Here is a 287,189-nt window from a genome sequence, read left to right as displayed (position 1 = left end):
CTCCCTTGTCCTCCTTATGCAGAATGATTTGTTCTCATTTCCTTCTCCTGTGTCTAATCCAGAGGCCTAAGCAGAGCAAAAGGGGAATGCGCTGGGGCCAAAGAGCTCAGATCACACTGAAATCTGGCACAAAAATAGCCACCCACGCCTAGGACCTTTGCGGGGGACACTTGTCCCCCATCAACTGGCCAGTGTCAGAACATTGGAGCTATTTAGAATCAAAGTCTTAAGTCTATTGGTGGTTGCCCCATATCAACCTGTATTTCTTCTGGAAATAATTTTTAATGATATCATCTGCCTAATTTACATAAGTAATCCTTGTTCAGTGTAAAAAGAAACCTTAGAAAACACAAAGAAAAAAATAAATGCCCATAATCTCATCACTCAGGATAACTCATTGTTAATAATTAAGTGAACCTCCTTTCAGTCATTTGTGTGCATTTATGTACAAACAAAAATGAGGTCGTGCAGTGTACCCTTGTCTGCAGCCTCCCTCCTTCAGAGAGAAATACATCGTGAACTCAGCCAGTACCCATCTAAAACATGATTTTAATTGCCCTGTGGTATTCTGTGGTATGAGTATGTCACAGTGTCCTTGCCCAGTCACCTGTTTTCTTGTATACATACCTTGTCTCTCAAACTACTGCTCTTTTCCTTAGGATAAAGCCCTGCGAATGATATTGCTGCATCAAAGAGCACACTCCTTCTCGAGACCTTACGATTGCTAAATTTCCTGCCGAAGGCTAGCCCCAAAGCAAGGCTACCACCATATGCGTATGAGAATGCTCACCCCTCACCTGGGCATTACCATTCCTTTGAATCCTTGCCAATTCTATGGTAGTGAAAAATGGAATTGTATGTTCATTCTAATTTATCCTTTCTATTAACAGTAAGGATGCATACCTCTTCATATTGGTCGTTTGTGCTTCCCCTTTTCTGATTTATCACAGAAATAATATAATGTGAAATGCATTGAGTTTCTTCAAGTAAATGCATCACCCAACTCAAGGAACTATATTATAGTAGCACAGATAACAAAAATAACAGTACCTTGTCATAAATTCTAGATCAAGGCAGATGGTAATATATTACTCAATATAATATATATTACCACATGAAGGTTCTATTTTAAGTTCATTTCTAGAATTGACTGCCAGGGGAAAAGCTTTTCTGTGATTACTTTCATCACAGAACAAGAATATATGACTTATCTTGGTTTCCTCTTTATCTTTTGCTTCAAGGAAGCACAGAAATAAATTTACTGCTTAATCATAAGAACTTAGAGCTTTGGTCTCTCAGATTTTTATTTTCTATCTTTACAACTTTGTGTTGCTTATACCTTCTCTTTTGTTTCTTTTTTAAATTATTTTTTTTATTTTGAAATAACGGCAGATTTACATGAAGTTGTAGGATATAATACATGTGAACCCTTTACCCAGTTTTCTCAATGGTAACATCTTGCACAGTTACAGAACAATTTCACAACCGGACATTGATATTGATCCAGTCAAGATACAAAACATTCCATTGCTATGAGGATCCCTCATGTTACACTTATAGCCACACACTTCTTTCTTGTCCCCACCCTCTCCTTAACCCCTGGCAACCACTAATTTCTCCTCCATTTCTATAATTTTTTCATTTCAAGAATGCTATATACATGTAATCATACAGTACCTAACTTTTTGGCACTGGATTTTTTTCACTCAATATAACTTTCTGGGAATTCATCCAGGATGTTACATGTATCAATGGTTTGTTCTTTGCAGCACTATTTACAATAGCCAAGACATGGACAGATGAATGGATAAAGAAGATGTTGTACATATATACAATGGAACATTACTCAGTCATAAAAAAAATGAAATAATGCCATTTGCAGCAACATGGGTGGACCTAGAGATTATCATACTAAATGAAGTAAGTCATACAGAGAAAGACAAATATGATATCACTTATATGTGGAATCTAAAAAAATGATACAAATGAACTTATTTATAAAACAGAAACAGACTCACAGACTTAGAAAACAAATTTATGGTTACCAAAGGGGAAAGGTGGGGGGAGGGATAAATTAGGAGGTTGGGGTTAACATATATACACTACTATATATAAAATAAATAATCAACAAGGAGGGCAATTTCCTGGTGGTCCAGTGGTTAGGGCTCTGCGCTTCCACTGCAGGGGGCACGGGTTCTATCCCTGGTCGGGGAACTAAGATCCCGCATGCAGTGCGGCACGGCCAGAAAAAAAAAAACCACAAGGATCTACTGTACAGCACAGGACCTCTACTCAAGACTGTAATAACCTATATGGAAAAAGAATCTGAAAAGGAATAGATATATGTGTATGTATAACTGAATCACTTTGCTGTATACCTGAAACTAACACAACATTGTAAATCAGCTATATTCCAATATAAAATAAAAATTTAAAAAAATAGTTTGCTCCTTTTTATTGCTGAGTTGTATTCTGTGATGTGGATGTACTGAAGCTTGTTTAATTCATCCTTCAAAGGACATATGGATTGTTTCCAGTTTGAGCTATTACAAATAAGGCTGCGATAAATTCACGTACAAGTTTTCGTGTGAACATAAGTTTTCATTTCTCTGAGCTTATACATTTTATAGTTAATTGTACCAGGTCTTTTTCTGTAAGTGGCTAGTATATAATCATAAATAAAGACCACCTACTATTTTTGTATTGTGATTGTTATTAGCATGTTACTATCCTTCATCTTCCAACTCCTCATGGCCTGGAAAAAAGCAGATGAAACTTGGAAGAGTTACATAGTGTGTCCGCAGGTCCAGTGGGGACCGAATTCTGATATATGTTCTCAACTCCTGGCTTTTATGTGGCTCTTACGGAAATCACTGCAGCTCTTAAGACAGAGTTTATTTTTGCTTCTTCTCTCTGGAATCCTGGTCGATATGAAGCAAGTTTGATTTCTAGTTGCTTGCTTAGGAATGGCTCAGAGGTGTGGTTGGATATTCTTTCAATGTGTGTGGGCAATTAAAACAAAAGTTCTAAAACAGATGCAAGTACAGTTGGCCCCTAGATTCACTTCATCTTGATCTCACATTTGAAATTAAGATAGTCACTTCATGGCACCATGGTTTTATACAAATCTCTGCTGAAAAGAATGTTCAATTTAGAGAAAGATACAGAATGAATCCACCATGAAACCCAAGCCGTGTGTTTTTATTGAAACCACATCTGACCAGCCATAAGGTAGAAATGGAGGGTGAGAAAGCGTGTGTACCTGTTCGTTTCTGAGGTTCTAAAGTGACACGGCCCGATACAGCTGTCACTCTCTCTGCCTATATTAGTCTAATATTTAATTGCATAGTTAATATGCAATTAAATTCTATTTGCTCATTTGTTTCATTCAGCATTCTGCTCACTCTGTGCCAGGGACTGGGGTGGGGTCTGGAAACTGGGAGATTAATTAGATGCTGTTCCTATGCTCAAGGGGCTCACACTCCAGTGAGGGGGAAGGTGATGTCTAAACAGTCAGAAGATGATGCGCTAAGTGCTTCCAGTGTATTCCAAAGTCTGCAGGTGGCAGTGGTGCCAGTGGCAGTCTCCAGTCACCAGGCGTGGTGGCAGCAGGGGGCTACCGGACTGGTTCGGCAGTGTGGTCTTGTCTGTGGTTATGGCTTCTTGTCCACTCTCCTTTAATTCTTGTATGTTTTCCAAGTCTTCCTGGTGATTCTACCCAATGTACTCCCAGTAAATTCTCTTTCTTCTTAAATCAGCCAATGTTGATTGATAGACTGCTAGTTTCAGGTTATTAGGTATCCCTCCAGGATTGATTTATGAATGTAAATGCAGGACTAAGCCTCACCCAGTTGTGAAAATGATGAAATACTTCCATGTCAGTTGGTAAATAAACACTGCTCCCAGCCCCCTGAGGCCCCAGGCTCCCTGGTCCCTCCCCTGGGACCCTCTCTCTCTTCCCTACAATCCATAATCTCAAGGTGTTACACTGGGCACAGGTGCTCTGGTACTACAGGTGGCATTCTTTCTGATTGACAGGTGCCTCTGGTGATGCATCTAAATGTACACGGTATACATATATGTTATGTATGTAAGTATATATAAATATCAAAAATTCAGGATGAATTCGTGTCAAATGGGAACTCACTGCGCATTCTGTGTGGCTAATGTGAGACCTTTCCATATAAGCACATGCAGATTTATTCCCTTTTCAAATGGCTGCTTGGTATTTCATTACAGGGATTTAACTACAAATGATTTAACCAATTTGGGGAGGCTTTACAAAATAGAGATATCCTTCCCCCACAACTCAGTACCACCTACAAGGGTGTGGCCAAGACAGCAGAGTAGGAAGACCCTGAGCTCAACCAAAATGACAGCTATTTATAGAGCAGCTATCAATGAGAACCTGAAGGCTGGCAGAGACATCTTCTACAACTGAAAATATAAAGGAGCCACAATGAGATGGGTAGGAGGGGTGGAGTCACAGAATAGTCAAGACCCACACCTGCAGGTAGGGGACCCACAAACAGGAGGATGACCACAATTGCAGAGGTTCTCCCCAAGGAGTGAGGGGTCCAAACCCCACGCTGGGCTCTCTAGCCAGGAGGTCCTGCATTGGGAGGACGAGCCCTCAGAACGTTTGGCTTTGAATACCAGTGGGGCTTAATTTTAGGAGACCCAGAGGGCTGTGGTAAAGAGACTCCATCTTAAAGGGCACATCCAAAATCTCATACGCTCCGGAACCCAAGGCAGAAATAGTCATTTGAAAGGAGCCTGGGTCAAATCCACCTGCTGACCTTGGAGAGCCTCCCAGAGAGGCAAGAGACAACTGGGACTCACCCTGGGGACACAAGACACTGGCGGCGGTCATTCTGGGGGGCTCACTCTATCACAAGGTGGGACTCACCCTGGGGACACAAGACACTGGCGGCGGTCATTCTGGGGAGCTCACGCTATCACAAGGTGGGACTCACCCTGGGGACACAAGACACTGGCGGCGGTCATTCTGGGGGGCTCACTCTATCACAAGGACACTGGTGCTGGCAAGTGCCATTTTAGAAGCCTCCCTCTAGCTTATGAGCCCCAGGACCCAGCCTCGCCCAGTATCAGTCCTGGGATGCCCCTAGCCAGGCAGCTAGCTGGGCTGGGACACAGCCCCACCCATCAGCAGGTCAGCTGCCCTAGGCTCCTCTAAGGCCCCCGGCTACCCTGGGACCCAGCCCTGCCCACCAATGGGCTGGTACTAGCACTGGGATGCAACCTCACCCATCAGTGGGGTGGGGGAGGGCACCAGCCCCAGGAGCCCCTAAGCCTCAGCCCTGCCCACCAGCGGCCCGACATCAGCTCTGGGACTCCCAAGGCCCTGCAGCCAGAGATCCTGGGACCCAGTTCCATCCACTAGTGGGCCAGCAGTAGCCCCGGGCCCCCTGGCCCTGCAGCCAACTGTCGAGATCCAGCCCCACCTGCCAGTAGGCCAACATCAGCTCTAGGACCTCGAGCCCTACAGAGAACCCGAGACTTTGTATGGTGACAGATGGTAACTAGACTTATCATGGTGATTATTTTGAAGTGTATAGAAATATCAAATCACTATGTTGTACACCAGGAAGTAACGTAGTGTTGTAGGTCAATTATTCTTCAAAAGTAAGAAACAAACCCATAGAAAAAGAGATCAGATTTGTGGTTACCAAAGGCGGAATGTGGAGATAGGTGGGGATGGGCGGAGGGGGAATGGGGTGAAGGTGGTCAAAAGTTACAAACTTCCAGTTGTAAGATACATAAGTGCTAGGAATGTCATGTACAATGTGATAATATACTACTGTATTATGTTATATGTGAAATTTGTTGAGAGTAACTTCTAGGTGTTCTCATCACAAGGAAAAAAATATTTGTTTTCTATTTCTTGAATTTTGTATCTATATGAGATGATGGATGTTCACTAAACCGTGGTAATGATTTCATGATGAATGTTAGTCAAATCATTATGCTGTACACCTTAAACCTGTGCAGTGCTTGTACTGTACTTGTACTGTGCAATTACATACTGTAATTGTACAGTATGTCAATGATATCTCAATAAAACTGGAAGAAAAAAAAAAAACACCTACAAGATGGAGATTCAGGAAGTCTAGGGAGAGGCCGACCATGTGAATTTTCCAAACTCTCCAGGTGGCTCTCCAGGTCTGGGGTTTATTGGCATAAGCAGTGCATCAGTTGGTCCTGCAAACATGAAAGCAAAGAAAAAACCATGCAACTTCCTTTATAAAAGAAGGCCTGTCTTCTTCTTTCTAGGACACAAGATATAAAATAAACAATATAAAAACTTGTGTTTAAAGACTTCCAGTCCTTAAGTTTATAGTTGCCCTGGCTTGCTACCAGATTGCAATTTTTCTCTGTTTAGCAATAACTAAAAGGAATGTCAGTCTAGAAACAAGATGAGGGGCAGAGCCCTCTCAGTGAGTTCCGTATATACAGGCCAAGCTTTTGCTTCCAAAGAACATTGCTGTCCCTCTTGTATTTAGAAAAAATTCAACTTTGGTTGTCTTCCAGGAACTGAGCAGTGGCCAAACATCAGTATTTCTTCAAATTTGAAAGTGAATCTTGATTTTTTTTTTTCGTAAGTCGGCATAAAGCTCAGATAATCAACTACAGTTCTTGGAAAGGATTAAACTGTAATTCAGTTCAGCACTTCCAGGCAATCTGGAAGCTAGAAAAGTATATTTATGGGAAAAGAGGTTTATATAAATACTTTATTCAGTGACCCACAGGATAGAGTTGAGAATAAGCGTCTTGTGTTGGTGGATGATACCAAATTAGGTGGAGTTGCTAACATCCCAAATAGTGAGAACTAAACTCCCTGTGACCCTTTTAGATTGGCCTTGACACACTTTTAAAAAATGACCCATACCACAAATACAAGATGAAAAATGGCTCACAAGAGCTATAGTGAAAAAAATATATGAGATTTTCAAAGTTAACAACTATGTCACAAGTACAGAATTAGTCAGCAATAGAGAAACTATTGAGAAAACAGACAAAAAAACATGATACTGGAATGTTAATGAGGAAAAGATAAGCAAAACTCCTGAATACTTTTCCCGCATATGGCCTGGGTCAGGCCTTAAGTGGGAAATACTCCTATCGAGTTTGGGTCTTCATAATTTGGAAGTCTATCTAAAAACAATAAAATGTGCCTGAAAAATGTGGGTGACTTATGAGATGGGGGGGGAATCTCTGAGAGAAAAATTAAGCTAATTGGAATTATTTAAATTGCAGAAAGAAAACTCAGAAACACTTTAGAACTGTCTTCAAATATTCGTGGTGTGATTATGGAGTGCTGAATATCTTTTTCTCTTTTCTACAAAAGACACAACTGGAAATCAAGAGGTAAACATGCAGTAATTTGGATTAACTTAGATCTGAGGACATGTGTGCTTGAAGTAGATTAGTGTACTGGGCAGCTGTGTATAATACCTAGAATGTACAGACCATGGACTCTGGAGCCAGACTGCTTAATATCTATGAGCCTGACTTACCCGCATCCTACCTCAGTTTGCCCATCTAAGAAGTGAGAGGTCGATACTGTCTGCCTCATAAGGTTGTGGGGAAGATAGCATGAGATGACGTAGGCAAGCCCCGAAAGGATGTGATTACTGGCTGATCACTAAGGATGGTAAAACTTCTAGAATGGACTCCTGGAGGGGATTCTTGAATCTTTTCCTAGACTGTCTCGAACTTATGGTTAAATTTATAGTTCTAATTTGAGACAACTTTGTGAACAACACATGGCATCTACACGAAACATCTCACACAATATTTTAGCCATCATTGCAAAATTGCCTCACTCTATCACATTCTTTTTTTTTTTAATTTATTTATTTAATTTATTTATTTTTGGCTGCGTTGGGTCTTCGTTGCTGTGTGCAGGCTTTCTCTAGCTGCAGTGAGCGGGGGCTACTCTTCGTTGCAGTGCGTGGGCTTCTCATTGCGGTGGCTTCATCTTGTTGTGGAGCACAGGCTCTAGGCGCGCGGGCTTCAGTAGTTGTGGCACGTGGGCTCAGTAGTTGTGGCTTGCGGGCTCTAGAGCACAGGGTCAGTAATTGTGGCGCACAGGCTTAGTTGCTCTGTGGCATCTTCCCGCACCAGGGCTCGAACCTGTGTCCCCTGCGTTGGCAGGCGGATTCTTAACGACTGCGCTACTAGGCAAGTCCCTATCACATTCTTATAACACAAAATTATAAGTCTTGTGCACCCAGCTGAGACTGCCTTGCACACAGTACACACATGCGATCAGGTGGATTGCAAACCTGGACATGGCTCATGAGAATATTTGCTCCTTGGTCTTTTGATATTGCAGAGATATTATCAAATAATCTTCATATCATATACCTTGGAATATATTCATGTCTGAAATTTGTGTTAATGAGCCAGTTTAATTCAATTCAAATAAATTCCATTTAGTTCAACTAAGCATTATCGAGGACGTGTGCTGGGCCCTTGGAACAACAAATGACTTGTTCTCTGCCTTTAAAGACCTCACGGTCTTACAAGAAGAAGAAGCAAAAATAGTTCATTTTAATATCACGTGACAGAAGACAAATTTCAGGGGCAAATTGCCATGGAAGCATAGAGCCTGAATGATGATTTTTGCCTGGGAATCACCAAAGGCTCACAGAAGCCCAGACACTTAAGTGAACTTTGAAGAAAGAGGAGAGCAGAGAGAATTTCTCAGGTGAAGCTGAAAGGAGGTCTAGAGAGTGACAGCTTCTATTGGGTCCAGGGTCTGGGTTTTTGTTATTGTTACCATTATTATTGTCTTTATACGTTACCATTATTACTTTGACTAAGTCATGTGGGCATAAATCTGTGACGTTTCTAGATGGACATGACCATGAAGCAGTATTTGAGGCAACAGGAACTCAAAAGGCCATGGGTTTAAGTTGCACCTCTGCTTTGCAGAAAGATTTCAAAAGCACCACTAACAACTCAGAGTACAAATCTTGGTGTGTATGTGCATGTGTGTGTATCCATCTATGTATTTATCTTTTGCCATTCTTACACATTTGGACCAAGACAACTTCTAAATAGTAAAATAATAAATGCCAGAGAAAGATGTCCTGTCTGTGAGAAATGGAAGAGAAGGCACTCTTTCTGGATCCTCGTTTGGAAGGATTCTGGTCATATCCGCCCAATCACAGGGGTGTATGAGATGTAAGCGCTCTTCCCCGTTTATCTCAGCGGGCCAAACTGGTGAAAACATACAGCATTCTATACGTAATGTGGGAAACTTCAAGAAATTTCAACCCCCTACTTGCTGTTACTGACGCCGAAAACTTGGCCTCTGTGCACTGGTGCCGGCTCATGCCTCAAAAACTGTGTGTCTTAACCTGGGGGAATTTGGTGAGGAGTTTTATAACAATGGTTCAAGGGTGGGGTTGCTGATAGCGAACAGGGTGTGTGCAGGGCCTGTACTCCCTTAATCTGGCCTCAGGTGGTCTCCTGATCTTTGAAGAAAGCTTCATCAAGTAGTTAGCATCTTCCATTTGTTGGGGGGTTTTGTTCTGCAGAAGAGCTCAGAGATATCGTTATATGTATCCCTTGACCTACCAACAAGAAATGGAGGACATGGAAAGGTTTCCGTGCTCAGGAGCCCCCACAGGGTCCTGCTCGGTTTCATTCCGAAGGTTTTTAGGACAGGAATAGTAGGAGAAATGGTAAGAAGAGAGGAAGGAAAGCTTGGAGGAGGACACAGGTGTCCTGCCGAGTCAGGCTGAGTGGTGGTTCCAGGGGTCTCTCCTAATCTCCCTCCAGGCAATGAGGTTGTTCTGCTGTTTTCCTCAATAACAAGAAACGGACCCTGTTATAAGTCAGGCCCTCCTGCGGTTACAAGGAGGGCAGCCGTGGCACCACTGACCACGCTGGTCCCCACCCAACAGGCTCAGGATCCTGGGGGACAAAGCTGCATGTCTGTCCCTGGACACCAGCAAGTCTCTGGAATGGCGAACGGCCCCGGCAACATTGACAGGAAGGCTTTATTTTCAGGGCTGGGTGGGGGAGAAGCAGCTGAACGAGGACTGTGCGGTGCTTTGCTGTGGTGCAAGGTCAAGGCTTTTTTTCAAAGCAAATGACAGATTGTTCTTTGTCCATCTGTGGCTAAGTGACACCCGAGGCCCCAGGAGGGATAGTTGGTGCCCATCACGGGACGCCACGCCCTCATCACATGCTTGTGTCAGGCTCTAAAAGGAGTCTGATGAGCTGGCCTGCCGCCCTGCCCCTGACCTCTGGCCAACAACTCTACTTTCTCCCCCTTCTCTTCTCTGGTGTCTGGTTTCACAGATGCCAAGTAAAAACCTCATTGATTCAGCATTTGAAATCACTGGAGCTGAACTAACTAAAGTTTTCCCTTGCAATATACCTTAGCAAAGGGCTTAATAAATAAACAGAGATAAAAAATTGTTAGAGGAAGAGGGGATTTAACCCAATTAAAATTATGAATGTATTGAAAAGATTTTAAGTAGGGTTGATGTGCTAGTCCTCTGGTGGTTGATAGGTTTTATATTTTGGCCCATCTCCAATTGATTGGCACAATGTTGAGAAAGATTATGCATTTAAAACAAAGGAGAGAAAGAAAAGAAAGAAAGATTATATTTATTTATAATATAATCTTTTATTATATATATTTAAAACAACACTGTGATTGATTAGCAATGTCTGCGCTGGGCTCAAAGGGAGATACAGGAGTGGTAGTAAATAGGCCAGGTATTTGCTTCCTTAAGAGTGCTCAAACCTCTTTTAGAAACAGAGCTGTGTAGAAAACAAACAAATGAAATGGAAGCAAAGAACATTAATTAAGCATTTATTGTGTTCTAGGCCCATGCTAGATACTGTAATTAATTTTTTCATTTGATTCTCTTTGTACTCTGAAAAGTAGTCATGATCATCCCATTTTACAAATGGGGAAATTGAATCCTATAGAGATTAAGGTGACAAGGGCCAGATGGCCAGTTGGCAGCAGAGTCAGATTTCAAACTCAGGTTTGGTTGATTCCAAAGTCCACTGTTCTTTCAATTAAAATAAAAAGGACTTCTAGTTGACAATGCATTAAATGAATCTGTATGTTAAAAGGCTTCAGTATGTATGGGAACACTTTCAATTCAAATAGTTTAAGTGGAGGTAAAATGAAGTAATTAAAAAATAGTAATTCAAAAGAAGAAAAAGAGAGAAAAGGAACGAAGACAAGATGTGACAAATGGAAAACAATGAGCACGATGGTAGATTTAAATCCAACATAGCAATATTTAGATACATAAACAGTCTAGGCCACCCCTAGTAAAAGGCAGAGATGATCAGATTGAATGAACAAGCTAGATCCAACTATATGCTGCCTATAAGAAACACACTGTAGGGCTTCCCTGGTGGCGCAGTGGTTGAGAGTCCGCCTGCCGATGCAGGGGACACGGGTTCGTGCCCCGGTCTGGGAAGATCCCACATGCCGCGGAGCGGCTGGGCCCATGAGCCATGGCCGCTGGGCCTGCATGTCCGGAGCCTGTGCTCTGCAATGGGAGAGGCCACAACAGTGAGAGCCCACGTACCGCAAAAAAAAAAAAAAAAAAAAAAAGAAACACACTGTAAATATAAAGATGCAAATAGTTTAAAAGTAAAAGGATAGAGAAGGATAAATCAAAAGAATGCTGAGGTAGATTCAAAAATAAGAAATATTGCCAGGGATAAGGAGGTACATTACATAATAGTAAGAAATAATTTGATTGAGAAGACATAACAATTCTAAATGTGTAGTACCCAATAACAGAGCTTCAACACATCTAAAATAAAAACTGATAGAAGAAATAGAGAAATCTATAATTATAGTTGGAGATTTCAAGACTCTTCTCTCAATAGCAAGGTAGAATAAGCAGACAAAGCAGACAGAAAAACCGTGAAGATAGAGAAGACCAAAACAAAACTATGAACCAAGTTCACCTAATTGACCTTCATAGGATATTCCACCCAACAGTGGATACCTATTCTCTTCAAGTGCACGTGAAATATGCCCCACTATAATCTGGACCATAAAGTAAACCTTAGCAAACAAAAAAGAATTGAAATCAAAGTATGTTTTCTAACCACAGTGAAATTAAACTAGAAATCAATAAAAGAAAGATTTCTGGAAATATCCGGTGGGTCAAAGAAGAGATCACAAGGGAAATTAGAAAATATTTTGAATTGAATGAAATAGTCGAAAATGCTGACATTTTACAAAGTCCACCTGGTCTGAATTAGTGTGATTCGCTTGCAGGTTTTCAGGCAATGTGCCACTGGGGCAATTTTATTAAAATACAGGAGCAAGGATACCATGCCCTCCTCAGTCTTTAAATGAAGAGCAGACGAGTAATGTCTGTACAGCGCCCTCCCCTTCTGTTCCCACTCTTCCTGCAGCCCTGGCTCTTCCCTGGTTTCAGATCACAAAGGAACACATACGCAGTGGAACTGCACTCCAGACACCATCCTAGTGTTGAGTATTTCTGGGAGAGCACCTTGCCCATGATGCAATCACTGTGCAGTGAACCAGGAGCTGGGGGCAGTAGTCAACTGTCTTCCTGGCTCTGGGTTTAAACACTGTCAGATAACACCAAGTATGTCTTGCCCTGTTGCAGATCTCTGAAGAGAATCAGAGGCCTGTGTGAAATTCATGCCTTCATCATGGGTGAGACAGGCAGAACGGGGCTTACACAACAGGAAAAACCAACCCAAGTATGGGGATGTACAGATTACATGTTATGAATAGTAATCATAACATGTATCTACTACTTTCTCTGTCCCGGGAATTATCTCTTTGAACCTTACAGTAACCCTATGAGGTAGGTGCATTCTGCAGAGGAGAGACTGAGGCACAGCGAGTTAGATAAATTACTTGGAGTTCCACAACCAGCAAGTGGACAGACCTTGGATTCCATTCAAGCAGTTTGCTCTGGCAGCTGAGTGGCTCAAGAGGCTTCATAATGAAACACATAGTCTCAACCAGTCCCCACAAGGACCCCCGAGGGAGGCCTTGTGATTAAATGGGGAAATGATGCTGGAGGAACTGACAGAGACCCAGAGAGGTTAAATCACTTACCTGTGGTCGTTAGGCTGTTATGGCAGATCTCGAGATAGGACTCAGCCCTTCTAATTCCCAGGCCAGTGCCCTTTGCGTCATACAATGCTGCCTCCCTCACCTGGGAGCCCTGGGAGAATCACTCATATTTCTTACAACCTGGTGTATATACTTTCCCAAGCATCAGTGTGACCAGCTGTAGATGCACGTATGAATATGATGAACAGAGCAGAGGCGGTATTACTGGGGCACAGTTCAGAGAGCTGCCAAGGATGAGGGAGAGGGAAAGGACTGGGGATTATGGGGCTATGTGGGTCCATCTAATATGGATCTGGTCAGAGAGTCTCAGGTCACACACATGAGCTGTGTGACCTCAAGAAAGTTACTTAACTTCTCTGAGCCTCTATTTCCTTGTCTTAAAAAATGGGGTAAAAATACTAACGGCTTCATGGGGTCACTGTGAATATTAAAGTGGTCAAAGCACATAAAGCACCTAATCCATTGCCTGCCTGGCACACAGGAAGTACAAAGGCAACATTGGCACATTTTCTAAGTGTTGCTTCTAAGAAGTGATTGCTTGTGTGTACACTCCTATAACTATAACCTCTGGTTGAAAACAAACAAATAAATGAGTTTTTCTCTTCCCTTCTTCCCCTCTTGAGAGTGGTGGTTTCTACCCTTGTGACTTCCCCAGGTGCTCATCAGCCTGCGGGCTATGAGATATTTGCCTGTCAGGGCCTGTTTCCACAGTCCAGCTCAGAGCCTCTCTCTGCTTTTAGTACACAACTACCATTTAGGAAATTCCTCCCTGGGTCCAGAGAGGGTGTGTCCAGCAGTACATTTTTTGTTTGTTTTATCTTTTTTTTTAATTAAAAAAGTTTTTTAGTTTTATTTTTTATTTTATATTGGAGCAGTACATTCATTGCAAAGTTCAGAAACGGGAGAATTCCATCAGAATGCTTCATAGACTATGCATGTATATTCCATGGGGACCAGAGTGACTGTAAAAAGAAGCTTGTTTTTTGCTTCCTAGTTTTGTACATTCTGCTTCTTCTGGAGAGAGTTAAGGCTCCATTTGAGATTTGTAGAGATAACGTCTCTAGAGTCTGCCCAGAGATTTGCAGGGGATTGCCCTTAAGGTAGGGGATTATCCTTAAGGTTCAGACCCCTTCCACTGGGAACATCCAAAGCTGCCCATTAGATAGATGAAATGCTAGGATCCCTTTTCCTTGCACCAAAATGCTAGAAATGAGCTCTTGGCAGTATGTATCAAGAGCCCTAAAAAAGTTCATTCTCTACTATGATCCTTTTTAATTTTTTAAAATGGATATAGCTTTAAAGAAAATTGACCTTATTTTGAGATGCAGTTTAGTGCAGTGAACAAAAAAATGGACTCTAAAAAATGTAGATGGCTAGCTGGTTAGCTAGTTGGTGGGAAGACTATACCCCAAATTGTTGAAGATGATTTTCTCACAGTGGTAAAATTTTGGATGATTTTTTTCTTTTTGCTTCTGTGTTTTTCTACCATAAGAAAGAATTACTTGAGTAATTTATCCTAAGGAAATAACCACTTACTCTGCCAAAGATGTTTTAACAGCATTATTTATGGAGAAGACAACAGATAAGTTAAATGTTCACCGATAGGGAATTACTTATCTGAAGTATGGTTCACCCACATAATGATATATAATGCATCCACACAAAATGGTGTTTCCAAAGATTATTTAATATCATGGGGAATACTCATGACATAATGTTAAATAAAAAACACTGTATATAATAACACACTCAATAGAATTACTAGAATTAAAAATACTGACCATATCAAGTGTTAGTGAAGGTGGGAAGGAACTGGAACACTTGTACACAACTGGTGGGACTGTAAAATGGTACAAATGCTTAGGAAAACACTTTGACTTTTTTTTTTTTTTTTTTTTTTTTTGCTGTACGCGGGCCTCTCACTGCTGTGGCCTCTCCCGTTGCGGAACACAGGCTCCGGACGCGCAGGCTCAGCGGCCATGGCTCACGGGTCCAGCCACTCCGCGGCATGTGGGATCTTCCCGGACCAGGGCACGAACCTGTGTCCCCTGCATCGGCAGGTGGACCCTCAACCACTGTGCCACCAGGGAAGCCCCAACACTTTGACTTTTGAAAAATATACAAATTTAAACGTATACCTACCTTATGATCCAGCAAATCTATCCTAAATGTCTACTCAAGAAGCATATGTCCACACAGAGACCTGTGCATAGCAGTTTTATTCATAATAGCCCCAAACTGGAAACAATCCAAATGTCTATCAACAGGTGAATAAACTGTAGTGTATCCATACAATGGAATACTACTCAGTAATCAAGAGGAATTAATTACTTGTACCTGCAACAATGTGGATGAACCTCAAAAACACTATGCTGAATGAAAGAAGTCAGACACAGAAGAATACATACTGTGTGTTTCCATTTATATGAAGCACTAAAAAAAACCAAATCTAATCTATGGTGAGAGATAGTCCCTCGGTGGTTGCCTGGAGCTGGGGATTGAGAGAATGACCAAGAGAGGGCACAGAGAACTTTTTGGGGTACCGGAAATATTCTATATCTTGCTTGTGGTAGTGGTTTTAGGAGTGTATGAAGAAATATGTGTTGCCATTAATTACAATGTGACTAAATAAAAGTCATTATATAAATACATACACACACACACACACACACACACACACACACACACACACATATACACACACACACCCCCGATAGGATCTCAATTTTAAAAATAAAAGAGGAGGCAGAGAAAGAATACTGGAAGCATTCTTCTAGAAGCATTCATACCTCTAGAAAAGTAGCCACAACATTGTAAATCAACTGTACTTCAATAAAAAAATATAAATATATAAAAAAGAGAAGGATAGCAGCGACTAACTCTAGTCTATGCAGTTACAAGAGATTAAAAATTATTTGAATAATTTTCTGGTTTTCTTCCAGATTTGCTCCCATAAACAAATATTAATATAAATGTTACCAAATGCAATCTTTTTTTTTTTTTTTTTGGCCGCCCTGTGCGGCATGTGGGATCTTAGTTCCCCACCAGGGACTGAACCCGTGCCCCCTGCATTGGGAGCGTGGAGTCTTTACCACTGGACCACCAGGGAAATCCCAGCAAATGCAATCTTAAAGTAATAGTTTAAATTATTCTTTCAGTTAAACCATTAAAAATGTTTTGCATCTTAAAAAAATTTCAAGCAGTTATATCTCAATAAAGCCGGGAAAAAAGGTAAAGAATTTTTGGTGGCACATGTCCATAGTGGGGTAAAAAAAGAAGCAGCAGCACACTGTTTTCCTGCTCACTGGCTATCTCTCTCCACCAAGGCAGTAAACTGCATGCCAAGCACAGTATGAAAGAATGTAACTCCCATAATGCTGAGTAACACACGTCAGTAGTGGGTGCCTCCTAAAAATGTAGAGGGTTTACATGAGGTAAGCAGATTTGCACTCATCGCCTACTGAGATCATTGAGCACTCGCTATGGGCAAGGCCCTATCCTCGAACCTTCAGAGGGCAGAGCTAACAGGACTTCTGTGTCGGTCTTTTGGAGACCCTGACTTCAAAGAAGCTCTGTGGGTGGTCCTCACCCCAGGAGCTGTGCCTCCCAGTCACATGGGCATAAGGGGACAGACACCCTGGAGTGTTGCTCCATGGGGGTGCATAACATTGGGAAGGACTCCTTTTTGGAGGGACCCTCCCTGCGCTGGCATCCCCAGTGGCCATCTCCTTCCTTGAGCTCCAAAATGGTGGGGACCACAAGTTATTTTTCTTGGGTACCTCCCACTCCCATAGCTCCTGTATGTGAAGGTACCCAATGACTATTTTTGCCAAATTAGGTCATTTTTATTTAGTTGATTTGGTGGGACAAAGGGGAAGGAGCCATATCCCTTAACAGAGTTTGCCAATGCTAAGGCCAAGGGAGCGAGCAGGGACTGTTCTCTCTAATATGGATCCTAATATGGACCCTAAACCTCTCACAGGATTCAAAAATCCCTGGAGGGACTTCCCTGGTGGTCCAGTGGGTAAGACTCTTCACTCCCAATGCAGGGGGCCAGGGTTCAATACCTGGTTGGGGAACTAGATGCTGCATGCTTGCCACAATTAAAAGTTTGCATGCCGAAACTAAAGACCCTGCATGCCTCAACGAAGACCTGGTGCAGCCTAAATAAATAATAAATAAATATTAAAACAAAACAAATAAACAAACGAAATCCCTGGATGCTTCCATGCAGTCCTTGGGAAAGACAATGAAGTTGGCCAAACCATTCACTAGTCCAGATCAGAGAAGGTGCTTCCTTACTCTCTTCCTGCCTTTGGTACCTCTTCATCCAGGAGATCCATTTCCCCCCAGACTGATTTTTCCACCAGAACGTGTTCCATGGCTTTGCTTCTGTTCATAAAGAACTAGCCGTTCTGGAATTTCCCTGGTGGCACAGTGGTAAAGAATCCACCTGCCAATACAGGGAACACGGGTTAGAGCCCTGGTCCGGGAAGATCCCACATGCCGCAGAGCAACTAAGCCCGTGCGCCACAACTACTGAGCCTGTGCTCTAGAGCCCGTGAGTCACAACTACTGAAGCCCTCACGCCTAGAGCCTGTGCTCTGCAACAAAGACAAGCCACCGCAATGAGAAGCCTGCGCACCACAACGAAGAGTAGCCCCCATTCTCCGCAATGAGAGAAAGCCCGTGCACAGCAATGAACACCTAACACAGCCAAAAATAAATAAATAAATAAATTTATAAGGAAAAAAAAAAAAAAACTAGCCATTCTGGTTGAAACCTGGCCCATCTTGTTCAACCCACCTTCACAGGGGCTCACTGTGTGCTTCCAGACCATTCTCTTCGGCTGTGTTCTAACTTCCCCACACTGAGAAGGGAGCTGAGAAAACTTGGCACCACCGTGTCTTGTAGACCTGACACCCACCACAGGAAATGGATGTGGCATTGAGAAACCAGGCTGGCTCTGCCCACAGCACATAATCACCGGGTTTCATATTTGGATGGCCCAAGCCAGTGCCAGGTCTCTTGTACTTGTAGGAGCCAGGACATAAAACCCTGAACTTTCTTCCAAAACAAACCTAGGGAGGCTTTATTCTCTATGTTGATTTCCTTTGATGAGGTTTTCCAGGGCCTGATGGATGACTCTGTTCCCTCACCTTGGCCTCTAATTACTGCCCACACTTGCTCCCCCATCTGTTGTGGTTTCTGAGCTAGGAATGGAAGTGTACTTGGATGTTTTATCATCGCTTTGGAACACGAGCCTAGAAAAGCACGACGTTCCCTGTAATTTCCACTCCTCTGGATTCCTACTGAGCCTCAGTGTTTTACTGGAACAGCATATGACGCAAAGAATAATCAAGGTCTGGGTTCCTCCCCCAATTGCCAGCTACTTCCCTGTCTTACCAGGAGTGAAATCAAATGACGAAGCAAGTTTCCATCTTTAATCAGCCATCAATCAGCAAGGAAATCCGTACCTGCCACTACTATCAAGACGCCAAGGGGCGAGGGCAGTTTCCAGAGGTAGCGGCATGGCTTCTATCTCCAAGGAGTTTGCCAACGTCGACTCTGCAATCAAACGTACTCTCCACAGAGACCCGTGTGGCCAATAACCGACGGAGCCGCTTCTCAACCCAGGAGAAGACACGCAGCAACAGTGATTGTATTTGTTGCATATGCAGTGACAGCTCTACAAACTCAGAGCAACTTGAGGTCGTTGTGGACTGGAGGGCTCTGAGACTGTGACCTAGAAGAGGAGCTGTTGGAACTGACTCTTAAAAACCAAGGAAGAGTTATCTGGGCGGAAAGGGAGAGAAGAAATTAAGGGCGCTCCACTCTGCATAAAAGTGAGGGTGAACCCGGCACTCCCAGGGACCCCAGCTGTGACCTCCTCCTTTACTTTGAAGTGCTTGCAGACTCTCTCCTTCAACTGCTTTAACTGAGTAGGAGAAGGCCAATTAAATCAAGAGATGACCCAGACCCCCGAAGGTGAAGCAGCTCCTAAATCCCAGCTCCCCCATGCCAGTCCCAAGGAACCCAGTGCACGCATAGTCACTGAAGTAGCAGTAGCTAATTACAGAAGCTAGGCAGAGTGTGGCGGAAGGGGAAGGCTGAGGGAAATAGCACTGGGTGCCCAGGCCAGGTGCGGTGGAAGATGAGAGGGTCGGGGAGACCCCAGAGATGCTGCGGAAGAAGGCTGAAGGTCGGTGCTGGGACTCTGCTGTGTCATGGGAGGTCAGGTGGCCAGACAGCTCTGTTTATCTTGTAGGCGTGGGCAGAGGCAACTGGAAAAAAGAGTCAAGGGCTGATTGGCCCCAGCCTCTGGGTTCTGTGTGGAGCCTTCATAACCCAGTAACAAGATTTTATTTGAGGTAACAGACAATATCTTCCCTCTCTTGCACTGCTACAAAGGATTTTACAGTCAAAAATTTGTTCCTGGAGAGAAAATACCAGGAAGGATGTGTGTGGCGAGCTCTGTGACCTTGGGTCCCTGGTCCGTCTCAGAGCCTCTGCAGTATCTCCCTGCACTTGACCCGGGGTGTCCCAGTCGCTGCCAACCCAGAGTCAGCCTCTCCTGCCTCACCCTGCATGCCCTGGCAGTACTTTCTCTCCTTGACTCCCCTGCTAACAACAGCCCAGGCAGGACAGGAGTGTCCTAAGCCTGCTCAGGCTCTTCCCCTGGGTCAGTACCAGGGAGGCGGAAAGGGAGGGGGAGAAGCAGCCCAGCGCATGGGAATGCTGAGCCCAGAGGAGGAGGCCAGGAGGGCTCCTGTGTCTGAGACAGGGGCTCTGGGGCTGTCAGCCTGCCTGGGAGCTGCGAGTATTTTGGTTTGAGTGTGGGAGTAGCTTTTACTGATAGCCATGGATTTATTCAGCAGGGTTGTAAATCTAAAAGTTCTTGTCTGTGCCCTTCACCACTATCTTCCCAGCAAGAGGCATCAGAACAGCACTGCCAGGGGGAGGTCCCCACAGAAGTTTCATCAATGAAAAGAGAATATTAACTCCATGAGTCCAAGAGGCTCTGCTGTTCTGTTTACTGCTTTATCCTTGGTGCTTGTCACAAGGTAAGCACTAAATAAATATTTGTTTACTGAGTGGATGATGAGTGAATGGATGAATTGGGCATTTAAGAATCACCCGATTGGGCTTCCCTGGTGGCGCAGTGGTTGAGAGTCCGCCTGCCGATGCAGGGGACACAGGTTCGTGCCCCGGTCCGGGAAGATCCCACATGCCGCGGAGCGGCTGGGCCCGTGAGCCATGGCCACTGAGCCTGCACGTCCAGAGCCTGTGCTCCGCAACGGGAGAGACCACAGCAGTGAGAGGCCCGCATACAGAAAAAAAAAAAAATTAAATCAAGGTAATACGTGACCAGGATTAAAAAGCAAAACAGGGACTTCTCACGTGGTACAGTGGTTAAAAATCCACCTGCCAATGCAGGGGACACGAGTTCGAGCCCTGGTAGGGGAGGATCCCACATACCACGGAGCAACTAAGCCTGTGTGCCACAACTACTGAGCCCGCGTGCCACAACTACTGAAGCCTGCATGCCTGGAGCCCGTGCTCCACAACAAGAAGAGCCACCGTAGTGAGAAGGCCATGAACCGCAACGAAGAGTATCCCCTGCTCACTACAACTTGACAAAGCCCGTGCGCAGCAGTGAAGACCCAGTGCAGCCAAAAAATAAAAATAAATAAAGAAATAAAAAGCAAAACCTTTGGAAAATCTGGCAATGAAAAGCTACAGCTACATCTCTCCCCATCTTGAATCCCAAACTCTAAAGGTAAGTACTTTTACCTGTTCTGTTTTTATTGCCTCTGGGGGCTACCTCTTGATCTCTAAACAATATGCTTGACGTCTGATGTTCTGCTGTCATAGCAAGGATTTAGATTATGTCACCACTTCTATGACACCCCTCCCATGTCTTTATAGTTAAATTACTATTTTCCCCTGTATTGCATTGGTTAACATTGTAACTTTGACAAATATATACTTAAATCTCTATCTCTTGCTCATTCAAATTCTGACATCTCCCTTGTTCCCCTGTTTTACAGATGAGAAAATGGAGGCTTGGACAAAAACAGAAATATAGATCAATGGAGCCGGATAGAAAGCCCAGAGATAAACCCACGCACATATTGTCACCTTATCTTTGATAAATGAGGCAGGAATATACAGTGGAGAAAGGACAGCCTCTTCAATAAGTGGTGCTGGGAAAACTGGACAGCTACATGTAAAAGAATGAAATTAGAACACTCCCTAACACCATACACAAAAGTAAACTCAAAATGGATTAAAGACCTAAACGTAAGGTCAGACACTTTAAAACTCTTAGAGGAAAACATAGGCAGAACACTCTATGACATACATCACAACAAGATCCTTTTTGATCCACCTCCTAGAGAAATGGAAATAAAAACAAAAATAAACAAATGGGAACTAATGAAACTTTAAAGCTTTTGCACAGGGCTTCCCTGGTGGCGCAGTGGTTGAGGGTCCGCCTGCCGATGCGGGGGACACGGGTTCGTGCCCCGGTCCAGGAAGATCCCACATGCTGCGGAGCGGCTGGGCCCGTGAGCCATGGCCGCTGAGCCTGCGCGTCCAGAGCCTGTGCTCCGCAACGGGAGAGGCCCCAGCGGTGAGAGGCCCGCGTACCGCAAAAAAAAAAAGCTTTTGCACAGCAAAGGAAACCATAAGCAAGACGAAAAGACAACCCTCAGAATGGGAGAAAATATTTGCAAACGAAACAACTGACAGAGGATTAATCTCCAAAATATACAAACAGCTCATGAAGCTCAATAACAAAAAAACAAACAACCCAGTCCAAAAATGGGCAGAAGATCTAAATAGACATTTCTTTAAAGAAGATATACAGATTGCCAACAAACACATGAAAGGATGCTCAACATCACTAATCATTAGAGAAATGCAAATCAAAACGACAATGAGATATCACCTTACACCCCTCAGAATGGCCATCATCAAAAAATCTACAAACAATAAATGCTGGAGAGGGTGTGGAGAAAAGGGAACCCTCTTGCACTGTTGGTGGGAATGTAAATTGATACAGCCGCTATGGAGAACAGTATGGAGGTTCCTTAAAGAACTAAAAATAGAACTACCATATGACCCAGCAATCCCACTACTGGGCATATAGCCTGAGAAAACCATAATTCAAAAAGAGACATGTACCACAATGTTCACTGCAGCTCTATTTACAATAGCCGGGGCATGGAAGCAACCTAAGTGTCCATCTACAGGTGAATGGATAAAGAAGATGTGGCACCTATATACAATGGAATATTACTCAGCCATAAAAAGAAACAAAATTGAGTTATTTGTGGTGAGGTGGATGGACCTAGAGTCTGTCATACAGAGTGAAGTAAGTCAGAAAGAGAAAAACAAATACCGTATGCTGACACATATATATGGAATCTAAAAAAAAGAAAAAAAATGGTTCTGATGAACCTAGGAACAGGACAGGAATGAAGACGCAGACGTAGAGAATGGACTTGAGGACACGGGGAGGGGGAAGGGTAAGCTGAGACGAAGTGAGAGAGTGGCATGGACATATATACACTACCAAATGTAAAATAGATAGCTAGTGGGAAGCAGCCGCATAGCACAGGGAGATCAGCTCGGTGCTTTGTGACCACCTAGAGGGAAGGGATAGGGAGGGTGGGAGGGAGACGCAAGAGGGACAGGATATGGGGATATATGTATACATATAGCTGATTCACTTTGTTATATAGCAGAAACTAACCCAACATTGTAAAGCAATTATACTCCAATAAAGATGTTAAAGAAAGAAAAAGAAAATGGAAGCTTGAGAGGATCATCACTTGCCCAAGGCCACACAGTTTGTAAGCGGAGGAGCTAAGTACGAGCCCAGGTCAGCCCCCATGCCTGGCTATGCTACTGTGGTCCCAGAAACACTTTTGCCTGGCACCTGTCACTGAAGTGGGGTCACCTGCTATTTTTACACCTATTACTATGCAAAGAGAGCTGAATCCCCAAGGACTCAGCTCGCTGGCTAGTTAAAATACAGTATTAGATAGTGGAGGAGAGGTGTTTATAGAGAAGATTGCAGAGTCCAGTGATTCAGTCCTGAAGATCTGGGGCCCTTTGAGTTCCCTTGTTCTCTTGCTTCAGGGAAGCAGGATTAGAAGAGTTAGTCCTGATATATTACAGTGATAGGGATGGTTAGGTAGAAGCCAGCTCAGAGGTTCCCGGTTCAACACTGTTCTTCAACAGGTATTGAGGTCAGTAGCTATTTGTTTAGTGTCCCACCCAAAATCTGGGAACACACGGGTGGTCTCAATGGGGTCACACTTATTTGAGTGTCTCTCTCTGTTGCACTGTGGAAGGCTGGATTTGTTCTCCTTGCTCCTGGATAGTTTAAAGCACAAAGTAGATCTGGGCACACCTGATAATAGTTATTGCTTCAGGTATCTCAGTTGATGCACTACTTTATCAGAACAAAGAGCCCGAGGCCCACATCAGCATCTACGCAATGGTGTGTGTGCTGGGAAACGCCTAACAACTGGCTCTCCTGGGGGTGGGGAGGGGGCACTGATATGTAGCCAATTTCTGTGGTGTAAACACTCCCACCATAGTTGATTTCACTGAACATGGGGTTGGAAAGAGATGCACAGTAGCAATTCAAAATACTTCCTTAGAGGTGTAATAGATACAAGTAACCTCAGAAGCATACCTAATAGTAAAATATAATAAAATATTAGGAAGTGAGGATTTTTGAGTATTACTTTTGAAAACATATAATCGACTTGATCGTAAGTTTTTAAATTTAATTTTTAATAATGGCTATGTTTAATGACTGGCTCACAAAATTCCTGAAAATTCAACAGCCGGCTCTTGTGAGCTGGTACAAACCAGCTCCAGCACGACACTGCTCCTCACACAGCTTAGGAGTCTGCTCCCTGGCCTAAAGCAAGGAGCGAGGAGGCTGGGACCTATTATAAGACTATGATATCATACGTGACCAGCTTGGAAACCATAAAATACCTGGGAGGTGGGATCTGGTCACACGGAGAGAGAGACCAGGGTAGGCTGAAATCTCAGAGATTTGAGACTAGTTGGGCTGATACTTAGTACACGCCGATGTGCAAAAAAGGCCAGGCTTCTATGTCTGTGACTATGCTTATCTTCTGCGAAGGCCTCTGTTTTCTCTGCTGCGGGCAGAGGACTTCCACTGGTCCATGAAAGGTAACTCAAGAGAACTCACATTCTTTTAGTTTAGAACAGTCCCTTCCAGGTTCTCCCAGCCCCTCTTGAATTTAATTTCTAGTCTTTCAGATTTCTCCCCATCTACCTTGCATCTTTAGCAAAGATGGTATTAGTCTGCTAGTGCTGCTGTAAAAAAATACCACAGACTGGGTGGCTTAAACAGCAGAAATTTCTTGTCTCACAATTCTGGAGGCTAGAAGTACCAGGTCAGGTGTCAGCAAAGTTGGTTCCTTTCAAAGTCCGGGAGGGAATGATCTGTTCCAGGCCTCTCTCCTTGACTAGTAAAAGGCCATGTTTTCCCCGTGTCTCTTCACGTGGTGTTCTCCCTGTGTGCATCTGTCTCCAAATGTCCCCTTTTTATAAGGATCCAAGTCATACGGGCTAGTGGCTCACTCTACCCCAGTATGACCTCATCCTAACTAATTATATCTGCAACCACCCTGTTTCCAAGTAAGGTCACATTCTGAGGTACTAGGGGTTAGGAATTCAATGTATGAATGGGGGGGTGGGGGTGGGTAGACAATTCAACCCATAACAAATGGTGTTTGGCTGTAGAAGCATCTGAGTGGAAGGGGAGATGCACATAACCTCATGGGGGTGGAGGGTCTGGGAGCGGTCGTCCATGTCCTTCTTGGTCTTCACTGCAGAGTGGCTGGTTGGGTGTGGTTTCTGAACATCCAGTGCCTCCCAAGTGCTCATTCAGGTGAAGCTGGTCTCACTGGGTTCTTTTGGCTCCTGTGTCTATAGTTTCTCTACTCACTTGGTTCTCATATTTTGTGGCCTCTCGTTGTCCCTCAACTTTCTGTAATCCAATGGTCTGTGTCCTTACTCAACCCCCTTGAGGGACTGGGACCGCTGGCTGCCTCTGTATTCCCACTGTAAGCCTCAGGGCTCTGTGAGACCACCTTGCAGCCCACCTACCTCACCACCGTCTTCAGCCTGGGAGGCCCATGTTGGACGTGGACCTTTCCTAAGGTGCCTGAGGAAAGGAGGGGTAGCCCCATTGCCCTGGGAGCCTCCTAGATTTACCCAACAGGGTTTCAGAACCAAGTGGGGAGTGGGACATGTCTCCACACACACTCTCTTTGCCTTTCTTCCTCCTCTTACTACCACTTTCCCACACTGAAGGTGCTATCTACTTTTCCCCTAGAAAAGTTGTACTTAAGTATTCTTTTCTTACATTTTGTAGTAAAAGTCAATGTAGAGAACTCCAAGCACTACTTTTGCTAAAGGCAGCTTTTAAAATTTAGTGGAAAAATGATCTCCTAAAACAAAGTCTTTCAAAATCAGTGGTCTCAGTTTTTTTTTAAATTAATCAATTAATCTATTGGCTGTGTTGGGTCTGTTGTTGCACATGGGCTTTTCTCTAGTTGCGGCAAGCGGGGGCTACTCTGTTGCGGTGCGTGGGCTTCTCATTGCAGTGGCTTCTTGTTGCGGAGCACGGGCTCTAGGTGCGTGGGCTTCAGTAGTTGTGGCACATGGGCTCAGTAGTTGTGGCACGCAGGCTCTAGAGCATAGGCTCAGTAATTGTGGCTCATGGGCTTAGTTGCTCCATGGCATGTGGGATCTTCCTGGACCAGGAAGAACCAGGAAGACACCTCGAACCTGTATCCCCTGCATTGGCAGGCGGATTCTTTTTTTTTTAATTACTTATTTTTTTTTTTTCATTTTTGGCCGCGTTGGGTCTTCGTTGCTGCGTGCGGGTTCTCTCTAGATGCGGGGAGTAGGGGCTACTCATCGTTGCGGTGCACGGGCTTCTCATTGCTGTGGCTTCTCGTTGCGGAGCATGGGCTATAGGCATGCAGGCTCAGTAGTTGTGGCTCATGGGCTTAGTTGCTCTGCAGCATGTGGGATCTTCCCGGACCAGGGCTGGAACCCATGTCCCCTGCATTGGCAGGTGGATTCTTAACCACTGCACCACCAGGGAAGTCCTGGCCTCAGTTTTTTGATCATGCATTCCCCCCATAGCAGTAAAAAAACCCAAATATGTACGTATATATATATATTTGATATATATGTGCGTCATATGTGTATGTCTTAGAATTATATATATTTAATACTGTACTAATTAATACATTACATGCTTTATAAAGCATCCATCCAAAAACAGACATTTTAAAAGATAAGATAAAAATGAAAACAGAAGTAAGCACTAATATTCTTTCTGCACCCTGGCCACACCCCACTTTGGAGGCCACTGTTCACCACTGTTGCCTTGCAAGGGATTAAAAAACAAACAAACAAGAATTTGGCGGCCAAAGCTGAGCAATGACCTGGTTGTCTTCACTGGCATCTCTTTCCCTGAAGCATGGAAACCCGTTGATTAAATGGGTGGAGAGCCGCAGAACATCACAATTTAAGTGGAAAGAAAAACATACCAGTTTAATATATAATCAGAAGTATCATCCCCATTACATGGAACCATGGACTGGCGCTGATCACCGATGCCTGAGAGCCAAACAAACTGCCTCTTTGTTGCATACAACAACATTCGCTTTGTCATCACTCGAAGATGGACGAGTTAATGTCTCCTACCCTCCCTGGAGCCACTGGACAGCCAAGTGCCTGTCAGCAAGCGTGTGGGCACCCAAACCTGTATATGTATGTCGGGGGCTGGGAGCTGCCAGGAGTGCTAAATTGCATGTGCTGAGAACAAAAAAAGTGCGTGGAATCTGAATCAGAGCTTAGTGATGCCTATGTGTCTCAGAGGCTGGCCAAATCACCCTTTTGAATAATGTGTTGCATTGCGTGGAAGTCTCCAAGTCAGAATACTAGTCCTGATTGTAGGGACAGAAACATACAATCCTTCCAAGTACAGCATTTCTCACGGGGACCATTTGACAACTCAGGAAGTCAGGGGAATGGATTATAAGAATGGTGTCCTTGCATTTCAATAAAATCCTGAGACAAATATTATGGGGACTTTTGGAGATTGCTAGTCTCTGGTCACTTCTCCATGGTTTGTGATGTTGGGCTCGCTGGCATAACTGCAGAGGGGTCAGGTAGGAAGGGCAGAAAGGTCTTGAATTTGGGCTTGAATTCTAGTTTGAATCCTGGCTAGTGTTTATAAGTTTGGTGACCTTGGACAAGTTAACTTTGTGAAGCCTCGGTTTCCTATCCATAAAATGGTCCAATACTAAACAAAATGATGTATACAAAGTATCTATTATACCACATGGCATACAGTAGGCATTTAACAATCTAGATAACAGTTAGCTGATAATAGGCAAAGGCTAGACATTAAAAGTTTTCCCCCCAAATTTCCTAGCATCTTCTGCCTGGCTGAGTCTGTCCCTCCAACCAAAACTCTGAGGTTTTCTTTATTCCCTCCTCCCTCCCTCCATCCCTCCCTCCCTCCCTCCCTCCTTTCTCTCTTTCTTTCTTTCCTTCATTCCTTCTTTCTTTCCAACAACTTCAACTTTTAATAATGGAAACAACTTGTCATTTCAGAAACAATTTTAGGGAAGAAAAATCTTCCCCAGAAAAATAAACTTAAACTCATCATAATTATAAATATTATAATTTTTTACTTCTGCGATTTAAAATGCTCCCCTGCAATACTACACCTTCATTTAACCTCATTCTTTAACCATCACATATTGAAGAGAAGAGAGTATTATAGCAAATCTTAGATAGTTTAACATAAGAATTTGTAGAACGCTTTTTTAAAAAAAACTTTGGCCTCTGAAGCATTATTTAAAGTGGCCTGTTATTTAAAAACAAAATTTCTCGGGCTGTTTAGCTCCTAATTAACTTTAAAATTAATTCAGCTTTTGCATATAAAAATGTTCCACATTGTCATTAGGAAAATTACCAAAGAGTTTCTTGCCATCTTTATCTACACTCTTGTCAATTACCAATTCCCATGAGGCAGCCCCTCTCCACTGCCATAGCATTTATACTCCAGTTTGATGCCCTCCCTGCTACATTTACATTTTTAATAGGAAGCTCTTGAAAACCTGACCGTTGTCAAAATCAAAAGTATGTCTCGAGTACTGAGACTTCAGACTGTGTGACAGATGGTAGAAAGAAATATTTATATGGAGGCTGTGGGCAGGGGAGGAGATACTGCCCACTGTTGCTTGTAGTTGGACTTGCAGCAGCTGCCAGGGGGCCATGCAGGCACGGACCTGGCAGAGTCTCCATCAGTCCTGACGGGTCTTCCTTACAGCCAACAGCTGTGGCCATTAGTTACTCCTTTGGGTCCCAGGATTTTTCTCAGACAGCGCCTCCCCCAGGAAGTGTGCTTGGTTCTCCCAGGAGACTCGCAGCTAAGAAGGACAGTGCTGAATGGTGGGAGCTGGCTTTCAAGGAAGTGGGGCAGCAAACTGGCAGTAGGTGCTGGGGTGGCAGGACAGGAGGAGGAAGTTGAGGATTTGAAATAATCTTCCTGGGTGTTTCTAGCAGGACAGCTCCACTGGGAACATCACGGTGAGGGGCTTAGATAGCCAAGGGCATCTGGTGACATGAGAAAGGATGCACCTGCTCTTACTTCTGCCATCTTCACGAAAGCCTACCTTGCTTATTTTTACTAAAATGTTTCAAAAGTAAAATGTAGAAAAAGACAAATTAAAAAAAAAAAATCCAGGCAGGTGGTATGGTCTGCCCCTACAAATTTGTCTTCAGGTCTCTTCCTGAGCTCTCAGAGCAGACCCCGGTCGGCTCTGCTGGTGTGGGAAACACTGCCACCTGCTGGACCATTTGAGAATGTCAGTGGGCCCTGCCCTTCGAACTCAGTCCCAAACTTTACTGGTGCCGGAACTTGGCACCCAGCAGGGACACCCAAGACCCAAGACCTGTGGCTGCCTTTTCAAGGGGCTCCAGGGAGGAATTACTCAACTGGCCAGAATATAGAGATAATTAGTTACACCTTGTTTTTAACCTTTAAGAGGACTGTATTAAATTAAATTCCAATACTTTCCTCCTGAAAATATCCCATTTGCCCTGCAATTATGTTACCTCCATGGAAATGATAACAATCAAATAGCATTAGAGTAGATGAGCAAAACTGTCCTTTTCCTTAGCTTCACCCTTAACCGGCTATGGCACATGGGCAAAAGCCTCAATTCAATAGTAATATCTACCCTACCCCATAAGGTTGTTATAAGGATGAAAAAATCCTGGCATGTAGTAAATGCTCAATAAGTGGTGACTCTTACTATTCTTAATTTGGTTCCAAAATTCTATGAAATCTAGAAAAGTGGTAACATATTTATTAACCCATTATTAGCCCAATACTTTTGTCAGAGCATGTGTTTTAGATAAGCCACTTTGCTCCCTTCAGCTGGGTCCAGCCCTAAGTGAGACAAGGATCATGGGAGTATTCTGTCCTAGTCCTACCCTCTCTGTTATTCCAAGGTTACCCTGCCCCACCATCCTGGTTTTCCTGAAAAACAAAACAAAACAAACACTCCCCAACACACATGCACACCAAGAATTCTGACCAGAATGTGCCCAGAACTTCAGTTGACCCAGTGGAGCAGGAGAAAGGCTATAAGGATTTTTGGGGGGAGGAGGGTGTCTTTGGAAGCTACTTTGTCTTCAGCACTTCCATCCCCTATTTCTGGCCTTAGAATTTTAATTTAAGCCACGGATTAAAGCTCAGATGTGATTCAGCAACACATGGGGGGAAAACACTTTTAAACATATTGAAGCAAAACAAAACGAAGAATAGGAAGGCCGTCTAAGGGAAAAGCCCTCTGTCTTGGGGGTGGGAGTGGGGAGTAGAGCAAGGAGTATGAGAGGGGAGAAGACCTTCTGTAGGAAACTCTTAGCTAAACACCTGCTATGATAGTGGGAGTGAGGAACAGAGGAGAGGAGAGAGAGGGGAGAAGAGAGAAAGTGAGAATAAAGTTCCGTAGGGCTCGTTCATGACCCCTGAGCCCGTTCTTCCTTCCACAAACACTTCCTACCCTCCTTCTCTGAGCTAGACATGGGGTTGGGGGCGTGAGGCATAGCCAGACGTGGGACACGAAGGGACACCCAGGGCCCGTGACTGCTCCTTGGAGGTCCAGAGCCTTGCAGGATTGCTTCCGAGCCTCAGACCTTGATGGTTAACTTCATCAAACACCCTCCCGGCCTCGGTGAGAATGGGCAATGCTCCGTTCACACCCAGGTTTCTCCTTCGTTGACACCAGCACGAGCTACACAGAACATGTGACAGAATTGTTCATGTGTTTCCAGCTGTTGTCTGGGGGGGAGACATTTTGTTTTGGAGCATCCCAGCCTTAGAATCGATTGACCTAAACATTGTCAGATGTGTACTCAGAACAAATGAAATTGTGTTCTGCGTAAATATAAGAGCACAACTGATCACTACAGAATCCATTAACCGTATCTCGTATTCATGGTTGATGGACTAAAGACCACCCTCAGCCAATCAGGACTCAGCAATGCCCAACACAGGTCGTCAGAGTTCAGTGACTGAGTCGTGGGCTTAGCGGCTGTGCCGTTTTATAACCGAATTAGATTAATTGAGCAAGTCAATCATTTGTATCTGGTAACAGCAATTACAACGTGAGATCACAACCTTATGAGAGCAAAAATTGAACCAAGTCATTCAAAAGATAAAGCAACTTGCTTATGTGTAATTTCTTCCTTGGGTAGTTATACTAAAAGTGAGCGGTGGGGTAGGGAGTATGGTCTGCAGGTTCATTAGGTGTGTGTCATGTGCTTTATTTCTATGCCAGTCTAGAACCATAGAAACATAAGCATAATTTGAATGATCTTTATGTCCACTGTGGAGCAGGATCCTGCCATGTGGTTTTAAGGCAATTTTTTGTATGTTGTTTATGATCACCTTGGGGCTACACGATTATCCAAAGTAACAGAGTGTAACTGTTACACTCTGTAAAGCAGTCTTTTTCCAACTAGAGCATTCTGAAGGACTCTGCAAGTTATAAATTAGCTAAAACACTGTCTTCAGACTTGGAGAGCTTTAGAGTTCCTTGTAAAATAGTGACAGAATAAAAGCATGGATGTCAAAATCTCAGTGTAGAGTATGGAAGAATCTGCGGTGTTCTCTAAAACTCCTTTTCCTGGCCTCCCTTGTATTTAGGTGTGGTCATGTGACTGGATTCTGGTCAATGAACTGTGTGAGCGGGAGAGACCAAAATAGTTAAGAAATGGGTCAATATCACTGGATACAAGGTCAGTATACAAAAGTCACTTGTAGTATAACTGATTCACTTTGTTATAAAGCAGAAACTGACACACCATTGTAAAGCAATTATACTCTAATAAAGATGTTAAAAAAAAAAGTCACTTGTATTTCTTCATACTAGCACCAAAAAATTTGAAAGCAAAATTTCAAAAAAACAATTCCGTTATCAATAACACAAAAAACATCACCTAGGAATAAACATACCAAAAGATGTGCAAGACCTCTACACACAAAACTATAAAACATTACCAAGATAAATTGAAGAAGGAAGAAAGAGGAGTTATATACCATGTTCATAGATTGGAAGAATATTATAAAGCTGTTAACTCTTCCCAATTTTATCTGTAGATTCAGTTCAATCCCAAGCAAAATCCCCACAGGTTTATATGTGTGTGTGAAAACTGGCAAGCAAATTGTGAAATGCAAAGTACCGAGAACAGCAAAGACAATCTTGAGCAAGAACAAAGTTGCAAGCAAGAACAAAGGATGTAAATTACTGATTTGTAAACTATCACATCATAATTAAAACTATGTGTGATGAATTGGGTGACTGGGATTGACATGTATACACTGATGTGTATAAAATTGATGACTAGTAAGAACCTGCTGTATAAAAAAATAAATAAATTAAATTAAATTTAAAAATTAAAAAAAATAAAACTATGTGGTATCAGTAAAAGGATAGACAAAGGGACTAAAATAATAAAATAGAGTCCCCCAAATTGACCCACACATGTGTAATTAACTGATTTGCAACAAAGATACACTGTAATACAGCAGGGGAATGATGGTCTTTTCAGTAAATGGTGCTGACCCCTTGGGTATTCAAATGGGAAAAAACTTGACTGCTACATCATACCAAACACAGAAATAAATTACAGCTAAATTATAGACATAAATGTGAAAAGTAAAACAATAAAGTTTCCAAAAGATAACAAAGGAAACATGGAAGAATATCTTTGTACCCTGGGACAGGCAATGATTTCTTTAACAGGACACAAAAAGTCCCGCCCATTAAAGAAAAGACTGTACTCCATATTTCATTACAATTTTTCTAGAAAAATTTTCTGGCAATCTGGGACGAAGTGAGAGAGTGGCACTGACATATATACACTACCAAATGTAAAATAGATAGCTAGTGGGAAGCAGCCGCATAGCACAGGGAGATCAGCTCCATGCTTTGTGACCACCTAGAGGGGTGGGGTAGGGAGGGTGGGAGGGAGACGTAAGAGGGAGGGATGTATGTATACATATAGCTGATTCACTTTGTTATACGGCAGAAACTAACACAACACTGTAAAGCAATTATACTCCAATAAAGATGTTAAAAAAGAAAACCATGAAGGGAGTGAAAAGGCAAGCCACAGAGTGTGAGAATATAATTGCAATCCATATAACTGACAAAGAATTCATATCCAGAATAAGAAAAAGACAGAATACCCAAAAGAAAAGTTGACCAAAGACTTGAACAGGAAATTCTCAAAAGAGAGTACTGAAGTGGCCAATGAGCCTTTAAAAGGTGTTCAATACCATTAGTTTTTAGAAAAATGCAAATTAAAACCACAATGAGATACCGCTGCACTCACACCAGAATGGCTAAATGAGAAAGACAAGACAGTAGTACCAAGTGGTGACAGGTATATGCAGCAGCTGGAAGTCTCATGAAATGCTGATGGGCATGTAAATTTGTATAACCACTTTGGAAAACTGGCAATATCTACTAAAGTTTAATGTGTGCATGCTTTCTGACCCAGCAAATTTACTGCTAGGTATATACCCAACAGACACATATAGATAGGGACTTCCCTGGTGGTCCAGTAGCTAAGACTCCACACTCCCAATGTTGGGGACCTGGGCTCGATCCCTGGTCAGGGAACTAGATCCCACATGCACGCTGCAACTAAGAGTTTGCATGCTTCAATGAAGATCCCGCATGCCACAACTAAGACCCGGCACAGCCAGATAAATAAATAAATATTTTAAAAAAGAAATGTATAGATATGTACACCAAAAGACAATTCATAATAGCTTATTGATAATAGTCCAAAACTGAAAGCAATTCAAATGCCCATCAGCAGTAGAATGTATAAAATTGTGGTATATTCATGAATGGAATATTATATAGCAACAAAAGAGAATGAACTACTGCTTCAAGCCACAATGTGGATGAATCTCACAGACATGATATTGTACAAAAGAAGTCAGTGGAACTTCCCTATGCTCTCTTTTCTCGTCTGCCAAGTCAATAGCAAAGACTCCAAGGACCAGAAGAGAGTGGAGCCACACAATAGAGAGGGCTTGGGGAACCCTGAATGATCATGGGAAAGCTTACCTGGTCAGGAACACTCACTTCGTATGGTGAGTGAAAATGACTTTTTGTGTTAAGTCGCTGAGAATTTGGGGTTCATCCAGTTCAGCAGCCAGCATTACTTATCCTCCGTGGTACACAGAGCAACACAATTAAGTGGTAACAGGTGGTACCATCAGAATGTGCTGGAGAAGCTCATTAGGAGAGGCCACCAGGAGCTGGTGCTGTCAGGAAAGACATTTTCCCATCTACAGGAGCTGCAAGTCAAATGGAGGGTGGGGCTTGGGTAAATCAAGGGAGAAATCATTCTGGGTAGGGGCAGAGGCTCAGCGGCTGACGCTGATGGAGGACAGATGGAGAGCATTCTGTTCCTGCAGGTGGAAGATAGGACCAGCTTTTGCAGGTTCCCCTGTCATCTGCTGAAGGATCTGGGAACAAAAGGGTCAAGGGCTCCCTTTCCCCAGTAGATCGTCAGCCCCTGATTTGAAATGACGTTATGCGCTCAGCCTACACATTCAAAGCAGTTACAAGTGAGATGTATGTAATTCCTTTCCTCTGACAACATGCTTCACTGTGTTCTGTCTGTTTCATAATTATCTACTTTTAAGAGAATTTATGGAGGCTGAGGAATAGCTGAATACTTCTTTCTTTGAACTCCCAGATGCTCTGACCAGATTCCACCCTCCAGTCCATGTTCCCAGCCATTCACCAGATCTGTCTGGTAATTTTCTAATCCTCCCCGGGACATTCCTATTTCCTGCTGAGAAATAAGAAAACAACAATGCTTCCCTAAGGGTGATGTGCTTCGGCCTGGAGGCCTGGAATCTCCATTTTAGGAAAAATGTTTACAAGGGTATAAAAGCTCTGAAAGGAAACGGCCTGTGATTCTCCTGGGAAAGAATATGAGACCCCATCATGAGGATTTGCCATAGAATTCCGCTTCATTCCTCATCAGGACAGGGCTGTCTAAGAAGTTCGTTTTGATTAAAAAATATATCAGAGCCGAAGTGTGTATGTGCATGTGAAACAGATCTGAGAATAAGACAGGCAAAAATAAAGTGGAGGAGATAAGTAGAGAGGTCAAAGGCAAACACTTCTCTTTCCTTCCAAAAAGATCTCTTCAGGGTGATTGAAGTTTTTATTATGGAAATATTCAAAAATAGAGAGAATAGTGTAATAAACCACCAGGTACCCCTCATCCAGCTTCAACAATTATCAACATTTTGTTAATCTTTTTCACTTATCTGCTCCTCTCCTTTCCTTGCACTAGAGCTGGGATTGGCCAAAACCATGGACCAAATCCAACATGCCTCCTCTTTTTGTAAAAAAAGTTTTATTGGAACACAGCCATGCCCATTAGTTTCTGTATTGTCTATACCTGCTTTTGCATCACACCAGCAAGGGTGAGTAGTTGTGACAGAAATCATGTGGGCCACATGCTTAAAATATTTGCTATCTGGCCTTTCACAGAAAAAATTTGCTGACCCTACGGTAAAGTATTTTAAAGCAAATACTAGTCAGCATATCATTTCATCTGTAAATGCTTCAATATGAACCTCTAACAGATAAGAGCTTTATTTAAGCCATATCTATAATAGAATTATCATATCTAACAAAATTAATAACTCCTTAATTTCACCTAATACCCAATCTGTTTAAAGCTCCTCGGTTATCTTAAAAAAAACAGGCTTTTTACAGTTGGATTTTTCACATCATAATCTAAATAAGTTCACACACTGCATTTGGTTAATATGTCTCTTAAGTATCTTTTAATCCATTGTCAGTTTTCCCTTATACCCCTCCCTTGTCTTCTTCACATTTATTTGTTGAAGAAACCAGACCATTTGTCCTATAAAATCCCCACTTTCCGGATATGACTGGTTATCCTCAATGCATCATTTAACATGAACACAGTACAGTTTTTTAAATAGGGAAGGCCTTTTTAAAAACAAAAATTGAAATATAGTTGAATTACAATGTTGCGTTAATTTCAGGTATACAGCTAAGTGATTCAGCTATATATATGTATACATATATATACATCCTTTTTCAGATTCTTTTCCCTTGCAGGTTATTACAAAATATTGAATATATTTCCCTGTGCTATACAGTAGGTCCTTGTTTATCTATTTTATATATAGTAGTATGTGTCTGTTAATCCTAAACTCCTAACTTATGCCTCCCCACACTTTCCCCTTTGGTAATCATAAGTTTGTTTTCCATGCCTGTGAATCTGTTTCTGTTCTGTATTTTTTTTAAATTTATTACTTATTTATTTATTTATTTTTGGCTGTGTTGGGTCTTGGTTGCTGCTCGCGGGCTTTCTCTATTTGCGGCGAGCAGGGTCTACTCCCGTTGCAGAGCACAGGCTCCGGACGAACAGGCTCAGCGGCCATGGCTCACGGGCCTAGCCGCTCCGCGGCATGTGGGATCTTCCCGAACCAGGGCACGAACCCATGTCCCCTGCATCGACAGGTGGACTCTCAACCACTGCACCACCAGGAAAGACCCGGGGTCTACTCTTTGTTGCGGTGGGCAGGTGAGCTTCTCATTGTGGTGGCTTCTCTTGATGCTGAGCACCAGCTCTAGGCACATGGGCTTCAGTAGTTGTGGCACGTGGGCTCAGTAGTTGTGGCTCGTGGGCTCTAGTATGCAGGCTCAGTAGTTGTGGCGCATGGGCTTAGTTGCTCTGTGGTGTGTGGGATCTTCCTAGACCAGGGCTCAAACCCAGTTCCCTGCATTGGCAGGAGGATTCTTTTTTTTTTTTTTTTTTAATAAATTTATTTATTTGTGGCTGCATTAGGTCTTCGTTGCACGCGGGCTTTCTTTAGTTTTGTCGAGCGGGGGCTACTCTTGTGGTTTGCGGGCTTCTCATTGTGGTGGCTTCTCTTGTTGTGGAGCACAGGCTCTAGGCACGCGGGCTTCAGTAGTTACAGCACGTGGGCTCAGTAGTTTGGCTCACGGGCTCTAGAACACAGGCTCAGTAGTTGTGGCGCTCAGGCGTAGTTGCTCCGCGGCATGTGGGATCTTCCGAGGCCAGGGCTTGAACCCGAGTCCCCTGCTTTGGCAGGCGGATTCTTAACCACTGAGCCACCAGGGAAGCCCCGGCAGGAGGATTCTTAACCACTGTGCCACCAGGGAAGCCCCTCTGTCTCTGTTTTGTAAATAAGTTCATTTGTATCATTTTTTTAGGTTCCACATATAAGTGATATCATATGATATTTGTCTTTTTCTGTGTGACTTACTTCACTTGGTATGATAATCCCTAGGTCCATCCATGTTGCTGCAAATGGCATTATTTCATTATTTTTCCTGGCTGAGTAATATGACCACAGTGCATTTTTGTGTCAGGCTACATGAGGTAGTAGAGCTTTTGGCCATCCTCTGGTTTCCAGACCTGTCTAGGCATCCCGTTCTGACCTCCAGCGGTGGAACCACTGTTTTGAGGGTAAGAGTGTGCCTCGTTCCTTCGGCAAACTCCATGTGTTCCTGGTGAAGCTGCTGTTCTAGTCCATTTGGGCTGCTATATGTATATGTATAGCTGATTCACTTTGTTATACAACAGAAACTAACACACCATTGTAAAGCAATTATACTCCAATAAAGATGTTAAGAAAAGAAAATATTAACACCATCATCAGATGGTGCTGGTTGGTAAAAAAAAAACACACACACACAAAACCCACAGACTAGGTGGATTATAAACAACAGAAATTTATTTCTCATACTTCTGGAGGCTGGAAGTCCAGGATCAGGGGCCACCATGGTCATGTTTGGGTGAGAGCCCTCTTCCCTGTTCGTATCTGATGCCTTCTTGCTGTGTCCTCATGTGGTGCAAGCGGGTTAGGGATCTCTGTGGGATAGCTTTTATAAGGCACTAATCCCATTTATGAGGTCTCCTTATTCATGACTTAAACACCTCCCAAAGGCCCCACTTCCTAATACCGTCATCTTTGGGGGTTAGGATGGGAACATATGAATTTTGAGGAGACACAAACATTCAGAACATAGCAGCTGCCTGTCACAGCTCCCTGGCTTCCCCCTCACTACAGCCCAAGAGGTGGTCATAAGACCCCGCCCAGCCAATTAGAGCCCTTTCCTGGGAAGTTCTTTTCTTCCTTAGCATTGCCAAACTGGCATGATCTCAGCCTAGAGCTACCCGTAGCCATGCTGAGCTTGGCCTAGTAACAAAGTCTGAATCACTAAAGGATGGTGAGGATCCTGACAGCAGTCACTTGATTCTGTCCCCACCCAACCCATGGACACATGTCTGAGACCTAAGGAGAGAGAGGGTTAGGAGTAAAAATGGAATTATTTTCATAAAATCTCTGTAAAACTGTAGCTCAAGGGCAGCACAGTGAAGAGGAGAGAATCATCTTCCTGCCACTTCATCACAGAGCATCTCCCAGCTTTGTTCCAGTGAGCTCTTCAGAAGCAATACTTGGAAAGTAGGGGTGATGCCCTGTGGGAGACTTTGGTGCTTGGCCAGGGGCACTGACCCCTGGTGACATAGTGGTACCTAGCAGGAGACATGGTATCTTAACATCCATAAGCAGTACCCAGTGAAAGACAGCCAAACAGCACATAGGGAAGTTCTTAAACACTTGCGAGAACTATCCCTCTTCTCCCAATTCACAAACATACTCTGTATTTTCCTATGGGAAGGGGGAACAGCTAATTTACAGAACTGCAAGTCCAGATCTTCGACAGAAGAGGCAAGAGAGCAGAGAAATCCAAGTATCCCTCTTGCTGTGTCCCCTTTTGTACTCATGGGCTGAGGTGGGAAACTCAGGTATACTTGCGTAACTTCAGTAAAGCTGGGCCACCTCACCCTCAGTGTTTTAGTTATCTATTGCTGCAAAACAAATTACCCCAGAACTTAGAAATTTAAAAATAACAGTAAATGTTTACTATCTCACACAGGTCAAGAATTTGGGAGTGGCTTAGCTGAGTGGTTCTGGCCTGGGGATCTCTCATGAGGTTGCCGCAAGCTGTCGGCTAAAGCTATAGGCTCCACTTCTGTGTTGGCTCTTGGTGGGGTTGGGGTGGGAGCTGGTTCTTGCCCACATAGACTTCCCCATAGGACTGCTTGAGCATCCTCACAACATGGCAGCCGACTTACCTGAGGGTAAGGGATCCACAGAGTGAAGTAGAAGCTACAACGTCTTTTAGGATATAACCTCATATGGTCCACTCTTTCCTTTCTACAATATCCTACTGTTACACAGTTTATCCCTATTCAATGTGGGAGGGAATGACACAAGAGCATGAATACCAGGAGACAAGGCTCACTGGGGGCCTTCTTAGAAGATGGCTAGTGCAGCCAGTCTCAGTATGGTACCATATTCAAAAGAAGTACCAGTTTCACATCCAAAAGCACTGAAAAGCAATTGGAGTCTTGACTGAAGTCTCTAGAAGAGGCAAGGAAGAAGGGCTTACATTGCCCAGTGCCCAGCAAAAGTTCTAAAATTCCTCTTCACTCATCTATTTCCCCAAAGTTATCACTCATCACACCAAAATTTCTCTTCTTCCAAACTCACTCAGATCCTCACAACTCTCCTGTCACCTCCTCGCCATCTCAACTATGTAGCTTAAGTCAACTTCTCTCAACTCTCCTCTTTACCTTGAAGCCCCAGGAACCAGGTAGGCAGCCACAAAGACTCTCGAGTGGGGCCCAGAGAGGAGGAAGGAGGAAGGCTGGGAAGAATGATACGTTAACATTTTGTGTCTGTATCACATTTATATCCTAAGTGCCTAATACAGTGCCTAGAACATAGTAGATGCTCAATGTGCAGGTGAATTAAAGGATGGTGGCATTTAAAAATTTTAAATGAAAAGTATTTATTCAGTGATATTCAAAACTAATGCTATAGCAACAAATTTCCATACGGAACACAAAAATGACATAGTATTACCGTGTGTAAAAATGTTCATGATAGCACTTCCTGGTGGTGCAGTGGTTAGGAATCCACCTGCCAATGCAGGGGACACAGGTTCGAGCCCTGGTCCGGGAAGATCCCACATGCCGCAGAGCAACTAAGCCCATGCACCACAACTACTGAAGCCCGCACGCTTAGAGCCCGTGCTCTGCAATAAGAGAAGCCACCTCAATGAGAAGCCCGCGCACTGCAACGAATAGTAGCCCCCGTTCGCTGCAAATAGAGAAAGCCTGCACGCAGCAACAAAAAACCAAAGCAGCCAAAAATAAAAATAAATAAATTTTTAAAAATGTTCATGATAAGGATATGAAATGTTGTTATTGATATTTTTCTATGTATGTATTTTTTGGGGTTCTCCTCTGAATAATCCTCTTGAAATCAGAATCTGTGTTTTATTCATCTTTATGTCCCCAAAACCTGGCAATGCCTGGCTTGGAGTTGTCAGGAGTTTTGTCAATAATTTGTTTAACACTTACAATGTATACCAGACATTTTTCCAGAACCAATACATGTATTAACTCAATTAATTTTCATAGTTACCTAATGAGGTAGGTTATATTTTTATCATCCCCATTTTTCAGATGAGAAAAATGAGATACAAAGAGGTTAGGTAACTTTCTGGAGGACAAAGACAAGAGCTGGGATGTGGACCAGGGCAGTCTCATTCGAGTCTGCAACCACCCTCCCTACCACATCTACAGGGTTTGTGGAATTATTAAAGTTGAGTGAAGAGATCAGTCAGACCTCTTCCAGGAAAGCCTGTACATTTTCATCAGACACATCTAGAAAAACACTGAGGAAGTCCTAGAAACCACTAGTGTGCTTTAAGGTGACTTATGGACGGAAGAGAGGAAGTTGCAATGCCTCTGAGGGTGGGTGGTTTAGAGAAGGATGAAATATGTCCAAAAAAAAACCCAAAACAAAACAAAAATGCAATGAACACACAGAGGATTTTTTAGGGCTATGAAGATACTCTGCATGATACTATAATGATGAATACATGTTATTATACATTTGTCCAAACCCATAGGATGTGCAACACTAACGGACCTTGTGTAATTATGTTGTGTCAATGTGGGTTCAACACTTGTTACAAAAACACCGCTCTGGTGGGGGGCTCTTGATAATGGGGGAGGCTATGCATTAGTGGGGGCAGGAGGTATATGGGAACTCTCTGTACCAGCCTTTCAATTTGGCTGTGAACCTAAAACTGCCCTTAAAAATAAAATAAAATTAAAAAAACATGATCAGCAGAAAAAAGTCAATGAATACGAATAAAGCCAAGCAGCTGCGTTCCTGTTAACACCAAAACGGAAACCCAGGTGGGGCAGAAGCCTTTTGATCGGTGGCCCTGGTCAGCTGTGATGGAGAGCTGGGCAAGTATTTGGCAGACGCAGGGTCCATCACAAGCTGTAATAGCTCTGGTCATCATAAACCTCTGGTCATCACAAACCTCTGGTCATCACAAACCTCTGGTTGTTTTAATTTGTGTTCGGTCTCATACAGATATTAATGTTTGAGCAAAATTTTAGAAATCACCACAGAAACCAGGAAGTAACTCTCTTATTTGGAAAACCAGCTAATGGAAAGTTTTATAAAATAAGAAAGAAACTTATGCTTCAGCAGTGGGATTTGTGGCATCTCTTCCATGTTACACAGTTAATATCCACAAATAATGTCTCATTTGGTACCACATAATAATTTTAGCCTTCAGAATTGGAAACTGCATAACTATTGGAGAAGTTTAAAAAGAATGAGAACATAATGATTTCCCAAATAAGTAAAGAGTTTGCACAGCTGAAGCAAAAGGAAGCAGACTTATGGAAATGAGAGGCGGTGTGGCACCAGGGAAGGGCTAGGCTGGCATCAGGACACATGGGTTTGAATTTCAGTTCTGCTATTTACTCACTCAGTGTCTTTCCACGGGGCACTTAACCTCCCTGAGTCTTACTTTCCTCATCTGGATGTTGAGAGGGTTGCCCTAGATAATCCTTAAGGACCTGCCCAGCCAGAAGTCTGAATCCACAAGAAACATGGTGCAGTGAAGGTCATGGCATTAGTTTCCATGTGGTTCTTATACATAGTGAAGCCCACATGAAGTGTTCAGTTTGGACAGGCTGCTTGCACACATGGCGACATGGAATCATCTGCAAAGGAAGTGGCCTTTTGATGTGCTCCACAGCATGCCACTTCTGGGTATATATCCCAAAGAACTGCAGGCAGAGGTTCGAGCAGATATTTGCACACCCATGTTCATAGCAGCATTATTAATAATGGCCAAAAGGTGGAGGCAACCAAAAACAGATGAATGGAGAAACAAAATGTGACTCTCTCTCTCTATATATACACACACACACACACACACACACACACACACACACACACACACATATATATGTGATTCAGCCATAAAAAGGAATGAAATTTTGATATATGCTAAAACTCAGATGAGACGAAAGCATTACACCAGAAAAAATAATCCAGACACAAAAGGGCAAATATTGTATGATTCCGCTTATATGAGGTACCAAAGACAGGCTAATTCATAGACAGAAAGCAGAGTAGAGGTTACCAGGGGCTGGGGGGAAGAAAGAAGCGGGATTTATTGTTTAATAGATATAGAGTTTTTGTTGGAGACAAGGAACAGTTGTAGGTATGGCCAGTCCTGATGTCTGAGTGATTCCCTGGGCCCAGCAAAGGGACCTAGTTTCTGGAGCCTTGAAGACAAAGGGTAACATCCCAGAATATGGTCTCATTTTCCACTATATCTTCACTGGCCAAGCAGCTGCTGAGAACAAAGGCCGCATCTCCTGATGCCTGGCAAAGAAATGCGGTATTGCCTCATGAATTGGTGCCCACGAGTGTATTTGGGGAAGAGCTTCAAGAACAAGTGGAGGAGCAGCTGTCTTTCTATGAGACTGGAGAGAGTCCACGAAAGAAACTGGATACCGTGAAGGAAGCAATGGTTCAGGCAGAGGGAGCAGCTGCTGAGATGACTAGGGAGCTAAGCAGGAGAAGAAATGCTTGGAGAAGGCAGGGACGACTGGCTGCCGTGGCCCCGGCATCTTCAGAAAACAGTAGTGGTATCCAGGGGGAGTGTGAGGGGACAAGTGAAAGACACAAAAAGAAGACAAAGCAAAAGCCCAGAAGGCTCCTCAGGAGGATGAGATGGAACATACATCTGTCTCTTTCTCCAAACCCAAGAAAAAGAAATCTTTTTTCAAGGAGGAGCTGCTCAGGAGTGATCTTGAAGAGACAGCTGGCAGTGGAAGTCTTCCCAGTGAGCGACCCTGAAGAGTCAGGAAACAAGAGTGCCCCCAAGAAAAAGAGGACATTCTCTTCCAGGGAGGAGCCACTCAACTGCTGAAGAGGCTGCTGGCAGCAAGGGCAGCAGCTCCAAGAAAAAGAAAACGTTCCAGAAGCTATCGCAGGGAGATGAGGATGGACATTTCCCTGCTGGGGCATAACCCACAGAGGTATCTCCCAACCCATCCCCTATATCCCAATAAAAACAAATTCACAAGAGTAAAAAAAGAAGAAGTTTTAGATATATATAGTGATGATGGTTACACAACCTTGAGAATGTATTTAATGCTACTGAATTGTATGCTTACAAACTTTTAAAAAGAGGGACTTCCCTGATGGTCCAGTGGCTAAGACTCCATGCTCCCAATGCTGGGGAGCCCGGGTTTGATCCCTGGTCAGGGAACTAGATCCCACATGCAGCAACTAAGAGTTCGCATACCACAACTAAGAGTTCACGTGTCGCAACTAAGACCCGGCTCGGCCAAACAAATAAAAAACACCAAAGAAACAAAAGCAAAACCAAAAGAGCCCCACAAATGTTTAAAAAGATAAATACTGTGTTATGTATTGGGTTGGCCAAAAAGTTCGTTCGGATTTTTCCGTAAGATGGTAGGGAAAACCCAACGAACTTTTTGGCCAACCCAATATATTTTACCACAATAAAAATAAATGTTTTAAGTGAGTGCTCTGTGTGCTTCTGTTAAAAACATTTTTTTTGCATGTAAATCGGCTCTCTGTAAAGTGCAAGAGAAAGGTGAGAACATGGAAAGGGTGGTAGCTACCTAGTATCGTAATCCGACTGGAAAGCATGATGACTGAGATGTTTACGCGTGTACCAGCGCTTGTGTGGGTTTGGGAAGATGTGAGGAGGAACCAGATTTAAGAAAGGCATGGATTTAAGAGAAAGTCAGAAAGGCAAGAGGGAGCCAAAGACTGAATGCAGGGAGCAAATTTTCCCCCAACAGGATTGCTGTCTCCAGACTCCCCAAATCACACAGAGGCCCAGTTTGCTCCTGACTCAGCAGCTGGGGCTGAGTGAAAGTTTGTCTGTAATCCTTCTCCAAGGGAAGCTTCATGCCTATTCTTCCAGAGCTCTTCTGCTTTTATCAGCTAAGTCAGGTTTTCAGATGGACACATTTCCTTCCACAGGTAACAGAGTCTGAACAGAATCGGGAGGTGACCTCCCTTCTCTGCTTAGGGCCACCATTGCTCACCTATGCTCTGTGACTTAGCTCCCACTCTGTAATACACAGCTCACACTCACTATTACCTTCAAGAGCAGGAATTCCTTAACTGTGCATAATGCTCGATAGTTTAGAGAACACTCTGGAAGCCTGCCCCCGAGAACATCAGCTTCTTGGAGGCACGCGTTCTTTTCTGTTTTGTTCTCTGCTGCATTCCCAGCCCAAGGAACAGTGGGGTCACACAGCAGATGCACCACCAACAGCGCCTGAATATGTGATGAGGGAGGGTCTCAGGGCCATGCTGGGAGGTATTTGCTCCAGATGAGAAAACTGAGAAACAGCAAGACTGAGTAACTGACCCAACGATCTGGGATTCACACAGGTGTTTTGGCTCCAAGTCTAGTGAATAAGAAGTACATCAAAATAAATGTATGTTTTTATTTATTTATTTTTAATTTTTTAAATTGAAGTATAGTTGATTTACAATGTTGTATTAGTTTCAGGTGTACAGCAAGGTGGCTCAGTTATACATTCATATATATTTTTTTTTTCCAGATTCTTTTCCCTTACAGTTTATTACAAAATAGTGAGTAGAGTACCCTGTGCTACACAGTAGGTCCTTGTTGGTTGTCTATTTTATATACAGTGGCGTGTATATGTTAATCCCAAACTCCTAATTTATCCCTCCCTAACCCTTTCCCCTTTGGTAACCATAAGTTCGTTTTCTACGTCTATGGGTCTATTTCTGTTTTGTATGTGCGTTTACTCGTATCATTTTTTTGGGGGGGGGAGGGCTGCGTTGGGTCTCCGTTGCTGTGCGCAGGCTTTCTCTAGTTGCAGCAAGCGGGTGCTACTCTTCGTTGCGGTGCGTGGGTTTCTAATTGCAGTGGCTTCTCTTTGTTGTGGAGCACGGGCTCTAGGTGCCCAGCTTCAGTAGTTGTGGCTCACGGGCTCTAGAGCACAGGCTCAGTAGTTGTGGCACACAGGCTTAGTTGCTCCACAGCATGTGGGATCTTCCCGGACCAGGGCTCGAACCTGTGTTCCCTGCATTGGCAGGCGGATTCTCAACCACTGCGCTACCAGGGAAGTCCTAGATGGTATTCTTGAATCAGTGTCAGTTTCCTGATTGTCATGGTTGTACTGTGGTTATGTTGGAGTGTGTCCTTGAACTTGGGAAACACACACTCAAGTAATTAAGTGGAGAACAGTTGCTCTGCCTCTGAAAGCAGGATAACAGCAAAGTGGGTGGGAGGATGGATTTTAAAATCCAACATACCTCGGCTTCGCTGGTGGCGCAGTGCTTGAGAGTCCGCCTGCCAATGCAGGAGACACGGGTTCGAGCCCTGGTCCGGGAAGATCCCACATGCCGCGGAGCAGCTAGGTCCGTGAGCCATGGTCGCTAAGCCTGCGCGTCCGGAGCCTGTGCTCTGCAACAGGAGAGGCCACAACGGTGAGAGGCCCGAGTACCGCAAAAAAAAAAAAAAAAAAAAAAAAAAAAATCCAACATACCTGACCTCCATCGCAGGCCAAGCCTCAGTTTCTTCATTTTTAAAGTGGAACTAATACTATACTTACTTCAGAGCATATTTTAAGAATTCGATGAGATAATGTTGGTAAAGAGCTTACCCTGATACCTGGCACTAGGAAGGCCTCCATAACCTCTAGCTATCTTTATTGCCTGTACATGTTTCAAGGGGATGATGAACTGTCATTGCACTAAACACTGGCTTTACAGCTTTGTGGCTGGGACTCTCCCAGGTTCCCTCCTGGCTGCTCTGCTTTGAGACCACGTCACCGTCATCATAGGCATTGTTGTCTTTGGGACCAGCCACTAGTTGGAATTATTTTCTTAGGCCTGAATTCAGTTTCCCAAGTTAAAGTGTTGAAGACTGAAGGAAATCTCTGGCACAGAGCCCTTGCTTCACAATCAGGGTTTCCTGTTCCTTGTGGCAGCATGCTGGGGCGAGCTTCTATCTCTTCCTGAACAGCCTGGGGCTTGATTGAATTTCCTCTCGGCCTCCAGAGGGCATGACTCTGGATCCGGAGGTGGCCCATCCAAATCTCCTCATTTCAGAAGTTCTGGAAAGCAGCCAGGTAATCCGGCCAGTGTCCCTTAAATGTAGGCAGGTGGGGATTGAAGGTGCATGTGGGTGGCCAGACCCTGAGGGTCAGGTGTGTAGCTGCTGGGAGGGGAAGTGGCCTCTCTCTGAGCCGGACATCGGAGGGTGTGGTTTGGGCCCTACTCTGCCTCATCGCTTAAAGCACCTATTCAGGAAGTCACTGGGGGTGGGGGTGTCCATCGATTGGGGAGGGTGTGCTCAGCTTTCACAGATTTGATAGCAAAGCCTTCCTTGCAATTTTAATCTTCACCCTCTTTAGAGACCCTATCCATCTTGGTCTTTCAAGTATTGAATTGTTTAGATTAAAATTTTGAACTAAGTCTTGAAGCAAATATATTTATTTATTATCTCAAGATTTCTGATGGTTAGGAATTCAGACCAAACACAGTGAGGATGACTGTTCTCTGCCCCATGATATCAGGGGCTTCAGATGGCAGATTTTGATGAAGGATGGCGGTTGGAGTCATTCAAAGGCGCCTTCACTCACATGTCTGATGATTGACACTGGTTGCCAGCTGGGAACCTCACTGAGGCTATTGGTGGGCTTCCTCACAACATGGTGGCTCCTTTCCAAAGGCAAGTACCCAGAGAAAAAGGGAGAGCAAGGTGAAGGCTGCATTGCCTTTTATGACCTGGTGTGTTAGTCAGAGTACTTGAGAGAAAAAAAAAAACAAAACAGTAGGAGAGATATATATACAATTGACCCCTGAACAACATGGGTTTGAACTGCAAGGGTCCAAGGATTTATACAAGGATTTTTTTTCAAGAGTAAATACTACAGTACTACACCATCCTCAGTTGATTGAATCCTTGGATGTGGAACCGTGGATACCGAGGAACTGCAGATTTTCAACTATGTGGAGGATCATTACCCCTAATCCTTGCATTGTTCAAGGGTCAACTGTATATAATATTTATTTTTAGAAATAGGTTCATGTGATTATGGAGGCTGCAAGTCCAAATCTGCAAAATGGGCCAGTAGACTGGAGACCCAGAGAAGAACCAATGCCACGGTTCAAGGCCAAAAGTCGCCTGCTACAGAATTCCCCCTTGCTTGGAGGAGGTCAGCCTTTGTTCTATTCAAGTCTTCAACTGATTGGATGAAGCCCACCCATGGAGGGCAATCTGCTTTACTCAAAGTCTACAGACTTAAATGTTAATCTCATCCCCCAAAATTCCTCACAGAAACATCCATAATAGTGTTTGACCAAATATCTGGGCACTGTTGCCCAGCCAATTTGACACACAGAATTAACCATTACACCTAGTTTCAGAATTCACATAGCATACTTATACCACATTCTGTTGGTCAAGGCAGTTACAAAGGTCTAGCCAAATACAAGGGAAGGGAACACTGAACCCCACCCCCCGCCCCGCTGCCAACTCAATAGAGTAATACCAATGTCATGCTATAAAAAGCATATGCATGTGGCATGTGGTATACATTGGTGTGGCATCTTTGGAAAATACGATGTAACAAATGCCCAACTGTGATGTAAGGGAAAAGGAAACCAATTTATAATAAAATATTATGTCTTTCAAAATGTAAATTCTCAGTTGTGGCTGCACTCAGAGTTATAGTGGAGAAGTCAGGTGTCCTGCACCTGTACACAGCATGACATTGAATGTGAGCACCACAGTTACAGACTGCTACAGGTATGTCCCACAGGAAACTCAAAAAACATGAGTGGAGCTGCTGTGGGTGATGCGATTTTCCAAAATGGCGAATGCTCTAAAATTCTACACAAGGCAAAATGCAATTTTCCCTCTGTTTACCTGGTAGTTGTATTCCTGGGGCAGGGGGGTGGGTGGTGGGAAATTTAGGCATATAAAAGTTTGCAAAAATCACATTGTGTTTATATGTAGAGTGGGGCTAGGTTTCAAGGCTCAAGGCACTATAAATAGATTGTTTTGCCTATAGGAATGTGTCAGGGAACACTCAGACATCATGGGGGATATAAGACAATTCCTGTAGAACCTTCCAGTACATTGCAGGAGGACTTCTGGCCTCCCTGATCTTTCCCTACTAAAAGCCAATAGTGCCCTCTCCAGCACTGAGACCACCAAAAACAGCCGCTATGCCTTTTTATATAAGTACTGCGCGCTAACCGATTGCGCCACTGGAGCTCCCGCTACGCCTTTTTAAAACTCCTCCTGGAGGGCAGTAGCAACCCTAGTGAGAAGCAGTGCTATAAAGGAAAGGAACAGAGAAATTCCTGTGGAGAAAGTCTGGGGAGTATAGAAATGAATCAACCAGTGACAAAATGGAGGATGGAAGGCAAAAAGCCTCACGCCACATCTGATAGGTAAGACTACCCTGTGTGTGTGTGTATGTGAGTGTGGGTGGGTGGGAGGATCCCAACCCATCCCAGAGGCCACAGTAGAGGCCCCACCCTGCTCCTCCAGGGATCCAGCACCATCCAGGTTCAGCCAGAAGAGAGTCCTTTTCTACATGTCCACTGTCATCTGCATTAAGGGATCCTAAGCTTGTAGGACGTTTCCCACACTTGGAGTGAAGCAAGGGAAAAAGGAACTGAATGGCCAACAGTGTTCTCTTTTTGATCACTACACCCCAATAGTTGGGTCTCTCCTTGGTTAGGGATGAAAGAGAAACCTTAGGCCTTGCTGGGACTATTTGATAAAAACAAGAAACTTCAAGGCATCCTCATTTTTTTTTTTAACAAACAAAGCATCATTCAGGAACCCCTATGTTATACCTAGTGTATCTTTTAAATTCCTACCCCTGGGCCTTTGCACCTGTCACGTGCCCTGTTGCAAAGTCATCTTCCCTTCTGGAAGCCCATGTAAAGCCTGTTTATCCCCAGTCTCACTTCCTTCATGAAGTCTGTGTTTCCCAACCCAACCCAAGGAGACCTCTTGTCCTCCCCCACATCACTCTGTCTCTTACGGACCTGTCAGACTCACAGGACTCACATGTGCTGCATGCATCTTTCATTAGGCTCTTCTCTCTCACTGGATACTTTCTTAAGGACAGGACTGAGGCTGATGCCCCTGTTTCTTTGTATCTCCCCAGAGCACCTAACCCAGTGCCTTGATCAAAGTACAAATATTTTAGACTAATTCAACAGGAATGAAACTTTATAAATCCTGCCACTTGAAATATGGTGGCTTTAACCTCCTGAGGTCAAACTAAACTTTCACATCCCTGGGAATTAATTGCTGACATTTTCAGAGCTTCCCATCTTCCTGTGAGGCTGAACTTTAATGGCTACTTGAAACAATAGGGCATTGATTTTGTTTAAGTGGCTGTTGAGAAGGGCTGCAGGGAAGGGAAAGCTGCAAAGGTCTGAGTCAGGGAAGGCAGGGGCAGCTGAGGAAGGGAGTAAATTGCCCTTGGCCTTTAAGAGGTGTGGCCCTGAAACCCTCTCAGTGAGGGAAGGCAGCGTGAGAGTCTCTTCAATCATCATCGTCAAACTTTATGACCTGTTCTCTTGTCACACTTCATGTCTAAGTAGTCCTGTGAGTCATTTCAGACACTCCCAGAGCCACTGTATGGATCTTCTCTGCCCTCAAACGGTGAGAATTTTCAGAAACCCACTGAAGTACAAGAACTTCTTCATTTTAGTTTTCAGTTGATTGGGAGGTTTTTTGGTATCACAGGTTCTGGATTTGCTGTTTCTAGAGTGTCTGTGTTCTTGTCCTGTGACCTCATTCAATCCTCAGTTCAGGCCTGCCTGCATTACAGTCTCATAGCAGCCTGAACTTCCCCTTCTTAGCATTTGTACAAGTGTGCTAAAAACTCTGTTTTTTAATGATCTGTTTAATGCCTCCTTCTCCTGCTGAGATGCATGCTCCATGAGGGCAAGTGGCCAGGACTTTCAGGTCCACCACTGTGCTGTTGGTTCCTGGCACAGAGCGTAGTGGGGCTCGGTTAATATGCATTGAGTGGGGAAAGAATCTGGCAGTTCCTCAAAAAGTTAAACACGAGTTGCGATACGATGCAGCAATTCCACTCCTAGGTATTTACCCAAGAAAATTGAAAACACGTGTCCACACAGAAACTTGTATACAAATGTTCATAAAGGCGATATTCATAATAGCCCAAACGTGGAAATACCCAAATGTCCATCATGCACACATGAATAGAACGTGGTCCATCCATACCATGGAATATCATCCAACCATAAAAAGCAATGAAGGGGCTTCCCTGGTGGTGCAGTGGTTGAGAGTGGTTGAGAGTCCGCCTGCCGATGCAGGGGGACTGGGAGACAGGGAGTGGCTGGGCCCGTGAGCCATGGCCGCTGAGCCTGCGCGTCCCGAGCCTGTGCTCCGCAACGGGAGAGGCCACAACAGTGAGAGGCCCGCGTACCAAAAAAAAAAAAAAGGAATGAAGTACTGTTACAACCTTGAAAACATTACGCTAAGTGAAATAATCCAAACACAAAAGGCCACATATTATATGAATTCACTTGTATGAAATGTCCAGAATAGGCAAATCCGTAAAGACAGAAGGTAGATTAATGGCCGCTAGGGGCGGGGGGAGGAGGTAATGGGCAGAGACTTCGCATGAGGTTTCTTTTTGTCATGATGGAAATCCTTTGGAATTAGAGAGGGTGATAGTTGCACAGTACAGGAAATATACTAAAAAACATTGAATTGTAAACTTTGGTGAATTTCATGTTTTTTATGTTGTGTGAATTATATCCCAATTTTTAAAAATACTGCCTTAAAATAGACATATTTAATTATTTATTTATTTTGGCCACACCTTGAGGGACCTTAGTTCCCCAACAAGGGATCCAACCCACGCCCCCTGCGACGGAAGCGCGGAGTCCTAACCATTGCACCGCCAGGGAAGTCCCAATATACATATGTATTGAGTGAACAGTTCATCCCTGAAACAAACTCAAGGGGCTCTGGATCAACTGTAAGCCTTTCTGGACTTCCCTGCTGGCTGTGGTTCCTAAGAAAAGTTGGTCTCTAAAGGGTGAGATGTTGGCACTCTGTGTGAGAAAAGGGCGTGGCCATGGTTTATCTGTGTGCATTGGCTGCCAGCACTCTTGTTGGATATGGTCCATCACTGACATTTTTATTAACTTCAAGAGAGGAAGTTGGATAGGGAGGCTTCCACCCTTTTTTCTTGTAACTGATTTCCTAGATGTGTCAGATGAACGAAAACATCCTCCATATTGAGGCCAAGTACATCAGCTCCAGCACAGGGGGACAGGGGCCGGTGGCAAACACTCCAGTTAGACTTTGCATGTATTTTATTGCAGGCTTTGGAAGTTTATGTAAGAGGTGAGAGAAAACCAGTTGGTGCCATGTGGGGTCACGGTTTAGAGTTGTCACGAATCCAGAGAAATGTGCTATGTCTGTAGTTCAAACCCCGATGGGGTGGGTGTAAGGAGAGGGACAGACATTCCGCGTGTGAATATACTCAGGGGCCCTTCAGTTTGGATGAACAAGGGAAATTTTCAGGGTTTGTTCTTGCAGATGGATTTCCTCTGAATGAGAAGGCGGGATGGATCCTCTACCAGGTTATTCCTTCTTATCAAGAAGCAAAAACATCCTGAGAAAAATCAATGTGGAAAAGGGAAAAACCATTTTTGCAGGAGAGACACAGGAATTCTTTGCTCTCAACAGGCCCTGGCCAGGGCCTCTTAGAAGTCAAGACTGACCTGCAGTTATGTGCTTTTTTAAAGGTTCCTAGTATATTAAAATGTGAAGAAATGCCCCCCTCAAAAGGTTGCTGAGAACTGCGGTATATTTTATTATTTATTTATTTATTTATTGGCTGTGTTGGGTCTTCCGTTGCTGCGCGCGGGCTTTCTCTAGTTGCAGCGAGCGGGGGGCTACTCTTCGTTGCGGTGCGAGGGCTTCTCATTGCGGTGGCTTCTCTTGTTGCGGAGCACAGGATCTAGGCACGCAGGCTTCAGTAGTTGTGGCACATGGGCTTCAGTAGTTGTGGCTCACGGGTTCAAGAGCGCAGGCTCAGTAGTTGTGGCACGTGGGCTTAGTTGCTCCACAGCATGCGGGATCTTCCCGGACCAGGGCTCGAACCCATGTCCCCTGCATTGGCAGGAGGATTCTTAACCACTGCGCCATCAGGGAAGCCCTGCGGTATATTTTAAATGTTTACATTTGACAGATTAATACTTTTACCACAGAAAAATAGAATAAAAGTAATTATGCTTTTGCAAGATAATGCCAGGACATATTTTAAATATATGACATGAAGTGCTCTGTAGGCAGTGATGGAACTCGGATTTAGAGTTTTACCCCGAATGTCAACTTCTCTCAACCCTGTCATCTAGAGATAACATCCAAAGCCAGAGTAGGGGGCCCTTTGTGAATTGTGAGACCACAGCCCAGTGCCCTCTATACTCCACCCTCACCCCTAAATAGGCCCCGTGGGCCCCAGCAGCTACTGCGGTTCACTTGGGTTGGAGTGACATGGTGCATACTCAAAAGCTGTGTTTGTGCTGAAGCCAGTTCTTATTACGACCTTTCTCTTCAGTCAATAAGCAGTTTGCTCTTGAGACCTTAGTATTCTTTCTGGCCAATTCCATATGCTTGTTTGCTGCTGCCCTGCAGTGCCTGGGACTTTGGATTTTATTTTTGTTTACTTTTAGTCAAAAGCAGTAGCTTATTACAAGGGCAAAGGCAATAATTATTCATTTTCCAACTATAAACAACCAAGTGTCAAGCAGGGTCACACTTCAGCCCCCCTAGGTCTCACTTGACCTGGCTCCTGTGAAGGACATGTTTGAGGCCTCAGTCCGCTCTGGACTCCTCATGCATCTCTTTTCCTGAAGCCTCAAACCCAGATGGCCGCAGCCGCCAGTGACTTGGTAGTGGCACTGTGAGCCCAAGGACCCACTGGGGACTCACCTGGAGAAATTTGGGAAAGGGAATTTGGCTTCATTAGAACATCTTTAAACAGGGTGGCGGGGCGGGGGTTGGAATTCCCTGGTGATCCAATGGTTAGAACTCGGCACTTTCACTGCTGGGGCCCGGATTTGATCTCTGGTCAGGGAACTAAGATCCCACAAGCCGTGTGGCATGCCCGCCACCCCCCCCCAAAAAAAGAGTGAGGGGACACATGGCATTTCGGATCATTGAAGAGGGCAAGCTCCCTGAAGGAGCCACTTGGATACTAAATCTCTGTGTGGGGTACCAGTTGTGAACTACCTTGCCATTCCCCAGTTGTGGCGGTCAGGGAACATTCCAGAACACCTATCACGTACCAGGTATGAATCAAACACTTGTCATGGCATCATCTCTTTTTATCTTCACCACAATCCAATGATATCGGTACTATTCTCATGCCCATTTTACAGATGAGGAAACCAAGGGTAGAATGGCTAAGCAACTTGCCCCAAATCACACAGCTAATGAGTAGCAGAGCTAGGGTATGAAGACTGGTCCGTCTCACTACAGAGATCAGGATCTCAGAAGCTCTATTTCCGGGTTTCTAGAGAACTTTCCTTTTCCAAACCAACTTTATGTTCTCCAGGGCCTTTGTGTGAAGAGAGAGCCAACTTTACACCCCACAGGGCAGTGAAAAGGAGGATCCTGCAGCGTGGCTGTGAATTCAAACGACAAGGACACACGAAGCTCTGAACCTCGGGAGGAGGGAGACCACAAGCCTCTCTGGGAAGAGTTGTGAGCAGGAGAGGTGTCTGCGCCCTGTGGAGACCAGCCTCCTAAGCAGCTCACCCAAGGTTTCCTCTCAACAGAGACAGAAAGAGATTCAGGAGTCTTGCAGCAGGAAGGAAGCTTGATGACTATTCACCCTCTCCTGTTCCTCAGAGGGAAACAGGTCTAGAAGATTAAGTAAAGCACACCCTTTCTGCAAGCACAACCTGGGTCTCCTGGCTCCCACATGATTTAGAAGGTGGGCCACTTTCTACATTAGGAAGCCCAGGGCCTGAGAGGTGATGTAACTGACCATGACAGGGACCCAGCCTCGAGCCCCTTGAGGTCTGCCACCTGCTAAAGTAATAGTGGACTGTGGATGGGGGGAGGTCTTCAACCCCTTTTAGGATGAATGAATCATATGCATTTTTGTGAGAATCAGAATTATCTGGGGGCACCTGTTAAAAATGACTCCAATCTGACTGCAGGTCTTGCTCTTGATATACTGTTCTCACTGCTGATCCAGAAAGTTTCCAGTCTATTATCACCAACTTTTCATGGACTAAATGGTGCTCTTTTTAGATATGTTTCCTGCAGGTCCGGACCTGTCTGGATTTTGAGCACACTTTTTACCCACTGCCTTCTTGCCTTTATTTTCTATGGTGTAGGCTGTGTCCTCTAGGGGGCAGAAATGAGCCACTTGTTCTTTGGGGCTGAGCCTAGAGATGTCTCAGAACTTTAAGGAGAAAGTAAAAATACCCAAAGGTGTTTAGAAAGGAAGCAGATCGTACACATGCTTTTCTCACTAGATTGAAGTGTGATCTAGAGTCCTCTAAGAGACAGAATACTGGTAGGAACTCAGGCTTTGAATTCAAACAGACTCAAGTTCATGGATCTAACGTACTACATCATGACTACAATTCACAATACTGTACTGTGTATTTGAAATTTGCCAAGAGAGTAGATCTTAAATGTTCTCAACACACACACACACACACACACACACACACACACACACACACACATACACACACGGGAACTATGTGAAACGATGGATGCATTAACTAACCTTATTGTGGTAATTGTTTCATTATATATATGAATATCAAATAATTCATTGAACACCTTAAATTTCCAGTGTTATTTGTCAATTATATCTCACTAAAACACAAAAAAAAGAAGAAAAAACACAAAAAACCAGACCCAAGTTTACATCCAGTGGTCAGCCATCTACTGTCTTTGTAACCACAGCAGGCTATTCAAATTCATCAAGCCTCAGTTTCCTGTTTTGTAAAATAGGAATAATAATAATACCCTCTTAATAAGATTGTTGTGAACTTTATATCGCAATTGCTAAAAAAAGTTTGCTTTCGTTATTACCTCAACTGTTACTTCTGCTTTCTTACCGGCATATGATTTTTAAGTCTGAAGGGAAGGTGAAACCCACTTTCTTCAATAGTTGGCTAAAGCTCTCTAAGGAGGCATTCAGTCCATTCTTTTCCAGGCTCTGTCCTAGGATGACATTTTCACATCCTGGAAACCAATAATATGAACAACACAGAGGCCACACTGGACAGAAGGAAACGTGTTGGCTTCCTCAATAAAATCAAAACCTGCTTCCTCCAAGCGGGGACATGGACACTGTCTGTATAGGAAGGGTGGCTGGCTCTCTTGTTTCTGTCCGCCAAGATTCACCTTCTCCCAGAGATTTCTCCCTGATCTCACTGGGCCCACCACAGGCAAGGAAAGCTGCACCCCTTCTCCACCCCTGTGAGAATTTTGCCTCTACCACCCACCTTAGTGGATCTGAGTTTGATTTTATTGAGAGTGTCAGTAAGTTTCCTTACCCTGAGACTTGGGGATTCTCTCCTTTTTAGCTTCATCCTGAGATTTCAGGATCCTTAGTGCCTAACTGGAAATAACAATAATAATGATCATAGCAGCTACCATTTTATGTGCCAAGTGCATATGGATTCTCTCGTTCTGCTTCAGCCCAGGGGGGTTAGTTTCTGTGACCACCACATTTTACAAATGGAGAAACTGAGGTACTGGGACATTAGGTAACTTCCTCAAATCCTCTTTTTTTCTTTTCTTTTTTAAAATATTTATTTATGTACTTGGCTGCACTGGGTCTTAGTTGTGGCATGTGAGACCTTCCTTACCACGTGCAAGATCTTCGTTGCGGCATGCGGGATCTTTTAGTTGTGGCACGTGGGATCTTTTAGTTGCGGCATGCAGGATCTAGTTCCCTGACCAGGGATTGAACCCGGGCCCCCTGAATTGGGAATGTGGAGTCTTAACTGCTGAACCACGAGGGAAGTCCCCTTTTTTTCTTTTTTAATTGAAGTATAGTTGATTTACAATGTTGTGTTTGTTTCAGGTGTACAGCAAAGTGATTCAGTTTTATGTATATATTATTTTTCAGATTCTTTTCCATTATAGGTTATTATAAAATATTGAATATAGTCCCCTGTGCTATACAGTAGGATCTTGTTACTTATCTATTTTATATATAGTAGTGTATATCTGTTAATCTCAAGCTCCTAATTTATCTCTCTCCCACTTCTTTCCCCTTTGATACCATAAGTTTGTTTTCTATGTCTGTGAATCTATTTCTGTTTTGTAAATAAGTTCATTTGTATCATTTTTTTTAGATTCCACATATAAGTGATATCATATGATATTTGTCTTTCTCTGTCTGACTTACTTCACTTAGTATGATAATCTCTAGTTCCATCCATGTTGCTGCAAATGGCATCATTTCATTCTTTTTTATGGCTGAGTAATATTCCATTGCATATATGTACCACATCTTCTTTATCCATTCATCTGTTGATGGACATTTAAGTTGCTTCCATGTCTTGGCTCTTGTAAATAGTGCTGCTATGAACATTGGGGTGCATGTATCTTTTTGAATTAGAGTTTTCTCTGGACATATGCCGAGGAATGGGATTGCTGGATCACACGGTAACTCTGTTTTTAGTTTTTTAAGGAACCTCCATACTATTTTCTATAGTGGCTGCACCAATTTATATTACTACCAACAGGGCAGGTGGGTTCCTTTTTCTCCACACCCTCTCCAGCATTTATTACTTGTAGACTTTTTGACAATGGCTATTCTGACTGGTGTGAGGTGATATCTCATTGTAGTTTTGATTTGCATTTCTCTAATAATTAGCAATGTTGAGCATATTTTCATGTGCCTATTGGCCATCTGTATTTTTTCTTTGGAGAAACGTCTGTTTAGGTCTTCTGCCCATTTCAAAGCCTCTTGGGTAGTCTGACTACAGAGCTGAATTCCAAGTCACTTGACCATGAAGGGAATTGAATAAACACAGACACTGCGTCCTCACCCCTGATGACACCAGTTTCATCAGAAAGTTTGACTGCAGCCTGAGCTCCCTCTGGCTGGCCCCTGAGTCAGGTCAAGGTGTCAGTGACATCAAGGAAGAGTTGTCCTGCAGGGAGAGAGCCAGCATTCCACAGCCATACTCTCTTGTGGCACATACTCTCCCATATACTTCCCTCACCCACCCCCAACAGCAAGTTCCCTCCCTGCTTGAGACGCTGGGAGACATTCAGTTCCATGACACTTTGCAAAGGCTCATAGAGGGGGAAGAAGGAGTGTGTAGCTCCTTTGAGATGCAGTCAGCTTGCAAATGTCTGACACAGGCGGGAAGAGAAACACCTCTGAGGTCCTTCCTTGTCAGGCAAACTGAGCCCTGGGCCTAAGTACAAATGCTGTTCCCTCCTGTCTTACCTTTTCACCTCCCTATTTTTTCACCACTGTGAAGGCAACACTCACCAGGGCATGTAAAGACACCGTCCCTGCCCTGGAGACTCAGAATCTGCCACCATCGTTATGAGGTGAGAAGGAAATTGCAGTGTTGAGGTTTCTTGCTTCTTCCTCACTGAGACAGAAAAACCCCAACTGTCAACAAACCCCAAACCAATCAACCAAATGATGCTGAGAGGTTGCTGGGCAGCAAGGCTGTGTCTGTGGCAAAAAAGATCACGAGATAGCCTGGTCACAGAAACCAAGGTGACAAAGGACAGAGGATGAAAAGAAGAGGAGAAAGCTTGAGAAGGGGGCTGCTTTCAACTCAGAGGGAGTGAGGCCAGGGTGTGTAGATTCCCCAGATACCCAGGCTGCTACAGCAGGCAGGGTCAGCCAGTGAGGAGGAAAAAAAAATGGTGGGTGGGGAGGGATCAGAAAAGAGGGCTTCTATGACCCAACAGGCAAAAAGGAAGACCTTGGAAAGAAAAGTAAAGAGAACCAACAGGATTAGGACATTAAATATCCATTCCCGCTGACAGAACTGTATGTATATAAATTGTGCCTCATAAACCTGACTTAAAAATAAGCTGGGGGGCTTCCCTGGTGGCGCAGTGGTTGAGAATCTGCCTGCTAATGCAGGGGACACGGGTTCGAGCCCTGGTCTGGGAAGATCCCACATGCCGCGGAGCGGCTGGGCCCGTGAGCCACAACTACTGAGCCTGCGCGTCTGGAGCTTGTGCTCCGCAACAAGAGAGGCCACGATAGTGAGAGGCCCGCGCGCGGCGATGAAGAGTGTCCCCCACTTGCCACAACTAGAGAAAGCCCTCACATAGAAACAAAGACCCAACACAGCCAAAAATAAATAAAATAAAAATAAATAAATAAGAAGACCCCAAGATCACTATTTAAAAAAAGAAAAAGGGTATGTGTGTTGGGGTTTTTTTTAATTTCTTTTTTATTTATTTATTTTTGGCTGCGTTGGGTCTTCGTTGCTGTGCGCGGACTTTCTCTAGTTGTGGCAAGCAGGGGCTACTCTTCGTTGTGGTGCACGGGCTTCTCATTGCGGTGTCTTCTCTTGTTCTAGAGCAAGGGCTCTAGGTGAGCAGGCTTCAGTAGTTGTGGCACGCGGGCTCAGTAGTTGTGGCTCGCAGGCTCAGTAGTTGTGGCACACGGGCTTAGTTGCTCCGCAGCATGTGGGATCTTCCCGGGCCAGGGCTCAAAGTCGTGTCCCTTGCATTGGCAGGCAGATTCTTAACCACTGTGCCACCAGGGAAGCCCCCTCTTCCACTTTAAATTAATTTTGTTAAATTAGTTCAGCCACTTTTGGATAAATATTCAGTCCAGTCCCTGCCTGGACTATTACCTGCTCTCCAGGTGTACCCCCCTCCTGCCCCTCCCCGATCTGTCCCCACTCTGTGTGTAACTCTGGGACAATGGAGAGGGTGACTGGCCTGGGTGCTGGACCCTGTGTTGTGCTCTGGTCTTCAGTGACTTCTACAGAGATGCCCTTCACCCACCAGGTCTGCTGACATCCATGGTTGAGGTCCTGGCTGCCGGGGCCTGCTGCTTCACCCAGCTCATGGGTCCTGTCTCAGTTCTGCTGGTTCTGTGCATACAAACCTGCACCTGTTCGATGTCTCTGCATGTTTCCCATTTCCCAGGGCAGGTCCACAAGGTCCCAGCTCTCAAGCCCCTCTGCATTCCCTAGCAGCCTTAGGGGCTTCCAGGTTTCTCCCACACTCAAGCTAAGGGGAATTGGGGTAAGGCAGGGCGGGGGGCAGGGGACATCTAAAGTCCCTCTCCCGGACTAAACATGTTATGCCATCGTCTCTGCTACACTGGAGCTGCCCTAGATGGACATAGGGCCACACCCTATGGGACGTGGGTGACTGCCCCAGGGCTGCAGTGGAGGAGCGAGGCATAAATCTTTTGTGTTTCTGGCCTGTTCTCAACCTCTGTGGAGGTTTTCTACTGTTCTCTACGCCGGCACCAAGGTTTGACAAGGGTCAAAGAGCACGGGCTTCTGGCCTCCCATCCCTCCTGCTTCCCCTCCAAGCACCAGAAGCCTTTGTACTTCCTCTTTCTGTTTTTCAGGGACTTCTTTTCGTTGTACCTTCCTTCTTCCCTGCCCTCTGGGTTTTGTTCTAGACGGTATCCACCTTTCTCCTTCCCTAGGACCGTAAGCCCCATGGTGCAGTGAGAGAATTTTCCTCACTCATAAGGAAAGTGCCCTGGAAAATGTTTCAAAAACAGTACCTCCATTACTGTAGGATTTTAGGAACAAGGTAGTCATTTCCAAGGGAGGATGTTTTTTTTAGCAGTGATGCACATCTTTCGGGATCTTAGTTCCCTAACCAGGGATTGAACCTACGCCCTTCGCGGTGAAAGAGCTGAGTCCTAACCACTGGACCGCCAGGGAATTCCCACCAAAGGAGTGTTTTTGCCGGCATGTTAAGGGACAGTGCTTTTTTTTTTAATTAATTAATCAATTAATATTTATTTGGCTGTGTTGGGTCTTAGTTGTGGCACGCGGGATCTTCGTTGCAGCGCGTGGGCTTCTCTCTAGTTGTGGTGCAAGTGCTCCAGAGCACGCAGGCTTAGTTGCCCCATGGCATGTGGGATCTTATTTCCCCCACCAGGGATCAAGCCCACATCCCCTGCATTGGAAGGCGCATTCTTAACCACTGGACCACCAGGGATGTCCCAAGGGATGGTGTTTTAAACGATACACATTTTCTAAAAATGGGGGAATTCTCATCCACTCAGGTAAACAACACACACTTAGTTATCTTTCCCAAAGTCACCTCCTTCTGTTTTTCCCCAAGCCTGTTCCTCCTTCTGTGTTTCTAATCTACCCAGACACCCAAGTCGGAGACTGAGACTCCTAGACCCTTTGTTTCGCATCCAGTCTATCACTGTACCTTCTTCCTCCTTCAGCTGGAAGAATGGCTGTTTCTGTCCTTGCTCCCATCCCCGCCGCTACTGCTGACGCTCAGGCCCTTGTGTTTCTCACCCGGATTGTTGGAAGGATTCTGATCGATCTTTCTATGCCCAGACTTGTTTACTTGCTTTCCTCTACCCGTCCTTCTTGCCACTGGCATGCTTTCCCAATTCATATCAGACCGTGTCATGCCTCCACTTAAAACACTTCTGTGGTTCCCCGTGCCTATATCACATGGCCCCTGCCCATCTCTCAAGGCTCATCTCCTTCTGTTAAGTACACAACCTCTGTTCCAGCCACACCAAACAGCTTGAAGTGGACTGGCTATGCCATGCTGGTCACCTGTGTGACTTTGCACATGCTGTTCCCTCTGGCAGGAACGTCTCTTCCCACCTTCTTATCATGCAACATTCAGCTCAAAGACTTCCTTCTCCTTGAAGACTTTCTGTTTCCCCCAAGCAAGAACTCTATGCTTTCAATCATCATGGAACCAACTTGCCTCTCTTAGGACACTTGTCACACAGAACTGTATCACAGCGCTAGGCTGTGAACTCCTTGGGGCCAGTGATGCGTTATAGTAATCTTTATTTCTCCAGCATGTCGCATTGGTGTCTGGCCCAAGCTAGTTGAATGAATGAATAACATTGAGCATCAGCCCTGGAGTGGGAAGAGACCTTGAAGGTCACTAGGTTCAATGTTTGCATTTTCCAGATGATTCTCAGAGAGGTTAAGTCACCAGGTTGACCTCACACAGCTCACTGATAACATAACCAGACCTGGTCCTTTGAATCCGAGAACTGAATTTTCTTACTATTTTGCGGGGCCTCTAGACACAGCAGGCTGTGGGTAGGGGTTGGTGAGAAGACAGCAGAAGCAAAAAATTAACTCAGGGCCTGGTATAACTTATTCTCGAGCAAGAAAAGGGGTCAATCCCACAAAGGGTTTTTGTAAAACCCTTGTTACTCTCACCTGTGCAGTTGGAGCGACGTACACACTATCAGCATGAGCAACTGGCGCCTGAGGTTACAATCACAATGCTGTGGAAGAAATTGAAATACAGTCCTCACTTGTTCACTACTGACTTGTTTGAGGCCCAGACAATTTATCTAGCCTGATTACACTACCATCATCACCGGGATTTTTTTTTTTTTTTTTTGCTTTATTTCTTTAAAAAGAGTCTGAATTTTATGGTTTAAAAAAAACAACAAAAAACCAGCCATGTAACCCTCACCTTGTTTCCTCCCAGAGACAGCGGGGGTGACAGAGGGTGGACTCTTTGAGCCCAGGTGGAAGCTTGAATCTGGGGGTTATTTACGGCATGACTTAGGACAAGCCACCTAACTGCGCTGCACCTCAGCTTTTATGTTTGTGGAAATAGAGGTCATGCTAGTTCTCCCCATGGTTGTCATGGGAATGGAAAAGAGGCGCTCGGGCAGCAGCCAGCAGAGTGGGTGAAGCCTAGCCCTAGAGCCAGAGCACCGGGGTTGGAATTCTGGCTCCACCCTTGCAAGGTGTGTGACCTCTGACAGGTGACTGTCCTCTCTGTGACTCAGTTTCCTCTCTTTGTGGGGTGCTTGCCAGTACCCGGCGCATAGTAAGGACCAGGTAAGTGCAAGCTGGTGAAAACGCTGGACCCGGTGCCCGGCATTTAATACATGGGAGCAGCTCCTTCCTCCTCGCACACCCAGAGGGACCCCGGGCTGTGCCTCCGTCTGCGGGTGCACAGGACCTTGGCCATGCTCTTCAGTCCACCCTGTATCAACTCATGATAAATCTGGAGGAAGCAAGCCCTCCCTTTTCTCTGTTGAGCCAGTGACAAGTGATTCTTTCTCTTGGTCACTGGAGTCTCCGTATGTGAACCCCCGGCCCAGATATAGGGAGTCTGCTCTCCCGCATCCCCACCACAACAGGTGCAAGCCCAGTCTTGGGCCGAAGTCCCTGCTCCCAGGTCAGGACAGTGTGGTCTCCTGCCCAGCTCCACACAGGGTGCTTTGTTCAGTTCTGCGGGCTGGGCCCCAGCTCCCGAAACCTCCCCGAGACCTGTTTGTACCTGTTGTCTCTTGGGTTTATTAGTCTCAGCTCACCTGCTAGACTCTCAACTCTGCGTGCCAACCCAGTCACCTTTCCCATGCGGACACAGCCCTGGGCCCTGACAGGGAAGCTCAGCCCCAGGCTCCAGTCACAGCCCTGGAGGCGGTGGAGGGAGGCCGGTGGGACAGGGACTAGAACCTGAATTCAGAAGAGAAGGAAGCTGAATCCCGCTGCTGCTGCTGAGAAGTTGAAAACAAAGACAGCAAAGGTCTGCAGGTCTGGCTTCTGTGTCTCTCAGAAATCCCTCCGCCCTGTGATAGTTCCAGGCCCAGCATCCCAGAAACGGAAGAGACCGTAGAACTCTTCTGGGCCTGCTCTTGACTTATCTGAAGCAGGAGGCCGTGCTATAGCACCCCAGGCAGGTGGTCTTCCAGGCCCTGCGTGAATGTGCTCTGTGACCGAGCGCTCACTCCCTTTCCACCTGCACATGCCATGGCTCAGCCCGCCGCTGGCTGGAAATGTGGCTTCTGGAATTTTGACCCAATGCTCCTAGTCTCTCTTCTGTGTGATGGTTGGTTTGAGCAGTTATTCTACCCACTCCATCCCCACAGCTTCTCCAGGCTCAACACCCTCATGGCTCCTCACATAACATGATTTCCAGACCCCTCCCCATCCTGCCTGTGATCACTGGACTTCTCTCATGCTCACAGAAAAGCATTGTAACAATAACAAGGAAGACAGCAAATATTTCAGGCCCTATTGTGTAGCAGGTATGGTGCGGAGGTGGGGCACACAGGTGTCACATCTGGCCTCTGTCCTCAGGGAGTTGACCATAGAGGTGAGAAAGGGATAACCTACCCTCACGTTTGCAGGCCAATGGAGGGCACCTGCCATATGCCTACATATTAAACATTTAACAGTTGGGGGAGGGGGTGGGTACCTAAAAGATACAAAGTTTCTTTTTGAGATAATGAAAATGTCTAAAAATGATTGTGGTGAAGGCTGCACACATCTGTGAAGCTACTACAAACCATTGAATTGTACACTTTCAATGGGTGATTTGTATAGTATGGGAATTACCTCTCAATAAAGTTAAGATTTTAAAAGTTTAACAGTTAAATAAAATGTGCTCTATCTTTCTACCTGGAAAGGTATTCCTTCATAACGACCAGACCCAGAAGGCCAGCTTTGAAGTTAGAGTTCCTGGCATCCTTGGATCCTGCGTGGGAATGTGGCCACACAGGGAGAGCCAGTCTGGCCCTCACGTGCCCCCCCCGCCGCCCGCACCTCCTGCCTACCTCAGCTCTTCCTGCACCTAGAGAGGCTTCATGAGCACGCAGGTGACTCTTCAGCTCACAAGTTCCAGCTCCATCCACAGTCCCTTGTCAGCCACCCTTGCAGCTAGAGGTGTGCACACTGGTGGTGGCATCTGCTCTAAGGAGGCCAGACCCAGGGAAGACGTCATCACACGCCCAAGTTGGCTGGTGGCCTTTTTTTTTTTAATTTCTATTACAGAATAGTTGATTTACAATGTTGTGTTAGTGTCAGGTGCACAGCAAAGTGAATCAGCTACACATATACATATATCCACTCTTTTTTAGATTGTTTTCCCCTATACGCCATTACAGAGTATTGAGTAGAGTTCCCTGTGCTATACAGTAGGTTCTTATTAGTTACTTATTTTATGTATAGTAGTGTGGACCTAGAGATTGTCATACTGAGTGAAGTATGTCAGACAGAGAAAGACAAATATCATATGATACCGCTTTTATGTGGAATCTAAAAAAATGGTACAAAGGACTTATTTACAAAACAGAAATGGAGTTACAGATGTAGAAAACAAACTATGATTACCAGGGGGGCAAGGGGAGAGGGATAAATTGGGAGACTGGGGCTGGCGGCCTTTGGACCAGGGGATTCCAGAGCCTGGTACAGAGCAGTGCTATAAAATAGAACATTCTGTGAAGTTGGAAATGCTCTGTATCTGTACCGTCCAATACGGCAGTCACTAGCTCGGGCGGCAACTGAGCACTTGAAATGTGGCTAGTGCACCTGAGGAACGGAATTATTTATTTAAAAAAAATTTTTTTTTAATTTATGTATTGATCTTTAAATATTTATTTATTTATTTTTGGCCGCGTTGGGTCTTTGTTGCTGTGTGCTGGCTTTCTCTCTAGTTGTGCTGAGCGGGGACTACTCTTTGTTGCGGTGTGCGGGCTTCCTATTGTGGTGGCTTCTCTTGCTGCGGAGCACGGGCTCTAGGCGCACGGACTTCAGTAGTTGTGGCGCGCGGGCTGAGTAGTTGTGGCTCACAGTCTCTAGAGCGCAGGTTCAGTAGTTGTGGTGCACGGGCTTAGTTGCTCTGCGGCATGTGGGATCTTCCCAGACCAGGGCTGGAACCCATGTCCCCTGCATTGGCAGGCAGATTCTTAACCACTGCGCCACCAGGGAAGTCCCAGGAACAGAATTTTCCAATTGAAAAATTGTCATCAAGTAACTTTTAAATTGCCACATGTGGCTAGCGGCTACCAGAGGTCTAGAAAGTGTGCTGGGGTGGGACTCTGAATGGACGTGTCCTGTTGTCTCCATCCCACAGGGAGGGAGCAGGCAGGAGGAGAATCAGAATAGGGCTCTCAGGTCTCAGGAAGATACTGGAGAAGGAGATGAGATTTGTTCTGAGAAGGAGGGGACTTCCCTGGTGGTCCAGTGGTTAAGAATCCGCCTTCCAATGCAGGGAACAAGGGTTCGATCCCTGGTTGGGGAACTAAGATCCCACAGGCCGTGGGGCAACTAAGCCTGTGCGCTCTAGAGCCTGCACGCCACAGCTAGAGAGCCCCGCGCACAGCAATTTCGAAAGTCCTGCTAGCCACAACTAAGACCCAACGCAGCCAAATAAATAAATAAATAAAAGAAGGAAACCGCCATATAAGGCCACTTATCCCTGGCCAGCGAGCTCTCCAGATCTCTGAGGAGAGAGGCAGATGGCTGTGGGCTGGGGGAAGGGGCGTGACTCAAGGGCACCCCCAGACAAGTCCTCCTGAGATTTTTGCGGGGACCTGTTTCACATGAGAGGCCTGCTTTGGTAGTTCAGGCCTGCTAGGACTGTGGGTATTGGCAGACGGAGAAGACTCTGTTATTTTTTTCTTCCAAGGCCATGTGAACGGGGCAGGCCGTGTGCATAGTTTCCATGGCATAATGGGACTAGAAAGCCCTGTGTGTCTGTGGGGGAGGGGTGAGGAGGGGCCCTCAGCCGGGCCTCAGTCAGAACTGGGCACAAGCCCAGGAGGCACTTTCCCTGGAAATTCCTGCAGGGAGGGTCCTGAGCCATGAGTCGGGGAGCACCACGCCGGGCTGGCTGAGCCTTTGGAAGCTTGTTCGGTTGCTGATGGAGGTGAGAGTGTTGGCTCTACCGGATGCCTGGACGCGAGGTAGAGGAAAGATAATGGCCGAGAACTGGGCCAGGGGGAGGCTCAGGCAGAACACAGGAGGCGGATTCACCGGGACGCAAAGCAGAGGCAGGCGGAGGAGGGCAGCCTGTCTGCACTTGGCTGCGGGGTCCCACCTGCAGAAGAGAAGCTGCCTGCAGGCTGGCTGGGGCCCACCCCTGGGGAGGAAGTGAATAGGATCATTTGCCCAGAGGGATTCTAGGCAGGTTCCCTGAACACTTTTGCTGCTGGAGAAAGGATGTCTCTAAAGAAAAGAGGCCACCCTGCCAGCCCTTGAAAACTGGGGATGCAGAGAAGTCAGGGATGCAGAGCATGGGCTAGCATTAATTAAGCATCTCTGTACTGGGTACCAGGCTCTGTGCTAAGCGTTTTGCACTTCTGATCTCATTTGGAACAATATAGATTAATAACCATTGTAACAGCTGATATTTCTTGAGTGCTTACCAAGGGACCAGACATAAATCCACTTAATCTTTACAACCCCTTGTCTCTGGAGTGAGGGAAGCTATGCCTCATCTATAATTTTGCCCCAAGTCGCTCAGCCAGAAAACGTCCCAGTTGGAATTTGAACCCAGACACTGACCCCACACACTTGCTCTTAAACCACTGATTTTCCTGACCGTTGTTCTGGATGTAATGTAGATTTGGGGATGCTCTATCCTGGGGCCTTTGAAATGATCCCTTAGCTCTGAATTATCCAGCTTGTCCCAAAGCTCCTTCTTCCTTCTCTCTCCTGGCTCTTTGGGGTCTCAAAGCCTGGAGTCTCAAAGGCTCCCTGTCCTTAGACAGTGGCTGTCTCTTCACTTGCTCTGGGTTTGTTGTGACGTGCAGGCCGGCTGCCCTGGGCCACGGAGGTTGCCCTAGACAATCCCGCCTTTCTGAGGGGCGAGATGGTCTCGGGTCTCAGGCCGCAGCCGGCACACACAATGCCCTCTCTCTCCGCCAGGGCAGAAAGGCGTATTATTGCGGTCGGGTCACTCGGGCCCCGCTGGGGTGATGTTTGTGGTCTGTACATCCTCCACCAGGCGCCTCCCCACGCCAGCCAGCTGGCCAGAGGCTCCAGGGAGGGGGCACGGGGCACTCAGGGCCTGGGGAGTCCCTTCCTCTTGAGGCTCCTGCCTTGCCTCCCAGATCAGACTTGTCCCTTGACAAGTCCCTCCATCCCCTCCCGTAGATCCTTTGCCAGACTGTGTCTCACACTCCCAAGTCTGTGATGCTCTTACTTCTGGGAAAGCACATAGCATCGTGCCTGGTACCACAGGCCCCCACAAGTGTGACTTTCTCTTCTGTTTTCCTTTTCTGGCTTCTCCTGTTTGCACTTTATGCAGGTTGGAGATCACTTTGTCATCAGGAATTTTGACAAAGACCCCGAAAACAAGTGTGTTCTTAATAGCAGTAGCAGCCACAGTTTACTAAGCCATCAACATGTGCCAGGCACGGGGCCAAACCCATATCCTCATGACAGCCCTGGGAGGCTGTGCTCTTTCCAGTCCCACGTGAAGTGTGAGAACAGGAGGCTCAGGGGACTGGAGTGACTTGCCCAAGGTGGCAAAGCTAGTATGTGGTGCCCCTGGGAGTGAAGCTCAGCCCTGAGTTCAAGCACGAGCAATAGACCATTGTTACAGTGCCTGGATTTGTTTTCCAGGACTCCAAAAACTAGGTGGCCTAGAACAACGGACATTTATTGTCTCACAGGTGTGGAGGCTAGAAGTCGGAGATCAAGGCACCGATAGGGTTGGCTCCTTCTGAGGGCTGTGAGGGAGGCTCTGCTCCCCTCCTCTCCCCCAGCTCCTGGTGGCTTGCTGGCAACCTCTGGTGCTCCGTGGCTTGGAGATGCATCAGCCCAATGTCTGCCTTCATCTTCACCTGGTGTCCTCCTCGTGTGTGTGTCTGTCTCTGCATCCAAATTTTCTCTTATTGTTAGGACACCAGGTGTGTTAGGTTAGGGCCCACCTTAATGACATCATTTTTATTTGACCATCTGCAAAGACCTTGTTTCCAGGGCTTCCCTGGTGGCGCAGTGGTTAAGAATCTGCCTGCCAATGCAGGGGACACGGGTTCAGCCCTGGTCCGGGAAGATCCCACCTGCTGTGGAGCAACTAAGCCCATGCGCCACAACTACTGAGCCTGTGCTCTAGAACCCGCGAGCCACAAATGCTGAGCCCAAGTGCTGCAGCTACTGAAGCCCGTGCTCCACAACAAGAGAAGCCACCGCAATAAGAAGCCCGCACACTGCAACGAAGAGTAGCCCCCGCTCGCCACAACTAGAGAAAACCCGTGCACAGCAACAAAGACGCAACGCAGCCAAAATAAATAAATAATTAAAAAAAAAAAAGACCTTGTTTCCAAATAAAGTCACATTCACAGGTATAGGGGGTTGGGACTTCAATATCTTTTGGAAGGACACAATTCAGCTCATAACAGTATCTTTCCCTGTTCAGTACCTTGGTGGCTCAGACTTTCTTCAGAGGAGGTAATGCTTCCCTCAGCTCCATGGGCAAGAGAAGCCTCTTTCTAGGACCACTTTCACCTTGCTCACACGGTGTACACACACACACACACACACACACACACACACACAGATGGCAATTGTCATGTCGACTAAAGAAAATGTACAACCTAAAAGTTGAGGACTGCATTTTTTTTCAGTTGATAGAACAGTGGCTGAACTGCCACATTAATATCTGGATCCCATGGAGAGAGGGCACATCCAGCCAAGGCATGGCATGGAGGGCACCAGGTGCCACAGCAGGATGGACAGGAGACAGCCAGCACTGCAGACACTCAGCCTTCTGAGTCCAGCAGATCTGTTCTGAAAACATCCCCCATTTCCCCAGCAACCCCTCCCAGACTCATCCCCCTTCGCCTCCCTTCCATTGGCTTTCAGTGTCCCTGTAGCCGAGGGGCAGAGGCAGGGGCCCATCTCTGAGCTCTAGCATTTGGCCCAGAAGCGATTATTTATGGAGCACCGAGGGCAGAGAGAGGCAGCTGGCCAGCTTGCGAGCTGTGATGTGAATTCTTCCATCTGTACCTCCACCTCCACCCAAGTTTTCCCACCTGCTTAATTCCTGTTCCTGCTGGGTCTCAGGTAAGAAGCCCTCACTCATCAGGTATAGGTGGGGCAAGGGGAGGCCCCAGCTGGGGGTAGGATGGTGCTTCCTGGGCCCCTGGCCTGGGGAATGCTGTCTATGCAGACTTTTGGCTTGCAGGGACTCTTCTAGCCCATTAGCCTTCTCCCCGAGCTCCTCCCCCAGCTCTCCCCCGCCGCCCCAGCCTTCAACCCTTGTCCTCCCCTCCTCCCACGTCCCGTGGAGGTTCCTGTTCCACTTTCTGTCTCCTCGGTGTCTCACCTCCCTCTGTGATTGGTTTCCTCCTGTCAGGCCTCCCAGGCCACAGTGAACACACTCACACGCTTTGCACAGTTATACACGCACATGCTCACACCCACCCACATGCTCACACCCACCCACACAAGCTCACACATGTTCACACACACCCAGACACACTTACCCACGTGCACACACACTCTCACACAGGCTTGCATACTCACATACGTGCACATCTTCACATATGCCCACACATTCACACACACCTGTACTTTCTCTCACACACACTCACACACTCACGTACACACGGCCTCATACATTCTCCTAGAACATCCCGGCGAAGGGCTCTGCTACGCCCTGAGCAGGGGCTTCCTTGAGTTGGCTCCTTAGTGGCTGCTTATAAATGGGTCCCCTGGGATAAAGCACCCACTGGTCTTACTGGAAGAAAGAAAACTGAGACAGAAAGAGAGGTTCAGCCTTCAGATCAAACCTAGAAGTCTGCTTGACTTTTGGGTTAAATCCCAGCTCCACCATTTCACGGCTGTGTGGACTGAGGTACTTATTTCTCTGAGTCTCAGTTTTCCTATTTGGAAAGTGGGGATAATGGTCTGCATTTCACAGAGTTGTGCTAAAACTAGAAAATGAATTAGAAAGATATAGCCTGGCGTAAAAGAAGCATTTGTTATTATTTATTTCAAAATTCAGTTGTATTTACATTTAAAAATAAGTAAGTCACATGATTCAAAATTCAAAAGGCAGAAAAGGATATACATCAAAGTCCCCTTCTTATCCTATTTCTGAACCACTTAGCCTCCTTCCACACAACCACAGAATCATTGTTCTGGACCTCACTTTTCTCACTTAACAATATATCTTGGAGAATGTTCCATATCAGTACATAAAGGGCTTCCCCATTGTTTTATGGCTGCATTGAATTACGTTATGTGGAGGTACCATCATTTATTTAACCAGTTCTCAATGGATGAGACATTTAGGTTGTTTCCAACCTTTTCCTCTTTCAAACAAACCTGCAGTGAAGAATCTTGTACAGACATCATTTCCCACAGGTGTGAGTGTATCCATTAATACAGCAAATATTGTCAAATGGACGATAAAAGCTACTTTTCCTGGCACGTGGGTCACTCCTCTTTCACAGGCTCTCATTTCTACAACCAAAAAGTCTTTTTTTAGAAAATTAATTGATTTTCTTAATTTTTGGCTGCATAGGGTCTTAGGTGTGGCACATGAGATCTCTTTGTTGAGGCATGCGGGATCTTTTGTTGCGGTGCATAGGAGTACAAGTGACATAAGTTGGAGGTGGAAGGGGACATCTTGGTGGAAAGATAGGTAAGGGCCCTAGTAAACTCATTTTAAGGAGCTAGGAGACTGTTGAAAATGGACCCGACCAGCAATCAAGTGAGCTTTAAGTACATTGTTTAAAGTTACAAAGATAACTGGTAGAATAACTGAAAATTGTCATGACTAAAAACAAGAGGATTGGGGAGAAGGGTGGCGGTTGGGTAGTGGGCTAAATCCTCATCTTTCTTAGGCAGTAGTCAGAGACATCTGAGGTTGAGAATCAAAGTTGGGCAACAAATTCCTTGGTGGTAGGGTGATGCTCATCTAAAAGCAGAGAAGTGTAAAGCCAGCTGTCTCTGGAAAGGAAGACCAGAGTAGGGCAGGGAAGTGTCACTATTCCCTATAACCCCCATTATACCACATTAAAATGATGCACAGGTTTTACTTCACAAAACTTACAAGAAATTCTTTCTCAATTTTCCAACTTTTCTGTAAAGGGCATGAATGATGATGATAATGAATGATAAGAGAATATAGGAAAAGCTTAATTAATTAATAATTGTAAATTTTTGATTGTGGTAGAAACACATGACAAAACCTACCATCTTAACCATTTTTAAGTTTACAGCTCAATAGTGTTAATTATATTCACATTGTTGTGCAATAGACCTCTAGAACACTTTCCTCTTGTGAAACTGAAACTCTATACCTATTGTACAACAGCTCCTCATTTCCCCTCCCCCCAACCCCCAGCAGCCACCATTTTTTCTGTTTTTATGAACTTGACTACTTCAGATATCTCATATAAGTGAAATCATACAATATTTGTCTTATTTCACTTAGCATAATGTCCTCAAATTTCATCCATGCTGTAATATGTGATGGGGTTTCCCTCCTTTTTAAGGCTGAATAATATTCCATTGTATGTATGTATCACATTTTCTTCATCTATCATCTGTGGATGAACCCTTGAGTTGCTTCCACCTTTTAGATATTGCAGACAATGCTGCAATGAACATGGATGGATGTGTGAGCTCGATTTATTTCTAAAAGAGGATACCCCAACTAGATGCAGAAACTATGGTCAGAGAAGACCCATAAATTGTTTAAGTCCCTCTTGGACTAGAGCAAGCCCAGGGCATGCACTCTTGGGTTCCTGCCTTCACTCTCCTGACAACTAAGGAGTTGGTCAAAGCTCGACTTCTTGAGATGGTCTATAAGCTAGAGGAAGCATGAATGGCATGAAAGGTACGTGGAAAGGAGCCAAGTTGGCATCAGCCTGGCACATAGTCCTGTTTGCCACCCATCCATCTCTACAGTACTTCTCACTGTTGGTGTTCTCCCAGCCCCACCCGTATCTACCCAGTGCCCTAGTCTGTCTTCTGGTGCCTGTGAGCAGCTGTGATCTGAGTTCAATGCACAAGCATTTGATTAATTATCTAACTTTCCCACAGGCTCACTTGTTTTCTTTGAGTCTTAGGCCTGTGTCTTGATGTAAATTTGCAGGGCTGGTTGAGGGCTCTCCTGGGTTCTTATCAGGACCCATTCACCTAGTCCCTTGACCGTCCTGGGAGAGCAGATCCCTTTCTGGGCTGGAGGCTGTGGGTGAAGCCATGTCACTAGTGCTGGCTAGCTTGGATTGTTTCCCACTGTGTTAGGTGACATTGTTCTTGGACAGGAAATTATTTAAGTTCAGCTTTTTCTCTGATGATCTGGGAGGCACTCAGTCAACACGTGTGGAACTGAAATCCCGCAGGGACCTGGCCATTCATGGACATGTGAGCTGGGGTCCTCGGCAGGACATGAGATACTTCCTACAGTGGGAGAAGTGTGTGGGGTGTGGGGTACGGGGTCTCCAAAATCATGGGGTGGAGGCAGGGAGTTCCCTATGGGGCTACTGGGAGGCGTGGAAGTAATTTCCTTCCTCAGTGGACTGTGGTGTTGGGGCCACCTGGTAGCCTCAGATGACCTTTCGTGAGGTCCTTTTCCGAAGCAGTGGCTCTCGGACGGGGAGGCTGGGTGACAGTTGCAATAGTTCAGGCAGCTGATGTCTGTGTCTAGGAAAGAAGTTGACACAAGGGGTCTTCCCTGTTTCCCATTCCACACCATCTGCTTTTCCCGTCGTAGATCGTTGATTGGGATGTTCTGTTCCAATTTATCCTGCCTCTTCTCTTCCAAGCCCTGGAGGTGGGTGAAGGAAGGATGTTCTCTAAGGCTTCTGGTCTAATACGTAGCCTCTAGCCACATGTGGCTATTGAAATTCAAATTCATTTCAATTAAATAAAATTAAAAATTCAGTTCCTCAGTTGCATTAGCCACATTGCCAGTGGCTATCGTGAGGGACACTCCAGACATAAAACGTTTCCATCATCACAGACAGCTCTGTTAACAGGCTGCACTAAGCCTCCTCTCTTTTCTCCTCTCTGATTCTGATCTGGAGTGATTGAAAGCTGCTGCTTCCTTAAGCTGGGGCCCCCAGAGAATGTTGCCTATTGAGAATTTAAAAGCAGAGAATGGGCAGCATGGAAATGCCCTCAGTCCCCCACTCAGTATTGAGTCCAAGGCAGCCTTGGGCTCTGAAATCTTGCTCTTCCTGAGTGTGGCACCTACAGTCCTGAAAGCTGCCACCCAAACCCTTTAAGTGAGTTCTGGCCTGCAGCAGGGATTCTGTTCTACTCGCCACCAAATCCTTTTCATGAATTTTCCAGGGTGTGAGGGTGCTCCTGACTAACCTGGTCTTCTGATCCAGATCTCTTCCCTAAAACACCACACCTCCTTGGGTGTTTATCCAGTTACTAACCCTGCTGCAGTGTCCTCTGATAGATAGCTGTTGTCTGTAGGTGAGCTCTCCTGGCAATTAACCATTTGTCTCCCTGTGAAAAGAGTCTGGCCATTAGGGTTGGAAGGAAGTGGGGGCATGTGTCTATCTGGGAAGTAATAGGGGATGAGGTTTTTCCAGAATAATGCAACACAGCATTGCCTTCTTCCCCATATCTGTCCAAGGTTGTCCTTTTTGCCTTTCAGATCCACCCCTCAGCACCACATGTTCCCCACATGACAGCCAGGTTTGGGACTCCATCAGTGAACCTCTTCTACCTGCTTTGTCAGGGACCCTGACAAGAGGCCAAGAAGAGGCCTAGGAGGGAATACTTCCTCTCTTTCCACTGGGGTTGATAAGCTCAGAGAATATGGATCTAGGGTTGCTAGCAGCCAGCTTTCCTGCCTCCCAATGAGAGCCAACCTGTGAAGTGGATACCAGTAGAGTAGGAAAAGGGAGAGACAACAGAGCCCTGCAATATTATTAGAGCCAACTGTGCCTCGATATTTTGCAAACTAATGTACTTCTATACCTGGACTTTCCAGTTATAAGAGACAATTAAAGCTGAAGACAATTTTCTACTGGAGTTAGCTTGTGTTGAGTCTCTGTCACTTGCAACCAAAAAAAAAAAAAAAACAACCACCTACCTAATACAGAGTCATTAGGTCCAAATATTTGGGAGGAGGAAGCATCTGCATCTGCTGGAAGACCAAGGTCAGGTCCTTGCCATGACACCTGCGAGGAATGACAAGACTGAAATAACAAATGAACCAGAGGTGGGTCACACATACACCAGGGTCACACACAGACCAATCTTGACCCTAGGCTTTGCTTCCCAGCACTGTCTTCTGCCCTTGATATTTCCTTTCCTCTTCAGCTTCCCACAGTCCTCCTTATCTCCGAAGACCTTATTAGAGCCCACGACTTCTAAGAAGGCTTCCCTGACCACCTCAGCCTCTACCCTCTGGCTTCTAGTATTAATTGTCATTATCAAAGAACCGTGAACCGTCTTATACTAATGTCTGCTTTCGTTGTCTAGAATGGTACTTTAAAGATTTTACTGTTATATGTTTACAGTTGGTCATTCTCTCTCACCTGGTCAAAGTCAGAGATGGGTCTGATGCTTTTGTGTCCCTGACAGGATCCAGCATAAGGCCTGGCACATAATTGCACCTCAGTGAATATTTGTGGATTAGAAACTTGTGGATACAATTGTGAGAGCCACAAGAGTCCAGCCTGTATGCAGCTCTCCTCAGTGGGAAATAAACTCCACTTGTGTCCAGGATGACAGTGGGTTACATTCCTCTAGCAAAGCTAGAGTGAGTGGGGATAAAAGAAAAGGAGGAACAGAGGAAGAGAATGGAGAAGAGGTGAGAATGTAGATCTTTGCTGATGGCTGAGACCTTCCAGGGAAAGTCTCCTAGGTCCCCTGGGAGAGTGGAGAAGAGAAATGTCCCTGTGCCTCAGATTCCTCTGAACTTCCTGGGGGAGGAGTGTAGGCTAGAAGGGTGGGTGTGGGGTGGGAAAAGGCTCAGGTCAGAATCAGCTCCTCTTTGGAAATGTCTTCAGAGATGGGGCAGGAGCCACGTGGGAGAAGCCAGTGTTTTCACTCCATAGTCATTCCTCATTCTGGATCTATTTTAATGCAGCTGGAGATTATATTTTCCACCAGACCTAGGTCCAAATGGCATTTGACTATATCCCAAACATCCTGCCCCAACCTTTAAAGCCCAGGATTTTTCAACACTGAAGCTAATATAATAATTTAAAGGTCTTTTCAGTGATGAGAAGATCTTTAACGTAAGCATATATCCTCATTCTTTGAAAGCTAACACTATTTGAATATATGCATTCCGAATCATTCCTAAAAAGGGAGGGAATCTCTTTCCTCCTTTCAGGTGTGATAACAGTCACATCTGAGAGCATAGAAAATACTGCACAGTTAGGCCCTCAACTGTTCTCTAATTGTTTTCTGGCTCTTCCTCTTTTTGGTTTTTTTTTTTTTTTTTTTTTTGAGGTACACGGGCCTCTCACTGTCGTGGCCTCTCGCGTTGCGGAGCACAGGCTCCGGACGCGCAGGCTCAGCGGCCATGGCTCACGGGCCCAGCCGCTCCACGGCATGTGGGATCCTCCCGGACTGGGGCACGAACCCATGTCCTCTGCATCGGCAGGCAGACTCTCAACCACTGCGCCACCAGGGAAGCCCTCTTCCTCTTTTTGATTTGGTTATACATTTCCTTCCTGGGGCAATACTATATCTTATTCTAAGTGTACATCTCTCAGTAACCAGGACACCGAATAAGTGACTATTGGATGGATGGATAGATGAGTGGATACTCAGTAAATACCTATGTACACAAACAAATAAACAACAACAAAATCTGTATTAGTCAGGGTTCTCCACACAAACAGAACCAATAGGATGGAGATGGATATGTACATGAAAAGATTTAATATAAGGTGTTGGCTTATGCGATGATGGCTGAGAAATCCCATGATCTGCCATCTCCAAGCTGGAGACCCAGGAAAGCTGGTGGTGTGGTTGGAAGGCCTGAGAGCCAGAGTACCGGTGCTGTAGGTTCCAGTCCAAGTCTGAAGGCCTAAGACCCAGGAGTGCTGAGGACAGGAGATCAATGTCCTAGGTCAGCAGTCAGGCAGAGAGAGAATTCAAACTTCCTTCACCTTTTTGTTCTATGCAGGCTCCACATTGGGGAGGGCAATACACTTTACTCAGTCCACCAGTTCAGATGCTGATCTCTTCTGGAAATATCCTCACAGATAACCAAAAACAACATTTAACCAGATGTCTGGGCATCCTGTGATCTAGTCAAGTTGACACATAAAATTAACTCTCACAAACCCAAACATTTACCAAGCATTTATTATATCCCAGGCACATGCTAAGTACTTTACTGATATTATCTCATTCTTAGAGATATATATGTGCGAGAATTTCCTAGAGGAGAAAATACTTATATTAGGTGACTTCTAGGGTCTCTTCCAGTTGTAAGATTCTTTGACATGATGTGGCATTAGGGAAGGTAGGATATTGAGGTGTGGGGCTTGGGAACCTAACATCTAGAAGCAGAAATAAAAATAACATTATTAGTTACCCCTTTCTGTAGACTAGGAACTGTGCTACGTACCTTACAGATATTTTCTCACTTATTCCTGAGTAACACCCTATGAGATAGAAACTACTACTCACTCTATTTTCAGATGAGGAAAATAAGGCACAGAGAGGTTACATGGCTCACCTAAGAAGCAGAGTTAGCATTCAGGTCTGTGACCCCAAAGTCAGTTGCTCTTAACCATCCTGCTTCCAGAGGGACTGCAAAGCCCTCATTCTTGGTCTGGATGTCTGGGAAGGTACCCTTCCCTGGGGCCACAGGGATGCAGGTGAGCCGGAGAAGGAGAGCACTGTAGTAGGACCTGTGAGATTTAGTGAGGAGGGGTGGCATGCAGGACAACTGGGGCTGAGGAAAGTTCTGGAGTCAGTTCTGCAGGAGTCACTGAGCCCAGCAGGAAGGAGACGAACTCTCCACTCCCTTCAGCAGCACTTGGTAAAATTCAGTTTTCCTCCCTCTGTCTCTCTCCGGGGCAGACAGGACAGGATGTTCTGGAGTTTTAGCAGCGGGACCATTCCTTGGGAACAGGCAGCAGAACTATGATTAGGGCTTAAAAGTCTGTGGTTGCCAGGCAAAGGCCCTGCCTCACCTTTTATAGCCGGCTAGCTTGAGACGTCACGTCACAAGTATTTAGAGACTTTTTGCTTCCCCCCCTGCCCCCCCCTCTGCTTTATGACCCTGAATGCATTCCTCCTTTTCCTCCCATCGTTCAATTTTCCAGCCCCTGGAACAAGTCTGTAACTCACTTATGAGTCTAGAGGCTTTCTGGTGAATTGTAAGGCAATTCATACCGCTTTGGTTGGGCAAAACAGGGTGGGGGCATTTCTTTCTTTTTTTCTTTTTAATTTTATAAATTTATTTATTTATTTATGTCTGTGTTCGTTGTTGCACACAGGCTTTCTCTAGTTGCGGCGAGCAGGGGCTACTCTTCGTTGTGGTGCGCGGGCTTCTCATTGCTGTGGCTTCTCCTGTTGCGGAGGACCGGCTCTAGGTGCACGGGCTTCAGTAGTTGTGGAGCACGGGCTTAGTTGCTCCGCAGCATGTGACGTCTTCCCAGACCAGGGCTCAAACCCGTGTCCCCTGCATTGGCAGGCAGATTCTTAATCACTGTGCCACCAGGGAAGTCTGCATTTCTTATCTTGGGTTTAATTTGCTTAAGTTGCTTCCACCTTCTCTGCTTGGGTCTAGTGACTCCTTGGGAGCTGGGGTGGTGTATTTGGTAGCCTGATGGTGGTTAAGAGGATGAGTTTAGGACAGAGGGGCCTGGGAATATGTCCTAGGTCTGCCATTAGGGACCACATGACCTGGGACTTGACCTCTCTGAGCCTCAATGTTCTCATCTGTAAAATGGGAGAGAACTATTACCTGCCTCAAAGGGTTGTTGGGCAATCCTCAAAGGATGGTTGACTACACCTGGCATTATGTTATTCCCATAACAACCACAGGCTGAGGACACCCACAGGCCTGAGATAAGAGTATTTGGATCATAGAATCAGGAGTTATGAAGCCAGGTTTCTCTACCTAGACAAGCTTGGAGGTGAAGGGAAAAGAGAGCTTGTTGTAGCTGAATGATCCAGTATGGGGTTCCTTAAGATGGTAGAATCCAAGATTTTCAGGATTGGAAAAAACCCTGGAAATCCTTTAAGACTGATAGGAAGGCAGTTATATAGCAGGAAAGTAAAAAAGAGAGCAGGCAAGTCTGACCTCCACAAAGCACTGCTTATGAAGGGATCTGAGATTCTAATGGGAGTGCCTGGCAGCCAATAATAGGATAGGACCAAGTGGGGTCTGGGAGCCTGGTCACTGCTCAGGTGGAGAAACAAAGTTATTCCATCCACCCTTGGGTCGATTCTTCATTGCCTCTGGAGGAGATGCCGGTGGTTTAGGAAACTAGGTGGACCTGGTCCCATTTGTCCTAATCTGGTTATAAATAACCCATGTTTCCTGTATGGTCTGGCACAGAAACCAGAGGAAGGGCATGCAGATCTGGGCTCCACTGTTGCCTTGGCACAGCTGCTCTGTCCTCTTTGGATAAGACGGAGAAGCCGGGGAACCCATAAAGGCCCTGTCTAGGAGGAAAACATCAACAACCAAAATTACAGTCAGGAAGAACTGCCTCCATCTGCAGGTAACTGGGCAATGACCTCCTAATCAAGCTCTTATTGATTTGCTTTCTGAAAGTTACAGTACAGTACTTGGTGGGTGCGCCCCGCCCTGCTTGTCACCCAGGTGTTGAAGATTAAGCATTTCACATGGAATCAAGGTGGAACTCTTTCATCTGATTAAATATAATAGCCTGATTTATTCCAACATCATGAAGTCTTAAAAGCCATACCCTTTTATCTTTGGAGCACAGGGAGGGATTGCAGGGTTTTTATCTTGAGTCCTGTGTTTCAGGGGAGGAAGAGGAAGCACCGGGAGGGGAAAAGACACAAAGCAGAATTCAGACCAATGTTTTTTAAAGTGTGGTCAATGGATCTCTCTTGCATCTGACTCACTTGCTTGTTAAAAAAATGCAGATTCCTTGGGTCTGTTTCTGAGTCCGAAACTTTCCAGGTGATTTTTATGAACACCCAGGTCTGAAAAATCTCAGGTAGAAGTGGCAAGTCTTCTAGGACATTAACCACATGGATAAATGGAAGTACTCAGACAACTCAAAACACCATCTCAGCTAATAGTTTCTTAACCCACCTCAGAAAATCTTTCACTTTAACATTAGACTGGGTAAAGCTTGACTTCCATGTTTACACTTCATTCACCCACAGGTAGTGATGTGATGCAAATAGAAAAACTTCTGGCCTTTGGGACAGAGAAGGAATAGCATGTCTGTGTATAAATCACCCCTAGTTCATCAAAGGCTGATGTCTTAGTTACAGCTCTCAGGTCTCAGGTGTTGTAAATGCTGACTTACAGCTCCTTTATCTACTGATAACAAAGGTGAACACAAGTGATCTCCAGAAACGGTTCACGTGCACTCCAGGGTTCTTGAAACACCACAGGTGATTGGCAAATGTTTCTCTTGCAGACTCAAACTCAACATTCCCTTCGAGAGCTCCCCACAGCAGTGGTTACGAGCCTGAATGTAGTAAGGCGGGAACAAACCTTCCTCTCAGAAACGGTTCACGTGCACTCCAGGGTTCTTGAAACACCACAGGTGATTGGCAAATGTTTCTCTTGCAGACTCAAACTCAAATAAACAGCTCATTCCCTTCGAGAGCTCCCCACAGCAGTGGTTACGAGCCTGAATGTAGTAAGGCGGGAACAAACCTTCCTCTCCCTTGCCCCATACTTTCTTCCCCTTTCCGATGTCAGATTTTTCTGACACTTAAGGAGTCCAGACTGAGGGAAAGAAGTTATTGATAAAGAACTTCAGGAAGCAACTCCCATCCCCCCACTGCCCCTTGCCCAGGCCACTGCCCTTTCAGAGTTAGTTACAGACTCTCCATTCTACTCATTTCAGGAAGCCTGGGGGCCACATGGCTTTGAATCACTGTCTTGTAAGGCACAGTGAACTTCATTCAGTGGGCTCTGGGGAAATGCTGAGTTGGGTCCTGCCCGCCGAAGATTCTGGTAGGATTCTGATAGGTTTTGATTATAGGGAGCCTGGGTAACTCTGGAACATGTATTAATGGCACATGTAAAAAAGAATTAACAAATTTAGTGAGATATATTTCATATACCACATAATTCACCCATTTAAAGTATACAATTCAATGATTCTTAGTATATTAAATATTTTTAGTATTTATTTTAATGGAAATGCATTTCATTTATTTATTTATTTTATTTTACTTTTGGCTGCGTTGGGTCTTCATTTCTGTGCAAGGGCTTTCTCTAGTTGCGGCAAGCGGGGGCCACTCTTCATCGTGGTACGCGGGCCTCTCACTGTCGCGGCCTCTCTTGTTGAGGAGCACAGGCTCCAGACGTGCAGGCTCAGTAGTTGTGGCTCACGGGCCCAGCTGCTCCGCGGCATGTGGGATCCTCCCAGACCAGGGCTCGAACCCGTGTCCCCTGCACTGGCAGGCAGACTCTCAACCACTGCGCCACCAGGGAAGCCCCCATTCATTTTTATGACTGAATAATGTTCCATTGTATGGATATACATTTCGTTTATCCATTCATCAGTTGATGGACATTTGGGTTGTTTCTACCTTTTGGATATTATGAATAATGCTGCTATGAACATTTGTGCACAAGGTTTTGTGTGGACAGATGTCTTCATTCCTCTTGGGTATATACCTAAGGAGTAGAATTGTTGGGTCATATGGTAACTCCAAGTTTAACCTTTTGAGGAACTGCCAGACTGTTTTCCAAAGTGGCTGCGCCATTTTACATTCACAGTGTATAAGAATTCTAATTTCTCCACATCTTCCTTAACACTTATTATTATGTGCTTTTGATTTTAGCTATCCTAAAATGTATGAAGTGATATTTCACTGTTTTTCTGATTTGCATTTCCATGATGGCTAATGACATTATCTTTTCACGTGCTTATTGGCCATTTGTATGTCTTCTTTGGAGAAATGTCTGTTTAGGTCCTTTGCCCATTTTACAGTTGGGGCTATTTGCCTTTTTATTATTGAGTTGTAGGAATTCTTTACATATTCTAGATGCAGTCTTTTATCAGATATATGATTGCAAAATCTTTCTCCCATCCTTTGCAGTTTTTCACTTTCTTGATGTCCTTTGAGGCATAACAATTTTATGTTTTGCTGATGTCCAATTTATCTGTTTTGTTGTTGTTGTGGCTTGTGACTCACACTTTGGGAAGTGTTGCTAAAATGCACCGTGGGGCTTCCCTGGTGGCGCAGCGGTTGAGAGTTCGCCTGCCGATGCAGGGGACACGGGTTCGTGCCCCGGTCTGGGAAGATCCCACATGTCGCGGAGCGGCTGGGCCCGTGAGCCATGGCCGCTGAGCCTGCGCGTCCGGAGCCTGTGCTCCGCAACGGGAGAGGCCACAACAGTGAGAGGCCTGCGTACCGCAAAAAAATAAATAAATAAAAAAAATAAAAGAAAAGAAAATGCACCTTGAAACTCTGGAAGCTTTGAGACCTCTAAGTTTGGCGGTGGTTCACAGGTTGACTTTGAGGTTGCCTTTGACAGGGATTTCCTCCAAGTTTGGGATTTCATTCCCCACCCAGCCAGCTAGCTCTTGCTCCTTCTCTGGGCTGGAAGCACAGAGCCCCAGGGGACCTTCACCGTGTTTACATTCCCCTCCCTCTCCTGAGGTCTACCACAATAGAGCAGCTGAGATGACAGTTTGGAAATGTCCTTTATTGTGAAAACTCAATGGCCTTTGTCTCTGGGATTTGAAATTTTCATGCAAATGTTGGCAGCCAAGAGTTCGGAAGGAGGAGGGGAAGGGCCGGGAGAAGAAACCCTGCCATTGATTTCCATAGTGAGTCATTTCAGCTCTGTGTTGTCTTGGTTTTCTAACCCATAAAATGGGGGAAAATATGTCCATCTCCCCAACTCAGTGGGGGTACTTTGAAGATGAGTTAGAATACTTTTGAGATCTTGGATTAAAGACATCACTGAGGCACAAGGTGTTATTATAATAATAAATGACTTAATAGAAGAGAGGGTGAGGCCGCTAAAGCAAAGGGCGGAAGGAGAGGCTCTGCACTGTGGAGTGGCTTCAGTCTAGAGCTTCTGGGCCCAGACAGAGTTTTATTCTTAGGAGTGAGATTGTGTAATTTCTCACAAACTGTTTGGGTTATTTCATTTGAGTTCAGCATTGCTCTGCTGAGTACATCCTATATGACTTCTGCCACAAGGAAAGATTACACTCTTTTTAGGAAATAAGATATACGTTAAAACAAGTAGAAACAGAGCAAGATATTATAATCAAGCTGTGAACTGAATAACAAGTGTCAAAAAGAAAGCAGAATAGATAATGGTGAAGAGAAGCATTCCCCTATTATGAATCTGAGATCTACCATACACTAGCTGTGTGACTTCGCCTCGTTTTCTTCTTCTGTGACTGCAATTGTTCATATAAAGGACTTGGAATAACGGCCAGCACATAGTAAGCCCTCAAATGTTGGGCCTATCTGGGATCTTGTCAGGCTGGGCTTTTTCTGGTTATGTGATCTTGGCCAAGTGGCTAGAGCCTTCTTATCCTCAGTTATCCCATCTGTAAAATGGGGATAAGGATACTTACTAGTGAAACGGAGCAAGACCCTGTGGGGTCCTCCTGGGTACAAATCCTTTCTGTGTTCTCCATTTCTTGTTTGCAGGAAATAGGCTTCATGCAGCGTCCTGGATCTTCCTTGAGTTCCAAAGGGCAGATTGAAAGAGCTGCTGATCAGGGAAGGGAGTGCAGAAACACAGGAGGAGCACTCAAGAAACAACAGTGCAGCCATGGGGCAGGGTCCGGTTTCCAACTCAAGGAACACACATAACAATATTTCTGAGTTCTTCTGCAGGAACTAAGGCCCCCATCCAGGTGGAGGATGGTAACTTCAGGCTGAGCACAAGATTCCTGGAACACTGCCCTGTTACTTCATCACCAACCAATCAGAAGAAAGTCTGCACACAGTGGAAGGTAAGAAAGAATCTGACCCCCTCCCCTGATGATTCTCCCTTTAAAAACTTTCCTGGGCGAGCAGAATCTCTAGCGTTGGTTTTTGCGCAGGAGTGTACCAGCCTCTTGAATAAAGCATTTCCTTTCCAACCAGCATTTGTCTCTGGAGTATTGGCTTTCCAGCGGCAAGCAGATGAACCTGATTTCCGTTAACACTCGCTCACAAGGCAGAGGTGAGGATGGAGGGAGACAATGTTTGTAAATAGCATAGCAGGAGCCCTGCAAATGGTAAGCATTCACTAAATTAGTTATTATCACTGTCAGCAACGCGATTACCTGCCCTGGCTGAGGGGTGCTGCTCACCGATGGCTTAGCTAAATCAGAGGCCTTCTTTGGAAGCTGGAATTTGAGATGGCCAGGAAGGGATTGATAGGATTCGGGTGATCAGAGAAGAAAGCAGGATTAAAGAACGGCAGAAGCCTGAGGCTGAACTGTCTCTGGAAGGCAGGAGGAGACTGGGGCTTCTCACTTTCCGCACCCCCCAGTCCGGAGCCTGGCGGGCTGTATCTGGCAGAGCCCGTGGCTGCTGTTGACCTCCGACCCCCTCCACCCCGCACCCGCCTTCGCAATCTCTTTCACCTTCGCAGTCGGCGAGGGCAGTGCTCTGCTAGGTTGGAGGAGGCTCTCCCTCCCTGAGGAATGTGCGACCCTCCCTCTCTGAGGAATGTGCGTCTAGCTTCCCGGGCCGATCCGGCCCAGCGCCTACCACTTTCCCCCGCCGCGGGTAGCCAGGGGAGCCCCGCTGTCTTCACCCCACCCTCCGCCAGGATCCAGTTTCAAAGTCACCTGAAAGCCATTTCCTTCCGCGCACGCCCCTCCCCTCCCTGTAAATCACCTAGGGCTTGCATTTGCCTGGAGTAACTTTTTTTCTTTTCCTTTTTGGCTTTTTTTTTTTTTTGCTTATTTTGTTTTTTAACGTGAATATTAGGCGTTTACTAGACACACTTACCTCTACTGGATGTGAAGTATACCCAGCGGTTCTGATGTCAGTGTCCCATCCCTCCTCCCATCCTGGGCTTCTCTTCCCCTGTCCTGTGCTGGGACAGCATCTTTTTTTCAGTACATTTATTGATGAATTACTTCGGGTTTTAAAGTTTATGCTCTTGCTCAAAACGCAGCCGATCCTTATTGAGTGTCCCTGTCGCGTCCTCAGCCCCTCACTTTCCAGGTGTGCACCTTTCGATGCCCACGTGATTACAGACAGACATAAAAACAGGAGACAGGTTCTCTTCGTTTTACCAAAATGGGTCCTTTATTTACACGGGTTTCTGCCTCTTGCTTCTCCCACCTAACAGTCTCGTGGTGGACTCCCTCCAAGTTATCGGCTTCTTCATCTCTTTCTTGTCAGCTTCTCGGAGGTTTGGATTTATATCTGTAAAGGGTCACGGGAACCGAATTTCGGTGAGGAATTCAAGACGTGAGTTTCTGGCTCAGAAAAGCCGAGGTGACCTGCTCTGGTAGGATCAGGACTCCCAAGTCCGATCCCAACTAAGGACTCACTTGGAAGCCCCCTTTCCTGTCCGTACAAAGGGGGCTGTTTTGGCCGTCCGGTGACCTCTTGGGAGGCAGTGATATCAGGTCTGTGACACCACTGTGTGTTCCCCCCCACCCCCACCCCGTGCGTCTTTGTGTCTTAGCGCATTTAGGTTGCTCGGGGGCGGCTAGCGTTCGGCCGGGAGGACACCGCCGGGGCCGCGCGCTCGCCCCACCCGCGGGCGTTAATCATTAGCGGCGCGCAAGCCCCCCTCCCGCCGCCGCAGCCTTTACCCCGGGTTCCAGCTCGCAGCGCCGCGAGGTTGCCCCCGTCCCCCGCCGAGCCGCCAATCGCGGGATTCCAGTCGCTGGCCCGAGTCTCCACCCACTGGAAAAATTCCTGGTCCGCCCTCCCTGTCCCCTCCCGCGGCTGCTGCCGCTCTGCTCGGCCCCGACTTCCTGCCGGGCGCTGGAAGGCGCGCGCGGGCTGGGGTCCCCGGGGGCCGCGCTAGCAGCTGGCCGCGCCCCGGCCGCCAAGGGGCTGGCCGTGGGCGAGAGCGGCCGGCAGCCTCGGCCCCTTCCCGGAGCGACATTCAAACTCGCGCCCGCGTTGCGGCGGCACCTGGGTGGCTTCGCGCGCCGTGCGTTCTGGATCCAGCCGGGCGGCCGCTGCTCGGTGAGTGTTCGTCGGTTCTCCCCGCGTCCTCTGCGGGCGCAGCGGGCCGAGCGGCAGTGCCCGGAGTGGTTTTGAAGCTCTCGCCCTCCCGGGCACCCGCCCCAGCCCCCTGCGGGGTGAGGACTCGGCGCGGCAGAGAGGGGCCCGGGGCCGCGTGGGCTCCTCCCAGGGCGACCCTCCAGGCCGAGGGCTGGAGCGCGGGAGGCTCGTGCAAGGAGACATTTTTCTGTCCTTTAGCCCCCACCCCGGAAACGAAAGGAGCGAATGCGCCCCGTGACTCCCAAGAGGCGCAGTTTGAAACCCGGGAAGCCCTCGAGGCGGCGCCCACCCGCGCCCACTGCGCGCTCTTTTGCCCGAGGGCTGGTCCTTGCCTCGGACTGTGGGCCCGGGAGGGGTGGGCTCTTCTGGGGAAGGACCCGAGCCTCTGGTCCCGGGAGCCCAAAGGCGCCAGCAGCCTGTTCCGGGTTGGTGTCACACAGTACTCGCTCTGGGAATCTCACGCGTCCTGGAGGGATTAGAGTGGGTGCCAGCGGTGGGGTGTCGGGGAGCCGAAAGCACAGAAGCCACTGCCTGCCACTGCCTCCCTCGACCTCACCCACTCCCGAAACCGGTTTGGTTGATTTTCTCCTTATTCGCAGCCCTTTGGTTTGGAACGCTAGGAGGAGGCGTGCAAACTCGAAAATTTCAAGACGTTTTTAGGTAGCTACTTTTACTCTTTGGAGCTGCTTTTTAAAACAAAAGAAAGAACGGAGTGGGAAATGTAATGGTGGGAGGCTGGAGGGGTGTGGCCTGGGGTGGGGCGGTGTTATAGCGGCCACTGTAAGAGTTTCACCCTCGGAAGTCACTTGCCTGTCTCCTGTTCTGGGGCCCCCAGGAGGCGATCCGGATTGCATCGTCCTACAGGGAACCCTGGACAGGGGGTTCCCAGAGTCTCCTCAGCCCTGCCTCTGCACGCAGCTCAGTCACACCAACCTTGCTCAAAGAAATAATGAGGGAGAGTAATGACAGCCCCGAGGGCTCCCCACTGAGCACATTGCCGGCCTCCCTTAAGGCAAGTGCCTTTCTAGCCTCGCCTTTGCTGGACTGGGAGTGGAATCCTGAGTGACGTAGCTGGGAATGACTTCACCCTAACCATTTCCAGCAGAAAACCTAGGGAGTAAGAACCCAAAAAAGGTGTACCCCTACCCTCTGTTGTTCACCCTCTTCCCTGTGGGCCTGGGATGCCTCATCTCATCTCCTGCTGTTAATACTCCTCTGTCTCTGCTGCCTGCACTCCCTTCCCAGAAGGCTGGGCAACCCCTTAGATCCCTGGATGTCTTGCTCTGGGGATGGGACAGGGAGTCTGCGTGGGGTAAACCAAGTCCTAGAAGCAGAGGAAGTGGTTTGCTTAAGAGCTGCCTTGGGCTTTTCTACTGCGTTTTATTAGAAGTGGCACACTGGGGAGAGTGGGAAGAGCACTGGCATGGGAGCCCAGCACAGGATTTTGCCTCCGCTTTAGTCCTGGCTCTACTGTGTATGGCATCAGATTTCTAGAGTCATCTGGGCTGGAAGGCACCTCCCATGTGCCTAGGCCATTTACACATGCAGGCAGCAGAGCCCAGAGATGTGACGTGACTGGAGCCTGGCTCCTGTTGGCCAAACAGGGACCAGAACTCAGATTTCCTCGTGGTCTAATCCATGCTTTTCCCAACGTGACCTGAGCAAGTCACATACTTTTTTCTGACTCAGTTTCCACATGAGTAGAGTTGGGGACTTGCCTGCTTTTCTTCACAGAGGCTGTGGTAAGGATCAAAGGAAGCCACATACGTGGAAAGTGCTGCATAAACTCCTATACAAAATGAAGGGCTCACGGTGGCTAGGAGGGGCCCTCAAGAGCTTTACAATTTACTGGATACGTCCCATGTGTGCCACAAGGAGACGGTAGATACCAGGAGCCAATGGTGGATGTTTACACCCCTGGCCTGTAATAGCTCCAGGGTAAACATTTGCCTTACCAAATCCACAGCTCTCCCAGGGTCACTGTGTTTACCCTGGAGGTGGCCAAAGGCCATGGCCTGAGGGATGGCCAGGGCAGGAGGGGAAAAGGAGCTGTGTTCCAGATGTATGGCTTGCCCCTTCACCTCCACTCTCCTCCTCAGAACCTTGTGAAGGCTCTGGTTCCAAGTCTGGGGGTTGCTACAAGCCCAGGCTGAGCACTGACTTTGGAGGGTTAATCAGGAGATCAACTAGCTATTCCCTGTTGTGTTGAGGGTTGAGGGGACTCTGGGCATTGGGAGGGTGCTGCCTTTGCAGCTGCACTGAAGGCTGTCTTCAGCTCCTCATTTGCCCCCCTCTCCCCATCCCAGGCTGCCACTCTGGCCCAGGCCGCTGCTCAGTCCTGCCTCTCTGGCCAGCTGCATGTCCATAGGCCTTTGTTTCAGGGTTGCAAGCCCGCCCTCCCCAGCAGAAGCCCTCAGGTTGGGGCCCTGGCAGCTGGAAATCACTCCTGCCAGCAGGAAGGCTTTACTGGAGTCCACAGGGGACCTGGCAGACCTTCATTTCCTCTTGTAGGCCCCAGCTGCAGCCCCCACCTTGCCCCTGGCCAGATTCTCTCACCATCTTTTCTCATCTTTCCTCCCCTGAATGGATGGGTCATGCTCTTTCTCTTCCTACACTCACACTTCTTAGTTCTATTTTAAAGGATTCATTCATTCATTCAGCAGTTTTTTTGGCATCTACTATATATGAATGCTGGACGCAGAGGACACAGCAATGAACAAAATATACGACAGTCATTGACTTCATGGAGCTGGCTTCTGGTGGGGGGAAGCTGTCAATAAGCAAGACAGATAGTGGAAAGCAAGTTAATGATAAGCAGAGCAACATGATAGGGAGGGTGGATGTGAATTGTCACGGAGGGGGTGAGATGGCATTTTAGATGGGGTGGCCTGGGGCGCATCCCGAGGAAGGGCTATTTGATAATACCTGAAGGAGGAGTTTCCCTTCATCTCTGGTTTCCTTCCTTTTCTTTTCTTTTCTTTTTTTTTGCGGTACGCGGGCCTCTCACTGTTGTGGCCTCTCCCGTTGCGGAGCACAGGTTCCGGACGCGCAGGCTCAGCGGCCATGGCTCACGGGCCCAGCCGCTCCGCGGCATGTGGGATCTGCCCGGACCGGGGCACGAACCCGTGTCCCCTGCATCAGCAGGTGGACTCTCAACCACTGCGCCACCAGGGAAGGCCCTCTGATTTCTTTTCTTGTAACCCAGTTGAAGCAACTCACTGCAGGGCTTGACAGCTTACTAGCCCTGCGGTGCTAAACTCCTTTGAGCCTGTGTTTCTCACCAGTAAAATGGAGTTAGTCATCATACCTACCACATACGGCTTTGTGAGACTGAACAATGAGCTAACGTGTGTTAAAGGCTTAGCAGAGCCTACAGAGGTCATCAGTAAGTGATAATCTTTTATTTTGTTATTTCTCCAACCAAATTCTGCAGGGGTAGCCCAAGATATTTAATGCCATTCCTAAATGAAAAGCTTTCCGTTTGAAGAATTAGGCAAGTGGGGAATTAGAGGCAGGTGAAAATCGAAACCCTAGTTAGTGCAGACTTTCTAGTTGGTGGGGCTTTTCAGCCATATCCTAGATGCTCAGGGGTTGAGGATGTGGGCCTCCCAGGTGTGTGTGCTGCTTCCCCTGCTGACAGGGTGAACTGGGGGCAGCCCTGATTCTTCTCCCTTGCTCTGGAATTCCCCTTGCTTCCAAGCAGCCCTGGTGAATCACACCTTCGTTCCTGGCTTCTCTGTCTCACAGCTGGGAAGACTATCTGCCCCTCCCCCAACGTCCTGTAGATAAAGTACCCTCAGAGAGGGAGAGAAAGGGATGGTGAGAACGAGGGAGGGGCAGGGGAAAGCTGGGCAGATGGGTGGAGCTGTTTTAGGAGAGCCTGCAGAGGTGCAAGAGGATTCTGATGAAGGCCTAGAGGCGGCCCCAGAAAAGGTTTCAAGAAGTGTCCACCATGGACCAGAATTTGTGTCCACCATGGACCAGAGTAACAGAATGGACAGGCACTATGATGCTCAGAGTCCGGCTGGACTCTGCTCAGCTCTGCACTGCTTCCACCCAGGCATTCTGAGGAGTCTCCTCCCCTCTCTGCTGGAACCGGGCCCTTAAAGGGAGGGACCTGATCTCAAAGCCTGCGGTCAAAAGCTGCGGTGAGCGGTTTCCTGGGGGCCTGGCCCTGGCTCAGGAAGCAGGGGTGGGTGGTGGAGGGCGGGTCCTGGGGGAGTGGTCATCAGCCAGACCACTCCCTCTAAGAGCCCTGTCACCATCCAGCAGGAGCTGGACAGCCGAGCGGGCCCTGTGGTGAAGGAGCTTCCCGGTGCCTGGAAACCAGGTAAAGCTAGATATAATATGGCTTCAGAGGAAGTGGCTGGGAAGGTCCAAACAGCCTCAGGCATTTTTATGATGTTGGGTGACCTCAAGTCAGAGGGGAATGAAAACTGGGTAGGGTCAACGAGCCTGTGGTCAGAAGGAGGAGGTACATCCAGAGATGCCGGCATCCCTCTGGGTGCTGGCTGTCTGGGATAAAGGCTGGCTTTGTCAACAGGGTCTCTGCTCTGTTCTTATTTTGATTAGCAGCTCTCTGAAGGCAGGGACTCTGAGTCATCTTTGTTCCCACATTGCATGGAGAACAGTGTAAAGTGTAATCAACAGGGCATGATGGGTTTGTGCTGGGGTCCCACCCTGAGGGCAGTCTGGGCTCGGTGATCTCATCTGCTCCAGTTTTTGTTCCATGGAGTTAGAGGAAGAAGTCAGTGGTGGGGGTCAAGCCTAGCCCTTGGTGGGTTGTTGCCATCTGGGAATGCCAGCCAAGGGAGAATGGGCTTTTTATAGTTCTCTTGCTGGCCTTTGGGGAGGGAGCCCTCCTGGCTTAAGCTCAAGGAGTGGATTTTTAAGGACTCTCAAATTCTGTTTCGTGCTGAGCAGACTCTGGGCCAACCACAGGACCTGAATGAGGTACAGATGGGCACAATGGTAACTGTGCCTGTAGCCTTTTGGGAGATAGACTTGGAGGGTACTAGGGGTTGCTCTGATGGTTGCTGGAGTTTGGCTGAGACTGGAGGGAGAGATGCTACAGGAGTGAAGTCTATTTCACTATGGTAATGGGATCTCGGGAGGGAAGATGGGTTCTACAGGTACTGGAAGCTCTTAAAAAGTCATATCCTTTACTCTCCAGGCCACAAGACTGTGTGTGTGTGTGTGTGTGTGTGTGTGTGTGTCTGTGCACATAAATCAGAGGTTCTTGACCGATAGATGTCAAGTGTTTATTGAAAGGAAAAGAGAACCAGTATTCTTGTGGTCTCTATCCTGTGCGTCGCTACATCCCCAGTGCTTGATGCATAATGGGATTCAATAAATATTTGTTGAATAAGTAAAACCCTACTGTGTGATGAGCCTTTAGGAATTAGAGAAATTTTCATGCTCTTCACAAATGTTCTAATCCTGCCTGGAAGTATCTAGGATAGAGTATAACATTCTAAGAAGTTGAACCTGTGGTCAGCTGCTCTGGCATGGGGGCAGGCAGCTCTGTATTCCTCCAGCCTGGGCAAGTGAAAGGGTGCCTGGGGTCGCTGGGACCAGTCCTGGGCCTGCTGAGAGTTTGCCCCCATGAATGTTGTGTCCAAAGTGGGTGGTAGGGTGTGCTTATAGTCTAGAATATAGTTCATCCCATAATATGTCCTATAATATCCCATAACACGTCTCCTACCCTATTCAGGACATGGCCACCCAGTAGCCTTGCTTATCTGCATGGAGCCAAGAAGGTCTCCAGATGAGCCAGGACTCAAGTTCCTGCATTTTTTTCACACCAGCTCCCTAAGACCCTGTTTAACTCTTTTTTTTAAAAAAAAATAAATTTATTTTATTTATTTATTTTTGACTGCCTTGGATCTTTGTTGCTGAGCGCGGGCTTTCTCTAGTTGCGGTGAGTGGGGGCTACTCTTCGTTGTGGTGCGCGGGCTTCTCATTGCGGTGGCTTCTCGTTACGGAGCATGGGCGCTAGGCGCATGGGCTTCAGTACCTGTGGCGCGTGGGCTCAGTAGTTGTGGCGCACGGGCTTAGTTGCTCCGCGGCATGTGGGATCTTCCCGGACCAGGGCCCGAACCTGCCTTGACGGGTGGATTCTTAACCACTGTGCCGCCAGGGAAGCCCTGTTTAACTCTTATATAGGAGTTGTGTCATCCTATTTCCAAGCCCGCAACTGAAAGGAAGCAGCAAAGGAGAGTGTAAAGAGACCAGCATAGAGAGGAAAAATGACCACAGTGCAACTGAGAGTTGACACTGAGAGTGGACAGAGATCAAGACACTATGCAACGCAAGCACGAGCATAAGAGCCGGGGGTCATTTATTTAGGGGGAATGGCTTGGCACGCCTTGGCCCTTGGGGGGATCATTATTTTGATACTTGATGCTTTGCTGGTAATTGTGACCCTGAGTCATCAAGAAAAGGTTAAATGATGTTCCCTTGACTGTTTAGGAAGGCAGGGAAGGAAGCGTGTAACATGTTTTTAAAAGATGTCCCAGTCAGATAGACTAAAAGTTTTAAAAGTGTTGACTCTTAGGTAATATCACTAGTCCTCTCAACAAGGCAAAAAATAAGTGGTGGTACCCTCAACTACAGATAAGGAAACTGAGTCCACCCACACACACAAGGTTTCTGAGGTCTCTCAGCTAAGACTTGGCAGGGATGAGGTCTGAACTTCTAAATGACTCTGGAGCACGTGCACTGAACTCTACCCCAGACCGTTTGGAAACCGGGCACACTCTTGAAAACATGGCTCTTGGACAGCTCTCTCTGCAGGGGTTCCGGCTAGTCAAGGTTTTACTGTGTTACTGTGGAGCCAGGATGAGCCCAAACTTAATTCAGCTCCACCCATAGCAGACTGCCAGTTATCCTAAAGGACACTTGCCTCAGTGGAAACAAGAACGCCTTTAATACATTTACATTTTAAGCACCTGCCTGGGTGCCACACAACACTTGCTGAGGCCAGAAAATGATAGGGAGGAGCTGCAATTTCAAAAATCCCAGGCCTCTTTCCGTCAGGAGCTTTTGTTCCTTTGTTTTGGTTCTGGACGCTGCTGAAAGATGCTGTGCTGTGCAGTCTCGGTGCTGGTTGTTCCAGTCTGTCTCCAGGGTGGCGGGGCCCGCCCCTGTGTAGGAACCCCTACCCCCATGTTCCCACCATCCAGATCTGGCAAATGGTAATTTTATCCTATTTACTTCTCTCATTTATTATAGAGATAGAATGTTACAGATGCAACTGAAGCTTTCTTTTTCTTCCTAATAGCTTTCTCTTCCCTCCTTTCCGCCCCAGAAGTAACATTCTCTTGAATATGGTGTTTATCATTTCTATGAATGTTTTTATACTTTTTACTGTTGTCTCTAAGTAATTTATAGTTTCATGTTGTTTTAATTTTGACTTGTATAGCATCATGTTGAATGAACATTGTTGTCTAGATTTACCCATGTTGAAATATTTAAATCTAGTTTATTCGGTGAACTGTTATATGGTTTCTATTGCATATTACAGTTCCCTTATGGACAGACATTTAGGTTGATTCCGTTTTCTCACCTCTCTGAGTAATAACTGTATTTATCATCCATGTGCCAGTCTTCTCTACCATATGTATCAGTGGTGGGATTACTGGGTTATAAACTTTGCTTTTCAAGATAACGGTCAAATAATGTCCCTGAGTGATTTGTAACCAATTATGTTCTTACCAGAAACATGAGAGCCCCAGTTTCACTAATATTTGGATTGTGCCTTGCAATCTGGTAGATGTAAAATGGTATTTTAAAATTAATTTATAAATTGTTTTTTTAAATAAGCGCTTTTGATTAAAGATAGGGATGAGCACTTTTCATGTTTATTGGCTAGCCATGTTTATTATTCTGTGAGGCTTTGCCCTTTACGTTAAAAAAATAATTTTTAACCAGGTAATGTATCCATATGATTCAGACCTTGAAAGGTAATACAGTGAAAAGTCTCCAACATCTGTTCCCTTGCTCCCAGCTCCCCACCCTGTGACGTTAGAGGTTCCTGGTACTTTTTCAGAGTTTTAATTGCCATTTTCTTTTTCTTGTTGATTTTTAGGAGTTAAAAAGTATATATATATTTATGTATGCTAAATAAATGATAATAAATAATCTTTTGTAGGTTATATTCATTACATATAGCTCTGGATTGTCTTAACTTTATTAATGTCATTTTTCATAGGGAAGTTTTAATTTTAATGTTGCCAGATTTGCCAGTCTTTTGTTCATACTTTCTGCGTCTTACTCAAGAAATCTTTTCCTACTCTGATTTTACAGAAACATATTTAGTCTATTTTCTTTTTAAATTTTGCTTCCACACTTACATTTTAAATTCACCTGGAATGTATTTCTTTTATGTGACAATGGTTCTCAACTCTGGCTACATAGTAAAGCCTCATGAGGAGCTTTTTAAGAAAGTACGATGGTCTGAGCCTCATTTCAGATCAGACCAATAAAATTAAAATATCTCAGGGTGGAGCCTAGGCGTGGCTATGAAATGCCCCAGGTGACTTTTATGTCCAGCCAAGGTTGAGAACCACTCAACCCTGTAAGATGGAACTGATTTTATTTTTTCCAGAGCAATAGCCAATTTTTCCAGTACTAGTTATTGAACAGTTTATGCTTTTCCTGCTGACTTGTTACTGTTAAGATTTGATTGATAACTTTATTGAGATATAGTTCACATATCTTAAAATTCACCCATGTAGAGTGGTTTTTAGTATATATTCAGAGTTGTGCAACCACCCCCCGCTATCCCCGCATCTTTTTTTCTTTTTTTTTGGCCGGGGGGCCCTGTTGCTTGGCTTGTGGGATCCTCGTTCCCCAACCGGGGATCAAACCTGGGTGAGAGCTCGGAGTCCTAACCACTGGACCACCAGGGAATTCTCTCCACTATGTAATCTTAAACCATTTTTATTACCCCTAAAAGAAGCCCTGTATCTTTAGTAATCATTTCCTATTTCCTCCATCCCCTAGCCCCAGGCAATCACTAATCTACTTTTATCTCTCTAGATTTGCCTATTCTGGACATTTTACATAATGAGTTCATACAATATATAGTTCTGTTAGCCTTTTTCATTTAATGTAATGTTTTAGAGTCATCCGTGTCGTGGCATGTTATCAGTTTGTCATTCTTTTTTATTGCCAAATAATATTCCATTGTATGGGTATACTACATTTTGTTTATCCATTCATCAGTTGATGGACATTCTAGCTGTTTCCACTTTTTGGTATTATAAATAATGCTGCTATGAACAGTTGTGTACAACTTTTTGTACGCAGCATATAGATCCCCTAGCTTCTATATGACCTATGGGGAGATGATTATTTACAAGTTAACTTTTTGAGGAATCGCTAAATTGTTTTCCAAATAGGCTACACTATTTTACATTTTTTTTTTTTTTTTTTTTTTGCGGTATGCGGGCCTCTCACTGTTGTGGCCTCTCCCGTTGTGGAGCACAGGCTCCGAAAGTGCAGGCCCAGGGGCCATGGCTCACGGGCCCAGCCACTCTGCGGCATGTGGGATCTTCCTGGACCGGGGCACGAACCCGTGTCCCCTGCATCGGCAGGCGGACTCTCAACCACTGCGCCACCAGGGAAGCCCTATTGTACATTCTTACCAGCAATGTGCAAGGGTTGTAATTTCTCCTCATCTTCACCATTACTTGTTACTGAACATGGTTTTAATTTTAACCATCCTAGAGTGAGTAGGAAGTAGATTTAGTTGTGGTCTTGGTTTGTATTTCCCTAATGATTAATGATATTGAGCATCTTTTCTTGTGCTTATTGGCCATTTATATATGTTTTTTGGAGAAATATCTATTCAAATTTTTGCCCATTAAAAAAATTTTTTTTTATTGTTTAGTTGTAAGTGTTCTTTATATAGTCTGGTTACAAGTCTATTATCAGATTTACAAATATTTTCTCCCATTCTGTGATTTGTCTTTTCACTTTCTTTTTTCTCTCTTTTAAAAATTAAAAAAAATTGAGGTGTAATTGATATGTCATTATTGGTTTCAGGTGTACAACTTAATGATTCCATCAATATTTGTATACATTGTGAAATGATCTAGTCCACTTTCTTTATAGTGCCCTTTGAAACACAAGTTTTAAATTTTGATGAAGTCCAATTATCTATTTTTGTTTTGTTTTGTTGCTTGTGATTTTGCTATTGTATCTGAGAAACCATTGCTCACCCAACTTCACAAAAATTTACCCCTATATTTTCTTCTAAGAGTTTTATAGTTTTAGCTCTTATATTCAGGTCTATGATTCATTTTGACTTAATTTTTGTGTATGGTATGAACTAGATATCAAATTCATTCTTTTGCATGTGAATATACAGTTGTCCTAGCACCATTTGTTGAAAAGACGATTCTTTTCCTGTTGAATGGTTTTGGTACCCTTAATGAAAATCAATTGACTGTAAATGTGAGGTTTTATTTCTGTACTCTCAATTCTGTTGCATTAATCTATATGTGTATCTTTATGCCTTGGTAACTATAGCTTTGTAGTCGTTTTTGTGTGTGTGTGTGTGTGTGTGTTACGCGGACCTCTCACTGTTGTGGCCTCTCCCATTGCGGAGCACAGGCTCCGGATGCGCAGGCTCAGCGGCCATGGCTCACAGGCCCAGCCGCTCCGCAGCATGTGGGATCTTCCCGGACCGGGGCACGAACCCGTGTCCCCTGCATCGGCAGGTGGACTCTCAACCACTGCGCCACCAGGGAAGCCCTGTAGTCGGTTTTGAAATTGGGAACTGTGAGTCTTCCAACTTTGTTCTTTTTCAAGATTGTTTTTCTGGCTCCCTTGCTTTTCCATACAAATTTTATGATTAGCTTGTCAATTTCTACAAAAATACCAGCTAGAATTTTGAAAGAGATTGGATTGAGTCTGTAGATCAATTTTGCTAACTTTAAGAATGTTAAGTGTTCTGATCCATGAACATGGGATGTCCTTCCATTTATTCAGGTCTTTAGTTTCTTTCAATAGTTTCCAGTGTACAAGTCTTACACTCCTTTTGTTAAATATATTCCAAAGTTTTTAATGCTTTTGCTGATGTTATAAATGGGATTGTTTTGTTTCTTAGTTGCATCTGGGGGGTGGGGTGGGCTGTACCATGCAGTTTGCAGGATCCTAGTTCCCCAACCAGGGATTGAACCTGCTCCCTTGGCAGTGAAAGTGTGGAGTACCAACTACTGGACTGCCAGGGAACTCCCCTTAATTGCATTGTTTGGATTGTGCACTACTAGTATATAGGAGTAGAAATGATTTTTTGTGTATTGATCTTGTATCCTGCCATCTTACTGGACTCTTTCATTAGTTCTAATCATTTTGTTAGTGGATTCCTTAGGATTTGCTATATATAAGATCATGTCATTTATGAATACAGATAGTTTTACCTCTTTTTTTTCGATCTGAATGTCTTTTATTTCTTTTTCTTGCCTAGTTTTCATGGCTAGAATCCAGTACAGTGTTGAATAGAAGTATCATGAGGGGACATTCTTGTCTTATTCCTAATCTTAGGGGGAAAGCATTCCTTCTTTCTCCATTAAGATGAAACGCCTGTGCGGTTTTTTGTAGATGTTCTTTGTAAGACTGGGGATGTTCCCTTCTGTTCCTAGTTTGTGTGATGTTTTTATCATGGAAGGGTGTCAGATTTTGTCAAATATTTTTTCTGGGTCTATTGAGGTGATCAGGTAGTTTTTATATTTTATTCTATTAATATTTAAAATTATATTAATTGATTTTTGGATGTTAACCCAATCTTGCATTTCTGGGATAAATTCACATGGTCATAGTGTATACTCCTTTTTATATGTTGCTGGATTCAGTTTGTTAGTATTTTGTTGAGGATTTTTACAGCCACACTTATAAGGGATGTTGGACTGTAGCTGGGTTTTTTTCTTGTGATATCTTGTTTGGTCTTGATAACAGCCCTCATAGAATGGGTTAAGTGTCCCTTTCTCTACTGTTTTTTGGAGGAGTTTGTGAAGAATTGCTATTAATTCTTTAAATGTTTGGTAAATTCACTAGTGAAGCCATCTAGTCCTGAGCTTTTCTTTATTGGAAGTTTAAAAATTATTAATTCAGTCTCTTATTAACAGGTCTCTTCAGATTTTCTGTTTCTTCCTGAGTCAGTCATTGGCTTATGTCATTCTAAGGATTTGTCTAGGAATTTCGTCTAACTTATCTAATTCATTGGCATAGAGTTGTTCATGGTATTTCCTTATAATCCTTTAAGATGTTCTTTTTTGTCTTTGATGTTCTGTCTTTATACTACGGATGATGTGTCTAAATGTGAACTTCTTTTAAATTTAACTTAGTTGTGCTTTCAATATGAGTACAAATGTTTTATGTTCAGTTCTGGAAAATTCATATACATTCTGTCTTTGAAAATTGCCTCTCCCCTATTCTTTCCTTTTTCTTCCTATAGAACTCTATGGACCTCTGTCTCTTAATGTTTATATTTTCTTATTCTTTGCATCTACTTCAGGATAATTTCTTCAGTTTTTTTTTCCATTTCACTAATTCTTTCTTTAGCTGTATTTGATTTTCTGTTGAACGTACCTATTGGGTTTGAAATGTCAATATTGTATACAATTCCCCCGTGAAAAATCTGGGTTTGCACTGCGTGGGTCCACTTATATGTGGATCTTTTTCAATAAATATGTACTACAATACTACACAATCTGCAGCTTGTTGAATCCGCGGATGCAGAACTGTGGATACAGAGGGCTGACTGTAAAGTTATATGCGGATTTTCTACTGTGTGAGGGGTTGGTGCCCCTAAGCCCCGTGTTGTTCAAAGGTCAACTGTATTTTATTTCCATTCAGTACTTTTTCAAAGTCTTTTTCAGATTTTTCTTTTATTTCTAGCTTTTGGAGTACCAGTTTGTTCCATCTTCTGACTCGCTTGTCATGGTTTGTTTTATTGTGTGGTTTGTAATTTTTATACTGATCTCCTCTTCATTGGGTTGCAAAGAGTGGGATGCTTAAAAGCAAGGTATTTTGGAGGTCTGCACTTAGTGTGATGATGAGGTCTAGGACATATCAAATGTGTGGGTGAGTGGCTGAGGTGGGGTAGAGGAAAAGACTGGCAGAGGAACTTTGCATGTCTGGCTGCTTCCTGTCATACAGGTCTCTGCCGAAGAGTCACCTTTTCAGAGCCTTCCCAGGCCTCCCTAAATGTCTCCAGCCCCCAGTCCTACTGCCTTTCTTCTGTTTTGTCTTATCACTGTCAACGCATCTCTATTCAGAAATATATTAGCTAGTTGTCTATCTTTTGTGACCTTCCTCCATATTGGAATGTAAGCTCCATGATCGTAAGGATTTGTCTTTTTTTTTTGGCCACCCCACGTGGCATGTGGGATCCTAGTTCCCTAACCAGGAATTGAACCCATGCCCTCTGCATTGGAAGCACCAGAGTCTTAACCACTGGACCGCTGGGGAAGTCCCCAGTAAGGATTTGTCTTATTCACTGCTACGTCCCCAGCACCTGGCATGTGGTTTATACTGTCCATAAATTTGAGTGAGCTTGAGTAGTCCTGTTTTTAGATGGAAGTCATCTGAGCCCGGATGCCGCAACTTTCAGCTGGGCTGAGTATGACCAGGCAGCAGAGGTGAACAGTTTGCCTCTTCATCCCCAAACCTTTTTCTGGACCTCCACTGGAGATGTCTTCTTCTCCCATTATAAGAGCCCAGAAAATACTATCCATCCTGCGTGCTTCAGCCTTCTTCTGGCATGAGTTCCACAGCTGCTAAAATCAGTAGTAGGGATTTGAGTGCCAGAAGCCCTGGGGGAAGAAAATGCACAAAACCCTGGGAAGATCTGGTCCTTACCTTTAGGAGGCTGTGATTGAGTTAAGAAGACATCACACCAGAAAATAGGTTAGGACGCTTGCCCACTCAGTGAGTCTGCTGTGTAGATTAGCGCTCCTGCTATGAGCTTTCGGTAGAGAAGGCAATCTGCGTTCTGGCCCCTGGGTCACATGCCGTCACATAAGTGGTTTCTGGAGGGATCTATTTGCAAGTTACGAATTCCCAGGTGACTCCATTTTGGCCTCCTTCTGAGGTTGCCCCATGCTGTAGGAACTTGGTCTGAGCATCATAGTGTTACTTGTAAAAGGGCAGAAAGTGCCTGCGGGCGTGCCCGTGATGTGGGCTAAGGATGGCACCTTTCCATTCGTCTTTGGCTGTACCTCTTGGCCCCGTTGGTTTTGGGGTTGGGGAATGGTGACAAGCACTGGAATTCCAGCAAACCCTGGCTTTCCCACTTGCCTTGCTGCACAGCTTTCGGTGAGTGAGTAAATGGCTCTGCCTCATATGGTTATGGTAAGGAGAGTTCCTAGAGAATGTGTTTATTAGCACAATGCCTGCTACACCCTAATAAAATGCTAGTAGATATTATTCCAGTCCGGCACCTTGGGAGCCACTTGTGCCTCAGTTTCCTGATCTGTAAAACGGGGAAATAATACCGAATCCTTGCCTGCCGCCCCTCCCCTCTGCCCCTGGCTGTTGTAAGGGTTAATATTCTCAGGCTCTGAGGTCCTGGGGTGAGGGAGGAGCTGCATAAATGGGTTATTGTTGTGCTGCTGAATGATCTGGCTTTGTTCAAGTGTCTTCAGTATTTGACTTCCTGCAGTTAATGTCCCCTGACTTTAATTGCTATAGATATTTGCATGTCCTCAGCGGCTGGCGGCTCTCACCTGCCCGCCTGTGACCTGGGTCCTCACCCAGCCAGGGACCTGCTGAGTTGGGGTGGGAAGCTCCATTTCCTCTGTTAGGGGCCCCCCAGGAGTCAGGAATGAAAGAAATGCAGAAAGTATGACCCACACGCGCAACTGATTCTGAATAGGACGTTTATTGAAGAGGTTTTGCAGGAGGCGGCGGGCGCTTTAATTCCCAAGGCTGTTGGTGGCAGCTCTGTGCTCGCCCCAAGCCTGTTAACTGCTTGACTGCTGGTGCTTAGGGAGAATGGAGCTCCCCGGCCCCACGCGGCTCTCCTGGTGCTCGGACGGGAGCCCTTTGGAGAAAAGCGGTAGGTGCCGGGCTGGGCCAGGCCATGGGGTGTGAGTGGGGCATGACCAGGACTATCCCAACTCCAGGCCTCCAAGTCTTGCCAAACTCTTGTGAAAAATCTGGCTGGCCACAGGCTTTGGGGCAAAAGGTAAATGTCTCCCTTGGGGCTTCAGAAACTAAAGATGGGTGTAGGAGAGTTGGTCTCTTTTTAATCCTGTCCTGGCTTCTTCCAGTGGATTTGTCCATCGAGGCCCGGTAAGAGCAAGATAATCCTGTGTTCCTCTTAGAGGCGATTGCAAGTGGTTCTGCAAGGGGCTTCGGAGGGGCTTCTAATCTCTGAACACTCGGAGTTGTGTGGTGAGAGAACTGGGCTGTTCCTAGAGGGACCCAGCACGTACTGGGAAAAGCAGAGTTGATCTCCCATTTCTTCCTGAAGTTTCCTTTTCTCAGAATCCACAGAGGGTGGTTATTTTGGATAAAATCAAGGGCTGGCAGTGGAGCAGGTGAAAGGAAGTTCTTCCCCACCCACCCTGTCTTTTCCCTGGTGCCCAGGCCGGGGCAGTGCCCACCACTTGCAGAGCTCTGGGCTGCAGGAGCAGGGAGGTCAGGGGGCAGATTGCCACTCTGCTTCGGCTTGACTTTCAGCCCTGAATCAAGGCCTGGATTTTCCAGGAGCAGGACTCTGCTGCCTGGGCCATGCCACTCCATGCCATGTGTGTACCCGCTCGTCCAAGAATCTGGGGTTTGGTGACAGCTGCCCCCCCTGTCTGAAGTCTGGTCTGTGTAACCTCTCAGCTGAGGGAGAAAGCTGCTCTCCTCCCACCAGGGAACTGGTTGGATGAGTTTTCTCGGGCCTCCCTGGTTGAGGCCCCTTAGAAGGGAAGGCAGGGACCTGGGGGGGTGGGGGCAGGTGCTGTGGGGTGGAGAGGGGCCCTCTCCTCTCCCTCTCTCCTGCAGTGGGATAGGGATCCCTGGGGGACAGGGTGGTGCAGGAGGCCCTGCTCTCCAAAGGGCTGGCTGCCTTTGAGAATTGACCTTGTGTGAGACTATAAGCTCTGACTTGGAAAATCCACTTTCCTAACATGTCTGGGTCGGGTGCCAGGCTCAAGGTCAGCATCCAGGGCAAAGAGGAGGTGTTGGTTGGAGCTCTTCTCTTGCTGTTGTGCCCGAGGGCCAGGGAGGACCAGGGTGCATGACTGATGGTAGCAGTTCATTAAAAGGGGGCTGCTCACGTTTACGCACTTTTCCGGGTCTGGGTGCTCTTGCTTGGAATTGGAGACCAAGGTGCGTTTGGGGGAGCCTCCCTAATTCTCATTTGCTTGGGGAGGGAAGGTGAGACTTTGGGGAAGGGGAAAACCGTCAGGTGGTAAGCTGTACACTGACTGCTCCCCCAGGCCAGCTGGGAGCTGCTGTTCTAGAATCACAGTGGGAGATTCCCTTCTGGTTAAGCCCTGGTATCTCAGTTCCTAGACGTGGCGTTCTCCCCCTGCTTTTAGGAGCATTGCATTTATGTGTAGGTTCATATCTCCACGTTTATTGGGGGCCTCGTTTCTTCCCCCTTCACAGGGGTTGGGATAGGTGTCATACTTCTTTCTAGCATATGTTCCCTGACTGTCTCTTTCCTCCTTGAAGCTCTCTGTAAACAGTCAGCACCTTCTTGGGCCTCGGGATTCTTCATGAACACTCTGGCTGTATAGATCCCTGAGGCCATAGCCCCACCTGGCGGTCTGTACCTTTTTAGGGCAGTTTCTCACACCTTGTCGCCTGGAGTCTCGGTGGTGGTTCTTCCAGGCCTGGCCTGGGTGTGCCCTTCCCCACAGTTCCTTAGGTCTGTCCTCGGCCTGCCTTCCAGCCTCGCCACTTGCTGCCAGACGCCCCAGGTCCCTGAGTGGTCCAGGTCCTTTCGGGACTCTACCGTCCCATGCTGCCACCCTTGCACCAGATGCCCTCAGAGCTCTTCTTCACCTGGCAGAAGCTTACTCATCAGTCAAGACTCAGCTAAAACTTCACCTCCTTTAAAGCTGCCGGGTCCCCCAGGTGGCATTTGCTACTCCCGCTTCTGTCAGCGGAGTTTACGTGTACTCCTGTTTCAGCACTTGAGGCACTGCTTTGTGGATAATCTGTTGATATAACTATTTTTTAAATTATGATTTTGTTATTATTATTATTACTTTTTTTGGTACTGTGTGGCTTGTGGGATTTTAGTTCCCTGACCAGGGATTGAACCTGGGCAGTGAGAGTGCAGAGTCCTAACCACTGGACTGCCAGGAATTCCCCAGATATGACTATTTTTCCTTCTAGAATTTCTCTTCCTCAAAGACAGAGGGGCAGTGTCTTATTCCTTTCAATATCCCTAGGGCCTAGCATCATGCTTGGAAGTGTTGAGTGATTCCCAGACTGGAGGCTGTCTTGACCTCCCACATGGCTCCAACACCACCCTCTACTTCCTTTTGTTATTATTATGCGGGATCTTAATTCCCCAACCGTGGATCGAACCCGTGCCCCCTGCGGTGGAAGCACGGAGTCTTAACCACTGGACCAGCAGGGAAGTCCCTGCTTTCTTTTGTTATTGATGTGCTTGTCTCGTTTCTCCTGGTAGAATATCAGCTCTTGGGAGTGGGCTCTGTGGGTGATTCATTTCTGTGTCACCCACAAGGCTGCAATGTCCTTGTGCAAAGTAGATGCTTGAATCTATGGTTCAGTGAATTCTGAAGCTCATGACTTGGGACGGGCCAGCAGTGCTAATCCCTAAATGAGCGGTAGACCCTGTGGTACAGGTGGCTCACTGCCCTGCTCCCTGTCGTCCAGCGAGTTAGGAGCAGAGCTAGCCCTGGTTTTGAGCTGTGCTGGCTGGAGTCCCAGGGCTGTTCATACACATTCTGCTGCTTTGCCCTCTTTGATATTCCCTGTGACTTAGGAAATGGGGCTTTCCCCAGTACCTTATGTCTTTGTGACGTGCTGGCTCTCCCATATGTCCACCCTGGAGATGGACTGTGTTTTTTCTTTAAAACCCAAGGACCAGCATCCAGGATGGTTTCTACTGATCACTTCTTTGTGCTTTTGCTGCCTCGCATCACCTTCCATTCTGTTCCTCCTCAGGCCTGTTGTGCCCCATGGCTTTGTTCCCCTCCTAGCTGAACATGCCGGTCTCTACCTGTGGAACCCTGAGGAATGTGCCCTGCCTGCTACAGCAAAGGACTGTGACTCATACTTCATCCTCTGGTTTGACCTTCTGTGGGGCATAGATATCAGACTTTTTCCTTTCCAGCCTAATTGCTTTATGTTTGCCCTTATAATATCATGGTCCGAATGTATGTTGGGATCACAGATGATGGATGATTGGTGGGGTGAGTGGGGAGGGGAGGGTTAGGTCATGCTGGTTCACCAGGTTTAACCCATATCTTTACTATTGATTTGAGATGTAGGTCAACTTTTCTAGGCACACGTCAGAAAAATCTCTTGTCCTGGTGCCGTGGAGCAAATAGTAATTCATCCATCGTCCTCGTCGCTCCCATTTAGGGAGGGTTTACTGTGTGTCAGTTGTACAAATTGCTCTACTTGTATCATCTTAATCTTGGAGACCAGTGAGGTTGGTAGTACTGCTGTGCTCATTTTACAGGTGAGGAACTTGAAGCTTGGTCAGGTCAAGTGACCTGCCCAAGGCCACACACAGCCAGCAAAACGGAGGAGCTGAGGTTCAAACCACATCTGCCTGACTGCAATGCCTGTGAATCCGTTTAGTGCATTTAACCTCTGCTCTGGACTCCCACGTACTCACGTACTTGCTCATTCTCTCCTTCTCTTCTGACAACTCAGATCTAGTGGTCCCTCTGTTCCCACTTGCTTCCAGCTGAGATTCTCCAGTGCCTTTGAACCTGTTGCAAGAGTAAAATGCTGCAACTCTTGAAAGTGTGGTTCAAGCCGAGAGGACTCCAAACAAGCAGCCCCTACAGTGGGCAGAGGGGGGCAACTAGATGGCTCATTTGTAGCGTTGGGTCCCTGAATTTTGCTGATAAGGAGGGGTGGTCCTGTGAGCCTTTTTGACCTAGAGATGAGAGAGGTAGGGTCTCTGGGAACACTGGAGGTGTCTATGATTTCTAGCACAGTCTTTAGCTCCTCCATCTTCTGGGGACATTCTGTCTGTGTCGTTTTCCTTCTTAGTTACAAGTTGTGCTGGGATGGGAGCAAGCTGACCTACCCTGGCTGAGAGCAACAGCAATTTCTAATCAACGGTAATTATTCTCATTTGCCTTCGGTACGTGTTTCTGTGAAACCTCCTGGTGGACTGCTTTTCCTGGGGTATCTGTAGGGCCATTTTATTGTAATCCCTTCTCCAAACTGCAGAGTGGTCCCTTGGCCACTTTCCCCTTCTCCCAGTTTTTGTGGCTGGTCACTTAATATGTGGCATGGCAGGGCAGCTGTACCCCTGCTCCAGTCCCTCGTCTGGGGCTAGGGTACGGGACTGCTGGGGTGAACGAGCAGTCACTGCTCCTGCGTGCCTCTTGGTGGATCGGAAACTTGCTGGCAGTGACTAATGTGGAAACTCATTAGACTAGGAGGAACTGGCTCAGGTCTTGACTTTGACTACTGTTTATCTTTCACCTGACTGTGGGAGTGGTGAAGTGCTCTAGGCACAATCCCGTAGGAATTTATTGAGCATCTAGTGTGTGCATTGCCTTCTGGGGGTGAAAGAAGGCCCAGCCCACTGGGTTTTATTATCTAGTCTGGAAGGAAAACTTGCACATAAGAGCCCCCAAGGACCAGTGCTTTATGTGATACTCAGGCTCATTAGAGTTCAAAGAAGTGCATGTGTATGAGTGTCCCATGGCTGCTGTAACAAACTGCAAACTTAGTGGCTTAAAACAGCACACATTTATTATCTTACAGTTCTAGAGGTCAGACGTCAGTCTGGGCCTGCATGGCTATGTTCCTTCTGGAGGTTCCAGGGGAAAATTTGTTCTCTTGTCCTTTCCAGCTTCCTGAGGATGCCTAGATCCTTTGACTTGGGGTCCCTTTTCTCCATCTACAAAGCCAGCAGCCTAGCATCTACCAACCTCTCACTCTCTGTCCCTCTGCTTTTGCTGTCACATCAGCTTCTGACTCCTGCTGCCTCCCTCTCATAAGGACCCTTGTGATTACATCAGACCTACCCACGTAATCTAGGACAACCTTCCCCATCTCAAGATCCTTAACTTGATCACATCTGCAAAGTCTCATTTGCCATATAAGGTAACGTGCATAGGCTCCTTATATCCAGGGATTAGGATGTGCATATTCTTGGGGGAGAAGCATTATTCAGTCTGCAATAGTGTGTGTGTTGGATGGGTTGGTGATGGTTGGGGAGGCCTTTCTGAGGGAGATGATTTGACCAAATTTGTGTAGGGAGAGAATGTCTAGGACACCTTCCAGGTTTGAGAAGCAACATGAGCAGTGGTTGAGCTTGTGGGTGGTGGGGACAGTGAGGTGTGGGTGAGTGGTCCTCCCACTGAAACAAGATGCCAGGGGCTTTCCTTTCCTTCCAAGGCTAGGCCGAGGGAGTTTTTGGACTTCAGTCTGTGTGTCCAGACTCCCTCCCAGAATTCAGGTGGGAAGGCTCCATTGGCAACCAGAGCCTTTCCTTCCACCACACTTGGTGGCCCCTGCTATTCCTGGGCGGTGGCAAAAGGAATTCACGAGGGAAAATGAATTTGAGCCAGCTGGCCTGGGTTTGGGTGGCCCAGAAACCCTGGTCACACTTTGCACAGCCTCTGTGGCAGCCACGTTGCTCACATTGAACACAGTCAGTCCCTAGGGAGCCTTCCCTTGCCCTCCCTTAGGGTGCGTAGGGCCCGGGCCCCTGAGTCTCTGGGGAGGGACAGGAGGGTCAGAAGGAGAGGGGCAAAGGCCAGACCCTCTCAGGGACCCTCCCCATCCCCAGGAAAGCCTCGATGGTGTGGTGAGAGGTGTCCTCAGCTGGTATGACCTCAGCCAGCTCTACTCGCCATCTGCTGGCCGGGGGAGCCGTAGGAACAGACCCTAGAGAGCCCAGCTTCTGTGGGGACAGCGCTGGGCAGCAGTGTGTCTGGAGTGGTGCTGAGGTAGGTGTGTGTGTGTGTGTGTGTGTGTGTGTGTGTGTGTGTGTGTGTGTGTGTGTGTGTGTGTGTGTGTGTGTGTGTGTGTGTGTGTGTGTGTGTGTGTGTGTGTGTGTGTAGCACAGCGGGGCTCAGGATCTCAGGGTGAGATCTCTGTGGAAGTTCACATTGCTCCTGCCTTGTTTGTCTGGAAAAGCTGTAGCTTTTCTCTGTTGCTTCCTTCTGGTACCCTCTCTGAGCAGATCCTGACAGTGCAGTTGAGGGGTTAGGGGGAAAGTCAGAGGCCTGTGGCTGCCCCTGTTTGGAGAGCCTTTGGAATATCTAGCAGGTGTCGGTAGTTGGGAGATGAAAGAAGGTCAAGGTCAGGAAGGAGGGCCGCGCAGCGTGCAGCCCCCCGAGCAGGGAAGGACTTGGCCCGCTTGCCGGTACCTGGTGATTCCCTGGACTTTGGAGCAGCTGCCTTTGGGGGAGACCCCTCTCTCAGTCCCCGCCCACCTCCAGAGCATGTGTGGCGCTCCGCCTCTTGGGTGTGGGGCAAAGCGGGGTAGGTGAAAGGATGACGTCAGCCGCCTCCGCACCTGGACCCAGCCTCTCCGAACCAAAATGTTTTCTGGGGCGTCTCCAGGGCTCCGGCCTGCACAGCCTCCTCCCGGTCTCCTGCCTTCTCAGCCCAGTAGCCCCCGAAGGAGGGCCGGAAGGGAGTGTTGCTGAGCCCTGGGGACTCCCTAGGACCAGAGAAGCAGAGGTTCTCCGGAAGGTTCCAGGTGAGTTCCCCTCTGGGACCATTCTTTCTGAAGCTGGGGGTGGGCTCAGGGAGCAGGGTCCTACAGCCTTAGTGACAAGAGGCTTGAAGACGGAAATGGGGGCTATGGTGGGGTTTGGATCGTCATTTTTTTCTGTTGGAGGCAGGAGGCTAGGTCAGATTGGGGGCACGGTGCTGAGGCCTCGCGGGGCGGAGGAGGATGTGGGACTTGGCCCCGGTCAGCTGTGCTGGGAATCCAAGGGGCCTGCTGCAGCCTGCTTGCGTTCCTGCCCGGGGATGTTCAGGGAAGGTCCCCGTTGGTGGAGCCAATAACCTGGAGAGGTGTGGGTGGAGGAAGGGTGTGGATTAAACTTAGAAAAAGTTATTAAAGAAAAAAAAAAGGAAACTGATCTCCCTCTCCTGTGCCCCAACCCTTAAAGGTGCGTGTTTGAGCAGCTTATTGGGAAGGTCTTATCAGAAAGCAGCTTATCAGAAAGGTCCTACAGGACCCTATCAAAGAGAGCTTCCCAGGTGTGGGAGATACAGAGTTTTCTAGAAGACTGACTCACTGACTGATGATTGACTGGATTGATTTGTGTTGAAAGATGGAAGAGGTCACTGCGGAGCGATACTTAGGGAACTGGAGACTAGTGTGACGGAACGGGGTGGGCGTGGACATCTGACTGCTGTCTGTTAACTTTCTCTCGGCGCGCACTGCCCCAGCGGACAGTGTCTTCCAAGATGAGTTTGAAGACCTGAGTTCTAATCTTGTCTTTGGGGTGAATCTTACCATATGGGGTGATGCTCCGTGGAGAGGAAGGAAAGATTGCCTCCGCCCAGGAACACGTGGGCCGGTGCTTCCGCCGTCTCTGGGAGCCTGAACTACACACACAGTAATGGTTGGATTGGGCTTTTAGGACCAGAGTGCACTCACATTAGGTGTGATGTCCCTTTTCCCTCTCTGTCTAATGGTGTCTGCTAACAGTCCCACTTGGACTCTGCCGTGTCTGCTCTCACTGCCCCATTTGCTGTTCATCCCTCCCTTTCTGGGTCTCTGTGTTCTTTTCCAGCCAGAGCGAGAGCGATAGAGAGCGAGAGAGATAGAGAGCGAGAGAGAGGGGCGGGGGGAGAGAGAGCGCGCCTCATGATCCTAGGTCTCCTGGTCACTGTAGGGCTTCTCTTGTCATCCAAGCAGTTACAGTCCGATCCCTATGCCCTCGTGCTTCTTCCCCTCTCCATGACCTGTAGTCCTTTGACCTGGAATCTGTATTTTTCTACGTTGTTCCAAGGAAAGGGTAAATGGGCAAATGTCACATAGTAGGAGGTCTAGAAATAGCCTTAAGGAATCTTAAGGCTATTTAAGGCTCTCTCTCTCTCTCTCTCTCTCTTTTTTAACCTCCATTGGCCTTTGTGGGATAAGTGAAATGTCACGTTAAAAGCCCTGACTTTTATGTCTTAATATGTCCCCCGTGGCTTATGCTGAGGCAAAGCCATGGCATCCAGGGCTGTGACTAATCGTTTGCTGCGGTTCTAGCTGCTGTGAAATCCATCAGGGAGGCAGCCAGCAGCGGGCAGGGGCAGGAGAGCATGCACACTGAAGCCTGAGTGCCTGAGTCCAAATCCAGGCTCTACCGCATGCTACTTCTGTGGCCTCAGTTTCTGCATCTGTAAAATGGGGATAATAATAGTACTGACCTCATAGAAATGTTATGAGATAAAAAGGTCTTGTTATGTCTACAGCACTTGGAACATTTTTAGCTGTTAGTCATTATGCTTTCTTTTAACCCCAGGAGGATTTGGGCATGGGCACTACTTTGAAAACATGATCTTGGTTTGCAGGCAGATGTCTGTGTGCAACCAGAGAAAATTTCTCCGAATAGAAAAGATGTTTTAGTTCCTGGGCTTTTGAAGTGTGCTTATGTTGCACCCTATGGCAACGGGACCCCTAAAGAGTGACCCTCAGAAGGTACCCTTTAGAGATAAATCTCCCTGAGAGTGTGTGTGTGTGTGTGTGGGGTGTGTGGCTGTGACTAATCCTTCACTTTAAGGCCGTGACCTGACCAGCTGTGAAATCCATTAGGGACTTGGGCCTTTCCGTTTAGCATCCCCATAGGGGCTGACTGATCCCAGGTTTGATCTGGGAAAGGTTTTAGGTCGCAAGTCCCTACCCCATTGTTCTAGTTGGGATTGACAGGCCTGGGGGGCTGAGGGGGAGAAGGGGTGGAGGGGCTGCCGTGTGCCTGACAGTGCACGTGCCTTGAAGGACACCAGAGTCCCACAGGGCTGGGGCGGAGTTTGGGTCTTTGTCTCTCTTTGTGCTGAAATGACACGCCACAGGTGGGTAGAAATGACTAGCTGGTTAATCTTAAAGGCTCTTTTGAGGAGGTAGGAAAAAGCAGTGGTGCTGCATTTCCCAAGGGGCTCTCCTCTGAGATGCTCAGTTTCACCAAGATGATCCTGTTAATTAATCCTTTCATTGCACCCGGAGGGAGGGAGAACTCTGGACTGGCCCCAGTGCTGCCACTGTATCCTCATCTGCAAAATGAGAGGCTCACATAGAGTACCTCGGAGGTGACCCCGTCCCCCAGCTGAGACATGCAGTGAGAAATTGCTGTGCTTGAGAGGGTCCTTGCTGGGCTAGCGTGCATGGCAAACAGGTCTCAGTGCTCCTGATTTTAGCTCAGTAGTGGTACATTATCCACTTGCCAGATCACCTTTTAAGGCCCCTGCCCTTAGGTCACTTACAGCCTAGGGCAGGGGGTCTCACACAGAGAGTGCTACAATAGGGGTACCCCTGGGGTGCTGTAAGAGTACATAGAAGGGGCCCCCAGGTTTGGTTTCTGGGGATGTATGGGGGTGGCTTCTGAGACCCAAGGGTTGGTATAAGTGACACAGGTTGGGGGGCCGTATGGCGTGGGGTGGATGCGGAGGGAGTAATGGCCAGGCAGAGAGAACATTTGCCAAAGCCAGAGCCCAAGGGCGCTGGTACAGGTGGGGACACCGGTTCCAGGTTGGGGCACAGGCACAGAAAACCAGGGGGCAAATTCAAGGCTGCCGGAGTGATGGTACCTTCTGGACCCTTCTCATAGCTCTAGCCTGTGATCTAGTAGCTTCTGATCCTTAGAACTAGAGGTGGAAGTCTTTGGGGCAGTAGAGGTGAGAGGGACGCTCTAGAACATTTTTCCTATGGAAACAGCAATCAAGTGAACATTCTGGAAAGTGGTGTTGGTGAGCTCTGGTGCTCTGGGATGGGGCTGGAGTGTCCTTGACCTTCCCAAAGCCCACAGCCACCACCCCACCTTCACAGACTTGCTGCTCCAGGCTGGCCTGCCTGTGAGCCACACCATCTGCTTAGGGAATAAAGTCCACTTGAGGCTATGTTTGCCTCACCTGGGAACAGTTTCCTGCTTGCTGTGCTGCCCTGATCTAGATCTAGCTGTGCTGAAGGGAACTTAGGGAGACTCACCGGTGGCTCAGCCCTGGGGAATTTCCTGTGCCCCTGGAGCCAGGGTGAGTCAGGGACCTGTACAGGGGGCTGGAGCTGGGGGCAGGGGGGGTAATGTGGGTTCAGCCTTTGTATCATCTCCTCTGCCTTCTCCGTGGATATCCAGAAGGTTTCAGGTTCATGGTGAAGCCCCTGGTGGCCCCAGAGATTCTGCCATCCTGGGGAGCATCTTACCCTCTGGCGCGTCGATTGTTAAGAGCCGGATCCTTGACAGGTGGACACTTGGGAAGTGCTTTTTTTTTTTTCCCTCAGTATGCGGGCCTCTCACTGTTGTGGCCTCTCCCGTTGCGGAGCACAGGCTCCGGATGCGCAGGCTCAGCTGCCATGGCTTATGGGCCCAGCCACTCTGCAGCATGTGGGATCTTCCTGGACCGGGGCACGAACCCGTGTCCCTTGCATCGGCAAGCGGACTCTCAACCACTGCGCCACCAGGGAAGCCCCGGGAAGTGCTTTTTGACACTGTTTTGATGGTTTATGGAGCCGTTGCTCTGTGCTGGGCATCAGGCTCAGAGCTGTACATCCAGCAGGTCACTGCATCTTCGGGGGCACGGCCGAAGCTGAGGCTCTGGGAAGCTCGGTACTTTGCTAGAGCAGAGGCACTGGGCTTCGGATTCCATCACAAGGCACCCCGGACCGTTGCTCTGGCAGAGATGCCCTCTCTGCTTTTCTGGGGCCTCAGCTTTCTGAGCCCTTTATTGTTACTGGATGGGGTCCACCGTGGGAAAGACGGAGGTGGAGCGGTTGCAGTCAGGCAGGAATGTCACTTGGGCATCCTTGCAGATGCTCATACAGTCTGAAGGCAGGGGCCTCCTTGAGATTCCGAGCTGTTGCTTTTATAATTGTGGTAAAATACACATAACATAAAATTCTCATTTTTAAGTGTTCAGAGGTCTTAAGTACATTCCCATTGTTGTGCATCCTTCGCCTCCAGCCATCCGTAGAACTTTATCTTGCAAAACTGAAACTCTGTATCCATTGAACACTAACTCCCCATTCCCTCCTCCCCCAGCCCCTGGCAGCCACCCTTTTACTTTCTGTTTCTGCAAGGATTCCAGAGGTTTGCCCTTTGTCTGTCCCGCCCAGAACCTCCCTGGAGCGCCCCCACCAGGCAGCAATGCAAGGATGCCCGTCTCTGCCTCGCTCCACCAAGATGGCAGCCAGGAGCGGCCCGTGAGCCTGACCTCCACCACCTCCTCGTCAGGCTCCTCCCGTGACAGCCGCGGGGCCATGGAGGAGCCCAGCGGCTCCGAGGCTTCGGCCAAGAACGGGGCCGGCTCCCCGCGCGGCCGGCGTCTCCCCAGCAACAATTCCAGCAGCTGGCTGAGCATGAGGGGCCCCCTGTCCCCTTTCAACAGCCGGGCGTCGGTAGCGCCTGCGCACAAGCTCAGCTACGTGGGTCGAGTAGTGCGGGAAATCGTGGAAACGGAGCGCACGTACGTGCAGGACCTGCGCAGCATCGTAGAGGTGAGGCTCACCCCTCGCCCCCCGCGGGGCTTCGGAGCTAAGGTTGGGAGGGGACCACCCTCTCCTCTGGGGCTGGGGCTGGCCTCTGGCTTCGGGTGGCCCAGCTCTCGCGCATAAACCTACTTCCACCCAGGGAAGGAAAGTTGTCCCTGACATGTTTGTCTCCAGGAGGTGCTTCCCATGGAGTAGTGGGGAGGCCTCACGGCTCTGGCCCCGGGAAGCCACTGGCTGCTCACGCTGCCTTATGACTTGGGGTCCGATCAGTAGCTTGGGCCAGCAGAACTTCCCGCAGATGCTCGGGGCGTAGGCACCCCTGATAGGGAGCGGGGACAACTGTGCTTAGCGGAGACTGAACCGCAGTGAAGAAACTGGCTCTGGACCCCACCTGGCCCGCGCCCAGATTCCTGCCCTGTTGTTTCCTGCTTACGGGGTCTTGGGCACCTGCGTAAACCACCCCCACAGCGCCCAGCCTCAGGTCCCTCATCCATAGATTGAAGATGCAGGGCCATGTACGTGTGCTTCACACTGGGAGGCGCACTGGGCGAGGTGACCGTGGGAGGGAGCTCTCTGCCCTGCGGAGGGAGGTGTATTCATTTCCTAGGCCTGCCTAGCAGACAACCACAAACTGTGGCTTAAGGCGCATTAGTTTATCCTGTCCTGGTTTATGAGGCCAGAAGTCAAAAATCAAGATGCTGGCAGGGTTGGTTCCTTCCGGAAGCTCTGAGGGGGGGGGGGTGCGTTCCAGGGCTCTCCTAGCTCCCGGAGGTTGCTGGCAACCCTTGGTGTTCCTTGACCTGCAGATTTATCACCCCCGTTTCCACCTCCGTCTTCACATGGCCTTCTCTGTGTCTCTCTGTGTTCTCTTATAAGGACACCAGTCACTGAATTTAGGGCCCACCCTAAATCCAGTATGGTATCATCTCAAGGTCCTTAATCGTTACATCTGCAAAGACCCTATTTCCAAATAAGGCCACATTCTGAGGTTCCAAGTGGATATTAATTTTGAGGGGGAATTATCCAACCCAGTACAGTGGGTGATGTCTGTGAAATGGTGTCCTAGCTGTAACATGCAGTACAGAAATGAGGTGTGGCTGGGGGAGAAGAGGGAAGACGGGAAGGGACAGGATTGTGCCTGGGGGGCTGGGCCCTGACGCCTCACTCCACGCAGGACTACCTCTTGAAGATCATTGACACGCCTGGGCTGCTGAACCCGGAGCAAGTCAGTGCCCTTTTTGGGAACATAGAAAGCATCTACGCACTGAACAGGTATGGAGCGGGCCTGACATGCACCATGTTCTGCCTGTGAGGCCCGTCTCAGGGCCTGGGGAGGAGCCCCGGATGTCCCTGGTCTCGTGGGCTGTGACACGTGGGCCAGGGTCTGATCTCTGAGGGTGGGGAAGGGTGGTCCATCCCTGTACAGTGGTATAGTTAGCTCCCTGCAGGAGAGGGGGCCTGTGGGACCGTGTGCCCTGGGGCTGATGTGCTCATTTGAGGCCGTGTTCATGTTGGGTCCAGCCTGGGCCAGCGCCCCTCAGGGGACTGCTGAACCTTGCACGTGATGCCCTCTCCCCTGTCCCTTCGTGGCCCCTTTGTCCCTCTCATCTTGGTCCCCCAGTGCAGATCTCTTCGTTTCTCCTCCACCTTCCCACTGATTCCATGGGAAGTCGGGGCTCCCTGGAGGTGATCTGACCCATTAGGGGAACACACAAGCCAGGCGAAGCGTGATGAGGGAGTCCAAGCGAGGCCTGGCGAGGGGCTGCTTCAGGGCAAAGGGGCTCCACGAAGATCACACATGAGTGGCTCTCGGCGCCCCCAGACTCCCCAGAGAGAGGGCACTGGTCCGGAGGAGCAGAACTTGTGGGGACAGTATTGATAGGACAGGAGGAACCTTACCCCAGGCGCCTTAAGATGGGCAGAGGGACTTCCTGCTGGTCAAGCTGGGAGGGCAGACGGAGGCGAGACTTAGGCGGGGGGTTGGGGAGTTGGGCAAAGAGGAGCACAGGAGGGGAAGGCAGGGGGAGCACTGGGGTTTCCTCTAGAGCCCCCATTTAAGAACAAGCAGTGCTGGGAGACTCACCCTGTCTCTCCCCTTTCCTCTATCCTTCTGAACTGGGGGCCTTGGTTTCTTTGCGAGTTCCCCCTCTCTCCTTCCCCCTTTAATGTCTGCTTTTGTGTGTTTGACCCCTGCCTGCAGAGGAGCTGTGTCCCCTCCCGAGGTGGGTACTGGTGTCCCTTCTCCCTCTCCTGCTTGTGGAACGCATGGCTCTTTTTTGTCCCCCACCTTTGCAGTGGTGCTGGATACTTTCTGTGTTGGCTGCCCCGGGCAGGGCTCGCTGACACCAGGGCTGGCGTGTGTGTGGGCACCAGGAGGGTGGGGAGGGGGTGTAGTGGTGACTGGAGGCTGCGAGCGGTCCGGTGTCTGATGACCATTCTCCCCTTACCCAGCCAGCTACTCAGAGACCTGGACAGCTGCAATAGTGACCCGGTGGCTGTGGCCAGCTGCTTTGTGGAAAGGGTAAGAAGGGCAGGGTCCTTGCCTCCATCCTGCCTTGCTGGGGGCCTCTCTCCAGGGGAAGTGCTGAGTGCCCGGCCTCAGATAGGAAGGGCCTTTGGGGTGGAGCCAGGGACTGCTGGGTGGACGGCATGTCCGAGACAGATGGGCACAGAGATGGCTCTGCAGATGCTCGGGGAGAGTGCTCTGGGGGCCGGGGGCATGTGTTTGATACACCCAGGTTTATAGTCAAACGGGAGTCTCCCTGAAATTACTAATTTTGGTCTTTCTTTAGAGCCAAGAGTTTGATATCTACACCCAGTATTGCAACAACTACCCCAAGTGAGTAATGAGGGTGGAGAGGGAAAGCAGAGCCATTTGGCGAGTCCAGAGCACCCCACCTCCGCACGCAGGCCTTCCCCTGGTGACGGCCCCTTCCTCCACTCCCAGCTCAGTGGCCGCCCTCACCGAGTGCATGCAGGACAAGCAGCAGGCCAAGTTCTTTCGGGACCGGCAGGAGCTGCTGCAGCACTCACTGCCCTTGGGTTCCTACCTCCTAAAGCCAGTCCAGCGCATCCTCAAGTACCACCTGCTACTCCAGGTAACCCCAGGGTCCTCCCGAGTACACAGGGGCCTGAGGGAGGGGCAGGGCCCTTGAGTCTGGGCTGCCTAAGCCCCTGTCTCCCATACAGGAAATCGCCAAACATTTTGATGAAGAAGAGGACGGCTTTGAGGTGGTAGAGGATGCCATTGACACCATGACTTGCGTGGCCTGGTACATCAACGACATGAAGAGGAGACATGAGCACGCAGTCCGGCTCCAGGTGCTCTGGGGCCGGTAGCTGGAGGTCCAGGCAGGGGTGGGGCGGGGTTTGGAAGAGGGAATGCGAGCTGAGGGGTGGTGTCGGTGAGGATGGGCTACTCTGGGGGGAGCCCTTGGTGCAGCGTGTCTCTGCAGAACCCAGGCGGTGGCTCCTGGGGCCCTGTGTGGTTCCCAGCAGGGTCTCGAGCGCCCTGACCCTGGGGGTCGGGGATTCGCTGCTGCAGGAGATTCAGTCTCTGCTCATCAACTGGAAGGGGCCAGACCTGACCACCTATGGGGAGCTCGTCCTGGAGGGCACATTCCGCGTACACCGTGTGCGCAACGAGAAGACCTTTTTCCTCTTTGACAAAGCACTGCTCATCACCAAGAAGCGGGGAGATCACTTTGTCTACAAGGGTCACATCCCGGTAACGAGGCCACCGCCATCTCCTCTGCCCCCTTCCCACCGTCCCAACGGCCGGGCTCCACTCCGTGTCGCCTTCACTGGGCCCCGGGTTGGTGTGGACGCAGCTCCACCCTTCAAGATTACTCTCCCTGCCTCCCCAGATGGTCTTGAGGGGCTGGGGCCCCAGGTCAGCTCCCCGCCTCGTGCTTGACTGCCCTCTCCCTCTGCCCCAGTGCTCCTCCCTGATGCTGATCGAGAGCACCAGAGAATCCCCGTGCTTCACCGTCACACACTACAAGCACAGCAAGCAGCAGTACAACATCCAGGTGAGGGGCGGGCTGGGGCGCGGGCTGGGGACAGAACCCGCCCCCTCGCGCGGCGGCACGAGCCTCAGAGTCTCCCTCTGCAAGGGAGAGGTCGTTGTGGGCACCTCTCAGGCTTGTGCTGAGGAGTCAAGGTAACCTCACAGAGCCCCCAGCACAGGCCCTCTTTGGCCTCTGCCCTCCTTGGCAGAAGCCCAGCGCACGCTGGATGGCTTCAGGCCTGTCATGATAACCCCCGCACCCTCTCCCTCGGGTCCTCCCAGGCCAAAACTGTGGAGGAGAAACGGAGCTGGACTCACCACATCAAGAGGCTCATCTTGGAGAACCACCACACCACCATCCCCCAGAAGGTGAGCTCCCAGGGCTTCTGATGGGGTACAGGGAGAGGGTCCCTCAGAACCAGCTCCGGGGTCCACGGGGGCCTCGCCTTCTGGACGTTGGCCCCACTGGACAGTGGGGATCAGTTCAGCGGATGCCACGGCCCTTGGTGCAGCAAGAGTGAGTCTTTGGGCCAAGGGAGAAAACGGCACGTACCAAGGTAGCAACGCGGTGGGTTTCCTTTCCCTTCCAGGCCAAAGAAGCCATCCTGGAAATGGATTCCTATTGTAAGTGTACCCTTTCTGCCTGCCTTGTCCCTAACGGTGCACATCTCTAGGTCAGACCTGAGGAAGCTTTGCCTGATACTTATATTCCAGAGAGCAGGGAGGGTGGGGAGGCTCCTTCTGTCAGGACTGGGGGTCTACTGCAAGACTAGGGCTCAGTGCTGCTGGTGGCTGGGACTCTGCCTCGTGCTCCTGGATGGAAGAGGACGGAAGATGGAAGAGGGGGGAGCTCTGGAGTCTTGTGGCCCCTGGAGCTCGGCTGGGCAGCAGAGTTGTGGTCAGGAATGGGCAGAGTCCACGCCAAGGGTGATAGTATCCCAAAGGCCTGGTTGTCTCTCTTGGGTGCAGATCCCAATCGGTACCGCCACAGCCCAGAGCGCCTGAAGAAGGCCTCCCAGGATGAGGCGTCCACCCATGTGCACCAGGGGCGCCGGCAGTCTGGTAAGGCAGGGGCTGTGCGGGCAGAGAGGCTTCTTTCCAGGACTCTTGACCATGTGGGGAACCTTCTGCAGCAGCATTTGGGGCTGGCTCTCACCCTCTGGAAATCCTGGGAAAGGGCAGGAAGGAGGGTAAATGGGGTGTGTCTGTAGCATCCTGCCTTCCACCAGGCCCCTCTGGGCCCTTCCTGCCTACCCAGGGCTGGACAGCCCTCCTTTTCCAAGGCCCCCCTTCTTAGCTCCTCTGCGATCAAAACCTTAGATAGTGGGAGGCAGCCAGAGTAACGCTCAGACGTCATGGATGGTCCCCAGCCCAGTTCTGGAACAGAGCAGAGGCAGGACGTGGGGAAAATGAGTTAGATTTCAAGTGGCACCAAATCCAGACAGGAAATATTTACTTTGGGTCTCAGGGAAAAGTTCTGCTTTCCTGGGTTTTCTTTCATGACGGCTTGCTGCTGGGTACTTGGAGGTATCGGAGTGACTCGTCTGTTGAAACGAGAAAACCTTGCTTTTATTCTCGGCTCTTGTAGTGGTGCATGTGTGTGTTTTCTGCCTCGGTTTTTACCCTCGCCTTCAGTCGAGGCCCAGGGATGGATCTGGCTTCGGCCAGGCACTTGTCAAACTTACACATGAGGTGGGAGTTGGGGTGAGGACCATCTCAGAGACCCCTAGAGAGAAAGATTCAGGAGTGATGGGAGATGTGTCCTGACTGGGATCCCCACGGTGAGTTGGGTTTGATTGGCATGGCTCACGGGTCCTCTGAGCAGCTGTGTGGATTGCTGTACGGGCTTTGGTCTTCTGGAGGGTGGAGCTGAGCGGTCTTTGGAAAGCTTTTGTGTTTTTGTTTTGTTTGGTATTGTTGCTGATGGATCTCGAACCCTAGGCAAACTTGCCATGGTTGCAGAAGTGCTACGGTGCTGTGTGTTAAAAGCCCCAAATGGGCTTGCGGGATCTTAGTCCCCCGACCAGGGATCAAACCCAGGCCCTTGGCAGTGAAAGCACGGAGTCCTAACCCCTGGACTGCCAGGGAATTCCCCCCTTTCCTTTCTTCTCCTATAATTCTTCTGTCCAACATTCCCCCTTAACTCGCCATAGCTTTGAACTGGAAGCTTCTGACACGTGGAGGTAGTCAGTAAGGGACTGTGGTGATGGTGGTAATAGTAACATTACCTGTCATAACATCAGCTTCCAAACTGCAGCAAGCAGGGCACTCAGGAAATGATCCGCTTCAGAGCTCAGGTTTCCACAAGGCTGAGATTTTAGCCTGTAAACGCTAAGAGTTGGGTTTTGTTTGTTTTCATGTTTTAGTTTTAATCGTTATGAAACAGACATCTTTCTAAAACATGCTTCATACGCTTGAGCCTTATAAAATAGAGGAGGCCCACACGGTCAAACTTTTCCCTTTCTGGAGTCGGTGTAGCAGCATCTTTGTGGCGTGTGAACAGCTCCATTCTCTGGGGCCTTGGGGGGAGGCGGGGCTGTGGGTTGCCATAGAGACAGCTGGCATTGAGGTGTTGTGTCCATCTTTACACTGAAGAGTTCTCCTTATCAGTCTTGGCATGCGTTTCTTTAGTAGCCCTTCCTTTTTCCCTCTTCTGTTAGAAATTAATCGATTTAATGTGCGAGAAGCGTGTGTAAAAGCAGACCAGTGAGTGGATGAGGGGGGATACAGGCCAGTGGAAGTGCTTTAGGGCCTGCTCTCAGCCATCTACTCTGACTGCCTCTGGGCCTTTTCTGCTTCCTACTTCCAGAGAGCTGGGATGGACAGATAAGTACACTATATGGATAAGTAAGGTGGTGTTGTCATCATTTGTCACTTATTAAATATTCTTTTATTTATTTATTTATTGGCTGCGTTGGGTCTTTGTTGCTGCATGCGGGCTTTCTCTAGTTGTGGCGAGCGGGGGCTACTCTTCGTTGTGGTGCGCGGGCTTTTCATGGCTTCTCGTTGCAGAGCACGGGCTCTAGGCACGTGGGCTCAGTAGCTGTGGCGCACGGGCTTAGTTGCTCCGTGGCATGTGAGATCTTCCCGGACCAGGGCTTGAACCCGTGTCCCCTACATTGGCAGGCGGATTCTTAACCACTGTGCCACCAGGGAAGTCCGCTTATTAAATATTCTTGATTACAAGTTTTAAAATGAAAGAGAAGAGCATTTTGTATTTCTCACTCTAAAAACAATTGGATATCTACTTACCTCGATGCAGATAGAGTGTAGGTATGTGTGTGCCCATGCACATTTAGAAAAAAGGCTCTTCAGTTTGCTCTCCTATCCAGGAACAGCTGAGAGACCTCAGTAGACCTTCCTTGTGGCTCCAAGTTTATAGTGGGCCTCCCACTGAATGCCAGTTCGTCAAGGGCAATATGGGCTAAGGGCAAGGTTCTGTAGACAGGTTCCTTGAGACATGCCTCCCTATCTCAGGTCTGTCCCCAGAAAAGGCGGGTTGCGAGGTGCTGACACCATCAGCCTAATGGATGTGTTTTGTATTCTGTCCTCAGAGCCTGGTCAGCTCCTGTACAACCGGGCAACACTCCCCAGCAGGCAGCGAGGCTTCACGGTGCCAGGCCTTAAGGGCCATAGAAAGTCGGGTGCGACCTCTGCTTTCCAGCTGGGGTGCTGTGAAGGGGCTTGGCGTTGGGTGTAGCTAAGGCGCTGATGTGCTCCGTGCAGGGAAGGAAGGTGGGGCTTGTGGTGGAGCCAGGGCCCTCAAGAGAGGCTCGTCATTCTGAAGGGGGCAGCAGGGGGCTGTGGCCCCGGAGCTGAGGGCCCCGGGCTGTGTGCTAACGCAAGGATGGGGGCGGGGCTGCTTCTTGGCTGTGGGTCACAGCAGAGTCCCCAGGCGGGTGGGGGCAGTGGCCCGGGCCCTGTCCCCCTGTGGGCTGGTCACGAGGGCAGCCTCCTTCAGGCCCTCGGGCTGTGGGGGGCCCCGCTGGAGTGGACTTTGAGCTGATGATGGGTGTGTGGCGCTGTGAGCGTGGGACCAGGGCCAGGCCGGGCTGCTTCAGGCCTGCTCTGACTGCCCGTTCGCTTTCCTCACCAGAGCCATCCAGACATCTGCTCAGGCAACACAGCGAGAAAGGTGAGTGAGTGAGGGGTGGACAGGCACCACCCCCTTTAAGGTGCGCTCTAGGGCAGGGGTGAGAGGGTGAAGCTGGCGACCAGCAGGGTGTGGGCGTCGCGGACAGTTCAGAGGGGATTCTGCCTCGTTCTGCCCTGGAAGTGGGCCTCACCCCTTGCTGTCCGGGCTCCCCCTGCACACCTTGCACCCTGTCTCTCTGCCCTTGGGTGACAGCAGGAGCGAGTGACCGTGCCATTCTGCACCCCCGGCTCCCGGTCTGTCAGTCATTCCTTTGAAAGCCCGGGAGACCTGGTGAAGGTTCTGGGAGCAGAGCCCCTGACGCGCTCTCGCTCGGGGGCTCTGGGCCTCAGGCCTCTGTGAGGGGACTCTTTCTCCGGGTTACTGATCTCCGCTCCCCCTCCCCCTCGCCGCTGTGCCGGGACCTGGTGGTGGCGGAGCAGCCAGAGCAGCAGGAATGAAGGTAAGACCAGGGGCACACGGGACAGCTTTGGGGGACAGCCCAGGTCAGCCCCCATCATCTTCCTTCACTCAACAAACACCTGTCGAGCACCTACTGTGCGCCAGGCTCTGTCATGAGGGTCACGGAAATGAATAAGCCGTGGCCCTTGCCCAGGGGACCCTTCTGTACCCTTTTCCTGGAGTGGCACCCTGGTGGTGGCCGGCCCGGCCGGGATCCTCTCATTTTGCCCTCTCCCTGGGGCAGGCAGGCCTCTCTGGATCCTGAGTTCCTGAGCAGACCCCAGTCCCAGCTTCCCACCTCGAGAACCCCCTGCTTCACGTGGGAGCCTAGTGGAGACCGGGGTGGGGGGGTCTAGATGTGGCTTTCTCTGTGAAGCCTCCCCAGCCCCAGCTGCTGCAGGAGGAGGGGGGCTGCCCCGAGGCCTGTCACGAGGGGGCCTTGTGCTCTGAACAGCATGCGGGCAGTGTTGGCATGCTCCTGGACTTTGAACAGCCCCCCTGTGCTCGGGGCCTGCAGTCGGAGGCTGAAGGGGCTGCCCGGGAGGAGGAGGAGGAGGAAGAACAGGCCTTTCAGGTGTCCCTGGAGGACCTGGCAGGGCATGAAGGCCGCGAGCAGGGGGCTGGGCCAGAGCCCCCAGGCGAGGAGGAGGAGGAGGAGGAGGAGGAGGAGAGCCTGGCAGTGGCGGAGCAGGTAGCCGACTTTGCCAGCTCCCTGCTGGCCGCCCTCCACTGCTGGCACTATCGGGCCAACGCTCTACTTTTCTCCCGGGGCGCTATGGTGAGGTGTCTCTTCGATCTCCCCCTCCTCCTTGCATGCCCCCTGGCACGCGCATGCCCGTCCAAGAGTCCCCTCCCCTGCCCTTCTCATCCCTCCGTCCTTGTTCCTTCCTTCCTGCCATCAGCACTTCTTAACACCTTGCTCACTGTCACGCCCTGGTGAGCCCCTGGCATTCGTTGTTCCAGCACTGGGTGCTAACCAGCATGCTACTCAATGGGCATGACTAATGGGGCGCGGTGGGGGGGGGGGAGAGGCCAGCACACAGGGAGCCGCATGCCTGGCAGGGATTTCTTTCTTTTTTTTTTTTTTGGCGGTACGCAGGCCTCTCACTGCTGTGGCCTCTCCCGTTGCGGAGCACAGGCTCCGGACGCGCAGGCTCCGCGGCCATGGCTCACGGGCCCAGCCGCTCCGCGGCATGTGGGATCTTCCCGGACCGGGGCATGAACCTGTGTCCCCTGCATCGGCAGGCAGACTCCCAACCACTGCGCCACCAGGGAAGCCCCTGGCAGGGATTTCTGAGTCCCCAGACCTGACAGTTCAGGCTGACTCTGGAATGGCTCAGGTCCAACACAGCCCAGCCCCTTTGGGGCTCAGGAGATGCTGCCAGGGTTGGGATGCAGGAGGGACCAGCTCCCCGTTGTCCTGGGAGCTGACGACTACCCTCTGCTTGCTGCAGGGGAAGGGGCACAGGGAGCCCGAAGACCCCAAGAGCTGCCGAAGGCCCAGCAGCCGATCTCCAACCACCGCTGAGAAGTGCCTGAGCTTTGAGTCTGTGTCTTCCCTGCCGGAGGTGAGGGGCCAGCAGGCGGGAGGGGGATAGTGCAGAGGCGCCTGAGCCCAGATCTCCAGCTCTGCAGATGGGGCTTTCAGGCATGGGCTGTCCCGTTGGGCCCACGGGGACAGGGAATCCCACTCCCTAGGACTCTCGGGCCCTCAGGAAGCCTGTCTGGCCTGTGGGCATGCGGCTTGGTGACCGACAGCCTCTTACTCTGAATTAGAAAAGGTGCCTCCTCCTTTGGGCAGATGCAGTCTCTGGCCAAGGGGCACAGTTATTGGAAGTGACCAGTATAGGTCCCCTTGGCCAGGCCTCCTTGTATAGAGCATAAAGCTCTGCCCTGCTAGTGTGCCAGACACTTAAATCATGCCTGTCCCACCTGGCAAAGGAGTAAGGTGTCGATATCTACTGGGCATCTCCTACGTGCCTGATGTTTTGTTTCTTCCTTCTGTTTCCTGAGCCAGCTCTACCAGGGAGAACAAGACTCAGGTTAGGTTGACGTGCCTGGCATTGCGCAGCTTCTAAGGGACAGAGCTCAGATTAGACTTGGGTCTGTGACCCAGAAGCCTGCACTCTTTTTTCCCGCCACCCCACGCTATCTGGGGGTTATGTGGAATGGAGTCCTTTGCTCTCGCAGAGTTCCGAGGAAAAGTTCATGAGGCTTAGACGCCGGGGTGGGCCTCACAGCCAGGACATTGAGAAGCCTGGGTGACATTGGAAAAGAGTTCAGAATGGTGCTGTCCGGTGACAATAGAATGTGAGCCTCGTGTAATTTTATTTATTTATAAATTATTTATTTACTTTAAAAATTTATTTATTTATTTTGGCTGCGTTGGGTCTTCGTTGCTGCGTGCGGGCTTTCTCTAGTTGTGGCGAGCAGGGGCTACTCTTCGTTGCGGTGCGTGGGCCTCTCATAGCGGTGGCTTCTCTTGTTGCAGAGCACGGGCTCTAGGTACGCGGGCTTCAGTAGTTGTGGCTCCCGGGCTCTAGAGCGCAGGCTCAGTAGTTGTGGCCCACGGGCTTAGTTGCCCCGCAGCATGTGGGATCTTCCCGGACCAGGGCTGGAACCCATGTTCCCTGCATTGGCAGGCAGATTCCTAACCACTGCGCCACCAGGGAAGCCCCTCATGGGTAATTTTAAATATTCTAATAGTCACATTAAAGAATTATTTAACCCAGTTTTTCCAAACTACTATCATGTCAACATGTAGTGTGTTAAAAAGCTGTTAATGAGGTATGCTGCGCTTTTTTGGTATGAGGTTTTTGCAGCGTGGACCGGCTACATTTCAGTTGCTCAGGAGTCACGTGTGGCTGGCAGCCATTGTGTTGGACATTACAGGCCTGGCTCCTGGGTCCCACTGTGCAGGTTCTAGACTAGAACGATTGGAATCGGGTCTGATTCCTCGGGCTATAGCGTGTTATCCTGTGTTCTCCGTAAAGATTCCTCTGGAAAGCTGCCTGTACTGGCTGGTTTTATGATTCAGATGACCTTCAAGGTGATCAAGAGAGAGCTGCCAACTTTGCTGCCTTCCTTGCCATCCGCTGCGCACATGCAGAGTCCTGCACGGGGGCGGAGGCTGGCTGGCAGGAGCCACATCCCCGTCTTTACCCTCTGACAGGATTCCAGCACGTGGTCCTACTGCCCTCTGGATCCTGATCCACACGGGAGACCCTGGCCCCTCAGGGAAGTTGTTTAGGCCTGGGTTTCAACCCGGAACAACCCCCATGTGGGGAGCTACTGGGGCTTCAGGGAGCCGCCTCCCCTCAGGCAGGGGAGTCCTGGTGCCGTGGCTCTGGCCCCACGCTGCACGTTCCCACCGTGTCCGTGTGCTTTCCAGGCAGGCCGCCACTGAGAGGTGCCACCGCGTCACCCCATCTGCGTTCCTAGAATTTTTCTCGGGTTTGAGAATGTGGGCCCAGCACCCCAGCTGCAGGGTGACTAAGGAACATCCTCTCCCTAAGGACCTGCTGCCCACTCCTGAGTCATGCTCATTCTGATGGCCTGCAGTCCTAAACCGCAGCCCCTCTCACTAGGCTTTGAGCAGGCTGTGCTGTCCCCACATCCCCCCGGGTCACATGAGGGAGGTTTTTGGCTCATATGAGCTCTTTGTGCTCTCCCAGGTTGAGCCAGACCCTGGGTCTGGGACAGAGCAGGAGGAGTCTGCTGCCACGGAAGGTCCCAGGACCGAGGAGATGCCCTCAGACACAGAGGCCCCAGAAGTCCTAGAAATGCAGCTTGACACCCACCAGCTGCTGCTGGGACTGGACCCCCCGGGTGACGTGGTGGACTTCATGGTGGCCGACAGCACCGAGGACCCGAAGGTCCTGAGCAGTGAGGACGAGGAGGAGGAGGTGGGGGCCGCCCACGAGCCCGAGAGCCTCCTGCCTCCCTCTGTGCTGGACCAGGCCAGCGTCATCGCCGAGCGGTTCGTCAGCAGCTTCTCTCGGCGGAGCAGCCTGGCGCTGGAGGACGGCAAGGCCAGCGGCTTCGGGACCCCGAGGCTGACCAGCCGGAGCAGCAGTGTGGTCAGCCTAGAGGACAGTGAGAAGGGCCTGGCCCGACGAGGGAGCACCACAGACCCCCTGGGCTCTCAGCTCCCTCCAGAAGCGGACATCAGTGTGGGGGTGGCCGCAGAGAGTGACCCTTCTGTCAACGGGACAGAGACCCAGAGCCCAGGCTGCCCAGCGGAGCCAGACAGGCCTTCCTGCACGAAGGAATCGAAGCTTTCTTCCCGAGACCGGCTGTTGTTGGACAAAATCAAGAGCTACTATGAAAGTGCAGAGCACCACGACGCAGGCTTCAGTGTCCGGCGCCGGGAGAGCCTCTCCTTCATCCCCAAAGGACTGGTGAGAAACTCAGTCTCCAGAATCAACAGCCTTCCCAGGCCAGACCCGGAGCCAGTGGCTCCGCCGGGGCATAAGAGACAGGTGGGTTCGCGGGCAGCCTCGTGGGCCCTCTTTGACTACCCAGGACCAGGCCAGGCTCATGCTGGGGACCCAGCTCCCATCACAGATGCTGAGTTCCGCCCGTCTTCGGAAATTGTGAAGATCTGGGAGGAAGTGGAGTCTCCTGAGGGCAGCCCTGGGAAGGGACCAGGCCAAGGCCAGGCCAATAGCTTTGACCTGCATGAGCCCCTCTTCATCCTGGAGGAGCGTGAGCTGGGGGCCATCACTGAGGAGTCGGCTGCTGCCTCGCCGGAGCGTGCCTCCCCCACTGAGCCCCCCAGCCCGGCCCACCTGGCCCGGGAGCTGAAGGAGCTGGTGAAGGAGCTGAGCAGCGGCACCCAGGGGGAGCTGGTGACCCCACTACATCCCCGCATCCTGCAGCTCTCCCATGTGATGGACAGCCATGTGAGCGAGCGAGTCAAGAGCAAGGTCTACCAGCTGGCTCGCCAGTACAGCCTCCGGATCAAGAGCAAGTCGGTGACGGCCAGGCCACCGCAGCCGTGGGAAAAGGTGGCTGCCACCACCCCCTACCTGCAGCCGGAGGCTGGAGCACCATCTGCTGGCAGAGGTATGAAGGGGGTGGGGCGGAGGGCCCTGCCTGCAAGCCTGGGATGGAAGCACCTTTTAGGAGCCAGCTGGATTCTGGGAAAGTGACCCCCTAAAGGACCTCTACCAAAAAGAGGGCTGGGGCGAGTCCTGGAGCGGGTCTAACGCTCAAGGCCAAGCTCCTCCTGTGGAGCAGAGGGCCTGTGGCCATGGGCCTCTGTTTTCCAGGAGAGCAGAAGCTCTCGTCTGTTCCTTTGACCCCTGACCCCACCCCACCCCCTTTTCTTCATTCTTCCCATTTCCCTTTGGTAAGGGCGCCGTGGATGGTCAGTGAGGTTTTTCTCCCATCACACGCAAACCCCCAGCAACCAGCCTCGCCTGGAAGGGGAGTTGAGGTCAGTCCAGAGCCCTCATGTCCTCTTGCTCCCTCCTGCACAGGGGTTCAGGCGGCTCGCTGTCTCCTCACAGGTAAGAGGAAACCGGTGCTGTCTCTCTTCAACCACGAGCAGCCCACGGCCCAGGAACACAGCCCACCCAAGTCCGGCTCTGCCAGGGAGGTATCGCCACGGCGTTTCTCCTTCAGCTCCTTGGCCACCAGCCCGAGGACCACCTCGCCTGGGGCCTGGCACATCCCCCGAAGCCCCCTCAGCCCCTTGGACACCGAGACTTTCAACTGGCCCGACGTCCGAGAGCTCTGCTCCAAATATGCCTCCCAGGACGAGGCGCTCCAGGCCAAGGGCAGCCGGCCGCGCAACCTGCCCGTCAACCGGAGCCACTCGCTGCCGGAGAACATGATGCAGCCGCAGCCGCCCCTGTCGGGGAAGGTGGGCCGCTGCTGCAGCCTGAACGCCAGGAGGGCTCCGGCAGGCCCAGGGGTCGCCCAGCCTCAGCCTCTGGCGGGGTCATCCCCAAGTGCGCCGGACGGAGGGGAGGCCCTGTACGTCACCGCAGACCTTACACTGGAGGACAGCCGGCGGATGGTCATCATGGAGAAGGGGCCCCTGTCCGGCCCCAACGCGGGACTGGAGGCAGCCAGCGGGCAGGGACCGAGCTCACCAGCAGCCCAGGCGGGGCAGGGCCTGGCGTTCCAGGAGTGTGCAGAGTATCGGCCTAAAGAAGAGGGTCCCAGGGACCCGGCGGACCCAAGCCAGCAGGGCAGAGTGAGGAGCCTGCGGGAGAAATTCCAGGCCTTGAACTCCACAGGTTGACACTGAGTCCTGGGGGAGGGAGCGGCTGTGCCGAGGGACGGGGAAGAACGGTGGCATCCTCGCTCACAGCCTGGGGCCCTCAGAAAGGCTGCCCCTGGGAGAGCGCCCTGGGGCACCGGGCAAGGGCCTGTCGCCTGCCGTGGGCGCGCCAGTGACTCGCGAGCCTCTTTGCCCTCCGAGGCCAGTGTGGCCGCTTCCCTCGTATATAGTTCTTCTCTAGTAAGAGGCCAGATAGTTAAGCTCATCTCTTCCCAGGGAGAGCGAGCCCTGCTCAGGCCTCCAGTGTTGCCTGGCCGCTGCCAGACTGAGGGCCGCCCCGGGGGACACACAGGAGTGTGGCTTGGGGAGGCTTTGCTCTTTAACTGTGCCTTTTCTTAGGATCCGGGCAGGAACGAGGCCCATAATTTATTGCTTTCTACCCTGTGGTATGTTGGTGTGCTCGCGCGCGTGTGTGTGAGTGTGTGTTCTGTTGTTGATTTCCCTCCTGGGAAGAATGTCGTGGACTCTGTTCAGGTACTTCTGTGGGTTGTCTCGCTGGCCCCGTGGTTGTCACTAATGTACACACGTTTTGTTATTTGCCAATGGTGTAATAACCACTGCTGACCAACCAACCTGTTGAGTGGTCTCCTTACTGGTGTCTGGCCGGGCTGGGGAGAGGCGATCGTGCCCAGGCCTGTCTCAGGGGAAGCGGGACGTGGGCGTGTTGCTTCCACAGGTGCGCACCAAGCACAAGGCCCCAGGTGCTGGCGGGAGAGGCTGGGGCAGCGGGATGTGTGGGAGGGGACTTGTTCTGCTGCTTCTGTTCCCACGGGCTTCTGTCTACCCACAGCCTGGCGTTCTGTCTGGGGTAAGGTCAGGGGGCACCGTGCCAGCCTTTAGCTCTTTTCCCCAGGTGCCAAAGTTGGACTGAAAGGGGTGGGGTGGGGGTGGAACATTTTTCTAACAGGCAGGTATTTCCACATCTGGTGCCTTTTATTCTTCTCTCCCTTGCTAGTTCCCAGGAGACATCCTAGGGGGCAAGGATTCTCAACTTGGAGCCTAGAAATATCTTAAGTGGCTGGCAGTATTGGGTGAGGGGTACAGACGCATTTTTTCTGGAATGGAGCCTCATTCTTCATCTTATTCTCAAAAGTGTCTTTGATTCAAAAGGCGTAGGTATGTCCCCTACTTCTGACTGGGTTTTCTGCCTTTTTTTCCCTTGGTGGACCAGCCTTGTTTCGCCCTGTTGCTTCTGGCTGGGGCCTGGGAGGAGTGGGGCTGCAGGGCCAGGTGGTAGAGCTGTCTTGCAGGTCTTCTGACCTAGGAGGACGGACTCAGCCTGAAGATGGGTCTGCTGAGTCTAATGAGGTCAGGGGAATATCAGAGGCAAGTGGAGGCCTTTCCTGAGCAGAAGCAGAGCAGGGCTGGCCCATGTCCTGCCAGCTGGTCACAATGGTCTGTGGGTACTTGCACAGCCGCTGAGAGAGCTGCTTCTACTAGACAAGTCTCTGATTGTGGTGAGTAGCCACACGCTAGAGTGAGAGTCAGGAGATCCAGCCCTGCGTTTAACTAGCCGGGTCACCTCAACTCATGCTTTTTCCTCCTCTGTAAATTAAACAAGATGGATGAGTTGTTGCTTCTCAAACCCTCTGACTCACACTCTTCAGGAGGTGAGGGCTGGGGAGTAGTCGTCAGCACCTTCCCCAGGTGATCCTTACACAGCCCTCTAGGTTATACCTGGGAACCCTGGACCAGCTCAGTGGTTCTTACTGGCTGCCCACTGGAATCATCAGGGGAGGGAACTTTTTGAAAAATGCTGATGTCTAGGTTTCACCCACCCAGACCAATTGAAACTGCGCCTCCGGAGATGAACCCCAGGTGTGTGGATTCTGATTTTCAGACCTCTGTCCTGAGCTCCATGGGGAAAGGCCTGCAGCAGGCCCTCAAGATGGTTGAATGCATGAATAAGCGAGCTTTTCTCAGGGTCTCAAGTGAAGCACAGGACCTAGGTACCAGCAGAGTTGTTCCCATAAGACTCCAAGGACGGGCCAGGGTCTGGCTGTGCCTCGTCTCCACGGCGGTCCTGTGTTCACAGATTCTGCCTTGCTCAATCCACCAGCCCCCTTTGGTCCAGTTCAAAGGGAAATAGGTGAGTCAAATAAGAAACGGAAATACGGAGCATTATTGATTTATTAGAAAAACTAGTAAATGGGTTTTCTCTGTTGGTGGAAGCACATTTGAGCAGGTGGAGGACAAGGCCCAGCCGGCCCCAGGGCCAGCCCCAGATTGCGTGGTCTGTGCCCAGCAGGGTGGCAGTCCTCTGCAGCCACCTCCTCCCTTGCATCCTCCCTGAGCTTACTTGTCCAAGGGACCGAGCCATGGGGTCCTCTGGATCTCTGCCCCCTCCTACTGAAGGGAGGAGGGCGATCCAGGGCCAGCCTCGGGGACTCTCTTTGCTCTCCGATAGGCAGGAAGAAGGAGTGGGGTGGCGGGGAAGCCGAGCCCCCCCGCCCCCAGACCTCCTGTTATGGGTGCTAGTGGAGGGTAGGAAGCTCAAGGACCCTCCTTACCTCCCTCAGCCACAGTCAGTCGAGGCCAGGGGACAAAGGGGAAGGAGAGAGGGAAGGAGGACCACCTGACCATGCCCAGAAGGAGCTTCCTCTAAACTGCCCTGGGGAGGAATCCTGGTTTGCTGGTGTAGACTGGAGCTGTTTGGGGATACTGTTAAAGAAAAGAACTACAGGGCTTCCCTGGTGGCGCAGTGGTTGAGAGTCCGCCTGCCAATGCAGGGGACACGGGTTCGTGCCCCGGTCCGGGAAGATCCCACCCACATGCCGCGGAGCGGCTGGGCCCGTGAGCCATGGCCGCTGAGCCTGCGCGTCTGGAGCCTGTGCTCCGCAACAGGAGAGGCCACAACGGTGAGAGGCCTGCGTACCGCAAAAAAAAAAAAAAAAGAACTACAAAATAGAAAATGTAAGGAGGGAAAAAAGAAACCTTGCCAGGGCACCAGGAGCTTAGCCCCCCATGTGGCACAGAGTCCCAAAGCTGGGCCCCTGCAGTCTCAGTCCGGTGAGTTGCATGTCTCGGGGCCTGTGTGATGTGGGGGAGGGATGCGTGGGGAGCTGGCAGTAGATGGTGGGTCACGTGCAGCCGGCTGCTGCCCTTGCCCAGTCTGGGGACCCAGGGGTGGTGAAATCCTAGCTTTTCCTCGAGGCCCTTTCATTCTTGGGACTGTGGAGTTGCTTGCTGAAATTCTTCACTTCAGGTGCTGCTTTGGCACATGTGGAGGGGAGAGGGTGGCCCCTCGTCTCTTGGCGCCCTGAAGACTGGCCCATGGGAACAGTTGAGGGAGACTCTTGCTGCTATCTGCCCTGGAGCAGGACATGCCCTCAGATGCACCAGAGGCCTTCTTTATTGCCAGGTGAGTGTCATCACCTCACTGCCTCCTGCCTTGGTTTCCCTAGGTATCGAAGGAGGCTGGTGGGTGGTATAGATTAGGTCCCCTGTGGATGCACAGAGGGCCATAGGGTTAGGTGCATAGAGGCCCAATGAAGACCCTGGCTCCAGAGGTGGGACCACCTGTCAGGCTCCAGCAGAGAACGTCCCTCCTGTGGTTCTCGTCTGCTGAAATCGCCTTCCCTTGACATGGTGGTATTGATCTCGGGCACTAAGGGCTCCTGGGAAGGCCTAGTGACTCCGGACGCCTATGCCTGTGATTTCTGCCTGAGCTTCACCCGCCTCCGGGGGATCATCTCAGTGTGTCTAAGGCTCCTTCCCATGGGGAAGGTGATGGAAACAGCAACTGCTGGCCCCAGGGACCTTTCTGGTCTACCCAAGGGAGATGCCTGCTGCCTGCAACTCAACCCCTCTTTTGGACCTAACCCCAGTTAAGATGCTGGGCTGGAGCTGTATTGTATTGCTTTCAGAGAGTGGCGGAGACAAATCCCTGTGGAACTAGTGGTCTCTTCCGTCTGGAAGTCTGACCTCAGCAGCACAGGGAAAGCTGTCCCTGGGGATAGAGGTTGCAGGGCCCCTTTTGGCTGTGCTTGGGATTGTGGCGTAGATATACCCATGTGGCCCCCTGACTCAAGGCCAGGACCTTCCAGAGGAGCTAAGCAAGGGTGCCCGCCACACCTTAATGACTTTGGCCCCAGCATTTGTCCAGCCATCTGGGGTTGTTACGTGGGCCGTAATAAATACCCAGGTGTGGCCACATTTGCCACCCCGGGGTGACGGGTCATGAAATTTGCTGTCGGTCCAGGCAGCACGCTCAGGTGGTACCAGCTGCAGACAGAACACATGGGGAATTTGGCTTTGGGATATCTACTCCAGGCATTGCGGTGTCCATCCTGTACCTGGGGCCCTGTGCTGTCTCCCGTAAGGGCCCTGGGTCCGAGTGGGATGCTGCTGGGAGTGCAGGAGGACCCCAGGGTGGAGAGGCAGCGCCTTAGGCAGTGTGGAGACCTATCTACCTCCTTCTGGGCTGAGCCCTAAACGGCAACTGTAGTTTTAAAAGAGGGCTGGCTCGAGAGCTTCCTGGTCCTCCCTGCCACCATCGGGGGTGGCAGCAAGGGGTGCCGGAGGCCGCGGGAGCCCCTTTGCACTTAGGACCCATCCATCTTGCAGGGTGCCCCCCACTTTCGGTGGGAGGAGGAGCGAGGAGGGGATGCGGTGGCCCCTGAGGTGAGAGTCCCTGTTCTGAGGAAGTCCAGCGGGGAGGAGGCCGTCGTGTCCCGTCAGTCCCCAGTAGCCCCTGGCCCAGAGCTACCTGAAGCCTCCTTCCTCACGCCCCTCAGGGGCAGGTCGGGCATTTCCGGTGTCCTCTTCCCTTTCCCTTTCCCTGGCTGCGACTTAGCAGGAGGTGACCCCAAGCCAGAGTTGCTTTGGGAGTGGGCAGCGTCTGAGGAACCCCATCAGCCTTCTTCTCCAGCTTATGTTTGAGGCGGGGACGGGCTGGCGCCCCTCAGCCCGGGAGGGGGGCGGGGAGAGGAGGGCGTGGGCCTCGAAAACCGTCTCCTGACCCCAGCCCCGGAGGCCCCGAGGGCCGGAGGAGCTGGGAGCTCCGTCCCTGGAGCCCGCGCTCGCCGTGTGCGGGGCGCCGGGGCTGCGGGCAGAGGGCGCGGAGGCAGGCGTGGGCCGGGCCGGGCCGGGCCGGGCGGTGGCGCGAAGGCAGCTATTGCAGTGCGGCGGGGCCCGGGGCCTGGGGCCCGGCCGGCAACTCGGGGCAGGCAGGCGGCAGGCAGCGGCGGCCAGGCCGTGGGCAGCAGGAAGACCCGGCCGAGGAGGGAAGCGCTCGTCCCCGCTCGTCGCTAGTCCCGATGCACTGGCTTCACCCGCGGGGTGCCCGAGAGGCTACTTCTTTTTGGGGAAGAAGCTGAATCTCTTCTCCTTGTCTTTCTTGCCGAGGCTGGCGTCAGGGCCGGTGATGGAGGGTAGGGGCAGGCTCTGTGCCTTGACACGGATGCTCTGGGACTCGTTGATGGCGGTGCTCACGCCCTGCAGCCAGGACAGCATCTCCTCCTACAGGGCAGGAGGGTCAGGGCCCCGCAAAGGACGGGGTGCCTCTAGGACAACCCCTCCTGAGTGAGCAGGTCAAGTGGCATGCGTCCCTTCCACCTGCCCCTTTGTTGGTGGGGGTCTGGGCTAGGCAGCCCTGCACTTACCTCATCCTTGCCGTGGAAAAGCCACTCACTGCCATTGCTCAGCCTAGGAGGACAGAGGGTTTCCTGCGTGGCCACCTCTGTATCTGATCCCCCAGCCCCCCTGAGCTTTCCCATGACCAGAACCCTGTCAGGCAGCACAGCACCTTCTGAGAGAGGCAAAAATCAGGACCACCAGCCTCTCTGATTTGAAAAATCCCTGAAGGGCAGCTCAGGTCTGAAGCTGGTCCCAAAGAGTGGGCCCCTGTCCAGCCACTTATGCCAAACCAGGGAAGGGGTAGTGGACAGGCGGGGCCTCACCTCAGCTTGAAGACGTGCTTCTTCTTCTTGTAGCTGGCAGCAATCTCACAGATGGCATGTCTCAGGGCCAGGGGCTCCTCCCCATGGTAGGGCACCCCCAGGGCCAGGTTCTTGGCATCCTTGTAGAAAGTCAGCTCGCTATTCCTGAGCACACAGTACAGGTTGTTCCAGGACCTGTGAGGGTACAGAGAGGCAGGTCACCTACGGTCCTGATACAGCATCTCTGTAATCAGTTCCCATAGCTTTACCATTTTTCTGAATTATACCAATTTTACCCTGATCAATAGTAATACATTTTACTGTTTAAAAAATTGCAAATAAAAATCATCTGCACGTAATTCCACTACCAAAAGTTAACTATTGTTAACATTTGATGTATTTCCTTCTAGTCTTTTTTCTGTTCACATATATAGCTAAAATTGGATTATACTGCATATTCAATTTTATGTCCTGCTTTTAAGTTTAACACTATATCATGAGTATTTCCCCATCCTCAAATATTTGAATTCTCAGATATTTCTTGAAAATAATTTTGAATAGTTATATGGTATCCTATCACATATATAAATAATCCCTTTATTGATGGACCTTTTAACACTGGAAATTTTATCCACGATTTAAATAGCAGTATGATAAACATCCTTGCCTGTAACTCTGATCTTACCTTGAGATATATTTCTAGAAGTAGAATTATTGAGTCTAAGACCAATAGTATAAACAACTTTTCAAAGCATTTCCATAGCCACCAGCATATTTGAGTCTCACTACAGAACTGTAACGTGAACAGAGCAGGGTTTTGTTTTGCTGGTAGTGATATTTTTGTTTTGTTGATGATATATGCCTGGTATACTGTACTAGCACTTTTTAAAGGAATGTATTGGTGTAAATCAAGGCTCATCTCAGCTGAAATGTTTGGTGAGAACAGCAGGCTCATGGGCTCATGTGTGGGCTCACCTGAGCTCCTTCCCTGACAAATGGGGAACATGTTGCCCTTTCACAGTAATGAGTACTGAGAAACATTAAGCTTTTCTTCCTCCCCTTCCTCCTTTCCTCCTCTCTCCCTTTTGAGGGCAGAAAAGTGGAGAACTAGCAGGGCATGTAGGGAGGAAAGACTGGAAGGTCAAAGAGAGAACCTGACCTGTACAAAGCTGGCTGCAGAGCCATTCCACAAAGCCCAGATTTCTGACACCAGCTCAGGGATCTTTCCTCTGGCCCTCACCACCTTCTCTGAGCTTGTAGCCCAAGTAAGGCAGTTGCAAAGGAGGAGCTGGTCTTGGAGTAAATGGACAAATGATTTAACCTCTCTGAGACTGTTTCTCCATCTGGAGAATGGAAACCACAATATCATAGGAGGTTTGAGAAGCTCTTATCAGTCCTAACATAATGCCTGGCACACAGTAGGTACTTTATAAATGCTAGTTTCCCTTTCCCTGCAGGCTTTCCATATAAGCAATAAACCTCTTCAGGTTGGCTGGGCCCCCCAATTGATTTTTGGAATTTGAATTAACTTTGGCATGTCCCCCAGGCTAGGCTCTCTCTGTATGCTGCCAGTGGGCCCTGGGAATGTGGCTGGCTTCAACCTCTTGATGCTGCCTTGTTTCTCTGGGACCCTGGACTGCTACCTGAAGGCAGGAGCCTCCAAAGACTTTGGGTCTAGGCATCCCTGGGTAGACCACACCCAAGGACATGACTGCCTCAGGGTCAGGAAACGACACAGCCTCTGAATGAATTCCTCAGAGTCATAGGGTTGCTAGGAGGGACCATAGCAACTCTTTCTCCTCTCCTATTTTATAGCTGGGGAAACAGGGGCCCAGATTGGGTAAAAAGTGGGACTTGGTCAAGGATGTGTTGTTAGTGCTAAGGCCTACCTGTTACCCCGCCCTGGGATAATAACAGCTAGCGTTCACCGAGTTCCTGCTCTGTGCCAGGCATGGCATCTGCCCTGAAGAGGCAGGCTGCCCCCGTCATCCCCATTTTACAAGTGAGAGGCTGAGTAACTAGTACCAGGTCATAGGATTTGAACTCAGGACCACAGCGGAAGACAGGCTTTTCCCATCATGCCAAGCAGCCCCCGGGCTGTCCCAGAGAATGCCCAGGAGCTTTCGGACTAGAGGCAGAGGGCACCCTCGTCCACAAGCATACCCATGTTGCTCTGTTGAAGTTCCTGGGAGCTGCCCACCCCTCCTGCCCCACGGCCCTCCCCCACACACCTGTTGGACGCCTTCTTGTTGGGCCCCTCCAGGTCGTGCTTGCGGCCCAAGTAGCCCTCCATCTGCACGCTGTGCCCGTGGTCCACCTGGGCCGGCAGCGTTGTAGGCTCTTCACCCTCGCTCAGAGGCGTGTCCAGGACCTTAAAGAGGGGCTCTGTGGTGGGCCTCTCATCTGTGCTGGATTTCTCCTCCTGCCCTTCCTTGTGCGGCCCTGGCGGCAGTGGCGGCTGCAGGTCCTGGGGCCACTGCCTCTCTTCTTCCCCCTGCTCAGGGGCATATGGGAGGAGCACACCTTGCTGGGGGTTCAGAGCCAGGGGTGGCTACTCTCAGCAGAACTGGGAGGTCAGCAGGCCCCACCTGAGTCTGGTTCCTCTCTCCTGTGCCCTTCCTGGCCCTCCCTCAACCTGCTGTGTGTTTCCACCTGGCCTGCTTCCCTAGCCTGTGCCCATGTCTCTGGCTCCATTCTCACTCTCCCCCTCTCCAATCTAACATAGGAACAGAAGGTTCTTAGAGTGAGCTGAAGGGGCTCATCCGGGGGTTTCCGATGCTGCCCAGCTCCAGGGCCCACCCCTGCTTCAGACAGATACTCCAGCTCCTACTGAGTCATCCGTGGGGCTCTGGCAAGACTTCAAATGAAGAAAGGGTTCTGCTGCTAAGACAGGACAGAAGAACATTTGTGGTAGGATGTTGTATGGGAACCCTTCTGTTACTTTCCACTTGGGTCTAAAACCCCAAAGCTAAGGGCACCAGGCCCTAAGCCTCCCCCACCACCTTCTAAAGGGAGACCCAGACCTTCCCGGGTCATGGTGCAGGGCCGTGACCTGCTCCCCAGGTCCTGCCTCCGTCATTTGGTGGGGATTTCTTGGAGTAGGGCAGTGGCTCCTAACCCTGGCTGCCTTTTACAATCACCTCGGGAGCGTTAACAAAGGATGCCGGGACCCATCCTCAGGATGCTGAGTTAACTAGCCTGGAGTGGGGTCAGCACACTGGAATTTCTTAATCAGCTTTTCATGCACTTGAATGTGCTGCAGGGGTAGAGAATCACCACCTAAGGAGTCACTGCTCCAGGGAAAGTCCGCGGCTTTTACCTCCCTGCTCCTCCCCGTAGACAGGATCCTCCCAGCCCCTGCCCAAGCCAAGTGAGGGCCCTCCAGTGGAGCCACGTGCTGGTATGTCAGGTGCGCATGAGAAGGGGAAGCAGACCTCTTATTCCCCAGCTGGGTACACCCTTATGCAGAGGCCTTTGTGCCACTGCACCAGGAGAGAGGGCAGGACAGATTGCAGCAGCAAGGGGCAGCCAGCCTCCGAGTGCAGCACGAGAATGCCGGCTGGGGCAAGAATGGGCGGGTCTCCTATGTGCCCAGCACCAAGGAAGGCCACCCTAGCTTGAGACATCTGGCCAGAACCCTGTCTCAAAGGCCTGACTGCTAGAGACCTTACAGCACCAGGTGGGAGGGGTCTTGTAGGCCCCAAGCAGGTGGTATCTGGACACCTGAAGGACCAAGGGCACTGACAGCCCAAGAGGACCAGAGCCAACCCAGGCAGTAAAGAGACACTGCCCCCTTTTCTACTCCCTGTCCCAGCTGAAGATGGAGACCCAGGAGAATGTTGGGGAGGAGCCAGGAAACAGCAGACCTTGTGCTCCCCATCGTGGGTCCTTCAGACCTTGGGTTGAAGCCAAAATAGAGAAATGGAGAATGAGAGATATGGGCACCATACTGGACATCAGATTGAAGCTTCAAACTGAAACAGACTGGTTAGACTTTTTAACAGCTAAAAGTGACCAGGGTCTGCCTGAGCTGGCACTAAGGAATGGGAAGCGGAGGCTCATCGGAGATGTCTGAAGGCAGTGGTTGGAAGAAAGGTAAAGCTGGTCATGGCTGTATCCCATCAAATTAGGGCTGTTCAATAAACAGTTAGGTTGGGGCTCCCTAAGATTTCATTTAAAGAAAGGATAATATGGCTGGAAAAGTTGGAAAACACTACCCTAGTCTAACACCTTCAATCTATGAGAAAACCTGTGCTCAGAGAGGTTAAGTGATTTACCCAAGGTCACACAGCTAATAGATACCAGAGGCAATTAAGAGCATGCACTCCAGAATTGGACAGGCCTGAGTTTTTACCACATCTGTAGGGCTCTCATCTTTTCCTGTCTTAGAGTCTCTTGAGAGTTGTGGCTGGGCCATGCCCATCTTTATGCATCTGGCAGTATTTATATCTTTGAGTGCCAGCAAAGAGCCAGAGTTGACCACAAGGATCTGAAGGCTCTAAAGCCCTGCCTGGATCCTCCTCCAGCAGGGAGGAGGGGCAGGAGTGGCAGGGTTGGATTTGGGAGCCTGCGTTTGGGGTGCTTCTATGGACCCAGTCAGGCCAACCCTCTGACTTGGGCATAACTGTTGGGGAGGTAGTGAAGCCTTTCATCCTCTATCTCTCCAGCTGGCTGTGCTGTTCCTCCTGGTGATGGGCCAGGCCCTCCCCACACCTGCTCTGGGGGCCTCAGGGAAGATGTGTGGCAGATGCTGGGAGGAAAACCCAGCAGACCCTCACAACCATGTTCACCCCTCTCACCCAGCCTCTTCCCTCCTGGGACTGGTTTTACTAGAGCCCTGTGTGTCCATATTTTCTTCCTATACTTTTCATTTCCATGCCTCCTTCCTTTCGGGAGCTCTCCTCTGAAAATAGAGATGATTTTTCCAGGACTGCCTCCCAATTTAATCTCACCTTTCTTCTGTTTCTTCCTAATGGATGCCTGACCCATGCTCCCTGGCAGGGCCAGTCAGAGGCCACGGCCAGTGTGACCAAAAGTTAAATGGCCAGGTCATGGGTGGGCTTTGGGAAATGGGGGTTTTCCAATGTATGCAAAGATTTCTTCTGTTCTCTTGACTGTTCATGTGGAGACAATTTAAAACACACCCTCTCCCCTCTCCCCTGAAGGCCAAGGCCTGAGGAGAAGGAGTCGAGAATGAGGGTGGGAGGTGGAGGGGTCGGGTGGCAGCTGGTCCTCCCAGGCCCAGGGCTGGCAGGGCTTCTCTCCCTCCTGGGTTAGGGGAAGGGACACACAGGAGAAAGATGGGGGCGTGGTTTGGGCCCTCCTTTTATAGGCCCCAGGGGTGAATATGCTTTGCACCATCTTCTAAGAGAGCTGGGGGTTGAGGGGCAGTTCTGCTGCCCCTGGAACCATACCATGCTCTGATAGAGATTGTGCCTTGCCCGACAGGCAGAGAGATCTGTGGACAGCAGAGCACCAGAAGGGGATGCTGGCTACTCGTTGGCTGTAGGGACAGGTAGGTTCTGCCAAAAGGCCCTGGATAGCTAAGATGATCCTCCGTGATATAAGGCAGAAGGCCACCTGCTTTAGCCCTTGGGTCATCAGGAAGATGCAGAGATTACACCTACTCTGCTGAGAGGTAACCCAGCCTAGAGCAATGACTCAGAGGAGCTGGGGGACACTGAAAAAAAGAGGATCCAGCTACTTGGAAGGAACTCTGGGCGTCAGGTTGGGGCTGCTGGAGAGTTTAGACCATAGGTGGGTGTAACAGAAGGAGGGAGAATGGCCCAGGGATGGGGCCTGGAATAAGCATGGAGCTTCTGTTCTCTGATTTGAAGGTCTGGGTGACAGGTGGGGGGGGTGCGCTGGCTGCCGGGATCACGATGTCAGAGGAGGGTAGGGGACAGGCAGCACTGGATGCTGGTGGGAACATCAGGGGAGGAAAGGGCACAGATAGGAGAGCCTTTTAGGATCCCACAGGATTGTAGTCAAACAGGGAGAGAGGCCTGAGCCCCTGATGGGCTGGGGATGGCCACATCAGAGTATTTGCAGAGTCTTGTAAGCTTGACTTTTTAGGGTCCTGCCTTGTTAGGAAACTGACTTGGGTGGGGGGAAGCAGGCAGATGTCTCTTCCCCAGAGGAGGTTCAAGAAGATGAAGGGAAGAGGGGCAGCATGGGTACATTTCTTACCTGGACTAAAGGTGTTGAAGGTGTACTTCCAGGCCAAGCCAGCAGGTGGCGCAGGGGGACAGCACACAGACAACTAACTCCAGCTCCAGGGAGAAAAATAACCAGGGGTGCGACCACAGGGTCTTTGGGAGATTCTAGAAGATGCTCAGTGAACCCAGACACATCAACAAACAAGGAAACACAAGCGAGCTTCTCTCTAAAGGAAATGCTGGTAAGTGAGAACGAGGGCAAGAGGATGCACCCCAGAGATTTTGACTTTAGCCGTGCAATGGTCTTACCTGCCTACCTCACAGTAAGGACTGAGCCTAGAGTGTGTATGTAGGGTGCTTCCAGGGAAGGGCACTCCAGGAAGATTGGGAGGGTGTTGGCAATGGATGTTAGAATTCATATGGAGAATGTTTCTCTTAAGAGATGAAGGACTGCAGTGAGAAAAAAATGAAGGGAGAAATGAACAAAATTACCTACTAGGTGTTCTACCCATATTCTCTTTTTCTATCCTCACACCCTTTCTGCGAGGCAAGTATCACTGCCCCTATTTTACAGATGAGGGAAACTGAGGGTCAGGGAAAATGAGTAACTAGCCCACAGTCACACAGCTAGTGGGTGGAAGTCTGAGGATGCGAATCTCTCTGGTCCCAAACCCTGTGCTCTTCCTACTAAATCCTGCTGCAAGAGAAGATGGTGGGACTATTGCTCCAGAGAAAAGAGCCTGTCCGATGGGGCTCATGGTCTAAAGGGGAATGCGTCTGGCTTATGTAAGACACGTGGCTGATTGGTTGAGGCAGTGTGGTCGTGTCATGGTCACCTTGGAAAGGGCCAGAAGAGGGGCTTGAGGCCAGACAAGATCTATTGTTGAATACCTTAGGCAACCAAATAGCCCTGTGAGACGGTGGGGTGGGGGAAGCTGGCCACTTCTGCAGCCGAGAACTTCTTCCCTCCCCCAGTGTCTGAGGTCTGGGCTCTCATCCTCTGGGTGAGAAGGCTGTCAGCAGACAGGTTGGGAAGGTTGCTCAGAAGACAGTTGTTTGCAAGAGGAGAAAAAGAGATGGTTGGTTGAGTTGAGAGCAGCCAAAGAGATGAAGAGATGGGAACTTAGGGTGAACAGAGACAGATGCCTAAAGGGAGAACAGAGACGTTGTTGCTGAACAGAGGAAAGAGCATGGGAGGAGCTGAGGCTGGAGCAGCGAGGGGTCCACCGGGTTGGTGGCAGGGATGGTGAGGGGCTCTCGTGAGGAGTGGGATGGGCAGCGGAGGGGCTCAGCACTGTGTCCCAGGGGCCAGCTATCTGTCTGAGATGACCACTGGGAACCAGGGAAGACAACAGGAGGGGACACAGAGCAGAAGGCCACCACATAAAGTGACGGGGAAAGGAGAGGGGAGTGTGCAGGGTCCCCTTGGACAGGGAGGGGAGACCTGGTCCACGGCCATCCCGGGGGAGAGAACGACTCTTCCTCAGGAGCTGTCTTTGCCATTCCCACCACCAGTGTGGGCTCCCTGCCCTGGAGGCGCTGGCGGCTGCTTGATGCCTTGGTGACTCTGAGCCAGCCACTCAGAAAGTCTCAAAAGAGAAGACACTGACTCGCCCATCCAGATCTGAGACCCAGCAGTCGGCAGCTTCACGCCTCATTTCTGAGATGCCTACAATGTTAACTGAGTCCCATCCTGGGTTCATCAGTATCGGGGATGCTCTAAAACACAGATTGGAGGATGAACTTAGGAGTTGCCTTTGAGCAGCGGGACCAGGAAGATCACGTCCGACCCTAGTACAGAGAGCTGGGCGCACCGAGCGGCGGACAGATGTCCACAAAGAGCCTAGAGCCAGCTTCTCCACGGAGCCTGGGGCGCCAGGGCGCGGTGCCAGACTGTAGGCAGACACAGCCCTGCCACGCTGATTGATTCAGGCATCCTGGGGAGACAGACACGCCCAGGTTCACGGGAAAACTGACGTTCTTTCCAGGCTGGGTCTGCTCATTATGGGCAAACACACCATTTGCCTTCACTGTAAAACGCCTGAATCAGCAGCTCAGTTCAGCCTCACAGGGGGAGTGGAGGGAGGATGGGGAAAGCTCGCTCAGGCAAGAAGAAACACAGCTGCTGCCTCCACACCCACGTCCCGTCCCGTCCCTCCAAGAACGTCAGAGCCAGGCCTCTGGCTGCTGCTTAGAGCCCTAGGCTGCCTGCTGCTGTGGGGAGTTGCCAAGGGGGTGACAGCAGCTGGAGCCAGCCAGCCACTGGCTAAACGGTGACCTGCTGCAACCCAGGGCCTGCTCAGCCCCGGGGCACCATCCCTCAGGTTCTCAAGTGCCGGTTATTTCCCTGAAGCCACGTCAACCTCTAAGATGCTGGAAGGAGATGCCCAGTCCTCTCGGGGAAGCCAGCTGCAGGCGGTCTTGGAAGGTCACGGGAAGAGTGACGTCTGTGAGCTGCACTTGGGTAAGAGTTTTCCCTGACAACCTGATGAAGGCCTGATACTGACAGGCACCCAGGCAGCTGCTCTCCGGAGCGGCCTCACCCCAGAATCCCTGCACCACAGAGGAATGTAGCCTTGAGGCTTGGAGGCAGACGGGGCACGACTGCCCCAAACAGGGAACCCCGAAGGCAGACTCACTCTTGTCACAGCCCCTCGCAGCACCAATCCCTCTCAGGGGTATCCCTCTTGTCGTCACAGCAGCCCCATTGGGAGAGTTCCTAGAGCAGGGCCTCCTTCCCACCCGCGGCCGGGAAACAGGCACAGTGCACAGAAGAGGTTCTGCAGCCGTTGGCTGGGGGCCCCTAAGCCTGGGTTGACTCGGATCCTCTGCAATACCACTGCTTCTCCAGGAAATCAACCTCAGCATCTTAGCAACCAGCATCTCATCGCAAATGGTACACTGAGGATTCTGGGGCACTCAGCGCCTAGAAGATGAGGACCCTTAGCAGGACCCTCAAGCCCTCCCCAGAGCCGCACCCAGGATGGAGGGGGGACACATAAGGTGGAGGGTGGGGGGGGGTGAGAGGAAGGGGCACGGCTCAGCCTGCTGCCCGGGGACCACCTTCAGGGCACTGGCCTTGGCAGGAGCAGAGGTCCAACCCTGGCTTCCTCTCTTCCCCGAACAGGAAACACCCTGGCCCCTTGCCATCTCTTTCTCATCTCCAGCCTCACACCAGCTAGCACCTGACCACAGAACCAGGTTCCTCAGAGTTGAGAACGAGACAAAAGTGGGGAAACCCGTCTCTCCCAACTCTCCCTTTATCTAGGTGCATTGTTCACATACAGGAATGTTCTGGACTTTCTGTAATCCCACAGACAGAGCTTTATGAGGGCAGGGAGACCCAGGAGGATTAGGGGGTTTGCCTAAAATCATGCACGAAGTCTCTACAATTAAGGACTAGAACCCAATGTCCTGACTTCCACTCCAGGAATTTTGCCATTTGTGAAACCTTGTTTCTTCTGCTTGGCCTCATGCACTCTTTCTTACACACTTACCCGTATAATGGGTTGTTTTTCTTCCTTTTTGTTTTTATTAGAACATGCTCTAATGTGGAAAGGTAAGAGGTGATAGAGGCAATGGATGTGCTTGAAGAAACGCTGAATGCGTGGAATGGTACTCCAGTCCCTGCGTGTGCGTACACGTGTGCGTGCACACACCCGGGAAGCGGAGGACCAGGCGGGGCTGGCAGGGTGGCCACCGTGTGCTGTGCAGCAGTCTACTCAGGGATTCAGGTGCCTGGTCCACTCCCATGCAGGAAGCCGGCATGCACTAGTGATGGGTTTCACGTGAAGCCACAGCGTACGGATCTATCCTATAGGGCACCGACACCAGACCACACACAGCACAGATCTATCCTATAGAGCACCGACACCAGACCACACATGGGACAGCAGGAGAGCCACTGGACCCAGGCCTACCCCAGAGAGAAGGCTCAGCGGACAGCCGCCTTCCTGGGAGAGGCCTGAGGTTTCTGGAAAGGTTTTGAACCCTGCATGTGACCCATTCTCCTCTCTTCTCATATCAGAGACCAATGGGGTATCCCACTCTCCCTCGGAGTCCCACGGATCCTCGTGAAAACTCAACAAAGGGCTTGGAAAGGAGAAGCAGCAAGAAATCTGTTTCCGTGAGGCCTCCGGCCTGGTGTTCATTTGATTCGCCATCCAGTTTCTTCCTGGTACCGGGCACAGGCCAGTTTCCCCATCTGGCGGGGTGGCTGGCTCTCTGGGAAGGGTCTCAAATGTGGGCTCACTCCCTCCTTCCAGAGACGCTCAGGTCCAAGCAGGTTATACTCCCCCCAAATCCAGCGACATTCAGGCGGTGGATAGAGGCGGCTCTGATGCACATGTAATTACATTGCACAGACGTACACGACACAGACAATGGATGGATTGCACAGGTGGTCACAAAGGAACGCATAGACCCAGGCCACCACCGTGCAGACACACAGGGACGCACAGCTGAAGCGCAGGTGGCAGGAACAGTCCCAGCCCCCGTGTCCACAGTCCATGCCAGCCCCCAGAGTTCTCTCTCCTTCCAGTGGAGGCTGTTCCTGAGAAAAAGTCCACCAGAGACTCCCACATGCGCCGATGGGATCTTCAGAGGGAAGTCCTGGGAGAGACCCACCAGTGGGAGCCCAGGAGTGCCCTCTGCTGGACATGAAGGGCTGGTGCAGCTCAGGACACCTCTGGCCGGCTGGAGGTGTCAGAGGGAGCTCAAGAGTGTGAGTGTGAGAGAGTGTGTGTGTGTGTGTGTGTGTGTGTGTCTGTGTGTGTGTCTGTGTGTGTGTCTGTGTGTCTCAGAGGGTGGAAAGGGCTGAAATATAGACCTGACAGGGATTCTGCACAGGAAATGCTCAGTGTTGTGCATTTTTCTGGGGTGGCTGGTGTACCAGAAATTTCCACCAAGAACTCCTAAAGGTTCAGGCAAGCTCACCTGGGCACCTGGAGAGGTGGTGGACATGCAGTGGCAAAGCCATGCAAGGCACATGCTGGATTCTTGCTTTCTTCTCAGTCAGCTGCTCCCAGCACATTTCCCCAAAACCTGGATCACAGCCTCCCAGACTTCCTGCATAGACCTCCTGGTTCCTATTCCAGGCCAGGTCCTGAAGCCATCTGCCAGGCCTCTGGCAGTGGGAGTGTTTGCGTCCCTCCCTCTCCTCCCCCAGGCGTCCTCTTTTTCTACAAATTGGAGGCCTGTGACCCAGAAGCCCTGGGGCTCTCCCTCACTCCTGAAGGGCTCCGTTAAGTCTGTTCTTGCCTCAGAGCTAGCTCTATCTCCAACTCACTGACCCACGAGCCTCAGGCCAGGAAGGTGCAAAGGCGGGGGAGGGGCTCTGCTTAGGAGGAAGGAACCTGCTAGAGGGTGGGTATGCCCACTTCACTGCCCCAAATGCCATGGCCAGGGCAGGAAGACCAAATGGTCCGTTTGTGAGAGTGTGTGTGTGTGTGTGTGTGTGTGTGTGTGTGTGTGCGCGCGTGCGTAGAGGGTAGAGTTAAGGATGGTGTTAGAGGGAAAATGGGTAAAAGGACAGCGTATACAAAGGAATCATCCCTGCCTGTATAAACTGTTCCCCCTGATGTAGATGGTAATGTATTTATATAATAAAATTTATTAGACCAGATAAAACCAAACTAAGAGAGTCATGTCAGTGGGCTGGCATGTCAGTCTTTCCTTGGTTGAAGGGAGAAGGGGAATTATTCTAGGAATTAAGAAAAGCTGAGTAAACAAGGAAGACTGATTGGAGGAGTCTGGGGGGCAGGGGCAGTGTGTGCCCGTCCTGGCCTCCTGCCCCAGCTGGGCCTAGTCGGGATGAGGGGGCTCGGGCAGCAACGACTCCCAGGAACTAGACAGATGGGACAGGGAACTGACCGGGGACGTTCGCTCGGTGGCTGCTCGGTGGGGACCTCGGGGAGCCTCCCCTGCTGTCTCGCCTTCCTCTTCTTGAGGCCTATGGAAGACATAGTCCCGCTTTAGAAACAAACGCCTCTCAGAGGCCAGAGACTACCTCCAAGGCCTGGCTTCCCACCCTGTCCCCAGAGAACAGAAGCCGAGTCTGCAGCCCGGCAGACACTTAGCAAGGAGCTGCTCGATCTGCCTCCGCCGGAAAGGTTAGGCCGATGCTTCAGAAATGCCATGGCTCCGCGCAGCACGGCCTCTGGGGCACGTGTTCAGCCGGTTCCCAGAGCGGGGGGCCAAGGTGGAGCAGCCACTGCTCTCCACCCATTTCCTTCCTGCACGAGGCCTTCAGGCCACCCAGGACTGGGGGAGAATGAAAGCTCTTCTCTGTCTTTAAGCTCCAGACACTCTATTTCCCTGACTAGTGGCCCAGGTGTGAGAGGTCACAGGTGGTTTGTCAAGGCATCAGGGGGCGGTTTCTGATTAGAAGGACCCTTCCCCTCCCCCTCCTCCACCCCTCTCCGCAGAGGGCACTCACCCGGTCTCCTCGTCGGTTCTCTCCGGGGTCTGGTGTTCTTTGAGCTCAAGCTGGGGGAGGCAAAGGCCGGGGGTGGGTGTCGGGTCAGAGCAGCCACAGAGGGGAGCCTGCTCTCAGACAACCTTCCTCCAAAGAGGCTCCCGATACCCAACACATCTGGTGTTCCTTCCTTTTGGAATGAGCCCCTTTTGTCTTTGGGGTTCAAAAGTCAGCACTTTCTCCCGCTCCTCTTTCCTTCCCACTCTCCCGCCTTGCCCAGCCTTTACACTGTCCGCAGGTCCCCAGTAACCACCGAAGACTTCTCGACTTGAGGACCCCCCCCAGGCGTGGCTGCCCACCGCCCCGAGCCTCCCGGCTCACCGTGGTGGGCTTCTCCAGGGCGGCGAAGCGCTCTGCCCAGCCTGCCGTGGATTTCTCAAAAGCCTCGTGCCTCTTGATGAGCTTCTCCACGCTGTCCACCGTGTGTCCAAAGTCCCGGCTGGCCAGGTAGGGCTCCTGGGCGATCAGCCACGCTTCAGCCACCGAGGCGTCCCGAGAGAACTGGCATACTTCCAGCCCTGCCGCGGACGACACAGCCCAGGGGTCTGTTGGCGCCCAGCGGTCCGATCCTGCCGGGACCCCGGGGCCCCTCACAGACAGATGCGGAGCTGGCGGGCAGGCCGAGGCCCACACAGGTGTCCCTGAACCGCGTGGACACCCTGCTCGGTGGCGACCTGCTGCCCGAGGCTGCTCCCTCCCCGTGCGGGGCCCCTACCTCATCTCCACCGATAGCGATATTTGAAAAACACGTGAATTAGAACAAACTCTAAAACAAAATGGTTTTGACATCGCCCTTTGAGAACGGTCTTGAGTGTTCCCTTCCCGGCCCCTGGCTGTCTCACAGTCATGCACAAGCAGCCACGGGAGAGTCCAGGTCTTTGTGGCTTGCGGCTCCTACCTGGGTGGTGGAATTTCCCTACCTCTCCTGTTTCCAGCTGCGGAGAACAGAGTTCTTTCTGTGCCCCACACGCCTCAGATCAAACCTTTGGGATGCGCTAGAGCCTTACGCTGACCCCTGGAGAGGCCACAGCTCTACGGGGACACCGGCCAAGCAGGAGGCGGGGGACAGGTGGGGCAGAGGGTGGACAGGGAACAGGTGCTGGCTGGTCAGAGGCAGGCTTCCAGCAGCGTGTCTGTTGGGTCTTCTTCCCCAAGGCCCTTGGCCCTGAACTTCGCTGATGAGTGGTGCTGTGGAGGCTCTTCTCCAGCAGGGGGGGAAGTCCACCGCGTTGCGACATCACCCCTCCCCGGCCCCTCCCCCCGGCCCGCCCCCCCCAGGTTCCCTGGCTCCCAGGCTGCACTCACACATGTGGAGCTGCTCCTGGCGGGCCTTCCACTTCTCCTTCATCTCCTTCCTCCTGGACACCACTTGCTGCAGTTTCTCCCTGATCTGTGGGGAGGAAGGGAAGATGGCTCAGGCTTTGGTAACCCTTCCCCCTGTCCCAGGTGGTGTGCGGAGGGCCCTGCACAGCCTGCTGGGCTTTGTCCCACCGACCTGGCTTCAAGTCTTGGCCCTGCCACTTGCCAGCTGTGCAGCCTTGGGTAAATTACTTAACCTCTCTGAGGTTACCACGGGCCTCACCCAGGAAGTGGGCGTCACCAAGACCAAAGCACACACATATGTGAGGGTTAGTTGGGTTATGAGCCCACTCTCCCTACAGAGTAGCAGCCAGTTCCTCGAATAGGTTTGGTGGGGCTATAATCCCCGGGCCTACACACAGCCCCAGTCCCCCCACAAGAAAGCCTCCTCAGAGAAACCACGGCCCATGGGTTCCCTCCCAGGAAGCTGTCTGGCCCAGCAGGAGCGGAGGCAAGGACAGGGAGGGCCCGTCTCTGTCCCGCCTTCCCCTCACACCTCATCCGAGGCTTGGTGTTGCCGCTGCAGCAGGGACTCGCCGAGCTCCAGGCAGGCGCTGAAGTTCTTGCTTCGGGTTTCCATCTCCGCCAGAATGCCCTTGTGATACTTCATGAGCAGTTCCACCGAGGAGACGTCCCTGCGGGGGCGGGTGTTTGGTGAAAAAGGATACTCTGGGTGACTCTGGCCCATCTGACACCAAGTCCCAATCAGAGGGGGACCCTAGCTGCCCGGGAGTCTGACTCTCTCCTCTCTCTCTGGACAGCCAGGAAGTCCTCTGCCAGCTGCCCAGCCCCAGCAGGAACACTGATGCCCTAGCGTCCTCCCTTGCTTAGTGGTCAGGACATGGACGGGGGTGCAGTGACCATAAAAAAAGCCCGGGAATGTTAAATTTGGCAATAAAAAGGAATGAGGTACTGATACATGGATGAACCTTGGAAAGACCGTGGTAAGTGAGAGAAACCAGTCACAAAGGACCACATATTATATGATCCACTCATATGAAAAGTCTACAACAGGCAAATTTAGAGACAGAAAGCAGATTAGTGTTGCCAGAGGAGCGGGGGGTGATGACTGCTAAGGGGTACAGGGTTTCTTTTTGGGGTGATGAAAATGTTCTAGACATGCTGTGGTGACGGCTGTACAACTGTGACTATGCGAAACATTGAATGGTACATTTTAAATGGCTGAATTGTATGGTATGTGGATTATAGCTCAATAATGATGTTAAATATAAAAGCTTGACCACCGGGACAGGCACCCTAGGGGCGGAGGGACAGAGGTGGGCACAAAGCGTGTAGAGAGCTCTGATCCCGGCCGACTGCCCACGTGCCTGCCCCCACCTCTCACGCGCAATGAGCTCCTTTCCTGAGTTTTAGGGAAATGGCCCCCATATGCCCGTGCTGGGGGGAAGAGCAGGACCACTTCTGGACCTGCCCAGCTCTGAATGTGTAAACTGACAACCACGGCCCCTGCCCCCACCGTAGAATCTGAACGACAGATGTCTTTCTCGGCACTCTCAGGATTCCCTTTACTCTGGAATAGTCGGTTCTCCAGGTGGCAGCTGAGCCACTCAGATGCTCCCTGGACGCAGCCTCAGGTGCCCCTTGGGGATTCTTGCGCACCCACAGTCCAGGACGTCCCTCCGGGGCAGACCCTCGGAGCAGCGCCCTGCTCTGCCAGCCTCTGGGACCAAGTGGGCCGGGAGCGGGGCTGCCTTGAGGACGCTGCCCTCACCTGGGCTTCTCCTGGGTCTCGATCTGCCGGATGATGCTGTCCATCCAGGAGAGGAGGTCTCGGACCATGCTGAAGAAGCGGAATTTGTCCGCGGTGTCCACCAGCTGGGTGCGGCGCCCCGCGCAGGCATCGAGCAGCGCCTGCCATGCAGCAGACACCTCCTGTTCCTTGTTCTGGATGGTGTCTGCCTTCTCTCCAGCGTACGCTGTCTGCAGGCGGGTGGCCACGTCCTGGAACTGCTGTACCTGTGATGGGGCAAAACTGAACATTGTTTTCCAGGCAGACACGACTTGGGCCTGGGATGGGCGAGGGCGTCTGCCTCCTCCCAGTCTCCCTCCCGGGGACACCCACTGGGTGCTGGAGAGAAGGCTCCTTGCTTTGGCACCCCTGCTGACCCAAAGCATCCCTTGGGCTCTGATGAGGATTGGGGAGTGAGAGGGGCTCTGTGCCCTTTGATGTATGACTATGAGAGTAATTATGTACCAGGCACTGCTCTACACACTTTTTGTTACTCTCTTCATCTTTACAACAACACCGTCAAAGAGGTACTATTATTATCCCTGTTTTTGAGATGAGGAAACTGAGGCACAGGGAGGCTAAGTGACTGGCCCGAGGTCACTCACGCTCAGAGAGGGTGCAACTGGGATTGGAGGCGTGCTCTCAACTCGCTGTTCCTAACCATTCTGCATGGTACCATCCCCTGTTTCAGGCCGGCCCCAGGGCAGTGAAGCCTCATTCCTGAGACCTCGTTGGGGCTGTACCTGCCACAGGGGCTCCAGTAACCCCAAAGCACCTCCAGCTGGAGGACAGATCTTGAGGCTGTCCCCTTCTTGGTGAACCAGGGGCCCAACCTACTTTGGTGTTCTTTCCCGAAACCCTGCTGGGTCGGTGCAGGACTGCACAGCTGGCCCAGCTCTCCCTGCTCCACTGGAGGCCCGGCGAGTCCCCACAGCTGAGCCCCTTGCCCTCAACCTATCCATCATGCTGAACTCTGCAGAACCCTAGGGGCCTGTGGAGGTACCTCAGGGGGCAACCCATGATGAGAGGAGGGAGTCTAGGCTGGCCCTGGGCCCCCCTCCAGCTCCCATGCGGAAAGGCTGAACAGCTCAGTGGCTAAGGGTGTGGAGTCTATAGCCAGACTGCCAGGAGCTGAATTCTGGCTCCACTGCTTAGCTGCATGTTTCTGGACAACTTAGTCACCCTTCTGTGCCTGCTTTCCTCATCTAGAAGAGGCAGATAACATTATTCCCTTCCTCAGAGGGAGGCTGAGGATTCAGCGACCACGTATATTGCTTAGAACAGTACCTGGTACTAGAAAAGTGCTACATGTATGTTCACTAATGATACTGTAACACTTTGACAACCAGAGAAATTACATTTGAAGGTATTTTTGCATCGGGTTTTGAGAAAGGTTCAGTTTAAAGAACTAGTTCTGAAGCTAAAGAACATCTGAAAGCCTCTGTTTCCTGCCCGGAGCTGTTGCTTCTCTAAGGAGATGCCTGTTCGAGAAGTCTCCCCTCTAGAAGCCAGGAGAGGACCTGACACTGCGCCCCAGGGAAGCTAGTCATGGGGAAGGCGTGGAGGGACGGCCAGGGATGAGAGGCACCTGCACACCCAGCAGGTGGAGCTCCCGCTCGAAGGCTGTGTGCACGCGATGGAAGGACTCGGCGGTGCTGGCATCCAGCCCCACATCCTCAGGCAGCTCGCGGTGCTTCTCGTCAATGAGGCCCAGGATCTCGGCGCCAGTGTAGAAGTAGCGCTGCAGGTCGTAGGAGGCGGCCAGCAGCTGCATGCGCGTGTCAATGAGCTCCAGCAGGTCCGCCCACATCTCGTTCAGCCCGTCCTTCCACTCGGCGATGGTGGCGGCCTCTGCGTGGCCCACGTCGATGAGCCGCTCAATGATGGCATTCACGTTGTCCACCCGCTCCTGTCCAGTCGCCCCGGTCTCCCGGGCAAAGTCCCGGAACTTGTCCCGGAGCAGCTGGACGGGGGTAGACAGAAAAGCGGTTACCGGTTACCAGGGCTCAGGGGTGTGGTGGTGTCATCACACTAGCTGTCGACCCTCCCAGCGGCACCTGCCACTGCCTGGGGCTGGGCTCTCACGTCTTCCCCAGGGCACCTGAGCTCGCACCGGGGGAGCCCGCATCTCTGCGGCACTTTGCACCTGGCGGGTGTGTGTATGTGTCTGCACGACAGCTCCTAGGTCTACTGCACTAGAGGGAGACAAAGCAAGCGGTGGCCATGGGTACTCACAGTCACGTGGTCAAAGTCTTGCCCCATTTCTGGAGAGGAGGCCACCAGCTCCTTCTCCGTGATCCACTGCTCCAGGTCTTCCACCTCCCGCTTCAGCTGGAACAGGTGGTACATGTTCTCCAGCTTCCGCCTGCGCTCCTCTGCCATGTCCTTCAGCCCCGCGTACTGCTTGTCCACCTGCCCTTGAAGTCTGATGATCTGTTCCCTGGAATTCAAAACAAGAAAGCCCTCAGAGACGGCAACAGAGAACCTAGAGCAGCCAGATCAGGAGCCAGCCTCCTCCTCCCCAGGCCCGAGGCAGGGACGAGTGGCGGAGCACAGCTTCAGAGAAACGGCAGAGCGCCTTTGCACGGGGAAGAGTTGGGGAGAGAAGGAACCATCCCTTAGACCATGATGCTTCAGGGGATAGTGAAATGTGTTCCCCTAGAGGGGGTGCCTCCCGCCCCTGCCCCTGACTCTGGGAAGCTCAGAGAGACACGTGCAAATGGAGAACTCTTCCGCTATTCTTCCAGGGAGGCTGAGGCGTGGGCTGGCTGAGCCTGGCTCCACCGGCAGCAGCCCCTGCTCAGCTCTTCCGGGAGGGGCATGCCATACCAGGGGCTCGATCCCTGGGGCTCCTTGGGAGATGCTGAGGCAGCTGCTGTGGGTGCCCTGAAGGTGACTGAGGACAGGGCCGTGACTGGGGGTGGCCCGAGGTGTCTGGCCCAGGGGGCTCCCATTTATGCAGAACCCACACAACTGAACAGTGTAGATGGGTGTATAATGATCTCGCTGAGACACTGTGAGATCCTGAGGTACCTCCTGGACCACAAAAAGAAAAGCAAATCTAAGCTATGCTGAAAGATGCTAAAGACTAACTCCTGAAAAGACTGGAGCTCTCTGTTCACCAAGAGGGTAGTTTTGCTGTTCCATTTCCTAAAATCTCTTTGCAAACCAGGCCTCAGTCAGCCCTGTGTGAAGTTACACAAAACCACAACATAAAAAAAAAAAAAAAAAAAAACCACAACATAACAGGGAACTGGGCCAATCAGCAGGCCAGAAGGCAGTTTTCTCAAACCCCCAGTTTTCGGGAAAACTGTTCCTGTTCTCCGCCTTGGACCTGAAGGGATCCTGGTTGGCGGGGCCCCTGGCCTGACGCCCGGGATCTGGAGGCACACGCACCCCTCGGGGTGGCCTGAAGACAGCAGGCTCTGGGCCCGGCCGGCCAGCTGCTTGATGCTCCTCCCGTACTCCTCTACTGTGCGCTGCTGCCGCAAGTGCCGCTTCAACATCACGATGGCGCCCTCTTCATCCTAGGAGGCAGCGGACCGTCAGGGCACGCGCTCACCTGGCCCAGCTTACAGCCCTGCTCCTGGAGGTGCCCGAGATGGGGGAGGGCCAGGCTCGCGGGACACCCATAGGAGAACTGCCCACGGTCCCCTCCCCTCTCCTCCCGTTGCCCGGCAACACCCACACCCTACCTTCCATTCGTCACCCTCAATTCTCGTCTGACATCCACCCTTCCCGGCCCAGATCCAACCTGTGTCCCCATGGAAACTTCCTGTATCACCCCAGCTTTTAGAGACCCCCCTCACCTCTCACCCACTCCCGCAGCAGTTCATCTGCACAGAATCCATGGCACAAAAAAGGTGAAGAACCCTTGGGTTAGAGCAAATCTAATTGGCAAACAGGGCGCCCGGCTGCAGTACGTTTACTGTATGTTCTTGAGAGGAGGGGCGTCCTGAGAAGCAGGGTAACTCGTACACCCTCTCCCTGCCCTCACTCCTCACACACCTGGCCTTACAGGTTCCCCACTGACTGCCCACCTCCACCCAGCTCTTCCTCTGGGCTGGTCTTGACACCCAGCCTGGCACCCTTCCCGAGCCGACCTGGGGTGTCTCGTCAGAGAAGACGTAGAACTCCTGCTCACTGATCCAGGCCTCGGCCTCGCCCGCGTCCAGGTAGTACTGCTGGGCCTCGCTGGCGTCCCGCAGGCGCTGCAGCCGCCTGGCTGCCGTCTCCCGCAGTGTGTCCCACGAGACCTGCAGTTGCCCCAGGCACTCCTCCACGTCTCGGCAGTCGATCTCGGCCGCGGCCACCAGCTGCTGCCCCCTGTGCAGCACGTCCTCCACCCGCGGCGCGTGGCCCAGGATCTCGTTCTGTAGCGTCTGCGGCCAGAGGGGAAGGGCTCAGGGGCTGGTCTTCCCACCGTGCAGGGCAGCCCAGGGTCACCCCCTGGCACCTCTCGCCCTGAACCCCTTGGGGAAGCTTGAGCGGAGCAGTGGCCATAAAGGCTGCTAGTGACCAGGTGCCCAGCACGGTGCTGGGCCTGCCACCTCATTCTCCTCTGGCCCCCCCCATGACCTTCTGAGGTTAGCACGGGACACCAGCGCACAGCAGTCAGGTGACTGTGGACAGCCAGTGCCAGAATGGGATTTGAACATGGCTCTCCCGGAGCCACATGTGCTCTTGAGGGCTCCCTACACCTCCTGTCTCGGCAGAGCTTGACTTCTCAGCTGTACGTGGTGGAGGAGAGGAAAACGATACTTAAATGGCCTTTTGAGATCTGATTTTAGCAGCTTTTTTACGCTGTATAAAACAATAGTTGACAGTTGCCCCTTGGTCAGAGTTTAGGATTTCGTTTTGTTTTCCTGGTTCAGTATTTCCTGCCTTTGGTCACCAAGACGGCATTTCTTCCCACTCTGGTGATGGGTCACCTTTATCTTCAGGGGGCCGTGACACGTCGTCACTCGCTTTCTGGGTCCTAGAGGCCCCAGCCCGGCTGCTCCTTGCACGTGGGCTTTTGGCTCCTTAGCCCCCATCTCCTCCCTTTTTACAATTTCCCATGGCCTTGAAAACTGTCTAGAGGGCGGCGGGTAAGAGAAGAACACACAGGCTGTGCTATGACTGTCAGCATTTAAAACACATAGAACTAGCAATACCCACAAGTCACCTAACTTGCTGAAATGCATCTTTACACCTGATGCTCAGAATCTCGATTCTGACAATTTCCCGTGGTCTCTGCAATTGTAGTCAAATGACCCGTGATGTCAGCTCCGCTTGCCTCTTTACTTTCCCTGAGATCTTATATCCTACAAAGGTATTTCTTTCTCTCCTTTTAAGCAATTCCTTTCTAGGCTCCTGTGCAGTATGCTTACTTAGAACATCTTCTTCCCTGACTTCATTCATTCAACCCACAGTTATTATTTCTGATGTATCAGGCCCTGTTCTAGGGACAATATGGGAACAAGATAAACAAAACCCCTGCCCTCATAAAGCTTACACTCTAGAAGAGGAAATGATAAGCATGTAAATAAATGAATGAATGCATATAACAGGTACCACGAGGAACAGACACCACTGAGATGAGGACTGTCTTCCAAGGTGTGGTGGTGGCCTCTTTAACTGGGGGAGTCAGGAAGGGTTTTCTGTGCAGATGACATCTGAGTAAGACATGAATGATGAGGAGAGGGTAACCCCACAAAGATCTGGGGGATGAGTGTTGCTGGCAGGAGGGAAGAGCGAGTGCCAAGAAAGTCCCTGGGGTGGAAGCAAGCCTGGACGGTCCAAAGGGTCAGGCAAGCTAGAATACTGTGAAGGAGGGCGAAAGTGATAAGGGAGGAGATTCGGGAGGAGGCAGGGGCCAGACCAGGCAGGACACTGCTTTTTAACCCTGGTTGCAGGTTGAATCATCGGGGAAAACAGACACAGCCAGGGTCCCATCCCCAGAGGTCCTTATTAATTGATCTGAGGTGGGACCTGGGTACTCGTATGCTTTTAGGTTCCCCCAGGTGATTCTAATGTGCATCCAGAGTTGAGAACCCCTCGTGCGGCACCTTGCAGGTTCTGTTCTAGTTGCAATGACAGCCATTAAAGTGGTGGTTCTCAAAGTGGGGTTCCAGGCCAGCAGCAGCAGCATCGCCTAGGATCTTGATAGAAGTGCAAATTATCAGGCTCTGCTCCCAGAGTCTGATGCAGTAAATCTAGGGTGGAGCCTGGTCAACTGTGTTTTAACAAGCCCTCCGGGTGAGCCTGATACACACTGACCACTGCAGTAGAAGAAATGATAAAATGGGATTTCGGCTTTAGCAAGGCTAGCCTGAAATAGTCTTTACTGGGGCAGCCATGCTCTCCCACGAGATTATCTTTCCCTTCTTGTTAAGGGGAACCCCATCCATATTAGTCTTGCCCTTCTCCTGAAATAGCAACCTTCAGCCAGGGGAGTTGAAAATCATTGGCAATAACACTCATTGAGGCTGAAGTCTTGAGTACTGGAAGGACTAGAGTTGGCCCAATTTATAGTTGAGGAAACTGAGGCCCCGAGAATAGTCTTCTACCAGTCTTCCCCACTTTCACTGGAGGGTGTGATGTTAGCAGAAGCCCCGCCTCCACCACCTTCTAATTCAGGTCCCTACGTGTTGCCACCGGAACCTCTGGGATTTGATCATGCCAACTAGAAGCAAAGTGTTCGAGGGAGCTTTTAAGGAACGTCTTTGAATATAATTCATTCAGGCCTTTGCACAGTTGCTGGGTTCTGTGAGCAGATGTTGGCTGCTGATATCTGGGGGGAAGGACGTACTGTCTGCCATGACCTTCCTTCCCCAATGAGCTGCAGTACCGACTGGCACTCTGGGACACACTGCTCTTCTCTGGGATAAGTTCCTAGACACTCCTTGCTCAAGGTTGCGGCTGCCGCCACTTCCTGAAGCAGAGAGCAGACCAGGCAGGAGGGACTCTCTGCCCAAGAGCAGGGGTACGGCCAGCCCCTGGCTAGACCACATGGCCTGACCATGACCCCATGCAGCTGGCCTTCCTGGAGGACGCAGGCTTCCCCTGCAGCCCTGACACAGAGGAAGTGCATCTGCTCACTTCCAGGATTCTGACCAGGGCTGCAGAGATTCCCAATCCAGCCTGGGAGAGCAGAACAGCCAACGGATGTTTCCTCCAATGGCTCAGAGTCCAAGTTTAGCAGCTTCCTCGTGGCGTTGCAGCCCCACAAGTATGCTCATGTGTCTAGAGAACACGGGCCTACTTACCCTGAGGAGACTCAATAGGCCAAGCTTAGCCCTGGAAGAGGGACAAGGCAGTGATGGGAGAGACGCCAGGAGCTAAGAGCCTCCTCTCAGGGAGGTCACGGAATACAGAAGCTGTAAAGGACATGAAACCCCAGGCCAGGGCCCCCAGGTCCTGCACACACCTGTGCCCTGATGGGTCTGAATGGCCCCAAATCCCAAAGCACCTGGACCCCCCGGCCCCATTCACCTCCACCCCACTCTGTGGTCCTCCCAGAATTCTCTCTGCCATCATCAGAGCTGCTCCTTCGGCTATGAGAATACAAACACAGACTGGGGACCCTGTAGCTATCAACAACAACAATAACCTGGGGCTTCCCTGGTGGTGCAGTGGTTAAGAATCCGCCTGCCAAGGCAGGGGACACGGGTTCGAGCCCTGGTCCGGGAAGATCCCACATGCCGCGGAGCAACTAAGCCCATGTGCCACAACTACTGAAGCCTGCACGCCTAGAGCCCGTGCTCCACAAGAGAAGCCGCCGCAATGAGTAGCCCCCGCTCGCCGCAACTAGAGAAAGCCCGCGCACAGCAACGAAGACCCAACACCGCCAAAAATAAGTAAATAAAATAAATAAATTTTTTAAAAAAGAACAATAATCTGTTATGTGCTGCTGGGGACCTTGTGCAGATCAGGGCTGGGGCTTCCTCTGTGGGGCAGGTGGGACTGACGAGGTGGCAGGACTCACCTGGTTCTTCTTCATGAACAGCTGCACAGTTTGCAGGTTCGTGCCATGGTCGGTCGACTGGGCCAGAGGCAGCCTCTCCTCCACCCAGAGCTGCGGAGACCAGAAGGCGGGGGACAGCTGACGACAATCACAGCCACCCTTTCCCCATCACTCACCGCGGGCCAGACAGAGCTCTGCTTACTGTGTCTCCCCAGCTCTTCCCAACACCCCATCAGGGTTTTGTAAAATGGGGGCATTTTGCTATTTTGAACTGAGGTTCCAAATAACTTGCTCCTGGTCACTTGGAGGGAAGGCAATGTAGCTGGATCTTGAACCCAGGTCTGCCTGGCCCCCAAGTCCACGAGCGAGCTACCATTCAAAAGGCACTGGCTTACACTGACGTTCCATGTAGTCATCACGACCACCCTATGAGACAAGGCGGTGAGATGACCAGACGTCTGCTACCAAGAACTGCCCCGGGCAGCCGCCAGCTATCCCAGTGACAGCTGCCAGCTCAGCCGCTGGGGGAGGGGGGAGCTGCCGCCCACCCACCGTCTCATCCTCTAAGTCCCGGCTGATCTGCAGCCTGGCTCTGGATGATTCCAGCTGCTTCTTCCTCCTCCCCAAGGGCTCCAGAAGGTCCAGGAACCGCTTCTCGATGCTCAAGTCTTCATGCCCCGCCTCCTCTCCCAGCGAGGGCATCTGGGCAAACAGCTCCTCCAGTTCCACCTTCCGCACGTTCACTTGGTCCTCCACACGCTGGGACACAAGGGGACAGCGTCGGCACCAGCCCTGGCACCTGGGCAGCCCCTCGTCCACTTCATCGTGCAAATCCCACCCATCCTCAAAGGCCTGGTTTGAGCTCAGCCTCCCCTAAGAAGTCTCCTTGGATTGCCCCCACCTCATCTTCTGCCCCTCTGAGCATCTGTCCTATACTTCTCACGCACACTTTTATTACCCCGTCTGGATCCCTCCCTGTCTTACCCATTGCAAAAGGGTAGGAGCTGGGCTGTGAACCAGGAGACCTGATAAAAAAGCCAGCCCAGCTAAGGGCACAGGAGGGTACTCTCTTTCAGGTTGCAGATTTGCTTCCAAGACCCCCTCCATTCCAACACCCTCAGTCTACAACCTGCTCACTTGCCTTCAGCTTAGCCAGCATCCTGTTGACGCTGGTCAGGTCCTTGCCCAGGTCGTCCGACCGTAGCTGGTCCTCCATGGCCTTGATCCACTTGTTGAGGTCGGCCTGGGTCTGTGAGCGCAGGTCAGAGCTCCTGGCGGCTGAGAGGTGCTGGGTCGTCTCCTGTGTGGTGGCCTGAAGCTCATCCCAGAGCCGGTGCAAGGCTTCCAGCCTCTGGGACACCAGGTCCGCAAACTGGGGCTTCTCCTCCATCAGCTGCTTTCCTTCCTGTGTGGGGAAGCAGGAGAGTTCACCCTCTGACCTTGGAGAGCCGCCTTGTTCCAGGTGGTTGCAAAGGGCTAACCGAGGGGAGGCCAGTGAGGCAAAGGATCTGCCTAGAACTCAGGTGAGGCTCGGCTGAGAGACTCTGCACCCCCAGAGTTATTTGCAGTAGAAGACTCTGCACCCCCAGGGTTATTTGCAGTTATTTGAAGTAGAAGTTATTTGCAGTAGAAGTAGAAGGTGGGACAGGGAGAGCGTGTCTGGGGCAAATGACTCAGGGAGACTGTAGCATAGGGAGCTGCAGACAAGAACCAGCTAGTACTAAAATTTTTTTTAGTTATTTAAAAAAAAAAAGATTCAAGATCCACCCAGGTACAACCACCATGGAAACCTCCCTGTGAGTTTGTTTGTTTGTTTATCATGCCGCGCAGCTTGCGGGATCTTAGCTCCTAGACCAGGGATTGACCCTGGGCCCTCAGCAGTGAAAGGGCAGAGTCCTAACCACTGGACTGCCAGGGAATGCCTTCACCCTCTCTTAATTGTCTTGCCAGAATCTGTGCACTGACCTTCAGTGGTATCTTTTAGTTGCTGAGTTTGCCTTGTCTGGTTTTCACCCACATAAATGTATCTTTTTCGGAAGGTTACAGATGATTTGGGCCTAGGAATACATACTTGCTAGTAATAGTTAATATTTATTGAGTGCCTAATAATTGCCAAGTAATATTCTAAGTGCTTTAATGCTCACAACTCCCTCGGGTGGGTACCGTTATTATCCTCATTTTACAGATGAAGAAACTGAGGTGCAGGGAGGTTGAGAAGTCAGACAGCCTGGCTCGGAGCCTGCACCCTTAGCCACGATGGACACAGCCTTGTGTGGCCCTAGGCCCGCTTTTTCCAGATAGCCACAGCAGGGAGGGGCAGAGGTACCTCCCTTCCTATTCCCAGATCTAACTCCGGCCACATTCTGACTTGGGCCCCTGGGCAAGCTTGTTACAGGGGGGACCCTTGGTACGAATGACCACTCCCTGGTGGTTTGCCCATTCGAACAGTGAGGGTCAGTAGCCCCTGGCCCATTCTGCTCATCTCACATATTCCCCTGCCCCTGGGCAGGACAGCGCGGGGCCCTGGTGTGGATGATGGAAGGCAGACAGAGGTTACTGCCGTCCTAGCACTGAAAGCTGAGGCTCTGACTCTGTGTCCTCAGTGTCCTGGACTGTCCCCAGACTCAGGTGACCCAGAGGAGGCACCCATTCTGACCGGGTTTTATAAGACTGGACGTATCAGGAGCTCTGAAGGTCTAACTACTACTTGGAGAAGTTTTTCACGCTCAGGTTCTACACCGTCCAGCAAGCTGCGGGCCAGTGTCCATGCCCTGTGTGAAGCGCTGCTCAGGGAAGCATCCCGAGCAGACAGCCCAAACGCTCGCTCTACTCACTGCATCAATGTTCTCTAGCCACCCCTGGTGGGAAGCCAGCTCTGCCACGAACGCCTGATGCTTCAGCCATTTGTTGTGAAGGTTTCGAGCTTCATCATAGGAGACGTCCTGAGATGTCAGCAGCTTGTCATTGATCCAGAGAGCGAGCTGTGGGCAGAAAGAGTGGGTTCAATGGTCCCCGAGTGTCCTTCTTTGGCCAGGGGCTCAGGGCAGGACTGCCGCCTAGCTCTGGCTGCGGAAGAAGAGGACCAAGGGGAGGAAGTAGGAGCACAGCAGAGTACTCCCCTCCAACGCTGGACCCCTAACTCCCAGCACAGGAAACTTAACCTGCGTTGTCTCAGGGTTAAAATACAGGCACTACTGTGTCTTCCCCTCTAGAGTGTGTGCACTATGACACCAGGTATATTTATACTTCTCTCCATATTTCCAGGACCGAGGACAGGGCCTGGCCTACTGCAGGAACTCAACAAGTGTTTACTGAATGGATGGATAAATCAACCCTTTGGCAGTAGGGGGAGAAATCATTAATAAACACGGAGAAAGTGTTCTCTGAGGAAAAAGCCAAGGCAGATCCTATAATTAACAATGAAGGAAGAACTGTGATGAGCCTCTGATGTTTCCAAGATGTCCTGGCACCATAACAAGCCTGGTTGGTACCAAGGGCAGAGGTGGGTGAAAACAAAGTCATTTGGGTTGAGAGGAAAGGGGTATGAGGATGGAAGCAAGAAAGAAGTCAGGGGAAGCCCCATTCCACATGGAAGTACTGTTCACGGAAGGACCTAGGAGTGCAGGTTAAAGACCTTCCTGTACAGCTCTCCCCAGGCTGAGCGAGGAGCTTCTGAGTCAGCAGTTCTCCAACCAGAAGGTTGGTTGAGAATGTTGCTCTTTTTCACCCCCTAAGTTCTGGTTCATCTGGGTCCAAGTGGGGCCCAGGAGTCTGCATCTAACCAGAGCCAAGACTGGCTCCATAATTTGCAGGGCCTCATGCAAAATGGAAATATTCAGAATTATTAAGAATTTCTCAGTGCTTTGTGACCACTAGAGGGGTGGGATAGGGAGGGTGGGAGGGAGGTGCGAGAGGGAGGGGATATGGGGATATATGTATACATATAGCTGATTCACTTTGTTGTACAGCAGAAACTAACACACCATTGTAAAGCAATTATACTCCAAGAAAGATGTAAAACAAATTTTTTTTTTGAAAGTAGAATCTGCTAAAGGAAAACTATTAAAAAAAAAAAAGAATTTCAAGATGGCAACAGGAGAGCATTAAACTAAACATGGGGCCCTTGTAAGCACGGGGCCCTGTATGAATGCACAGGTCACATGACCTTCAGGCCGACCCTGACCAGGGCCCTAGGTGACCCTTAATACAGATAGTCCTCAGGCCACTTTTTGAGAAAGCCTGCCCTGGACTTGACAAATTAGAAGCTATCTTTACAGATTTGAAAAAGAAATTGTGGAACCAAAGATTCTAGAGGATGAAGGACTTAAGCTGTCAAGTGCCCAGAGCTCCCCACTTATGGAATCCAGACTCCTGAGTCTAGAAAGGACTTCCCACCCCTAGGACGCTCTGCTTCTAGAAGGAACCTCCTGCCAAGTGGCCAGCCTGGCTGGAGCCTCACCTCCTTGCAGTTCTGCAGGAAGTTCTGGAGCTCCAGGTTGTCTCTCAGAAGGACTGAGGCCTCCTGCGCCTTCTCGTCATTCTTCCTGTGCCTGGAAGGGAAGCCGGAGCCACAGTCACGATGGTGATGTACCACCACCCTACCGGGCCCCGTGACCCTAGGGGTGGAGGGTACCTGTCCTCAATCAGCTGCACCTTCTCCTTGATCTTGTCTGAGTAGAGGTTTCCTTCAGCTACCAGCTTGTTCCCAGAGTCCACAGGACTCAAAACCTTATCCCGGTTGTTCTCCATAGACACCAGGAATTCCTCAAACTTCCGGATCCTGGCCTCTGCAGCTTCTAGGGAGTCTGGGGGCTCCAAGTGAGCCAGAGTATATTCCTGTTGAAGCAAGTTTCCAGAACAGGCATGAAGACAAGCTGAGGAGGCGGGGAGGGCACCCGCCAGGCAGGCGCACCATGTGGTCATGCAGGCGACAGCATGAATGGTACCCCCTGGAGCTGTGGAAGGAAGGAGCTCCCTGGGTCTTGTTCCCCACCCCCACTCGGGGGCATCTGATCAACAGGGTGCCTGAAGGCACATGGAAGGGTAACCACCCAGGGAAAAATTCACTTCACTAGCCTCTAACTGGCCCAAGAACAAGACGTAGCCTGTGGCACGGGGCTGGAAAGGGCACATGGTAAGGAACGAAGAGGACTGTCCTCCGAACTGGTGGCTAGAGAGAGTCCAGGAAAAGCATAATTTGGTCCCTGAGCCCTGTTGCAGACTTACGACATAAATTCCCTATTGCCCTGAGAGATGCCCCCTGGCCCCTGGCCCTGAATGCCTCGCCCTACCTGGTTGCTGAGGATGGCTTCAGCCTGCTTGGCATCCTTCTGGAACTCCTGGAAGCCGAGGCAGTGGGTGAGGGCATGGCTGCGGCTCTCCCACATCCGGTGCAGGGCATCCCAGCCCTTATCCAGGCCATCCAGCCGCTGGCCCAGGAGCAGGTACTCCGGGTCCGTCTGGCCGTGGATCACCTTCTCTCCGGATGCCTTGACCTGCTGGTAGCTATTCTGGTGCCTGTCAATGTCATCCTTGATGGCCACATGCTGCTGCAGGAGCTGCTCGGCCTCTGGGAGGGACTCAGGCATGTCCTTGGAGGCCACGTCCTTCTGGGCCGTGGACAGCCAGGCCTGGAAGGCATCCAGGTCCTGCAGGAAGGCCTGCAGCAGGCTGGCTTCCCCCAGCGAGGCCTCCTGGCTCTTCAGGGCTTGCTGCAGGGCCTGCCACAGCTCCTCCACATACGCCTGCCGCTGGCCAATGTCCTTCTTCAGCTCAGGGTGTGACTCCATCAGCTGCTGCGACTCCTGCCGCAGGGCATCCACGCGGGCATGGATGGCGGCCACGTCACGCTCCAGCCCCGACAACTTGCGCTGGATGGCGATGACGCCTGTCAGGTCCCGGCCCAGGTCCTTTGTAGACTCCACCACCTTTGTCTTGTCGATCACCCACTTGCTGGTCTCCTCGCAATCCACACAGTAGCTGTGCACCCGGAGGGCCGAGTCCACAGCCTCCCGCCGTTCCAACACCATGGTCTGGAATTCCTGCCACCTGCCGAGGGAGACGGGGACACAGAGACACCGTCTTCCTTAACGCTTCCCACAGGGTGTCCCTTCCACATTTAGAAGGGACACCAGATTTCCCTTCCAGAGTCTCTCCTGATAGGCCTTGTACGCTGAAACAAGTCATCTATCCAACAAACTGTCATGAGTAAAATATGTTTATCCAATTTTACTCACGACAACATAACTGCCAATCAGAGCTTTCCATCAGCAGGAGGTGAGCTGTGATGTTATTCCAACCATCAGTAAAGGAACATGATGCTCTGTATGGAAGCTCTATATGTAGTTGAATTTCAGGCAAACGTACAGTTTCCCCAGAGTTTGAAAAATACAAGCATACCTTGCTTTATCGTGCTTCGCTTTACTGTGCTTCACAGATATTACACGGTTTTTTTGTTTTTGTTTTTTACAAATTGAAGGTCTGTGGTGACCCTCTGCTGAAAAATCTATCCCTGGCATTTTTCCAACAACATTTGCTCACTTCATGTCTCTGTGCTACTTTTTGGTAGTTATTGCACTATCAAACTTTTGCATTATTATATTTGTATGGTGACTTGTGGGCAGTGATCTTTGATGTTACTATTGCAAAAAGATTATGACTCCTTGAAAGCTCCTACGATTAGCATTTTTTAGTGATAAAGTATTTTTAAATTAAGGTATGTACGTTGTTTTTCTAGGCACAATGCTTTTGCACACTTAATAGACTACAGTATACTGTAAACAACGTTTATATGCACTGGGAAACCCCCCACATTTGTGTGACTCTCTTTATTTTGATATTTGCTTTATTGGGGTGATCTTCAACTGAACCCACAATATCTCCGAGGTACACCTGTCATGAAAATAATTAGAAACCTCCCATTATCAACCTCAAGAATGCTTTAGGACACAGGGTCCCAGCTTCCCCAGAGGAAACACACAAATGCCTAAGACCAAGTTCCAAGTGCCCAGGGCCTAAGAAAAGCCACCATGGTTCTAAAACAAAAGAGTCCTGGTGAAGAGAAGGAAAAGGAAGAGGAAGGGGGAAGGAGAAGCTGGGATTATAATTAAAACATCATCTTAACCTTCAATGTGCAGTCTGGAATGAAACTGGGGAGGGTGCAGATGTTGGGCAGATGTCCTGGGGTTGGCCTGCAGCCCACAGTAAGCTTCTTCTAAAGAGCTGCCCATTAGCCTGGGCCCAGACCACCAGGGACACCTCCCGTGGACCCAGGTTTACTCATCCTGCATCACCGTAATCTAGATGCACACGATAGCATGCTGAACACACACTCGCTAATTGAGCCTAACTCTCTTGAATATCCACAATGTATAAGCATTATGTTAGACTTTGGGAGGATACAGTCATAGCTAGACTTTGCTCCACGGAGTGTATGGGTTAGAGAGAAATTAAGACAAACTCACCAAAAAACGATAGTATAAAATACTACGTACATAGCGCATACCAGGCAGAGAGGACTAAGGGAGCTGTGAGGAGGGATAATAGCAATCTCATGGTGGTCATCTGAGCTGTATTTCAATGGGCAAACCTCCAGTGCCTCCACGGGAGTGATCTATTTAAGGATGGGGCCCCGAGTAGCTCGCTCATCTTTGCGGTCCCAGCACCGGGGGATGGAGGTGGAGACAGGAGGCAGATGGGCTGGGCAGAGCCCACTGCGGGCGTTCCCAGGGTGACCGTGGCCGCAAGTCTGGGGGTGGAAGACAGGCCTGCAAACAGAAGTGAGAGATGGGCCAGGAAGAAGGATCGGGAATTCCGCGAAAGAGAGAGAGAGAGAGAGAGAGAGAGAGAGAGCGCAAAAAGAGCCCAGAGGAAGGATTGGGAATTCCAGGAAAGAGAAGAGGGAGAGTCCAGATGTGAAGTCCCTCAACTCTGGGTAGTTCTGTGCCTGGTGCGTGGATGCGGCTGAGGCTGGACCTCAAGGGAAAGGAGCAGAAGATTTCCTCCAAGGTGGTCTGAAACCACTGTGAAAGGACAGCAAGGCACTCCAGGGCTGTGAGATCTCCCGGCTCCATCCAGAAGCCACAGGAGAGGGTCTGGCGGTGCCCCTGGACAAGTGGCTCCATGGCGGTTTTCCAGACTTTTCCTGGTGGGGCCTCACTGCAGCCACCAGGTAGAGCCCACACAGGGGACAGGGTGAGGTTTGGGTCTAGTCTACCTCCTGAACCCCCCTTCCCCTCCACTGCACCATCTCCAAAAGGAAGGCAGTTGATAGAACTGCTCTAGGCAGCACTGGCCAGACCATGTCAGGAGTCCAGGTTTGGTCCTGGGCCCAAGATTGTTAAGAAAATGTTGGTCAACTAGAAGGCATGTGGTGGGAGGTAATCACACATTCAGTAAGTGTTTGAATGACTCATATGTGCCGAGCCTGGCAGAAGATATTTCAGTTTTGTCCCCGGTCACTCATTCACTGTGTTATATCACACAGCTACCAAGTGCCTTGTGCCAGGCCCTGTTCAAGGCTCTGGGCATGTAGCAACGAACAAAGCAAAGTGCTCTCATTCGAGTGGGCAGAGACACATAAGTGTTTAATCCATCAGGTGGTGACAAGTACAATGGAAAAAACGAAAGCAAGATAACAGGAGGGAGGCAGAGGAGCTGGATAGGAAGGAGGTAGTGATACTCTGAATGGGGTGGACAGTGCGGGCTGCTCCAAGAAGCTGACACGTGAGCTGAGATCTGAGCGAGGGATTAAGGCAAGTGGCTATTGGGGAAAAGAATATTCTGAACAGAGGGAACCTCAGCAGCAAAATGCTTGGTGCTCCGAGCACTGTGAACAATGTATGAAGATACTGCTCTTCATTCGCTTACAGTCTAGTAGAAAAGTTCTTCGGGACAAAATTATAATACAAGGTAGAATGTGAAGCTTTAAGCCAGTCGAGGGAGGGAAAGATACTTTTTCATCCTGGAAACTGGGAAGGAGAGGAACCCGGACTGGCCTAAAAACAAGCATGATTTAGACTACGTAGTTGGAGGAGAATGCACTCTGTAGAGAGAACAGCAGCGACTGGGAGGCAGGACTGTGGATGGGGTGAAGAATGACAACTGTCTTTAAAAATACTTGAAGAGGGCTTCCCTGGTGGCACAGTGGTTGAGAGTCTGCCTGCCGATGCAGGGGACACGGGTTCGTGCCCCAGTTCGGGAAGATCCCACATGCCGCGGAGTGGCTGGGTCCGTGAGCCACGGCCGCTGAGCCTGCGTGTCTGGAGCCTGTGCTCCGCAACGGGAGAGGCCACAACAGTGAGAGGTGCGCGTACCACACACACACAAAAAAACCTGAAGAGCTATCATGTGGAAGAAGAATCAGGGTAAGTTCCGTTATCTCTAACGGGCAGAGCCCGATTTTCAAGGAGGCACATTTCCACTCATGATGAGATCAAACTTTCTACCCAAAAGGAGCTGCTCCCAAATGGGGTGTGCTACACGGGGACGGGGCGAGCTCCCTACGCTTGGAATGATTGTGCAGGATGCAGGCTGTCTGGGGTACATGGCTCAGGTACCTTTCAACACTCAGATGTCATGGAAAACCATTTTACCTTTTCACACCTCAGGTTCTCTCTCACCTGAGGATAAGTATCTTGGTGTATTACACTTAGGATGGTGTATGGCTTAGAGGTCTGTAAGATCATTCTCTGAGCATAACTCATCAAAGCAGCTGACAAGCTCTTCCTGTGTGTCGTGCACACGCACACACATACATGCAGGCACATGCGTCCCGTTACCTCCAAACCTAAAAGAAGAACAAGGAGGCACGCTCCTCCCCTGCATAAACCTCAGATGACAGAGGACCCTCCTGAACTACAGTCCCTTTCTTTGGATGCTCAGATGATAGTGGCTCCAAAGTCACCCCTTGCCTCCTCTTAAGCCCCGACTGTGCTGCTCCTTTTCTTTACAGCTGAGTCTTCCTTAACCCCACCTCCCAGGTTGCCTTGGGCAGAGCAGGGCTCAGGCACAAGTGTGGCGAGAGGGACCGGGGTAGTGGGGAGGTGGCGAACACGTCCCATTGTGCGTGTAGGACCCAGGGGAACAAACAGGACACAGGCGCATGCTCTGTCCTCAGAGGTCCTCAGGGAACTCGTGGCCATTGCACCCTGTACTGAAAGCAGCCCCTCTCCAAAGGCTCCTCAGGGCCTGTTTTTTGTTCTGGCCACGAAGCGTGCTCAAGGCTTGCTGCTAATTCTCCTCTTCATTCGAGCCAGTCTCATTACCGATGCTACATTTTGGTGCCAGCAGGAGCTTCTTTTAATGGACAGTACTTCAGAGCTCTCAGAAAGCAGTCTTCCCTGCCTAAGAACGTCCAGGGAAATGCGACATGAGGACCACATGGCCTGATTCTCACTCTGGATGCACTCAGGACATTCTCTCCATCACTCAGCACATGCCTGCCCCAGGCACAGCATTCGCAGCTCTGTGAACAGGTCTCTCTCCCTCCCTGGGCTGGTCACCACACAGGTCTCTCCTCCTTACTGCTAAAGCTCCAGTGTCAGAAGGAGACTCTGGCTGAGTGAGGCAAGAGCTCTGAGGGTACAAACCTGGCAGTGCATAGCAGGCATCCTGACTACTGGGCCACACCCCCAAGGCTCTGTCAGGTGTCGTGAGAGCCCTTAGCCCCAAGCCCTACCCACAGCCCACCTGGTATTCAGGTGGTCCTGGGCCACACCCCCAAGGCTCTGGGCCACACCCCCAAGGCTCTGGGCCACACCCCCAAGGCTCTGTCAGGTGTCGGGAGAGCCCTTAGCCCCAAGCCCTACCCACAGCCCACCTGGTATTCAGGTGGTCCTGGGCCACACCCCCAAGGCTCTGGGCCACACCCCCAAGGCTCTGGGCCACACCCCCAAGGCTCTGTCAGGTGTCGGGAGAGCCCTTAGCCCCAAGCCCTACCCACAGCCCACCTGGTATTCAGGTGGTCCTGGCACTTCTTCACTTCCCCACTGCGTGGGTGGCTGCTCTCTAGCAGGCTGTTGGCAGCAAGGTTCACGCCATCAATCTGAGCCATCAAAGTCTTCATCTCCTGGTCCAGTATATCAAACCTGATGTGGACAGAGAAAATGAGGATTGGTAAGGCAGCAGCGGCCAGTCTCCAGAACGTGTAGCTCTTGCTTTCTCCGTCCACCTTCTCAATACATTGACCAGGTAAGAGGGCAGACAGGTGTGCTGACACACCCTATTTTCTGGTTCATGGGTCCAGTTGCATGGTTTAGCATTTCCTGGGTCAGGCTGGGAGAAAACTGGTTACTTATAAGACAATTGGCTAAACAGAGAGGTTTATGGGAAATGAGGTGTAGGAGGTGTTAATCGCCACAGAGACTACCTGCCATGCCTCCACTGCCCCAGCTGCTGCTCATGGACCCTAATTCCACTGCCTTGACACCTGGACCTGAAGGATACCTCCCCAGCCGGGTGCTCCATCCCTGGTAGGAGAAGGCAGAGCTGCTGAGGGGAGGGGCACCGTGTGGTTATGAAAGCTGACTTCTGAGATACGAGCCCAGGTCCCTCCAGCATCAGCGTGGGACCACCTTGGCATGATCGAGGAGTGACTTCTTTTCTTCAACTCCTTGGATCCTGTACTCAGGATGATGGGACGCCGCACAGACTGGGGGCACGCCCTCCCATGCCAGAGTGTTGATGGAATCGGAATAATGGAAATGAGAGTGGCCTTGCAGACTGGTGATTTACAAACTGGTCTCTGTGGCCCCTCGGGGTTCTGTGGTTTAGGGACTGCCAAAGAAAGCTAGAGCTTGTGGGATCCAGCCTCTCGCGCCCCCTTCACCACAAGCACTCCACTTTCCACTGTGTTATATGTCAGGGGTTCCATCTACCATTCATTTGAACAAAGGCTGCTGTAGCTGAAAAGTCATCAAACACCTGGACCAGAAAGAGCCCCTTTGTCTTATTTTGAGGAAGGTCCCGGGGGTGAAGTACCAAGCGCCACAGAGCCAGATTAGGACTCGTGACTCTCAGTGCCTGGCCTCTGTGATCAAGGGCATCCTACGGCCTCTCAGAGACCCTTGTGGATCTGGAGGCTGTTCCAGCACTAGGAGCACAGACCGCGTAGGGGGAGGCGAGAGGGAAGGGCCGGCCCTGACCTGTGCTGCACGACCTCCAGGTCCTCCAGCGTGTCTGGGATGTCCATCTGGGCCAGCCACTTCCCCTTCTCGCCCATCCACAGTTCACAGGCATCCGTCTCCCCAAACACCGTGTACAGGTCCAGGGCATCCTGCAGCCTCTGCCGACGCATGTCCGCTTGGGCCACCACCTGCACGTAGAGATCCCGGAGGGCCTGCAGCCGGTTGGTCACATCTGGGGAATCCCGAAACTCTTGAGGGAACCCCTTGGCCTGCTTTTCCAGATGCTCCATCACCCCGCGGTTCTCCTCTAGCTCCTCCATAAAGTCCTTGTGCTTCTTGCCCAGGGCCTGTGTGGCCCCTTCATCCTGCCCCACATCTCCCGAGAGCAGCCGGTGGGCATCTTGCAGCCAGGCCTTCAGATCGTCCGCATCGCCCTGGAACTGAAAGAAGTTCTCAGCGTCCTGGAGGTTCTTCTTGCGGAAGGCAGCCAGCTCCTTCAGCTGGTTCCACTGGGCAGACACCTCCTTGATCCGGGCCTCGATCTGCGGGTGCCCAAACTCCTTGCGTGCAACCATGCCCTCAGCCTCCTGGAAGGTCTGGTCCAGGTGGGCGTCCAGCCCGCGCAGCTCGTCCTCGAAGGCCTTGTGCTTGCGCTGCAGGATGAGCACACTGGTCAGGTCCTTGCCATAGTCCAGGGAGGAGTAAATCTGCTCCTTCTCTTTGATCCAGCTCTCGGTCTCATCCATCTCCCAGAAGAACTTCCAGAGCCGCTTGGACTGCTCCAGCTGGGCCTTGCGTCCGGCTGCCGTGTTGCTCAGCTCCTCGAAGCACTGCTCCAGGTGGCTGACACGGTCCTGGATGACCTTGGGGTCGCAAGGCTGGTACCCTGGGAGGAGTGGGAGGAGGGAGGACAAAAAGGGTAAGGGCTTCATCTGAAGGGCAACCTTCAGATCAGATGCCAGGCTAGGACCATGTTGTCTAGAACCTGCCATCTCACTGGGGCTTTGGGATTGGACGCAGGGGGTCCCAGTTCCCAGTTGCTTAGAGGACAGGCTTTTAATTAGTTCTTTTTAATGAATTCCCACAAAAAATTCAGGAATAAGAGAGGTTAAAAGTTGGGTCAACTCTCACTAGAAATGCACAATGTAAAATTATTTTTAAGAAGAACCAGGCACAAATTTCAAGATGATTCTTCAAAGAGGCAGTGGGGGTCACCTATCTGAGACCAGAAGCTGTAAACCTAAATTGTCTCTGCCATAACTTGAACTAGCAGAGAGAATGAAAGACGGAGCATGCCTTCTTGGTTCTTATAAATCCTTCTGATTATAGATGGCCAAAGCAGTTGCCTGTCCTCTGCAGAATTTTGCTATCCCTCAAACTTCTTTCTTGCACCATTAGTTGATGAAAGAGGCAGAATTGTACAACTAGATTTATCCAAGCTGGGGTGCTGGAGTGCTGAGCCAGAGGCCTCAACAGGAAAACACCTGTGGCCTCACCTGGCTCCTCAGTGAACTGAAGAGTGGCTGTGATGATCGCATTCACTTTGTCCCCTTGGATGGCGATGTCAGCCTCCATCAACTTGTGTTTTTGGAGCAAGTCCTCGACCTCCAACAAGTGCTTCCCGAACTCGGCAGACAAGAGGTGAGCCTGGCAAAGAGGACAGATAAGGTAGAGGGAGCGAGGAGAGGTGAAGAAACCCACTCGCTAGGAGAAGACCCCTCTGAAGGGAGCGTCCGTGGCGTGTTGGGGCCAGGATGAGTCAGATGCAGCTGGAAAACGGCTGCTGCTCAGCGGGAAAGAAGCTACAGAGCAGGAGTTCCCACTGGGGATGCCCATTAAAATCATTCAGGGAGGGCTTCCCTGGTGGCACAGTGGTTGAGAGTCTGCCTGCCGATGCAGGGGACACGGGTTCGTGCCCCGGTCCGGGAGGATCCCACATGCCGCGGAGCGGCTGGTCCCGTGAGCCATGGCCGCTGAGCCTGCGTGTCTGGAGCCTGTGCTCCGCAACAGGAGAGGCCACAACAGTGAGAGGCCCGCGTACCGCAAAAAAAAAAAAAAAAAAAAAAAAAAAAAATCATTCAGGGAGCACCTTTCAGGAGCTCAAGCCCTATACTCAGTCTCCTATGTGTGTCCCTGACTTGGGGCCTGGGCATGTGTATTTTTAGAAAGCTCTGTGGTCAGTCTGATGTGCGTCCTCAGTTGAGAGCCACTGCGGTAGAGGGAGAGGAGACAGACTTCTTGGTGGCTATGTGCCGGGAGGTCTGGGTTCCCACCAGAGTCAAATCGTGATTACCCAGAGCCTGATTCTCCAGGCTCCTGATGGATGTCTGTGTCTTCTAGGCCCTGCAGGTTGGCACCTGCGCTACTATGAACCCCAGATTTCTTGATCACGGGGAATACAGAAGATCTGGGCTGGAGCAGTGTGAGCTAAGCCGTTGAGAGGCGGATGCAGCCCGATGCTGTGCTGCCTCGGATTCTCCACTCTGACTCAGGGAGGTGGGGCTGGGAGGTGCCTATGGAAGCACGCTCCCATTGCAGGGCAGGTGCTGAAGCCCCAGGCGGACACGGGGGCGGGGGATGGGGGTGCCTGAGCCCACCTTGATCTCGTCCATCCAGTCGATGCTGTGCAGCATGTCCTGGAAGAGCTTCTGCAGGGCCAGCGTCTTCTCAAGCCTCTGGCGCCGGGACTGCAGCAGCTCCTGCAGGTAGCTCCACAGGCGCAGGACGTTGTCCTTGCGGGCCGTGATGCGCTTCTGGTCGTGGTAATTCTCCCGTTCCAGCTCCTGGGCCAGGTCCTCCAGGGCCCTCACCCGCTCCTCGTAGGCGGCTGTGTCCGTCTCAATGGCCTCATGCTTCTTCTTGGCGGCCTCCACAGCTGCCAGGTCGTACCCGAAATTATCCTGTCCCCCAGGGAAGAAAACAGGCAGCTCAATCAGGCTCCCCCTGGCTGGTCCCCAAACGCAGAGAAACAGCGGTTCCCTCCGGAACAACTGCTGGACGGGAAAGCCCTTTCCCAACGAGTTACTTCTGCCATCTTTTCCAGCCTATCTTATCAGAGCCAAGTTCCAAAGACTAAGTGTCTCACAAGAACCTTTACAAGAAGCTTGTGATTTACTCACTGTGCCATCCTTGTGGGTAACACTGGGTGAATATTACTAACAGAGCTCTTTCACCACCTGCTGGCATTCACCACCCTGCCTTGTGCGGACCTGCCCGATTCTGGGTAGGAAGGGGCTTCTCACTAGGAAACCATGCAGCTGTACACAGATGGTTTACCCCCATGCTATCTGGGGTACGTGCACACTCTCCAATTCTCTCAGAATGCTTGCTTTCCCCTTTCTGGATGAAAGGGGAAATTTGATTCCAAGCTCCAAGTGGGAAGGAACAGATGCTCTCATGGAGAATCAGTCCCGGGGTCAATTTTCAGCTAGTGAAATGTGACACAGCCCCAGAGGCCAGAGTCCAAGGGGCATGTCTGACACATACGAGGTGCACTGCTTTCCTCACATCCCCGGAGGACCACTGAAATGCCAGCCTGAACTCTGGCTCTAGGTGACGCCACTGGCTCATGTGAGACAGCTTTTGGGGCCATTTTTGGGTTGTGTGGCTCTTTCCTAAAGATGAGGCTTTGTCAGTCTGGGAGAGTTCCTTTTCAGGTGTGAATCTCGATCCGCCCAGTCACAGGGAGCAGGGCTGCGAGACCTGTGGAGAGGCTTATCCTGCTGCCGCCACCGAGCGACCAGCGTGGGCTCCAGCCCTGCTGTCTACGGGGGGCTCTGGAAAGCTCCCCCTCTCCTGCAACCCCAAGTGCGGCCCCCTTTACCTGGGCCACAAGCCGCTGGTTTTCATTGAGCCACGTCTCTCTCATGGCAGCCTTTCGGTCAAAGCGCCGGGCCAACTGCTCTAGCTTCTCCTGCCGGATGAGCTCCTCCCTCAGAGCCAGCTCCCGCCGGTACTCAGCTTCCTCCAGGCTTTCCCAGGCCTGCACGAGGGGCAGAGGAGAGCTCTTGGGATTTGGGGGTCCCGACTCTTTCACCCAACACTGAGCGATTTTAGGAATCTAGGCAGAGCCTAGATTAAAGCTCAGTGACAGCCTTTCAGCTTTCCTGTCTGGGCAGAGGAAAGATTCAGGGAGCACTGGTCATAACCGCCCAGGTCCCTCTTCTCCTAAATCTGCCTCAGACTCATGGTTTAGTACAGTGTTATTTGCCTCTGTGGGCGCTCAGTCAATTCCTGTTGGCTAAATGGCTACCTCCATTCCACTGGAACTTCCAGGTGGTGGTAGGCCTCCAAACCTCCGAAATGTCATAAGGCCTTTCCCTTCTGTTAAAAGTAGTCAATATTCTCCCAAAAACCTCAAGGTTCTATAGAGAATAGGCTATAAAACTGGCTCTGAAAAATGGACTCTGGGCATATGAACAGGGGGCTGAACCAGGGGACAGTGGGTAGAGTCTGACCTCTCAGGGCTAGACTTAGCACCCTCAACAGCCACAGGTGTGTCGTTAATAACACCACAGGACGTGGCCTGGCTTAACCCTGTCCTGGGACCATTACATGTGCCCTTAGGAGGAGCCCACTGGCAAACCCGCTGCATCCCCATTCTTACGGCAGCTTTGAGCTGGAAATGTGCAGCTACTGCCTCTTTTTCTTTTTTAATTTTTTAAATTGAAGTATAGTTGACCTACAATATTGTATTAGTTTCAGGTGTCTAACAGTGATTCAATATTTTTATAGATTATACTCCATATAAAGTTGTTATAAAATATGGGCTATATTCCCTGTGCTGTGCATTAAATCCTTGTATCTTATTTATTTTATACCTAGTACCTCCCCTTCACCTATCTTGCCCCTCCCTCCACCCCTGAACAGGGGGCTGAAGGGATGCTTGGTGGGTGGGGTCTGACCTCTCAGGGCTAAGCTCAGAGAGCACCCTCAATAGCCAGGTGTGTCATTAATAACACCACAGAAAGTGGCTTGGTTTAACCCTGTCCAGGGACCATTCCCTGTGCCCTTATCAGGAACTCAATCAACACACTGGCAACGTGAAATGGAAAACGTTGCTGTACCCGGTTGATGTCGGACACGAGTTTCCCATCATGGGGCGTGTACACTTTCTGATTGTTGGCTCTCATCCGTGACTGGAGGGTAAAAAGTAGGACTTCTAGATTCCCCTTCTCCTGAAACCTGTCAAGAAAAAAGAGGTAGGGAGATGAGTGTCGAGATTCCCACAGCCAGTTTTTTTTTTTTTCTTCTTCTAATTTTCTGGTCAGCCATGCATGTGGGATCTTAGTTCCCCGACCAAGGATCAAACCCGCGTCCTCTGCATTGAAAGCGTGGAGTCTTAACCACTGGACCACCAGGGGAGTCCCAGCCGGTTGTTCTTTTTTAAGTGAACATGGAACCCTGGCATCTTGGAGCTTGGATAGCAGAACACATTTCTCTTAAAAAAGTAAAGAGGATCTGCATAGGTTTACTTACCTGTTAAAAGATCTATCAATCTAGCATACTCGCCAGCTGAGATCTAATAGGGGATGAGTCTTTGCAACATAAACCAGAGAAAACAACTACTGCAGCATTTGCTTGTCATTTGCTTCCACGGAGGAATGGCTAACTGGACTGTTCTGGTAGTTCCTATAGGTATCAAGTTTTACTAATCCATACAAAGAAACTCTTCCCTGTTCTGCAAACAGTTGAAGGCTTTTGACTAGCTCTTTACTCAGTTTTTTGCGGAGTGAGTCAATAAAACCATGTATGTTCTTACGTGGAAGCAGCACTGTCCACGTAAGAAGATACTGCACCGAGAGCAACTTCCACCTGAGTACTAATGAGTCAGCTCTCCTGACAACAATGCAAAAGCCCAGATGCTTCTGAGAGGGGAGGAAAGGCTAGGCTCCGGGAGGACGTCAGGTGTAGGAGATGAGAACTGGCAACAGGATGGATTTCTGGAACCCAGGGTCCAAGCTCCAGGTAACTGGGTACTTTCCCATTTCTGCCCGTAGCCAAGTATTTACCCACTTCTACCTCCACCACGCAGTAGTCAGAGATCAGCTGGTAAGCAAGGTCCCCACCCTGAGGCCAGCCTAATTCATCTGCCTGCTCACAGGCCCTGCAGGAGGGCTGTGGCCTCGAGCACTGTCTACGCAGCCAGGAGATGCTACCCCTGTGTGCAGTGCCTGGTAGACTCACGGGGCATGTTATCTGTATTGGATTTAGGACTTTAAAAGTGGGTTAGTGTCAGGCCAGAAATCAGATACTTGTTTATAGTACATCCTAGACTCCGTGTCTCGCCTCTCCCTGCTTGCCAGTCATGAATGAATGAGCGGGGGAGGAACGAGGCAGAGGGTACCACCGATGAGCTAGAAATCTGTTTCCGGGGAGCTGGCCAAGCTAAGGGCGGGCGAGCTGGACTGCCCTGTGTCTGTGCGGGCGTGCGCGTGCACGCGTGTGCACAATTGTGTTTGCACGTGCATAGGTGCACGTAGGCCCTGCACACGCTGGAGTGAAGCAGAGGTCCCGAGAGGCAGACTGAGTGCTCTGCTAATGGATGAGCAGTGACAGATGGGAGAGAAAGAAGGATGTACTTGATGATCAACAAGGCCTCACGTGGAGAGCTCTGGGGCTGTGGATGCAGAGGTCATTACCAAAGAACAAACCCGCAGCTCAGTGCACAGAAGAGAGAGGAACTTTCCAGTACATTCTTTAAAGATACCCTGAAGTCTGAGATTTCACTGCTGCTCCCCTCCAGGGATCTGGGAAAGTGTTTCTTTGGCTATGAGCCAGGGGTTACTCAATGCCCACTGCCTGTAGGCTGACGGCTTGGGAGCAGGGAGACAAAACAGGATGAAGTAGGTGACAGATGGGCAGCTCTCTAACCTCCAGGAGCCGCCTCCCGGATTCCTTCTCCAGGCCCTCCAACCTCCTGGAGGTGGTTTCTCGGCCGTGATGCCCGCCCTCCCGAGTGCCCAGGCCCTTACTTGGGCGGCTTCTCCACGGTACGGTAGGTACTGAAGGCCTGCAGCTGCTGCTGGACGCCGGTCAGGGAGTTGGCGAACTTGCGGCTGTTCAGGACAGTGATGGTCTGCTCGATCCAGGTGAGCAGGTCTGAGGCCAGCCCGCTGTACTTTTCAATCATCTTCTCGGTCTCAATGGCGTGGTCAATTACCTAAGGAATCACCTTGTGACTCATCCTCGTCAGAAGGGCGAGGACGCCAGTGAGGATGCCGACCGGGACCACAATCGAGGTGGTCCTCCTCCTTGCGAGCCCTGGAGCGTTTACATTGGGTTTGTTCCCTGAGCCCAAGACCACTGCTGAGCAGGGGGCCGGACTGGAAGTGCGCCGGCAATGTCAGGAGGGACCTGGCTGTGCGCGGAATGGGAGCAGCTCCCCCCTCCCGAACCCTGTAAAAGACTGGAAAGCTGTCTGTGCTTTCCAATCCAGCCGCCAGAGAGGCCAAGGTCCTGTTTATTTAAGAGTGGGTATTAGGGATCGAAGGCTTCCTGGCATTGTCTTTGCTAAACACCAGTGCACGAAGATGAATGAGAAACGGTCCTGCCCTGGAGGGGCGAAAGACCCAGCCGGGGAAAGGACTCTGGCATGAGGGTCCGTACCGTGGGGTGGCTCCCCTGTACAGTCGGCTGCGGAGCCTAAGAGGCTTGAAATCACAATAAACTAACAAGTAAAGAGCCTGTTTTGTTCCTGTGGGAATGCTCGCGAGACATGGGTCTGCAGGTGGAAGGTCGGCTCAGAGCTAAGGGCTATGACCTTGTTCGGGACAGACCATCAACCTGTGTTGGAATTCAGCTTGGGAGCCATGAACCTGGTAATGCTTGGCTTCAGAGGAAGTTGGTGGGGGGTGATCTGCACCCTCTCCCACAGCTGGGGTCCAGACACAAAGCTCTTAGGGTAGAAAGGGAGCATCTCAGTCAAGGCCTGTGCGTGGCAAGCAGGGAAATGGTGACACTCTGGTTACGCAGCAGCTCAGTACCTTGCCAACGCGCTTGCCCTCCACTGCCAGCACCTTCATCTTGGAGAAGTAGTGGTAAAACGCCACCACGTAGGTGATGATGGATTTCTCGTCAGGGTTTTCTGTGAAGACATCTGCAAGGGGAAAGGGTGGGCTCTCAGGACCAATTGCAAGTTGGAAATGTCAAGCTCAGGGGGTTCATCTCCCTGTGTGTCCAGCACGAAGTTCAACTATAGGCACCAAGTGACAGGCGAGAGTGGAAGAGGAATCGCCTGTGATTTTAGTGAGAGGATGAAATCCATATTAGGACCACAAAGAATGAAAGAGGGGAAAAGGATGGAAAGACTACAGTGGGCCCCCAATCAGGCAGGGGAGGTGTCAGGAACCAGCTTGGGTCTGAAGAGCAGGCCAGAGCGGAGCCCTGGCCCGGCCACCACGCCCACGGCTCTCCCAGCACGGCCCACACTCCTCCAGGCGCCCTGACGGTCTCGTGGGCGCTGGCTCACCTTCAGGGTCGAGGAGCGGGATGATGCCCAGCTGTCGCTCAGCCACGTCGAACGCGTGCTCCAGGTTGTGCCGGGCGTTGGAGTCCTTCAGCTTATCAAAGTCAATCAGGTCGGGCCTGGGGATGAAGCCAGACTGTTAGAGGGCAGGGGGCATGGCATCCCCACCAAAAGGGCAAAGCCCCTGGGCAGACGCAGGCGGGTGGCTGAGCCGGAGAAGTGAGAGGAGGAGACGGGACAGAGGAGGGAGCTGTGTGAGGAAGGGGGATTTAAGGGAGGCAGGATGCCGAGGGTGAGAGGAGAAGGCGCCACGGCTGTACCATTCCTGTGACGCCTACATGTTAAGTGCAAGGTGTCCCAATCCCCCCAGGGCTCCCTGGCTCCCACAGGGGTTCCCGCTCCGCTCCCCCTCTTACCGGTGCTTGTGGATCAGGGCGTTGAAGGCTAGGCCATCCTTCCAGCTGGAGGTGAAGTTGGTGACATTGACATGGGGGTACCTGCATCCAAGAAAAGCATTCAGAGCTCAGAAACAGATTCTTCTGGGGTCCCTACAAGTGTGTGAACCCAGGGCCAACACCCAGGAGAGGAGTGGACCTTCCTGAGCCCCTTCAACAAGAAGGCAGCCGTTAAGGCACACAAAGAGGCCCCCTCATCAGGTGGGCCCAGGAGACTCTCGCCCCCAACAGACCCCACGGTCTGACCCAGGCAATCTGGGGACAGAATCCTGTATTCAGGGCCTGTAAGAATCAGGTCAGGATAGACTGGGCATCAATACATCCAAACGGATGTAGTTCTGGGTGATGGCGTCTGTGTCCCTTGGGGACGGCAATGCTTGGGAGGCACGGGGGGTGGTGAGGGACGTGGTAGTGGCTGGTCCCCAGGGCATACCCTGCCGTCTTCATCTGACACCATAACAGCAATGCGTCCTTAGCTGAGCGTGTCTCACGACCTTCCTGAGTCTGGACAACGATGTCCTGAATCTGTGGGCACAGCAACAAGAGAGGGAAGACTTAGATTTGCATCTGACCCAGCGCCTCCCTGCTCTCCCTGGAAGGCCTCCTCCGTCCTTCCTCCTCCGTAGCCGTCCATCCGGTCGCCAGCCCTGCAGCTGCCCCGCAGCCTGAGGCCCCGGGTCCTGGAGGCCTGTTTCCCTGCCTTGGTCACGTCAGAGGAGACCGCTCCAACTTGAAACTCTAAGGGGAGGCCAAGAATAAACAGCAGGATGGCCTCATTCCTCCTCAGGAGGTATGATGCCACCTGGGCCATGGAACGGCATGAATGTTGGAAGGTGCTGTATTTTGATGATAGCAGCTCCTCTTGCCTTTTCATCCTCCCCAATTCTGCTGTTATTACCGTTTCAGCGTACACACCCTCAGAGAGTGAGATTGGACACCCAAGACCACTTGGGTGAGATCTTCAGGCCGGGAGTTGTGTGTTATCTTCCTTCTCCCTGCCCTTCCCTCCTCCAACTAGGTTCTTTCTGTCCCCAGACCAGCAGGTGGAAGGCTCTGCTTTCCTCCCCTCGTGCTTTCTAAATTCCTTACAAATAAGCGACCTTGAATTTCAGGGTGGGAAGAGAAAAGCTTCTGAGTGAAAAACATAAAAGCAGATCTTCTGCACTCTTGCAATTTCTGAATCAAACTAGTTAAAAAACCAAAAAGTGACACATGTGGGGGGAAGGGGACGAAAGTAGGTCTTCCAGCCAGATCTCAGCCCAGCTACTAATTTCTATCCTCTCTCTCAAAAGACTACGCTATGGACTGAACAGCTCATCCTGAGCTTCCGCAACTTGGCGATGCACAGGATGGTTTCTCCTTCCTATAAGCATCGTCCCACAGGACGGGCTTCTAGCCTCCCAGAACGTGCAAACACTCGCACTTATTCACCATTTTCTAAGATTCCCAAACCCAGTCTGGCCCAGGGAAGCTCCCTGCACCCCCTCTGGCCCCCGGGAACCCACCTGGAAGCGGAGGATGATGGTCCAGATGAGGCCCAGGACCAGGCGGTGGTTGCCATCCACGATGTCGTGGGAGCCCATGTTCTCCAGGTGCACACGCTGCTCCTTCAGGAACTGCAGGGCCTTGTCCACATTCTCCAGGCAGTGGATGCGCATCTTCCCCTTCGTGGGCTTTGGCTGAGGGACAGCATTGCCCCGTGGGCATGGAAGAACCTCATGGTCACGCCTGGACCAGCTCCGGTCATCAGCAACCACCCTCCATGCCAAACTCCAACTCCCATGCTCACTCCCTGACACTTTTCAACCCCATCCTTTCAGCAAAGTTCAGAGGCTCCCTCTCTTGAGCACCCAGAGCTCTGCAAGTGGGCTGCATCAGTACTGTTCCTGGGTCTAAACAAAGGCTTCTGAGTGGGTGATAAGTGGCATTCAAATATAGTAACACAACAGGTAGTTCGTTGAGCACTTACTATGTGCTAGGCACAGTTCTAGGAGCTGTTTATTGCTGATTGGTGATAAGAGTGGCTTTCAGTGTGGTGACTGATAATGGGTCCATTCTGCCATCCAACCTCCTCCCTCCCCACCCCCAAACGGCCTCGGCCAAAGCTCAAGGGGCCCACCATTGATGAGTAACTGCATCATCTGAAGGTTTCTTAGCGGTAACTCTCTCTAGTGGGGTAAGAGGCATTCTTTAACTTCAGCCTGGAGTTGAAAAGGCAACTGATGAATGTGGTACCTTTCATTCAAACCCTGAGGTCTTAGGCTACTACCTCAGGTACAGGTATCGGTTTACACATGGGGGAAATGAGGCAAAGAAGATCCTGCCTCATAGGCCCAAGGTCATAATGGAAGTAACTGAGCAAAACATGAGTCTTGATCTGGTTCTCCTGCAGGGGCAACGTTACCACCGGGTGGGTTACAACTAAGAGGGCCTGTGATAAACTTCCACTTGTTAGAGTGATGGATACACAGGAAAATATCTTTCACACTTTCCTCCTCGTTCCAAGAAGGAGGCAAATTTTTCCAGCTGGGTAATGGGATATGTCTTAGCCTGCGCAAGGAGGCTGAGGGTGGGCCCACTGCAGGCCAGTCACAGATAACCAGGTGCCAAGAGGAGACAGTCAAGACCTCTGCATGGCTTCTGGGAGGAGCATGAAGGGGTGGGAGTGGCCAGAAGGAGGCAAGAAATTCTGAAATGCTTCAGCAAAATTAACAAATGTTTTGATGATATATTAGATGGAAAGCCAGGCATTTATGCTGGGACATATTTAGATGAACACGTTCAGAGAACCCAGTCAGCCACACGGACACCTCACGTCATTAGTACTGAAACCTCCCAAAAGAATAGGGAGAAACCCTGGAAGGCCATGAGAACTGGAGAGGCCCCCAGACCATGTCTGTCCTGAAGAGGGGACAGAGCACTAGCCACTGGGCCTGGGGAAAGGGGCTTTACCAGCATCTCTCCAGAGAGCACTTCCAACAGCCTGATAAGCATCCTCCCATCCCGCAGGTCCTTGTAGAGGTCAGTGATGCGGCAGGACACGCGCGCCAGGTGCGAGTTCACCCATTTTGTGAAGGTTTTCTTCTGAACGACTTCCCGCTCATCTGGGTGGGGAGAAGAGCCTTGGGTGAGGTGCCTGAGGTTGGCAAGGTCCATTGGCAATGTGACATGGGGCTGAAGGTTTTTCACCTTAACCCCAGAGTTGCCCCATCCCTGGCAGAGGAGGTCAATGTATCCATTCCATCCCCTTCTGAGGAGCATCTCTGACCAGAGCGTAGCCTTTTGGCTTCACAGGTCCACGTGCCATGACTGGGGCAATGAAGAGGTAACTTCCACCACCACGGTATCAAGACACCCCTAGTCCAGTCACCTGCTTCCCTGTGCGCATCTGAATGCCCTGGACCACTGGGCCAGCGAGCTCAGAATTCAATGCCAGGTTCACCCGTCCACCCGTCCAACAAATACTCCCTCTGCCTAGAATGCTCTCTCTCGGACCCTCCAGCCCTCACCCCATTCACCTAACTCCTAGTCATCCTTTAGGAGTCAGTGGAAACAGTGCTTCTCCGGGAAGCTTTTGTGACCTCTCGCCTAGGTTTTGTCTCTCCTTGTGTGCCCCGACCCCTGCATCTGCATTTCTCATTTCTCTCTCCTCATATTCAGATTAGTTGAAAGTCTGTCTTTCCTGCAAGCCTGCAGGCTCCTTGAGCCCAGCAAAATCTCTCTGTCTTGTTCACTTCTAGATCCCCAAGGCCTGGAGTCTGGCACACAGTAGGTCTCCAGGGCTGCACTGTAGCTTACCATGCGGAGGTTTATTCAGCTCCTACGCCAGGCCTGCTGAGACATAAAAGAACAAACTGCCTGCCCTCAAGGAGCTGCTGGCAGGTGGAGGAGAGAGATGCGCATGGAAACAGTGAGATCATGTGGAATGTGTGATCCATGTAGGCTGAAGGGTAGTGGGGGCTTGGGCTGGGGGCTGTGCATGGCACTAAGCTCTCCTTCGCTCCCGCAGAGTGGCAGGCAGGATTTTCCATCTTCAGACCCGGGAAGCTGACACGCCACCCCCAGCCTAAATCAGCCTCAGACCAAACCAAGCTTCCAGCCCAGGCTGTACCAGTTCGGGTGGGCTACCTTTTTTTTTTTTTTTGGTGGTGGTACGTGGGCCTCTCACTGCTGTGGCCTCTCCCGTTGCGGAGCACAGGCTCCGGACGCGCAGGCTCAGCGGCCATGGCTCACCGGACCAGCCGCTCCGCGGCGTGTGGGATCTTCCCGGACCGGGGCACGAACCCGTGTCCCCTGCATCGGCAGGCGGACTCTCAACCACTGCGCCACCAGGGAAGGCCTGGGCTACCTTTTAACACCTCTGTTAAAATATATACAGGGTACTGTAAAATAAATGCTGGTACCTATATGGTTAGGGCTGGGAAGCTTGATCAAGATGCTGGAGAGAGGACAGAGGCTGGGATAGCAGAAAGAACGGGGACAGGGTGAAAGAGAGAGAGAAGAGGGGCAGAAAAGATAGAAACAGGAAGAGAAGTTTGCTTTAGTGAACAGTCTGTGGCAACCTGCTTCTGGGCACTCTTGCGGAGGATTCTAGGCAGGAGATGACCAGGCCATGTGGTCATGGGCCTGGTCCCTGGGAGGGGGGGCCATGGAGGGTCCCTGGGGAGAGTGTGTTCAGGTTGGTCACAGCCAGGGCAGACTCCGAGCTGTCCAGCCAGGGGAAACTGTAGGTGCCGTGGGAACAGGCTAAACGTCTGCTCAGCTGAGCCCAAACTATGGAAGGGCTGGCTTCTTAAATTATTAAATGTCTGACTTAATAACAACAAAAAGAGGAGCCCAGCCAGCATGGCCTCGAGGGTATAAGCCTGGCAGTTTCTGAGGCTCACAGCATCAAATTCCTTCCTACTTCATGGCTATTTTGGTGTTAGGATCTCAGACCCTTTATTCGCTTATTCATTCATTCAGCAATTGTTCACTGTACAGCTGTTAGGTGCCAGGCTCTGGGTGGAGGGGGAGGCAGCCAAGGACACGAAGGCGCCCCCATCCTTGACGCAAACTCCGTTATAAATATGATGAGTGCTGGAGTCACATGAAAAGAATTCTACGGAAGCCATCTAAATAAGACTTCCAAGAAGAGCAAAAATACTACTAGTGACTCTACAAATCTGTAATAAATATAAAATTAAAATGCCACTTGTTTGTTCTGGGCCTCTGGGCAACGTTTCAGGGGGAAAAGCCCCCTTACTCTATCGGACCACTTCCCTGATTTCAAGGACTGCTTCAGCAAAATGTAACTAAAGTTCTGATGATATATTGGACGGAAAGCAATTGCATTTATGCTGGAGCATGTTTAGATTCAACAGAGCCAGCCTCAGTCCCACGACGCTCTCCCTAGAGACCGGATCTGTGCTGTAAGAGGCTAACCCTTCCGACCGGTGGTGGAGCTTTGTCTAAGGGGCTGAAATTTGTTGCCCCTCTAGAGGTCAGTGTCTCAAAAAGTCAAAGTCCTTTCTTTCCATCTCCTTTTCTTGTCTTTAAGAATCTAAAGAGTTCGTTATGTGGGTGCTGAGACCTGTTTATCTGTGCTCAGCGAAGTGTAAGGAAGAGCTGGGCCGTGGAATTTAATTCTAGGCTGCCGGGCTGGCACACACAGCGGTGCAGGTGTAAATCACCCTGAGATCGCTCCAGTTCTCAACACACAAATAATGCTCCCTGGGCCCCCAAATGCTGGAGCTGCAGGTTTAGAGCTCAGGTAGGAGGCCTCCTGGCTGCATTTTACTGGAAGGCTGGGGTGCAATTGCCCAGGAACCCCAGTACCCTAAAACAGTCTGCAGTGTTGAGACAGGGGAAAGGTTCTGCGAGGCTCGTGATGGTCATGAGGAGAGGAAGGCCCAGGGGCGGGGATTAATTTCCATCAGCTCATAGCCCTGGCTGCTCTGCATCGGCTCGCTCAGTGCATCCACTCCCAGCAGGCACTCAGTGGAGCGTTCTGAGTGCAGGAGAGGCGGGAGGCCCGGAGTGTGTGGACAGGCCGCGGAGGCAGCTGAGCATTGGGCCTGCTGTCCCCAGGAGACCTGGGCCATCCTGCAGGGAACCGCCGTGGAAAAGAGGCCTCAGCAAGGCCCTGCCATGGGCCAGGCCTTATTTCCAGAGCCCTAACCCTGCCAGTGAAGGGGAAGCGGGCAAGTCCACCAGCACGGCCTGAATCAAAGCTACCAGAACCTCAGAAAATACTCACATCTCTGCAACCATCAAGCTCGGGGCCTCTCCATTGCTGCCTGTTCCTCTCCCCTTTCCTTCCTAGGCTGTGGCCAGCCTCCTTCTTCCCTACAAAACTCCCCTTCCTCTCTGACCAGCTAGCTAGAGTCACTGTCTGGATATTGTGACCAAGTGCTCTTTCTTTTATGTCCCCCCTTCAAAGGTTTAATTTAAGGTCAGATAAACCCAGCAAAACTCAAGTGTTTACCCACTAATGAGTTCATACATGGAAAGTGCTTAAAACAGTAGCCAGCACACAGAAAGAAAGCTTGAGGTAAACATTAACTATCACTGTTATCACTGCTGCTACTATCGTTACTGCCTATAGGGCCCAGATGCTGCAGGGAGCACGAGGCAGGCTCACTCTCCCCAAGGGCCTCGCAATCTAGTTGAGGAAACGAGACACAGACCCACAAATAGTTTTGCAACCACACAAGAGATAAAGGGCAGTTCATTTAATAATACAAAGGCTGTCGCAAGGTAATATTGGATTAGTTACCAGATAAATGGCACATACAATAAATGGTCAGGGGTGAAAGAGGAGAGAGGTCATTTCCAATTGGGACACTCAAGGCGGGGCTCGTGAAGAAAACCACTTTGCACAGGCAGAAGGGGAAGGAGAGGAGCCACAAGATGGAATGCATAAAAGGATGGAGCTTGTTCAGGGGTTGTTGACTAGCTACAGGTAAGAAGAAAACATGTGGAAAATAGCTTTTATATCGGATGTGGAAAGCCTTGAAGGAAAAGCTAAGAAGTTTAGATTTAATCCTAGAGGTAAAAGGAGACACTAAAGGGGTGGCAGGATCCTTTCCTGAAATAGGAATTTGGAAAACCCCCAATGATAATAAAAAGACAAAACATTTCAGCTTAAATTTTAAAACAATTGTGTAAAATCCATATAAATCTATAAAGTCTCCCAAGGCGCACCAAAGATTTGAACAATTGGAAAACTCACACTCAATTCTTGAATAGGAAAACTCAATATCATAAAGATGTCAATTTACCCTAAAGTTATATATTTAATATTATTTTTAAAATATTTATATTATATAATTTAAATTTGGGGGGAAACTAGACAAATGATTAGAAAACTTATTATAAAAATAAACAAAAACAGGGTTCCCTGCTGGCGCAGTGGTTGAGAATCTGCCTGCCAATGCAGGGGATATGGGTTCGACCCCTGGTCTGGGAAGATCCCATATGCCACAGAGCAACAAAGCCCGTGCGCCACAACTACTGAGCCTGCGTGCTGCAACTACTGAAGCCTGCGCACCTAGAGCCCATGCTCCACAACAAGAGAAGCCACTGCAATGAAAAGCCTGCACACTACAACAAAGAGTAGCCCCCACTCGCTGCAACTAGAGAAAGCCTGTGCACAGCAACGAAGACCCAACACAGCCAAAAATAAATAAAATAAGTAAATTTATTAAATAGAATAAAATAGCTAGGAAAGTTTCAGAAAAGAAGAGTAATAAAGAGTAACCCACGTTCCCGGGTGTTTTTTCTAACAAATATTAAAGTATAGTAAAAAGTTATAATGATGAAACTGTGTGGTACTAGCATATGAATATATAGACACATCAATGGAAGAGAAATAGTCCCAAGTATATATAGGCATTTAATATCTGATAAAGGTGGCATGTCAAATATGAAGGGGAAAGATGGATTATTGGGTACAGGGTGTTGACAAAACTAGATGACTATCCAGGAAAAATTAAGTTAAATTCGTATCTCACACTCCAGGATAAATTTCACTGTGGTCAAAAACAGAAATGTAAAAAATAAAACCATAAAAATACCAAAATCAATCATGATAGAATGTTTTTTATAATGTTAGTGTAGAGAAGGGCCTTCTAACTCTGAGACAAAATCCAAAAGCCATAAAATAAAATAAAAGATTGAAAGTTCAACTGCATCAAAAAAAGTTCTGTGTGAGATAAAATACCATAAGCAAAGTCAAACAAGCAAGGAAAATTATCTGTAACTCATATCACAAAGGGCTAACTACCTAGTATGGTAAAGAACATGTACAGATTAATGAGGAAAAGACCAATAATCCAATAGCAAAATGGACTAAGAATGTGAACAAACAGTTAATAGAAGAAAATTATAAAAGTCTCTTAAATGTATAAAAAGTTGTCCAAGCTATTTATAATAGACGTACAAATTACAAGTATACACATACACACAAACTTAATATACAGTCCTTAATTAGTTTGAACAAACTAATCATAAAAGACATCTTTGAGACAACTCGGAAAATTTGAATATTAAGTGGGTATTAAATTGTATTATGGAATTCTTAATTATATTAGGTGTAATAACAGAATTATAGCTAGGTGGGAAATGCTCTTGTTATTCAGATATTCATACTAAAATAAAGTATTTTGATAAATTAAGTATTCTAGTAAAATGTCATGATAAATCTTCAATTTACTTTAAAAATACCTCTACCCCAAAATGGACAAGCAAATATGGCCAAATATTAACAGTTAAATCAAGGTGATGATTCTTTGTACTTTTTCTCTACTTTCTTGCATGTTTTAAAATTTTGATACTAAAGGTCCAAAAGCGAAATGAAAGTACATCAAGACACTATGTTTCACTTATCAGATGCACAAAGATCCAAAAGTGTGATAAAATACCAAATTGGCAAGGATGCAGGGGAAAAAAACATTCACACGTTGCTGGAGAGGGTATAAAAGGCAATTTGGCAAGACGGATCAGAATTACAACTATACGTATTTTTGGACCCAGTAATTCCACTTCTAGGAATTTATCCTTCAGATAGACATACATTTACAAAATGATCTACATACGAGTTAATTCATTGCATTTTTGGAAAGAGCAGGAGATTGGAAACAGCCTAAATGTCCACCAGTAGAGGACTGGTTAAATTAAAATTATATGTCCATACAATGGAATACTATATCTGTAAAAAGAATGAGAAGGCTACTTGTGTACTAATATAAAACTATCTTCAAGATACATTGGGTGGGGGGACTTTCCTGGTGGCGCAGTCGTTAAGAATGCAGGGGACACGGGTCGAGCCCTGGTCCGGGAAAATCCCATATGCCGTGGAGCAACTAAGCCCGTGTGCCACAACTACTGAGCCTGTCCTCTACAGCCTGCAAGCCACAACTACTGAGCCCACGTGCTGCAACTACTGAAGCCCATGGGCCTAGAGCCTGTGCTATGCAACAAGAGAAGCCACTGCAATGAGAAGCCCACACGCCGCAACAAAGAGTAGCCCCCGCCTGCCACAACTAGAGAAAGCTCGCGTGCAGCAATGAAGACCCAATGCAGCCCAGAAAAAAAAAAAAAGAAAAGAAAAAAAAGATACATTGGGTGGGGAAGAAAGAACAATAAGGGACAATGTATGGTGAAAAAAAAAAAGCTGAGAAAAACAATATAGACCATTTGCTAATATATGCATAAAACATTCCTGGAAAGATACATGAAAAACTGGTAACACTGGCTGTGGGAAAAGAACTGGGTCTGGAGGACTGTGATGGGAACGAAACTTATTATTTGCCCTTTTGTATCTTTTGAGTTTTACCTACTGGGTGTCTATATTACTTATTCAATACAGAAATACACTTTTCTTTTCTTTTTTTAAAATGAGCCAGTTTTCCAAGGCTCTATCTGTTTGTAGAACACATGGAAATATATTAACAATCATCATTTTTTTTTTTGGCTGCGCTGCACAGCTTGCGGGATCTTAGTTCCCCGACCGACCGGGGATTGAATCTGGGTTCCTTGCTGTGGAAGCGCAGAGTCCTAGCTACTGGACCGCCAGAGAAGTCCCACACTTTTCTTTTTCTAAAGAAAATATTAAACTTTTTCTCACCCCCTTCTCCAAGATAGTTTAGTTCCTTTGTGCACCCCTGCGTCAGGGACTTTTCACCAGACAAAATTCATAAACATAGTCAACCACCTGAGCCCACGAGAGAGGTGGGAGGGAGAAGAAGGTGGTGTATGAGCTGAGAACACTCCTGTGACACCCTCCCCACCCTGGGACAGAGCCTGGGAGTGAGGTCTGTGGGTCTTGAGGGCAGCGAGGTACACTCTGCCCCACTGTGGCCACACAGCCACTCTAAGGACTTGCCCTCTAGAATATTCCCTACAAGGGTATCGAAGCACACACCTCCCCTTAGGGTCAAGGCTCTTTCCTTCTCTTATGTTACACCTCTCCAGACTTCCTCTTGGTTCTTCCTTCAACCTCCCTCCACCATTCTTGGCAGTAGCACAGTAGCTGCCGGCCCCGCCCACTCTGGTACCTACTCTACTTCCTGAAGTCATGGACATCCTGGAAGTTTGTCATTAAAAGTCCCCAGTGGGGCTGTTATAAAAATAAGCGCCTTTTACCCATTGGCTGTTCTTGAGCTAAATGGTAAAGCTGAAATATCTTATCTTTGGAAACAGTCACCCAGTTCTAGGACCATCTATTTATTCCTGCCATGGCTTCCTGTAAAATTCCTTGACTGTTTCATGCCTCTCCCTCTTTTCTCTGTTAAAAAATCTGCTCTCAAAAGTAGAGAATAGCAGCCTATATATGAAGAAGGTGGGAGAAGACCTTTCAGTGGCAAAAAAGGATATTATAATACATTTTGAGGGAAAATTCAGATTATAAAACCACATGCATAATATGAACCCAATATTGCAAACCTATATGCATAGATGCAGAGAAAAAAGCTAATGTTGGGCTATGTTATAGCTGGGTATTAAGACTGTGGGTGACATTTTTTGCTTATCTATGTTTACTAAAATATCTGCAATGAACATGTATTACTTTTATAGTAAGAAACGACAGATGTCATGAAGAAAAATAGGGTATAAAACTCAAACCCCGAGGAATAAATGACTGATGAAAATCAAATAGGTATCCTTCTTGAGCAAGTCTGTATTTTTACCAGCACATGGCTTTAAGCTATCAGTAAAGCTAGGTGGTCAGAAAGGCAAGTGGGAGAAAAGGCACCATGGGAGGCCATGGACCACTAGCCTGGAAACAAGCATTTAATGTTGAGCCCTTTGCAGGTTTACAACTTGGGATTTCCCTCCTCATGTCAGGAAGCCAAGAGCTTAGGGAACCGGAGCAAGGGATACTTTCACTCCCATGAACTTGTGACAAACCTCAATGATACAGATGCCAATCCATGATAAAGCCCAGCACGGGGCAGACCCTCAGGGACACATCATAACTGATGATGCTGACACAAATTCTACTCTTCCTGTTTGGTTTGGAGAGGAATTTTTCTTTCAACCAATCCACTTTCATTACACTGGTATTGTGAACAGCAAGAACATAGTTCTCCTGCCCATAAGGATTTAAGATCCAACTGGGGTTGATTCTAAGAGAGAACTTTAAGATGCTTACTACATCCGCAAATGCACATTTGAATATATACACACTCTTTGATGTGTAAGAATGAAGCACACAAGACTGACTCTAAAAGCGATCAGAGTTGAACCTAAGATGCTGGTTAACTAGATCTGGGTACATTAATACAAAGGAAGACTATACAGCCATGAAAACTATAATCTGCACGTTTACAGACATGAAAAAATACGCATAATATATTGCTCAGTGAAAAACATTCTAAGATTATAGATAACGTTAATATTTATACATATACATGCACAGTCACATATCCATAGGCATTACAATATCTATATGGGATATTAACAATGTCTCTAGCTTTCTCTTTTTTATCTGCTTTTCTAATCTTTTCTACACTAAATATATATTCTTGTGTATTAAAATGTTTAAAGATACAAAAGCAATCACCCTAGTTTTTAAAAAAATAGTTTTTATATATTATAGGAAAAGAACAGTTTAAATTAAAATAAATTTTTTTGAAGAAGGCTAGTTTTGATCTGGGGCTTGAAGATGATAATGGTTTTAGAATGGCAGGGAAGGAAAGAGGGGTCTTGTTCAAAGCCTCTGGTGGAAACTGGCAAATGTGTATTTGTGTGTGCATGTAGGTATGCGGGTGCATGTTTTGGGGGTGAGGAAGAGAAGCAGTTAACGCATCAGAGCAAAGGAGTCAAAGGACAGTCTAGGGAATCTGAACTTTATACTCTGGGAAAAGAAGAGCCAGATAAAGTGACATTTCACTAAAAATGTGTTGGAGGATAAAGATTCTAAGTGCCCTGCACAAATGGGGTTGGACAGGGGAGAGGCTGGAGCCCGGGAAACCAGCTTGGAGGCGGCTGCAGAAGTCTGAGGTGCCGTGGCCCCACTAACATGTGAACTATGGAAATGAAGTGATAGGAGCTGATCCGGACAGCATCACAGAACAAGGGTCAGCTAGCCCTGGCAGGTGACAGCATTTGGAGGCTGTGAGACAGAAGTAAACATGAGTTCAGGGTTTTGATCAAAGAGGCTCTAGAGGCTGCTGGTGAAAGCAAAACTTTCCCATTCCGATGTGTCAGGTGGGGTGTGGAGGGGGAGATCATGCAGGTCTGAGGGACATTCAAGAAAGCTCAAGTGCTGTGGCCTCAACAGCACAGGGCTGATGCTAACACCCCGGGATTCCAGTCTTGTCCTGCCTGGCACTCCCTGCCACGTGACCTCCCTCATCTATAAAGGGGATGGTGATAGCTATACCTTGCCTACTTCAGAGTGGCTGAAGGGTCAGTGAGATCATCTGGTTAAAAAGCACCTAGAACACTAAGCCGCTGTATAAACACCAAGCACTGTTGTCATGCACGCAGGTGGCGGCTGAATGGAGAGATGACCCTCGCTGAGAACACAAGGCTGCAGAAGTCAAGATGGGCCCGGAACCCAGCCTCAGCCCAGCCTTTAATAAACAGAGAGAATTTCTGGAGAACCCACTGATTTACTGAAAAGGATCAACTCCCTTCCCCAAAGCCAGGAGCCGAAGCTCCTCGGTTCAGGGTAAAGGCGTGTGGTCAGCGCTACCTCAAGGGAGCTTCTTCCCAGGCTACGAGCTGGGAAGACCTCCCGCGTCGTGTTACAGGTGAGGAAACTGAGGCCCGGAGGAGCAGAAAAGTAAGTTGGCCGAGGTCACCTCACTGGGGAAACTCCATGATAGCCGCAGGAGGACAGAAGAATGACGTGGTGGGGATGGACCACTTTCTGCTCCCTGTGGCCATCAAGCTGACCCTCATTGCCACCTTCTCTTTCCTGGACTTCTGTGCAGCCTCTCCACAACCTGTTCTCCCCATTGAGGCCAGAGTGATCTTTCAAAGCTAAACATAACCAGGTCACTTCTTTGTGAAAAGCACTTTTATGGGTTGGGAGCAGTGCCATCCACCCAGCCCTTTACTAAAGGCCACAGCCCCTGTCCTGAGAGCCTACAGCTCTCCCTGCTAAAGGCTCCCACCCTTTGACCCTTCAACTCTGCCACTCCTTTGCAAATAATCCCCTCATTAAACTCCTCAGCCACCGCTTTTGAGTTGCCCGCTGCTTGGCCAAGATACCCATGGCCTTTAAGGCCCCCGTGATGTGGCTCCTCTCTGCCCCTCCTGTCTCCACCCACCAGTCCACACTCTCACTAAAACAAGCCCCTACTCATCCTTGGGTGAGTTATAAGCTGTGGGTTATGTTATAAACGCACAGTTCCCAGTTAATAGCATTTATCATCATTTGTCATGACATACATGTCTATATGTACAAAGACACATGTGTGATTATCTATTTCTCACTAGACTGTAGAACAAGGTGCCCTGGTTGATCCAGTTTCCAGAGTCTGAAGGCCAAAGGGTTCGGAGGCAAAATTCTCCCAGAGACTAAGCTGCTACCAGCCTCCCTGTCATTCTGTCTCAGTGACATGATAAAAAGGGAAAATGAACAATTGCCACAGATGCTCTGAAAATGACATTCTTGGCATCTCTTCAGCCAAGCAGCACGCAGGGGGGACCCCATGGGGGGAGAAGGGAGGGAGTGCTGGCTGCTCCCAGGAGCCAAAAGCACAGTCCAGGCCTGGTATCAGAACCTGCCCTTGGGAATGAAGCTGACAGCCCATAGGAATGTCCCAGAGATGGAGGAGGCTATTAACATGGCTCACTCAGACCGCGCCGCACGGGGAGGGAACAGAGTCTCATTATTAACCTCGGTGTATTAATATTTGATAAAGCATCTTCATGATGATAGATAGCAGTCACCCAGAACAGGGGAACAGCTGTGGTTCTGCAAAGCATTCTCAAAGAGGAGGAACAGTTTTTATCAAGAGGGGACAATGGGAGAAAGTGTTATGTCCTGGGCAGGGGAAACTGCCCCGGACCACACGGTGCAGGTAGCACACTGGCCTCCCTCGTAAGTTGGTCTACACAGGTAACTGGCAGGCTTCTCTGCACAGTGGCCTGTCTCAGGGGAAGAAGGAGAACTCACAATGGCTGACCTCCAAGAGCTGCTGAGCCAATTATGTTTTTCTTCTGACAGCACATTAAAATGATTGCCGATGATTAAAGATATTTCTGTGAATAGTACATTTTCCCAATATCTAGTCTCTAAATAGAACTCCATTCCGTGTTTTGAAATCTGAGAAGAAAACATTTTAAAAATTTCTCGTTAATGACACCATCTTTGTTCTCACAGGTAGCTTAAGAGAGACATTTGGGCCATGCACACCTGATGCCTTGGTCTCCAGCAGCTGTTTCTGAAACTGTCAACTTAACAGGCTGCCAAGAAGCACCCCTGTGCCAGGGGTCAGGCTGCTGACCCCCCCGGCACAGCTGTGATGGAATCCTGCTCTCTGAAAGAAATCATTCACCCTTTGGACACAAAGCCCTTCTCACACAACTGGGGCACCTGGGCTCAGAGTCACCCTGGTGCAGGTGGGGTGAGACTAAGCGTCACTTTTTGCCACCAGAGTCAGGAAGGAGCCCATACCACCCTCTCTGGGGAGTTTCCGGAGGGTCCAGGCTGGTGGGCAGGGAGTGCCAGGGTCTGAGGACCACTGTCCTAAAGCTCTGATGGAATACCTGCCGGTCGCAGAACTTAACCTTGAGGCCTGGGCACAGTGGGTCTGGAAGACATTCAAGGTGCAGAGTGGCAGCAACCATGTGCTTCAGGGTACAGGGACACGGCCTGCAGTGCACCCGCTGCCCTGTTGCGTTCTCTGAATTGTCCTAAAGCAACCTCACCTCTGGCCTCACCTCATTTCTAGTAAGAAGGCTACAAAGAGAGAATGTGGAAAGAAAGCACATCTCTAGTTTGAAACATGACTTGGATTCTGATTTAAAGGCACAAGCAGAGTGGGCTACATAATTTCGTGCATTTTGTCTTAAAAGGGAGGCTCTGTGTCATCTGTCCCTTAGTAATTGTTCAATGAGCCAAAAAGGGGGAGAAAGGGCGTGTCGGGTCCTCCCCTCCTCACAGCCTCCTCAGGAGGCCCCAGCCTGCTCTCTGCACTGCAACCTTCCAGATGCCTCTGCATCAGTGAGCTGGAAATCACACAGCGGGCGGCACTTGGGATGCGGGGAGGCTGAGCTGTGTGCGTGCATGAGGCAGGCAGGCGATGTGCGATGGAGGCTAGTGCACAAGGTTTCTCTTTTCAGGGCATCTTTCTGTTGCCTTCCTCCAACACCCCCCCCCCCCACCATCCCCGCCCAGTGCGGCCACATCTGCCCCGAGGCAGCATCCTCACCCAGATCACAGGGGTCCACAACCAGGTGCGAGGGTGCGTGCAGGCAGAGGCCTCCTCTGGGATGAGGAAAGAGGGCACGAAGGGCAGGCGTTCTGGCCGAAAACTCCCCGCAGCCTGCAGTGCTTCATCCCTCATTCAGACCCACAAATGTTTGCCTAATGGCGCCCAGCGTGAAGGACAGGAAACGGGGTGAGTGACGATGAGGATGGCTCGAGGAGACACTGGGAGCTTTTCTTTTTTACTGAAACGCGAAGGCTGGAACCTCTTGGAGGGATAGGAACTTGGGCTTTCCAGCTGCTCCCCTTCCTCTAACTTTCAAAGCAAGTCTGAAAAGTAGGAGGGGCCAGAGGCAGTCATCAAAGCAGAGAATGGCCTCCCGTTCAGGAAGAAGCCTCAGGACTTAGCCACCGCTGAACCTCAGGAAGCGCTGTCAGCTTTAGAGGCTGACACTGGGCGCAACATCTGCCCAGGGACCTACCTGCAAATATTCCTGCTGGGCCCCCAACCCTCCCCTTGGCATGCCAAGGTCCAATCCATCCCCATCCAGGAGCCTCCTGCAGTGTCTTCTTACCCACCTCCCCTTTCACTTTAGTCAGGCTGATCCAGTTTTGAACCCAGAGTAATTCATTCTGGAGAGGAGTCAGGTATTTGTATACCAACGTGGCAGTTTCCAGGCAGAATAACCAGATGGCTTGTTTATTTCGGCCCTGGGCGGAAGAGCCGTGAATGGTCTGAAAGGCTGAATAGGGAGTGCTTCCTTTGGAGCTGAGAGGAAGATGACTTAAGAGGCAGAATAGATGGAGTCCAGCTAACCTAATGCAAGTCCTCTAACCACAGGTCACTAAGCAGAGAGGGACCAGGAAGAGCTGCCACACTAGGAAGAGCATCTCACAGGGCCTCACCGTCCTCTGGTTTCTTGTGCCTTCCTGTCACTCAGCTGATGGCAGACACACACCTGGGGTCTAGGCTGGATGCCTTTGGAGAAAGATCTGCACAGCAGCGGGCTTCATCCCCATGGCCCCTGGGTCCCTGGGGACCAAGCCAAGAGCTCGAAGGGCAAGCATTAGCCTAATTCCGCTGGTCCCTGGCTCTTTTTTCCAACCCAAGCCTTCTAAGATGAAGGAGGGTGGGGGTTAAGAGGGAAGAAACTGTCCCTGGAACAGGCCAAGGTAACTGGGACATTGACTGAGCTGATTAACTCGAATATCTGAAGTTGGGAGAAGAGAAGGGACAGAAAGATACTATTCCTGGGAGTTCCCTGGCGGTCCAGTGGTTAGGACTCAGCGCTTCCACAGCCAAGGGCCCAGGTTCGATCCCTGGTGGGGGGACTGAGATCCCACAAGCTGCAAGGCCAAAAAAAAAAAAAAAAAAAAGAAAACAAAAAGAAAGATACTATTCTTAAGGAGATTTCCTATAAATACTAACATTCACCTAGTATATTATTAATAAAATAACTTTCATAAACCTTATCTTACTTGATCTTCACAACTACCTTGGGAAAATACTACTGTCTTCACTGCGTAAAACAGGAGATCGGGGGCTTCCCTGGTGGCACAGTGGTTAAGAATCCACCTGCCAATGCAGGGGACACGGGTTCGAGCCCTGGTCCGGGAAGATCCCACATGCCGCGGAACAACTAAGCCCGTGAGCCACAACTACTGAGCCTGTGCTCTAGAGCCCGGGAGCCACAACTACTGAAGCCCGCGTGCCTAGAGCCAGTGCTCCCAACAAGAGAAGCCACCTCAATGAGAAGCCCGCGCACTGCAACGAAGAGTAGCCCCGGCTTGCAGCAACTAGAGAAAGTCTGCATTCAGCAACGAAGACCCAACGCAGCCAAAAATAAAATAAATAAAATAAATTTATAAAAAGAAAAACCCAGGAGATTGACTGAACTGTCCTCCATGGCAGTAGCATTAGCAGTGGAACCAGGACCTCAATCTGGGTCTTGTGACATTTTCCTCCTCATCCCAGGACCTTCGATTTGAGATGGGAAAGACCAGGCCAACATCTCCAACGCTGCCATGTATACGTACAAAGCAGATCACCGCCATCTTTTAAGAAATACAGGGCTGCAGGCCTTCCTTGCCATAGTACTCCTGGGAGTGGGGGAGTGGCCTCAGAGCACGCTGGAATAATAGGGACCAAAGGCAGCCTCTGCTTCCTAAGCCTCTTTGGAAAGGCTGACCCCGCCTAGACTGCCAAGTCAGCCCCAAAGACGGCACTGAAGAGAAAAACGTCAAGAAGTTAAAACCAGTGGGGAGGTGGGTGTGGGAGACTGACGCTCCCTTTCTCTGCTCTGCCTACCCAACCACTCTACTTTGGACCTTCTCAAAGCTTTAGTTTCCTCCCACAGGTCACTCAGAGTGGGCTCTCAGGAGAGGAAATTCAGTAAACTGGTTAGGGTTTTCTTTGTTTTAAAAAATCCTGAATGGACCCCAAACTTGCATGTTTACTTGTTAGCCAGATGTTCTAAATGACTAAGGTCCAGGCATGCAGCTCTACACTCTACGGTTCCTCTCCTTCTGGGGGGCTTTCAGATGCTTTGATAGATGAGATGCACACTCGTAGTGAGGAATAGGCAAGGCTGATAGAGGGCCCTTTCCTGCTCAACCCAGTTCTACCAGTTTCCCAGGCTGCGCATCACTCAGGCCAGGCTACCACACAGACCCGCCAACTGGACCAACTCTTAGCCCATCGGCCTGTTAGAACCACACACACCCTTCAATCCCCGGCCCCAGGGCCACCTCTTCCATAGACAAGTCCCTGATGCTCCCGGCATCTCCCCCTTTGTTCTCTCATTGCTATTTAATTATGTGTCTTTCCCATAGTTCTTCTCTAATTCTACTCATGCTAATTAATGATGAACATTGTTCACTTCCCTAATAGATCATAAACTCCTCAGGGACGCATACTATGTTGAATCCAACTCTCTGCTCCCCTCCTCTCCACATTCATGTCTGGGTAGGGGTTTAGCTTTACACATAGTAGGAACGTGACTGATAATTGTTAAAATGGAATTTACCTCGATTTCTTAAAAAACAGGTTACCCGTGAAACACGAAAGACAGCCCCACTCCTCAAGCTGTTCTTTGGCAAACTTTACGGAACACAGTACCGCTCTCCCTCCAGCTGTATCCCAGGGTCACTGCAGCCAGACCCAGCCAGCATGAGACACAAAGAAGGTCACCAGACTGGCAAAGGCAAGGGTTCCAAGTTTGGTTATTTAAAGAGGTTAAAATTACACTGGGGTTGGTGCCAGTAAACATCCCCTAGGAAAACCAAGGAAGGATTCTGTGGGGTAAAGGATGGTGAGGAGGAGATGAAGGAAGAAGAAAGGCAGTTTCCTGCAAAGAGCAAGGACCAAAAGGGTGACGGCTGAGACCTGAAAAGATTCTCCACCATGACAAGGGAATAAGCTATCCCATCCCTTTTACAGGGATGGGAAACCCAGACACTCCTGAGGTGAAATGTCATCATGGCCTCAGAGGGGCCCTGCTCACGACTCAAGGTCAGTTGGAGACCCAGGCACCTGGGAACAGAGTGGAGGGAGAGAAGGTGGAAGGAACCTCAGAGAGGGCCACAAGGAACCTCAGAGAGGGCCATGAGCGAGGGGCAGTGGGAGAATCAGCCCAGAGAGTGCTTTTGGGAAGGCTGTGCCCTTCAAACAAGGCAGAAGATGGAACAATCGATGATGGGGGATGCGAGTCTGATCTGACCCATACACCACCCCATGTAACCCAAACTCTCTTTATTGGTCAAGGACTTAGGGTCAGAACATAGCTACCCTGGGCAGGGCTCCATGGAGGCAATGGTCACAGGGGTCGGAGGGGGGAAAAATCCCAAGAATCAGATCTCAGCCAGCAGGGGGAGGAGAAGCCATTTCCACTAGAGATTACAGATTCCCTCTCTCTCTCCCTCTCTCTCTTTCTTTCTCCCTCTCTCTCTCAGACACACACACACAAATCTATTATGAACCTGCTAAGTAAAAATCTAATTCCAGGGACTTCCCTAGTGGCGCAACGGTTAAGAATCCGCCTGCCATTGCAGGGGACATGGGTTCGAACCCTGCTCCGGGAAGATCCCACGTGCCGTGGAGCAACTAAGCCCTTGCGCCACAACTACTGATCCTGCGCTCCACGAGAGAAGCCACCGTAGTGAGAAGCCCGCGCACAGCAACGAAGACCCAATGCAGCCAAAAATAAATAAATTTATTAAAAAAAAATCTAATTCCAGTTTGATAAGAGGTTTCGTCCAGAAAATCCTCCTTTCCGAGGCAGTGTGGGGAAGACGTTATCTGTTCTCAGTTTCCTATCGAATCACCCTTTCCTTTCGGGGCCACAGAGAAGATGATGACAGTTCCTCTATCCAGGACCAGGCAGGGGATCGAGGTCCATAATGAGGTCCACGCACCCCTGCCCGGCTGTCCCGCCCCTCACACACTCCTTCGCCCAGACCTTCTTTCACTTCTGACTTTGAACACAGGTCATTCAGGACAGAGGTTGAGGCCAACGGTCCACCTGCAGCACCTCACACCTGGGAGGAAGTGGGGGACATGTGGGAAGAGAGGCTGCCTGATCTGTGCTCCCTCCCGAGGGGCCCTGGCCTCTGAGCCACGCAGCCACGTCTCCATCACCGCCCTGCTAGGGCTCACGCCAACGCACACAGAGGATTCACCACAGGCGGGAAGGGCAGTGAACCTCGGGATTAGGCTAGCGGCTCCCCTAACCGCCACGGCCCCGAAGAGTACCTGCCAAGGCCTTGATCCGGGACCTCTCAAAGAGCCTGGCTGAGCTGTTGTCATTATCCAGCTCATCGTCCGGGGCATCCCAGCGGGCATTGATCCGGCTGTACGGTGGCTGGTTGCCCACGTTTTCAACCTCCGTGGCCGATGTCATGTCAGCAGGCCTCAGTCTTCATGGAAGGGTCCCTGGGGGCGGACAGCAACATAGTCAGAGGGTTAGTGCCCACCCCCTTGGACTTTGTCTCAGGGGAAACTTATTTGGAGTGTCCAACAGGAGTATATCCTGCGGGAGCAGCACACGGTGCCCTCTGCCTGGCCATGCTTCCTACCCAGGGTCTCCAGGTTGTCAGGTATAAAATAATGCAGCAGCAGAAGCAGCAATGGTAACGGCGGCAGTGGCGGCGGGGACGGAGAGCTGCACGCAGCAAGGGTCAGGACAGCCAGCAGGTGGAGACGTCAGTCGCAGGCAGGCCCGCTGCCTCCAAACCCGCTGCCGCGGCCACCGAGGGGGCTGGCTCTCCTGGGAGTCAGAGGCTGGCATGGACGAGCTGGGAATAGCAGCTCCATCCTGTGGACTGGGGCCAGGACCCAACCTGGCGGGGAGATGGGGACAGGGCAGGAGAGGGGAGAAGCTGGGAGTTGACTCAAACATGAATCAGTGGGGAGAGAGGAGAGCATGAGCTTTAAGATGCCACTGGTAGCCACCAGCCCCTGCAGCTGCACTGGGGAAAGTTAACTCCTCCCAGTGGCTGCCCAAGAGCCCTCCGAGTTCTTTCCCTGCAGCAAACATTCAGAAAGCCGGACCCTTGGTTTGGCCTTCTCTGAAGTGCGCCCAGGTGCTTGGACAAGCTCTCTTGTTGCGTCCCAGGCACGATGGTGGTGTGCGGTGGTGAGGGGAGCCCACCGACAGCGGAGCTGTGTGTGTTCATCTGTGCCGTGAACATGGGCATCGGGAGCACTGGGTTCCTCACTTGCCTGTCACTCATTCACGATGCTCATTCATTCATGATTATTTCAAAGATGCGCCCAGTCCCTACGAGGTGGTGGGCACTGTGCCAGGCAATTATGAGTGAGACAGGAAGGGCCCTGTCCTCGTGGAGCTTCTACTCTGGCAGCAAGACAGAGGATTGAAGAAGCAGTTACAATAAGGTGCCACAACTAGGAAAGGATGAGGGAGCGTGAGGGACTCGTGCTAGAGGCTGGGTATCCGGGGAAGGAGAGTTTGAGCGGATTCCTAGAGGAAGCTTGGAGGCATCCTATAAAGGGATAGGTGGAAAGGAACGGGTCCAAACAAAAGGAATAACGAGCAGGTGCACTGTTCTGAAGGTAAGAAAGGGCGTGGCGAAACTTAGGAACCTTATGATATAACTGGAGGTGAGGGCAAGGTCAGAGAGAAAAGCGGGACGGGAGGCTAGAGAGGCCGGGCTGGGTCCTCAATGTCCTGGGCCTTTGGAAAAAGACCGGCTTCCCTTCAGTCTTAACTTCCTCCCCCGTACCTGCCCTTCAGTGCTCTCCCCAGGGAGCTTACAGGACTCCAAGATCAAGTCTGTGACACAGAACAGGGAGCCCAGAGCCTTCCTATCCAAGAGGACAAAAGGGGTGGGAGTAGGGGAGGCTGTGAGGCAGACAAATGACAAGTGTCGACAGCGAGTGAGCTGTGAGGTAAGCCACTCTCTCCCGGAGCGCGTGCATACACACGCACGTCACACACGCACTCAGCCCAGCACACACACTCACCACCCAAGCAGGCACACGCTTGAGGAAGAAGTGAAGCCAGTTCACCAATCCAAGCGTGACTGCATCCGCAGAGCCCTTATTTTTCAGACTGAATCACTTCAGGCTCTTTTCCCCCATCTGATGAATCAATTCCACCGCAGGCCTTTGCGGTAAGACAGGAGGAGCCAGAATTATCCACCCTAACTGCCTAAGGGAGGAAACCAAGGCCTCCTAGGATGAGGCCTCCCCAAGGTCATCTCGGGAATTACTGCTGCGGCTGGGAAGAGGCCAGACTGGGAAGAGGCCACTTTCCGAAAGCAGGTGGGGAACGAACATGGCACACGGGGTCAGAGGGCCTCCCCGGCTTCCAGGGCTTGGCCAAGGTGTTTGCTACTCATGCGGCAGGCAGGGGGCGGGGTGGGGGAAGGCAGGGGAGCCAGCCATCACCCCCCCGGGTATCCGCGTGATTCCAGGCCTGGGACCCAGCACACCCTCGTCCCTTCTGACAGCCTGTCGTCTTGCACAGACGTGCTGCTTCCAAGGCTGAGATGTCCCACTCGGCTGGCCCCGCGGAGGTGGCTGGGAGGGCCCTCCTCCCTCCACCATGCCCTTCCCTACTTCCCTTAAGGGAAACCACCACCAGCTTGGAGCTGCGAGTGGGGAGGGGCTGACAGGCTGACCGCTGGCCCCTGAGCAGGGCCGAGCTGCCAGATGCAGACGGCGAGGTGAGATCGGATCGTGCGTGCAGGAGGTAACCAGACCCTGGCTCTCCTTCTCGTCTCAGGCTATTTTTAAGCGTGGCTGAGAGGGGCCCAGGCTGCGGGGCCCAGGGAGTGAGATTACCTTTGCCGCGGCTCCGTAAATAAGTCTGCCCCAGAAAGATGAGCCTGAGCGGGCAGACCAGCAGGACCGGGCGTTCAAGACAAGACTGATGGCCCCGGGAGCAGAAGAGCAGCCACTCGACAGCAAGTCACCCTGCTTAAAAACGCCCGTGCCGCCTGCGACTGCAGCTCGGAGGAGGCTGCAGCCGGGCAGCGGCTCTGCCGGAACGTGAAAAAAAACACACGTGCGCGTCTAAACACACAACGCTAGGTGTTTTTTCTTTCTTTCTTTTTTTTTTTTTAGAAGGGTCAGGTCCCTGAAGACAAACACCAAGGAAAGAGATTCAGAAACTAAAGAGAGGCCCTCTTCCTCCTGCCCCCTCCCCCAGCCATGCCCACCCCAGCAGCCTGCCCAGATGGCATCCCATCAGGGCCAAGGGGCTGGGGGCTGGGCCAGTGTGCTCAGAGGCAAGGGGAGAATCAGGTGTGAGAGGCAGAAGAGAAGAAAATAAGAAAACAGGAAAGCTACAGACGGTTATTCCAGGAAACTAAAACAAAACAAAATATGCCTAAAACCAAATTCAACCCAGGGTCACCCATAATTGTCACAACGGCCCTTCAAAGGCATGGCAATAAAGAAACCACCATGACTGAAAAGAACAGCATAGGCTGGGAACACACGGTGGGGACACCTAACCAAATGGGGGGGTTCATGGAAATGACATTTAAGTTGATATCGGAGGGGAACTTGGAGCCAAGGTGATTCAGTCACGTCTTTAAGGATATAAGTCATCTATGCAGCCAGACTGGCCCTCCATGAGCATGGCAGACAGCAATTCCATGGCTAAAAATAGGCCCCAAATTGCACCTCTCTTCCCTGCCAGCCCACCCAGGAAAAAAGGTATAAGAAGAAGTTCCATGTCCATTTACTCCCCAGTTCACCCTGAAGCCCCCTAGAAGCCCTTCTCGCAACCCACCAGACCCTCGTCAGACTGCAGGTGGGTCTTCTGTGGTCCGTGGGACTCCGCACCCAGGAGAGCCCACCTTCCCTGTCCGTCAATCTGCCTGTTCAGCAGCGGGGCAGGCCCGTCTCCAAAAGCACAGTCCGGGGCTCAGCCTCACACGGCGAGCTTCTGCCGCCCCCTGACCCCAGGTTACCCTTTGAGTGGGATGGGTGCCTAGAAGACTTGCCCACAGCTCAGTACTGAAAAGCTCATGTGATCGCACAGCGCACTCACTTGCAGAAGGAGCGCCTGCCTGGGAAATGGATTTCACAACATCACTGATGCAACCCACAGCTCTGCCCTTTGCTCATGTGCCCAGGGCCCTGTCTGCTTCTGAGATCAGGTGTTAGGCCTTGGAATTTCAAGCCCACGTGCTATGCTCAGTTAATTCCCAGGGCGGGTAGGAACCCAGGAGGTGGCCGCCGTGGCAGCTCCTTTCCCCGCCTGCAGGGTGCTGCCAGAGTCCTAGGTAGAGCTCACTTCAGCCCTTCCCATAGCGCTGAGCAGCAGAGGATGGATGTTCTTTTCTTTCCCTCCCAACCCTATCCCCTCTTTCCTGTACCACACAAACGTGAGCAGCAACAAAGTCCAGGAGTGAGAAATGGGGGAAATACAGGCTGATGCTGTGTTTCCTTAGCAGGGTCACCGGTGCAGGCTACTGCAATAGCTTAAATACAGTCTTCCTTAAACCGAGAATTTAGACCTTCTCTATCTCTATTTTCTCTTTAGTTGTAAGGTTTGACCCCCTCACTTGCGTCCTATTTTGTTCTGCCCCTTTATGCTACCCCAAACCTGCTTTTAACATGTTTTGCTACTATGGCAACCCAGGTCAAAAGATTAAATCCTAAAGTTTCCCTGGAAATTTTCTGCCAATACTTTTACCAAAACAGAACGTTCTTCTACTCCCTTTGATCATAATCTCATTGCATATTCACAGACACCTTAAAGAATAGTTAAACACTCACTAAAACATCAGGAGAACCAGTGAGCTGCCCAGTGCAGGGTACTCTAAATCTACAGCCAGCCCCAACTTCCTCCCCATCCCCCGTCTCCAGCCTGGCACCTCCATCCGTCTAGCAGACGTCTCCACCTGGAAATTACGGCTCAGTCTCATTACGGCTAAGACTGAGCACACGGCTCCCAGCACAGCAGAGTAGGGGAGCTTCAGGACCATAGGGTGACAATGAGGCCGGGCAAGCATACTACCTGTGGGTGAACTTTCCAGCAGATGGACATCACCAGCAGTGCCTGGGCCAAGCTGCTGCCTCTCCCCAGAGCACACTCTGCTTCCCCAGACTACCGTTCCCATTCTGACCCAGCCTGGCTTCCAGTCCCTCATTAGGAGGGTGCGGTTTGGGGGTTCTTAAAGTCTCAAGATTCCTATCCATGGTTGCCACCATCAAGGATGCCCGTACATTTGCAACATCCTGGTCATTCTAGTCCACTGCTGTTTGGTCATTTTAATCCTTCTGCTCCAGTTTCTGTCACCAGGCAGGGACTTCAGGCCCACATGTCACAACTCGTCTGCCCTCATCATGGAAAAATCTACTACTAAGAAATGGCTTCGGTCATGCTGCAGCTGCTTGGATGGGGGAGGAGGGGAGGGATCATGGCCCCAACAGTTCTTACAGGGATTTGAATGGGGAACAGGTGCTGCTCAGCTCTGATATAGGGATTGGCCCATCAGCCCTCTATCTTAACACCACCTATCAGCACATCACGTCCAACACAGACGCAAATGTCCACTGGGAATAATTAAAGGAGAGGGGAGAGATGGTCCTCTTAATATATGCAATTTTCAAAGATAATCTTCTATTGGGATTCTTGGGCTCCATAGCTACACATACAGAAAGTTATTACAACCCAGTCCTACTTCTTATCCCTCCTGACTCATTTCTTTCAAGATAGTCCCTGGCCTCCTCCCCCAAAATAAGTAGTAATTCTACGATAGTTGAATTGAAAAGCTGAATGCCCAATTTCTGTTCTTTCAAGAAGACTTTTCTAGAACACCCACAGTTACCCCTCTCTTCTCTGATGAAAACTTCACAGGGAGGTAGTGTGGCCTCAACATTCGAAGTGGTCAAGAATAGGCTGAAATACCTATGAACTGGGAGAAAATATTTGCAAATGATGCAACTGACAAGGGCTTAATTTTCAAAATATACAAACAGCTCATACAACTCAACAACAAAAAAACAAACAACCCAATCAAAAAATGGACAAAAGACCTAAATAGACATTTCTCCAAAGAAGACATACAGATGGCCAACAGGCGCATGAAAAGATGCTCAACATCACTAATTATTAGAGAAATGCAAATCAAAACTACAGTGAGGTATCACCTCACACCAGTCAGAATGGCCATCATTAAAAAGTCTACAAATAACAAATGCTGGAGAGCGTGTGGAGAAAAGGGAATCTTCCTACACTGTTGCTGGGAATGTAAATTGGTGCAGCCACTATGGAGAACAGTATGGAAGTTCCTCAAAATACTAAAAATAGAGTTGCCATATGATCCAGCAATCCCACTCCTGGGCATATATCCAGACAAAGCTATAATTCAAAAAGATACATGCACCCCTATGTTCACAGCAGCACTATTCACAATAGCCAAGGCATGGAAACAGCCTAAATGTCCATTGACAGATGAATGGATAAAGAAGATGTGGTACATACATACAATGGAATACTACCCAGCCATAAAAATGAATGAAATAATGCCATTTGCAGCAACATGGATGGACCTAGGGATTATCATACTAAGTGAAGTAAGTTAGACAGAGAAAGACAAATATATGATATCATTTATATGTGGAGTCTAAAACATGACACAAATGAACTTATCTACAAAACAGAAACAGACTCACTGACATAGAAAACAAACTTATGGTTATCAAAGGGGAAAGGGGTGGGGGAGGGGTAAATTAAGAGTCTGGGATTAGCAAATACAAACTACTATATATAAAATAGATAAACAACAAGGTCCTACTCTATAGCACAGAGAACTGTATTCAATATCCTGTAATAAACCATAATGGAAAAGAATATAAAAAGAATATATATGTATATGCATAATTGAATCACTTCGTTGTACACCAGAAACTAACACATTGTAAAATCAACTATACTTCAATAAAATAAATTCTAAAAAAAGAATAGGTTGAAATAATTAATTTGAAATAAAAGGTGAGATATTTCTCATGAAACAATTGATTCAGAAAAGATAATCAAAAAATAAAACCATTAGATAACAGATTGATGGAGAATTATACAATGGAATCAAGTTCCCAACACCTGAATTCACTGATGAGTTTTAGCATCACTAAGAATAAGACAATGAAATACTGTGTGTCTCCAGATATGATGCAATATGAAGGACATCATGGCCTATGACATTCTTGCCAAAAAAGTTGAACCTCAATCTGATCGAGTCTGTAGAGCTAAGTTCCCATTTACAGGAATTATAGGAGATTGATAGACAAGTTAAATGACAACATGAGGAAGCAAAGAGGCAGACCCGGAAGGCGGGTCATTTTGCAGACAACCGACTCCACTTTTTCAACAAGTCAACGGCATTAAAACAAACAGACTGAAAAAGAGGCAGAGGGTAGGGACTGCTGTAGATGAAAAGAGACTTAGGAGATATAATAATGCATGTAACATGTATTTTGTTTGGAATTTGAATCAAACAACACCAAAACACATTTTTTAGACAACGAGGGGTATCTGAATTATAGACTCAATAGTGGATAATGACCAGGAATTATAGTCAATTATGTTAGGTGTGATCATGGCTTTGAGGTTATGTTACCATGGCCCTAGCGCCTAGTATGGTCTGGCTTCTTCCTCCCAGTCCAAGCTCATCCCTCACCACATGCACTACGTGCATCCTGCAAGTCTCCTTTCAGTTCTCAACCGGCATCCACGCCCCAGGCCGCCCCCTCCTCACCCCACCCCGGCTCTTGTGCACACTGTGCCCTTGGCCTGGAACACTTCCTGGAGCATCTTTGCATGTCTGGCTCCTCCTCCTTCCTCAGGTCTCCTCTTAGGTATCACTTCCTGTGGAAGTCCTCCCCAAGTACCACATCTAAGCTAAGTCCTTTGTCATCCTCAGTCTGGGCACTTTGCTTGACCCCTTCATAGCCCTCATCATAATTGCAATTACTCATACATCTGTTGGTTTACTTTTGTTTTTGTCTCTCCCTGCCTAGACTGTAGAGGTTCCTTGCAGGCAGCTGCAAGCCTGTCTTATTCATTATTGTATTCCAGTGCCTAGCACTGTGCTTGGGACATAGAGGTGCTCAGTAAATATTCTCCTCCTCCTAGAGACCTCAGCTCAAACTCTGGAGCCTCTAGCCCACCTTATTCCTTGATCCATGCAGTACTTTCACATAGTCCACTTATGTGCATTGAGCACTTATTCAATATTGATTCATCACCACGGCCAGTCATTAAGCCTCTGTAAAGTGTCTTCCATCCATCACTCCTTTATGTTCTAAGGCTTCCACTTCACTCCAGGCCCTTACCGTTTCCGGCCTGGACTTGGGTAATGGTCCAACTTTGTCTGTTTCGGGCCTCTTCAATCCATCCTACACAGCCCTCCTCATAATGACTCGCCTCTACTCCACAGCTTTCAGCAACTCTCTAACGCACAGTCTAATCCAGGGTCCTACACCAGTTGGTGCTGAGCTCATACTCTCTCTTATGCCATCTCTGCTCCAACCAAGAGGGTCCATGTGTCCTGCACCCCCCACCTTTGTACCATGTGCCTCTACAACTTTATTTGTGCCACATCCCGTATGCTGAAATTTAGGTACCTCTCCTTGCAATTTAAAACAAATATAACTTTCAAACATTTAGAAACACAATATAACATTTTCCTAGAATAGGAAGGAGGTCACCTTACCCCTCCTATTCAACTCCATGGATCCTGCACTGCTTCTATGACCAGCAAGTGGAGGCGGCAGTCACGGTGGGCTCAGGGAAAGCTGCTGACGATCTGTGCACCGACTCTCCCTCCTCAGTCCTGCTCCCTCCCCCAGTCTCATGTTTATTGCTGGGTGAGGCCAGATCCTCACTACCCTTCCTTCTGGCCATCCTTCCAATCCTGGAAAGAAGATGAATCTTTAGCTTCTTCTCCCTTCCATCTTCATTTTAATATGTTCACGTCTTTCTCATCTTAAGTAAAACTCCTCCTTTCCATCCTTTCTTTCCTACCTTTCAAAGCCAAATTTCTTGACAAAGTTGCCAAGAATAAGAACAGGTGATTTACAGAAGAGGAAATCCAAAAGGCTAAGACCCTAAAAAGAGATACTCAAGTTCATTGGCTAACCAACAAGTGCTGATTAAAATGAGACACCAGAGGCAAACGTTATCAAGCTGGGTAACACGAGGTGTAGATGGTGGTGTGCAGCACAGATACCTTGTGTACTACTGGTGGGAGAGTGGAGCGGCCCAGCCATTCTGGAAGGCAGTCTGCAGTTCTCAGGCAGGTTACGTATCTACAACCCTGTCCGTAGGCATGCAGAGCAAAGAAATTCTCACACAAGTCAAAAAGGGGACAAATGCAAGGAAGTTCACTGCAGCATTGACTGTGGTGGTGGGGAGGTGAAGATAACCTGTGTGTCCATCGCTGGGAGATGGACAGTAAAATGTGGTGAATGGACACATGCAGGACACATGGCAGCATTGGAGGATCTTAAAAAACAGTGGAGAAAATAAAGAAACAGAATGAGATCTATAACACACCACTGAATAATTTCAAAACATATGCACATAAAACAGCATACATATTATAAGGATATAAACAAAAGAAAAACTCTTAAACACATGAAAATGGTTGTCTCTAGGTGGACTTAGGGAAACGGAAAAGGGAAATGGAGATAAAAAGAAACCAACCAACCAACCAGGGGAGGTGCCCTGCCTAGAAAATGATGACGATGAACTGAGAGGGATGATGAGGCCTCTGCTTCTAAAGTAAAAATAGATACAGTGTATTTAACTATATTCATGAGAACTTCCTCATCCCATAACAACTCACTCCTTACTGCACTGAAAGCTGGCTTCCCTATTAGTTCATGAGGCTATTCTTGAACTATTCTTGAAGCTATTCACTGACAGCTCCCTTCCTTGTTCCTTAAAACAACAGATGCTTTTCAGGTCTTATCTTGACTTCTCAGAAGCCTTAAGCTCTGTTAGCCATTCCAAAATTTCCTGAAACCACTTCCTTTGTCTTCCAGGACATGCTCCTTGTTCTCCTTTAACTCTCTGGCCTTTCTCCTTGGCCTGCTCTGGGGGCTACTCTTCCTCTACCTGTCCCTTGAATGGTGATGTTCCCCAGAGTTCTGTCCTGGGCCCCTTCCATTCTTCCTCTGTCTACTCGCTGTTTCTAGACAATCTCCTGCACTCCCATGACCTGAATGACCACCTCGCGTGAATGACTTCGTGACCTTCACCTTGCATGACCTCTCTGCAACTCCCATCCATCACATCCAACTGCCTTCTGAACATCCACCCGGAAGGCCCACAGGCCTCTCACACTCAGCATTATTCCCAGTTGACTCTATCATCAACCCAGTCCCAGTCCTTCCTGCCATGTTCCTAGTCCACCAATATCCCAATGGCCCAAACCCAAACCTGGGGTGACAGAACCCATTATCTCATCAACTCAGTCCCCTCGATATCTCTCAAATCTCCATTCTTCTCCGTCTCCACTGCTCCCCTTCACTTCTCACCACTGTCATCTCAACTCTAGTGGCTTCCTGCTGATTTCTTTGCACCCATATTTGCTCTTTTGCCTACCATCCTGACCTATCCTCTACAATGTGGCCAGAAAGATCATCTTAGAATATAAATATGAGGTCACTTCCATACTTTAATAGCTCCTCTCTATCTCAGAAGAAAGTTTAAAATCCATCATAAATCAGAGTCAGAGCCCTTTGTGATCCATCCCCTCCCTGAACACTATTTTATCCAACCCTCCCTACTTCCGCAACCCTACTTTCCAGCCATAACGAACTCTATTCAGGTCCCCAGCTCTCTCTGGACACACTCTTTGCACGTGCTGTTCCCTAAGCCTGGAACACACTCCCTCTTTTTCAGAATAATTTCTTATCCTTCAGAACTCGTCTTAGCCTTTGCTTTCTTCGAGAAAGCTCCCCATCTTCACCCCCATCCCCTGCAGCAGTGGGAGGTGGGAGCACTTCTTCCAGGCTCCCATCACACTCAGTGCTCATTGTCATCAAAGCACTTAGCCACAATATAGGAGAATAATCTATTTTTCTGTCTTTCCCAATAGACCATAAGCTACGTGAAGCCAGGGACATCCTTAATCATTTTTTTTGGTCCCAATTGCCCAGCATAATGCCAGGTACACGAAATGCGGATAAAAACTACTGAACAAATGGGTGAGAACTGAGAAAGGCAGAGTACTGCCCTGAAGAGGACAAGAGCAGCTCCTGCAGAGGACACACTATTTGGAGGCCAGTTTGGAGGTCAAGGTGGTGAAGGGGCTGGAAACGTGGCACGTAGCAGGAGTGCTGTGAATGCAGGCTGGTCATCGATGCCCTGACAGTGTCACTGTTGCCCTTGTGCCTCAATCTCACATTGCCGCCGTCTCTTCCTCTTCTGCTGGACGGTGGTGGCAAAAGAACAGGCAGTGGCAACAGGGCCCAACGCCTACAAACCAATCTTGAAACCTTTCAGAGCAGCTCCGACTCAACCCACACCTCAATTTTCTCACCAGAAACATTGATGAAAGCAGCCGTTCTCACCCAGAACTCTTCTAGACAGGGAAGCCCCACTCCACTTAGCTGAGAAGTCTTTTATATATCCTTTCTTGTGTCACAGAAACATCACTCATAGAATGGTTTCTATCTGTACAGCTCTGCTACACAAAGAGATCTATTTTAAAAGTTGAACCTATAAATAATATATGTTATGGGTGCCAGTTCGGCATTCATTCATGTTAGAGCTTTTAAAATAATTCAGTTAAAATTAATCTTTTAAAAGTTGCTCAGGCCCACAAGGACTCCTGAGGGGACGGGCGCTGGCTGGAGGATTTTCCCACCTTTGGCCAGGGCATGAGCCCGGTGCGGTGGGGCTGTCCTCTGGACACATACAGGAAGCTGCCTGCAAGGCTCCAGTCTCGCAGCAAAGGCAAGTGCAGCCTTTCCAGGCTTGGCAGAGCCGGTCCGCCCGTGCACAACCTCCCAGTCTGCTCAGAGAGCACCCCTCGGCCACTAGAATCCGTTTCAGCCTCCTTCCCTGGACTCTGCTGATGGGGACGCACCAGCTGCTGGCTCATGCAGTCACTCTGCCGCCCACGGTCCTCGGGAAAAAGACTTGGCTCTTTACACAACTGTGAGCAAAGCCCAAGGCTAGGAAGGGAACCTGGAATTTACTAGGAGCGTTATATACATTGCCCCGTTTAACACACACCTATACTCACAAACTATTAGATATTATTACTGTTATTATTGCTATTAGTATTATTGTCCCTGTTCTATCAAAACAGTAGACCTGGGTTGAAATCCTAACTCCTGTACTAAACTTAGTAGTCGTGTGCTCTTCTATAAGTCACTCAACCACTCTGTACCTCAGTTTCTCCACCTGTAAAATGAGGGAAATACCCTGTGCTTCCACGGCACAGGATAGGGCCTACCAATGTCCGAATTCTACTCTTTCTACACGCAGCTTGGAGGCATCTTCCAGTCACCCCTATGGTTAGGTGTGGCTGTGCGATTGAATGAGCACAAGGGACACCACTTCGAGGGCTTAGCCATAAAAATCTTCCCCATAATTCCTCATTCTTTCCCCTAAACTCCTAGGACCTAAAGGGCCAAGATGAGAGGAACCTGATTTCCTGGATGACTGTGGGGAACAAAGTCTCCCCCTCAGTTTATACCCATTGACTCATCTATGATGTGAGTCAGAAATAAAATTTATTTTACAGTTCCTTATTAGAGCAGTTAGGATACCGAAATCAACACACCCACCACTTACCACATAAAGCTGTGTACAGATTATAGGAAGTTATATGAAAATGATGTATAAACCATAGAGTACCCTATAACCCCAAGGTATAGTTATTTACAAAGAAAATGCAGTATTTCTCAGTATCAAATTTGTGGGTCTGCTCAATACACACACTCTCACAGCAAAAAGGAAAGTACACAGTAGAAGGAGTCTACTGTCATTACCCCATTGCCCCTTCTGCAAACGTCTTTCCCTTTCACCCCTGCCTCAAGCATCCAAGCTCTCTCAACCTCCCTTGATGCCAGGTTCCTCCACTGAGTTGAATGACCCAAGTGGAACTCCTCCTTCAGACCTACTTCCATCCTTACTTCAAAACAAAATTGACTTTGACAACCTAATTCCCTATCATAGGCAACTCCTCAAAGGGAAGGATGCCATTTTCACCTCAGAGGTCTCTGCACATGGCAGGGACTCCATTTTAGTACATGTTAATTGGATGAAACGGATGTATCTACTTTCCCAAGGGGCAGAGTACCTCTCCCAGGGAACACATCTTAATAAGCGCCTTACAGAAATAGATCACCTTATTCAAAGGATGGATATGAAAGAGACAGTGTAGGACCCAAACCAGACAAATAGGTGAAAAATGGTTAGTCAGACAGGTTACTCAGCATGTTCAAATTGTGTGAGGGAGGGAACTGTGTATGGTACCTACAGGGAAAGCCAACTTTGCCTAGAGAGCCCCTGAAAAGTATAGCCTTAACTTATGTACAACCTGTGCTAGGAGGTAAACCCTGGGTGGGAGAAGGAACTGTCCAAAGTTAAAGAATGTGGCAAGAAGGGTGCAGAATGAGGCCCTATTTCCTGCCTTCTAGAGTTACACTCAGACCTCTTAGCCTCACTGCTGGCCTGACCATAACCAAGGACTTTGATGAATTTTCCAACATTATTCTAGTACCCTGTATCTGACTACAGAATCAAGACAAGCATTCACAAGTAGGTTGGCACTGTTTATTCATTAATTCAACAATTTTTTATTGAACAAAGCACCCCCCGCAAAACTCATGAAATATTTAGATATAAATAGAACAAAATATGTGCAAGATCAGTAGGCTGAAAACTACAAAACACTGATGAAAGAATTTGAAAGTCTAATAAATGGAGAGATATACCATGCCCATGGAATGGAAGATTCAATATTATTAAGATGTCAATTTTCCTGAAACTGATCTACAAATTCAGTGCAATGCCAATCAAAATACCCACAGGGCTTTTTTTTTTTTTTTTTTAGAAATCAACAAGTTGCTTCTAAATTTTCTATTGAAATACAAAGATAATAGAATAGCAAAACCATTTTGTAAAAAGAACAAAACTGGAGGATTCACATTACCTGATTTCAAGACTTACCACAAAGCTACAGCCATCATGATAGCATAGTATGGCAAAAGGACAGACACACAGATCAATGGACTAAAGTCCAGAAATAGACTGACATATATATATAGTCAAACAATTATTGTCAAAGGTGCAAAAACAATGTAACAGAGAAAGGGTAGGTTTTTTCAACAAATGGGTGCTGCACAACTAGACATCAAATGAAAAATAAAGTGAACCTCTCTACCTATACCTTACACCACATACAGAATTTAAGCTAAAATGAATTATAGACCTAAATGTAAAACCTGAAACTTCTAGAAAAAAAAAAAGAAGAAAATCTTTGTAAAGTTGGGTTAAGCAAAATATTTTAGATACAGCACCAAAAGTATGATCCATAGAAGATTGAGTATTATAAAAGAAAAAATTGATTAATCTGACCACCAAAAATAAAAATGTCTGCTCTTTGAAAGATATTAAAAATACAAGCTGCAGACTGGGAGAAAATACTTGTAAAACACTTGTCTGATAAAGGACTTATATCCAGAATATATAAAGAACTCTCAAAACTCATTAATTTTTTAAAAAAGGAAAAAACTCATTAATTAAAAAAAGCCTCAATTAAAAATGAGCAAAAGCTTTTTTTAAAAATTTTAATAAATTTATTTATTTATCTTTGGCTGTGTTGGGTCTTTGTTGCTGTGCGCGGGCTTTCTCTAGTTGCAGTGAGCGGGGGCTACTCTTCGTTGCAGTGTGCAGGCTTCTCATTGTGGTGGCTTCTCTTGTTGCAGAGCACAGGCTCTAGGCATGCGGGCTTCAGTAGTTGTGGCACAGGGGCTCAGTAGTTGTGGCTCGCAGGCTCTAGAGTGCAGGCTCAGTAGTTGCAGTGCACGGGCTTAGTTGCTCCGCGGCATGTGGGATCTTCCTGGACCAGGGCTTGAACCCGTGTCCCCTGCATTGGCAGGCGGATTCTTAACCAGTGCGCCACCAGGGAAGCCCAAGCAAAAGTTTTATACAGATGTTTCATCAAAAGATACGCAGATGGCAAATAAGCACATGAAGAGCTCAGTATCATTCATCATTAGGGATGATGAAACTACAATAAGATATCACTACGTGCCTATTAGAATGGCTTTTAAAAAAACTGACAAGTGCTGGTCAGGATGCAGAGCAACTAGAACTCTCAAACATTGCTGGTGGGAATGCAAAATAGTACAGCCACTCTGGAAAAGAATTTAGCAGTTTCTTACAAAATTAAACATACGTTTACCATATGACCCAGCAATCCTACTCCTGGGTATCTTTACCCTAGAGAACTAAAAACTTAGGTTCACGCAAAATGTAAATGTTTATAGCAGCTTTACTCATAATGACCCCAAATTAGAAACAACCTGTTTATTAACTGGTGAATGGATAAACCAACTGTGGTACCTCCACGCAATGAAATACTACTCAGTGATGAAAAAAAAGAACTGATAAATTAGACCCAACATGAGTGCATCACAAATGCATTATGCTAAGTGAAAGAAGCTGGACACAAAAGGCTGCATACTGTATGATTCAGTTTATATGAAGTTTTGGAAAAGGCAAACCTATAAGGACAGAAAACAAACCCGTGGTTGACAATGGTTAGGGTTGAAGAAAGGGGCTGACAACAAAGGGGCATTAGGGAATTTTGGAGGGTGATTGTGGTGGTGGTTATACCACTGTGTGTATTTGTCAACACCTATAATAACGTACACTGAAAAGTGTAAATTTTACTGTATGTAAATTATTCCTCAATAAATTTAAAAACAAAATACTGAAACTAAAAACATAAACATAAATAAAAAGACTAAAAACAAATACTTATTGAGTACCTACTATGTACAGGTGCATTGTTATGAACTGCTTTCACAATAGTGATATAGAATAATTATTACAATTTATTTTAAAATAATGAGAGGGTTTTCTCCAGCAAGGTACGATAATGGAGGAGATTCTGCCCTCAGGTTGCCTAAGACGTGGATATAAGCAATGATACAACAAGATAGAATTAGGTAAGTGTGAAGAGAGAGACGTAAATAAAATATCACAGGAATTCAGAAACAGGAGAGAATACTGAATGTTGGAGAAACCAGGGAAGGCTTCACGATCAAGAGATGCCATTTGAGCTGGGTGTTGTTGACAGGAAGTGGTGATTTTATTGTCCAGGTAAACAGTGTTTATCAGAAAGTTTTCTCACATAATTTCTCTTTGATCCTTCTAACAACCTGGGAGACAGGGTAGGAGTGGGGGAGATACTATTAATCGCAGTTTCAGTTAAACAAACTAAGACTTTGAGATCAAGTTCCTTGCCCAACACTTGGGTGGCAAAGCTAAGGCTTAAACTCAGGTCTTCTGAGAGTTCGGTTCACTCTCTGTTCCCAGATGGTACACCCATCTAGAAGAAAAGTTCTTCCTTCTCATGATATCGAGAGTGACTGCTAATGGTGCCCTTTCCACCTTCGGATCTCTCCAAGAGAATGGGTTACTTCTAGCCGTTCTGGCCACTGAGAACACCCTACAAGGCTAAAATGCTTATTTGAGTCTTTCCTGCATGTGGAATGAGAGCCAGCAGAGGGGAGATTTTCTGTGGCATTCATTTAAACTCAAGGTTTAAATGTCTCAAAGTATCTTTTATAAATACTAAAAAAACCAAAAGCCTTGAAAGTTACAAGGATAATATGGACTGCTTCGAATGCATGGTCATATACGTAACCCTGAAATTATTTAAGACGCGACCCCAGACCTTATAGGGCAAACTACTCTTGGAGGGGATCAGCTTCCCCAAAGAACTCTGAAGCTCTTCCAAGAAGCTTTCTTGTGACCCGAAGGAGGACACCTGTTCACATGCCTTATCTGGCTGAGCCTCTTATCCGTCGTTCCTTCACGCGTGTGAGAGTCTATCTGGCGCACACTGAGCTCCTTGCTCTGGAGCCTGTCTACATGCCAACCTCTAGGCTAGTGATCACATTTCTCTGGGGAAGAAACAATACCACGGAGATGTAAATGGCTTCTACATTTTGCTGCTGCTATCTCAATCCTTTTTGTTCATTGCTAACTTAAAAAAATAATGAGACAGTGCCATTATGAGCAGAAATTAATTTAACCAAATATTTCCTGAATGGATGCTATATATGTGTTCATAATGAGATGGTCCCTGTCCTCAAGGATCTTACAGTCAGGCAGGTTATTCAAACATTTCTCATTGGCAAAACTGGAGAAACTTCTTTCTCCTTTCTGAGTTCTAGTTTTCTCATGTGGGTACTAGGGAGTAAATTTCTCCAGCTATTAAGCAGTTGTCATCAAAAACATTTACTGAGAATCTATAGCACGCTGCACCTCATAAACACCATCACGTGAAATCCTCAGAACAACCCTTTGAGGCAGCCACTCCTTTTTCTGACTGAAGCATCGTTGGTATACAATATGATATAAGTTACAGGTGTACAGTATAGCGATTCACAGTTTTTAAAGGTTATACTCCATTTATAGTTATTATAAAATATTGGCTATATTCCCCGTGTTGTACAATATATCCTTGTAGTTTATTTTATACCTAATAGTTTGTACCTCTCACTTCCCTACCCCTATATTGCCCCTCCCCCTTCCCTCTCCCCACTGGTAACCACTAGCTTGCTCTCTATCTCTGTGTCTGTTTCTTTTTTGTTATATTCACTAGTTTGCTGTATTTTTAAGATTCCACATATAAGTGATATCATACAGTATTTGTCAATTCTCTGTCTGACTCATTTCACTTAGCACAATACCCTCCAAGGCCATCCATGTTGTTGCAAATGGCAAAATTCCATTCATTTTTTATGGCTGAGTAGTAGTCTATTGTGTATACACACCACATCTTCTTTACCCATTCACATGTTGATGGACACCTAGGTTGCCTACATTTTGGCAACTGTAAATAATGAACATTGGGGTACATGTATCTTTTCAAATTACTGTTTTTATTCCTTTTGGATATGTACCCAGGAGTGGAACTGCTGGGTCATATTTTTAGTTTTTTGAGAAACATCTATACTGTTTTCCACAGTGGCTGTACAAATTTACACTCCCAGCAACAGTGTAGGAGGGTTCCCTTTTCTCCACATCCTCACCAACATTTGTTATTTGTGTTTTTTGATGATGGCCATTCTGACAGGTGTGAGGTGATATCTCACTGTGGTTCTGATTTGCATTTCCCTGATGATTAGCAACGTTGAGCATCTTTTCATGTGCCTGTTGGCCATCTGCATGTCCTCTTTGGAAAAATGTCTATTCACGTCTTCTGCCCAATTTTTAATTGAGTTGTTTGCTTTTTTATGTTGAGTTGTATGAGCTGTTTATATATGTTGGATATTAATCCCTTACCAGTCATGTCACTTGCAAAATTTTCTCCCATTCAGTAGGTTGCCTTTTTGTTTTGTCAATGGTTTCTCTTGCTGTGCAAAAGATTTTAAGTTTACTTAGGTCCGTTTTTTTTTGGTTTTTTTTTTTTTTTGCGGTACGCGGGCCTCTCACTGTTGTGGCCTCTCCCGTTGTGGAGCACAGGCTCCAGACGTGCAGGCTCAGCAGCCATGGCTCACGGGCCCAGCCGCTCCGCGGCATGTGGGATCTTCCCAGACCAGGGCAAGAACCCGTGTCCCCTGCATCGGCAGGCGGACTCTCAACCACTGTGTCACCAGGGAAGCCCGGTCCGTTTGTGTATAGTTCTTATTATCCCCATTTTAAAGGTGAGGACACTGAGGCTTAGAGAGTTCGGTGATTTGCCCCATCCATTGGCCAGTAAGTGATGGAGTCAGGATTCAACCTCAGGCAGTCAGGCTCAGAGCCCCTGCCCTTAACCACTGCGATCATAGCCCTGCCTGCCCTGAGCCCTATGCGGGGAGGAATGAGAGATCAAAGGAGCAGGGTGCCTATAAACAGTTTTTAAATCATCTGGGACAGATTCGTCCACATTCAGCTCGACACCAGGCAACAAGAACATCAAGAAAGGCAACAGGAAAGAAAGATGATCTACATTGGGAGGCCAAGAGGCCCTTTAAGGTCACAGTTAATCCAACCCTGAGATTGCAGAACACAAATACACTGGGTCTCTAGCAGGCATCAGACCCACATTTCCTCTGAGAATCTCCAAGCACCTTTTCCCCCAGAGTCGTCGCAGACACCGAGAGGATAGGAAAGCAAGGTGGGGTAACTTTCCCAGGACAAACAAGTGGCAGTGTCAGAAGGGAAATGTCTGTGTTTAACCCCCAGCTCTTCACTGAAGCCACACTCTATTTTTAGGGTCCCTCTTTAACCCAACACACATCTATTTTCAGAAGAAGGGAAACCCCAATGTGTGGAACCAGAGGAGGGTTTCTGCAGGTTTTCCAAGGTGCCACAGTTTGATAACACTCTCTGCCTATCTATTAAAGAGTGCAGCGAATGTTATCACCTGAAAGCACCCGAGGCCACGGTACCCCTGGTTCTGAGCACTGGAAATGGGCTGCCCAGAACTGGACAGCATGTCAGAGCCTCACCCTGTAATCAGACTGAGCTGCTTGCAAAGGAACTGCTACCACATTCCTCTCTTAAAGAGGTCTGACACCAAATAGCTTGGCCGGGGCCAGGGCAGCCAGAGGTGCCAAGTGCCTGCCGTTCCCAGGGAGGCGTGTGTGTGTGGCCAGGGTGGTGGACACGTAAGCCACGGTAGGTCATCTGAAGAGTGTGGAGAAGTGAGTGATCATCGCTAAAATAGTCTGCAGGCAACTCCAGAAAGCTTGCCATGCCTCGACATTCTCAAGTACATGGTAGCAATACTCGACCATTCAGCAAAGGCTTCCAGAAAGAACCAGAGATTTAGTGCCAGAAATAGTAGACTAAGGCGACTTTGACCTGGGGACATGAACCAGGCAGTGCCACGCAGTGGTTGGGGGCATCTGGAGTTAGACAGCCCCGGGGTGACTCTGGCCTTAGCCACTCACTAGCTGTGTGGCCTTGGGCCATTTCTTTAAACTCTTTAAGCCTCCGTTTCTTCATCTATATATAAGGTGGAGTTAATAGTCATCACCAGGGCTTCCCTGGTGGCCCTGTGTTAAGAATCCGCCTGCCAATGCAGGGGACACAGGTTCAATCCCTGGTCCGGGACGATCCCACATGCTGCGGAGCGACTAAGCCCATGTGCCACAACTACTGAGCCTGCGCTCTAGAGCTCGCAAGCCACAACTACTGAAGCCCACGCACCTAGAGCCCATGCTCTGCAACAAGAGAAGCCACCGCAATGAGAAGCCCGTGTACCGCAATGAAGAGTAGTCCCCGCTCGCTGCAACTACAGAAAGCCCGCATGCAGCAACAAAGACCCAATGCAGCCAAAAATAAATAAATTTTAAAAATAAAGTATCTGTAGCGTGTGATATGATATATATAAAAAGAACCAGTCATCACCTCACAGCACTGATGTTTGGATCAGATAAGATGATATATTTAAGAGTCCTTCACAGTCCTTCACAGAAGGCCTGAATACGTGTGGGCCACTAAATATCGCACCAGGTCTGTGGCTGCTCCCACAACTCAGAAGAATGAACTGTTGCCCCTCGTTGTAGCTCAGTTTCTCCAGTAATAAAACAGCAACTATTCTTCCCCCCTCCTCTGTTTATGGCACTTAAAAGCCGGGGATATGCAGAAGTTGAGGGTTTCTTTAATCATCAGAAATGTTATCCAGTGTTTACACAGCATCTATTCAGGGACTGGCCATCTCTCCCTTTTTGGGAATCTGTCCTCTAAATGTTGGATGACAGATTTCTAATTAAAACAAGCTGTCTAGGGCTTCCCTGGTGGCGCAGTGGTTGAGAGTCCGCCTGCCGATGCAGGGGACACGGGTTCGTGCCCCGGTCCGGGAAGATCCCACATGCCGCGGAGCGGCTGGGCCCGTGAGCCATGGCCGCTGAGCCTGCGCATCCGGAGCCTGTGCTCTGCAACGGGAGAGGCCACAACAGTGAGAGGCCCGCGTACCGCAGAAAACAAAACAAAACAAAACAAAACAAGCTGTCTATACTTTTCCACTTCTTGAGGTTTTTATGGTGCCAGGAGCAGACATGAGGAAGCAACCATCTCCCATGCTGTCAGAGACTCATCTACAGAAGAGACGCTACGGGAAGGATGCAGAGCAGCCGTGCTGTCGCCACTCAGGATCTGTCATGTGACACCCCCTCTTTCCCTCCAATGAAAGCAGAAAGATGTCTTTAGTCCATTGGGGGAAAATAAAATCAGTGCTTGAATATTTGCCACAATTCTTCACAACAAACCCAGCAGTAACTTCCTTACTTTCTCATTTCTACTTGGTCATGGCCCCATCACAGTGCCCTCATTCCATCACAATCCCTACTTCTCATGCTAGAAAAAGGGATGGGAGTGACATTCTGTTGAGAGTTAGTATAGGTTTCTGGCTTGCGCAAGCTGCCTTCTCTGGATAAAGGCCATCAGCTGTCAAACCAGCCCGAAGAGCTGAGCTCTGAGAGAAGAGTGGGTTTGCATAGAGGGGAACGATGCCTGCCTCACCTTGGCACCTTCCCCACCCCGGGTCAGTCAGCAGGCTTGGGGAGCATGAACATTAACCTTCCTCTCTCAGCATCAGCTCCTGCGCCTTGGCCTGAACCATTCTACTACCACCAGCGACCAGCTTACTAAACCAGAACAGCCTAGACGGGACCACTATTAATTGGATGTATTTCCTTGTAGCCAACCTAATATGTTCTAGTAGATTGTTTTTAATTATAAAAGTGCTGTACTCCAGGCCTTTAGAAAATCCAACAAAACAGGTTGCAGTGGAGAGCCAACGGTAGCAGTCTATCCCTCCTCAAGATGGTGCCCCTAAGCTGAGTAGACCGTCCTTACGCGAATGTCTGACAGCTGTGCCTCCCAAGAGCTGCTTAGCAGGAGTCCCCGTGTAAAAAGGATGGGCTAGAAGACCCGAACTTCCTTTATTTTTACCGTTACCCTTGATTACCAGTGAATGAATGCCCTCAGTTGTGAACTGTCCACATCTATTCCCATCCAAACCCTTTCCCTGCACTTCAGGCAGCCAGACCTCTGGCTACTCACGTGAAGGGAACAGGTCCCAACACACAATAGGAATGTGCATCTCCAACAACAAACATCTGTAGAATATCATCACAGAACAGCAACAATAATAACAATAACAAAAATGGGAACAAGCATATTCAGCGAGGACTCAGTACCTGGGATGCATATACTAGGTGCCTGGCATACACAGGAGTGTATTGATAATGAAATGAGCTGTGAGTGCTTTTCACTTTCTCCATCTTATAAAGGAAGAAAGTGAAGCTTACAGAAGTTTAGGAACGTCCCCAGGTCACACTACCGTAAGAAGCAAGGGGTAAAGTCCAACCTACACCTGGTCTGACAGCATAACTTCTGGATGAATTGCTGCTAATGATAAATTTTAACTGTGTTAACAGTCCAGTAATCCATATGAACACTTAGCAGGGCTTCAGTTGAAAAGAAACGTGAAGATGATGCTACAGCTCCCCATAAACACTTCCTATGTGTATAAGTCAGATTTACTATTCTCCTCCCAGATGCTGCATCCCATTTCTACCCAAAGTATAGAAACATTACCAAAATACATTCAAACCACATTTCAGGGATCCCACCTGCTCTAAGACTTCCCTTGGTGTTTAGAAATCTGTCTGGCTCCTGTTTCCTTTGTGACCGCAGCATGCCACTGTAGAGATGGCGAGCACGCTGCTGTTTCTAAAGGCCTGAGCATTTCAGGTCACTAACCCCACCAGAAATGAGACCCAGAAGTCCAGAGTCCTTGAGCTATTGTTCTCTCTACATATTATACTCCCTTGTTCAAGAGAGAGACAGAGGGACATGCAAAACTACTGGAAAACGAAAGATCCAAAGTAGTCCGTATCCAAACCAGCCCAGGGCTGCCTTTATAAAATGAACTCCTCTAAGCCTCGGCCCATTATCTGGGCTTTGCAGAACTGGCCTGCTCTCCTGACTTATCTCTCTTCGCGCCTACACAGTTTGCTACACCCACTGCATGTGGGCATCCTTATCAGAAAATATCCACATGACAAGCGTTTGCCTTTGAACAGAAGTAGCTGTTTAGCCTGCCAAACATCAATAACTCTGTATACTTGTTGGTACATATATTGTGAACACGTACATAAAGCTCGCAAGTACAGAACAGACACCCACTACAGGGCACAAGTGGCCATGTGTCTTTGGAAACTGCCAACCTATTACAAAATACCTGCCACTCTCCTCTTCCCCATCGACTAGGAAATGAGAAGAACAAAACTTGCAGCTCTCTGAATAATTCATTTGTTCCACAAATATTTTCTGAACATTGTGTTGTGCTCTCAAACTGAAAGTTTTACCAAACTATAGGATTCTAGAGATGAGAAGAAGGTTGTCCTCTGTTCCTTTTATGACTAGTTTCACCAGACAGCAGGATCATCCAGCATCAGACTTGCCAAGAGGTGACAGCCTTTGACAATATGAAAATATCACTTTTCAGGGGTCAGGGGGTCCCATGTGTGTCTCCAACATTGGGAAATAATGACTCAGCGACAGCCTCATCTACTCCCTTCATTTCTGAGTCAAATTATTTTTGACTCTTTTTAAAGTTTACCATTTTGGTTTTCAGTGTGTACTTGTTATTTGTTAAGTCTATTTCATGGTCAGGCATTTGGGGCCAATAGTGACTTTTTAAAAATACAGACTACATTTTATGCATCAAGTTGGTCGATCATGGAGTTGAGATAAAATGTTTACTAGCTGCATGGTTCTTAAAAGAAACCACCACCGGAAAGCACTGTTGCAGCCACAGCCTAAAGCACCTAGTGAAATGCGAGACGCTTCGTTCCTGTATCACCTGCTGTGATCAAAATGAAAGCAGAGAACTGTTACTCCTGACTTGTGGTAAGTAATTTGATTATAATGCATCAGGATGACTGGAATTCCCTTCTCCCTACACTGAGAAGCCTGATCTCAACAACAGAACAAAAGCCTACACAGTAATTAAAAACTCTGTCCCAGAAGTGGAGTAGGGGGTGGACCTCATTCTCCTTAAAACCCTTTGAAGGGTCAGGAAACATGGGGGGTGGGAGAGAAAAGGCGGAGTTGTAAAGACCCTCAAAGCTGGTGTATGCATTACTCGAGCTGTGTGTAAGAGTACTGGCGGGGCCTCACGCTTTGTAGAACATGTTTGGCTACAGGGGTCTAGATGATGCCCAGCGGCGGAAAGCCCGTGCAGATACAGGGGTGGGGGGAACCCATGCGCCTAGCGTTGCTGAATGCACACGGTGTATTTGTAGCAGAATGAAAGCACAAAGGAGATAAACGTGTGCACCTGTATTGTGGCAGCTGATTAATTCAATTAATATTTATTGAGCACCTGCAGGGCTCATGACAGCTTACTGTGGGGAAAGAAAGACAGTGTCTCCTGCCTTCAAGGGACTCATGATCTCCTTACAATAAGACAGTGACAAGGAGATGATATAACTGTATGTTTAAATTGGGTCTAAATATCTGTCGGAAAAGGCCTTTGTCTCACTGATCCTTCACATTCTTGATGGCTGACAGCAAGAAAGAAGTCATCTCAACAATCAAATTCCAATCTGCTCAAGTTTTATAGATAAGGTGAAAGAGGACATCAGGAGCTCGGGCCACAGCCTCTGGGCAGAGGCAGTGCATGTATGTGTGTGTAGAAGCACTCGTGGAAAGCATGGCTATCAAGATCCAGGGTGGTCTGCAGCAGGCCATTCAGCTACCAGGAACCCATCATCCATCAGCAGCTCCTCTTCGCCATATGTCTTAACAGCCATAAAAGCCACTTGTCTATGTGTAGAATCACCTCAAGGTGTGATTTCCCCAGTTTCCCACAAGCTTTGCAGCATCAAGCCTAGTTACTTTTTGGATAGGCGTTTAGTCCTCAGAGCCCCAGGAAACTGAAATAGAATTTCACTAGAAAACAGTGATTCAACAGACCTGTTTAGAGAACCCAACATGGTTGCTGGTCTTCTCCCAAAAAACATCAAAGACCAAAATCCTGGCCACATAAGAAGGTGTGGTCTATCCAGATGAAGGAGAATGGGCAGAACATATCTGCAGACAGCTCTCTTCCAAGTATAGACCAGAGCTCAGGCTAAGACGACCCTCATGTGGGCATCTAGGGAGACTTTTCCAAGCTGGGTCCAGTGGGCACTGGGGGATGGGTGGATGAGAGGGAAAAGCCTATTCATCTACCCTTCAGTTACCTTGACAGAGCGGCTTGGCTCCTTCAAGCCACACTGGCTTTGAATCAGAACATCAACTCAGAAGTGTAAATCCTGGGCTGGGAGGAGCCACTGGACTCCTAAGTTAAAACAGGAAGCAGGACTCAGAGTCTGAAGTGAGAGCATTTACTACCATGCAACACCATGCCAGCTGTTGGGAAATGCTTACCTGTATATTCCCTTCCTTTTCCAGCCAGAGTCTAGAACCGCTTGAAATTCACCGTGGAGATCATGCATAACAAGGCATCCACCGTTTGCCGCTGTGTTGGCCAGCACAGACCAGCTCTTGAAAAGAAGCTGCTTTGCACTATTTACAACAGCCAAGACATGGAAACAACCTAAATGTCCATCGACAGATGAATGGATAAAGAAGACGTGGTACATACATACAACGGAATATTACTCAGCCATAAAAAGGAATGAAATAATGCCATTTGCAGCAACATGGATAGACCTAGAGATTATCACACTAAGTGAAGTAAGTCAGACAAAGACAAATACCATGTGATATCACTTACATGTGGTATCTAAAATATGATACAAATGAACTAATCTACGAAACAGAAACAGACTCACTGACATAGAAAACAAACTTATGGTTATCAAAGGGGAAAGGGGGTGGGGGAGGGACAAATCAGGAGTTTGGGATTAGCAAATACAAACTACTATATATAGAATAGATAAACAACAAGGTCTTACTGTATAGCACAGAGAACTATATCCAATATCCTTAATAAAAGATAATGGAAAAAATATAAAAAAGAATATATATATATATGTAAAATTGAATCACTTTGTACACCAGAAACTAACACAACATTGTAAATCAACTACACTTCAATTATAAAAAAGTGAAAAAAAAGAAAAGAGGCTGCCCATTTCCCTCAACACCACCCTGTCAGTGGGTGAGACAAAAGGAGGCGCTCCACATCAACCTACACCTCCACTTCCTCCGTAATTTCTGACCAGGTGACCACACACGCCTTTCCCTGTAAAGTGCTGTCATCCCTCTCATCTGTATCCTCATACTGATACTGATCAAGATAGTAAGGTCACCCTTAAATATCCTCTGAGAATAGAGGCATCCATGATGCTTTTTGATGATCTCTTCTAATGCTTCACAACCATCACATTTATAAGTTTTATGCTTTGCTTTAATTCTTTTACTACCGTTTAAATCTACCTTTAAAAAAAATAACAACCGAATGATGGTTCCTATTTTACCTTCAATACAGAGACAGAAATCTGATTATAGACACACATTCAAAGAAAAGTCACTCTCACTCTGCTTGCTGTCTAATATCATGATCTAAATCCCTTCCACCTTTAATTGAAGAGCCTTAAAAATCACATTCATTTTCTTTGCTCTCGTTAATACCCACTCCAACTCCCCCCCATTTTTCTCTCACTAGGAGCTCCGCAACGAGACTCAGCCCTGTGTGAAGAGCTGGCCAGATGTTCTGAGTGTATGACCTCAGTGCTCCTCTCCTGTTGTTGAAAACTTTTCAGTATTGTTAGTACATCGCAGTCATTTTCAGTTCATGGTTTAGATAAGTAGTTAAGGCCACAGCCTAATAAGCCTTCTCTGATATTCAGTTTTCATCAATGCTATTAATAAGTCGATTCTTGTGCACATTACAGTTACTGAATTACGAAACTGCAAGACACCTCCACAAATTAGCCAATCTATCACCAACTCACCCACCAACACACAGAGTCCAATTGCTTTTACTTTACTACTTTTCAATCTATGATCCACCAGGGCAGCTTTCAGTTTGGTTACAGCTTATAGGGGAATTCCAACATTTTTGAAAACACATTTTGAAATTAGAAAAATAAATAAGGGCTGGTTGTTTAACATCAGCATAACACTCTTGACTTACATCCTTATGCTTATGGTAATAAGAAAATCAACTGACTTAATGAGTACCTACCATGTATATGCACCATGCCATGACACACCCCCTACACTCCCAAAGCTTCCAGTCTTACTTAAGAGACATCACACACATCATAATCCCTCATCCACAACAATTCTGAAATTCAAAAAGCTCTGAAAGCAGAAGGAATTTTGTCATTCATCTGATGGCAAAATCTGCCCTGAAGTTAGCTAATTTCTATTCTTTATTTATCTGCTTTCATGTAAATATAAGTTTTGCTGTCAAAATAACATGCTCAATTATAGGATGCCACCCCACACATGGTATAATGTTTCTAACTCTAAATTCTGAATTCCAGGTTAATTCTAAACCCATGCTCTTAAGGGCTCTACCATACTTCTTCCCACATGATTGAGTCCTTGGTTATAGCTCGTAAAAATAAAAAAGAAGAACAAAGAGGAGGAGGAGAAGGGGAATGAGGAGGGGAAGAGGTAGAGGAAGGGGAAGAAGAAGAAAAAGAAAAAAGAAATCTCAATTCCAAATACATATCTCTTACCGGCTTCAAATAAGTTGGCCATGGACCCAAAGATTGACATGAAAAAGAAAACAACACAAACCAAAGTTACCCCATCCACTGACTGGGGGATTAGGCAAAAGGTGGGTTAGCCCTGTTACTCTCTTCATTCTCAATAATTCTAAAAATCTACTCTGTAAGTGACAAATGAGTGTCACAGCAATATTTAAATTACCTTAGTCCCTTGAAAAAAGATAAGGACAATGGCAACAATATAATTGGAATTTTTGGCCCCATTTTATTAAAACTTGGACACTTAAACCTAACTCAATCTTGACAGAGCAGTATTTGTGCATCTCCTCTCTAAGAGCAGAACATTTTGCATTGTTGGCTACTGAATGGAACCTTCCTCATTTCAGGTCCTTCTCCAGCTCCAATGTCAGGGATTCCCATCATAGTCATTAAGATGAGGGCCATTCCTAGTACGAAGTCACCCTCAGAGTAGAGTCGGACATTTGCCCTTTTCCTTAACCAAAACTCACCTCTGTTGCCCTTGTCATCAGGGGTCCTGGAAGAGGGGCTTTGTGGTCAACACCCTCCTGCACACCTTCACCAATAACCAGAAACCCCTAACTGAGTTCTAGATTGGACCCACGGTGTGGAGTTTACAGACCCCTGGTGTAGAGTATTAACCCGTCTCCTGCCATGAGGGCTCACTACTCAAAGACAAAGTTTATTTAGCATATCCTGGGATCTCTGGGGCACTCACTCTGCCCGTGGCAGAGCCTGAAGCTACAGCTGGGTTACGCGCTAGACAGGAGAAATCCAACGACAGCCTCAGCCTGTTTTTGTACAGCGCATGAACTGAGTAGATTGTACATTTTTAAAGGATTGTAAAACAAACAAAAGTATGCGACAGAGACTTATGTGGCCCCAAAAGTAAAAAAATGTTTACAGAAAAATTTTGCCATTTACAGAAAAAGTTTGCCGACTCCTGCTTTCTCACCTGTGAAGAGGGCAGGGCAAATGATGTGTGACAAGATAAAGGCCGCCCCAGACCCCGGCCACATATACCTGTGGATGATTTCTTTCCAACCCCACCTTGGAACTTTCCAGCAGGATTTTAGAACTAATTGATTCCACCTCAGTTTTATTTTTAAAAAGGCCCACTTTTCCCTTAATTTCCCCCAAATAACCAAAATAGACACATTGGCAAACTCCGTCAGGTTGCAGGCCCCTCACCCAGGGCCCGCTCACAAGCCCAGACCTGCACTGTCACCTGGGCTAAGGCACTTGCATCCCCTCCCCTAAACGTAGGTTCCAATTTGGGGGGGGAAGCCAAACAGGTAGAACACCAGCAATCCGTATTTTCTTCTCATTCTTTAAGTTGCCTGTCTGTGTGAGAACTGTGAAGCAAATGAATTTATCTTATGGGAACCTCAGCTTTCCCTACTCTCCATGACTCCTTTCCCAATGATGCCATAATTCTTTCTCTCTCTCCTCCTTTCCTTTCCTCTTGTCAGAGTCTGCTCTGCAGTACTGACCATGCAGAGTTTAATGTGTTCCCAACCTCACTCAACAGGGTGACAGAGCACCAGTGTTGAAGGTGGTCTTTGAGACATGAGAGATAGAAGTGTTAAACGTGGGTCTAAGCTGGCCCAATCTGGTCTGATTCCTGTCTACCTACCTGTCATACTATTCATTAACCTGACACTACTTCCATGGTAATAACCCACTTCTCATAGAAATGCTTATAGAGACCCATTACTTGCCCTGTCAGCCCCTTTTGGATTCTTTTTTACCCTCCAAGGATAGAGACCCATATCAGACTCAGCAAGCAACACAACAAGTTAGATGCACAGTTTTTAAAAGTCCATGCATGTTATCTCTGCTAGTGGAAAGGCAGTACAAGGACAGGACTTAAGAGCCAGGGCTCTGGAGCAGACTACAGCAATTCAAATTCCAGCTCTGCCACTTATTAGCTGTGTAACCGTGGACAAAATAACTTAACCTCCCTGTGCTTTGGTTTCTTCATCTATAAAATGAGGATACTAACATTATCTACTATATGAGGTGGTTGTAAAGATTAAGGACTTCAAATACGTAAAATACCTAGAACAATGCTTGGCACCTAGAAAGAGTGTAAAAAAATACCTATTAACAGTAGTAGTAGTAGCCTGTTCCTCAATCCCATTGTTTTGAGCTCATTCATTCTTTAAAAGGCATGCTATGTGCCAGGCAATTTGCTAGGCATGGAGGTTACAAAGATGATTAATACCTGGTTTTTGCCCTCAGGAGCTGGCAGATGAGTGTGTGAGACAGTCATAAAAAAAAGGCTAGGTCTTAATATAATGTGGAGAGAGAGAAATACCCAAGGCTTTATGGGAGCACAGTAGAAGCCTACAGGAGGCCTTTGCAAGGGTGGGTGGGTAGGGATCAGAGCTGAATCCTTAAGGAGGAACAGGAGTTATCCAGGTACAGTTGAGGGAGATGGAGAAGAGTCATGCATGGCAGGCAAAGGCATTCCAAGAAAGAGGAAGACATACTCCATGCGTGAGGGCAGTAAGAAACAGCATGGAGTTGATGGGAAACCGCCAGGAGCCTGGTGAAGAATGAGAGACAGACAAGGGCCCTATCACTGTAGGCCTTTATTGCCATGCTAAGGAACTTGAGTAACGGGGGAGTCAATAAAGGGTTCTAAGTGGATGGAATGGCTAGATTTGCCTTCTAGAAAGATCCCTTTGGTAGGTGCATGGAGGGGTCGATTTAAAGGGGCAGAGACAAGATTACAGGCAGGGAAAGTGATTAGGATGTTAACTGCAGCAGTTGAGACAAGAGATGCCTTGGGTCAAGAACTAGGGTTTTGGTAGTCAAGGTGCTGAGGAGAGATCAGGTTACAAAGCTATTTAGGATATTGATGGGTGAGTGGAAACCACAGTTAGAAGAAGCAAAGAGTCAAGAATGACTCCTCCACCTTGAAAGACTAAGTGGAGAGTGAGTCTATCAAGCAGGAGGGTGATCAAAAGAGGAAGAGGAAGTTTAGGGCAAGGAGTGAAGATTTCAATGGGTCAGAAATACGTATCAGGGGGCTTCCCTGGGGGTGCAGTGGTTAAGAATCTGCCTGCCAATGCAGGGGACACAGGTTCCAGCCCTGGTCGGGAGAGATCCCACATGCCGCAGAGCAACTAAGCCTGTGTGCCACAACTACCGAGCCCACGTGCTGCAACTACTGAAGCTCGCTCACTTAGAGCCCGTGCTCCACAGCAAGAGAAGCCACCGCAATGAGAAGCCCACGCACCACAACGAAGAGTAGACCCCGCTCACTGCAACTAGAGAAAGCCTGCACGCAGCAACGAAGACCCAGTGCAGCCAAAAATAAATAAATAAGAAAGAAATACGTATCAGGCCCTTATTCTGTGTTAGCCATGGTGTTAGGTATTGGATATGCGATAATGAAACAAAATAGAGAGGCTTTCTGCCTCATGGTGCTTTCAGTCCAGTAGAGGAGGCAAATAGCCAATGAATTATTACAAATAATTAATTTATAATTTACAAATTGCAGAACGCTGCAGAGGAAAGTGCAGAGTACTAGGCAAAGGTTAACAGGGAAGCCTCACCTAGCCTGGGGAAACGTGGGATGGCTTCTCCGAGCAAGTGGCCCTTACATTGGTAGTTATGGGACAAATAAGACTTAGACAACAAATGGGGAAAGGGCTTGTGCAACACCTGCAGTAGGAGTCTCAGACATCCTGTGAGACGTCCAGTGGAAACACGTAACCTGAGGCTGGGTGTTCAAGTCCTAGGGAAATTGTCTGGGCTGGAGTTATTTTAGAATCATCAGCAATAAACAGGTAGCAGCAGAAACACCGAAAGTGGGCAAGATTATCCCCAAAGAGAGTACAGGTGTCCAGAATGGAAGCTGAGGATGGGCCCTGGGGAGCTCCTTCCTTGGGGTACACAACTGGTGACCGCAGTAAGAACAGTTTCTGGAAAGTCATGGGGATGGGAGTCCAGGAAAGTGGGGACTGGAAAAAATGACAGCAAAATCATGAGTATAGTGCATTCCTTCAAAATGTTTGTAGAGGGAGGGTATGTAGTTTTGAGGGTGGGCAGACAGAGATGCAGGGCCAAAGGACAGGTTATCCAATGAGAGAAACCTGGGTGTGTCTAGAGGCTCTAGGAAAACAGCAAGAGAGAGGGAAGGGTTGACGACTCAGAAGAGCTTGGGATCTCCCCCAGTGCAAACTTTAGCACTTATCATTGGGCCAAAACTTTCCAGACTCTTGATTGGATACTGCTTTTTCTTCTTCCACCACAGGGTCCAACTCTGGACTCGCTATATCACTTAGGCCTCAGCTGATTTTGTAGGATTCCCACTAGCTGGCCCAGGCCCAGAAAGCCACATGGGTGAGAGGAAAGCTCCTCAAATTACCCCCCCCTCCCCCCATCCCATCCTCCAGGATGCTGGGAGACTCAATCCCTATTCCAGGCCAAGGTTCTGCCCTTCATTAAGGAGAAAACTGAGAAACTTGGTATCATTTCCTGGTGAACAAAATAATAGAGCTACCACACCCCAGAAACTTTCCTACAAATGAGCTTTCTGTGCACAGAGAGAGGCTGGCTGAGAAGGTCTGCTGACGTTCCGTAGATGGGCCTGGCTCCGTGATCACCCCTTTCAGGAAGTGGCGCCTGTGTGAGATCATCCTTGGGGCCCTGGTCCTTCGCTGACGGCAACTCGCCAGAAAGCAGGCGCCTCTCACCACCACTCTGTGGTCACGTGACAGCAGGGATTCCTGGAATCAATGTGCTCCGTGGAAGAGAAGGGTGGCCCCAATGAGCCACTAACCGGGCAAAGGGCTTTCCAACCAGCGGAGCGCTTTGAGGAGCAATGAATCAAACAAAAAAGCTGCGGCAGCAGCTTGGAAAAAGCAATAAGAGAAGGAGAGAACATGTGAGAGACAGACAGACTGATCGACAGACTAACCGACCGTCAAGGGAGTGCCAGGAGAAAAGTCTGGGTGGTTCAATAAGGGTGCACTGACACAGAGACCCTGACCCACCTCCCGCAAACACTATTCTTTATGAAATATGAAAACAACCCCCTAAAAAGTTATTCTTTATAGTTCAGGGAGATGAAAGAGAGAGAAACAGATTGTGTTAAAGTACTTCCTCATCACAAGTATCAGTATCACAAGACATCATCGCCCCTCATGTTCTAACGCAACGTAACTGGCTGAAGAGAAATGTAAGCTCTTCTTAGTGGCCTCCAAACTTGGATCTCACACACAATTCATCTTGTAGTCACTGGGACCACGAAACGCAAAACACACACACACACACACACACACACACGTACACACACACACACCAGAGAAGCAACCAAGGGACTGTGGTGAGTGAACCCCAGCAGGGGAGAAAACTCAGGAATTCCTCCTTCCCACCCCTGCCCCACCCCTTCCCATCTTCTCCCAGCCACCCTGCCCCACAGGGCTGGAGCGGGACCCCAGTGTGACACCTGTGCAGTGCCACTCAGAGGCTCGCAGGGCTGGATGCTGGGCAGAGCTGTGGAAGCCCTGGCCGAAGCCCAGGCTCTGGCCCGAGGAGTGAGGCCTGGCAGATGGCAAGGACACACACAGCCCAGCTGGCTTCAGAGCCTCCTCGCCTGGTTCAGGGGACGGAAGAAAAAGCAATATGCTAATGCCGGGTCCATAGCTTCCACTGGCTTTAGCAGGCAAAAGGCAGGAAAGCCCAGGAGGCTGTCTCTCCAGGCACCTTGCTTCAGAAGCAGACAGGCCTGCTGTTGTTTTACAAGGCAGCTCACCTCCAGAGACAGGAGCTTCCTGAAGCTCAGGTTACAAGGTCAGGCCAGGAGCCCTCCCTGGGCCTCCTCCCCAGGACTCTCCGCAACTGCCACCTAAGAGGAAAGATCCGGTGGGAGGACCCCACCGCCAAGTTCTTTCCCTCTGCATCAGACCAACCAACTTTGTCAGCTCCGCAGACCTGCCTCTGAGCCCACTGCTCAGCGAGCTCAGCAGGACACCCCTCAAGCCTCAGCCAGGTTCAGCGAGGGAGCAAGAGGTGCCGGGTTTTGATGGGGAAATTCAGTCCTGCTGACGGCAACTGTTGGATGCTCTGGGCAAGTCATTTCTCTTACTCACAGAGCCTTCTTCCATTTGAAAAGAAAGAGACTGTACTAGTCAACCTGCCCCAAAAGGACCGGCAGGAACAAACTTTACGGAGAGAATAGTTTGCGTTTTCTAATCCCTCCATCCAGGGCAATGCAAGGTTCCCAGGCTTTATGGAATGCCTGTCCATACAGGAGTTCCAAACACCTCAGAAGAGATGGGCTCTGCCTAAAGAACAGGAGTCCTCAAAATTTGTTCCTTAGTGGGCATGAGGGGAGGGACAACTCACCCCAAGTGTGGGAGAGGCACAAGAGATAAAAAGCAAGCTTGTAATTCCTGCTGATCTGCTATGGGACCTTGGACCAGTTCACTACCTCTGTGTGCAGGGAACAAAGTGCTTGGTTTTCCTTGGGAACTCGAAGAAAATTTGAATCTGTGTTTTAATTTCCTTACCATTTGTCCTTGTGGTCCAGTGCTTCACCTTGGGGGATTAGCACCAGAAACCAGTAGATGAAGAATAGACTCCAGACCAAGTGACTCTAGAATGCTGAGTATGAAACCCCAAAATGTAGCTTGCCTTCTGCAAGCAACTAGAGTAAGCCAATTTCTGAGGGTACCAGAAAACCACTGCCATTCTTGATCTATGACAAACCCCCGAATGAACTGGCAAAGTCTTTGCTAAGAAACTCTTCATGCACTTTTGTGGCAATGACTAAACCACAAAGAGCATCCCTTAACTCAAGTTGCTGGACCTCAGAGGGAAAAAAAAAAAAATTCCAGATTCTGGGAACCATTTGGGATAAATGGAGACAGCCATTCTCCGGGAAAGACAAATGATTTCTAGCACAAGGAACTTCAAAGAGATAGCTAAATTCTTGTCCTAATTTTTTATTTTATTAATTATTTTATTTACTATTGCCAAGAATACTGGCAAAAATATTTATGTTCAAAATTTTACATCACTATAGGATCTGTTTCTAGTAAGACCTTGGATGCATTGGTTCTTTGACCCCTTATAACACATAATGAGATTCACTAAAAATTAACAAATTCGCTAAAGAGAAACCAAGCTATCATAACAATAGTAGCTATCATTTTTGCTCACCTACCACGTGCCAGACATCTGACACACATTTTTATCCAGTCCATAGTGCAACCCTATCTACTCTGCAAGGTGGGTATCATTATTCCCCATTTTACTGAAGAAGAAAATGAAGATCAAAAAGATTAAATTACCTGCTGAGGTAAGTGTTAAAACCTGGATTCGAAGCCAGGTCAGACCATAGCCAAAGAATGTACTCTCTCTGCCACAACCCAGGGCAGGAGTTTCCACTAGAAATGAAGTCACCTCACGAGGAATGGAAATTTACTATTCACAGTACAGTGAACAGAGGGTGAGGATAAGTAGCAGGCACATGGGGCAAAGGGGCAGTTGTGTTAAGCTTGATTTGTATTTAAATCCTTTAAAGGGTAGGCCAAGTGACTTGGGGAACAGTAGATTTAAAATATTTTGCAGATGAGGCTACAGGGGAAGCCAGCGGACACAAACAAGGGCACCGTCTAGAGAAACTGGAAACACTAGCAGGGCATAAAACAAGATCAAAGTCAGGAATGGTGGGAAGCCCGCTGTGGGAAAGGAAGGCATGCAGAGCCCGGACACTCATGGGTGACTGGAATAGAGGAGAACTAGGGGGGATGCTGCAACTGGACACCGAGTTAAAAAGAGGAAGGAAGGCATGAGGGAGAGAGGAAGGAAGGAAAGGGGAGAAGCAAAACAAAATGGCAGTGTGATCTGGTCTAAGTACATTTCATAACAAAAGGTCTGTGCCTGGGTCCTGCCTGAGAGAAGGGACAGGAGACTCCCCTGGGCTGCAGGAGAGGTCTTTCCCTACTTTGAGAATGGAGAGAATGGAGGGAATCAAGGAGACAGCCTTATACATCCCCACTAAACTTGGCCTCATTTTTCTAGCCCCTTTAGTTTAAACAGGCCATCCATTCCCAGCAGTTTAAAACTAGCTCCATATTATTGGTTAGAGCCAAAACAAAATGAAAACACACAAAAATTAAGACAACCTAATTTGGCATCATTTAAAAATTGGTTAAATAAGTACGGTTTTTCCATACAATGGAACCATTTTGAATGAGGAAAACCTACAGGTATACATATGTGGAAAGACGACCTTGTGTACTGATGAGTAAAACAATGTAAATGGTCAAATAGTATAGTATCCATAACAGAAATCCTTTTCTGTGAAAATAAATAGCAACCATATATTTTATTAGCATATGTATAAAAAATGTTGGCAGAATATGCCTCAAATTGTAGTGAATGATTATCTAGGGGATAAGGAAAGTGGGTGATGAGGAACTTTCATTTGCTATGGTCTGTATTTCTGCAATATCTTACATTAGTAAAACTCTGTATTATAATTGTAAATAGAAAGGAAAAAAATTTAAGTGTTCCTGAAAAGAAGTTAAGTCTCCCAGCTCATCTCAACTAGGAAATGTAAAATTGCCAAAACATAAGTCAGACTCTTCCCATTGAATAAAACTCTTCATACTCTTAGAATCTGAGAGAATTACAGCAAATGTGGCCTGATCCTTGGGTTTCTGCCTTTCCGCAAAATAGAGTTTGGGGTGGCAGGAGCGCTTCCTAGCAAAGATCCCTCTTGTTCATTGGCCATCAGGGAAATCCCCCAGTGACATGAACCAAGCAAAGAAAGCACATTCACACCCAGAGAGCTTTCAGGAAACCAGATCCTCTCTTATCTCCATCAACAAAGGAGACTCATCTTTCACCAACTCATTGAATGAGCCCCTTTGTTTCCCCTAAAGGATCATCATATATTCTTTCCCGGCTTCTACAGAAAGTCCCCGTGCCCCAGAATTCAGCACTGAGAGGCACAGAAGGAGTCCCAGTACAAACTCACTTGTCCGCATTTTCAAGGCAGGACCTGAGATGGCAGGGAACTGAGAAAAGGGGAGAGGCACGCAGGTGGGTGTGAAGTGTGAATGTGAGAATGTCTGCTTTATAACCAAGCTTCCCAACTTACATGAGCCGCACCTACATCATACGTCCCACGGTAGAACATGAGAAAAGAGAAGGGATGGACCTGCTTCAGGATGTTGTGGGACAGGAACGCTAAGTCCACCAGAGCGCTGACAAATACGCACTGGTGCACCTTGCTGTGCCAGGCACTACTCGAGGCAGAGAGAGCAGGCAGTCCACACAACGCCCCTGTTCTTGAGGAGCCTAGAGTCACCTCACAGCCTCATTGAAGGGCGGGATGCCCCTGGAATACCCATCATGGTGCTTTGTGTGCAGAATTGCATCAATGTCGGGGCACAGGTGTGACTGGGCTGGTCGGCTACCCTACTACTCGGTGCTTTCCAGCCTCCCAGAGACCTCAACCATCCACCAATCCTTTCTCAGTCCAGCTTCCTTTCCAAGGGCTCCTTACCCTCTCAGTCCAAAAATCATGTCCCGCCAAACTTCCTTTGACCTTTCTCAACCCACCCATTTTCTATCACGTTCTCAGAAAAGCGGTCTGCATTCACTGCCTTCTCCTCCTCACCATGGCTTCACTCTAACTCCGGATGATTGAATGGGACCCTCCACTAAAACTACTTTCTTGAAGGTCACTTGAGCCTCTTACGGGCTAACGGCGTCCTCCTAGCCTTTCCTCTCAACCCTCTCCAGCATCAGACACTATTAACCATCCTATTCGTGAAGCTGGATTTGGATGGCTTTGGATTCCCTTGGTTCTTCGTCCTCAGTATGTTGTTACATGGCAATCACATTCTCTAGCTCCTCTTCCTCTGCTCATCCCTTAAATGTGGGCATTACCCAAAGTTAAAGTCTATTCTCTTCCCTCATGTGATCCTCTCCCTTTCTGTGCTGACTGAGGGCTGTCACATCAACACTCCCAACCCCAGCGCCTCCTGGTCTCCAGATTCACTGCAGCAGCTCCACCGAAACATGCCACCAACACTTCCCACTCTACATGGTCAACTGAACTCTTGCTTTGTACCTCCTCCCCACCCTCAGAGCGCCTCCTTCTTTTAAGACTTAAATCTCAGTAAATTAGTAACACCAACATCCCAGACACCTGAGCTAGAAAATGCTAAGTCGTATTCAACAGCTCCCCTTCCCCCCCACCTTAGTGCCACTGAATTTTAAGGACTGGCGAATATACTCTAAGACTTGAAAAAAACTGACTGGTACCAAAGTATAAAATTAACACTGTAAAATCAAAATTAAGAATAACTCCAAGAGGGGGAGGGATGAATATACACACTACTATATATAAAATAGATAACCAATAAGGACCTACTGTATAGCACAGGGAACTATATGCAATATTGTATAATAACCTGTAAGTGAAAAGAATCTGAAAAAGAATATATATATATATATATATACACACATATATATGTATAACTGAGTCTCTGTGCTTTTTATCTGAAGCTAACACAACATTATACATCAACTATACTCCAATTTTTTTAAAAAAACCTAATATATTACCCCCCCAAAATCCCTTCAAATATTTTTGACAGCAAAACATTATATTTAAAATACGATACTGGTAATTTTTTATTTTATTTTATTTTTAATTGAAGTATAGTTGATTTACGACATTGTGCCAAGCTCTGCTGTACAGCAAAGTGACTCAGTTATACACATATAGACGTTTTTTTAAATATTCTTTTCCATTACAGTTTATCACAGGATATTGAATAGAGTTCCCTGTGCTATACATTAGGACCTTGTTGTTTATCCGTTCTAAATATAATAGTTTGCATCTACCAACCCCAAACTCCCAGTCCATCCCTCTCCCTCCCCCCCCCTTGGCAACCACAAGTCTGTTCTCTATGTCTATGGGTCTGTTTCTGTCTTGTAGATAAGTTCATTTGTGCCATATTTTAGATTCCACATATAAGTGATATCATATGGTATTTGTCTTTCTCTTTCTGACTTACTTCACTTAGTATGATAATCTCTAGTTGCATCTGGATACTGGTAAATTTTAATACGTTTGGTCCTTTATGTGGCAGGGCCCACAAAAATCGACAATGGGTCTGACCTCACACATAAAGTCCAGATACTTGGACTTCACAGAATCTCTTGGATTCACCTCTTCCCTTCAATTCCCATTGCCCTGGTTTTGACCCTCTTGAGCCCTTCGTTACATTTCTGCAGGATGTCCTAAAACACAAGCTGACAGCACATCACGCCCCTGTTCAAATATTTGGACAGTGCCCCCAGGACCTAAAATATAAACTACAAGCTCTTTACATGGCATTCAAGGCTGCTACAATCTAGCCCCATCCTAACTGTTGGGCCCCTCGGTCACGACACCCTCCCACTCATCCTCTGCTGTAGCCACACCAGGCTCCTATGTCGCACGTGCCCCCACTTGCTCTATGGAATGCCCTCTCCCCTACTCGGCCAGGGGGGAACATGCACTTGTCTCCAGGATCAGTTCAGATGGCTGCTGCTCAGTGAAGTCTGCATTCCCAGGACCCCTGGCCCAAACCAACCTTAGCTTCCTGGAGACCCTGGGGCAGGTTGTGATACAGTCAGTCCCACATGAGTCTTTCCCATTGCCAAACCAGAAGCTTCCCAAGAGTGGAGAGCTGTGTCTCAGTCAGTCCCTCTGTGTTTCCCGCACAGCCTAGCACATAACAGACAATAATGTGCCCTGAAGTGCAGCCACCTCTTGTCCCTCCTCCTCACATCACTCTCTCTCTCTGCTCCGCTTCTACTTGGTCCTCCATATCATTACTGGTGTGTGTAGTGGACGCTTAGCTGGGTCTATACCAACAAAACTTGGAAGATATGAAAAACGCTGAGCTTTAAACCCATCATAACCGTTCTTCCTAGTGTCCTAGATTTCAGACAATGAAAAAGGTTTTGGAGTCAAGCAAATCTGGGTTCAAATCTGGAGCCTGGCACTTGATTGACTGTGTGACCTTAAGCAAATCTGCCTTGACTAGCCTCAACCCGCTCATCAGTAAAATAGGAATTATATCTAACTCAATGGACTGTTGTGAGAATTAAATGAGTTAAAGCATTTAAAGTTCCAAGCGTGGCACCTGGCATATGACAGGGGCCCACAAGTAAGTAGCAGCAGGAAACAGAAGCAAGGTCTCAGATTTCTCAAACCATCTGACCTTGACAGAAGTTGTTCCCCTCCCCGGATGCTAATATAAAATATTCTTACATCAGTAACATGAATTCAAACTCCAAACTAATGAGACCTACTGTATAGCTCAGGGAACTCTGCTTAGTGCTCTGTGGTGACCTAAATAGGAATGAAGTCCAAAAAAGAGGGGATATATGCATACATATAGCTGATTCACTTTGCTGTGCAGTAGAAACTAACAGCATTGTAAAGCAACTATACTCTAATAAAAATTAATTATAAAAAAAGATTCAAACTCCATGGTGCTGCTTGTACATATTAAAGTCATCATGGAGAAACAGAAGGAGCATAAGATACTATACACCTGTTAAGAATGAAAGAGGGGGCTTCCCTGGTGGCACAGTGGTTTAGAATCCGCCCGCCAATGCAGGGGACACGGGTTCGATCCCTGGTCCGGGAAGATCCCACATGCCGCAGAGCAGCTAAGCCCGTGTACCACAACTACTGAGCCTGAGCTCTAGAGCTCTCGAGCCACAACTACTGAACCCGCGTGCCACAACTACTGAAGCCTGCGCACCTAAAGCCTGTGCTCTGCAACAAGAGAAGCCACCGCAATGAGAAGCCCGCGCACCACAGCGAAGACTAGCTCCCGGTCCTGCAACTAGAGAAAGCCCGCGCGCAGCAACGAAGGCCCAATGCAGACAAAAAAAAAAAAAAAAAAAAAAAAAAATGAAAGAGGGCAATCTAATAATCTGATATAGATAGACATCCAAAGTGTCTCATCATTAAATGAAAAGGGCAAGTTGTAGTATAGTACAAAAAGCAACCACAACATACATATATATACATATGAGGGGGAGAGGCAGAGAGAGAGGTAGGACTGGGCCATAGATCAAGAGCCCTAGGTTCTACCTGGAGTCCTGCAACTAACTAACTTTGCAACCTTAGGCAAATCAGCTCCCCTCTGCGGATCTCCCTTATTGGTTCAAAATAAAAAGGCGAGTTGAACCAGATATTCTTCAGAGAAAATTTCTAGGTTATAAGATGATGTCTGCAAGGTGCTCAGAGAGTACCTTTTACCCATAGGACATCTCTCTTTGAGTTGTTTCGATGCTTTAAGCATCAGGTTTTTAAAAAGGAAAATGCATACGCTATTTCATTTTGACCTCCTTTACATTTCAACGAGAAAGCATTCCCACCATTTCACAGGCAGAGAAACCAAGTATAGACTGTGATGATTACTTGCCAGCCAAATACGCTGCTCACTAGACTGCTGTTTTTGCAAAGATTTATGACGCCAGGAGTTTTATAGCTCCCACTTCCCTGCCTCTTCCGCAGAGGAGGTGCAAGGCTTATGCAAAACAAGCAGAAGGCACTCGTTGCTGGTGGAAACAGGGCGAGATGTAAAGTGACTTCCTCTGGGTCAGAGCATAAACAAAGCTCGCTCCCAGCACATTTACGAGGTAAGTATTGAACCCTTGGGATCAACTCCGCATCCCTCCCCCACCTGGACTGAAAGCTTCACCTTGAAGATGTGTTTCACTGCAGTCATTTTCTGAGCGTTTTCTGGGTCAGAAGCAGTGAGAGCAGCTAAACCGGGGCTGCCGATGGAGTTGCTACACTGAGGGCACGGTACTGACTTACCTGCTCTACTCCGCACCCACCAGCTCACCCAACGACCTGCTGCTGGTCGAGTATTTTTCCAGTCTCCTGGCAAAGTGGTTTCACACAGCTTTGAATGCAAGTGACCTCGTTTGTCCTCACGGGTGTTGGGTCCCTGCCTTGCAGAGGGTACCTACTTCCTACCCCAGAGCAGTGTGCTTTGGTTCTAACACAGGGTCTCACTCTCTGTGCCTGTAAACACATCCATTCTTCTGATAACCTTCCACCGTGAGGGACTCTCCTGCTTCAGAGTTTAAATGTCTGGGCATCGAGATTCCCAACAGTTGCAGAAAGCACGTACAGAATGTAACATCCACCTTGCAGAGAAAGGAAGAGCCTGAGACACTGACCCCACCAGCAACAGCCTAGATTTTAAATGGGAAAACAGAGACCAGACCACAGCTAACATAATACAAAGTAAATCATTCCCGAAAATAAAATAAAAAGGCTTGTTCACTCAAAAAGCACGCAGCCAGGCCACTTAACCAGTAGTCAGCCTGCTGGCAACCTTTACAATGGCAACTAGGAATCCTTGAGATGGGACAGCGACCACTGGCATCCATGGCATTCTATCTAGACCTTCTAGGAGCCGCTATTAGTTGACCCCACGCTCAATGTCACCTCTGGATCAAGTTTGCTGACTGCTGTGTGCTCATCACTGGCCTCCTTATGCCCCTCAGGACTCTCTGGGGCCTTCAGTTATCTTGCCTGAGTCCCCTCCTTTGTTTCTTTCCCCTCAGGTCCCCCGCATGAGACCTGACTTTGTCCTCTGCCCCTCTTTTTACCGGGCACATGCGTCCACAGCCTTTTGAGGGCCTTCCGTTTATCAGTTCATCTCAGAACCCCTGCACATGTTTATAAAGGCCTAGCAGCCCTGCTCACTGCCTTTGGAAGCTAAAACCCAGCTCCTATCAACCACTGGGCACAGAACGCAGCAAAAGAAGAGAGCGGTTGGATTGCAGTGGGAGTGTGTCCATGACAGAGAGTTTTGTTGAAAGAAACAAAACACTCTCAAAGGCCTGAGCCAGCAGTAGGCTGGGGAGTCCAGCCACTGGTGAAACTCACATCTTGTCCGGGTAAGGCAAAAAGCAGGGCAGAACATACGAAGAAACAAGCACTGTAATATTTTACAAGGTAGTCTCTATTTTGACATGCCTTAAGCACAAACAAACAAACAAAAAAGGTTAAATGCACCTAGAAAAAAATAAAACCTCTCTACAGGAATTTGAGGGTCTTTTTTTCTGAAATGTTTTTCTAACTCTTCACTATTATAAAGCAAATCTCGTGTATATTGCTCTGACAACACCCACTCAAAGAGCCTTTCATAGCTGCATTCTGAGGGTCAGCCTCAAACATTCACTGAAAAATGAGGTGGGAGTGACTGTATTCTCGATGAATAACTAAATTTTTCTAGCACTAGACATATTCTGATGATGTAAGTTAAAAGTCGGCAGTTACTTTCCCCTCTGCTAAACGGAAAGCAATTGGGGAATACAGAGGTGGGAAGATAGCCTCCTCAGGTCTAAAGCATACCTCTCCACTCCCTACCCCAAATCCGTCAACAGCGTGTGTCTCCCATTAACCCTTCTTCATAATTGTCTATAGGTCAGAATGTGGGGGATTATTTTCAGTGTTGAATATTCTTGAAACTTCCCCTATCACCCAATTCAACCAACACTTCTTGAGCACCGCCCATGAGCCAGACCCTGAGTTAGGCACCAGCTCCCCCACGGGCACCAGACAAATGTCCCTTCTTCGAGGAACTCATAATCTGAAGGAGAGTCATGCCTGTATAGGGCCAGCCAGGGTACCACGTGAAAAGTGACAGCGTAAGAGCTCAGAGGAGAGTGTAGTGTCTTCCTGGGTTAGGGAAGAGGGAAAGCATCAAAGCAGTTATGTTTGATCAGGGACTTTAGGGACATTTGTGTAAGAGTTCACGGCTGAGGAAAGGCAAAAAGATATTCCAGCCCTAGAAAGCAACAGAAGCAAAGTCATGGAGGCATGAAAACGCACCCCAAGTTTAAACAGTCATAAGCATCCAATGTGGGGTAAACAGAGAGAGAATGAAGCCTGGAAAGGAGGTTGGAACAGGTTGTGAAGGTCCCTTCCTACCTGTTTAAAGTTTATTTGGGGGCAACGGGGAATGACTAAAGGGTTTTAAAGCAGTTGAATGACTCAGTCAGACTCATGTTTTTAAAAATAATTCTGAGATCGGGAGTAAGATGGGTTAGAAAGATAGAGACTGAAGGCCAATTATTCAAACATAGGATACGAATAGGGACAGTGGAAATTGAAAGAAAGGAACTAACTTGACATTTTTAGAGAAAAAATGTATAGGAGCCGGCAGCCAACAGGATGTGGAAGTGTGAAAAGAAGAATAACCACAAAAGTTGCTGAGATTCTTGATTGGGAGGGTGGTGACAACATGAACCTAGCTGTAAGAAAGGGCAGAAGAGCAGGTTTGGGGGTGAAGAAGGGGGCCAAGAGGTCCTATTGCTACATGGTGAGTTTGAGACCTCTTGTTACAACCAAATGAAGACAGCTAGTACACAGCTCTAAAGCAGCCTGGAACTGAGATGGGAGACCGGGGCTAGAGATAAGGATTTAGATGCACTGGCAACCTCAACAATTAAAAACTGGTAGCGAGGAAGGAACAAAAAAAGCAGAAAGAAGCAATAGTAAGCAAGCTGGGAGGAGAAAAAGGAAGCCAAGGGAGGGCATAGTTTCAAAGCAAGAGTGGTTAATAGTCAAATATTGCAGGGAACCTGGGACTTGGGTCTAGATGGAGGTCATCACATTTGACAGTATCAGACCCCTTTGAAAGCAGTTTTAGTACAGCGATAGGGGGAGCTGCCTTATGACAGTGGGTATATTGTACAGTACTCATTAGCACCTTCATCCTCAGATGTCAAAGAACTGTTTCGGAAATAGGATTCAGAACATCAATTATTTATTAACAGCTAATCAGGGGATTCAAGCCTATTAGGTTAAATCATTGAAAATATAAAGCAACACATAAAGGTATACAAATAATTACCTCTCTAATTTCAGATCAGTAAAGATGCAGGATAAAAGAACAAAAGAAACTCTTAGAATTGAGAGCCGTGGAATATTGATGTCCAGCCAAATATGGTAGGCGTGGTGAGTCCAAGCAAGCACTCTAGAATATACACCAGGGTTCAAGTCCAGCTTTGATCTTCTAGGTATGTAATTTGGGGGAATTAAACTTCTCTAAGCCTGACTTTTTTATCTCTCTAATTAGGATAATCGAAATAACAAATACATATAAAAGCTCTCAGCATAGTGCCATCACATAATAAATGTTGACTTATTATAATAACTCATTATTCTAATTGTGCAATTATTATAATAATGTTTCATTTAGTCTTTATTTTTTAATCAATAACTATTTTTGAGCCACTCCCCTCTACGTACCAAGCATGACTCTAGGTGCTGGGAATATTAATTAAAAAAAAAAAAAAAGAGTAAGACCCAGTTCCCCATCACAAGAAGCACAGCCTAAAGGTTTAGAAGGCAAGTGGACAATTGCAAAACAAGATGATCCTTGTTGTAACAAAGGAATGAGAAATGTGCTCAAAAATATTCAGGAGGAAGCACTCGGTGCTACCCCAGGACCTGGAGAAGGAGAAGGGCTGCCAGGCTACAAAGATGAGTAACAGTCATTACAAGGAAATCTGTGAAGAAATTTTAAGGATAATAATAAATATTAAGGTGCCATCTCTCTCTCTCTCTCTCTCACACACACACACACACACACACACACACACACGCACCTGAAAAAGTCAGAAAAAGAAGGTTCTTTGCCCAAGGGCAAACAGCAAGAGAAAAGGAGCTGGAAGCAACCCAAACTCTTGTCATCCAGCTCAAGGAGTTATTTTGGCTGAAATAATCATCATGTAATATTTACACTCTTCCCACCTGAGTTTGGGCTACATGTTCTACAAGCAAATTAAACATCTCCTGCCTGTCCTCTAAAAGTCTAGCGTTTAAAAATAGGTTACTAACACAGGGACAAATTCAAGAACTTTGATGACAAACTACCCCCTCAAGATAGTGTTCTCAAAGGAACAATTTTCAAGTTCAGTTTGGTCCCCAAGGTGAGGATGTTAATAGATTTTGCCCTTCCCTTTGAAAACAACAAATATCAGGGAGCAATTTTAAAATTACATGGCTTGGTTTCTCAAAAAGTCAAAAATAGACAGATCCAGCCATATAATGGAGTACCCTTCGGAGTATATACCCAAAAGAAGTGAAAGCAGGATGTTGAAGAGATGTTTGTATATCCATGTTCATAGCATCATTATTCACAACAGCCAAGAGGGGAAGCAGCCCAGGTGCCGATCAATGGATGAACGGATAAACAAAATGTGAAAAATACATACAATGGAATATTATCCAGCCTTAACAAGGAAGGAAATTCTGACACATGCTACAACGTGGACGAACCTTGAAAACATTATGCTAAGTGAAATAAGCCGGTCACTAAAGACAAATATGATATGATTCTGCTTACCTGAGGCACCTAGAGTGGTCAGATGCATAGAGGCAGAAAGTAGAGTGGGGGTTGCCAGGTGCTGTGGAGTGTTAGTGGGAGTTAGTGCTCAGTGGGCACAGAGTTTGAGTTTTGGAAGATGAAAAATGTTCTGGGGCTTCCCTGGTGGCGCAGTGGTTGAGAGTCCGCCTGCCGATGCAGGGGACACGGGTTCACGCCCCGGTCTGGGAAGATCCCACATGCCGCGGAGCGGCTGGGCCCGTGAGCCATGGCCGCTGAGCCTGCCCGTCCGGAGCCTGTGCTCCGCAACGGGAGAGGCCACAACAGTGAGAGGCCCGCGTACCGCAAAAAAAAAAAAAAAAAAAAGTTCTGGACGTGGCAGTGATGATGTGGCTACACAACAATGAGCACATACTTACGCCACTGAACTGAGCACTTCAAATAGTTAAAAAGGAAACTTTTATGTTACATATACTTATCATAATTTAAAACAATTTTTAAAACTCGAATGGTTGCCATGCTCATTAAATGCCTGTTCTTCATCACTTAGAGGCAAATAAAAACACCCCGTTTCTGACATTTAGATGCAATGCCATCTGAGGAAGGGACAAGAGACTGAGGCCAGGCGTATCAGAAAGTTCTTTATCCAAAGGAGCAGCGTCCAGTTACCATTCCCTGGGAATGGACATCTTTGTAAACCACTAAGAAGGTGGCCTTTTTGGCAGCCATCATCTGACAAGTTTTAATTAAAATAATCCCCGTGTAACAGCATCACCCCGCTAGGGAATGACTGTCAAAGTGCACATTCCAAAAATTACTAGTTGAACTTCTATGAGCAAAAGCATTAGGCCGAGCTTTATGCAAGACCTGTGACTGCAATTCTTAAATCAGTTCTTGCTCTTAAGAACTGTCTAGTTGAACAAATAATAGACACAAGAAAAGTTAAATGACAATAAAAGAAGTCTATGATTCTGTTCAATTAAGTAGTATTTGTAACTAGCCCTTTAACAAACTTGGAGAAGGGAGAGATGACTGGGGGCTGGAGTGTTCCAGGAAGACTGATGCAAAAGACTCTGGGAGAAATGTTCAGGACTCAGTAAGTAGAAGCAGATGACCCTGGTTCAAGTAGTGGGTTTGTGATGGGAAGTGGTAAGAGAGAAGCGTAGAAAGAGATGGGAGCCAGATTACAATAGCTTTTAAAAAGTCATTTTCTGAGTTTGGATTTCCGCCTCTACCCACAGAGGAACCACTGTAGGTTTCTGAGAAGGGGCACTGTATGATGAACACGATGTTCCCATGTGCGGTGGCTTTGGAGAGGGAGACCCTTAATTGGTAGAAAGTTGGATTCCAGCCCATTGAAGCGTATACCTGAGGGCCAATGAGTCACAAAAAATGAAACCAAACACATGCTTTTGTTAGGTTAAAGTTAGGACTTTAAAATGTGTCAGGCCATATGCTTAGAGATACACTGAATTTTTCTTGAAGGATACACAGGAAACTGCTGACATTGGTAACTTTTTAGGAGTAGGACTGGAGGTAGGGGAAGGAAGACTTTGACTTTTCATTGTGTACCTTGTACAATGTGGATACACTTCTCAACCATGTGCATGAATTCATTTTATAATTTTAAAAGTTCTTTTAAAAATGACAACCAGATAGTGTTAAAAAGTGGGCTCTAATCAGCAAATTCAAGACATTTCTAATTACAAAAATTGACATGTATCTCAATCTTGTTTGTACCATATCTTTTTCTTTTTGCGGTACACAGGCCTCTCACTGTTGTGGCCTCTCCCGTTGCAGAGCACAGGCTCCGGACGCGCAGGCTCAGCGGCCACGGCTCACGGGCCCAGCCGCTCCGCGGCATGTGGGATCTTCCCGGACCGGGGACAAACCCGCGTCCCCTGCATCGGCAGGCAGACTCTCAACCACTGCACCACTAGGGAAGCCCTGTACCATATCTTAATCTCTATCACATATAGTGAGATGTTGTGAGAATGACCTAAAAGTAATGGAACAAAGCACAAAGAACTAACTCCACATCTGAGGCTTTACCTCAAAACAAACAGATGAGCCACTCATAATAAAACACCTTTTTGGTGTATCTGCCTGAGTCTATTCCAAATGAACTCCCCAATGAAAACAAAAATCAAAAATAGTAGCCCACAGTGTATTTGATAAGACATATCCCCATCTCAGTAAGTGGCTTTTTCATCCTTCTAGTAGCTCAGAGCAAAACCAGTTGAATCATCCTTGACTTATTCTTTTTCTCCCATCTTCTATATCCAAGTTCCATCAACTCTACCTTAAAGATTTATCCAGAAGCCAGCTGCATGTCACCAAACCTACCACCCTCACCCTGGTCCACCATCTCTACCTGGACCACTTACAGTAGCTTTCATTCCACTCCCTGCTTCCACTCTTGTCCCATACAATCAGTCTTCCACAGGACAGCCAGAAAGATCCTCCTAAAATGCCAATCTGAAGAAGTCACTCCCCTGCCCACAACTTCCTGTGACTTCCTGTCATATGGCTAAGACCCAAAGTTGTCACCTGGCCTCAAAGCCTGCATGATCCAGACCCAGTTTCCTCCCCAACATCACATCCTGTGCTCCCCGCTGGCTCCCAACACGCCAGTCACACTGGCTTCCTGCCCACTCCTTGGACACAGCAGCGACCCCATCTTTGGGCCTTCATCTCAACCAATTCAGGTTGAGAGATTCACTCAACCTGAATCTCTTCCCCCAAACGTCCCTGTTCCCCCACCTCGCTTCATTTGTGTCTCTAGTCAAATGAAAACTCATCAGAGAGGCCTTTCCCAGCCATCCTACATCAACTTCTAGAACCACCTCCCTCTCTTTCCCTTTGCACTATTTTTTCTTTATATCACCTGAAAGTATGATAGATACTCATCTGTCATCTGTCGTTGTTTAGTACCCGCCTCACCCAACTAGAATGTGCTCCATGATGTCAGACTTTTTTTTTTTACCATCTTCACTGCTATATCCCCTAGGCCTAGAATATGCCTGGCAAATAAATGAGAGCTCAATAAATATTTGTTGAAGACTGAAGTAAGCACAAATCAAGGCACCCAAGATCACTGGACAAAAAGAGGTTTTTGAAGCCCCAAATAAGGCATATGCATAACAATGCCCAGTAAATTTGGGGTAAGAGAATGAAAAACCCAAAACATCAACTGACAGCCATATAAGCCCATTGCTTATCTACAGCATGCTGGGAATCCACATGTATGCTTGACATTAAGTCATACTTTGCAACATCATCTCTGTACAGGCTGGAGGGCCATCCTTAAGGTTTTGTGTCTAAAGAGTAAATACGGTAACAACTTTCCTCCTCCCTTTTTCCAGGACCAATGAACTTAGACTGAAAATTCTGCTGAAGAAAGAAAGCAATCACTGTCTCACCCAGAAGGCCCAGAATATTCAATTATTCCATGGAGAAGGTCTAGACAAAGCCCCAGCCTTGGAACTAGGAAACTGGGTCAAAGTCAAGTTCTACTACAAATTCAGGAACCTTGGGCAAATCATTGTATGTTTCTGATCCTGTTTCTTTGACTATAAAGCAGGAATGATGACATGTTCCCTGTTTCTTCACATGCTCATTGTAGAATAAAATGAGATGATGCACTTATCAAGGCCTCCTGAAAACTAAGTGGACCACACATCATGTGTGGTCATCAACCTGTACTGGCTGATCTCTAGTTCACATTCCCTTCTCTTTTGCTGGTGAGCTTTGTCTAAACAAGGATCTGATCAGGTCCCTCCCCTGCTCAAAACATTCACTGATTTCAGCTTGAACCTTCAATGGTTCAAACTTCTTCACAAACTGAACCCAAACCATTTTTAGGGTCACACCTTCAGCCCATTCCTGTGCTGTGGCCTGTACTCCAACCACAGAGAACTACTCCTCATTCCCTAATCTAATCATGATCTATTGCACGTCTATGCCAGGCTATGTGCCTAGGGCCCCACCCTCACCCATCCTCCCTTCTTCCATCAGGAAAATCCTAGACACTCTCCAGCCTGAATCAGATGCTTCCCCCTGTGGACTTCAGGCGCCCTGAGAAAAATCAGGGCGCCCTGAATCACTGCTTGTTTGCAAGTCCTTTCTCCCACCAGACCAGTGGGTCTCCATCGGATGTTGTGTGTCCTCAACATATAACAGGGTAATGCATACAGTAGGTGGCCAGTGTCTGTTCTTTCTGAATATGGCTCTCTCAGGCCTCTCCAGCTCTAGCTCCGTATGACTTATGGCTTGGAGTAAGTGTTATGAAAGGCCTTTTCTTACTCTTCTACCCCTGAGGAAATATTCTGGAAGGTGAAGCTGATTGAAGACTCCTAGGAGGCTTCTAGAAACAGGCAAGAACTGAGCAGAGGGACAGAATGAAGCTAGTGGCCTCTTTCCAGTCCTCATAAGTTATGTGTTTAAGGTGTGCTTAATTTTATTTGAGGTGCTTTGAATTCTCTAGTGAGACACACCCATATTTAAGTCTGGTATAAATGGAAATGGTTTTCAACTTATTCATTTTCAGGATTATCCAAGTTTCTCCCTTTCATGCTGGAGGAAACTCTTTTATTTATTTATTTATGGCTGAGTTGGGTCTTTGTTGCTGCACGTGGGCTTTCTCTAGTTGCTGCGAGCGGGGGCTACTCTTCGCTGTGGTGTGCGGGCTTCTCATTGCGGCAGCTTCCCTTGTTGCAGAGCACGGGCTCTAGGTGCGCGGGCTTCAGTAGTTGTGGCAGGCGGGCTCAGTAGTTGTGGCTCGCGGGCTCTAGAGAGCAGGCTCAGTAGCTGTGGCACACTGGCTTAATTGCTCCACGGCATGTGGGATCTTCCCGGACCAGGGCTCGAACCCGTGTCCCCTGCATTGGTTAAGGTGGATTCTTAACCACTGTGCCACCAGAGAAGCCCCTGGAGGAAACTCTTGAATTGACTATAATTCAAAGGAATCATTGTTCTTTAGCTGTCAAGGTGCCCTGTTATTCTTTTCATAAATATCCTGGATGATCTGATCCCAGTTCAATGCAAACTCTATTTTTTTTTCCTAGCCCTGTACCTTTTCAGTTGCTAAATTTACAGCATTAAAATGAAAGGAAGAAAGGAAGCCCCACTTTTGCCCCCACTGCTAACATGATATATGTCTGGATTTTAATTGCCCTTGTAATTATACTCTTGGCCGGGTCTCCACAGGTATAATGTAGAAATTAAACATTACGGCACAGCCTGAAAAGGCCTCGTTGAGGTACGAAGACACGACGGCTTTGTAATATCTCCAGCCATCAGGAGAAGGAAAGAGAAAGATGAAAAGGAGGCCTGGGAATGTCATAAGCTAGCTAGCAATCCACTGAAGAAGCATTTTCTGTCTATGACTACCTCGAAGACTGTGTGAGCTGGAAGGCTGCGAATCCCCTGGTGGTTTGATAGTCAGCTAAGGCGAGATGAAAATGGAAGAACGTGGATTGCTTGACTGTGAGTTAAGAAATAAGCACAGCAACAAAGGGAAATATGCTATGAGATTTTCTAAATATTTACCAAGGGGAGTTGACAATTCAGTGAGTGGAGCCAGACCTGACAGTGAGCTCTCCTGACTGCCTCCGACACCTTCCCTCGATCACCATCTCCATCTCTAAAAACAGGTGATCCTCACCTCTGGGGTTGTCAGAGGAAAAACCGTCTCTCTGTGATAACCCGGTAAATGCTCCGTGATGATCTTAGCACACAGACCACTGCATTTACTCTTCCTCCCCAGATTTCTTATCTAAAGTAGACGAGTAACCAAACAGCAGTCTGTAAAACAGAGTCAATATAAACTACATTTAAGGTAAAATACTTCTTTCCACAGTAATTTTCAACTAGTGATATAGCCACGTGATTTCAGAACCCAGTATCCCTGAACCTCCCTGCCAGTCCTCATTGCAAAGTCAAATTTCTTATCAGCCCACACAGCAGTTATTTTCATTCTTGATCTTCCCAAGTCAATTGATAATTGTTAATCTGCAGGTCAAGGTTATTAATTTTTTTAAATTATTTTTTTATTTAAAAAAATTATGAAGAAATGTACTTTATATCACTTTAAACTTCCCACTGGTTATGTTTCCTACCATTTCAGGTCTTGAATGGAGAGTATAATTTTGCTTTTGAATTTGAAACTGGAATAATATACTTCAAGAGCAATTTAGTGACTGGGCTTAGATTAAAACAGGTATTTGACAGTCCCAATAATTCCCTAAAGTCTTTTCCTTCTCCATTGCTCCAGAAATGCTACATAATTATCTGTCTTAAAATCTGTATTGTCTCAAGATACCTGTTGTGTAAAAATGCATACATCTGTACACCTAACAGGCAATGGGGAGGTTATGGAACAGTTTAGAGTTGAATACTCCTGATGTCTTCTCTCCTATCCCCAATACCTTTTTAAGATTTCACTAGGATGAAAGTATTGGATATTAAAATATATCCTCTCACAATCTCCCTCAAAGGAAAGAAAATGTCAGTGGTTTAATATTAGGCAGAACTTCAGGAAATAAACCCAATACTGGCCTTGAGAGAGAGAGACAGGAAAGAAATGGTCTAGAATGGTGAGAAGCATGGAAGGCACGTACCACCACTGCACATAATTGACCAGGTAAATTACAGTTCGGTCTCACCTTTAAGCAAGTAGCTACACAAATAGAAGGCTAGACTCAATGACTTCCAAGGTCCCTTCCCAGTTCAATAACGTTTGCCTCATGAATTTTTTATAGTCATCCTCCGTCCTATCACGCTGTCCCCATGCATCATCAAGCCCTCCTGGCCAATTCCACGACTGAAAGGAAAATCTGTTTTCAAAAAATCCATGCTTTGACTACTGCCAAAATTACAGTTCTGTCCTTGAAACAATGACCTGCACATAATGGGCATGGGTAAGTACCTCTGAGCAAGGAAGTGTCCAATACCTTTAGCAATATTTTTAAAGCTTCTTTGATATAGGCAGAATTATTACCTGAGGCCTTGAGAGTGAAAGATTGTGAAGCTAAGAGACAATCCTATAACCAAACTTTCCAATTTATACTTCTATATCCCCTGCTGACTTCTGAACCTTAAAAGAGGGTGGAACTGAACAGGTGAGTTTGAATCCCAGCCTCACCTCTCATCAACTGAGTGATGTGAGGGAAATTACTTAATCTCCTTGAACCTGTTTCTTCACTTGTAAAATGTTGATTATATGAGCTACCTTGAAGAGTAATTGTGACAACTGAATAGGACAATACAAAGAAAACACTGAGCATTCATTTACTCATTCCCTCATTCATTCAACAAAGATTAACTGAGTGTGCACCACCAGCCAGGCACCAGGCTAGGCACTGGTATGTAAAAGACAGAAAAAGAAAGAAAGAAAGCAAGCTACTGTTATTTTTATTTACCAAAAACAAGCCTGTTTCCAGAACTGTGGCAGAACCATCAGATTCTGACTCTACTTCAAAACTTTCATTCACAGCTAGTTTGCCTAAAATAGTCATTTTTAGTTTGTCATATAGGAGAGTCTGCCTCCTGCCACACCTTTACCTACTCCGAAGCTAACCATCTAGCAGGTATTTTGCTAAAAGACACCTTCAGAACACTTGGGAGAAGCAATGACCAGAGCAAAAAGTGGTATCCCAGCTCTCAGCTGGGCAAGCCACTCAGGAAAACTTGATACGCCTGTGCTACAAGGCCCATCCCTGGATGCCTGGGAGGTTTGGGGTGCTTTCAATTCCATGAACAGACTGTCTTCTGAGAATTGGGGATTAACAGGACTGGCTCATCCCCAATCATTGTGACTGGACCACCGATAAAGAGAAGGGCAACAGCTAAGGGGGTCTAAAGGCCATGTGTTTGTAATGTAGGGCTTATGTCTTTCAGCTGTACTTTATGCTAGGATTTGATAAAGTTCTGTATAAATGACCCACATCTGAGGAGTCAGTTAGCTTCAAGGCTGGTGGGCTCTTCTTCAGTGTGAGCCTAATATTCCTTTTTCTAACTAGCCCACAGCCTCTGGGCAAGTACAAGCCTAGCTGTGTTGGGTATTGAGCATTCAGTACACTTAAACATTTTGCACTTCCAAAAAAGAGTTTCCCAAGACACTCTGGAACCCACGGCTCCTAGCAAAAGAGTTAAAGTCTGATACTGGAATAGGAAATGACCTGCCCTAGGTCATAGGATCAGAGGGTGGTCAAAGAAGGAATTCTAGAATAAAATTTGGTACCATCTTTGAAATTAAGAATCGGTTAGTGGATAGTACAGAGGTGCCTAAATTTTTTTGATTTGCACACTCCTCTCATTCAAGAGCCGCCTGAATCACTTTCCTTAGGAATTCAAGTATAGATCGTGACTAACTCAAGGCTGTGGACTTTGCAAGGCTGCCTGCTACCTGGAAGTGACAGCCTAGCCTCTCCTCACAGGAGTTCTGGTGCAAAAACACTGTCACTATATATCCACCACCCACCCACCCCCCTCCACCATCTGATGCTTACAAAACTGTGGTTTCTTTTCATTTTCCTTCAGTGATTTAAGTGTGTTACTATTAACTCCTGGTGCCTCTAATTCCTCACTGAAAATAGTGGTTTGGATATTAATAGGCTGTAAATCAAGACCCTACCTGGGGCTCGTTGTCACGGAAACGGTACTCAAGCCTGCGCTACTTCCCCACCTTTGGACGTCTGGGCGAATTGGTGGGAGTTGGGGATTGTTTTAAAGCTCCTGTTATTTCTCCCACTTTCTGCTATTTCTCAGGGCCAAGTTGTCGGAGAAGGAGGAACCCGTGAGGCAAGGGAGAGTAGAGTGGACCGTAGCAGCTTGGAGAAGGGGAACTCTTTGGGAGAGGAAGGGTGGGGGTCCTTGGAGGATGGCTTGGGGCACGCTGATCTCTCATTCTTGGGGCTGCACCCGGCCACTCTCCGCGTCGTTCCCAACGCTCGGGGACCCGGCCCCTCCGCCGCCCTGTCCTCCCTGCCTGGGCGCAGGGCTGCCGGGGAGCGCGCAGACAAGTTCCCCAGAAGAGAATCTGAGCGGCCTCAGGGCTGAGGAACCCGGCAGAGAGGGCAGCGCGGAGGTCCGACAGGCTTGAAGCAGAACCCCCTTCGTCCCCACGCCGGGGTCCTGGAGGAGGCAGCCCGGGACCAGAACACGCACCCCCCCTCACCGCCCTCCCAGCGCCCCCGGGCGACGCTCCAGGATCCGGCTCTCCAAAGCAAGCGCCCAGCTTGCCAAGCGCCGCCGAAGCCCACGAGGATTCCCGCGCCCCGGGGCGATAGCTGCCGCAGCCGCCAGGGCCTCCCACGGGCTCTACGCCCGGCACCCAGGGCTGGGTCCCCACCCGGTCCCCTGGGCCCCGTGCGTCACGCGCCCCCTGGGCCCAGCGCCTCCGCTGCGCTCGCGCCGCGCGCCCCTGCCTCGCGCCTCCGCACCCGCACCCAGCTCCCTCTGGCCGCCGGGCCCTCCCGGGACTCACCTGCGCTGGGGCTGTAGCGGCGGCCACCCCGAGCCCGGGGGTGGCAGCGGCGGCGGCGCAGGGGGAGGAGGGCAGCGCAGGGCTCCTGGCACAGCGGCCGCCGGGCGCCTGGTGCTGCCGAGCCGCGGACCCGCCCAGAGATATAAATAACATTATCTGAGGAGGGACATTCCTGCCGGGGGACATCGCTGCTGCCGGGACCAGATAGTCCCGCGGCGGGGGCGGGGAGGCGGGGCCGCAGCCTCCCGCAGAGCCAGGCCCAGCCCCCGCCTTCCCCACCCACTCCCGCACCTGCCAATCAGCCTCCAAGCCCGGGGCCACCTGCCCGGCCTCCGCCCGGCTCCCCGGGCCGGCCTCCGCCCCCTCCGGACTGCATGAGCCCGAGCCGCCAGAGGCCAGAGCCGGCCGCAGCGCCCCCATAGCTGCTCCTCACCGCGCGCTACCCCGAGCCCCCTGCAGCGGGGAAAGGATTTGGCTTTGCAGCTCCGGCCTAATTCGTTGGCCCAGAGCGGCGAGTCTGGCCACGAACATGAGCCCTCCAGTCTTTCCCGCCCTGCGTCCCCACTGTATACAGTCAGGTTTTTAAAATATATTAAAAGACACGCTTAGGCCATAGGGTAGGCAAAGCTGGCGCCCCGGCAGTGCGCCCCCGCTGCGGCGGATTTGGGAGGGACATTTGTTCCCGGGGGCTGCTGTTAGAAAGCGTCCTCCGGGGCTTCTCCTGGATGGTAGTAAGAACAGACGCTGGGAGGGCTCGGGTGGGCACTGGGCCCGAGACCCGCGCCCCCAGCCTGAGGGCTCGGTGTCTCCGTTTCTGTTTGCAAACCCGGTGTGGTCCAGGCGGACCGGGCAATGCTGGCGGGGCGCAGCCCGCAGTCCCATGGCTCGCACGTTACAGGGACTGTAATCAACAGGCAAGCTGCCGCCCCAGCCCACCGACACCTCCTGGCCAGACCCGGTTTCCAGGCGAGCGGACGCTTCCGCACGCTGGGTGGGGTGGGATGCTGTAGGCCAGAGAAAACACTAGAACCGATGGTGCCAGAGAGGAAAAACAAAGCATCTCCGAGTCACCTCGGGAGAGAGACACAGAAGTGGCAGCTTGCAAGGCTGTCCACTTTCTTGACTTTCTTACTATACAAGGTCATTGTTCAGTAAGGCTTGGTGGTACACCTTGCTGCAACATTCATCTCTTTCCTCCATCAGCCGTGCTGAGGCAATTTCTCACCAGACATCAGCCCAGGTAATCTCAGGTGTTTTGGAGATGACAGTGGAGATTTAAAGCGCAAAGATGAGAGAAGAGTTTTAACTTTGGTGATGCCTGGTGTTCTTAACAACGAAACAGTCTTACACCTGAGTTATTTGCTTGGGAGTATAATTATGCTGCTTTCCAGGATTCACCAGGAAAAGGGTGTTTAAGTGCCAGATGTGCGTGCTTAGTTTATATATTGAACATATGCAAAGATACTTTACTTCCTGCTGCAGTCACACCTCTTTTGAGAGTGGGCATTTAGACATTGAGATGTGCTAAGTGGCGCAAACTCCACAGATGTTACAAAGCCACAGAACTCTCCACACTACCACCTTGTTGTCTGGGCCCTTATTAAGCTCAATTTCCCAAGACACACTAGTAATAGAGGGAAGATAATAGAAGAATATTTGTGGTCAACCCATTAGATTAGCAATGAGCCACCCTTCCCCCTTTCTGATAGCATTTAAGAATCCATTTGTTTTTTTACTGAGTTAGAGACAACAAGGTCTTTTTCATTTAAAAATTAAGAACCAAATTCTGGCAAGGAAAATTCAAGAAAAACAGGCCAACTTCAAAGGCTGAGACTATCATATATCTCAAGTAGAAATCTTTGTTCTATTTTTGAAATAAAAAAATGGAGAGAAATTATATATTTGTGTTTTTTAAAAGCCTTGTGTGGATAAAGTTATTAAATAAATTCATGATACCCTAGAATTGCAGCTCTGCAGCTACATAATTATATACTACATGAAACAGACAATTCCTTAGCTTTAGGGCTCTGAACTGAAGAGTTGTACACATATATTTCTTTGTAGCCTTAAAATTTATAGTTTTCAACCACGAGAAAAAATTAATATGGCAAAAGCACCAAATCAGTGGACAGATTACCCCAGGATTTTACAAACCTGTTCAGCTGCTTTAGTTATTTCCACTTTAGCTGAAATCTAAATAATTCAATACAACCTCATTTGCTACAGAGCCTGTTATCCTGACAGCATCCCCACATGCTTTACAGCTAATTGAGTTACAGTGAAATGATAAATTAGGACTGAGGGAGAGAGGAAGTTTAGAATTACAGAGGAAAAGGGTATTGTCAAATAAGGAGGGAGGAAAATGGCAGATCCCAGGGAGTGGGAATGAGAAACTGGGGAGAGTGAAATAGGTAAGAAGGAAAAGCTCATATAAGGGTTCATATTTGAAGTCATTGCTGTGGGCAGCAGGGATTAATTCTGCAGAGACTTCCTGAGAAGAGTTCGTAAAGCCTCCCTGAATTGTCTATCAGAAAGGTGGGAGATCGGTCCTCATCCTGGGTGGTCAAGGGACTGCCCCCCTAACCTCCTATTCCATGTTGACAGCCCACACTTCCAAGCTACCAAGCAAGCTCCTAACGCAATCTGCAGTTCTAGGGCCAGAGAGAAGGTGTGCATTTGAAACTAGATGCTGTCAGCCAGGAACTGGGGCTTCTACTTAACCAGGAAGTGAGAGGAAGCCCTCGCAGAACTGTCAACCCAGCTCCAGCTAAAATCAATAGGTGAGAAGTGGATATAAGTCAGGACATTAGAGGAATCTGACACAAGAAGGAACTTTCATTTCCTATTTTTATATTCTCTGAATTTTTTACATTGAGCTTGTATTATCTGATAATTAATTAGAGATAGTAAAGAAAATAATAAGTAGAGATTGGGTCAAGATGGTGGGTTGAGCCCATGCATTTACCTTCTCTTCCATCCTAAATCTCATAAAAAGATATGTCTTAAAGAGAATAGAAATCTAACAGCACAGGGAAATAAGAAAAAAATGTGATCAATTTTCCAGGAATTTTTAGGAAATCCTGAAATATAGAAGAGAGAGGCAGGACTTGATCTAGACAAAAACAAAGTTAGAGGAAATCAAAACAGGTTCAGGAGAAGGAATAGTTTAGGGAAATTCCAAGCAAGGGTCAAAGGATACAAGAGGAGGTGGGGAGTGGGGAACCTAGGATAGAATAATTCATTGAGGAGTCCCCTCCCCTGCTGGCCTTAAGTACCAAATGTTTGCCTGTGGGATAAAGTTAGCGGGGATCCCGGGACCAGAGGGGCAGAGCCCAAGTATACACTGACCGCTAGAAGTAATAGGGAACTTTCACTCTCTCTGGATAGCATGTTGTGCCCTTCCTTCACAGTTCCTGAAGACAGGCTATGATTAACAGAACAGACAGGCAAGCCGATCCTCAAATAAAAGATGATTGGACAATCAAAATCACCAAAGATTTCATCAGCGGAGGGGAACCAATACCATGAAGGAAAAGCACCAAACACAACTAACAAAGAAGTAATATCAGAGGAAACTAAGTTAATAAAGAAAACAGAAGATAAAATTTAAATGAATTTAAATTTTATTCAGCAAGATTTGAAAGGATATTGTATCCAAGAAAAATAATCAGTGAGAAAACGTAGAGTTTAAAAAGTAGTTTCTGAAGTTTAAAATTCATTAGCTGATCAGCAGAACTGATCAAGTTAAGAGCAGATTAGTGGAAACAGAAATTCTCCCCAAACACAGGGCAAAAAACAAGGAGATGGAAAGTTTGTGAGAATGGTTGAAAGTCATGGAGGTGAGAGCCTCAAGTTCCAATATCTGTTCCAATAGAAGTTACAAAAGGAGAGAAAAGACAGAGCAGATGAGATGATAATAAGGAGAAAGAATAAAATTTCTCAGAGTTGAAGAAAAATATGAATTTTCAGATTCAATAGAAGCAGTTTAAAGCAGGATAAAGATTTTAAAATACAGTTTACAGTTTTATGTACAGTTTAAAGCTTATGATTTGATTCTAAGACCCAAGAACTTGAAAAAATTAAATCATAAACCAAAAATAGAGCCTAGACTAGCTTCCTGTGCCTTGAATTAAATTAATCCTACAAACTATTTTTACTGATTCACAGAACCAGTTATTTGCTTGAAATTTTAAGACTACTGTGACTTAGAAATGAACATGTATCAGAAAGCTACTTAAAAACAGAGATACCAAACCAAATAAACCCAACCCTACCCAATGTTCCCCTCATTCAAATGTCTGCTAACAATGGAAAAATCGAGAACTCATGGTTATGAACAGAAAACTTTGAAATAGTGCCTAGAGCTCAAAAAACGTTAGCTCCCTTCATCTTTACCTTGTCACCAAGAGATGCATTTCATAAAACTAAACTGAAATTTCTGTTCCATTTCTGGGAACATCTAGGGGAACCACAGTCTCCACAACTTCCAAAGACAAAGCAGCAGGAGGACCCATTTGAAAAGCCCACCATTTACAATATAGAGGCATTGAGGACAAAGGAATAAACTTCACTTTCAGATGCCTCAAACAGAATGGTCCTTGCAAGGAATCTGAAAACTGGCAGTGAGTGTGTAAATACCAAACTGACCTCCCTATAAAGGAGCAAGTGACACCAATTTCAAATTTCCATCCACCGATAATGGAAAGGAGCAGAAGAGCAAGACTTACATCCTGTCATCCACCAGTGCATGGAAGCACTAAACAGGCTTTGGAATAAATGGGCATCTTTCCTTCTATAGCTGTGCCTGAGCTTTCCAGGATTAGATTTTCCATTACCTAAGAGATGTGAGCTCGTGCAGATGTAAGAGCAGGCTTATACTGGGGTGTGATGATAAACTGGTGTCTGAAGGCACTTATGTTCTGCTGCAGTTGCCTTGTTCAGGCTGTATTAGTTTGAGTGGGCTTCCATGACAAATACCACAGACTGGGTGGCTTAAACAACAAAATTAGTTTTCTCACAGTTCTGGAGGCTAGAAGTCCGAGATCAAGTTACTGGCAGGGTTGTTCTGAGGCCCCTCTCTTTGGCTTATGGTGGCCATGTTTTCCCTCTGTCTTCACATGGTCTTTCCTTTGTGTGTCTGTGTCCTAATCTCCTCTTGTGAGGACACTAGTCATATTGCATTAGGGCCAGCCACATGATTTCATTTTACCTTAATTACCTCTTTAAAGGCTCTCTCTCCAAATCTGGTCACTTTCCGAGGTACTTGGGGCTAGCATTTTAACATATGAATTTGGAGTGCAGGCCACAATTCAGTCCATAACCCAGGCCTCATCTTTTCTCACATGAATTTCTTCTTATAAATCTCCTAACTGCTGTCCCATTCTCCAGTTTCACTCTCCTTCAATTCTCCCCCACATAGTAGCCAAAGTACACTTTCTAAAAAAGAAATCTGATCATGTCACTCCACTACTTGAAATCATCCAATGGTTCCCTGTTGCTTTCGGGATACAGTTTTAAGTTTCCCAGCACTTAGCACAGCCCCTGACACGCAAGATGTACTTAAGAAAGGCCTGATGAGTAAGTGAGTTAATAAGTGAATTAATGAACAAATAAATCATGCAAACTAAAAGAAAATTGCAGTTCTGGAGGCCAACCAAAGAAGTAGGTAATTGAAAGTCATTTCTAGTTGGCTTAAAAATATATATTTGTGACTCTTTACAGGAGAATCACTTTCCTATTTATGTTTGAGTAAATTTATTTAAATAAATTCACATTCCCGGAGACATAATTGGCAATACTTGTGTCTGAATTTCACCAGCTCCTCGGCCACCTTGGCACATTCATACCTAACTTACTGTCTGTGGATGAGAAATGAAGTCAATTAAGTAGGTTTTATGTTCACACCCACAATCAAGTTCACCTGCCGTCTTCCAATGTTTCATTCATAATGAGGTACAGCAAATACAATAGTGATGGTTCAGCTCTGTGGACTTTGTCTCTGTTTGCTCCACCCTCTTAGTGCCGTTTTCAGACTTCATCCTGGGGCAGTGGCCCCACTCCAAACCCCACGCTCCAGTATGCCAAAGCCTTGAGCACGTAGGATTAAGAACGTAGGAAGGTGGATCAAAAAGCATTACAAGCAGTGAGTTGGTGTTGACATTAACACTCTGTCTTGAGTACTCCACAGAGTGGATAGTCTGTATGTGAATAATCAAAAGTGTCTAAACCTGAAACCTTTGTTCTCTTCTTTTATAAATATTTATCAAGCCAGGAACTCAAATCAAGGAGAGAAAATATAATTTAAAACTCGAGTTTGTTAACAAGGAACGACAGCTAGAGTGCTAACAATTCAACCAATTAAACAATTTTGTGTTTGTGTGATAATTACTGCCAGCATAAATGATCTTGTTAATTGCTTTAATTTGTTAGCAGTTTCCAAACTTACAATTTTTTTTTGCATAGTATTAACCGAAACCTTTGGGAAATTTTCAATAAAATTTGGAAAGATACTGCCATGAAAGATTCCATTACCTCTGCAAATTCATCTCATTTTCTATTCTGTGGGATATTTCTGCAGCTGCTCAACTTCTGTTGAATATTTCTTGAATGCTTTAAAGACTACAAGAGATTCAAACATGATTTATTCTGTAGAGTAACTGGTTCTTATCAAAAACACCATTCTTCATGTTCCTCTGTGTATGGCAAATTTTATTTTTAAAAGATTTATCATTTTCTTTTTGCCAAATGCCATATAATCATTTTTATTCAATTTCATGAAGTAAATTGCTATCATTATCCTTATTGCCAGATAAAGAAACCAAGAAACTCAGAGTTCAAGTAATTGTCCAAAAATCACATAGAACTCCAAATCCCTTCCTTATGAAAGAGTTATTTATCTAGGAAGCAGTATCTTGTGGGGTTTTTTTTTATATAAATTAATTATTTTTGGCTGCGTTGGGTCTTTGTTGCTGCGTGCGGGCTTTCTCTAGTTGCAGCAACGGAGGCTACTCTTCATTGTGGTGCGCGGGCTTCTCATTGCAGTGGCTTGTCTTTGTTGTGGTACACGGGCTCTAGGGGCATGGGCTTCAGTAGTTGTGGTGCACGGGCTCAGTAGTTGTGGCTCGCGGGCTCTAGAGCACAGGCTCAGTTGTTGTGGCAGGAGGATTTAGTTGCTATATGGCATGTGGGATCTTCCCAGACCAGGGCTCAAACCCGTGTCCTCTGCATTGGCAGGCGGATTCTTAACCACTATGCCACCAGGGAAGTCCCTCTCATGGGTTTTTAAATTAACAGATCCCATGATATTTAATGTAGATGATCTACATTATAGACTAATTTTTTAAGTCAATAATTAGATCAAGAATTTAGCCCCCAATTATGCTGAGTGTGTACAAGTAACAACTCAGTGCTGCTAGTTCTATTCCATCATCATCTTAATCATCAAAATACACTTAATTAAGCATCTAGCTCCGGACCTTCCATAGCAGAAACTGAAATAAGCCAAAGCTTTAGACCCTTCTTTTGGAAGTGTTTCAAAGCTGTGAGTGAGCATCAGTATTCTGTTACAGACCCCAACTACTGCCTAAACCTATTTCTCAACTCCCACTCCTCACGTCTACTAAATATGGCCAGAAATTGAAGTAAGAGCTTGTCACATACGATTTCAAGTACTTGAGGTATTCCCTGACCTCATTCTAAAGATTTTATATATTATATATATATACATATATATATAAATCTTTTAACTTATTGCATAACTAACAACAAATATTAAAATGCAAATAACCCTGGGAAGAGTTAAGTTTTAAGACACAGGCTTTTGGCTACTGGAGTAAAAATAGTCAGTGCCACTTAGTGACATTTTAATAGCCAAGCAATTTTTTAGAAAGATGGTAGTAGGGTAGACTGAAAAGATTAATAGATGTAAAGTCAGAAGACCTGGCTTCTACTCCCCTTTATCCTCTCTATGCCTTTCTTTTTCTTCCACAAAATGATGGCATTGAACTAGCTAGTCTCTAAGGACTCCTTCAGCTCTAGTTTTCTATTTTTTTTATTATTTTAATTCATATGTTTTAATTCACTATGTAACAATAATATCACAGTCTATTTTACAAGTTAAATGTATGAGAATGTATGAAATAGAAATGGTAGGAAAAAACTAAACGTGGGTCAGGAACTTGAATTTTCCCAAAACCAGGGGCCAAAGGAAGATGTGTTGCCTGCAGGGCCCAAGAAGGAGGCAGGGAGGGTGACGGGAACAGCTTGTGGTATGTGTTTGTCCCCGTGTCTACTCCAAGAAGGAGTTGAGGCATGCCCTCTGCCCTGGTATGGGATTGGGAGTTTAATCTGGTCAATTGAAGATGGTGGCTTGAGAGAAAAAAGCCATCTGGTACCTACACAGAGCTGGTCCCCTGGTGGCCGCAGGTGGGTTTTGCCATAGAGGGAATTAGAGGTGGAAGTGTCAAAAATCAAATGTATAGAGGAAAAAAGTAAACAGTTTCCTCCTTCCCCCTAAAAAAATGAATTCTTGAAATGCACACATATTCTCCTCTCAAATGTAGAAAAGTCTCACTCTGGATGTGCTTACAAGAAGATCGTCGTCAAAAAACTTTGTTTCTATAACACTTCCAGTTAGCACGCTTGCTGGCATCATCTGGGACTCGGGCACTGCCTCTATCAGGGACTGCCGGGTGTTTGTGGAGTTAGGGATCACAGAGCCAAACTCGAAGAACCATTCTTCTAGGCATTGCCCTTTGAAGTAAACTTTTTGTTCCAGGCGGACTTTTTCCATTTGCTCCGCTGAAGAGAAGTTCAATTCTCGAGACACTGCCTTGCACTTGAGGATTTTCTTGGGAACACGGGCTTCATGCTCCACTCCAGGGCCTGACAGGTCTTCTTTTCCTTGCCAAAGTATCTTCCCTGTCTCAGCATCCTGAAGGTTCATCCAATTTAGTTTGAAGCCCCTCAGGATCTCCCTGGCCCGCTCGCCCTTGGTTGACATGATGCGGCGGCCGCTGACTGCGGCTCTCCCACGTTGGCCCGGCGGAGCCTTGTAGACTGTGCCCAGGAGCTGAGGTCTGAGCCGCAGCCCCGCCTGCAGACCTCGGGCGAGCAGCGGCAGCGCCCAGACCCGGACCGGCCTCTTTCCCCTCAGCTCCGGCTCCTGATCCCTTCTCCTTCCTAGCTTTCTATTATTTTACACTTACAGCAAGAACATACTAGATGTTTGTTACAATAATGTTCTTTAAAAGGAAAAATTGGAAATTAGTTCAACATTCATCACAATGGAACTGATGAAATCAAGTATAGTGGGTAGACACACGTATAAATTCTATGTAGCCAGTTAAGTGATGATATGGTTTTATATTTATTGATAAAGACGTCATGACATACTGTTGTTGTTTTTTTAAAGTAGCCATCAAATAATTTCCATTTGACTAAGGAATAAAGTATTTTATATAAGGAAGGATACTCCCAAAAATCTCAAGTTATTTCTAGATGGTGGGATTAAGAGTAATTCTTACTTCCTTCTCTATTTTTCTATGATGTTTGGGTATTTATACGTATAGAACATTTTCATAATAAGCAACAAAGTTATTTCATTTGGGGGGAAATATAGTTAAATATAAGCAGCAAATATTAATTCCTTTCCTATGAGCAAGTTTTGGTAGAGAAGTGGGCCAGGGCAAGGACAAAACAGCAGTGAACTAAAGGAAAACAATGCCTGAGGGCTTCCCTGGTGGCGCAGTGGTTGAGAGTCCGCCTGCCGATGCAGGGGAAGCAGGTTCGTGCCCCGGTCCGGGAGGATCCCACATGCCGCGGAGCGGCTGGGCCCGTGAGCCATGGCCGCTGAGCCTGCGCCTCCGGAGCCTGTGCTCCGCAACGGGAGAGGCCACAGCAGTGGGAGGCCCGCGCACCGCAAAAAAAAAAAAAAACAACAATGCCTGAATATTTTCATCAACAACTCAGATAATGAAATAAATATGTGCCATGAAGGTAAAAAACAGCCCTTGTTACACAAATTGGGCACAGCTGATCTGTTTTTCTCCATCATCTCAGTCATCACGTGTTGGAGGCGGATTTGCCTGACCCATGCTCCCTCCCTTACCAGTCCATCCCATGCACAATGGGAAGATTTATCAAGCCATCAGACTGGCCCAATCCAAGGCTAACCGTCTTATGACAAGATTAATCCCATAACTTTGTGTTCTTTACTACCCGTGCTTTAATTATTTGAGTTTCTTAAGGTTGCCTAATCAATCTTGATATTTATCAATTATCGCTCAACTTTGAAAAAATGCAGAATTATCAGAAAGTAGATTAAATCAAAGAGGGATTCATACATACTGAGTCAGCAAAGGAGGAAGAATAAGCTTCCTAAATACAAAATGGTAACTAACAGTTTTGACCCAAGTAGAAAACAGGTAGGAAAACAAAATCTTGTGGGAGATCATAAATTAAATACAGGTCAACACTGAAGTTGTCATTCAAAAAGTGTGGGGTGTGGCTGCCACACCCAGCAGGAGGCTCTCACCAAGAGCTAAGCTTCTAATGCACCCTACTTGAGGGATCCTTCGCTTGCCAACTTGAATTTATTAGTTCCATGTTATTTGCTTGTCACCAACTGCATCGTGTCTTCTGTGCTAAAATTAATTCCTTGATTCAATTTGGGGTCAATGGCTGTATAGCTTAACTATCCAGAAGCAAGAGGGGGCACATGAGAGGAGCTACGCTCACAAGGAAGACAATTTCTAAGGTTCAGACCACAAGCAGCTCAGGAAGTCAACTGGTCTTTGCCTGCTGGAAGTTCTAGAGGTATGTAGGGACCATGGTGGGAAACTGTAAGTGGACTCACTTTAAGTCAAAGACAGCCTATATAGAATTAAGGATAGTATTTTTTATGAATGTATTTATTATTTATTTTATTTATCATATTCTGCTTCTTGAAAGAATTTTTTTTAAGTCCTAATCAGATTAGGTTTTCTTTTTTCTTTTTGCTGCACCACACAGCATATGGGATCTTAGTTCCTACACCAGGGATCAAACCCATGCCCCCTGCAGTGGAAGCACTAAGTCTTAACAACTGGACTGCCGGGAAGTCACCCTGAAAGAATTTTTTTTTTTTTTTACATCTTTATTGGAGTATAATTGCTTTACAATGGTGTGTTAGTTTCTGCTTTATAACAAAGTGAATCAATTATACATATACATATGTTCCCATATCTTTTCCCTGTTGCATCTCCCTCCCTCCCACCCTCCTTATCCCACCCCTCCAGGCGGTCACAAAGCACGGAGCTGATCTCCCTGTGCTATGCGGCTGCTTCCCACTAGCTATCTACCTTACGTTTGGTAGTGTATATATGTCCATGCCTCTCTCTCGCTTTGTCACAGCTTACCCTTCCCCCTCCCCATATCCTCAAGTCCATTCTCTAGTAGGTCTGTGTCTTTATTCCTGTCTTACCCCTAGGTTCGTCATGACATTTTTTTTTTCTTAAATTCCATATATATGTGTTAGCATACAGTATTTGTCTTTCTCTTTCTGACTTACTTCACTCTGTATGACAGACTCTAGGTCTATCCACCTCATTACAAATAGCTCAATTTCGTTTCTTTTTATGGCTGAGTAATATTCCATTGTATATATGTGCCACATCTTCTTTATCCATTCATCCGATGATGGACACTTAGGTTGTTTCCATCTCTGTAAATAGAGCTGCAATGAACATTTTAGTGCATGACTCTTTTTGAATTTTGGTTTTCTCAGGGTATATGCCCAGTAGTGGGATTGCTGGGTCATATGGTAGTTCTATTTGTAGTTTTTTAAGGAACCTCCATACTGTTCTCCATAGTGGCTGTACCAATTCACATTCCCACCAGCAGTGCAAGAGTGTTCCCTTTTCTCCACACCCTCTCCAGCATTTATTGTTTCTAGATTTTTGGATGGTGGCCATTCTGACTGGTGTGAGATGATATCTCATTGTAGTTTTGATTTGCATTTCTCTAATGATTAATGATGTTGAGCATTCTTTCATGTGTTTGTTGGCAGTCTGTATACCTTCTTTGGAGAAATGTCTATTTAGGCCTTCTGCCCATTTTTGGATTGGGTTGTTTGTTTTTTTGTTATTGAGCTGCATGAGCTGCTTATAAATTTTGGAGATTAATCCTTTGTCAGTGGTTTCATTTGCAAATATTTTCTCCCATTCTAAGGGTTGTCTTTCCGTCTTGTTTATGGTTTCCTTTGCTGTGCAAAAGCTTTGAAGTTTCATTAGGTCCCATTTGTTTATTTTTGTTTTTATTTCCATTTCTCTAGGAGGTGGGTCAAAAAGGATCTTGCTGTGATTTATGTCATACAGTGTTCTGCCTATGTTTTCCTCTAAGAGTTTGATAGTGTCTGGCCTTACATTTAGGTCTTTCATCCGTTTTGAGTTTATTTTTGTGTATGGTGTTAGGGAGTGTTCTAATTTCATTCTTTTACATGTACCTGTCCAGTTTTCCCAGCACCACTTATTGAAGAGGCTGTCCTTTCTCCACTATATATTCCTGCCTCCTTTATCAAAGATAAGGTGACCATATGTGCGTGGGTTTATCTCTGGGCTTTCCATCCTGTTCCATTGATCTATCTTTCTGGTTTTGTGCCAGTACCATACTCTCTTGATTACTGTAGCTTTGTAGTATAGTCTGAAGTCAGGGAGCCTGATTCCTCCAGCTCCGTTTTTTGTTCTCAAGATTGCTTTGGCTATTCGGGGTCTTTTGTGTTTCCATACAAATTGTGAAATTTTTTGTTCTAGTTCTGTGAAAAATGCCAGTGGTAGTTTGATAGGGATTGCATTGAATCTGTAGATTGCTTTGGGTAGTAGAGTCATTTTCACAATGTTGATTCTTCCAATCCAAGAACATGGTATATCTCTCCATCTGGTTCTTTGAGAAGATAAACAAAATTGATAAACCATTAGCCAGACTCATCAAGAAAAAAAGGGAGAAGACTCAAATCAATAGAATTAGAAATGAAAAAGGAGAAGTAACAACTGACACTGCAGAAATACAAAAGATCATGAGAGATTACTACAAGCAACTCTATGCCAATAAAATGGACAACCTGGAAGAAATGGACAAATTCTTAGAAATGCACAACCTGCCAAGACTGAATCAGGAAGAAATAGAAAATATGAACAGACCAATCACAAGCACTGAAATTGAAACTGTGATTAAAAATCTTCCAACAAACAAAAGCCCAGGACCAGATGGCTTCACAGGCGAATTCTATCAAACATTTAGAGAAGAGCTAACCACCTATCCTTCTCAAACTCTTCCAAAATATAGCAGAGGGAGGAACACTCCCAAACTCATTCTATGAGGCCACCATCACCTTGATACTGAAAGAATTTTTGAGGACGTTCTTGCATTTTATTTACCAAAGCAGCTTGAGGTATTAATCTTCTCTTCCCAAGCAGACTGTATAATTCCTGATACCTAAAAGCACATCTTTAGTTTCTTTTCAATTGCCCAAGGTGCCTAAACAGTGATAGATGAACATACATAAAAATAATACTGAAGACTGTAATAATCAGTTTAAGTACATAATTACTACTGGTTACTTTAATTCGTAAAGCCATGTTCAGATTCTAGCTCTTCTTCTGGATCCCCCAGAAGACGTGGTGACCATAGGGTGACCATATGTCCCACCTTACCTAAGTCAATCGTGGTTTACACTTGTCCTGGCAGAATCATTAATAGTGTTACTTTGTACTCTCAAAAATGCACAAACTATGTAATAATACTATTGATCACGCATCTGTAAGGGGCTTACCAGTAAATTCCAACATACAAAAAGTAATCTGTCTTTAGCAGTAAGTGAAAGCTTTGTGACAAAGATGACCACAGAGTACAATGTTTACGTTGGATTACCTAAATATTACATTACTAATTGCTATTTCCTAAGACAGTTTATCTCTATATAAATTTGTCAACTCTGCCCTCTACTGTCTTAAAATAGAATTATGACATCATGCAGATAGCACTATTTTGGCTTCATTGATTGAAGCTGATTGTGTTGGTCCTGTTGATTACTTTAGACGGCTGGTCCTCAACTTTGCCTGTCACATTTGCTTTTAAAGATCTGCACTGCCTAAACCCCACCCCCAACCAATTAAATCAGAACCTTCGGTGATGAGACCCAAGTGTCAATTTTTTTAAGACTCCCCAGTTGCTACCAACATACAGTATAGGTTGATAAACATTACTTAGAATGTCAGATTAAATAGTCTATTGTGGCTCATTTAGTTTTTTGATTCCATAACCCAGATGATGCTATATTCCTAATCATGTCTGGAGAAGCCTTGGAGATCGGAAGAAAAAGATGAGCGTATCAGGACAAATCTATACCACGATTTGAAAAATGGCTTAAAAAAACATTCTAAGGGATTATGTCTTCCTTGGGTCTAAAAATATATTTTTTACTGATAACGATGACATATATGGAAAGTACCTGCTAGGAAATGAGTCTGTTCAGCCATCAGTTTTGTTGCCACAGCTCAGCCCTAATTTTCTGCTGCTGGAATTATCTGATGAAGAAGCTCCAAGATAGCCAAGAAAGTTGGATCAGAAGATAGGGGCAAATGAGGTAGAGCCCATGGTACTGAATGACTGCTTCCTTATTCCTGAACGTTCAGAGTTGTTAATGGAGTTTATCATATGGAAATGCACTGATGTGAAAGCCCAGGAAATCTGCTGGAGTAGAAGTTGCACTAATGAGAACATGACTAAATTAAGTCACTGGGGGGAAGTGAATCCCAAAGTAAATAAGAGAGAAAGGAGAAAGATACAGAAAAAAAGTCATTAATAATCAGCAAGAGAGAGAGAGCTTTCGCAAAAAATTACAGAAGCAGGTTTTTAATAATAAGCTCAATGTTTCCTTTCCACTTCCTTTTTCTAAAGTTCATCAGGAAAAGCTAATGATCTCGTGTTGAGATTGGCCCTTTTAGAAGAGGTTTTATTCCCCTTAAACTCTTAACCAAAACCGTGGGATGAGCCAGAAGTGTTGGCATGAGAAAAAAGGGATCATTTGGGAACTTTGATAGTGTGTGCCAGAGTAAAGGTTCCTTGTGAAAACAGCAGAAGCCTCCTAATACTAAAAGGAGAGGAGAGGAAGATGCCTGTGACAGGTGGTGAGGTCCTTGTACACCATGTCTGGGACTGCATTATTCAGCACTTCAATCCAGCCAAAGCAAGACACTTAGCATAAGTGAGGACAGTAGAGGTTTGGAAGAAGCATTAGGCATTATTCTAAGTGATTCTATCTGTGTTGGTTCTATTGTCTGTAGAACAACTACTGATACTTAAAAAAATTCTTTTGTAAGAAGCGAATAGGGACAAAGTAAAAACATTTCCATAGATATATTGATTCATAAAAATGGTTCTTACTCTTTTCTCTGTAATAGACACCTGTGAATATGTGATGGAAGCTATGGACCCTCTCCCCAGAGAAAAATGAACATTTTTATACATAATTTTACATACAGTTCCATCCTAGTCTAAAAACCCTAGACATACAGATGGCCAACACGTACATGAAAAGATGCTCAACATCACCCATTATCAGAAAAATGCAAATCAAAGCCACAATGAGATATCACTCACATCTGTTACAACGGTTATTAGCAAAAAGACAAGAAATAACAAGTGTTGGTGAGGATGTAGAGAAAAGAGAACACTTGTGCTCTGTTGGTGGGAATGTAAATTGGTGTAGCCATATGAAAAGCAGTATGAAGATTCTTCAAAAAGTTAAAAATAGAACTACCATATGACCCAGCAATTTTGCTTTTTAGTACCACTGGATATTTATCCAAAGAAAATGAAAACACTAACTCAAAAAGATATTTGCACTCCCATGCACAATAGCCAAGATATGGAAACAATATAACAGTGTCCATCAATGGATGAATGGATAAAGAAATGTGGAGGGCTTCCCTGGTGGTGCAGTGGTTGAGACTCCGCCTGCCGATGCAGGGGACACGGGTTCATGCCCCGGTCCGGGAAGATCCCACATGCTGCGGAGTGGCTAGGCCCGTGAGCCATGGCCGCTGAGCCTGCACGTCCGGAGCCTGTGCTCTGCAACGGGAGAGACCACAACAGTGAGAGGCCTGCGTATCGCAAGAAAAAAAAAAAAGAAATGTGGAATATTTTTCAGCCATAAAAAGAATGAAATCCATTTGTGACGATATGGATGGACCTTGACGACATTATGCTAAGTGAAATAAGTGAGACAAAGAAGATAACTACTGTATGATCTCATATATGGAATCTTAAAATAGAGAAACAGAAAAAACAAGATCATAGATACAGAGAACAAATTGGCTGCCAGAGGCGGAGGTAGGGGGTGGGACAAGTGGGTGAACGTGATCAAAAGGTACAAACTTTCAGTTATAAAGTAAATAAGTCCTGGGGATATAATGTACAGCATGGTGACTATAGTTAATAATACTGTTTTGCATATTTGAAAGTTGCTAAGAGAGTAGATCTTTTTTAATTTTAATTTTATTTTTGGCTGTATTGGGTCTTCATTGTTGTGTGTGGGCTTTCTCTAGTTGTGGCAAGTGGGGGCTACTCTTCGTTGCGGTGTGTAGGCTTCTCATTGCGGTGTCTTCTCTTGTGGCAGAGCATTGGCTCTAGGCGCGCAGGCTTCAGTAGTTGTGGCACATAGGCTCAGTAGTTGTGGCACACAGGCTTAGTTGCTCCTCGGCATGTGGGATCGCCCCGGACCAGGGCTCAAACCCATGTCCCCTGCATTGGCAGGCGATTCTTAACCACTGTGCCACCAGGGAAGCCCCGAGAGTAGATCATAAAAGTTCTCATCACAAGAAAAACATTTGGGGGAGACCTTCAAGATGGTGGAGGAGTAGGACGTGGAGATCACCTTCTTCCCCACAAATACATCAGAAATACATCTACATGTGGAACAACTCCTACAGAACACCTACTGAACACTGGCAGAAGACCTCAGACTTTCCAAAAGGCAAGAAACTCCCCAAGTATCTGGCCATGTGGCTGACAGGGTCTTGGTGCTCCGGCCAGGTGTCAGGCTTGTGCCTCTGAGGTGGGAGAGCCAAGTTCAGGACATTGGTCCACCAGAGACCTCCTGGCTCTCCATAATATCAAACAGTGAAAGTTCTCCCAGAGATTTCCATCTCAACGCTAAGACCCAGCTCCACTCAATGACCAGCAAGCTACAGTGCTGGACACCCTAAGCCAAACAACTAGCAAGACAGGAACACAACCCCACCCATTAGCAGAGAGGCTGCCTAAAATCATAATAAGGTCACAGACACCCCAAAACACACCAACGGACAAGATCCTGCCCAACAGAAAGACAAGATCCAGCCTCATCCACCAGAACACAGGCACCAGTCCCCTCCACCAGGAAGCCTACACAACACACTAAACCAACCTTACCCACTGAGGGCAGACACCAAAAACAACGGGAACTACGAACCTGCAGCCTGCGAAAAGGAGACCCAAACACAGTAAGTTAAGCAAAATGAGAAGACAAAGAAACATACAGCAGATGAAGGAGCAAGGTAAAAACCCACCAGACCAAACAAATGAAGAGGAAATAGGCAGTCTACCTGAAAAATAATTCAGAGTAATGATAGTAAACATGATCCAAAATCTTGGAAACAGAATAGAGAAAATACAAGAAACGTTTAACAAGGACCTAGAAGAACTAAAGAGCAAACGAACAATGATGAGCAACACAATAAATGAAATTTAAAATTCTCTAGAAGGAACCAATAGCAGAATAACTGAGGCAGAAGAACAGATAAGTGACTTGGAAGATAAAGTAGTGGAAATAACTACCACAGAGCAGAATAATAAAAGAATGAAAAGAATTGAGGACAGCCTCAGAGACCTCTGGGACAACATTAAACGCACCAACATTCGAATTATAGGGGTCCCAGAAGAAGAGAAAAGGAAAGGGTCTGAGAAAATATTTGAAGAGGTTATAGTTGAAAACTTCCCTAATATGAGAAAGGAAATAGATAATCAATCCAGGAAGTGCAGAGGGTCCCATACAGGATAAATTCAAGGAGAAACATGCTAAGACACACATTAATCAAACTATCAAAAATTAAATACAAAGAAAACATATTAAAAGAAGCAAGGGAAAAGCAACAAATAACATGGGAATCCCCATAACATTAACAGCTGATCCATCAGCAGAAACTCTGCAAGCCAGAAGGGGGGATAGGACATATTTACAGTGATGAAACGGAAAAACCTACAACCAAGAATACTCTACCCAGCAAGGATCTCATTCAGATTCAACAGAGAAATCAAAAGCTTTACAGACAAGCAAAAACTAAGAGAATTCAGCACCCCCAAACCAGCTTTACAACAAATGCTAAGGGAACTTCTCTATGCAGGAAACACAAGAGAAGGAAAAGACCTACAAAAACAAACCCAAAACAATTAAGAAAATGGTAATAGGAACATACATATCGATAACTCTCTTAAATGTAAATGTATTAAATGCTCCAACCAAAAGACATAGATTGGCTGAATGGATACAAGAACAAGACCTGTATGTATGCTGTCTATAGGAGAACCCACTTCAGACCTAGGGGCACATACAGACTGAAAGTGAGGGATGAAAAAAGATTCCATGCAAATGGAAATCAAAAGAAAGCTGGAGTAGCAATTCTCATATCAGACAAAATAGACTTTAAAATAAAGACTATTACAAGAGACAAAGAAGGACACTATATAATGATCAAGGAATCAATCCAAGAAGAAGATATAACAATTATAAATATATATGCACAGAACATAGGAGCACCTCAATACATAAGGCAAATGCTAACAGCCATAAAAGGGGAAATCGACAGTAACACAATCATAGTAGGGGACTTTAACCCCCCACTTTCACATATGGACAGATCATCCAAAAATAAATAAATAAGGAAACACAAGCTTTAAATGATACATTAAACAAGATGGACTTAATTGATATTTATAGGACATTCCATCCAAAAACAACAGAATACACTTTCTTCTCAAGTGCTCATGGAACATTCTCCAGGATAGATCATATCTTGGGTCACAAATCAAGCCTTGGTAAATTTAAGAAAATTGAAATCATATCAAGTGTCTTTTCGAACCACAATGCTATGAGACTAGATATCAATTACAGGAAAAAATCTGTAAAAAATACAAACACATGGAGGCTAAACAATACAGTACTAAATAACCAAGAGATCACTGAAGAAGTCAAAGAGGAAATCAAAAAATACCTAGAAACAAATGACAATGAAAACATGACGACCCAAAACCTATAGGATGCAGCAAAAGCAGTTCTAAAAGGGAAGTTTATAGCAATACAATCCTACCTCGAGAAACAAGAAATATCTCAAGTAAACCACCTAACCTTACACCTACAGCAATTAGAGAAAGAAAAACAAAAAAAACCCCAAAGTTAGCAGAAGGAAAGAAATCATAAAGATCAGATCAGAAATAAATGAAAAAGAAATGAAGGAAACAATAGCAAAGATCAATAGAACTAAATCTGGTTCTTTGAGAAGATAAGCAATATTGATAAACCATTAGCCAGACTCATCAAGAAAAAAAGGGAGAAGACTCAAATCAATAGAATTAGAAATGAAACAGGAGAAGTAACAACTGACACTGCAGAAATACAGAAGATCATGAGAGATTACTACAAGCAACTCTATGCCAATAAAATGGACAACCTGGAAGAAATGGACAAATTCTTAGAAATGCACAACCTGCCAAGACTGAACCAGGAAGAAATAGAAAATATAAACAGACCAATCACAAGCACTGAAATTGAAACTGTGATTAAAAATCTTCCAACAGGGGCCTTCCCTGGTGGCGCAGTGGTTGAGAGTCTGCCTGCCGATGCAGGGGACACGGGTTCGTGCCCCAACCTGGGAAGATCCCACATGCCACAGAGCGGCTGGGCCTGTAAGCCATGGCTGCTGAGCCTGCACGTCCGGAGCCTGTGCTCCACAATGGAAGAGGCCACAGGAGTGAGAGGCCCGCGTACTGCCAAAAAAATAAAAATCTTCCAACAAACAAAAGCCTAGGACCAGATGGATTCACAGGCGAATTCTATCAAACATTTAGAGAAGAGCTAACACCTATCCTTCTCAAACTCTTCCAAAATATAGCAGAGGGAGGAACACTCCCAAACTCATTCTATGAGGCCACCATCACCCGGATACCAAAACCAGACAAGGATGTCACAAAGAAAGAAAACTACAGACCAATATCACTGATGAACATAGATGCAAAAATTCTCAACAAAATACTAGCAAACAGAATCCAGCAGCACATTAAAAGGATCATACACCATGATCAAGTGAGGTTTACCCCAGGAATGCAAGGATTCTTCAATATACACAAATCAATCATTGTAATACACCATATTAAAAAACTGAAGGAGAAAAACCATATGATTGTCTCAATAGACGCAGAAAAAGCTTTTGACAAAATTCAACACCCATTTATGATAAAAACCCTCCAGAAGGTAAGCGTAGAGGAAACTTACCTCAACATAATAAAGGCCATATATGACAAACCCACAGCCAACATCGTTCTCAGTTGTGAAAAACTGAAAGCATTTCCTCTAAGATCAGGAACAAGACAAGGTTGTCCACTTTCACCACTATTACTCAACATAGTTTTGGAAGTTTTAGCCACAGCAATCAGAGAAGAAAAAGAAATAAAAGGAATCCAAATCGGAAAAGAAGAAGTAAAGCTATCACTGTTTGCAGATGACATGATACTATACATAGAGAATCCTAAAGATGCTACCAGAAAACTACTAGAGCTGATCAATGAATTTGGTAAAGTAGCAGGATACAAAATTAATGCACAGAAATCGCTTGCATTCCTATACACTAATGATGAAAAATCTGAAAGAGAAATTAAGGAAACACTCCCATCTGCCATTGTAACAAAAGAATAAACTACCTAGGAATAAACCTACCTAAGGAGACAAAGAACCTGTATGCAGAAAACTGTAAGACATTGATGAAAGTAATTAAAGATGATAAAAACTGATGGAGAGATATACCATGTTCTTGGATTGGAAGAATCAACATTGTGAAAATGACTCTACTACCCAAAGCAATCTACAGATTCAATGCAATCCCTATCAAACTACCAATGGCATTTTTCACAGAACTAGAACATAATATTTCACAATTTGTATGGAAACACAAGAGACCCCGCATAGCCAAAGCAATCTTGAGAAAGAAAAATGGAGCTGGAGGAATCAGGCTCCCTGACTTCAGACTATACTACAAAGCTACAGTAATCAAGACAGTATGGTAGTGGCACAAAACCAGAAAGATAGATCAATGGAACAGGATAGAAAGCCCAGAGATAAACCCACGCACCTATGGTCAACTAATCTATGACAAAGAAGGCAAGGATATACAATGGAGAAAATACAGCCTCTTCAATAAGTGGTGCTGGGAAAACTGGACAGCTACATGTAAAAGAATGAAATTAGAACACTCCCTAATACCATACACAAAAATAAACTCAAAACGGATGAAAGACCTAAATGTAAGGCCAGACACTATCAAACTCTTAGAGGAAAACATAGGCAGAACACTATGACATAAATCACAGCAAGATCCTTTTTGACTCACCTCCTAGAGAAATGGAAATAAAAGCAAAAATAAACAAATGGGACCTAATGAAACTTCAAAGCTTTTGCACAGCAAAGGAAACCATAAACAAGACAAAAAGTCAACCCTTAGAATGGGAGAAATTATTTGCAAATGAAGCATCTGACAAAGGATTAATCTCCAAAATTTATAAGCAGCTCATGCAGCTCAATATCAGAAAAACAAACAACCCAATCCAAAAATGGGCAGAAGACCTAAACAGACATTTCTCTAAAGAAGATATACAGATTGGCAACAAACACATGAAAGAATGCTCAACATCACTAATCATTAGAGAAATGCAAATCAAAACTATAATGAGGTATCACCTCACACCAGTCAGAATGGCCATCGTCAAAAAATCTACAAACAATAAATGCTGGAGAGGGTGTGGAGAAGAGGGAACCCTCTTGCACTGTTGGTAGGAGTGTAAATTGATACAGCCACTATGGAGAACAGTATGGAGGTTCCTTAAAAAACTAAAAATAGAACTACCATACGACCCAGCAATCCCACTACTGGGCATATACCCTGAGAAATTCATAATTCAAAAAGAGTCATGTACCACAATGTTCATTGCAGCTCTATTTATAATAGCCAGGACATGGAAGCAACTTAAGTGTCCATCGACAGATGAATGGATAAAGAAGATGTGGCACATATGTACAATGGAATATTACTCAGCCATAAAAAGAAACAAAAAAGAAACAAAATTGAGTTATTTGTAGTGAGGTGGATGGACCTAGAGTCTGTCATACAGAGTGAAGTAAGTCAGAAAGAGAAAAACAAATACCATATGCTAACACATATATATGGAATTAAAAAAAAAAAAAGGTTCTGAAGAACCTAAGGGCAGGACAGGAGTAAAGACGCAGACGTAGAGAATGGACTTGAGGATATGGGGAGGGGGAAGGGTAAGCTGGGACAAAGTGAGAGAGTGGCAAGGACATATATACACTACCAAATGTAAAATAGATAGCTAGTGGGAAGAAGCTGCATAGCACAGGGAGATAAGCTCAGTGCATTGTGAACACCTAGAGGGGTGGGATAGGGAGGATGGGAGGGAGATGCAAGAGGGAGGAGATATGGGGATATGTATAGCTGATATGTATATGTATAGCTGATTCACTTTGTTATAAAGCAGAAACTAACACACCATTGTAAAGCAATTATACTCCAGTAAAGATGTTAAATACATAAATAAAAAAATAATAAATTTGGTAACTATGGTGACAGATTTTAACTAGACTTATTGTGGTGATCATTTCACAATATATACAAATATTGTTATACAAATATATATCAATATATATGATATTTGTATATATGTTTCTGTGATATGCAAATATCGAAACATTGTTATACACCTGAAACAGATAGAATGTTATATGTCAATTATACCTCAATTTTAAACAAGAACATGATTTATAAAACAACCCTCTGCAAATGGATTTATCATTAAAATTATTATTTTAAAACATTTATCAAGAGCTATGTACATAAATCCTTAAGTTGAACATGACGTACACACTAGGTTAAACAATAGAAAGTTCCTCTGTTTATAATTAATAATTATAATCTTTATAATTTATTTATAATTCAACATATAATGTCATGGTAGCCATGTAAAGGACATGCAGTCGCTACATGAAAAAAACATTTGCATCTTCATGGCGTCAGGTAAGGACATGCTGAGAGGTAGTGGGCAAAGGCAGAGTTATTTAAGGATCCATGACCTCTTTTCAGTACAGTCAGGGAATTTTTTTTTTAATGTATTGAATGCCCCAAGTGCAAGGCATAGTACTAGACCCTAGAGAGGATCAAAGATGAGGACATATGACTTTTGTCCTCGGACTGCATTCACTCTCGTAGGGTGGAGATAGGAAAAGCACACAAATGACTCTAATGTAATGCAGACTCTGGTAAATACCCTATACAAATTACAAACACAATATTTTGGGGAAGGGTTCAGATAGCAAGATCACATTGAACAGGACATGGAAAATGACCCCACACCTTCTTGTACCTTCCTCTCTGTGGGAAGCCCCTGTTGTTTTCACAAAGAAATTTATGTGGCCACTCGAGATAGAAAGACAAAGTGAGTCCCTCTTTTTCATGGCTGTAAATCAATTCGAATATAAGGAAATTGTGAATATTAAGACAGAAAGGGTAAGCAAATGCCATACTGCGGCTGGCTTTAAAAGCCAGGGTGAGGAGCCTGTACCTAATTCAGTTGACAATGGGAATTTGTTGAAGGCTTTTAAGCAAGGCACAGATAGGATCAGGACTGTGCTTTAGGAAATTAATCTGGCAGCGGTGCTTAGGAAAGCTGGAGTGGAGAGACAGAGACAGGTTATTATAGCAGTCAAGGTGAGAAGTATTGTGGACCTAGGATGGTGGCCGAGGAAGTAGAAAGCAGGATGGATGTCAGGCTGTGAAATTTGTAGGCCACTGAAGGTTTTTAACTGGGGGTTGATTGGGGGATTTAGAGAACCTCCCAAAAAACAAAACAAAACAAATCTCCTTGGTGTTTTAGAGCTATCCTCTCCTAACTTAAACGTCTGCCCCAGCTACAGATACATATAGTTTCTGCCTGAACAGAAAGGGGCCCCGTCTATGTGGAAGAGATTAGGTCCATTTTCATCTCCTGTTGATGACTAACTGTTGAATTCTTACCAGTTCTCTTCCTATCTATATTTTCTTCCTCCCTTGCCCTAGTAAGCTTCTTGCTTGGAATTCAGAGGAAGAAAGGTACTATGAGCAGTTTTTAAAAATCAGAATTTATTCTAAGCAAATAAAGTGCTATCTACAGTCTAACACAGAACATAAATTCCTTATCGTATTCTTTTAAAAAATCCTTCCTTAATCCGGGCTTATCCTTGAATTTTCGTCATATTTATTTCCTCCCTTTACTGCCAAATTTCTCACAAGATCAGTCTTCATTTATTATGTCCCTTGAATCATCATCTCTCATGCCTTAACCCTTATAACATGGAGCCCATTTCCACAATTACAATCAAATCATAAACTCCAAAGAACCATGTCATCCTCACCATCAAAAACTATGAATTTTCTCAGTCTTAGTCCTTCTTGACCTCCTCTTTGACCAACATTTGGTTCTGTAAATCAACCTCTCAAGCTTGAAACTTTCTTTTCCTTTGGTCCTCTTGACTACACACTGTCCTGTTTCCTTCCACCTCTGGGATCTCTATTCTGCAATCTTGACAAGTTGTATTCCTTCTTACTCTACAAAGTATAATTGCAACCCAAGTGATAATTTGGGCTGTCTGCTATTTCTGATCTTGAAGGAGAAAACTTTTTCATTCAATTATTCAACACTCCACAGGGTTCCTAAGTCCATATCTCTAGCCGTCACTATCTATCTCAGTTCCAATCTAATACTTCCTGTTGGACATTTCCAAATGGATATCTCAAACTCATCATGTCTGGAGGAGAGCTCCTCTATCCCCCCAAAAAGCTAACTTCTCTCAACTCTGCCACATTCGTCAATGATCCTATCATTTTCTCAGTACTCAAGTTCTAAATCTTGAGTCACTCTTGATTGTTCCCTCTCCTTGCATCATTACCCAGTTACCAACACACTATCAATCCTGTCTTTGCAAACTCTCTCAAATCCGTCTCCTCATATTCCTTTCTACTGCCGCCACTATATACTCTTATCACGTCTCTCTTGGGTGTTTCCAACACTTCTGAAACAAGTTCTTCTCCTTCTTTCTTCTCCTTTCAGTACACTGAACACATTACTTGGGAATATTAATCTTCCAAAACCATTTTGTTGTAGGTATTATTTCCTGCTCAAAACTCTTCAGTTAAATTCCAACCCACCACAGGATAAAACTTAAATTTCTTGATCTAGCATTTAATATTCTCCACAGTCTGTGTTTTGTTTGCTTCTATTCTTACCTCACACAAATCCTCTACACAAATTCCCTTCTCCAACTACAGCAATCTTCCAATTGCTCCCCAAATAAGACATATCCTTAGAGCCAACACTTGCACAACCCAGAGAGCACCATTCACAGAAACATAATGTGAATGGTATCCCCGGAATCTGGGCCATGGCTGTCTTTATTCCCACATCCATGGTGGTACCTTTGTTCTTGGTATTCTCCTGTAGAACGCTCTCTTCTTGCCTCTGCCCTAACTCTTCCTTCAAGGCCCAGCTCAGGTTCTGCCAGTTCCATGAACTCCCCACCAAGTTCCTTAGCCATAGATAATGACTCCCTCCCCTTAGTTCTTAGACCACTGGTCTATACACAATTTAATTTATCATCTAAACTGTGATGTTTGAGAGTTACAGGGGACACAATTACTCCGGAACAACAGGCATAAACTGGGACAAACTGAGGCATATGATCAGCTACTTATATATTACTCATTCGGCACTCAGTATGTGTCGTCTGGAAGGTTTTGTTTCTTTGTTTGTTAAAGTGAATGTATATATTTAAGTGTACATGCCTTATCTCCTCAAGACAGTAAATCCTCTGAGTAAAAATCACGTATTCTCCCTCTGTGTTCACCTGGTGCCTGGCCAGTGTCTCACATATAGTATACTCTAAAACTTGTTTGTTCATCATGATGATGTCTTCACTGCTATTTAGCAGTGAAACTTGGGCTAGGAGTGAACTGACAAAAGTTATAAATTCATCCAATTATGATTCTGGCAGGAAGACAAAATTCTCTGTGACCCTAGAAAGATATATTTACATCAAAAAATTTCCTCAAGATTTTGGTGAGGGTTAGGTCATGGCCTCTGTCATACGATTCTGCCTTGTTGCCTGTTACTTAGGAATGTCCTTGCCCTCTATCTTGACAGCATCCTCTTTCCATTGCTCCGTCATGACGCCACACAGAAGAAAGCTGACAGCTCCAACCAGAGGCTTTATATAACTCACATCAAAGTAAAACCACATCTAAGAAGATGCTGCTGTGACTAACTAACCTGAAACCAAATATTTGGAAGTTTTGATTTGCTTGACTTGCTTTGCTTAATTAACATCTGCCTCCCGTTTAGCATCATCCCTGCTAAACTACCAATAACCAAAGGAGGAAAGGGAAGAAGGCCTAAGAACAGAAAAAGGCAGCAGGCAGTCATGATAGCTTAGGCTCCAAAAATAAACTAAAACACAAACTGAAAAATGAAAGACATGTGGGAAAGAAATAATTAGGACAGAATCATCTCTCAGGAGTAAATATGTAATGGAGAGTCATATTACCAAAGAGCATCAAGTCCAAATCACATGGAGGAGGGCTTCCATGGTGGCGCAGTGGTTGAGAGTCCGCCTGCCGATGCAGGGGACGCGGGTTTGTGCCCCGGTCCGGGAAGATCCCACATGCCGCGGAGCGGATGGGCCCGTGCACCATGGCCGCTGAGCCTGCGCATCCGGAGCCTGTGCTCCGCAATGGGAGAGGCCACAACAGTGAGAGGCCCGCGTACCGCAAAAAAAAAAAAAAAAAAAAAAAATCACATGGGGGTATGGGGGCATATTGAAAATTTCCTGGAAGGAAAACCATTTCATTCAAACTACTGATGGTTTGGGGCTTACTAAAATGCCTCCTGCCAAGTAGGTGACCAGCATCAGGCAGCATTTATCTGTTTTTACACGGAATAATGCAAGGAAGTTTGCCCTGGATTACTTTTCTAAAACTTGGTTCTCAGAGAGATTTCATCTGTACGCCTTTGTCCTAGCATTTCCCCTTCTATCAGGTAGCAATCTCTCAGCCCCTCCTGACATCAGCGGTCTTAATAAACATAGTAATCTAACTAGGGAGTCTCTAAATGTTCTCCAGAGTTTGAGGAAGAGCTCTTTGGAAAAGATGACTCCCAAATATTCCCAGAGATGCCCTTCTTCCTTCTACTTAGGATATTTTTATACCTAGACCTCTCTGGGAGTATTGAATATATTACCTCTTAGAGTTCCCAAACCTTTCATTTCATTATCTCAAATAGAGTCACCATCTGTTTTGGAAAATTTAAGCCAGAAATAGGCAGCTAATGGCAGATGTGCTACTGAAATGTATTTCTCATCCCCTTTGTCCAATCATTTGGCTTCCTTTTCCCTTTCTCTCTCATTCCCCTCTTTCTGCTTGAGATTTTATTTATTCTATTTTCCCACACCATCTTTCCTCAGATATATTTAGGGCCTCTGATACCAGGCAGGGCCCAATACTGTTGATTTAAGCATTGATCTTCTTAGATGCAGAGTTCTATATTAGATAACTTCTTGAGAGTCCTTCTACCTCTGGGGTTCTCTGGGGCTTCAGTTAATTACGATACCTTGATTACTACCCACTACTCTTATATCTTTATTAGATTCTCTGGACTCATTTTCATCGATATAGCTAACATGTATTGAATACTTAGTACATATATCAGACCCTGTGCTAAGTAGATTATCTCCTTTAATTCACTCAGCAACTAGATGAGGTAGATGTATTCCCAGTTTGCAAATGAGGAAAAAGGCACAGAGAAGTTAAGTACCTTGCTCAATGTGACACAGCTAATAAGCACCAGAGCTAGGATGTGAATCCACATCTGTATGTCTTCACACAACCACTTTGGTGGAAAACGTGATGCTGATATATATTAGGAAAAATGGTAAGCAATTTAAAAATTCAATACAGGGACTTCCCTGGCGGGCCAGTGGTTAAGACTCCACACTTCCACTGCAGGGGGCGAGGGTTTGATCCGTGGTCAGGGAACTAAGATCCCGCATGCTGCGGAATACGGCCAAGAAATAAGAAAAAAAATTTTTTTATTACATGTTAACTTCCACCAAGGCTGTGTTATGCATAATTATAAAGTCAGCCGCCCCTGACTTAAGGGTTAAAACTTTATCCTTCACTTGAATGCTACCTACTTTATACACCAGCCTTCCAAACTTGTCTTCCCATTCCTCTGTATCTTTGCACATGTTGTTCCCCCGTCTAGAGAACACCCTGCCCAACAGCCACTAATGTCCACCAGTGCTTAAGTCTGATGAAATATCAACTCTTCTGGAAAATCTTTGCTGACACTGTGTCCCTTCTCACTCCAGCCTCTCCCATGTTGAAATGCTTGCCCTTTCTCTGGGTCCCAATAGCAACCCTAAGAGCAATTATTACACTATATTGTTAGAATTGGGATTTCTTTCCCCCCAGATTGTAAGCTGCTTGAAGGCAGGTAGGGAACGGGCACACCAAACATTACATGAATTGAATCAAGTTGAATCCCTGAGCTTTAATGTTATAATATTACTTCTTCCAGGTGTATTTACACTTTGAGCACCATGTAAAATTTTGTGATGGAAGATTCTTTGATGTAAGCATCTCAAGTATTAACTGAATTGGTGACAAAGGACAAAGAAACCACACTGGTAGGAGAGTCACCTACTCCCTCCAACCCAAATTAACAAACCATTATGGATCAAATTACCCACAAAAGAAAAAGTAGTGTATAGAATCAATTGAAGTCAGAAAAGACATTGTTAAATCTCTAGGAATGAGGTGACTAACTGAACTCTAAATTTACAGATCATTTCCTAGAGAGCAATGAGGTGTTAAGTTGAATGATATTAGGGCAGTTTGTTCTCTTTGTTGAGGCATCTGTTCCTTAGGCAGAATCTTCCTTTTGGTGGGCACAGCATGTATATATGACTTAGCAATAAATTCTTGGTGAGTAATTGAAGAAGAGGATATAGGATTAAATTTTTTTTTGAACCAAAACTCCTTCTCCTAAAAAAAATATTTGTTTTTAAAATCTTTGAAAGCAAATGACCCGGAGTGAACACAGTGAAGTCGAAATGAGACAGGTGAAATGGTGGCTGCTTTGGGCCATGAAATTGGGAGTAAGGTGGTAGGATGGGTGAAACTGTGTGTTCAGCTTTTGCAACCAATCAAAAAACATTACTGAGTACCCACTATCTGTCAGGCATAATGCTAGGAGCTGGGAAACAGGCATCATTCTCAAGAAGCTCAGAGTCAAGTGGTGACTGTGCCTTCTATAATAGAAGAATGAATTAAGTGTGATTATAGGAAACTAATAGCCAGTCTTGGAAGAGGTGATGTTTGAACCATGTCTGAGAGACTGAATATAACTTCAACAGGCAGAGAAAGGGCCATTCTGGGCACAGGGAGCAGCACACAAAAAGCTCAAAAGGAGACTTGGAAGAATTTGGTACGGTAGGGCCATGAGAAGTTTGGGGAGGGAATTCCTTGGTGGTCCAGTGGTTAGGACTCTGAGCTTCCAATGGTAGGGGCCCGGGTTAGATTCCTGGTCAGGATCCCACAAGTGCAGCAAAAAAAAAAAAAAAGTTGGGGGAGGCTACAAATAGGAAATGTGTGATGACAAAGAATGGACAGCAAAATGAGATGTGGGAAGTAGCAGGACATGAAGTGAGAGAAGTAGACTGGGACCAAATTTTAAAAGGTTTTGAATGTTGTAGTAAGGAACTTGGTCTTTATCCTGAAGGCAATAGGGAATCTCAGAGCTTTTAAAGTGATATGAGATTGATTCTATTACATTCTTGGCACTGTCTTACATAGTTGTTTAATAATATGCCTCACAGGACTTGCCTCATGGTGCAGTGGTGAAGAATCCGCCTGCCAATTCAGGGGACACGGGTTCGAGCCCTGGTCTGGGAAGATCCCTCATGCCGCAGAGCAACTAAGCCCGTGTGCCACAACTACTGAGCCCGCGTGCCTAGAGCCAGTGCTCTGCAACAAGAAAAGCCACCACATGAGAAGCACGCGCACCGCAGTGAAGAGTAGCCTCCACTCCCTGCAACTAGAAAAAGCCTGCGCGCAGCAGTGAAGACCCAGTGCAGCCAAAAATAAATAAATTTTTAAAAAATATATGCCTCAGTTCTCTCAGACTTTGGTATATACTTTCTCATTAATTCTCAAAGATGATTTTGTCAAGAGAAAAAAGTACAAGGAACCAGCAATAGGGTTGGGAATTGTTGATTAGGTATGAACCCAAAGTAGCACTTACAGAGAAGGCTCCTGCCTCTTTGTGCCTTTAGGTAACTTTCTAAGACTGGAGGAGCCTATCTAGCTCTTTCTAACTTCCTGGAGGAGGCTTTTTGCTCTCTCCCCATCTCCTGTGGTTTCCCTCCCTAGCACAATTCTTCCCCCACCGTGTCCTCTCCAACATGTTCCCTCAGTCTTTTCAAGTGCACCCAAACCACCTTGTACAAATTAGTCAAAGTACACGGTCTCATATTACCCAATTCAGCTAGACACAGATTCACACATTGGGCAGGCTATTAGTCATTACCAATCCCCTCTTCCTAATTTAATATCCTCTCTTCTACAACCTCGTGCTTATGGCCAGAGTTCTTTTTCTTGGCACCCTTGAGTCATATGTATATACTCATATATCTAAAACATTTGTGTATCATTTTATAAAGTAACCCTGTAGGGTAGTTATATTCATTATTTTCATTATTTTCATTATTTTACAGACGAGAACATTGACGCCCAGCCAATAAGTAGACTTGCTTATGGTCCTACTTTTATTAAGATACAATTAGGACTGGAATCTAACATTTTAACTTTATTTAATTTATTTTTAATTTTTTTAAGATTTTTTTTTAATGTGGACCTTTTTTTTTTTTAAAGTCTTTACTGAATTTGTTACAGTATTGCTTCTGTTTTATGTTTTGGTTTTTTGGCTACGAGGCTTGTGGGATCTTAGCTCCCCAACCAGGGATCGAACCCGCACCCCCTGCATTGGAAGGCAAAGTCTTAACCACTGGACCACCAAGGAAGTCCCTAAAGTTTTAACTTTATATCATCATGTTATTTCCCAAGTATACCATGCAGTGTCTATGTACCCCTTCTCCATTCCAAGTCAAAACTACCCAAGCTTCTTGACTCCTGTGGATTTTGTGCCTGAATTTCCTGGAAGCAAACCCTCCCTCTGCTGGCCATTCTCCAGGACAAAATAGAAGCCTCTTGACTTCCCTTTCCTCATTCCCTCAGCTTCTCCGAAAATTCCAAACTCCTTCACCTTTCAGAGTCGACATAGGTAGGAGAGAACAAAAGTCTGTTCTGAGTCTTACTATATTCTTGGGGCACACATTAGAAATAGAATAAGATAAAAGCATGTCTAAGACCCTCTTACATTTTGATTATTAAATCCATCCCAATCCATGTAAGATTTGAGGGATAATATTTCCCCAAAGGCTACTACATCAGAGATTTTGACATAAATCATTAAAATTGCATATGGAAATGATCATTTGTATGTGAAAAAAAAGTGAGGAGAGCTGAAGAAAACAGAATAAAATGAAACAGTAGCTATTCCATTGCTTTTTTTTTTTAACATCTTTATTGGAGTATAATTGCTTTACAATGGTGTGTTAGTTTCTACTGTATAACAAAGTGAATCAGCTATATTTATACATATATCCCCATATCCCCTCCCTCTTGCATCTCCCTCTCACCCTCCCTATCCCACCCCTCTAGGTGGTCACACAGCACCGAGCTGATCTCCCTGTGCAATGCAGCTGCTTCCCACTAGCTATCTATCTTACATTTGGTAGTGTATATATGTCAATGCTACTCTCTCACTTTATCCTATTCCCTTGTTTTTTAATGCCATGTATTTAAAAGCCGGAGTTTATAACCTGAATAGCTATGAGAACCATAAAGGGAAGAAAGTACAACTTGGCTACTGAACTGAAAAAAAAGAAGGCCAGCCCTGAACTTTCAGAAGCTCTGTTGTACGTGCTTTCAGCCAGGCTCACGTGGGCTCACAGGGTCAACCCAGGATTGCTGCTAATTCATTCACCCCAGGCAGGTGAGGCCAGGTAAATACCACTCCTACTTCACCACTCCTACTTCACACTTTCCTCGAGACAATGGAAGGAATGACACATACCATTCCCTTCTGGGAATGACACTTACCCAGAGAACTTCACTGGGTGGATAGCCTTTAGCTCTTGAATTTTTGTGCCTATGAATAAGATGACCTTTTTATTCACTTGCTCATTTTAGTAACAAGATACTATATCACTCTGGGAAGGTAAAAACGATGCTGGTAAATATGTAGATTGCCTTTCATGCCTCAGAAGATTAAATCAGTTCATGCCAAAAACCTACTCTTTGAGATCTTTGACTGCAGCGTAATTTTCTATTTGTTTAATTGTTAAAATTATACATGTTTTTTATTAGTGATGAGGCAGAAAGCTATACATCTCCCCCTTGTGGTTCCTCTTAGGGTCTGCCTTTCCATGTCCAATTTCTACCAGTTCCAAGCAATCCCAATAAAATGCTAAAATAATCCTCCTAAACCACAGTTCTGTTATTACTCTACTGCTCAAACTCTCAGTGGCTCCCTGTTACATGCAGAGTAAAATCCAAACTCCTTGCATTTGTCCACCTGGAATTCGTATACTAAAACTCTCTGCTTTTTGAAATCCTACATATTCTTCAAGCCCTAAATTCCTCTTTCCCAATCCCTCACCTGGAAATAGTCTTT

General features: G+C 47.8%; 4 protein-coding genes and 1 pseudogene across 26 annotated transcripts; 2 read left to right on the top strand and 3 right to left on the bottom strand.

The window, feature by feature from the left end:
* Window positions 1-42,534: 42,534 nt before the first annotated feature.
* Window positions 42,535-43,255, top strand: LOC132527770 (nucleolar protein 56-like; annotated as a pseudogene).
* Window positions 43,256-84,449: 41,194 nt separating this feature from the next.
* LOC132527763 (uncharacterized) lies at window positions 84,450-111,692 on the bottom strand. The gene is made up of 5 exons (XM_060163793.1): window positions 111,607-111,692; window positions 110,866-110,940; window positions 107,236-107,382; window positions 85,446-85,954; window positions 84,450-84,722 (listed from the first exon to the last, which is right to left on the bottom strand). Exons 1-5 carry the CDS (start codon window positions 111,690-111,692, stop codon window positions 84,607-84,609), a joined length of 933 nt encoding a protein of 310 aa, XP_060019776.1. The 3' UTR covers window positions 84,450-84,606.
* Window positions 85,300-146,168, top strand: PLEKHG3 (pleckstrin homology and RhoGEF domain containing G3). Of its 22 annotated transcripts, none has more exons than XR_009539092.1 (22): window positions 107,181-107,421; window positions 111,988-112,368; window positions 113,537-113,634; window positions 114,814-114,883; window positions 115,155-115,201; window positions 115,310-115,460; window positions 115,552-115,683; window positions 115,907-116,089; window positions 116,301-116,393; window positions 116,654-116,740; window positions 116,962-116,995; window positions 117,341-117,433; window positions 119,926-120,015; window positions 120,468-120,506; window positions 120,947-120,966; window positions 121,420-121,743; window positions 122,420-122,533; window positions 124,640-126,032; window positions 126,449-127,213; window positions 130,463-130,618; window positions 135,862-136,046; window positions 137,804-138,063. XR_009539092.1 is itself a non-coding variant. In XM_060141442.1 (21 exons), exons 2-21 carry the CDS (start codon window positions 112,027-112,029, stop codon window positions 146,016-146,018), a joined length of 4,260 nt encoding a protein of 1,419 aa, XP_059997425.1. In that variant the 5' UTR covers window positions 107,180-107,421; window positions 111,988-112,026; the 3' UTR covers window positions 146,019-146,168. The 22 variants fall into 22 exon arrangements, 19 of the variants coding, with proteins under 19 accessions (XP_059997526.1, XP_059997406.1, XP_059997562.1 ...); XR_009539095.1 differs by having other exon boundaries at window positions 136,951-138,063; XR_009539096.1 differs by having other exon boundaries at window positions 135,862-137,231.
* SPTB (spectrin beta, erythrocytic) lies at window positions 129,706-254,124 on the bottom strand. 2 transcript variants are annotated; one of them, XM_060141392.1, is made up of 36 exons: window positions 254,013-254,124; window positions 198,492-198,671; window positions 180,826-180,977; window positions 179,379-179,552; window positions 178,307-178,398; window positions 177,835-177,915; window positions 177,422-177,537; window positions 176,937-177,049; window positions 175,926-176,113; window positions 174,018-174,135; window positions 172,775-172,933; window positions 171,549-171,851; window positions 170,448-170,598; window positions 168,970-169,837; window positions 167,776-167,913; window positions 162,118-162,874; window positions 161,460-161,662; window positions 161,286-161,376; window positions 159,661-159,807; window positions 157,968-158,231; window positions 157,379-157,585; window positions 156,848-156,937; window positions 152,982-153,260; window positions 152,275-152,405; window positions 151,114-151,318; window positions 150,467-150,841; window positions 148,861-149,105; window positions 147,625-147,763; window positions 147,075-147,159; window positions 146,091-146,287; window positions 145,731-145,780; window positions 145,166-145,244; window positions 135,368-135,630; window positions 133,158-133,331; window positions 132,861-132,903; window positions 129,706-132,717 (listed from the first exon to the last, which is right to left on the bottom strand). In XM_060141392.1, the coding sequence occupies exons 2-36, from the start codon at window positions 198,637-198,639 to the stop codon at window positions 132,550-132,552; spliced, it is 6,993 nt and encodes a 2,330-aa protein (XP_059997375.1). In that variant the 5' UTR covers window positions 198,640-198,671; window positions 254,013-254,124; the 3' UTR covers window positions 129,706-132,549. The 2 variants fall into 2 exon arrangements, with proteins under 2 accessions (XP_059997375.1, XP_059997384.1); XM_060141401.1 differs by lacking the exon at window positions 132,861-132,903 and having other exon boundaries at window positions 132,546-132,717.
* Window positions 254,125-262,230: 8,106 nt separating this feature from the next.
* LOC132529815 (retinal rod rhodopsin-sensitive cGMP 3',5'-cyclic phosphodiesterase subunit delta-like) lies at window positions 262,231-263,013 on the bottom strand. Its single transcript, XM_060166833.1, has one exon. The coding sequence runs from the start codon at window positions 263,011-263,013 to the stop codon at window positions 262,564-262,566; it is 450 nt and encodes a 149-aa protein (XP_060022816.1). The 3' UTR covers window positions 262,231-262,563.
* Window positions 263,014-287,189: the final 24,176 nt, after the last annotated feature.

The sequence above is a fragment of the Lagenorhynchus albirostris genome, chromosome 1 (genome assembly GCF_949774975.1).
Source record: "Lagenorhynchus albirostris chromosome 1, mLagAlb1.1, whole genome shotgun sequence".
Taxonomy (NCBI): Eukaryota; Metazoa; Chordata; class Mammalia; order Artiodactyla; family Delphinidae; genus Lagenorhynchus; species Lagenorhynchus albirostris.
The sequence above is the reverse complement of the archived record's forward strand: the minus strand, read 5'-3'. Positions and strand labels throughout refer to the sequence as shown.

What these genes read in the sequence shown, in the direction of transcription:
- LOC132527763 (XM_060163793.1), bottom strand. Translation starts at nt 111,692, where the DNA reads ATGAGCATCTGCAAGGATGCCCAAGTGACATTCCTGCCTGACTGCAAC. An exon ending in TCCCCAGGGCTGAGCCACCG is followed by an intron (nt 107,383 to 110,865) that starts GTGAGTCTCCCT and finishes CTCTGGTCCTAG; the next exon opens with GGAGTCCCCAGGGCTCAGCA. An exon ending in CGGCGCGCGAAGCCACCCAG is followed by an intron (nt 84,723 to 85,445) that starts GTGCCGCCGCAA and finishes GACCCTTTACAG; the next exon opens with ATATAAATCCAAACCTCCGA.
- PLEKHG3 (XM_060141543.1), top strand. Translation starts at nt 112,027, where the DNA reads ATGCCCGTCTCTGCCTCGCTCCACCAAGATGGCAGCCAGGAGCGGCCC. An exon ending in CCAGGGGCGCCGGCAGTCTG is followed by an intron (nt 117,434 to 119,925) that starts GTAAGGCAGGGG and finishes TTCTGTCCTCAG; the next exon opens with AGCCTGGTCAGCTCCTGTAC. An exon ending in CCAGAGCAGCAGGAATGAAG is followed by an intron (nt 120,967 to 121,419) that starts GTAAGACCAGGG and finishes TGCTCTGAACAG; the next exon opens with CATGCGGGCAGTGTTGGCAT.
- SPTB (XM_060141392.1), bottom strand. Translation starts at nt 198,639, where the DNA reads ATGACATCGGCCACGGAGGTTGAAAACGTGGGCAACCAGCCACCGTAC. An exon ending in GGATGCTGGCTAAGCTGAAG is followed by an intron (nt 157,586 to 157,967) that starts GCAAGTGAGCAG and finishes CTTGTGTCCCAG; the next exon opens with CGTGTGGAGGACCAAGTGAA. An exon ending in AGAACCGACGAGGAGACCGG is followed by an intron (nt 145,245 to 145,730) that starts GTGAGTGCCCTC and finishes TGTCTTCCATAG; the next exon opens with GCCTCAAGAAGAGGAAGGCG.
- LOC132529815 (XM_060166833.1), bottom strand. Translation starts at nt 263,013, where the DNA reads ATGTCAACCAAGGGCGAGCGGGCCAGGGAGATCCTGAGGGGCTTCAAA.